General features: G+C 40.3%; 1 protein-coding gene across 1 annotated transcript; it reads right to left on the bottom strand.

Moving 5' to 3' along the window:
• Nucleotides 1-11576: 11576 nt before the first annotated feature.
• MYO10 (myosin X) lies at nt 11577-162771 on the bottom strand. Its single transcript, XM_085220426.1, has 41 exons — nt 162473-162771; nt 133101-133199; nt 99719-99877; nt 83778-83965; nt 78766-78900; nt 77209-77333; nt 76319-76332; nt 76123-76207; nt 75363-75466; nt 72916-73045; nt 72068-72186; nt 71208-71354; nt 70937-71037; nt 70632-70698; nt 68969-69061; nt 68171-68239; nt 67912-67994; nt 66478-66586; nt 63347-63427; nt 40046-40170; nt 39774-39888; nt 37335-37441; nt 36135-36344; nt 35817-35856; nt 34513-35415; nt 33604-33727; nt 32105-32348; nt 30244-30339; nt 26805-26898; nt 26018-26073; nt 22939-23081; nt 22308-22502; nt 21066-21223; nt 19635-19758; nt 17559-17856; nt 16870-17077; nt 16105-16241; nt 15057-15177; nt 13854-14306; nt 13298-13489; nt 11577-13017 (listed from the first exon to the last, which is right to left on the bottom strand). The coding sequence occupies exons 1-41, from the start codon at nt 162545-162547 to the stop codon at nt 12907-12909; spliced, it is 6237 nt and encodes a 2078-aa protein (XP_085076552.1). The 5' UTR covers nt 162548-162771; the 3' UTR covers nt 11577-12906.
• Nucleotides 162772-223797: the final 61026 nt, after the last annotated feature.

Here is a 223797-nt window from a genome sequence, read left to right as displayed (position 1 = left end):
CCTCCAGAGATCATCAAGACCAACCCCTTGCCAAAGCAGGTTACCTACACCAGGTTGCACAGGTAGGTGTCCAGGCGGGTCTTGAATATCTCCAGAGAAGGTGACTCCACAACCTCCCTGGGCAGCCTGTTCCAGTGCTCCGTCAACCTCACCATAAAGAAGTTCTTATGCATATTCGTGCAGAACTTCCTATGCTGCAGTTTCTGGCCATTTCCCCTTGTCCTGTCTCCACATGCTGCTGAAAAGAGTCTGGCCTCGCCACTCTGTTCCCCACACCTCAGATATTTATAAACCTGGATCAGGCCCCCTCTCAGTCTTCTTTTCTCGAGGCTAAACAGACCCAGTTCACTCAGCCTTTCTTCACAGGGGAGATGCTCCAGGCCCTTCACCATCTTTGTGGCCCTCCGCTGGACTCTTTCCAAGAGATCCCTGTCTTTTTTGTACTGGAGAGCCCAGAACTGGACACAGTACTCCAGATGAGGCCTTACCAGGGCAGAGTAGAGGGGGAGGATCACCTCCCTCGACCTGCTGGACACGCTCTTCTTAATGCACCCCAGAATGCCATTGGCCTTTTTGGCCACGAGGGCACACTGCTGGCTCATGGCCAACCTGTCATCCACCAGGACGCCCAGGTCCCTCTCTGCAGAGCTCCTCTCTAGCAGGTCATCCCCCAACCTGTACCGGTGCATGCAATGAGATTCAAAGAACGTGTCTGTCAGTGTAAGTTGCATGAAATCTAGTAACTCATTAAATACTTGGCTCCTGCAGTGAAAACTCACAGAAATACAGTAATTTTGGATTGTAGATTAACATCTATTTCAGTCTTAATTGGGTAAACACCCTCCTTCACTTGACCAGTGCAGCAAAAGTAGCCCTGTTCACTTAGAGGTGAACGTACCTTTTATTTCTCTGAGGTAAAGAAAGACAAAAGATTGAGGAGTTGGTTCAGCTGTGATTGGCTGTGGGTTTCCGGATTTTCTGTGAGTTTTGAGCAGATGACCTTGGGAGGGAGTTCTGTTGCTTATGATTCCACATGCCTGTGAGTGTTTGAAAGTGATTAGGTATTGTTTATGAAGGTCTGAGAGAGTAAAAGGAAAGAGGCAGGCTTTCCTTGTAACCCAACAACATATAGATGGAAAAGTAAGGCCTAGGAAGGAGCTTCAGCAAGGCTAGAGCAACAAATACTTTGTTGTTTTCCTTCAGCCCTTTGCTGATGGATGGAACTTTGCCCTAAAAAGGCTTCATCAAGACAGCGTGCCCCTCCAGTGCTGGCAAATAGGCAGCTGTCTCATAGGGGTGCAGGCTACTGCTTAACTGCTGAGCTCTCTGATGCTGCTCCAGCACCTCTGCTGGTCTCTAGGGTGCAGTGGATGCCTGCAGATTCTGAATGCCTCTTTTGGGGAGTGGGAGTAGAGGCAGTTTTATGAGTATGTGGGAGTAAAAATAGGGACCCCTGACAAGGAGGAAAAGCAGTTCTCCTTCTTTGAAGCCATTTTAGGATGATTTGTGTGTGCCAAGCTGCTTGTTGTGGTTAATGCTGTCTATAATACTATCAAACCTTCCCCAGCTTAGCCAGTAGCAGCTATCTTTCCCTTGCCAGTGTTCAGTTATTTTGGTATTGTGGGCTGACCTATTCAGAATCTAAGTCTAGCTGACTCCAAACAGCTACGAGATAAGCTGGGATAGAAGTCAGGTGTTCCTCATGCACTGGAAAGTGAGCGTGGGATAGTTAGCCACAGAAAGCACCCTTGGGTTATAATATTTAAATTTGAGTTTAACCAACATTAGCTATTAGTTTGTATTGAATTTGTGAAATGCTGACAGAGGCACTGTAGTCCTATGGCCCTAAGGATTACAGCCATGGCAGATTTTAGGTAAGTAACCCTGTCCGATATCCTGTGCTTTTTAAAAAGAGTGGAATATGATTGAATGCCCCTGCACTTATACACCACATGACTGTCCCTTTGATTAAATCATACACAAGGACTTCAAGGATCCCCTGCTCTCCAGGAAACAGGGATGATGAAGGATGGTTTCAGAGGGCAGGGCAGGCTATAGGTACACAACTCTTCCATATCTTGATTAAACTTGCTTCCGTTCTGCACTACAGGTCTCTGCTTTCCTGACCTGCCATAAAGGATATGAATGGAAATTAGTGAAAAAATCTTCCAGAATAGTTACTGTTATTTAGCTAATGGAAAACATGCCTCATGTATTGATGGATGACAGCTTTTCTTTTCCACTGTTGATAGTTAGTGGTGTGATTTATATGACTGAGCTTGGTCTGATTTATGTGACTGAACTTACTGAAAGCACTCTGGTATAAACATCAGTGTGAGAGAAAAGATGGCTCATTCATTTGTGATGCACTGCATTTTAGATGTTAAATGTGGCAGTAAATATGCTCTCTGGCCTTGATCTGTCTGTAGTTTGATGTTTTGACTGCTTGAGTTTAAAAGATTTGTGTGCTATCTGTGCAGGAAAAATCTAGGATTGGTACCCAGTGCACAGCTGCATACACAATTAGAGTAGAGAGTGCAGTTCTGGTGTCAAGGACTGTGATGTAAATGATGGATGAAGCATGAGGAGAAAGATTTCTAAATGGTTGCATGAAAGAAGCTTACAGTTATCAAAGCCTTCTAATGCTTCTGAAATGTGTCTGAAAATTCTGATGTCAGCGTGGAGTAACAATGTTGGTTTCAGGATTCCTGATCAAAATGATATGCAGTAATCAAAAATATCTCCGGTGGAAAATGCATAGCTTGATATTTATAGACAAACTGACAGCATTTTTTGAAGTTTGAAGTTTAGCTCCTGAATAAGTTTTTGTGCAGCGCAGTGAATTGTTCTGGATGCTGACCTATTAAAAGCTGTCTTTAGGCCTGATGTATTGAAAATGATGTTTTTTTTCCTGGGAAAAATTATACACAGAGTAATTTTTCTTTGTAACTAACGTAGTTAGTCTTTCACCACTGACAATAAACTGAATCCAAAGAAGACTCTGAATTCTTGCTGTCACAATTGAATCCCATACTGAATGAATCTGATACTTTAAAAGCTTCGATGGCTATCTATCTTTTTCACTGTCTCTTCATTGTATGAGGTGTCAGTATGCTGTCGAATCACACATCCGGAAAAAGATATTGTGTGGAACTAAGGGGTGTTTCTGGTCTGATGTCAGGGTCAAAAATCTCTTTCCAGCCTAAATTGCTGCCCCATTAGGTAATTACAAATGTTTGTCACAACCAGTTGTATTGATGATTTTAAAACCAATGAAAATGAGGTTAAGGATAAAAGCAAGACACGTCTTTAATTAAAAAAGAGCATTTATTAACGAGTGAAAGTATATTAAGCATACAATCTGACAAAACATAAATGATTGAGGTTCTTGTTTACCTCTTGAGATCTATGAAAAATCGGAATCTAATCCAAATGACAAGGACAGATCTTGAGAGGTGAACAAGAGCCTTGATACGCTACGCATATTGTTTAACATAATTAAAAAATGACTTTTAAAAAGTCTGTTCTGTGTTCTCCAGTTTGCTTCTTTTTAATAGCTATTAAGAGTGGGCACTTCTCAGAAATGAAGACAACAAAAATCAAACTACAGAACACAGAGCACTTCAATATTTTGTTTGTCTCTTTCACTGTCTCTCAGCCTGTCTTCTGTTCTGGCAGTGCTTTGAGCCAAACACGGCTTGTCTGTTTAGTAATTCCCTACTGCACTTCTCTTCCAAGTGCTCCTTGAATTTATGTTCTTGAATGCAACAGTGTCAAGGAGTGCCATAGGTCTGTCACCTGTTGTCTAGATTTACCTCTCCTTTTAAGCTCGCTTTCTGTTTGCTTTGTTTCATCACAGACTCAAACAGTAAGTTAGCTTGGAAGGAACATCTGGAAGACGTTTGGCCTGACCTTTCTCCCCACATGGATAATTACTCAAAACACCTTTGTAGTTGTTGATGTCAGGATGCTTCACGTCATGCCCACGTTTGTTCTGAATGTCTTCAAGGGTTGTAGATACTGCCTGCTCCAGTGTTTGGCCCCTTCATTGTGAAGAATCTTTTATTATCTATTCAAAATTTCTAATTCTGCAATTTTTGTCTTTTGTCTTCTGTGCACCCTCCAAGAGAAGGACTCTGACTCTCTCTGCTCTATAACCATACACAAGGTATTTGGCAAGTAGATCCCCATGAACCAAGTGCAAGGTCTTGCATCCGGCTTGATGCAATCTCAAGCACAGATACAAGTTAGGCAGAGAATGGCTTGACTGCAGCCCTGAGGAGAAGGATTTGGGAGAGTCAATTGAAGAAGGATTCAACATGAGCTGGCAATGTGTGCTCACAGTCCAGAAGGCCAATTATATTCTGGGTTGCATCAATAGAAATGAGGTTATTCTGCTTCTCCGCTCTTGTGAGACCCCATCTGAAGTAATGATTCCAGTTCTGGGGCCCCCAACACAAGAAGGACATGGAGCTGTTGGGGCAGATCCGGAGGAGGGCCATGAAGATGATCAGAGGGCTGGAGCATCTCCCCTGAGAGGATAGGCTGGGAGAGCTGGGGCTTCTCAGCCTGGAGAAGGGAAGGCTCTGGGAAGATCTTATGATGACATTCCAGTACCTGGAGGGGCCTACAGGAAAGCTGAGGAGAGACTTATAAGGCCATGTAGCAACAGGATGAGGAGAAATGGCTTTAAACTGGAAAAGGGTAGATTTAGACTAGATCTATCAGGAAGAAATTCTTTACTATAAGGGTGGTGAGACTGAAATTTCAGGAAGAAATTCTTTACTGTGAGGATTGTTAAGCACTGGAATAGGCTCTCCAGGAAGGTGGTTGAGTCACCATCCCTGAATTTGTTTAAAAACCGTTTGGATGTGGTGCTCAACGACTTGATTTAGCTGAGGGTTGTTAGAGTTAGGGTAGTATGGCTAGGTTGCAGTTGGACTTGATGATCTTTAAGGCCTTTTCCAAACTGAGCCATTTTATGATTCCATGATTCTGTGATACACTGGAACAGGTTGCTTAGAGAGGTTGTGGAAGCACTCCTGGAACACCTGGAAGCACTCAAGGCCAGGCTGGATGGGGTTTTGAGCAACCTGGTCTAGAGTGAGGTGTCCATGCCTATAGCAGGGCGTTTGGAACTAGATGATCTTAAAGGTCCCTTCCAACCCAAACCATTCTATGATTCTACAAACCTTCTGTCTTCGAGTGTACAAACCCAGTTCTTTCAGCCTCTCCTGGGGAGCCTTTGGCCTGCTTCCAGTACATCAGCAGGTGTGTGGTGCTGGGCAGCCAAAACTGGACATAGTATTCCTTATGTGATCTCATAAATGGTGGAAGGAGAGGAATAATCACTTCCCTGTCCTATCAATGACAACTGTCCTATCAATTGTATGATTACTGACTCTGTATCCAGTTGTCACCATGCCACTTACTAACTTGTCTCTGTTCTGAGACTGAAGAGTCCTATTGTAATCATTCTTTGGATGGAAGCACTTTTGCACCAGTGAACATCTTTGTTGCCCCTCCTTGAAAAATTCCAGTTCTAAGATACCTTCTTCAGTTCTAGTCACATCAGCACTGCATTTGAAATGGGAGGAGATCATAGATTTAATAGTTTCATGTTAATGCTCCGTGGTTTGCTCTGTGCCTTTTGTAATAATTTCTAACGTCTTTCTTTCATTTTATTTATTTGTGCATGTATTTATTTTAACTGATTCGAAATCATGAGTTGATATTTTCCAGGAACTGCTAAAACCTCACAATTTTGTCCTTTGCTGATATTGATCAGTCAAGAGCTTGTTGCTGTACGGTTGAATCTGGGATTGGTTTTTCCCCAGACTTCACCTGGTGCTGCAGAACCCCTGCAGAACTTCAGAGTTGGTCTCCTTCCAGTGACGAGAATGAACCATTCTACCTCATTGCCCCTTCCCTATCTACTAGACAATTATTTTCCCACATCAGAGCTTTGCTGCTTCTGTGGCTACATGCCTTCCTTAGGAATCTTAGGTGATGGATTTAGCCAAAAGCCTTCTGGAAATCCACCTAAAATGTGTGCCCCTCATTCACAGTTCATTGACACCATCAAAGAATTCCAACTTGTTTCTAGGGCAGAGCTTTATTTTACACTCTCTTCTGCTCCTTCCCAGTAGAATGTATTTCTTCAGGTGCCCAGTAGTTATAACTGTTTATTTTAATGCTTCCTAATTAACATTATTATCCTAATGAAAATATAGAGTAAAATAGAGCTTCACAATTAATAATTGCCAAAGAGTTTTTCACCTTTGATGCCCACCCTCTGAGCTTTTCAGCATCTAAAAGGTCTCTCTATTGCAAAACATTTATTCTTTTATTTAAATGGAATATACCATAATCTTAAAACAGATAGCAGGAATGTGTTCATTGTTGTCCTACGTTACTTGATCACGCAGTTAGGGCTGTGTTGCATCTACTGAAGGATTTTACATACAAGTGTGTGTATCTGTTAAAACGGCAGGCACTAAATGTCCTATTCCACCTTCATCCCCTGCCACGTGCTTCTGAAACACAGGATTCAGCTTAGTCTTCCAGGTCTTGGGCTTCAGTACAGATATATTTCAGTTGTTGTAACTGATAGTAGCCGAAGGAAATGCGGGGAAATTCAGAGCCACAATTGGCAGTTCGAGAAAACGTCAGTCGCCTCCCAGAAATGCTTTTAGAGGCTGCCCTCTGCTGTTTCTTTCAGCCATCAGCTTTGCATCTGGCTTCTTTGTTCTAGAAGCACTGTTGTGTGTCAAATGCAGTATGGAATATCTTGTCTGAAGTTATATTTTTCAAGAACATTAGGCAGTAAGGCCTTCTTTATGGAAGACTGTATGCTGCTTAGTGCCTACTAATTTTTTCTTCTGTCGTGCTAATAAATTTGCTCATCCTTCTTTATCTAAAAAAGGACAATTTATGGAAGAAAATAATTTAAAGAAACAAAGCGTAACACTTTGTTATCAGCAGGACTATGACTCTCCTGGCATTTTAAAGTTATAATGATCTGGAAAATATAGCACTGGCTGGGAGTGGAGAGATCTGCCCTCTACTTCATGGAATCTTAGAATCATAGAATCACAGAATGGCTTGAGTTGGAAGGGACCTCAAGGATCATTGAGTTCCTACCACCCCACCACAGAGCCACCAACCTCCAGATCTGGTACTAGAGGAGGCTGTTCAGGGCCCCATCCAACCTGGCCTTGAACGCCTCCAGTGATGCAGCATCCACAACTTCTCTGGGCAGCCTGTTCCAGCACCTCACCATTCCCTCTGTGAAGAATTCCCTCCTGACATCCAACCTAAACCTCCTCTCCACTAGCTTAAAACCATTCCCTTTTGTCCTGTCACTGCCTATCCTTGTAAAAAGTCGATTCTCTTCCTGTTTATATTCCCCTTTTAAATACTGGAAGGCTGCAAGGAGACCTCATTCTCTTCTCCAGGCTGAACAAGTCCAGCGCCCTCAGCCTGTCTTCGTAGGGGCGGTGCTCCAGCCCTCTGATCGTCTCTGTGGCCCTTCTCTGGACCCTCTCCAACAACTCCACGTCTTTCCCGTATTGGAGGCCCCACACCTGGATGCAGTGCTCCAGATGGGGCCTCATGAGGGCAGTGTAGAGAGGAACAATCACCTTCCTGTCCCTGCTGGCCACCCCTCTTCTTATAGAACCACAATACCTTCTGAGATGCAAGAGCACACTGCTGGCTCACGTTCAGTTTTTCATCTGCCAGGACCCCCAGGTCCTTCTCTGCAGGGCTACTCTCAAAGAGTTCATCTCCCAGTCTGTACAGATATCTGTGGTCACTCTGACCCAAGTGCAAAACCTTGCACTTTGTTACGTTGAACCTCAGGTTCACATGGGTTCACTTTTCGAGTTTGTCAAGGTGCCTCTGGATGGTTTCACTTCCTTCTAACTCTAGCATCCCTGTTGTCCTGCTGAGGGGAAAATTGCATTGCTTCCTTGTGTCTTCCTGACCTGCTCTTTGTCTTCTCTATTTGATTGAAGTTTTTGCAGATTAAAGTCTTTACTGACCTCATAATGTGTGTTTGCACGGTGCCAAGCATAATAAACAGGATGCAATCTCAATCAGATTTCCCAGGTACTTTCCCAATATAAATAACGAAAAACACAAAAACTTGTAATTTACAAATCAAAGCCGTGGTTGATTTCTAAAACAAATCTTAAGAGAAGTCTGTGCTTGCAAAAGCTTGTGTGCGACCTTATAATGAAACGACTCGTTGTCTGAGGTTATGAGACAGCTTAGAGTACACGTAATTACACTGGGTTGTGGTGGACAATATTAGTTGGTAGGATGAAATGAAAACTTGGTATTTTTAACACCATGTGTGCCCAGATGTACATTTATGGGAGAAATTTATATGCACAGCATCGTAAGTGAAATTGGAGTTTCCCAATCCAGACTTCTCAATCTTTTCTTTTGTAACAATGAAATGTTCGTGGGGCAGCTTGAATTCATTGGACCCATTGGCCCTGTAAGCTAAGAGAAGGTAGTACAAGAGAAAAAAAATAAGAACAAAACATTGACACAATTGTGTGAATGTTGATGCTGTTTCTTATGCAGAACTGTTAGACCTTGGTAATTTTTTCCTTCTCCACTAGGTTACGCTGCTCCTCAATGCAGTGAACTCTCAGCTGTAACCCAGCTATGAAGTAATGAATGCATGTATGCTTAGTGGGCAGTTTTAGTTTTTTCTTCCGACAGGATGCTCTCACACCTCTGCAAGAAATACTTCTTTCTGCATGGTTAATATGTGTGACAGCAATAGTAAATGCTCCTTTCTCAAATGCAGTGTTTTCTGGTTTTACAGAATTGAGCTAACATAACAATGCACGTTTCCACTTTCTGAGTTGTTGATGTGGTGTTGCACCATTGCTTGGATAATACAATTGGATCAAAGAAAATATTTTTATGTATCTGTCTAGGATCTGAGACAAAGGATTTTCTGAAAAAAAAAGTATGTTCACAGGCTACAGCTGAAACCTGTTAAGAAAGAAACCACTTAAAACAGATGTTTTTAGCCTAGAAACCATACTTTTCAGCCACCTCATGAAGTAATTATGTAACAATTCATAGGTGTTGTTCAACTCCAAAATGTCTTGAGTTCTTGTCTGTTTAATCATGACGTAGAAGTTTTAATAACATTAATTGATTTTCATCTATCTAATTCTGGACCAAATTACTGTAACCCCTTACATGGATTTGCTGAATGTGTACGAGAGAGTCAGTAATGACTTCATGCAGTGAATGTGTGCATAGCCAGAACTGCAGTGCCCACTGCTGTCAGGCAGAGCGCTGCCAAGTCTGCTCTGCTAAGGCTGCATGAGGCTGGGGTCTGCCAGCGTGCTCTGAGGAAGGACAGAAGGAACAAGGAATTTCACTTGGGAATAGATGGTTGGAGGCCTGGAAAAGTGCTTGTCATTCACTGTGGCTTTCTGCAGAGAGGACTAGATGATCTCATGGACGGAGTAAGAGAAATGAGATGTGAAAAACAGTGAAAAAATATTACTTATGAACTAATTTTGAGAATTTATGGAGTAAGTTGAAGGCTTGTCAGTTGACTGCATTTGGCACTTTATCCCCCTTTCATCCTTATGCATATAAAATTCCAATGAAGAATCAAAAAAAATCACTATCAAAAAGGCAAGTAAGGTAGGTAAAGTAATTGCAGTAGATAAGAATACTGTTGTTACAAAGCAACTGTAAGGGGTTTAGGACACTGCACAGTTCTATCTCTGTATCATCTTTATCAGATGTTGGAAAATGCTATAAGGCTGATGAAGGGGAATGAAGAACATGCTTTTGAGAGAAGTTGGTTTAAAGAAAGTTTCAGCTTGAGTAGTCTTGTAAATGAAGGCTGGAAGATGATCCAACTACTACTTATCATTCTATATTAGGAAGGAGGAGTGGGTTTATCTTATTGGTATCCCTTTCACCAAACCCACTCATATTTAATGCATTTTTCATTTCATGGCTGCCCATGATGAACGAAGATGTTGGTATGTCTAAGAAACAGCCTGACTAGATATTGCTTGTCCTAATCAAACATCTGTTGGACAACAGCAATGAAGAAAGGACTCCACCTTCCTGTTCTGATACAGATAAGCTCGTACTACAGTTGGAACCACTCCAGTGGTTGATTCCTTTGGATCACTGTTGACCTCTTCTGCTTGGTTCCCATGGCTGCCATAGTATTTGTAGTTTCAATGTGTTGCACCAAAGGCAAAAGGATTGCCATGTGTTGTAGGAAATATTCTACATGGATTCCTTCAAGATAAAAGCTTTGTAGGTGTTTGCTTGCAATGTGAATTTAACTGGAATTAAAAACTGTAGTTTGAAAGAAATAAGGACAGATGTAAAGTCTTGTTGACATACTCCAAATGCCTCTCTCTGCAACCTCATCCAGCTTGCAGCCGCTGTGTGCCAGCTCCAGTTTCTATCTGCAGACAATGAAACAGTGTTTCTAGGGCCGACCAATGTACAGAATTACTTATATTCATTATTTGCTTGGTACTCTTCCGTATTTAATTGGCAGAGCTGTAAATGGTGACCCGGAGTGTATGTCCTATGAGAACAAGAGGTTGTCTGCATCCAAGAAATTCCCACTGCTCTGCCTGAGTTGCTGTAAGGTCTCCTTGCCGCTCGGCAGCATGTCTGTTAGGTGTTTGTACTGGCACGAACCTGCACGTACCTGCTGTTAGAGCTGTACGGCTCAGAAATGTGGGGCTTGGCACCTAGGTTTCTGATGCAACACTTTTTGGGTGTAGCAATTTCCTGTGCGTAACTTGTATAATTAAGATTATTAAGAATTCTGGCACCCTTACAAATGGAATGTGTTTGTATTAGGAGGGAAAGTGCTTCTTAGACTGAAGCCTGAGGACACGAGTGGGATTGAGGCACAGCCAGCTCCGAGGCGTTGGGATACTGGTGTGCTAATAGGCTGATGCACGATTGCACTCAGTGCATTTCAGCTGCCACTTCATCCTGCCATTTACCTGGGTGGATGCTGAGGCTTGACTGAACAGCTTCTGCTGTCCCCCTCCTTTTTCTTTTATACAGAAACAAGCATAAAAACTCCCATTAATAATATTGTTGTGGCAGGAACTTACCTGAGCGTGTTCATAAGCAGCACTTGGACAAAACTAAATCCTCTTGCTGTGCTGGCTGAAGCCTATATTTTGTGTTACCCCAAGGGTGCCTTGCTAAGAGCAGCAAGCCCTGTAGCCTCCACATGTTATGTGCATGTATTGTATGTGGCTAATAAAAAACAGCTAGCTTACACTGTGGCTATGCAAATAGCAAAAGCTTTACTTGCATACTGCCTGTGGAGTGGGATTGCTCAGCAGTCCTTCCTTTTTGTTGTTTTTGTGTAACTGACACGTATCTTGATCAAGTAGGTCGTTTTGAGCATATGGGAACTTCTCAACACAGCACAAACACGTGTATCTTTTCAAGAAAAGCACATATGGAGTCACACTGTGTTCTTGGCTTGGCAAAATTAAGGGTTTGCTGCAAATCCAACGCGGTACAGAGTGAAAACAAAAGACAATACATACATTTTCTTTATTGCTGGACTTGTTTGTTTTTGAGTAAGTAGGCATAATTCCTTAAAGGCTGAGTTTTTTTAATAACAGTACAATTTTTCAGGTTTCTTTCTTTCTTTCTTTCTTTTCTGTGAATTAAAAGATACCTTTGATCAAAGTTTTGCTTTATATTACAGTATTTCTGTACAAAAATAGAAGTCCAAAATCAGCGTACTATTAGCTGATATTCCCCAATGTATTTACAGGGTACTGTCAAGAACCTTCATTAGGCAACCAGGTAAAATAGAGAACTCCGTATTAAAGCAGTTGCGTTGTACAACTTTGCATTCTCTACTCAACTCTGAATGGCTCCGACCTCTGAGAGTCCAGCCACGATTGTAAGTGAGCGGTGCCTTTAAAAGAAAATATTAAAAACTTAAGCTGACATTATGGAGCACTGGAACTGATAACTGTATTTCTGCATTAGGGCAGTCTATAAATATTCTCAGCTACATCTCTATAATACAGCAGATACAGAACACAGGCTTCTGCTACTCATATGGTAATATATATTTGCAATAGTAAAATCAATGTAAGAAAATTTTGGAATTTACCTGTTAATAAAACTGCTCATAAAGTAACCATACAATTGTAACAACTATAGCTCTGAACTATTAAAATGTACAGAAAGACTGTTTACACCATTGCACATACTTATTCCCTTTGCTTTGAAGGACTTACGAAATACAGAATAAAATTAGTCAAATTTACCGACAGCTCAAATAGGCATGTGCAACGTGCACATCAGTGGAGGCGAGGGGAAACTAAGTGGTGGCATCTCTCAGGAAGGCTGCCAGCAGCTCTCCAAAAAAAAATATACCTTGCTCTTCTCCCCTCCCTCTTCCCACATATATGCAGACCAGTAAGTTAGTGCAGAATGGATGAATACAACTCTGTTTTCAGTGTTCTGTAAGGGCAAAAAAATTCCCCTTGATTTTTACCAGCAATTTTAGGTCAATACAAGGCAAGTTTAATGTCGTAAGGCACTTAATACTGCTTGTGTTGCAGTGGATCAAGTCTTAAGGCATCTGTTACATCAACTGAAGGTAATAAGACGTTGGAAAGCTTTCAATGAGCCAGCAGTTCCAGTATGTGGAACTGCCAGTGAGTATTTCAGCTGATTTTTCCCTCCTCACCCTGTGGTCTTTCTAAAAAGAAGGCTGGAAGGTATTTTCCTTGGAAATTCAGGTACTTGGTTAGCTTGTCAACAGATGTGATCAGTATCGCCAGGTCATCTTGAGGCCAAGGAGCAATATCTTCTGTTTAGAGCACAGCAGAACTGGCTTTATTTTCACCTGGAGCTGCCCTGACTTCCATGGCTACTCACTGATCGAGAGGTGCTGTAGCGTTTTTTCACAATCATACTGATGTAAGCTTTCATCAGCTTTGCAATGTCAACCACCTGCCAAGAGAATAGAAAGAGCATCGAGTCCTGAGTGAGGCAACTCTATGTGAATGAATTCTACGCTAACAATATAAAACCACTGAGCTTTCAACAAAAGTCTTTTGCAGCTAAATAGCGACGCTCAGTATTTCTATCCATCTCACTATGTTTTCCTTTTAGCTTTACAGGGATTTTTAAAAAAACCTGGTAACATTTGCAGCAAATTCTTTAATTACAAAGTAGTCTGACTATCTGAATAGGAAGACTAGAGTAGTAAAAGATGCCTTCTTGCTCTTACCTCACTAGTCTCAAAAAGCAACTCTCTCTCATCCACCACGATCTTGTAGGTGTTGGCAAGCGGTGCTCCGAACGACAGGATGTGTTCATACTGAAACACTTCCAGAGGCCTTCCTTCCCCACGTTTGTAGACAGAAACCGCATCTGCGCTGACTCCGAGCCACAGTTCTTGTGGGAATCCCCCTTCTTTGCACTAGAGGGAAGAATGGAAATTAAAAGTGAAGGTAACAGAGGGAGCCACGCCACACTTACTGTTGAGGTTCTTGTCTGTAACCGTTTTGGGAAAAAAAGAAAAAAAAAAAAAGTACTGCTAGTCCATCTTTGAATGCAGTGCTCTATGCTTCTCCTAAGCCTGTACCCGACCTATACTGCCTCTGTCCCATAAAATACTCACTTATTTTATGGTAAGTAGTGGATTTAAATGGCTACAATGCATGCTAACTAGAGTATGCTTTTAACACATAACATTTTATTGTATCAGCTGTCTGAGCATTGTGATGAAATCACGAACCACACAGTATAAGCTGTATTTTGAGTGTTCGGAAGGTTTTACTCACCTCTACATCAAACAGCGTTGACCCATAGCCAGGCCATTCCTTAATCAAAGCCATATACTTTGCCATAGCCTGCTCCTGGTTCATCCTCTGCAGTTTTTTCCATTTGTCAATAATACTAGTCCTGGAAGCTGAGATTTCCTCTTTGACCCACATGTCTAACATCTGATCCTCTTCAACCTTCTGTTTGCTGACAGAGCCGCTGCGAAAACTCCTCCGCAGCGTTCCTTCAAGAAAGCTGGCTCGTTTCTTCTCAGCCTTCTCTGTTGCAGTGAATGTTTTGGTAGACTGAGTAATCCGAGACTTCAGCTTCTGCAAGGGATAGACTTCCTCCAGGTCTGGTATGGTGGTATGCAGAGTGTAATCTCCCTGAAGGTACTGGAGACGCAAAGCTGCAAGGACCTGGAGGGTTTCTTCAGGAGCAGGATAGTGTCCTCTAATCACTGCTTCGTGAGCCTAAAGTGGGGACAAAGATTGCTTTTCATGTACAAACAAAGTCTCTAAAAAGACTGAGAAACAGGACGTAGACTTTGTGCAAAGCAAACACTGGATCTGAAATAAATAATCCATCACATCAATCAGGTGTGGTAAATTCTCATGCCAGATCGTTCAGCTGGATAAGGCAGGGTTTACCAGAAGAACTTCAAGGCAATTGATGATCTTGCTCAAGAGGAATTTGCACTTACTAGTACAGAACCCAAATGTGTAGGAACACTGGATTACTAAGAAGGAAAAAAATGTGCGAAGGGGAGAAAATCTGGATCAAAATGCTTATTTGGGATGTCATCTGCAACTATATGTTAGGAAGAAATGGCTATCTGGTTTTACTCACTGCATTTAATAATCTGACTGTGAAACTGATGTTTCCAACCAAATGAGCAAAGCCCTTCCACAGCTTTGTAATAAACATGACTGAGGGAAAAAAGCACATCTTTAATAATAAAATTAAGAAAATGTTTATATGTTATTGCGGTCTGTAGCACAAGGATTGTGATTCTGAACCAAGTCTCAAATCCTGGATCTCTGCACAACTGATTTAATCTTTTGGAAATTCAAGGTCAATCAGTTACATCAGCATAAGCTGATGCTGCTTGAGAAGCACATTTAGCCAAACAAGATGCTCAGTCAGAACATTCCCCATGGTGACTAGACTTCTTGCTTCTTCCTTCTCTTATAAGTGCTTCAAAATAAAACCTATCTCCTTACCTGCTCAAACATGAAGGCAAATTCCACGCTATCTTTGGGGACATTTTCTGTGTCCAGGAAGCAGTAGAGCTTGAAGTAGAATTTCCAGTGCATCTCCCCAGCTTCAGCAGTGGCAGAAAGCCTACTCGTGTGTGTGAAAAGGGGAAGAGAGATCAGATCTTTGTAATCAAACTCCTTTCTAAACTGACACCTGAACAATCTAACACTAGTCGAATTTTTCTTTCTCGCACCTGGTATCAATCTGGTATTATTGACAGCAGTTAGTTCTTTTCATCAGTGTACCTCACTCTTGGGTTCTAAATATATATATTTAGAAACTAAGGAATCCCTAATTGAGGAATTAGAAATGTTGATTCAGTTCTCAGTCAACTTCTTCTAACACAAATTCTTTTGGCAATCTTTTATTTGTGACTCAGTCAACTGTTGACAAAAGCAACATTATTGAGTTCTGTTAAAAATGTGATTGCTCATTAGCCAATCCTTTTTTCCCCCCATTATTATATAGGTAAAGGAAGCTGACTGCCATGCATATAGTGTAAGGAGACAAACAGGAATGTAGACTTGCACTACATTTTCTTACTGCAACACTATGGTAGTTCAAATTTCATTGGTAAGAAAAATGTTATGATCCATTCTGTGGTGACTTCCACGTGCAGTTAGACAGTGGCACTCAGAATGGCAATGATTGCCTGGAATTCAGTTCTCCCAAAACTGAGACAGCTGCAATTTTAGTAATGGTAGAAAATTTTGTGGTATTGGAAAGGAAAATGTGGAAATAATAATAACAAATATTACTCTACTGGTGTCAAGATTGAGAAAAGTCAAACCCAAGTAAATAAGCAGCTCATTAATTTGTTAAAAAAAAAACAAAAAAACCCCCAAAAAAACAGAAATGAAGATGCTTTTGTTCCTTCCACAAATAGGCAAGTGCATAATTCAGCTGTGTCATCACAAACAAGCAAGGAAAGAGAGAATTCAGCATTGCTGCCATTGTAAATGTATTAACTGCAACTTATTAGAACAGTGAGAGAAAGGGAAGCACACTCACTTCTCAAACTTTGCCAAGACGTCAGCCACAATGGTTCTGCTTTCAATTGCTTTATCAGTAGTTCCATTGTATTCAAACAAAGCAAACATATTTCTGCTGTCCTCCATGGCCAAACCACGAATTAACTTTTCAACCACCTAATGAAAAACAGTACGTGAAGAACCACAGCACGGAAAGGTGGGACCACAGAGGCAAAACAAACAAATAGGAGAAAATTCAGAGTTAAGCTTTCCATAGGCTAAAAATGCTCCTCAGATATTCTCACTGTCACTATAAATAATTCCAATTCAACTTTTATCCTGAGTAAGGATGATTATTTTAGAACATGCATGTACCATCACCTGGCCAGATATAACCACTGTATTTCAACAACTCAGATACAGTGGTCCATCTTCAGCAAGAAACGTGGCTCTCACACACGCCGGTATCTACTGAAGTTATTCCAGTAAGGCCTCTACTGAGTTGTAAGTCTTTCTTGTATTTTGTCCTACTAGGGAGAACTGCAGTTGGATACTTCTCTGCAGAGTAAGTACAGTTCATATACACTATATATATATATATATATATATATATATATATATATATACAGGATGGGGTACAAAGACCTGTAAGTCTTCCCTCCCCTTCCCTGACTGGAACAACTGTGCCCTCTCAACTGCTGGAGACACCCCTGGAGCTTCTGAAGTTTACTGCTGCTACTGGCTGGAACTGTCATGTGAACAGGAACTGGTTGTGTGCCATAGCTGTTCTGTCATCTCTTCTCACCTCTCCAGCTGTAGTGTGCGAGTTGATTGTTATCTTGCAGGAGCCACCACCATGGCAATAAACTGTAGATGTCATTTCCTGTCTGCTGATCAGAGCTTCTATTTCATCCCGTGACGGCACAAACTCTCTGCATTTGGTTTTCTTCAAAGATTCGTAAGTAAAAAGTGCATATTTCTCCATTTCAGATCCTGGAAACTGGTCACGAACCCTGGAAGACAAAGATTGCTTTAAGCTGCCAGTCTGTGACATAGAAAACTTACTTACTTGAGAATTGTTTTTTTTCCTGAAAGTGACAAAATACTCCCCTAAGATTCTATGACCTCTGTATCCTCTATGCTATTTAATTGACACACTCAAAGCTTCATCTCACTGTCAAGCAAAGTGTTCTGATGTGGTTTACACTGTGGGAAAACATACATGGTCATTTTGTTCTCCAAACCTAATGGAAAGCAAGAACTCATCTACTTTTGTATCAGTAACTACAGGAACATTGTAATGGCTCAGATCTGACAGCAAGATAATAGCAATTATCTTGTTGTAATCAACGCCCCTTTTGTCAATAACAGTGGCTGAATGAAGACAAAACTACACTGAGGTACAGCAGAAAAAAAGCAAATAGAATTTTGACAGCTCAGTTTTGCAGTAGCGTCCCTCAGGATACTTGATTTCCATTCCTGAAATCTCCTCACCTTTTGAGATGGAACTTGAGATATTTGAGGATGCTGCGACTTGGCAGAAATGTGCAACTCATGCAGGTGAGTATTTGCCAGCTATACAGGTTCCCCATGCTCCCAGGGTTAGGCACTTTATTGGTCTGCTTGATGAGCTGACAGTAGAGCTCATCTCGAAGAGGTCGTAAATCGTGTCCTGTTTGGAGAATACCTTGAATTATAGGGATGGGATCAGACATAGACTCCAGCTGTTGTAAAGAGTTAAATATCTTGATTGCTTCATCTTGCAGAGTTGTGTATCCTTTGTCTTTCAGCACTACAAACAAAAAAATGGGGAGAACAGTGTTTAGACTGAGAAATGAAAAAGAGAGCACTCAGAATCAGCATGGGAATTGTTCAGTGATACTTTACAGCCCTTATTATGCAGGATGATTTTCATCTCAAATGTATGGTGCTAACTCATTCTATGAGCTATTCTGCTAATAAGATTTATTCTGAATTGCATGAACTACCATTTTAAATTTTCTGATAATTTAGCTTAAAATATATATCTTGCTTGATCAGATTGTTGGTTTTTTATGGAGAAACTTCCTTCCAGAGCAATCCACACTGCGAGAGTGCATTGCTTTGCCACTGTCACAAGAAAGTGATAAGCTAATCAGATTGTAAGTGCGGTAAAGCAGAAGTGCCTTATGCAAAGTGACAAAGATACACAACATCATTTTTGTCTACTGCAGTAGAAGTTCAGTTAAATCCAAACAATACTAATAAGACAAGATCTCTGCCATGAAACTGCAACTTTCTTTTCCAGTGCTGGAAAAGGCGGCGATTGGTTCTCGTACTGCAGATTATTCAGCATGGGCTCACGACTTTCACAACATACTTAAAAGCACCATGCAGTACTTGGGTTCAAGGGGTGGAAGAGATCACTCTGATGTCTGAATCAATTAGGCCTACTGGACATCAAAGCACAAAACTGTACAGACATATGTTACAAATATTAAGCTTCTAACCAGCCAGTATTCTGTTACAGAATGTAAATGGAACTCAACTGCAAGTCAAGGCAACAATCGAGCATCAGTCCATCTGTGGAGCTCCATTTACAATATGGAAGACTTTGGAAAGACTTCTACCTCAAAGGAAGCTCGCTTTCTCTGTCCATGGGGAACAGAGACCTTGTGCATGGGACTAGCAGCTATAGTGACAAGAACGGAATAATGCCTTGCCATTGGACAGGAGGAGGAAGGGAAAGATAAGGGAAAAGCTACTAAGGTTTTAATTCTCTTTGTCATTTGAGCAGCAAGATATCATTTGAGTTATCAGGAAGTACCTTAGCTTTTAATCAGCTGTCAACATCCCACCCACCTTCCAGAGATGAAGCTTCTGATCTGAGTCATACCTTGTTTAATACACAATTGCAACATAAGTAAATCCACTTAAGGACATTAAATTCATAATCATCAATAGCTGTGAACAATTAATTTAAAACAGACTTCTAAGTTAGTGACTGAACAAGAGATATTTAAAGACATGGTTACACCTGCTTCAGGAGTAAGCAAATCACTACTTCTTCAAATCATTTCCACTTTTGCCACATAAGTAACACTTCCCATCACAACTGATGAACCTTACACTTGTTCTGAATTGGAAGCTGTGCAATTCCCTTCACAGGGTATGAAACAGTAACGATTTGAGAGGGATTCAGGGAGACTGAATGAACTGGGCTTAATTCTGCATTTCAGTGCCAGGCTTTCAAACTGTCTTCTCAGTTGCATAGGTGAGAGTAACAGATCAGCATTACAGCAGCAACAGCAATCCTCCTATCTGTAACACCCCTGTAGGTGCACCACAAGCCCATGGTTCTCTGCTAGATAAAATGATGTTCTCTATCTTCACAGAATCACAGAATTGTAGGGGTTGGAAGGGACCTCTAGAGATCATCGAGACCAACCCCCCATTGTTCTGTAAGAGAACAAGGAAACTTTTCATTGAAAAATATATTTTGCCTACCGTTACTGTAATATTGCCACAGACTGAAAACTCATGTCCTACAGCTTAGTCTTTCATAGAGAAAAGCATGACACAAAAACTTACAGTTTAGATTGATGTCCCCATACGGCAGTGGCAGTAATGGTGAGTGCAGTGGATGATGAGTGTAACGGAGAATAGGGTTTCTCTTATAGATCTGCTCAACCACATCAGCATTCAGGCAGTTTTCCTATTGGGGTAAGAAAAAAACGAGTTTGAGTCTAGCATTAGCAGTGATGCAATGCTTTGTGCCTTTAGGTTCCCTGTGAAAAGATTAGTTATCCGTGTAACCAGTGTTAGCTGGTAGTAACTCCAGTTGTGGCTGCTGCAGCACTCTGTAGGCTATGGATGCTCACTGCCTCCTAACCTCAGTACTTGCGAAAGCCTACTTTATCTATGCAATTAAAAACTAACCACAGTAGAGCTGCAGGAGAGAAAAATAAAGTTTCATACAGTTTCCGGAAGTGCGTTTTCATTTTATAATTGTCTTACTCCAGTACTCCATGACTGGAGTTATATCCATATGTTTGTCATCCATTTTATTTTAGAATTATTTATACAGCAAAACCAATCAGCTGTAATCTACAGGAACTATCATAAACCAGACAGTCCAGAAAAACAGCTGCTGTAAACCTGATGCACCCATTTTGACAGCTAAATACTGTACTTTCTTAGCCCAGGTCTGACAAATGGGTAACCACTGTCTTCTGTCAATCCTGAATTTCCACATATTTCTACTGCTCTGAAGAATAGCCTTCACAGACCTGAAATTAATTCTTCTCCATGGGGGAGGCTCTCATGAAGGGAAAAGGTTAGTAGTTCTCCCCCTTGCCTTTTTTTTTATTTTCTGTTTCTTTTCTGAAGATCATCATCACCTCTCCTGAAAGCAGAAATCTTCAGGAAGACCTCCTCTGGTAACATGCAATGTCCCCAGCATAAAGCAGTAAGCATTAACTGAATATGTTTCTCATCATGCAGATCCATGCTTAGCCCAAGCTATCACATATCAAGAAATGAAACACAAGGAAAAAAAATACAATCCCAGGAGCTGTCTAGTCCACATCCTAGTGTGCATCTCAGAGAGGATATAGCAGAAGAGGTCTGCTAACCCATGAACCCACACACTGCACTCTACTGCCTGGTACAGCAACACCTGGTAAGCTACACAAACCAGTACAGCTTCTTACTGTTTTCATGCAAAAAAAAAACACACAAAAAACAAACAAACAAAACAAACAAACAAAAAAAAAAAAAACCCAAAAACCAAAAAACCCAAAAAATAACTTTTCCTGTCCAAACTGCACTTTATACTTTGTTATTACACTGTTTAAATAGAAATTGCTTCAGCAAGTGAGTGAATATTGCTGGTTCCACAACTTCAACCCATGTCACTGCATGATTAAATCTCATATTTTCTGCTTTATCTTGAAAGGCAGAGAGACTGATTTCAAATATCAAAAGAGCCTTTTTTTCTCACCTCCACCTGTTTGTTCCTACCTTAATATCCTGAATTAGTTGCTGAGTCGGGGTATCGATTGGCGCTTTTGTGTCAATCACATTCTGGATGGCACTCGACCAGCGGGTCGCTTCATTAAGTAATTTGGTATAGAGGCGGTAGCAATGTTTGCGTCCATATACAGTTACATTCCAGTAGCCTAGGACAGCAATAAAAATTATTAATCACAGAAGCCACAGCTGCAAAAATACCACAGCTTCTATTAGAAAACACATGCAGTCCCATCGGACATCGAGTGCTGAATTCTGGATTGTGTTGGCAGCTTTTCAGAGACAAAGAACTTGTAAGTAAGTGCTGTAATACAGACATGTGGTTTTTTTAAGGAGTTTCTTCTCCTTTAAAAGGCATAAGAATAAGAACACAGTCAACACTGCACAGCCTTCCACTTCACCCAGTAATCACAGTAAAAGTGATCACAGGACAATATAGTGGACTACTGCGACACAGCTGATGGGCCCTGCTTCTCCAGTCCTGTCTGTAAATGGATTATTTTGTATAGGGGTCTTTCATTATCTACGGCACACATACTAACAGGTGTAATGCATGAGCTACTACTTCTATTAAAAAGTCATTAATTTTACACAAATGAAGTGGCAACTATGACAAGAAGAGCATTTCAAATCCAGATGCCTCTCTGTATCATTGTATAGGCTTTTTTTTTTTATTATGAAGCAGATTCAATTAAAGAAAATCCATTTCATCTTTCACTAGCAAAACTCTCTTTGAAGTGTTGGTGACCCCAGTGAGATTATATAGGGCTGTCAACAGTTGCTTCTCATTTGCAAACAGCCATGTCTGAGCTGAAAACCAGTTCTGAAAATGCAGTGGGGAGCTGACTCAGGTATAGCACATAGGTTAGCACATCCTTATACTTGCTCCGCCAATGTTCCTCAGCATACAGAATAATGTATGAGGAGAGCGCTCCCCATTTGTCTTTCTCCAGGTATTTGATGTGTAAGAGTAAGAGTTCAAGCTAACTTAGCAACAGTGGTCATCTATGATAACCTGAATGTTGGTGAGAGCAACTTTTACTGCTGCGTACATTATTACTTTGGTCTTTTGCCCATTAAGTCCTTGTAAAATCCCTCAGTGACCTAGAACTTGATTTACCAAACTGCAACTGTAATAATCCATTGAAAATATTCTTGGACAGTGTTTGTTGCATTACAAGGTAGGTAGGACAGAAGGTAATACAGCACATTTAAACCAGAGCATACAATTACCTGTCTCTTTGAAGATTTTTTCATCAGGTGGGACCACTGAACAGAGGCTGTTTAGGACCAGCGTACCCAATTTCAAAGCATTTTTTTCAGAACTCTTGTAGTAGTCCAAAGAATTGTGTGTCAAAACAAACCAACGCTTTTTTAGTTTTAACGAAGACATCTTTGGGTTGTTTTTCACTTCTTTGTGCAGCCATCCTGTGAAAAACACAATTTGAATCAAACTTTTTTTTTTTTAAAACAAAGTCGGACCAAATTAAGTTGCTAAAAGTTAGTTGCATGCTTTTAACAACAAAAACATTATGTGAATTGCTTAGCTAACATATTAAACAACTTCAATTAAACTTACCAAACAGTTTAATGATGAAAATACTGTATTATATCCATATGAAAATGTTTCAACTTTGGCAAACAGATAGAATAATTCTTTTGTCAACTCACAAAACTGATTTTGTCCTCATTACAGTGATTTCTTACTTGGCTCATCAGGAGCGTAACTATTAATTTGTGAGTAAAGTCCACTGTACAAAGATGAGGCTCCAGCATTACCATGCTGTGCTGGCATACTACAAAGACCATACAATCTCCTTTTTGGTTAATGGCCTTTGTTCACTTTATTCAACTTGGTTCTTACCCCTCACAATGAATTCTTGTCCTTCCACTCTCGTGTCCCCCTTTGACCTCTGAAGCAGCGTTATCCAGTGATGCATCTCTTCAGGTGTGTCAGCATTACAGTGAAGAACACGATTAGCCGTAATAATCACAAAGGAGTTGGGTCTACAAAAACAAATGAAGATCGATAAAGCCTTTACAATCAATGAACTGTTTAACTCACTTGCTATCAGCATAAACACTACTCGTTGTTTGCATTCTGTATTCAGATAAATACTGTCCATCTCTGTAACATTTATTTCAACAGCACTGCAGCTAAAACCACCATGCATTTAAAAAGACACAGTTACTTTAGATTCACACCAAAGTGCCAGGGCTCTGCGTGGTGGAAAAGTTTAAATTAAATTGCAACTTGTCATATCTCAAATCCATTGTGAGAAAACCCCCAATCTTTAATCAGCTTTTGATCATAATCAGAACTTTATTTCAGGGTCAGATTTATTTAGAGTATCTGCTTCAGTGGTTCCATTAGCCAAAACCAATTGCAGTTTATAAAGCTCTGTAGTGAAACAGCATGTGAACACGGACTCTTTTATTTTTAATGCAGTGCAACCCAATTTGCAGACAGTACAATCTATTTTTAATGAGAGTTTGGCTTTTATTCAATCCTACACGGGATTCAGTGAAGCATGAAGAACCAGCCCGAGCAAACTGTGCTGATGGCTCTCTGGATTAGAGGGGCAGGTTTTTCAGCCTACAAACACTTGCTTTAACCCTTTACCATCAATTTTTTTCATCTCGGAATGCACAGAATCACAGAGGTTGGAAGAGAACTTTGGAGGTCACTTGGTGCAACTCCTCTGCTGGGGCAGGCACACCCAGAGCAGGTTGCCCAGGACCACATCCATCCATTTCCAAAGAGCTACACCAGATGTAAAAAATGGGAATGATGCAGCCTGGGCTGCCCCATGCACAGGAAAGTCATAGATCTTCATTTTATTGTCCTGGTGAGAAGGTAATTGGGTAGAATTTAGAACCCATTAGAATTGTTTGTGGGATTGGTTCACCCAAGTATGATGGCACTGCGCACTGTCCAAAACCAGTGTGTGCTGTTTAAAAGCCAGATGGAGGTCAATATAAAGTAAATAAAATAATTAGGAGGTAAAATTAGAATACTGGTTGAAAGAGATTACAGTAAATCAAGTTATGTGAAATGCGTGTAAATAAGTTCTAATTATGCAAATTCAGAAAAATAGAAAGAAGGAATATCTTTGAATATTTTAGTAGCATTTAATATTTAATATACCTTAATAAAACCAGAGAAAACATGTTGTGGGTAGCACTCAGCAGTGTGACAGAAGCAGGTAAGGAGAGATCAGAACTTAATGTTTTGGTCACAGTCACTTTGGTGCTGCAGTGCTAAATTATTCAGAAGTGGTGGATGAGGAAACACACAGAGATGTGAACTGAACAGAGTAAATTTGCTGATCATTGAGGAGGAGTCAGCTTTAGACTGAGCTGTGTGAAGCACACTCAAGAAAGTTGCGTAATGTGATTCCAAAAGAAAAGCAATAGCAAGAGACATGAAAAATGATAGAGTTAAGGTATAAACTAAAGCAGATTAAGCTATCAAACAAGGTTACAACCAACAGTAGCCAACCTTCCAGGCTCCCCTTTTCCCCAGTTTAGGAAAATGAGAGAAGCCCCATCTATCTTTCTGAATATAGAGCTCCTTGCTCAGCTTCTCTCTTTTTAGCTGCACCAGAGGTTTCACATTAGTCAAGACAGAAATACTTTATTGCCTACATCAGTCAAATTAATTTCCTAATTGAAAACCCTTCTATCCCTGATTTACATTCTTAGAAAACTAAAAAAAGAAAAAAAAGGAAAGAAAAAAAATTACAAGAGAAAAAACAAAACCATTAGACATGTCTCACTAACATTTTGAAAGCTTTGGACATCTGTGTTTTATTATTTAGGAAGCTTGGGCTGTGACTGTATCACAGTTACTTGTAGTATCCGGATCATGGTAAGCTGGTAAGCCAAGGAGAAACCAGTAACCTAAAGACAGCTGTTTCATACATTTGCAATGAGAGGACTGGAATGAACGTTTACAGTGCAAATAATATACCTCATAGCCAGTAATCCTGTAACCCAAGCCAGAACCTGAACTCAGATTAATTTTATCTCTCAATACACTGTTGCTAGTTTGGGAATTAAGAATACCCTGGTTTTTTTACAGTTTGTTTGTTTTCTAATGCTGCATTATCTTGCTTGTTATAAAAGACAATTTTATTCTAGGAAACTGTTATTCCATGTGGAATACAACATTCTTGCAAAGGAAGATAAAATGCAAAACGTTAAAAAGAATTTTCTGCCTACTCGTTGCTATTGTTTAGTCTGGAGAAGAGGAGGCTCAGGGGAGATCTCACTGCACTCTACAACTTGGTTGTGATGAGGAGGGGTTTGGCCTCTTCTCCCAGGCAACAAACAGGACCCGAGGAAATGCCCACAAGTTGTGCCAGAGGAGGTTTAGGTTAGACATGAGGAAGAACTTTTTCTCTCAGAGAGTGGTCAGGCACTGGAATGGCTGCCCAGGGAGGCGGTGGAGTCGCCATCCCTGGCAGTGTTCAAGAGGCATCTGGATGTGGAGCTACGAAATATGGTTTAGTAGCTGTGGTAGCAATGGAAATGGCAGGATGTTGGAGTGTGGACTAGATGACCTTGTACGTCCTTTCCAACCTTGTGGTTCTATGATTCCATGATTCTACAAAAGGACTCAAAAATACGCTTTTCTTTTTCAGCTGTGTTACTTTGTGTAAGTGAAAGAAATACTTAACCCTCTGCTTTTGGACTACCTTGGTAACAAAACTGCTGAATATATGAAGCAATGCCAGAAGCTAGTGAAGCCCCCACGTAGAACACCACTCTTACCTTTCCTGTTTCAACACAGTGTTTGATACTGTCAAAAGGTAGACAATAATGAATCATTTGAATGTATGGTTGGTCAGCAGAATATATAGACTAAAGTATAAACCATCTGGCTTTGACTAGTAAAAGCAGACGAAGAAAGTCACTAGGAATGGTTCTAACTTACTTACCTATCTGGATTGTCAGCGGCACAGACAGAATCAATTAGTCCTACATCGAGCGTACCCTATAAACAAATATCCAAGCAGAAAAGGAGGAAGATATTTACTATTACATTACTCACAGTACTTTACTCAGAGACATGTGAAAGAAGCAGCAGCCTTGATCAAGCAAAATGAACTGCAGATTTGGGCATCAATTTCTCCTAACCATTTAAGAAAGGAGAAGACTCGGAGACTCAGATTCAGTAAAAGATTATCTCCAGTTAAGCCACAGGCAGCTCAGAAACTGCTCTTCCTCTTCTACGCTTCCAAATCTGCCTGAAGTTTTGCCCCAAAAGTGCTACCCAATATAAATGGCATCCTTTTGAAGAAGTTTTAGTTTCCTTTGCCCAAAAGTAGCAAATTTATCACCTAAATTGTGAAGTTGTAAAGAATGACAAATGCAGGACCAAAGTAATCTCAAATCTTTTTACTCTTTGTTTTTTAATTTGCTCATTAACTGTATCTTTGCAAGGCTCCAAACTCAACTGTACGCTATGGTATGGCAAATAACTGGACCAAAGGAAAAAAAGAAACCAATGCTCATTTTTCATTGAGGTGAATGACAGGGATGGGGAGGAAAATCAGCCTGTCCTGTTGTACAGGCACAGGGCCTATGGCATGGAGCCTCTAGCCAGTGTCCTGGCTATCAGTGCATTTAAGGAAACTAGGTGGTGACTGTCAGAAGCTGCTGCCACCAGTGTCCCTTGTTTTCTGAAAATATTTGCTCTGAAAATTTCTTCAGATGTTGACTTACCACAGCATTTTGTGGGTTTGCCTGCTCATCATGCATCTCTCGGATCTCTTGCTCAGTGGATGCATGGACTTGACTCAGAACACTAAACCACTGGCTGTGGAGAGAAAGGCAGTAGTGTAAGAAACATCCCTTGTGCACATGCCTTTTGTCACCATTGTTCTGCAGAGATTTAGCAGGTTCTGCTGGTTTTTGAAATTGCTTAAGATTCTTTTTGTCAACATGCATACAAGCAGCGAAGCTTTATGTCAGTTCAGGTACTACTGGATACAAACAAGCCCCTCCAGATCTCCTATCCAAATTCATGCCGTACCCTTCCTCCTGAAGACAAATACCTTGCATAAGATGTGGCAGAAAACTGGCACTGAGCATACTGAAATGTCGGAGGGTTAAGAAAGTATTAGTAACACATTATACACATTTCATCTGGAAAAAAACCCAACCACTGCTAGCTACATACAAAGCCTTCAATGGAAAATCCAACCTTCAGATTATAAATTCTGCTACTCTGAGAGCGTGACAACTTACATAATACTTACAACAATTCCTCTGCAAAGGCCAAGAGGACATCATGTCCTTACAGTCCAGAGAGGAAAAAGAACAGAAACCCCAAGGAACTACCTTTACAGTTCTTGTTCCCAATGGAGCATTGGAAAATCCAGCAGCTGGAAGGACCCATGTGGTTGAACCAGAGCCAATTTGCACCACCCCAGTAGCCTTACATTTCCACACCAGGAGAACTGGGAGAGACATTTCCAGTACTCTGGCCTCGGTGCTGAGCAGCAGTTGCAGAGGGATTTAATTCCAACCACACCTTCTGCTTCTGGGAAATCTCTACCATTCTGGCATTTGCATACGATAAAGCTAAACTGCTCTAAGCAATTCCACTGGAAGAAATTTGAGGGCAGCGCTTGACTTGTTCAGCAGGTTCCTGAATGCCATTGTTTGAGATAGAATTTACCATTCTAATGAAAACTACCTGAGGCTGAGTTTTCAAAGGACTCAAAAGCCCAACCTTTAAAACTAAGTCCTCACTTCTGTGCAGAGGGTTCACCACCACCAGGTTGAGAAAACAAATGCAAAACTAATGGCTTTAAATGTAAAACTATCTGCCACTATAGTCAAAGAATTATGCCTATGAAACTGAAATGCTGCCTCCTTAACTCCAGCATTCAGAAGCAACTGCTTTCCATAATGTAGACATCTGGAAACTGAACTGCCAAAATTGTTTGTGAAAATGTGTAGTCTGTCAAAAGGTACCATCATGGCCATTATCATCTCAAGTCTTTTCCAACAGATTATGTTTTCATTAGGAATAACACAAAGTGTAAAGAAAAGGAAAGAAAAAGAAAGATTCAGAGTCCTGACCGAAGGAGAAAAGATGAGAATGTTTTTAGTTTTGATTCCTTTGTTAAGACTTGGAGATATGCACAGAAAGGCTTTACACTTACTTACTTATGTGAGACAAGTTCACTGAAGACCCCTCAAAATGAGGAGAAAGTTGTCTGAAGAGAAAGAGCTATCAATCAAAGAAACGAAAGACTCATCTACCTGAAGAGTCCCACAAATTAAATTCAGCTTTTCCATTAGGCTCAGGAACTGCAAATGTATTTAAATGTCAGTCTTGATATAAATGACAAAAAGGCCTTCACAGTACTGTATGCACAGTTAGTAATAATTTATTATTCAATTTTAAAGAACAATTTGGAGATTTCCTAATGTCATTGTGTAATCTTTGTCTAAGCAATGAAAAATAAATCCATCACAGCACTTGGCAAAAAGACAAAGGCAGATTTTACTCTCCTTTTACTTTCTTCCCCCCTGGGACATCCCTTGGCTTTCAGCTGAGTAGTAGAACTCGGGAATAAGGACAAAGACAGAGGAGGGTTTTGAAACAGTGGCTAACCCCTGAAACATTACTGCTCAAGTACGCAGTCATCACGATTGAAAAAGGAATTCCTTTTTGGGAAGGGTTCACGTTTTTTTCTTTTCTCTTCCTTTCTTATGAACAAAAAGCAACCCCAGATAATCACCTAGCCCATGTGCAAAATAATTTTTTTCTATAGCAGATCCAGAACTAACACAGTCCAATAATTTTGTACTTCACTTTTAACACTGTCAAACGTTACAAGGCTTTGAATTGAGCCCATCTGGAAATCCTTGCACATCTCCCACATTAAAGTTTACTAAGATCAATACGAAAAAAAGAAAACATGGAACACATTGCTAAAACATAATTTAATCTAGATGGTGTATTATGTGTATTATACACAAAAATAGTGTATAGTGTCTCCTCCTCCACACTTAGGAAAAAAGAGATTCATGACAACAGACACAAGTCTTCATTCTGGCAATTCCTTACTGATCCCTACAAAGCATTTAGTGGGTTATGTACACGTGTATAATAGGTAAGACTTTAGCTAATCTTTCCCTTTAAAATTTACTCACATCACAGAAGAATCATAAGGAGTGTTGAATTACTTTTTTAAGTGTGGTTTTAAGGATGCTGAAAATTGAATCACTGACTGCCTTGTAAGCATTGCTGATTTTTTTTTCCAGGGCAATATGATACATACGATTAAAAAAAAAAAAAAAGACAAAAAATGAAGCAACTTTCAAGGCTTCAGAACAAAACTAGCTCAAGTAATGTTGGCATAGGCATTCTGTGCTCAGGCCTTCGGGCAGCAACGCAATGGGTAATAAGATTTGATTACTAAGTTAACTTCATTCAAATGTTTGATTTTATAGGCAAGCATATTATTATCTCAAAACAAATAGTGTGGGGATTACTTTATTTTATTTATTTATTAGATATACACTAGAACTGATCTGACAAGTTAAGCTTGCTCCTCACCTAGCAGCCCTCCCCTACCATTTGATATGGTAGCAGCAAAAGTAAGATCTTTTTTTGATTTGGTAGAAAGGTCAACACTGTTGCATGCTCCTCTTGTTTATGAATATGCATTCATCCTAAAATCTAATGGTCCCACTGCAACTTTTATCTGAAAAATACTTAGGCTCTGCTTAGATAGACAGATCTCACCTCTAAATGCTACATTATTTCAGGTAACTGAGAGGAATCTTAAATATTGATTTAATCTATGCAGCTAAATGCAGCAGGATAATGCAAAAGAAAATCATTAAAAGCCAGTTACTGCTTCTCTACATACATACTGTATTTCATTAAGTGTCTAAAAACAAGGAAAGCACACAGCCAGCTTATAGGGAAATTTTCACTGAGTCTGACTCCCTGAGAGTCTGAGTCTGTAATATTCTGCCATGAGATTTTCTTATACCAGCATGCCTTTGGAAAAAGTGTTCAATGCAATGTGTTTAACACAGCCTGGCTATTTGGTGATAGCAGGCTAATAAAATGATAAGCACAAGTTAGAATGGCATGGAAGCTAAAAAGCAGAACAAAAAAGCCTGATGATTTCCATACCTTGCATCCTCAGGAGACTCAGCAATCAAGTGATAGGTCCTATCACCCATTATTAGGTCAATACCATTTTCTTTGCCTGTATTATCAACAATCTCTCTGAAAAGAAGAAAATGACAAGACTGCACATTAGATACTACCAACACATTTTGGAAACACTATTGTGCTGAGAGACTCACAGACATTGGAAACAACAGCAATCAGAACTGTTGCACCTGATTAATTTGAGATATCAGGCAGTATTTATACACCAAATTACAACTGCCATGTTTTCAGCCTATATTGAAATAATCAAACCATTATGAGTGTCACTATACAAAGGTGGCTACACTATTATTGTAACACAAACTAAAGAAAAAGCATTATCAGGCAAAAATAACTGAATTCAGGTGCTTAAGGGAAAGCTCCCGAGGATTAAAAATAAACAAAATGCTGTTTTTCTGTACTGTTTTCCTTAATTTGCCTTCCTTCCTCCAGTACTTCCTTGTTGTGTATTTTAAGTGAAGCAGCACTATGAATAAAATTGGAAGGGGATGGCTAATACGGAATGGTGAAATATATCTCACATGGTATGTTAGGAATATAATCAGTGTTAAAGTTACATAGAAAAGCTACCGCTTACTTGTCCTAACATACATGACTTTAAATACAACTGCCTTTTCTTCCAGCTGTTTTATGTACAAATCTTTCATTCAACTTTCAGTTCCAGTTAGGATCAACAATCGTTATCCGACTATTTTAAAGGAACAGTCAGCAAAGAGCTTCCCCAGGGAACAGCTGATGAAACCATGCAGTGACAACAAAATGTGGTTCGAGCACATTAGAAAAAGGACTAAATACACGTTATGGCATATGGGACAGAAACAATTCAGTTTCAGCCAAAAACAATAGCGGTAGGACATTTACTCTCTATTCATAGTTTCTTGAGAGCCAGTAGCACGTTGGTTTTACAAGAGCAAGTCAGGATGCCCATTGAAACTATTTGCGTTGTCCTGCCTGAATCAGGCTCAACCAAGACTTCCGAATAAAAGATTAAACTACACTTTCAATTTATTTCTGTTAAACAAACAAAATAAAATGCACAGCTGCAGTTTACAAGATGCTGACTGGAATCAAGTGTTACAGCCATTTCTATTTTCTTTACCAAGGAGGAAAGCTTATGTATCCTTATACAGAAACAAGACTATCAATATTAGCAAGCTCTAATTTTTAAATTAGATCCACTGAATCATAAAACATGTTGACTATTTAAAAGTAAAAATACTATCCCTTAAAAAGCTTTTTTGATGCATGCTATTCCAAGCATAGAATTTTAAGGCATAAGAAACTTCTGTTAGCAAGACAGAAATTGTTAAGTTTGATTCAGCAATTCTAAATTTTTGAAATGCATATATGCATCTTGAAGACCTTCACGTAGAACTACCCTAATTATTTCAAACATGTAAAAAATCATAAGTGTATACCAAACATATAGCTTTGACCCATGCTAACTTAAATATATATTCATTGCCTATTAATTCCACCCTCTCCATTTGTGTTTGCCTCCAGCTACAGACTTGGCAACGTGCTCTGAGTTGCCTTGGGAATCATTACAGACTAAGCAGGGCTTCTTGTCTGGGAGAAGGCACAGACGAGTTCACTACAGCAGCAGCTCTCTGAAGTACTTGGCACTGCCTTAACTGCAACACTCCATGGACTTAAAAGAGAGCCAAGTAAGGACAACACTTGCTTTCAAGATCTTCATCAAACACACTCATGCTTCCATTTGTATAGTTTGAAGGCAGAGCACTTGGTGTATTCCCAGATAACTCCCAAGAAGTATTTAGTAGGATATCGTGTAGTATATAAACATATATAAACCTACTTTGCCGTTCGGACATCAATAGAACCCTTTAACTTTTCTTCACTGTCATTTTCGAAGTACATCAACCTGGACTGCCTGAGAACAAACCATCGTTTCTTCCAGTTCCTTCTGGAAAGAGTAGATGATCCACCCCCCTTTTTGTGAAGCCAACCCTGCTTAAGTGCTTCCTGCTTGGAGCGAAACCACAGGAAGGTCTCATCTTTCAGGACACACCAGCGTCGTTTCCATGTGTTTATTAAGCCACCTGGCAAAAAGGGATAGATGTGGGTTCATACATAGTTAAGACAAACAATTACATTATAAAACAGAAGCTGTGACCAAACCAACACTAGGAGATGTTGGCCAACAGCACTGCAGTTGAAATGAGTCTCTGCTGCAAGACTCGAAATGAACTATCTAATTTTTACATATCCCTAAAGCTACCATATAGTTGGTAATCTAAAGAACCTTAAATTACAAATTATAATAATACATATTCTACAAAAATAATGTAACATGTATACAAATATACAGTATATATTGATACACACATATACAATAAATATATATAATAACTTACAAGAAAGTTTTCTTCAGTATTTATGGTTATTAGGAGGTAAATGTTCAACTCAAAACTGGAAAATTCGGAAAAACCTACAAGAACCACACTTTAAGAGGGACATATGCCAGTGTGAGCTCGGTCATACCAAAGTGTAGCAACGCTGTGCATAAACTTTCTGTGATTTTGTTTAATTACACAATACAACTTGCATTGTTGTTACCTCAGCTACAAAAAAACTCAACCAAACCAGTATATTCTTGTCATCCCTTGTTGCTAACTATGTCAGAGGATAAGAACCATGCTAGCAGTGACAGCATACATTACTTTTCACATCAGTGTACCCATGCACCTGTTCATCCCTACTCCTACTCCAACAAATTAAGTTATGTTAGTGATGAGAACGATACGAGATTTCACCTAGATTATAATTTTGTGTTGATCATTAGAAATTAAGTCCAAGAATCTTAACCAGAGAACTCTTGAGAACATTCTTGTAGAGTCTCTTATGTCTCTTTGCTATGCATACACTTCCTTTTTTTCTTTCAGAATCCAAATGAAAGTTGACTGAAATCAGCAAAACCGGTTTGCAGCAGAGAACACTGTCCATGGTAAAAGGTTTTGATTAGCAGGAATGAGCTTTCTTCAAAATTTGTTACAATTTGACTTTGCAAGCTATTTTGCTATGTTTGTATTGGATATTTCATTGTTTACAAGCTGGCAAAGATATAAAATGAAACAGAGGCAGCCAAAAAATTTCAATGTTTCTTTGCAGAGAGGAAAAACATTGCCAGATGTAAGGTACTGCAAGGCACTTCATTTGAGAGCAGCTCTCTCCAGACTTTTCCATCAGCCTTTCAAAATTTTGAAAATAGCTAAAGTCTACAGGAATTAGTGTACAAGGTTTATTAAATATTTCTGATTAGTTTGTATGTTTAACAAATTCTTGTTCACCCGGTACCTTTCATGTACAGAAAGCTGTGAAAGTAGGGCAGGCTAACACAGCTATAGACAGAATCCCTCCGGTAGGAAAGTTCATCATCTGTATCAAACCTGGAGTCAAAATCTTCTTCGCTGTCTTCAAACTATGAAAGAAAGGAACAAAGGTAAAATGATTTCTCAGGAAAGAGCTTAGAGAAAACAAGTTTAGAAGTCTTCAGCTAAAACATTTTATGATGTATTGAATTAACACATTTTCTTTGGCTTTTATTACCTCAGCTGCAGCAGATATTTTAGTGCTAACATCTTCCTTCTAAAGAAGTCAGTGTTGGTGAAATATGTTTTCACTTTCCCAGACACACAGTTTCACTGAAGTATTTTGTGAGTGGCGGAAGAAATCATATTCTTCCAAAAATATTCATGATAGTAAACTGTCGATTCAGTAAACAGCACTGAAAAAAGAGCCCTTCAATTAACTGCTTCAGCAACTATTTGCCATCATCTGAAATTTACTCTTAAAGTAATCTCAAATACATCTGATATCTTGGGGATTCTGCAAGCAGTTTATTCAACACTGTTCTGACTTGCATGCAGAACTGAATCTGCCTTTTCCAAAATCAGTTCCCCACAATGCTACCCAATCTTCCCACTCCAACAGACACACAAATTTTGCTTATGAATTGCATCCACGGCCATGCACTGAGATCTTCACAAAATAATACGCAGTTCTGCATTAAACTACACAGAACCATACACTTGCATTACCCTAGAATTGCAATCAACACTTAACTATGCCCATATGCAGTGTAAATAAGTTGAATTACATAATACAAGCATTTCTAAGAACAGCTACAGTGACTGCATGGTTGTACAACGGAAAAAAATCAGAAAGCATAAATCAATTATTAGATAATACAAGAATGATACTTACAGAAGACTGAGCTCCTTCAGAACTAAACCTGTATGCTCCAGAGCTATTGTATGTCCCCACTGAGCACCGATAGTCCGGTGACCACTGGCTACTGTGCGAATTAGAAAAGGTCACACTGCTACCAGAAGTAATAGCACCATCTTCGTAATCATCTTGGTCGTAATCATAATCTCCATCTGGAGAAATAAGTTCCACAGAGTCCGGTGGTCTACACGATACATTTTCTGGCATGCAGTATGTAGATTCACCACTTGAAGAGTTGTGGAGACTGACTGTATCATGGGTAGGAGGTATAAGCATGGTGTTGCTAGCAGCAGGAATTGTTGGCACCACAGTATCATTCATATACGGATCCTCTTCTGAGGAATCATCGCTTGTTCTGATGCCACTGGTCCTCTGATCAGAATGGTCGTGCTCACTTGGATTGGGTGAATCCTTAAATGCATCATCATCAGCTTCAAAGCCCTCATCTACCTCCTCCTCAGGATATGGCTGGCTGAAGTTAAAATTGGGCTTTTCACTGCAGGCATTTCCAGTTTGTTCAGTGAGCTCAGCAGGATATCCACTGCCCACAGAGAGCGACCTCTCAATGTTTCGGACACATTCATCGATCTCAGCAAAGTTCAGAGACTCCAGGAACTCCTGGGCTGCTCGACAGGCTTCATCCTCGAGCCGCCTGAGTTCCTCATCTCGGAGTTGCTGCAGCCTCTGTAATGAAGCCTCAGTCAAAGACAGCTCCTGCTGCTTCTTCACACGCTGCAAGTCTTCAATTTCTTTTTCCAAACGCAAGATTTCTTCTACCTGCCTGCTTTCTTTCTGCCTCTCCACCTCTTGCTTCAGCTCCACTTCCTTCTGGGCTTTTTGAATGGCAGCCAGCTCCTGTTTCTTTCTCTCCTCTTCAGCCTGCATTCAAAACAGAAGAAAATATAATACTGTCTCCTCAGTGCAAGACTATTTTGTAGTTTGTAAGCACTATACTCTGATCATCCTATTTATTTAAAAGAACCCTTGTCCCTACATCAGAAAGAAAACGAAAGAAAAAGAAAAATAAAAGAGTGATTGCATTTACTCAGAAATACTGAAAAGCTCAAGAACATGTAGAAAGTTCTGTCTTTGCCGAAATTAAATGAAGCATGAGGTGAAAGAAATTCCCATGCAAACAACTGTATCAAGTTTCCTTTGGTTTTATCTGCTAACAAAAAGTTCTGTTTAAATGCCACAGATGTCTTTTATTTTTTTTTTTATGGTTGGGTTGAGATACTCAAATAAACAGGATGGCTGCAAGTATTAAGAATATCATTTACCTGCTGAGCAAGACGCTCTGCTTCTTGCCTTTGTCTTTCCCTAAAAGCGAGGGAAGAAAATAGTTAGCAAATCAATCTCAACACATGATAATCAAATGCCTGTGCTAGGGCAATAGCTCAGTTTTCAATCATCTGCCACAAGGAAAGACAACAAAAAATAAGGTCACAAAGAATACGTCTGTGAATATGTAACTACTTTTTTTTTTTTAATCAAAAGAAGCACAGAATTCCAAAATCAATTGCCTTTACTCGCAAGAACGTCTGTTCAGAGTAAAACCTAATATGGAATGGAGTGTGATGCAAGAGAGCATACTGCACCTTTCCTCTTCCTCTTTTCTTCTTTCTTCCTCTTGTCTCCGCTTCTCCTCCAGTCTTTCCCTGAAAACACGTCGAGCAATCTGGCCTCGCCGCTGCTTCTGAAGAACAATGGCTGCCTTCCTCAGGCAAAGGAACCTTCTCCTACTAGAGAATGCTCTGTAGTTCTTCTGTATCACAACCACATAGTATAGAACCTTTCTATACCTCTTTCTGGGGAAAAAAAAAGGACAAAAACATCACAAAATAAAGTAAATTTATAAGGAAACAAAGGATTAATGAGCAGTTATGAGAAGTCCTACCATAATGACCTGCAATAATGAGGCACAGCACTGAAGCAGTTTATTTTTTCTGCCTCTGTGGTGGTTTCTCCATTCTAATTCATATTCTCTTCCCCAGGAAAGGGAAGAGATGCCCTCATTTCCATGACAGAGCAATCTGTATTTTCATTAAGGAAATGCACACTACCTGTCTTACATGTTCTTGTGCCCTTGACAAGAAAATGCTACCAAGTACAGCTTGTACATGTGTGTATGCATGCAGAGAAGATACTCATAGGTATCTGTCCAACATCTCTGAAAAGAAAGATTATGCACAGGTAGCTCTGTCATTAAAAATGAATATAGTTTTTGGTAACATATTAGTCAGAATATAAGGAGAAGACTACATTATGCAAACAAGTTTCCTCAAACTGTCCTCAGCTGATTTGTAGAGAAAGCAGAGAAATAAACAGATGGGATGAGAAACTCCACCTAATACATAATGCAGGAAGCTGAGTAAACAAATGAAACATTAATCACTTGCCTAATGTTCAGTTCTTAAAGAACCAAACTGACTAGTTACATTTGCTCTCTATCATGAAAAAGCAAAGATAAACATGTGTAATTTGGGGGCAGCCCCATTAGGTATCATCCTGCTAGATTTTCTACCATTTATTTCATTCCAAGATACCATTACAAGGATGGCTGACCTCCAGTCTTCCATACTGTCCTATTCATTACATCAAAATAACTCTAACTCATTTTTTTTTAATTCTGCTTAAGTCTGCTAAGGACATCAGGCATTATTTTCAAAAGCCACTTACAGGATTCTGATGCCTGGTTCCTATGAAAAGTGAAAAATTGTGTCCTAGGAATTTTACTACCTGACACCCACCCATCTGTACAAAAGCTTAATTACTGACGTTCCCATCCAGTCACTTACCGGGCTGCGTACCCTAAGATGTGTGCTCGGATAATCATTGCTGCCTTGGTGACTTCCACCTCTCGCTGTTTCTCTAATTTGTGTTCCAACGACTCCCGGAGGAAAACCTATGCAAGAAAAATTCTGGCTTAACTTGTGGATAGTGACGTAGATAAAGGACAGCCAGGCTCACAGAGCCATTCTCAGCAGTAAGCCTGAACTTTGAATTCAGAGTCAAGCACAGTATTTCCTTAATAGAAAACGTATTTGTTTTGAAGGAAAATACCTGCAGGTGATCTTCTGACTTTGGATTTCAGTTGAAAAAGATGGAGTACACTAAATATAATTAATAGATTCATTACCAGGCTTTGCCATCAAAGAGTAACATGGGCCAAAAAGCTCTAGGACTTAGCATGAACTTCCTGATTTCATAGAATCACAGCATGGCAGAGGTTGGAGGGGACCTCCCGGATCCATGCAGTCCAAGGCCTGTTGCAGCAGGGACACCCAGAGCAGGGTATTTGGGGAGCAGAAAGACTGCCCTGAGAATTCAGCTGTTTTACATTACAAATAGAGCTTCTTTAACCTCCTGCAATCCTCGTTCCTTCAAATGTCACTGGTATAAACCTGCAGAAGTGCACTGAAATGAGATTGGTTCCATATTCAGGCTGCCTGCTCTTGTACTTACAGGCACGGAACTGCTGTGCTGGGTACATGTATGGGCCAGGTATCCCTCACAGCCACCAGCATCCTGCAGACAGACTGCTTCTCAGCTCACAGGGCAATGGACACATCCATCAACTATTTTTGTTTTGGCTTTTGTTTGGTTGATTGGTATGAATAGTTTAGGAATACAAAAGCCCATCACAAAACTGATGAAAGGCACAGTTCTGAGTTCTAAATGTAGAAGGAGACTTGATTTTGCAACTAATTATCAAAGACTAATGAACACATACAGTCCCACAGGGAGTCCCAGAGTTCCACTACCTGAGTTGCACACAGTTTTTATTCATGTATAAAAAAGGCTGTCAAGGAAAAAGCCTTTTCTTTCTCTCAGTGGGCAATCTTCCTTTGCTCTGCACACATTGGCTTTAAAAACGTCCCAAAATTCTGATTCAGAAAGGCATTCAGCTACTTCCTGAACCAAAATAGATGTTAAGCACATACTACGCACAGGCTAACACATTTTCCTGAGCAGGTGCAATGCAGCCTGTAATGTGAAAACAAGAAAATTTCACACTCAAGCTGAATCACGGCAATGTTGTTACTACTCCTCTTAAATCACAAAGTGCCCCATAGTATGCTCAGTCTGAAACCAATGCTCCCTTGTTCTCTTCAACAATAAGCTATTTATGAAGACTCTTAAAAATGCACACACAGCTCTGAGGGTAATTATCCCAGTCCTCAGTATGGGAGGTTACAAGAGAGCTCTGGTTCCTGCTGAGATCCTGCCGAGTAGTTGCTTACAATTTGAGGTCCTCATAGATGTTATTATGCTAATATGCTAAAGCCTTGTCCAGGGTCTGTGCATAAGGATTGCTACATCTGCAATAAGAGGAACCAACATCTAGCTTTGTCTGCTATCACTGTATGACTTGCAAGCCACAGTCTACAAAAATGGGTTGAAAACGAATTTCAGTTACAATCAGAATATCTCAGATTTCATGTCCCAAAATAACTTTAACATGATTGAATTATATCTCCCAGTATAATCCCTGAGACACCTCATACATGCCAAGGAATGCTGTTTGTAATCCACTCCCCAGTCCTTTTACCATGTATTAATAGTCAGGAAATCTCAGATCCTGCACTGGGGAACCTTTAAACTTGCAAAACCAGCATGCTGAAACACTGGGATTGTTTCATTACTCAAAGTTACATTCTTCTAATAAAAACAATGTGAAATTCTTTAAAAAAAAACAGTGGCAGCAAAGTTCAGGTTGTCTGGCAGGACACATATGGAGGGTGAATGTACCTTTGAGAACTCCTAGACTAGGACAAGCAAGCACATGTGGAGCTCAGCTCTGCTGTACCAACACTGGCTACAGTCCCTCTCTGTGACTTCCCCTGCGGATCAGGAGCCAGGTAGTGAGTTCACTGGAACGAATGGAGCTCCTCGTAGAACAGAGCACTGCCTCAAGGGCTAGGGACTTCTCAGAATTCCAAAATCCAGCTACCGTGTTCTACATTCTGATCCTCACCAGTGCTCCTGTCTGTGAGTCCACCCAAGTGGGCTCTTTCTCTATAAATGACATGTAGGTTCAAGTGCCTCAGACAGCGAATTCCTTAGCACAACTACAAATTACTTAGAGGAATCTCTAGAGCATCAACAAACATGCTCAGCTTCCTTTAAGGCCAAATGTAATTACCATTACAACTACACTTCTGCAGCTGTGCAGTCAAAATCCCTTCAACCTTGTATAAGCAGTAGCCACAACACATGTGGCCGGATTATTTTACCTTATTTTTTCCAAGCTGCCATTCAGTACTTGTGTTGTCATACAGACGAAGAAGGACGGCACATCTCTCATTTAAGTCTTCGGGCAGAGTTAAGTTTCTCATGAGAACTTTATACCTGGCAATCAAAAAGTATTTATTGCTTCATTTAAGAAACATGTTTTCTATTTTTACTCTATTTTTTTTAATATTAGATTTTTACATTATTCCTCTACATGAGAACATTGATTGATAACCACGACTCACACCTGAAGTGCACATGTTGGTGCTTTTACCTTTTATAAAAGTCTTGGAAGGGCCTTCGGACTGGGAAGCCAGCCCTCCGAATCCTCACAGTCTCCAGCATCCCAGAGTAGCGCAGTTGATTGAGCACCACTGTCTGATCAAACTGATCTGGCATCTGAAACAAGCAAGTATTTGAAAAAAATTCTAAGCATCAAAAATGTTTTCACTTCTAAATAACCAAAAAAATAACCAAACAAACAAAAAAGCTCTCAAAACAAGAAACAAACAAACAAACAAAAATATGCTTCTCTGAGTTTCCCTTGGTTTGCATGTCATTCTTCTGGGATCATTTTTCATTGAGAAAAAAAGACAGCCCGAGCCACTCTGTCAGGGAAACCTTCAAGTGCAGCTCTTGCTCTCTGGAGCCTTCCAGTCTCATCTCCAAAGCCCTCAGGTTGCCCTGTGCTTCAGCCATGTCTTGAGATAAGGCAGCGCCAGCCACCGCCACACAAAGCAGCTCAAGACAGTGCTAATCACCACCTGCAAAATGCTGACAGTCCCGACACTGAAGTAACACCTCATGTAAATGTGCTCTGATTCACAAGCCCAAAGGTCCACTCAAGCACACCAGCTTACCCTCCTGGACAGCCATTTGCACGATTAGAGGGCAGCGTTTAGTACTTTGCAAGTGAAAGTTTGGAAGGCAGGATCTCACAGTCAGTGGCTTATGTAAAAGTGAAGTAGTTCCCACCGCAGCCGGTGCAAGAGCTTCAGCTGACAGAAATGAGAGCAAGGTCAAGCCCTGAGCAACTCTAAATCAGAGGACTCTCCTATTATTTACACACTGGCTTTCATCATTCTTCTTTTTCAACCTGGCAAATAAGCGACTCCTTGAAATCTGGACTTATCGGAAGTAATTTCATGAAAAGACAGACTCAAAAGTTAATTAAAAATATTCCAATTTTTTTCATCTGCTTACACATAAAACAGAATCCTAGTGATGTTAACTCTCATTTTCTAGCTAAGTAGCTTCTAAAATATTGATGCATCTGCTTCTAACCCCCTCCCTTAAGAGGCAGAACATCTAAAACAAGGCACTGTGATCCCTGCTGTCATTGACCTCCTCTTGGAGCAGTGAAAGATTGACTACTTCTCCAGTATCGAGCTGCAGTGACAAACATGTCCCCAGCCCTCACCACTCCTTCTGCAGAATTCTCCAGTCTCTTCCCTTTGAACAGGAGCTGAAAGTCATATGGAAAAATACTGTGTTCTGACCTTTCCTCTGCAGTCCAAAGTGCTGAACAAAAATGCACATAATTTGTGGTTTTGAAAAAGCAGCCGGTTCCAGTGGTGAGCCCTGCCCTACCCAGGGCAGTTGGTGCTGCAGGACCTGATCCAACCTGAGCAGGAGAATGAGGACATGGAGAAATTCTGCCATCAAAAGCTGCTGCTGCCCACTTCTGAGTTACTTGCATGGCATCCAAGGAAGTACTGGAGAGGTGTCAACTCTTCACCACACTGGCTGCCACTAGGTTTAGGGTTCTGCTGCAAATCACAGAATTGCTTGGGCTGAAAGAGACTTAAAGACCCTCCAGCCCCAGACCCTTGCCATGGGCAGGGCTGCCACCCACTAGATGAGGCTGCTCAGGGCCCCATCCAACCCGGCCTTCAACCCATGGAAGAGGCACCCACAGCTTCTGTGAGCAGTCTGTGTCAGTACCTCACCACGCTCTGAGTAAAGAATTTCTTCCTAACATCTAACCTAAATCTCCCCTCTTTTAGTTTCCTCCTTGCCATTTCTATCAGCTGTGTAAAAGTCAGACCTCCTCTTGCTTATAAGCCTCCTTAAGTACAGGAAGGTCACAACAAGGTCTCTCTGGATCTAGCCTTCTCCAGAGACAACCCCAGCTCCATTAGCCTGCCTCTGTAATGTGATTTATCATTTTATTTCCGTGCCTGCACATATATACATTAATGTTCTAGGGGAGGAAATGCCTTTGTGAGTGATGAAAACACACTCTTTGTTTCTTGATAATATGCTTAATCTGGATTTTGCCAACAACAGTCAGATATGCAAGTCAAATCTTTGTATTGTACTGCACACATGCATGGATTCTTACATTGAAAGCACTGATACTGTCACGACTAGAATTGCCAATGCTCTCTGTAACTGCCCTCCCCATGGCAGAGGTGTGTGAGGGAATCAGCCTTGCAAACCCACCATCCAACTGCAGGAACACACAGCCTGCCTCTGCACAGGTCACAATGGTTCCTGAAGGGAAAGGACTGAGCACAGATGCACATGCTAACCATCAGAACAGAATATTGATTGTACAAGCCATGTCTGATTTATGCCACAGACTGACACAGGTCAATACATCTTTTTCAATATCTGCTTTTGATTCTTTTATCCATACTTTTGTTGGCTCAAAGGGTAATGCTACCCACCAGACTTGCAGACAAATTCATATTCTCAGTGTGGCAAGGCAGATGTGTGAATGGAGTGGATACATCAGAGTCAGGGAGAATTTCAGTGACACTGCAGAAGTCTGTTCCTGCCCAAAGAGCTCAGAGAGCCAGCTGGCTGCTCCACTACCTAATCCTTTTAACACCAGCCCCTGGCACCTCAAGAGTCAAAAGTCAGCCACATTGCTGGTTTGAATGTTCTTGTTTCCTTTTCTTTTTTGTTTTGTTTAGTTTTAAACTAATTTCCACCCACATTCTGATTCACAAGGGAAGAAGAAACTTTTTTCTTGCGAATATAAAAGTAAGGCATGGCACTGTTTTGTCACCCACAGCTGAGAAGTCAGAAGCTTGCATTTTTTAAGAAAAGCGTGATACATAACAAGAGATATTAACATGGTATCAGCAGGAAAACATAGGGACCATTGCAATTTTAATTACATAAGCATATCCCTTCACTTTCCTAAGTAATTATTTTTAATTACTGACAGACGTGGTGGTATTAAATTGGAGGGTCAAATCTTGCCCTGGTGTATCACTGGAATTACATCCACAATAAATTTGGCTGCTGTGCATAAACCTGGAGGCAGGGGTAGGCAATATGCTGGACTCCTACAATTCTCATTCTGCAGTTACCAGAAGATACAGATCTCCCATCACCTGGAGGGGTTTGGCTGAGCAACCACAGATACTTCAGCGATAAGGAGAGCTGCAGCTGGTCAGGGAGGGAACCATAACACAACACACTAAAATGGGCTGCAACTACATTCATAACAGCCACAAAGCCTGGAGCAGCATTAAATAGCTATTCAAAGGGTATTTACCTAAGGAGCTGAGGGACAGTCCTGTATCTTCAGAATTCCTGGGATAATTACATTAATTTTCAGGTTTGTACTCAGGTAACACGGAGGTCTGATAAGCATTTATCGGTGTTGTTGCAAAGAGGACTTGTTTCACAAACACTTTGGAAGAAATTATATTTTGTAGAAAAAATCCAGATACCATAAAGCAGAATCATAACTGATTATAAAACATTATCAAATTCAGTTTTTCATAGTGAAAATTAGAATTGTTTGCTGTGCAGATCAACCTTATAAAAGAGAAGGCAACAGATAAGGAACTCAGCTGATTGCTTTCAAAATTTTTGACAGAGGCAATAAGCTTCAAGTCAATTTTGTTTTCATAGATATTTCCCTTTAACCAAGGAATGGTAGCACTAAACCACTCTGACGCACAAAATCAAAAGGCAAAGGCCACTGACTCACATGGGTCACAGCCACATTTGGGCACTGACCAACGTGTATGTAGAATTTCTTAGGCTTTTGATAGCTATGATTTAGGACTGTTCAACATGATAAAAGTTTCTTTAAAATTATTTTTATTTTTTTGTGATATACTCTTTTATAGCACAAATTGTAATTTCTCATTTCCAGAATCAAAGAACTCTAGAACAGTTTGTGTTGGAAGTGACCTTTAAGATCATCTAGTTCCAACCCCCTGCTATAGGCAGGGACACCTCCCTCTAGACCAGGTTGCTGAAAGCTCCATCCAGCCTGGCCTTGAGTGCTTCCAGGGATGGGGAATCCACAGCCTCTCTGGGCAACCTGTTCCAGCGTCTCACCACCCTCACAGGAAAGAATTTCTTCTTAATATCTAGTCTAAATTTACACTCTTCTAGTTTAAAGCCATTTCCCCTCGTTGTGTCACTACATGCCCTTACAAAAAATCCCTCCCCAGCTTTCCTTTAGGCCCCTTCAGGTACTGGAAGGCTTCTATAAGGTCCCTCAGAGCCTTCTCTTCTCCAGGCTGAAGAGCTCCAGCTCTATCAGCCTGTACTCACAGGGGAAGTGCTCCAACCCACTGATCATCCCAAAGTTTCCCATGAATTTGCACTGTATAGCACTAGAATCAAGGCTTTAATGGGACCTGGAACCTGGTGCAGGTGAGACTGGCTCCATACACTGCTAAATAACTGCTCTGATACCCTGTGAGCCTCCTGAAGGGCAAAACTGCTGTCTAATTAGAAGAAGCCATTAGGACAGATATCTGATTTCTATGCATAATTTTAATTATAAAATAGTTCCTTAGATTAAAGTCTGATGGAGGTCAGAAAAAATAAAAAAGCATCCCCTTACCTTGGGCAGTGCCATCAGTGGAGGCTGCATGTGAATAAGACAATAGCTTTTGTTGTTCTGCTGGCTGTTTTTTCCAATCAAAGAAAAAGCACACCTGGCTTTCACCAGTCAGATAGCCTTTTCCATTCCAGAACAACTGGCTGTCTCAGTACAGCCACAATAATGATGGATTTTGTTTAGGTAGGAGGAACTTCACAGAGAAAGAGAGGTCAGAAGGCAGAAAAAAAAAAGAAAAAAGAAGCAAACAAACAAAAAAACCCTCACAGTCTCTTGTTTACAGATTTCTCTTTGACAATGTGTGTAGGATCGCATCAGTTTGATGCCATATCTTACAAGTTCTGATTTTCTGTGCTTATGCAAGCGTGGAAGACAGATCCAGAGTTGGTAAAGATGAACAAGATACAAGAATATGAAAAAGTAATTTTTTATTTGAAAGCCTATAACTTTTCTCACTTTTCTTCAATTCTGTTCTCCTTCACTTCTAGAATGAAGCCTTAGCAATTTTCCTCTGAGAAAGCAAACATGAACTGAAAAGAGTCTTCCCCCGCTTTGCAGTTGTCTTCTGCATCCCAAATTGCACTGATGTCTTTTTCAGAAATAAAATTGTCCTGTCTGCACAGGGAGACCCATTAAATCAGATCTTTCTGAAACAGTCCTCCATATTTCTCTGATCTCAATCAGCAACTCTACAAGTGAAAACTAATGTTAAGCTTTTCTCCCAGATGAATGTGAAATGTGTGAATAAATTAACTTATAATACATAATCTCTCTGAACTGATAAGAACATTTCTTCATGCCCATTGGCTTTTTAAACCACATGACATTTAGAGGTTCTTATCCATCCACGCAACTCTGCAGCCTCTACTTATGCTGAGGACTCAAACAACCTGACAGAAGAGGAAACAGAATGCCCGTGGTCTCAATAGGAGAACAAATTGCAAAGGCAAGATGGGCAGGGGCTAGGGCATTTTCCCTGTTAATTCAAGAGACTTGAGCTGCAGTGCTATGTTCGTCACTGTCCTGCCTTGAACAAACCACTTCACCTCTCTACCCCCAGCTTCTCCAGCCACGCACTGTTCAGGTGCTTGCTCCATCAACTTTGATGGCGTCCTCTTATACAACAGTGTTTCAACCCATAACCACTACAGTGACAGCACAATGAGCACGAAAACCTCTGTGTGTCTGGAGTGTCATTCATCTGAGAGCAGGTGCATTTCAAAGAAAAATAAAGAAAATAAACCTTCTATAGTCTTCTCAAGTGTACATACAGCTGCAACCAGAAAAGATTCAGGTCAAAACAGCAGCATATTTGATGACGGCTCTATTTTTTAAAATGTTCTCTTCCTATCCCAGAGTATTTTTGGCTATATAGACAAGTGCTGTAAGAGTACAGGAGAATAAAAACAAAGAACATGTCACAGCTAAAAGGTTTTCTTCATATTTCTAGCACATGGCAGTGGGAAGTCAAGGAATATTTGGATAAACATTAAATAACAGCGAATATTTTGCATTCCGAAATTCTCTGGATACCGACACAACCCCTTCAAAAAGCATGAAAATCCTACAAAAAGTACCAACAATGCTGGTGGTAGCTTGTAAAGAACATGGGCATTGTTAAATCAATCCTTACACCTCAAACACTCTCCTACAGACTCCAGGCCAGATTTCACTGCTCACTCAATAACAATATACTGCTTCATTTATACAATCTCTGCAGGTCTGAACACGCAAGTGCTACATTTACCAACAGCAAGTGTTTACATAATTAGTTGATCTTCTCTTCAATTCCAGCTACTGCATCTGGCCTGCACGCTTCATCTTCCAGCCCAGAACAGCTCAGTTTAAGTGGAACTGAACTCTAATGCTACAGCTTAGAGACGCAGGTGTTAAAAAACACTGCTGTATGGATTGAACACAGCAATTTTAGAGCTTGTCCATCATTTCAAAACAGCCAGAGGTGGAGAATTAATAAATTCCTAAATAAATTAAAGTATCTATCTTCTGCCTGTCAGCCAGTTTTACAGTACAAGCAGGGGCATCTCAAGGATATTTTAATGAAAGCAATCATTGCTATGCAGCAGTACATTACCAAAGTGACCCTTTGGCACCAGTGCTTAGAGATTTCAACTGGGTCAAGATATGACTGAGTCAGGACCACTGACAAAGATGTCACATTTCAGGTCTTACCAGTCTGTAGCAAAGATAAGAACTGGAACTAGCTTGATAATTGGAGGAAAGCTGCTCAAATGCTTCTGACTTGCTTGCTGTGATTTCATGCTTTCACTAGCAATACTCAATAACCTTGCAATCCTGGAGTTATTTAAACTACTTTCCTAGCCTGTGTCACTGTTGTCTTGCATTTCAGAGTAATTTCTTTTTGATTAGTTTGTATGAACCAAATGCTACCCTGTGTAAACACACAACAGCCTCTTTGCAAACCTTCCTTTCTGAAAGTATCTGAAGACAGGATTTGTCCACTTCTCTCAACAGTGGCAATTTAAAATCCAAGAGGAAAGCTAATTTCTCATGATTACAGTGTTTAATTTCTTGTACAATAATTAAAACCTTGTGGAATAGGAACAGATTGTTAAAGGCACACACTTAAATACCAGTTATCCAGATGTCTGAGTTATCCGAGTAGGTTTAGAGCTATCTATGCAGGGGCTAAGTTTTTAGCTGAAGTGAGCCTTTGTTGCTTGAATACATTATTTAGAGTCCATTGAAATGCACAGCAGGTCACACAGGCCGTTTGCCTACAGGACCATCCATGTGAAACAGACGATTAAGAGCATTTGGAAAAAGAGGGATTTAAGATTTGGAGCAGCTCTGGCAGTGTCTCAGGGCACTGACAGAAGGTACAACTCACAGCAGAGACCCAGCTGGAATTCTTCACGGGCCCTCCTTCCCCACCTGTGAATAATCCATTGCCATTTCATTTGAGGTCAGCCTAATTAAAGCCTCCAATCCCTGCAGACTAAACCCCAATCTGGCCTCATTCTCCTCACATTGTGATCGGTCAGCAGGCTTCTCCTGAAGAGAATCAATCAGACTGCCTGATAGCTACACACCATGGAGGAACATACTGAGATGTACTAATTACAAAGACAGCTGTCCTGCCTTACCAACCCGACGCCAAGGCAGTCAACACCAGTTTGTTACAATGGTCAAGAGAACAAAGCCACCTGCCTGTGTCACGCAGTGCTCCATGTCTGCTGAGGATGCATACAAACCAATTGCACAAGGTGAAATCCTGACCCTCCAGGTCAGCAGGGACTCCACATAACCAACACAGACTAAGACTCCACCCATTTTCTGTTTTTAGCACTTTCATCACACTTCTATTCCTCCACACCAGACTTTTCAACTATGACCTACAGGTTGTTGTTTTTTTTTTTTTTATTTGACACCATATTGGTAGACTGGTCAAATAAGTTCCTTTCTGTATCTAAAAGCAGTAAAACACATTTTAGGATGCTTTCTGTAATGTGATTTCTTCTTGTCTGCATGACACAGATAATGGGAGTTGAACTAAATGATCTCCAGAGGTCCCTTCCAACCCTTATGATCCCATGATTGGCTATTTCTTAGTATCATGCTTCTATTGCTGAAAGACCCGAAGATTCATCAGGAAGTAGGAAGTTAGGACAAAAATACTTGAGATGAATTTCATCTTGCATGGCAGAAACCTGACATAGTTGTAAAACATTATCTTGGAGCTACCATTTTAAGAACCTAATGCTGTCTACTTCTAATGTCTACTGCAATATTACCAGAAGCGATCTCACGCTTCAACATGTGAAGCCCTTCAAGTAGCCAGTTCTGGCCGAAATGCTAATACAGTATCACTTCAGCAGTACATTCTGAAAGAGTACTATGGATAACTTGTTGCCACTGTTGCAATTCTCCTTGCTTTCCCTCAATGACAGAAAATCAAGCAGCCCTTTCTCAGACTGCAACTCCACACAAGAGAAGAAGACATGGGAGCTGACATGGCACTCATCTGAAGGACAAACGATGCCAGCTCATAAAGCACAAGGCGAGCAGAAGAGGAACCACAGATCAAAATGACACTGCTCTGTGTTTCAGTCCTGGGCCACTGACCTGCCACTTTCTCTTGGTCTGGTCACGCACCATTCCTTCAGGACCTCATGCCTGAATTCTGTTTAGGACGTGAGAGCCTTCTGTGTGTGGGCTAACCTTTGTTTTTCATCTGTGTAACTGCCACTGAAATACTGTATCTAAACCTGAAGTACAATAAAGAAGGATGCATAACTGGAAAGCATTTAGGAAATGGCCATGAGAGTAAAGACCAGACCAAAAAAAAACAGTAAGGGCCTTGAGGACCTTGAGGAGCTTACCAGTGAGAGGACTGTGAGGCCTTGATGGTACTCTGCAAGTACCTAAACCAAGAGCATACCTTCAACAGCAGTTTCTAAAACATAGCAGATAAACATACCATGAGCATGAAAATCAAGGGAAGACATATTCAAGTGAGAAGGCACAACATTTTTTTTCACTGTCTGCACTCATTGGAACGGTTCATTTGTGGTGGTGGACCCTCTAAAACCACCAAGCACAAAGAAAATACTGGGCGTCTTCTTTCTTCCAGCAGGTGGTTTTCCTGACTGCTTGCCATGCAGCTGGTTAGACTAAATGATCTCAGCAGCTCCCTTTCATTTGTGGATAAAACAGTGATTTATTTATTTAGGAAAGCTTAGTGCTGGCTGCTTTAACCTTTGGTACTGAAACTCCCAAAGATAGGAAGGAGACACAGCCACTGACTTGCAGCACATGTTATCATCCAGAGCTGTGCTTCCCACACAGAAGCTTCATCGGGACAGAAACAAGTTCATTTCTTATGCAAGTATTTGACCAGCAAGGGAAGTTTGGCTGAGCTTTTACTGTGCCTGACTGTCTACAAAGACACGGGCTGTAGAATTGTGCACTAGCTTAGATTAAGTCATTACAAAGCCTTCACATATTTGTCACAAATTAACAAAAAAATCCTTCACATTATCAACTCCAGTGTTAAAAAAAGGAAAAACCCTGCAGCAATAATAAATCGTAACTCCAAAAACTTTAAGGTTTAATAAAAAAAGTTTGAGTTATCTTTAATTAAGCATGGAGTGCATGTGTTTGTTTTATGGCCATGACAGTTAGCAACTTCCTAGTTCAATACCAAAAACCGGACTCAAGCAAAGCTAAGTTAGCACTTGATCACATCATTTTTCAATACTGTGGCCACAAGCAGTTTCTCTGATGTCTTTTGTGCCTGAATGCAGTTTATTCCCTCAGTAGACCATAGAAGGCAGCTATAAAACAGAGCTGACGTAATGCACAGCTGTGCTGCTTTCTCAAGCAAGTAAACTTTAGAGCACACTTCCTACTTTGAAGAAAAGACAGGAATTAAAAAAAAAATATCTCCTGAGGAGTCCTCTCACTTCTTCATGTATCAAGTCTTCTGTGTGAAAGTCATTATGAGAAATTAGCCAGGCTTCAATCATAGCCAGTACCTTACATGAGTAAATGAGGAACACCGCAGAATATTCTACTGAGCAGCTTCGAGTTGCTGGGAAACCAGAGGTCAGGCAGCACTGAAAGGGCAGATTATTCCCATCTCGGCAAAGGCACAGGGCTCCATTCAGTGTGCAGCCCTGGCTCTCACTACAGGCTGCAGTAGCGTGCGACCCAGCAGTCTGAGGGACAAGCACCACTCAGCTGCCCCAGGACCACTGTGCACCACTCTGCACCAAAGCACTCCTTCCATCTCTCCGTGGCAATTGCTGTTTTGCATCATCATCAGGGGCACACTTCCATCTGGAGTGCCTGGGACATCCAGGGCTTACAGAGCTATGCTTAAGCAGATTTGCAGCGGTCCTGTAGACTTGCAGAGGTCTGAAGACCCACTTAAAGCTTTAAAAGCAGGAAGAAACCTGTAAGACTGCACTTCTGATACTTTTTAAGTCTACAGAAGGGAAATCAAAGTTTACAGAAAGTCGTGAATATCCCCAAGATCAGCAGAGAGATCTATCTGGCTGACATCAAGAGTTGTGTGATGGCTCAGACAAATGACCCAGCTTAATCCCATATAATCAGTATGCTAATTATTCCCACTTCTTTTATCTCAGCACATCTCAGATAGCATCAGTCTAACTTTGTTATTTTTCTTAGAATTTGGTCCTTCGTGCTGCTTCTCTTCTATCCTCACGTTTTTTAATACTATAAATTCAGGACTTGCCCTGTGGATCTACAACAAGCTAGACAACAAGATACCAAGGCCAAGAGGACGGTGTATGTTCGAAAGAAAGGACAGAAAACGAAGGCAGCTGTTTGTTCTTCTATATGCGCGTATCACAGAAAAAGGCAACAAAAACGTTCCTCTTGGACTTCTTTGTTATAATGCAACAGATGCCCTCTCTTTAATTAAGAGTTGGAAACTCTCCTACATGAGTTCTTTGATGTTTTGGAGAACCACATCAAAATCAAATTACATTTATCGAATAATTCAGATTTTTTTCCCCCTAGAACAAACAAAAAGCCCTTTTACTGATTTCTTTATATGTTACCTAAACAAAAGACGGAGAAGCTCTTTCCCTCACATCTCCTTGCAGATCATAGCCACTTCTGCTGCCACCGTGGCCAGGCTGAAGGCACAAATGACTCAAAAATGACTCAACTTCAGCAGCAGGAGCTTGGATAGAAGCTAGCCATACTCCCTACAGCCACTGCTCATAATTTCATTTGGCAGCCAAAAAAAAAAAACAAAAAAAAAAACAAAAAACAACCAACCAGTTTGATCTCACTGCCATAGATTATACATTGGCAAGCACTAACACATGCAATCAAAGACACTATATATTTTCCTCTCACAAAAAAATGGCACCAACTTAACTGTTTGTGCCAGTTCCCATGTACCTGTGAAACAAGTGTTAACTACAGACTCGACTGACTTTGCTTTACTAGCATGTTCCAGAGATCCCCCAAACTGATGGCAATCATCTCTCTTAACACCAATATGCCACATGAAATAAAATCAAACGATATGTGTGTGTACACATACACACAGAATGAATTGTAATATATGGTAAAAATGACATATGCACCTAATTAATTTAACCTTCAACCACTTCAATGATTTCACTGAGATGCCACTGTTCATCTCCAGTAAGCATGCAAATTTTAAATTCAGGGACGCTTATCAATGGCCTTTTGTTTTGCTACAGCAAGTTCCATTTTTTCTTAGTGCTTCTTCTTACGTGAAGCACATGCTTTGTTCACTCCATCTATTTTTTAAGACATTCCTGTGGAGAAAAGCTCTGCCCTAATTTAGAATTTTACAATCTGCTGTGTTACATTTAATTAAGAACATGGCTCTTTCTGTCATTTAGAACTGAATTTTCCTCTATCCGTCTTCACTCTAATTAGAAAATCTGGAAAATACAATATTGAGACTTCCTAACTGGTAAGATGCATTTTCATTGCTGGCATACCCAAACTATGTTTTCCCAGGATAGCATTGTAGACTGCACATCAGTGGAACAAGAGATGTAAAAAAAACTCCTTCTGCCTCTGCACAGATGACTTGCAACTTCAGTCTGGGTAGACAAGTGTAAGAGAGCTGCACATACACCTCACTCTTCTTCAAAGCTGTGTGACAAAAGGGATTGTGGCTATAGGGACTCTATTACGTGCAGGCCAGCACATCCAGAGCAGCATAAATAACTAAAGCAAAGCTTCTGACATGCACTTAGAGTGTCAGAAGCCAATTGAAGCCAATGAGATGCACATGCCCCTTAAGGACTTGGCTGATCTGAGGCGCTCTAGGTTGTGCATGCCAGTGGTCACAGAGGAACGGCAATTTTCTATGTCTACATAGCATTTTCTCCTCTGATAAATTCCTACGCTGGCAGTAAGTATACAACAAAGCATAACCCCTACATGTTCGAGTCAGAAATCATGAGGATAGAATCAGCTTTTCTAAACTGGATTTTGTTTGCTATGTGAATTGTCTGATTACACGAATAGCTTTAAGTGCTGGGCAACTTTAAACAAAAATCATAATTTCTGCCTTTGAAAGACTATTCAGTTAATGGTAATGTAACTCAAATGCTGGGCACGATCAACACAAATTGTGTGACTGGCAAATGTTCTTTTTGTGCTGAATCTGGGGCAGCCACTCATTTGAGAAAGCCAATGGCACTGAGGCTTTGGCATTCTTCTGGCTTTCTGAAAGTGGGTACCTTCTCTTAATCTACTTTATCTTTGCTTGACCATAAGAAGTTTGAGCTCTCCAACAACGTTACAAAATACATACCCAACATTTAAGGTTTACAGAGAGTAAGTTTCAAAAACGCCCTGATATATCTCATCCTGTTAACTCTGAAAATACAGCACAGCACTGAGAGTTTGGCAACAAAGTTGCCTTTTCTACACTAAACATTGTGCAATGCTCACAGGTGTGTGAGACAGTCCAAGGCGGCAGCCAAAACTGGAAACTTCTCAGTGGCCTGCATGATTTACACAGTGCCAAGCATTTCTTGGCTCGTGAGCAGAAAACCTGCAATTTCACAGAACAGAATGCCTAAATGAAGTGTATACGTACCCCATGCATGGGACCGAACAACAAAATGAACAGCGTCAAGGGAGGCAACGGTGTTTAGCTTCCTACCACCTCCATAGCCAAGCTCCAAGGAGCCCTGGCCTTCTGACCAGCTCACTACTGTTGGAAGGGAGAGCTCATCAGGAGCTTGGAGGAGAAAGACCAACAGAAGCAACCTCAAACATCATCAACTCAACAGATATCCTGCAACATAGCAGCAGTGCAAGGAATGGACACGTCTTATTATTTAGGCTTATAAAGTGCCCAAAACCACTAAATAAGACATACTGAGTGTAAAGCAGGCACCAAAAAAAGCTGCTTTGATGCCCTCTTAGGAAATGTTTCCCGCTTAAAATATGTTGTGAGGAGACTGCAAATGTTCTGGAGCGTAGTTAGTCCTCACAAATCTATCACAAAGAGTCCTTCTGCCATGAAGTCTCAGTCTGCAGTACCTTTGATTAAATTAATAAATGTCACATATGCACATGCACAGAGATACAGTTAAATAGAAAAAGAAAAAGTTTAAGAACTAACCCAAATCTGCTATTAAACAACATTATATTCTGCTCTTAACATAAATTTTGTGCTCTTAGAGTGCCTCTGACAATTATTTGAATTGCTGGGACAGTGCTACAGCTTTCAGCTGCTTTCTATCAGCAATCCTGATGTGTTAGGAAAAAAAGATTGTTATGCTTCTATTTATGTCACAAGGTGCACAGGTTGTAAATACATGTTTTTGAATAAGCTAACAAGAAACAAAATCAACATTACTTTTTTGAAGCTATGCAGTTTTAGCAGAAAAAAATATTAAGTACATTTAATTCATGTTCTACACAACAAAAATACCTACTTTTTGATCAACCACCTTTGTTACAATCTGAGGTTTGAAAGGACATATCTTAACATCAGAGAGAGAAGAACCATCGGAACTAATGAGAATCCCTTTTCCCAGTTCCACATGCACTTTATCAGATCGTATCACCTCCATCTAGATTTGCAAGGCAAATCCAGGGTTGCTCGAGACCAGAATAAAACTCCCATAGTCTTCAACGATGCAGGATCCAACCCATTCCCTTCCTAACAGGTTCTCTCAAGCAATTTTATTCTAATTTTCAACCCTGTGGCTGAATTCTAATATTTGCAGAGGCGAGTTCTTTAAGTGAGAAAGAAAGAGTAAAATGCAGATCCCAGAACAGAGCTATTTTTCCTGCTGAGCTGGGGCACTTGTTTCACAAGAGGCAGAAGGGGGCAACTAACACAAAGCAAACTCAAAGTATACTGCTGTTATGTCTTTCCCATTACATTATACATATTTTAATCATACTCTGTTTCTTGTGTTTCTGCAGTAAAAGGATTACTGTCTCAAAAGTGTTCCATCAAGTTTCACTGAAAGCATGAAAACATCAATTTAGACTTCTGGATGCTGCTGGTCTCTTGCTGGACTTCCTCACACTCAAAAGCACACTGCCACTTTCCATAGTGTAATCAAAGCCAAACTACAGCCTTGCCTTACACCTTAACGAATTGCAGGAGTACTACTTTCCTCAGCTTTACATAGCTAGTTCTCCTGAATCTACATCACGAATTGCTGAACAGCGGGAAAGATCTTTCTGCCCCAAAGCAGACCACCAGTACAGCTCACATCTTCCCCCACTGCATACACATTCAGCTCTAGCTCTGATGATTTTTTTCTTGCTCTGCTAACAGTAACTCCTTTAACTTAAAGAGAGAGCATGTTTTATTAAAGCAGACTGCTTGGAAGGAAAGCTCTTCTGGTGTTTGAAATTATGATTAGACCAGTAGTTTAGTCATCTGTTCATAAATCCAATTCTGCAAGCACTCAGCCTCCTTAAAAGAAAATACAAGACCAGAAACATTTTCCATACAACTTGCTCTGCCAAACTCAGCTTTCTTTTCTCTTTCTACAAGTCCACCACAGCTTCAAGCATGCAAGATTGAGATTATTTTAAAAAAACAGAACACAAATAAATGCACAAATCAAACTCCTTACCTTTTAAGACTTTTTCACCCTTCAGCGTTCCCCCATTGTGAAAAACCGAATCTTTACAGCTGCAGCTATGCACACACGCACAGACACACACACACAGACCAGGGCTTTCTTCAGCTCACTCGTATTTCAAGTCTTTCATGTGATATCTTTGGCTGTACTTGCTTAATTCATTCCTGCTGCACTCAAAGGAAGTCAAGCCTGGCGAGGGCTGGCTCTGCAGCAACCCTGTAGATATTCCTGACTAACAGGACAGCGGGGCTAATCTCACTTTATAAGTATCAAGAATGTAAATACATTTCACGGCCAAATTCCTAAACCTTAAGAGATAAAATGACAAAATGCCCTAAGACACAGTTCAGCAAGGGTGTTACGAATGCTAAAGTTTTTGCTAGGGAACAATAGTCTCTACCCCAGCTTCACGTCTGGAGCTTTAACTGTGGCTATTTATCATGGACTGTACATATTCCCTTGTAGAAGTTACCATGAGAACACACAGCACAGGATTTGAATGTAAATTGCAACCTAGAGACGTGGGGGGATTTTTGTTGTTGTTGCAGTTAAAAAAGAGAACTCCCAAAGCCCGATGAAGTACACACTTTCTGCATGCACATATTTGCATGACAATGCTTGCAATTCAAAGGCTTGCTGCAGTGCACAAGAAGGAAGAAAAGCCAAGCTCTTCGCTTGGTATATGTGAAAAAACAACTCCAGACTTGTGGTCAGCAGCTCAGTTCTGCAAATGCCCATCCATGTCACAAATCACATATGAAAAAATTAATACAGCAAAAACCCACTAGGTAGTGTAAAATACAGAATAAGATGGGTGAGATTCTCTGTTACTGCAGCAGTCTAAGTTCTTCCCACTTCACAAGTATCAGTTCAGAAAGAATTAACAACGCAGCAAGTAATGCACTTGAGAAATGCCATTTCACTTGCCCACTGAACTGTGCTGGAGGTTGCTTCCCCAAAGCAGTGCTTGCTCACCTGCAGGCCCCCGCACCACTCATGGGAGCACACCACCAGGGTTACTGTCTGAAATCTGAAAACGTCTCCCACTGCTTGTAGACAGACTCCTACCAAACCGTCTTTATATGAAACTTGGTGACTTGTGCACATATGTGCTGCAAAACATGCCAAAATCTGTTTGCCTGGGATTTGCTGCAATCTTTGCAACACAGCAGCAGCTTCCTCCCAGGCAGCGCCATCCTAGTTCTCTATCCTTACCATGGTGACTAAAAGATAAACTCCAATGCACTTTGCAAAGAGATGCTAGTCAGCCCTGCTTAACTGACAGCAAACCTTGCTGAAGAAGGAGGATACACCTGTCAGATGCAGCCTCATAAGAGGATTGACGTACTTGAGGCCAGCTAGCAGCTGTGTGGTGGGACAGGGACAAAGGGACACTCCAGGCAGCACTGCTGGCACACAGCTTGGAGACAACAGAGAGGCTGGGCTATGCCTGTACAGCACAAAACTCCTTGCAGGAACTGTCTTGTTCTGTGGATTCAGATCCACACGTAACATTACTGCTGGCGCTTTGTGAGCTTTCCTTACACCCACTCTCTGATAACACTTTCACCTCAGGACTCTTCTAGTGCCTGGCCTAATTACTCAAGTGATATGCCAGGAAATGATGCAGCTGGGACATATTCCACAAGTCTTGATTTGAAGCTATGTAATTCTGTAAAACCCAAGGCGACAAGATCCAGGTAGCTGAATTAAGCAGCGTCAGCTGGGCGTGATGCCATACCTTATGACTGTGCCTTCCTGGGGAAGAATAAAGCCTTATGAGCTAGTTAAAGCACTAAGGATAGCTCGTGTTTGGCCCCGTGCACTTGTGGCAAGCGATGTAAAAGCAGGGAAACATGCTCTGATTTGGGCAATGGCTGTGCTCCTCAGCAGGATGAGCCTGCACAGCAGTGCTGGGAGCCATACCAGGCTGCCTCAGCAAGTCAGATCCATACTCAGAGCCCGTGGCTGTGCTTCCTTGAGCACCAATGACAGCAGTAATTGGCAGTCAGAAAGCCTACTTAAGACAAATATTTATTGAGAACAACTGTGATTAAAGATAGATTTTTAAATTAGGCAGAAAGGATCTCTAATACACGAGCCGCTTCCACACCTGCAAATGAATAATACCAGACCTTAACTTTCTACAGACAGCGCCGCACACACCCTTTAGTTGTACCTGGGCCACATCACTTATTACCTTTACTTTCAAAGTATTACAGAGAAGCTGTACAGACGATAATCAGGATTTCTATTCTCCCTTTTTAATGGATGTACCCTGCAGTGTGCCAGCTACCAGCACCAGCAAACACCGTAGCTTTCCTGCAGAAGGCCTACCACAGGGCTCTACGGCTGAGTCAGTAAACCATAAAGATGCCTCCATTTATGGTCTAACACTTTTTAGCTTTTAAGTGCTGGGCTCAGCCTCCTTAGAAAAGCCACAAAGGCACCTATGCTCCAGAAAAGAGACCCAGAGACTGCTGACTGACCAAGGCTGGTATATAGAGCACATGTTTGGGACACAACTGCAGTGGGATGTCCATAAAAATTTGAAGCTGGGTCACTGTATTAAGGATACACATTTTTTTAAATAAAGACTTCTAAAAACAAAGATAGCTAGCAATTCTGTGCTGAAAGTTTAGTAGAATGGCCTTGAAGCTCAGAGTTCTCCCTAATCTTGAGGCTGCTCTTGCTGCAGTGGCATTGTATTAGCTCTGTCCTCATGCTTATTTCTGCAAAAACCTCCTTACAAAGTAAATTCAGTAATTCATACAGTCATGGCTGTATGTAGGACAATATTCTAATTCCAGCCTGACAACCAGTTCACACACTGCATTCATTGAACTTCTACAGCCTCCACACCCCATGTACAATCATCCTTGCAGATAGGACCAAGCTGTTCTCTCTTTGTTTCTCTGTATCTGAGCTGTACTTCTAATTGGAGTTTAGGCTGTTATCATGCTATACTTACATTTGTAATGATTCAGAGCTATTTTAAGAGCACAATTTCCATTCAGACGCCAAGTGAATATGTTTATATCTTACTTCATACTACAGGACATGCTGTTTGCTATTCCAGTGTCTCATGGCTCTTTAATGACCTATATCTCAAAGTGCATTGCAGGTGCCAACAGCCTTACCTTGATCTTTTTAAATGGCTCTGGCCTCAGAAGCACTGTTAGTAATCTTAGCACCTGGACACTGATTTTTTCAGAATGAATAGACACCATGATGATAGGACTCCTAAGTAAAATGAATCTTCACAGAATCCATTACGACCTTTTTGTACCTACTTTTGCAGTAGGTTTACAAAACAGGCTTAATTTTGTCTCATTTCTTTACCTAATCTAATTAATTTTTAAGATTTTCTATATATATATGTAAAATAATTGCAAAGAAAAATAATTGTCCTTTCAGAGATCACATGCTTCAAAGAAGGCTTGCACCTTGCCAGAGGCCAGACTATTACCTCAACACAAGAACAAGAGCAACAATACAGGAGTAGAAAGTGAGATGAATAGAAGCCCAGCAATTCAAAAGTTCAAGCAACCCACTCCAACACAGGTTTCCTAAATGCAAAAAGTGAAATTCTTACCTACATCAGAAATTTCATGCCAATTCTAACGAAGCCAGGATTTTGTCCACTAGGACCAAACTGGACTGAGCTAAGACCTGGGTCTGTTTCATTAACCAAGGAGAAGTGGAGATGCCTGTCTAAGTGCATGAGAAAACAACAGCTGCTGAACCTGTTGAATTCCCAAGGCCAGGAAATTACAGACGCAAGCTGTAATAATTTAAAAAAGATTAGCCCAGATAGGGCTGTCCAAGAGAAAAATGCAGATGTTGGAAGTAGGGGCCACTCACAGTGATTATACCAATGTTAAGAGTCAGATGAAAAATTCTGAATGGAGAAGAGAACTTGAGAAGGCAATTAAGCCAACTGCCAAGATTGGCTCCTTCTGACCAATAGGAGAATTTCTGCCTCTGGAAGAGCTTGCAAAGAAAATGAAGATCTTAAATTTACCCTGAACAGACTTCTAAGTAGCCCCAAGGGTTAACAATTTTTTATTTAACAGCAGCAAACTTGGAAGAAACATGGATGTAGCTTGTTTTAGAAAGATCTTTTTAAAAATTATTTAATACGCCCCAAAAAGACACATGGAGAACAGAAAGACAAGGCTGCAGGGATGAATCATCATCAGATAGAAAAGGAGGCATGAAAAGAAACATGAGGAAAAAAACAACAGAGAAAGTTGTGTCAAAGTTCAGAAGGATGAAATGATACATAGTTCTGAATGCTGCACTGAAGTTAAGGGAAATGGAGAAGGGGCTTCATTAGCAGAAAACGCTCATTAAATATTCCAAGTGGAAAAGTTTCCAAGTTATGGCTAGTTCAGAAGAAACTGGAAACTGTGAAAACACATGGATTGATTGTCTAGGGGTCTCCCAAAGATTAATGGGTCCTCTGTTCTTCTGTCTGAGGCCTGACTACAGAAATGTCTTGTCACAAAAGGTCATGGACTCTATGTGCTCTCTTTAGGAAATTGCTCTAATGAGTGTAGATCCTGCTTTGATATGTAAATATTTAGTAGTCTACTGCATATGCTGAATTGTTTTTGCTTGCCACTGTAACATATTTGAAAATTAAACTTTTGATCAATTAAAAATCAAATAATTACTGTAAATTATCACATCTCTTCAGCATGAATAAACTTTAATGAATAGAAGAGCAGAGGAAGAACTGTCAGCTGCATATTCTGCTTTTCAAAGCTTTGAACACTTTCCATTTGCTTATCCTCATTCACCTACAGAATTCAGACATACTTCTAGAGTGAAACAGCTCTTGGGCACCTCCACCTCCTCCTCTTCAGAATTATAAGGGACGCTCACTGATTGGAGTCACCTATTAATATCCAATCAAGAGCGCAACAAGTAGCTTGACAGGCTCTTGACGACACAACTCAATCTCTCTCCTTTTAGAGTCTTTCTTGCCCAGCTCTCTTTTAATGCCACATATTTCAAAAAAGCAGCTATGGTGGACTTTTCTTTCACATTATTTGCTAATTTTCGAGCATTTATTTTATTTCAATACTTCTTGAAGATGACATTTTAGCATTTCATGTCACTGCTACTGCAGTGGACAGAAGACACGTTGAAAAATGCTCAGTGGAGATTCTAGTCTTTTTCAGTCCTAACTTCTCACTTTCAGGGCCTCATCTGGATGTTTCAAGCAGTATATTTCTATCCAGCCTTGCTCAGTGAGTCACATATGTGATAATCCCTGGTACCTCTCATATTGCTAACATCTCTCTGAGCTGTGCCAGGTCAGAGCTACGCAGACTGATCCACCTTGTTTTCTTTTGTCCAGATGGAAAAAAAAAAAAAAAGCAATCAGTCATACGACAGGAGGAACTGTGACAGTTTTAACTCTAATGTGATGTGTTTCCATGGAATCCAGCCAAGCTACAGAAGAGACAAATGCTGTTCACAGCCCTGCTTCTACAGCAGAACTGTTCAGCAGGAGCTGAATACTACCAACTAATACCAACTAATTCACCAGATGGCATTAAAAATCCCCATGTTGGTGAGACAGAAGGAACAGACAGCAGTGCCCAGCAGACAAAATGGCAAATCACAAAAATGCATTTTGAGAACAATTCCTTGAGTAAAAAATGCCATTCACAAGCATTATGTATGGTTTTCCTTCTAATTTCCCACCAAGTCTTCTATTGCACCAGCTCCAACAAGTAAAATGCATAACCGTTTCCCTACTCTGGCATCAATGTAATTCTTCAAATAGCTTTTTATTTATTTGTTAAAGCCATCAAATCCAATTAATCTGCAACCAAATTAATGGAGAACAAGGACAACCATTTTTGTGTAAGATTTCATTGATATGTTTGTACATACTCTGAGAAATTCCTGTAGACGGTCCTTTACAGTATTTTCCTGCATAGAATCCTACACTTACATGTGGTTTCTGAGGTTGAAGCAGTCTCAGACTTCTTTAAAGCTTCCATTTTCACAGGTGCTGTGTGAAAACTTTGTTTTAATGCTAGTAAAATGTATGTACAGATACAGTAGCATATGCCAAATTCATCAGGGATGGAGCATTTCAGTGGGAAAAGAGTGTGAGAACAACAAGGAATATGAGAGTGAGAACTCAGCTGCTTCCTTGCTATGGAAACACAACTTGCATCAACCATGGCAAATCCTTGTGACTTCAGCACTGTGGAAATCAGTCTTTCTTGGATGCAAATGGACAAACGAGAAAAAGAATGCAAATTACTGAACTAATTCCTATACTCCAATGGCAGCAGGAGGGCTTTATAAGGGTTGTGGGGCTTCCAGAAAGAAATGGGAGAAGGGAGAACAGGCTTTTCAAAACTGCATTCCCTCAGTGATCAGAGATGTTGCTGCACACATCCCTTGGGGGTACTGCTGGATGGCAAGCTGGACATGAGCCAACAATGTGCCCTAGCAGCCCAGAAGGCCAACTGTATCCTGGGCTGCATCAAAAGACGTGGTTGGCAGATTGAGGGAGCTGACCCTGCCCCTCTGCTCTGCACTGGTGAGGTCTCACCGGGAGTATTGTGTCCACATGTGGAGTCCTCAGTACAGGAGAGATGTGGACTTGCTAGTGCGTTCCAGAAGAGAGCTACAAAAAGGATCTAAGGAATGGAACACCTCTCCTATAAGGACAGGCTGAGAGAGCTGTGGCTGTTCAGCCTGGAGAAGAGAAGGCTCCAGAGGAGATCTGAGAGAGGCCTTTCAGTATCTAAAGAGGGACAATAAGAAAGAAGAGACAGACTTATTAACAGGGTCTGTTGTGATAGGACAAGAGGAAATGGTTTCAAACTGAAAGAGGGAAAATTTAGACTGGATATAAGGAAAGAATTTTTTTACAATAAGGGTGAAAAGGCACTGGAACAGGTGGTGGGTGCCCCATCCCTGGAGACATTCAAGGTCAGGCTGGATGAGGCTCTGAGCAACCTGATCTAGCTGTAGGTGTCCCTGTTCATTGCAGGGGAGTTGGACTGGATGACCTTTAAAACTCATTTCCAACTCAAATAATTCTATTATTCTATGACAGGTGCTCACTGACCCCAGCTGCCAGCTGAGGCTGTCATCCATGGGGTCTAGAGACCGCAAAGCAAAGTGTACTCAGACCATCAAATAGTTCCAAAGACATAAAATAGGTTCTGTTGACCTCCTGGCTGCTCCCACGTGCTAAGACACATACAACCTGCATGTTATTTGACACACTACAAGGAACAGTGCAAAAGTGGAGTTAAAAACAGCATGTAAAGTCAGGGATGTACCATCCAGATAATCCAAACAAGCTGTAATGATATTTATCTTATTTGAGGTAGTTGATTTTTTTTTGTTTTGTTTTTGTGCTAATTAACCAGATATCCCCCAGGAATGTAGTATATAAACTAGATTTATAGCAAAGTCACCTATTTCTAAGTTACAATACGAAAACCATAAAACAGGTTTTTTAGTACCTGTACTTGTTGCATTTTTGACACATGCAGACTATGCTGAACAACAGCCAATAAAGCCAGAATTGCTATACTATTATCTCTTTATCTCCTGCAGAGAGCTCCAACACATCCAAGCCTTGACATTGTCTTTCATTATCTGCAAATTGATATACTACGATTCAGTTTCCAAATGTCCTTTTAAAATGTAATTCTATAAGAGAACGTAGCAGCTAGAATGCCTAGAATTGTCCATACATTGAAAGACTAACTTTGATAACAGCAAGTCAGTGACATCTGTTTTGCTATTAGTACAATCATTTGCTTCCTCTAATGATTTGAAACTGAGGTTGTATTTTTGACATTTTTTTCCCCTAAGTAGGCTCTCACAAAGTTGTCAAATGTGCAGCATTTTGTAACTTTTTAATACACATTAGAGAGTTTTGAACAATGACTAATTAAAACGGTGCCCAGAAACACAGGGTGCCTGCAAAATTCAAGAACTTTCTTCCAACGTCTTTACTTTGAAGATTCTTTTACAAAGTTAGTGAAGAGTGCTACTGTCTGCTTCACACAGCCACACACACACACACACACAAAAGATTTGGCCTGGGACACACAGAAAAGATGCGAGAAATTTTAAATCTTACCTTCTGCACATTGGGTTTGATGCACCGAACAAAGAAAGGATTTGAAGAACTCAGCGTTGCCATTAAGGAATGAAGTGATTCCTAAAACACAAAGACAGCACTTCACGAGTGGGCTTTTTGTACAAGTAAAATACCCTGGCAGAAGCTCTTTATAGCTTAGCTCAGCAGAGAGTATCTACTGCTACACCTAGTGGTTCTCACCAGAAATTACAGTATTATGTAAGTCAAGTCATTAGACAACGAACACACAGAACAAACACATGCATGCTTGTTTGTTTTACTGGCTCTTCTGATTAAAACCGTCATCAGTGCCCTACAGTGAACAAGATATACAGATGGATACGAAGGAAGCTGTTTATAAGGAAACATCAAGCTGGAAAATTTCTGTTCCAATTATCTTTGAATGAGTGTTTAAGACTTAGGATCTGTACTCCCAATCTGCAATACTCAAGCAGGAGAAGGGGGTTTAAGATGGAATTAAATAGCTGCAAAAAGCAAGATTCCCCTTTTTCTTCCAGCCACCCCATATCCATTCATTTTTCATTTTGCCTTCAATCAGCAGCATTGCAGTAGTAAATGTAATTCAACAAGAAGGCAGAAAAAAAAAAAAAGGAAAACATTTTTGAAAAAAGACTTCAGGATACAGGATACATTGTTTAATCAGTGCTTATTTTTCAAATAAATGCCCTAAATTTACAAAAACTGAGTAAAGAATGTGGTGGCAAAGAAAACATCTCTTAATGAAAGACAACACTTGCAGCATTAAGCAGTTCCACAGCTATTTCATTTGATAGTTAACTGCATTTAGTAACAGAAAGATAGACTACAAGGTTCAGGAAAAATAAAATACTCTGAGTTTTGGAACTCGGTATGTCCCAACACACATTAGGCTCTCAGTTATCTTAACCTCAAACGGAAGATAAAAATCAAAAATCCCTCAGTCCTTTTATGATTATTATTTTAATTACACATCCACTCCTTTCCCTCCTGAGCCATCTTTCCATATCTTATTCCAACTTGCCCCACTCTGTGTTATTAAATAGATATACCATTTAAAACTGAAGTTTTATATTTACTTTGCTGAGATACAAATGACTGAACAGAGCCCAGGCTCTAAATGGACCTGAAAACTAGCAATGATAATGCCTTATCCCTCAAAGGTAGTGCTGTGTGCCAGGCAGAAGAGAGAATACAGAGCAAGCTGCCACGGAGGCAGAAAATTCACTTTTTAAAGGAGCAACTGTGTGTCCTACCATATGTTCTTGAGCGAAACTGCCAAGGGCAGTGTGTTGCAACAAATTCTTGCTTTAATCTGCAAACCAAGGGCTTTCTTGATAATTAAATGTGAAGTGATAAAGGCAACAGGCAAAGTTGTGGATGTGCAAAGGATTTGCTACAGAGTCAAGGGAGCAAATGGTGAAATGACTGGAGACACAAATGATAGTTGTCTGCCTTGTTTGCCTTTGCTGGCCTCCAGACCAGGACTCAAGGGCAGCAAATATTAAACAGCAAGAAGATACAAAGGCAAATATTCTAGTGTAAGGACAAATATTTACAGCTTTAAAAAGTAAAGGCTTCATATGTACAAGTTTGCATGAACATTACTGTATCTATGGATAACTAAGTCAATTCTTAGACTTCTAGCAACAGTGGCTACAACTTGCACAGATTAGAAAATTGGTCAGTCTAAACAAAAATGAGTTGCTATGTTTTCACAGCTATCTTTCACATAGGTAGCCAGATTTTACAAAGTTTTGCACACCTTTAAGTCAGTGTCAGATGATGTAACAATCTGAAGTAAGCTCTGCTTTAAGCAATAAGCTGAAACAGGTGATAGCCAACTTCAGCTATTCTACATGCACCCCCTGGCACCCCTCACCATCGAGGCTGTCAAATGAAGAACAGCAGGTTAACTGGCTTGAAGAACTCTGCCTTCACAGTTTTATTCAGTTTCATTCAACTGAAATGAGATGTACTAACCCCTGGAAGGCTTTAAAACACGGAAAAATGCCAAAACAGATCCTTTGAGGAAGGTATGAAAGTCAACTTCTTGTAAAGCATGCTGACCAGTTAATGCTCAGTTAGAGAAGCTTTGGATAAGAGGCAACCATGTTTTCACATCATATTTTATCATGCTTTATGCTGTCCACAGATCCTGATGAAGATGAAATGGAACGCTGTATACTGCTCCTTGTAAAGTGGAAGCAAAAATACGATCAATTTCTATGTAGTACTGTCTGAAGATCTACTTTGCACAAAAACAAAAAAACTATGTGGAAATAGTATCTTCCCTTATCCTGAAGAGGTATCAAAAATACCACCCCATCACAAGAAGTGAGTACTCTGTGAGACAAGCAATGATAGCACAGAGATATGTCCATGGTACACAATATCAGTGTTTTAATAAAATACACTGTGTGCATCCCAGCATACATTACTTGCTGTTCTGTCCAACAGTCAGCAATAATCTGTTAGGATAAAATCTGCCTTCAAGGGGATTGAGTCTGCACTCTTTAAAAAAAAAAAAAAAGTGAATGAAGAGTGCAAATGTATATTAATTTAAGCAAAATGAAAGACAACTAATCCAGACTTGTATTCATGTAATTTAAGGAGGGGTTTGTGCCAATCTTTTAAATTCTCTGCAGATAGACCTTATCCTAGATTTCAATTTGGTGCCATTCTTGATGGCAAAGCTATAAAGACTCAAAAAGGTTTTTAATAAAAATATTTTTCAAATTAAGTTAAAAAGAAGTGCAACACCTTAAGCACCTCAGAGCTTATTTTTCGTTGCACACAGGCACTGCTGCAAGGCTTTGTGCCACTGTGTGGTTGGTTTTGAATTAGAAAAAAACAAGACCAGCGACCAACTTCATAGAAGAGCTTTACAATAAGGACAGGTAAGCAAGTGGAAAGCAACTGGAGTGTCATGTGAATGGTGGGATGAGAAGGCTGGCTTCTGCTTGAAGCTAGCTAGTATGCTCCATCAGTTGATTACTAAGTACAGTGTCATAAAAGAGATAGCAGCGCTTTGATGCTGATTTTTCACCTATTTTGATCCGCAATTGTTCTTTACTGAATGGGGTTTATCTGTCACTGATTAGATACAGAGAAGAGATGACACAATAACTAACCTTGAACTGTAGACTGACAGTGGGTTTTCTGTGCTTGCTTCCGCATTTAAGAGTGTCTTGATTGTTGCGACTTGAAACGTGTTCAAATAGATCATAGATGAAATCAAGACTGAAACAGGAAGGAAAAATAAAATCTCTGAAGTGTATAAGATTTACAACTATAAAATGCAGAGTAAGCTCTGTCTCTTTGAAAGCAACTCTTCCATGCAAACAGTGCTTATCAACTTTCTCCAAAACTTAAGACTCTACCTTTGCAGAATTTATTCAGGGGAGGAAAAAAAAAAAAAAAAAGCCTAAACCAAAGCATAACAAAGAGGTTCTTTCCTCTTCTTTCCCAGCGCACAATTAGGGAAATGAAGAGTGAAGAGTCTTCGCTGCATTTTACTCCATTCACTCAAACAAAGCTCCAAACAACCGTAACAAGTACCTAAGGACTAAAATCCAAGAATTCCTATTTGTTACGGAACACAGCACAAAACAGCTACCCACATGAGCTTCACTTTCAGATGCTAGCTATAAATGCTATTCTTCACACTATCATTTGGTATCCCCCTCCTACCAATACTACAGAAACAGATCCCTTAACTCCAGACAGACATTGGTGCAAGAGCCAAACCGGGTAGTGTATCTGTAACTCATTTGCTACTTCTACCTACATATTTCAGTCAATGGCTTTCACGTCAGATACACCACAAAAGCAGAACAAGGAACATAGTGAAGGAAATTCTTACTAATAGTTTCCCCTGCACAGAAGAGCTGAGGGATTTACAAACAATTCCCAGAGCAAAGCAGGACAACTGGATGGACTAAGGTAGCAGCTGAGAACAGAAACAAGCTGGGCTCCAATCCCTCTTCTCCTGGGAGCCCTCTATGCGTCCTGGAGTCTAAATCAAATCCTTACAGAAAGGCATGTGGTCCTGCTCCAGCTCACAAAATACTGCAAGGATCTTGAGACCTAACACAACAAAATGACAGGAGGCACACGAGTAGCAACGATATCCAAGAGTAAGATTCCAGTAATCCAGACTAGTTTTCGAAATCTTTCCTTTTAAACTATTGCATTTAATTTGCACTGTGGTAAGTCCTGAACACTAAGCTTTCAACCAAACTAGGAAATGCCAGAAATACGAGGAAATTGAGCTATATGTGAAACAAAAATCATGCAATCACCTGCCTGCGAGGCATCCTGAAACAGTCAAAAATCATGTTACTTTCAGTATCCTCACTTATCTAGTAGCAAGTTGGCTGTCTAGCACCCCTCTGCATTGAACAGGAACAAAGTACTGCACAATGTGGGAAAGCCTGACTCAGTGAGAGATTTCAACTCTGTAGTATTATGCAACATTTAGCATAGTCAACCCCGAATAGAGCTAGCTGATATGATACCTTTTAACATGACATCCTAAAAAAATAAAAATAATCACAGAAATGTACCTGCTTTCACGAAGCAAGTTCAGGAGATCATCTCTGAATGTATCTCTGTTCTTCTCCAAGATCCCCCGGACATCATACTGGACCTAGCAGGAAACAGAGCTGATTCGAACAACAAGCCAAGCAGTCAAGCAGCTCTCACAATGGTGCTACTGTAAAAAGCACTGAGGGAACAGACTGCTTTAGTTAATTTTCAGCAGCCTCAGGGTAAAATTAAGTTAATGAAAGCTCTGTTTGGAATAATTTCAGCAAATAAAATTACCTCCCCAGCATAGTGCTTCACTCCAAAGTTGTGAACAGCAACTCGTGGTTTTACATAAAAAGGATTGTTCTAATTGGAGGAAAAAGAAAAGAGAGAAATATTTTGAGAGAGTCAGGGAATAGAATAATATTATCTTCTAAATCCAGATTTAAACAAAACACTGTCTTTCTGCAAACTTCCCAGAAGATTTGTACTGCAAAAGTAAACCACCCTCTTATAATAATGGGATCTGTTAGTCTGGGATGCTCCAATTGCAATAAAAACAACAAATTTATAGCATCTACAAAGGCATTATACTAAAGCTGAAACCATCTGGCAAACCCACCTCTTAAAGGCATTTTGAAAAGGAAGGCTCTGCCTTAAACCAGCAGTTACAAAGTTCAGTAGACATACGCTTGAGCCACCAAAATTCTTGAAAATATTTCCAGGATTACAACTAAAGGTAATACTAATCTGTACGGAGAGAACAGCAACCCTTTGGTAAATGACATCAATGTGGTTATTTCATTAAATCAAGGGAAACAGAAAATCTAGGTAAACTGGGTTACTGCAGGCTGTCACTGACCTAGAAGCAGAATTTGACCTGTTCAGCAATATGGAACTCTAACTGGACAGTAGCAAGATAGGACTGGACATTAGGAAGATAACTGGCTCAGTCCTCAAACCAAACAATGTGGCCTGCCATGCAAGTCCAAGACATCCTCTACAACTATGAACCATATTTAAACTACAGACTTCTACAAAAGCAGAAGGAGCCTCCATACTGCACACAGGACACATCAGCAAAACATCACATACAGCATGCTGGGCATTCAGCTTCTCCAATAAAGTGGAGTCAGTAGCTTGAGGGAAATGGCTCTCTTCATTGATGAGTGCCAGCAGGCCAAGTTTCTAGAACAGCAAAAAAAAAAAAAAAACAGGCATAAGATGAGTTACACGGATACAGACCTTGTCCTCAGTTTGGAAAAATTACAACGTTCTTGAAGTTACTGCTTGCAGAGAAACGCAAAGCAGAAAGTATATGCCTAAAAACCCAGTCTCCTAGAAGACTACAATCCTATTCTCCTGGCAACTTTCCTTTTGAAGCAGATAGCATAAGATATGCAGGCAAAATAAAGAAAAAAGAAGATACTGGAAGAAGCCACAGTCTTTTTGATGTAGGGAGTGTTTAGGTACATACAGTGACATTGGCCCAGAATACAGTTCCAGCCTCCAGGATCTCTGGTGATTGGTAACTTAGGAGCTCCCCAAGTCTGAGTAGTTCAACATTTTTTCTTTCATGAATTTATCTACTTACTTGGACCAGTAAGAACTTCTAGCAGCCACAGTGCCAAGGGCATAGCAAGAGATGTGCAGCTTAACTATGCACCATGCAAATCAGACTCTCCCTTTGTTTTGCATATGTCTCTGACTAATTTCCTTTGATGTTCCCTACTTTTTGTACTAGCATAGGCAGTAAACAAAGTAAGCTACTTTCCAGCTAATTAATATGTCCAGCAAGTTTTAGGTTGATACAGCCTCTCAGAAAAACACAGTTCTTCAGGTGCACATTTTAATGAGTTACCTCCCATCAGACCAGAAGAGCCTCTGCCAAACTCTTCTGTCCTAATGGCAGTCACATCCTGACAGATGCATTTTCTGCCCACCACCACAGTTCTGTGATCACTTGAACTCAAAAAGCCATTCACTCCACTACAGAGATAAATTTATGCTGCTTTCTTATACTGCTGCCAGAAGTGAACACGAATGAAACTATATGTAACTTAGGCTTGGACATCAGATGGAATTTAGCCATTTCTAGGCAGTGATCTTAGATCTCATATGCCCTTCGTTGCTAATATTCCTGTTAATAATCATGCAGAAACCCCTTCTCTTCTATGTGTATTTTTAGTACTAACACAAGTCAAATTACAGACGAAGCAAAAACTGTGAGGCAACCCAGAAAAAGCAATTATGGGAGAAGGACACTGTCATTCTTTCCGTCCCATCCCATTCTCTTTTCCACCAGTCACTGTTCTCTTCAGACTTCCAAAATCTTCAATGAAAAAGATACCTTGTATTTTACATTTTAAATTTGGACTCTGTTGAGTTCCATTTATAATTTTTACTACTGTAGTGATTATTAGTGTAATTAATAGAAAAATTTCCAAAAAGAAGCAGCAAGGAAAGATTCAGAACTGAAGACAATTCCCATTCTTTTTTAACCATTTCCAAATATTACTTTTGTATATGGCTGTACACTGTTAAAAGCTACTACAAGGAAAGATAGGCATGTTGAGCTTAGAATACAATCTAGAATACGTTAATACAATGCATGAAAATGATCACATCAAAACTTCACTGCTTAAACATACAAGAGCTGCTATCATCTACAATTGTTTTTTGTTGTCAAGAAGTGTTTTAAAAACATTACTTAAGAGCACAACCTAGAATTAGGTACTGACATCAAATACTTTATTACCTTTTCAATAAGATCCAAGCATTCACCATTGTCTGTCCAGTCAATATCCTCCCAAACTAGACCTTCCCTAAGGAAAATAAGGAGAGCCTTTTTATTGATAACTACAGGGAAAAGATTTTAAATATACAAATGGGAGGAGATGATGCGTTTGTTTTGCAAACTAATGTGATATCAGCTTGCTTTTAAATAAAAATACAGCCACAGAATAAGATATTATCAAAGTAAACTGAAGTAGCTGGTAACCCAAATTTCAAGTGAATATTTCTGTTTCCAAAATCCTTTCAAATTTTACCCGTAACTCTTACCTGCTGTACTCCAGTTGCTCCAAAGAAAAAATGTGCTTATTGAAATACTCCTGGAGCTTTTCATTTGCATAGTTAATATTGAACTGTTCAAAACGGTTTACCTAAAAGACAAGAAATTTTAAGAAATGCATATGCTAAGTATTTTACTTGCAAGCAATGAACTAAGTCACAATACATTTAATAAAAAAATTCCAGTGAAGATGACAAACATATACAGAACAACGAAGCATCAGTATCAGACAATCCATCTGAAGAAACTTCTGAAGTGTACCTCAAAGTTTTCAAATCCAAATATGTCCAAAATTCCAATGGACTTGAAGTCCTCCTTGCTTCTGATTCTGCTGTTGATTTTCTTAATGACCCAAGCAAAACACTGAGAATAAAGTGCCATAGCCATAGAATCTCTGCTATCTATTGCCTGCAATAAAAACAACACAATACCTCAATCATCACTACAACTGAGAACTTAGCAGACTTAGCCAACCAGTGTCCTCTGCACAGCACAACGCAAGCTATAATGCAAGCAGTTTTATATTCCTATGTACCTTGACAGTAATTGCCTTAATAGACACCAAGATTCCTCAATTAAGCTTTAACAGGGTAAGTTATAGCGTATTTAATCTACATGGCTCTAAAACTGCATTTCAAAACTAAAGCAGACAGAAATTAGAAAACTACAGGCTTAAACTGGGGTTGAAGAAAAGAGAAGGGTAAGAAATAACACATTATTTTGCCCCCTTCCATTAGCAAGCATATTTTGACATAGATCTAATTCCTTTCTTATAAATAACAAAATTATTTTTAATGAAAATTTTCTAAACACCAAATACAAACATCCATAATGGATAATGTTAGCCTACGTGATTACAATTTGGAAAAAATGTTAAGCAACCAGACAATAGTTACAAGAGCCAAGCTAAAAACCTAGGCAAGAATGATAGAATAGGATATATTGAGATTTCTACAAGTCCAATTACACCTTTCCCAAAAACCTAAACAGAATTTTTGACAGCAAAGTTAATGTATGAGCTAAGCTGCTGTTCCTGAGCAACCACAGAATTAACTCTGATAGAAAATAGATCCATATATTTAAAAGGCCATAGAAACACATCAAAACACAGGTGCTTTTACCTGTTGTATACTAAGAGGTGTTAAGATTTCTTCTCCCCTGAGTATCATTGACCTCTGTGTCAATGCTTCAGTTAACTGGGTGGAGTCCAACCCCAGTAGTTCTGCAGATCTACCCAGAGCTGCCAAAAGGAGACAAATACAAGTACGTTCTTGAATATGTAAGGCACAGTATTACAGATGGAACAGCTGAAGGAAGTTAGTAGTAGAAATTCATCACAATTAAGTCACATATTTTTTCTCTTACTGCTACATAACAAGAATTCCAACAATCTTCTTCTTACATCAAAATACTTTTCCATATACAAAAAGTAAATCAGTTTCCACATGAATGTGTTTCTGCTTTCTTTGGGATGATGAGAATAAAAAAGACCAATGAATTTTTTTTCCTCACATTTATATTATAATTTGCAATTTTTCTGTGATATGTAAAACAGTACAAAGTATTATTTTTTATTGCTGTATATGAACAAATATTTAAAATGTTCATAAGCCCAGTCTTTCCTTAAATGTTTCTAATTAAGGAACGCACTTTGGCACTCAAGTTTTAATGCAAGTTCTAATGCAAAAATATAATTTAAAGCAAGCAATTGAAGTGGAATTTCACTGGTATTAATGGAATAAACATACACTCAAGGTATTTCCTAACTGAGATCTAGCATCCAACAATGAAGACTTATCTGATTCATCTGTTAAAAAGCAAAACTAACACTTCAATTGACACTTACAGATGCTAAAATGCCATAAGACCCTTTCAATGTCTTTGATATGGTCTGATATACTAGCAATGAATGTAAGTTTCATAACCTCAAGAAATACTGACATACTACAAGGAAATGCAGCCTTCTCACCTGTTTTAAAGGACACTTGCGCCCCACCAGCTGTGATAAACTCAATGTTTCCTAGATGCAAAATGCCAGCCAGCAGCCTCAAAACCTCTCGCACCTCCTCCTTGCTGAACTGCATCACTTCCATTGCAGTCTGGAATGATATGAGGAGTTCTTAAAAAAAAGAATGCACACTGACTGAATAATGGGGACAAGAACAAACCCACCAACTGTGTTGCCAGGCCCAGTCAGTACTGACAGAGGACTAGCAGGAGTTAATTCCTTTGCCTTCAGCCAAAAATTAATTACCAGAAATTCCCAAACTTGGGTCTAATGCTCCTCCAAGAGAGTGATCAGGCACTGGAATGGGCTGCCCAGGGAGGTGGTGGACTGACTGACCCTGGAGATGTTCAAGGAATGTTTAGAAGTTGTGTTGAGGAACATGGTTTAGTGAGAAATATTGGTGATAGGTGGACAGTTGGACTGGATGATCTTGCAGGTCTTTTCCAACCTTGGTTACTCTATGATTCTCTCTGAGACCAGATCATGGCTTTTTAACCTTACAGTTAAGGCACATCAAGTTATGGTCACTGCAGATAGACGGATGATGTGATGCACTTCATTTTTCATAAACCATTGATTACAAATGGAAAACCTGATTCATGCTGCAAGTAAAAGTGCAGAGGCTGAAGATGCACTTTGTATAGAAGGCCTTTCACAACAGAACTCTAAGAAAGGCAGCAGCACTATGAATTCATCCCCACGCCCGCTTTGCAGCTCCTTCCTGTCTCCTACAAAAAGACATACAAAGGAAAGAATGTCTGAAGTGCGGGGACTTGAGAATCATCTTGTCTCCAGGAAAGTGTCAATAAAGAAAGCAGAGGGGGGCAAAAAAAGTTTATACTAAGTAATGTTTCCAGGACCTAAATTGTAATAAAGTGGATGAATAGAATTGGAAACAACAGGCAATTGAGAACGACAAGCTTTCTGCCCACCTCCTGTTCCAGGAAAGCAGCTGAGCAGCATCATGCTGTGCTCAAAGCGTGTCCATGTTTCAGACAGCACAAAAACTCCACCTGCCAACTTAATTTCATACTCCACCCACCCTTGGGTGATTAGCACAAACTAAATGTTAAGCCAATCTACTTAAGCTATGTGACTATAGTGTAGGGAAGCTACCAACACTTCCAACAGCTATCCTCCAAATTAGGAAGTCTTATACTAAACATAACTACTGCTTCCAATACACATTAATTTTTCAATTTGGCAAAGAAGGTGAAGCAGCTAAGCAAATATCATTTGGGGAAGGGCATAAGAGCATTCATTTGTATTGATTTTTAAAACCTACTACACATAACCTCAGTGATTTGGCAAGCAATTAGCAAATATACTAACAGTCAGTACCTTTTAATTGCTGTAGCTAATTGCTGACATGAGCATGGGTATAAGGCTAAAGCCATTGAGAGAAAGTCTTCATCAGCATTTGTCTTTCAATCTGAATTTATATCTTTCTCATTTCTATCCTGTAAATTATTCCATATGATTACATTTCCCACAAGATCCGTATAAAGCTTTGGAGTGAAAAAGCAGTGGAAACAGACATACCTGTAATATAAAGCAATCTAATAAAACAAATCCTTTTCTACGGAATATGCTGGCTACACCCCAGTTGCTGTCTTTTCTGACAGTTTTATGTGAACAATTTCACGTAGGTAGCAGACATAAAATAAGCCTTTTTATAAACATAACTGTCCATTTCACTGTAGATATAGTAGTTCTATTTATACTGGAGGAAGGCAAAGGAGGGACAGGAAATCTACTACTTATTTTGTGAGCTTTTATAATGAAGAACAAAGGGTGACTCTGTTGTCAGAGGATGTTTGGAATGAGTCAGGTTTAAAGGCAGGATCCCAGAACGTGCTGTCTGCTCACACCTCTGCTTGTGATGCTTTGTTTTACTGAAGGTATGGGCTGCTCTGACAAAGGGATTGTAGTTCATGTTTACCTCATGACATGCTTCTCCAGCAAGGCATATGGATAATTTTGGTACAAATGTATTGTACCAAACTTTATTATTTTTATTATTATTATTATTATTCCAAACTCCTGTAAATGTCCCACAGTTGGGCAGGTACAGAGTTGCAAAGATATGTAAAAGCCCTACTATCTTCTCAACTGATAGTATTTTATTTCCCAAACATAACCATGTTACTTAATAATAATCTATTTGGAAATGGTAGAATTAAAAATCAAATACTAGAGGAGAGGTAGAGATGGGCTCAAAGTGACAGTAACGTGTTACCAGAAAACTTAAGTCCTCTCAGCATAGCCCTCTATGGGAGAGCTTCAGACAGAACCAGAATGTCAGAGAGAGCACAGGTAAGTACAGGAAGCCTTTGTTCTCTGCTTAACAGTTGGCCCCAGGTGTCTGCACCTCTAGCATTTTTTAAAGAATTAGTGAAACAACTCACAATGACTTCTTTGAAAGAATCCTTGTCACTGATTGTCTTATCCACTATACAACCAGACTGATTCAGGTAGTGGTAGTTCTCCGGTACAGATAAGTAAAAAGCATCTGATGAGGGAAGAAAAGAGGAAGAGTGAAAAAAAATACCTCCAAGCAAAAGCTCTCTGCAGATTAGTATGTCAGAACGATGCAGTTCACAATTTATTTGCTGAGAATTATGACAATGTATGAATCAAAATTCTAAATTAAAATCAAATATTGCATTTTATTTTACTGTGTTTTGCTTTATTTAGCTGTACGATAGAGATAATTCTACTTTTTAGCATGCAAAGACATCAGGCCCAAAGGAAGATACTGAAACAGCTTTAGGCAAATTTGCACATATACAAATGTCATTTTTTTTGTTCAGTGGATTTATTCTTTATGAGAGAGGATTAGAAGAACCAGAATTCTCCTCTTTGTTTCTGTGGAGTTATTCAGTACTGGCAGAAATATTCAGCTTGAACAAAGTGAAGCACGTTCGTCCCCGGGTAGTTTTCCCAGGGCCACAGCAGAAGCTGAGAGAAAAATTACCCACAGCTCGGTAACATTTCTCAACTAAGCAGGTGACTTTATTAAGTAGAGCTCAGATTCACACCCCATAAATTCCAGCTGGATAAATAATCTATTTCCTCTCTTAGCTTATTAGGTTTCTGCTGCTGTCACTGTGGCTGACTGCTAATATAGAGCCACTACAGTTGTGAGATTTGAGCTTTGCCACTCACCTTTCTCTCTCTCTTCTACCCCTGCCAGCAGAGCATAGAATATATGATAATTTCTTTCCCCAGGATTTTGTCTTACTACACGATTCTGTCAAAGTAAAAAATAGTTTACATTTCAGCATTTTAAGACAAACATTTTTAATCTACAGTATCAAAGAAAATATCAAAATTAACCGAGAATAAGCAAATGTCAACTTACTTTTTCCAATAAATCTATAGCCAAGAACAAAAACTCTGGTCAAGGAATCAAACAAAAAGAAATTAATGCACAAGCTATGTATAAATTTAATTCTTTCATCTGAGATGATAGGAAGATCATCACGGTCCCTTCTTATTACATGTCTATTGCTACAATATATGAACAAAGTAGCAACAACAGTAATACAACAGCTAAAATGTCAGTGTATTCCCAATGTAATCATCTCCTTCTCCTCCATCCCATCAGAATTGGACTTGCAACTTCCTATATTTTAAACAGCATCTGCTTTCCTTTACTTTGTCTTTTACGTAAAGTTTGGAAGCAGCTTTAAGGATGAAATTTGGTCCTTGGGTGGAACATCCTTGGGTATGTTCTCATCTTCACACACTTCTGGAATTGGCTCATAGTCCAGTTTTGCCAAGTGCAAGACAAAACCACGCACTTGTCCCACCCACACTCACAATGTAGACATTCAGCAGCTCTGCTCTTTTATGTACTTTTCCAGAACTGAGAAATGTATCTTCACATATAATGAATGAAGGAAAGAGCTTGGGATAACTGAATTTATCCCAAGAACTAGGCTCTATTAGCTCACTACGTAGAAGCGTGTGCATGAATCATGCTAGCAGCAGCAACATAAAATCCTGATCCTCCAAGAGTCTACACATCCCACCCTGACACAAACACATGGGTGTGTTTGCACAAACACATGCAGAATTTCGTGTTACTACTTCTTTTTCCCCAACCTAGATCAGGTCGTCGATTTAATTATATTATATATTATAATATATTTCAAAACAGGGTAAAAAGACAGAAAAGCATAAGTCACTTCTCTCTCAGCCCTCCATAGAGGAGATTGCAAATGGAGGCAAATCACCAAACAAGGATACAATCTATAATTCTTCCTCCCTGAATGTTTCCTTTCTGACAGATGTTCAGCTGAATAAACTTCCCAAAGCGACTCGAGTTGCTGTTGTAAACAGTCTTCGCATTGCCAAAAGCTTCCATAATTGGACTGTGAAAATTCAGAAGAATGACAAAAGTGTTAATGTGTGACCAGAATGACATGAGTTTCACAGGAGACTGGTGAACAGAATAGCACTCTGTAAAGCCTACTTCTAACACCCTCCTCAGCCACAGACAACATCCTCAGTACTATCCTCAATTTATTAACAGCGGGCATCTCAATTTTCTATCAAGAGATGCAATTATTCAAGAACAAGAAGACTCAGTCCTAAACTACTCGGCAGCTTAATCAGTACTTGTGCAAAAGATGCACACGGCTTTCATTATAGTACTTAAATCATAGAAATAAGAAATCTCAATTCACGCAAATTGTTATACAGATGTAGGAAAAATAGGGCTTGTCCTAAGGAAATTAAAAAATGTACACAAAGATACAGTCAGAAAAAGATAAAGATGAGATGAAGCATGATAAACAAAAGTAATAGCATCTCAAATTGTCTTTGTTTTTAAACAGCTTAGAACCATGAGATATTTCATTTGAACACAGAGAACTTCTTTATGCTTGTGCAGTGTCCAACTTATCTGATGCATTTACTCATCTGTCTTATCAGTCCTCCTTATCTTCCCTTTATTGCTCACATTGTTTATCCTCACCATGCTGTATCTTGCTCCACCGTATCCTCAGGCTATATAAACCAATCGTTTCTTCCTCTCATCACCCATTTCCCTCTCTGATTACCTGAATTCAGCTCTGAACAGAAATGAAAACTGCTACTAAATCATCCATCTCCAGATCATGAATCTTTTTGCTTCATCCCACTGTGATCAGGTCTCTCTAGAGCATCTGGGTACTTTTGTTTAATGGAATTCTTCCCATCTTCCAATCATCATTTTATTGTCTAGTACATGCACCTACATCTTTAATTATATTGTAAGCTCTTTTATTTCAATGGCAAAGCTATGTCTGTTGGAAAAAATAGTTTTTATGTCAGCAGTACTGACAACTATAAAAGCAGCGAACGTATATATTATACTGCACATGCAGAGAGACTGTCTTTAAATCACTTTTCAGATATTCAGTCTTTTCAGACAATACCAGTAATAACTGGCACAAATCTATATAGGAAGAAAGGAAGGTTACTTCATTCATGAGGTGGTTTTAAGGGCATTAAAAGGCATACATGGCTGGGGGTCGGGTGGAGGGGCAGTTCACAGGGGCAGAAATTTCTCGTCTTTCATAGCTGCTTGAAGCACTTAGAGATCTTCACAGGATTTTGATCCAACCAACTTTTTGTTAACCTCATCACACCTCAATACGTGTTCTGTAAAACAGCAATAGGGCCCTCGGTACAAATAAAAGTTTTTCCATTAAACCAGGCTTTAAATTTTTTCATCTTCTAAAACTGTCACACCTCTGTTAATAGAACATTCATTCTCCACCAAGGGCTATGTGCAAGGGTACAAAGGGAGTACCTGCTTACCTGCTCTCAAGAATGGCTTGCTCCACACAGGAGGTCTTCTCTCTGCAAGACATCTCCAGCGAATGTTGGCTCATTGCAGACAAGAACTTGAGAATCAGCTTAGTGCTTTCTGTCTTACCAGCACCACTTTCACCACTGAAAGAGAAGTGGCAGAAAGTGTTTTGACAGTTACATCCAAAGCGGATGGGAAACATTTCTAGTGCAGTTGGTATCTGCACAATTATGTGCTTTTGTTTTTTTTGCTTAGAATACCAGGCTCAGCACTGAGTCAGGACAATGATCTATCTGCCCAGTCTAGACCTCTACTAGCCACCATTACACAGATGCCCAGCATTTCCCCTGTGTTCCTCCATCTTCCAGACATTTGCTGAGGGTTCCAGATCTGGAAAAGGTTCCAGATCTAGACATAGTTTCTGTGTGTCTTTTAACCACAATGGATTTTTATCTCATTGGTTTCTAGCCATTTCCACATGCAGTCATGCAATACTTTTGATTACAACTTTTTTTTTTTTCCTCCTGGAAACTACATCTAGTTCCACAAAATTTGACATATATATAAATCAAGAGGAAAAGGACTTGTACGCAGTACTCGATAGAAGTACTGTGTAAAGAAAAGAATACATTTACTCAATGATCTCTGTTTTGTACTCCATATTTTAGTAAGTATTTCATTCTATTTAGTTTTACAACCACTACTGAGCATTAAGTGAATGGGTTCTTCGACACCTTTAGCTCTCTGGCATGGTGTTTTCCAGCTTGGGACTCATTATTTTATGTTCATCAAATTGTCTCTGCAACTTCCTTTGTAAAATGGTTTATAAAACACATTCTTAATGAAATGAAAATCAAGAACAAGCACACTAAACTCTGAAGCTGCTTATACAATCCTATAGAACTAGACTAACAGCAGATTAAGTCGGATCAGTCTTTCAGATTCCTTAGAAGACCTATGCCTAAAAAGATGCTGTCAAGGGCCGTAAAAGAAGGTGCTTTTTTTTTAGTACACAGTCAACTTTTTACAGCAGCTCTTTACCTCATGAATTTAAGTGTCCAGCCTGTTTCACATCACTGCACTCAGTATTCTGAATATATTGTGTGACAGGAACCCACAAGGCCCTCACTTAAGAGATTTTTAACCTTCCTCCGTGATTTGTTCTACACTGAGAATCTCACCAAGGGCACAAGTCTGAACTCTGGACTGCCGCAATGGAAAAGGGGTCACAAGGAGAGACTTCTCATTCTGAAGAGCATAATGCAAGTGAGGCTGTATCAACAGAACTCTAAATCACTTCTCATTTCTGTCCTTCAGCTTTAAATCTCCAAAGACAGATAGGCACAGACAGAATAGCCCCCCTCAGCAAATACTGTTCTTCAAGCGCACATGTGAATTTTGGTGTGTCGGTCTCGTAAGAAAGCCTTCTCTTCACAAGCCTGGGTCTCATCCAAAGAACAGCTTGTTTTATGTTTATCTTCAAGCTGAAGAACAACAAGAAAGGTGTCATGCCATCAAATGATAACAGAGAGAACAAACTGCTGTCAGACTGTGATTTCCCACTCGTGGCACCAAGCTGAATGTAATTCAGGGTGACTTGCTGTTCCTTGTATTGTTCTGCAATTCTTCTGAGTGCTTTTAAAGTGGAAGTACTATTATATCAGAGAGAAGAGTATGGATTAAACCACCTTAAATAAAGCGGTATTAAAAATACAACCTATTTTTCTGTTCTTACAACAGTGGGGTATGGAGGCTTGAACTTAGTCCCAACTTGTGAAAATGCCAACTAATCACAGGTGAACTCAGCCCCTGCTTTTGATCAGGACAAGCTGCTTAGCTATTCCTTGAACAAGAGCGACTCCCTTTTGCTCCTACCATGGCACCCAGGCTTCCTACCAGCCCTTCAGCCCAGCTGATGGGCGTGACATTTCACTTTCCATGAATAGCAACCATGTCAGCTGAAAAAATCAGAAGACATTAACAGTTTTTTAATGTGTCTGTCGTAGTACCAAATTTAACTGTGGCAGGCTTTTGTTTTTGTTTTAAACGAAATTGAGACCAATGTGAAATTAAATGTTATTTAATGTAGACATTTTTTTCATTTTCTGTACTAAAATACAACATTTTATGTCTTGCAGAGTGAAAACACCATTTCACAACTGTGTTAATATTACAACGCCCAGGCTGTACACACTTTCTTCAGTTTCTTCAATATGCCACTCTGTTGACATTTAGGCTGCAATGTCTTTTTTATGCAGCATTATCACGAATTGGAATAAGCCTGTGTAACACGGAATGATAAATAAGCACCTCCGGATGGCTCCATTTAATATTCTCTCTTCTGTAATCTCCTCCTTTTTAATCTTCGCTCAATATACCAAAAAAATGTATTGAGTCACAACTGCTGTCTCAAATCATATTATGTTTTTTTTCCTGAAACAAGCTGTTGATTTAGATTCTTTTCTTATTATCCCTCTCATCTTATTCATACAGAAAAATATTCCAGATGTTTTAGCAGTCTAGAACCTTTGTCACAGTGGTTTTTTTTTTGTCACAGTTTTTTTTTTTAAAGTCAGTCTTTTATATCTAAGAAGCTCCAAAACAAAAGGGAATTAAATCTGAATGCCAGCAGGGGGCACTTCAAGTCCAGAGGATCACAAAAAAAGCATTCTGAGCTTCACTTCATTGGGCTGTTAAATGAGTTACGGGGTCTTCAGATCCCAGTAACAGCAGCAGGTAAATATCAGAATGTGAAAATTACTCTAATAATCGATTCATTTTAACTGATGTTACTGTTTAATGTGTTTTTACGATGGAACAAAATTCTCCCTTTGAAACAATGCCCTTAATAAGTTTTGGTTATCCTTGCAGTGGTCAGGCAGTTTGACTTAATGAACTGTTCTCTCTCTTATGTGAAATATAAGACAAAGATATTTAGCCAATTTCAGACATGGCAGAGCTTCCCAGCACCACTGTTTCAAATAAGCAGGAAGACCTGATAGTGACTTGTTTGAACACCTTAATCTAAGCCAGTAAATGATACAGACATGAACAGAACGTGGAAGACAACTACCAAGTTGCTGTGTCTTCACTCCTGAAGCCTCAAACTAAGAATGCAAGCATGGGAATTTTCCTAAACCTCAGCAGAGCCACTGAAAATCATCAGTCATTAAAACAAACAAACAAACAAACAAACAAACAAACCCTGCCAGAGTCATTTAAAGATACAGCAGATATTGCTGTTTTAGAAAAGTAGATTTTACTTTTGTTTGTTTTGAATTGCACCTTCCTTCACATTTTGTAGAAACTGAAAGCATCCTTGTAATATGAAAGCAGCCTTGTATTATGGCACTTGCCTGAACTTTTACAAATCACTGCTTTAACTCAGGCTACAGTAAGCTATCTTAAAAGAGACTGCTAAGGCAAAATTCCTCCATATTATGGTTTATCTGTAACAAGGTTTACAGAGACTGTTTGAAACTCCTCTGGAACATTAGAGACTTCTGCTTGTTTCCTTTTTAGGACAAAACCTGCTTTTCTCTTGGCAGCTTGTGGGGAACTGGAAGGAAAGGTAAAATATGTGGGCTAGAACAGAAGGAAATTAATAAAGATAATAATGGCCACCTGCTAGGCACCAGATATAATTTCAGACCCCCAAATATGAGTATGTGAATTGCTCACAGGCAACAACCTGACATTACACCATGGAATCATGACTCCACGCTAGCTTTTTTCACATGATCAAGATTAAAACTTTGTATGTATAGAACTATATGAACTATATGAAATTAAAAAATAAAAGTAAAATAAAGAAAAAATGCAATTGAAAAAAAGCTGGAAAAGCACACACAGCTCAGTTCACCCGTGTCTTTGTCATCACCAGGCAGGACCTGCCCAGAAGAGAGGGCATGCAGGGTCTGTGAGCCAAGAGATTTCAGCTAGTCAAAAACAGAGCTAGCTGTGTTGCATGCATGTCATCCACATTTCTAACAATGGCTTGTGTGCTGAACTACATGCACCAAATCCTCTTCTTACTTAGGAAACCTTGCAATTTCTATCTATAATTTTAAATGGTGATGGAAACTGCCTATTACAAAATGTGCTGCTCCCACTTTGCCTCATCCTCTCTCTGTCCTGAAGGCCATTAGTGCTTTGATTCCACTGCTGTTGCATGGGCTCCCAGGGAGGTCAGGAGACAGGCAATATTGTGTCGTCTTGTGTTCAGTTCCCACACTGATCACATTTACTTGTGCTGTAGGCTGTGGGACACGAAGAGCAAACAGGCACAGAAATACTTCAAAGGGGAAAAGGAGGAAAAACAAAAAGCTCTCCCTGCATTGTGCATCAGCCCCTTTATTGAGCCTGAAGCTTCAATGCTGCGATTGCCTCCAGGCTGGTCCTGCTTACTTGGCAAGCAGGACTTCAGTGTCTCCATGCGTGTGTGAACCAATGCAGCAGAGCTGACAGGCTGGGAACAGGGAGCCACACCAGGCAAAGAGCTAGCTCTGTTCATTGCTCTTCAAGAGGAGCTGAAAGCTGCTAAAAGCTAATGAAATGCCAACTGTTCTCAGTGCACATTCAGCAGCAGCAAGATCCTGAATACCAGTGATGTAGTGGATCAAATGGGAAGCTATTAAACTGTCATTAAATTAGAGCAGAACGAGATTAAGAAAGGAAAAATAATCAGGCACAATCATGCAGCTGAAATGGGGATTGTTTCCTCTTTTGCTGTTGTTATTTACAGCATTTCTCGAGACTGGTGTAGGTCTTTTTTTTTTTTTTTCCCCCCTCTAGATACAAGACCAGGCATCTAGTGGAGAGAAATTATTGAACTGCACATGGATGTGTTTTAAAAGTCTAACACGATACATACTTCAAAGCTCTCTCCCAAAACTCTGATGATTGAAAGCCTGCTTTCTTCTAGAATTTTCCTCTCCATTCAGTCCAAATATTTGTTTCTAAATCTTGAGAGTTTCAGTGTCAGGGATAACAAGGTATAATTACAGCAGCAGCCATTTACCTGATGAGGATACACTGGTTGTCGTGACGCTTCCAGAGGCAGCGGTAGCACTCGTTTGCCACAGCAAAGATATGAGGTGCAATCTCTCCCATGTGGTGCTTGCTGTATCGCTCCATGGCAGCACAGTCATACAGGCCTGGGATGGTCTTGTAAGGGTTCACAGAGGCCACTATGGAACCAATGTATGTCTGCAAGCACACAAACCAGAGCTGTTACTAGACGTGAGGTAGAACAGAATCATAAACTTCACAAATCAAAGAAAACAAACACACGTTTCTGAGAGTGTATCACTCTTCAAGGAGTTTGGATAAGGGTGGAGAGTAATTTTCCCCTTTGAACAAGAGCAGCAGAAGGGTGAAAATAAGTATCAGACAACATGGCAGACACCAGCCCAATTACAGGGTAACAGGCCCTAAAGAAAACACGTGAACTGGCAGATGTTGACAAAACCCTGGAAGTACACAAAAATTGACTACTGCTTTGAAGCACAATGGCAATTGAGGAGGCATCCATTTCTATCCCATTGCAATTAGAGAGCACATCACTTAAAGCCACTCAGGTAATAGCTTGTGTCCACTGCCATAACTCACTGAGCTGTGGTAACACATAATCACGTGTAACAGTCTATTTGCACTGCTGTTTGTTTTCTATCTTTTCCACCTGCTTCACAGTTATTCTCTAGGCAATTGGCTACATTTTTCAAATAAAATCCTATTAAGTGAGGCAGGAGATAACATTAAGCACATTATCTACAGAATTTCCAGTGCATTTATGGGGCATGTAAAATGGACTGATCTATCATAAGGTGTGTAGGGAGGTTCCCACTGTGACAAAGATGTCATTTTAAGTACTCATTCTGGGGTTACATGCCAGAAGCTAACACCTGGCTCCAACAGCCCTACTGTACACTTGCAAAGATCTGGGCTGCTGCTCTATAATGTGGTCCTCATAGACAGACAGATGCTTTGTCAACAGATAACCCTGTCATCACCACCAGGAATCAGCTATAAAGTTCACAGCAGGACTGAGACTCTCTTCATTCATCTTACCCAGACGGCTCCAGCCTCTACTTCAGCATCTTCTCCAGCAAAGTCTCCATGGGTACACTTGCCAAGGCTCTGGCTATCAGCTCCCTCACATCTTCCTCTCCTCTCTTTCAAGCTATTCCATGTCCCCAGAGCATTTACATTTCCCATCTACCTGCCCCCTCCCTCCTCTTCCCCTTAATTAATATGTAATTATCACGGTGTATCAGCTCTCCTATCTCACCATTACCCTGCTGTTTTATTTCCCATTATCCATCTGCTCATCCTCTGCCAGGCCCAACACAGCAGAGCAGCAGTAGAGCTTTTGCTAAGGGAATACAGAAATGTTCTCGAAATTATGACGATTTTATTACATGCAATGAGAGCACTCCTCCTCACTGTAAGTCCAGTACATTTTACAGAGCTGTGAGCTTTCAGTCCGTGTGCTTTATAAAAACTGCTATGTTGTGCAATAGCTCGTAAGGTTTCAGCTAGAGAAAAGATACCGTTTCAACACAAGATCGTATCACGGGGCAATTACAGCACTAAGACAACCACTTAATTTCTCAGGATCATCTCCTCTTGAACAAACCTCCTCAGTTCAATAAATATTTCAGCACAGATTGCATGGGAAAAAATTTAAGAAGTTTTGTTTGTTCTCTTTGTTGTGTTCATTTATTTATTTATTTATTTATTTTTATTTACATGAATATAGTGCAGGTACAACCAATGCAACAGGCCACTACACATCTTTACCTTATTTAGATGTCTGAGTAAGCCTTATTAAAAAGTAAGAATAGTAACTTGATGCACACCACTGTAAGAGATACCATGGCAAACAAGGAAATAACCCCCCTCCAAACATATGAACACTGATATTGCAGTATCCACAAAAATGAGGCGGCATTAATTTCAGAGCAACCTCTGTACTAAATTTTTATTTTAGGTCAATCCTCCACCTGCCAGCTTTCCTCTGGCATCTCTATAAGCCCTGCAGTCAGGGACCGAGGCATGATCAGATGGTCACCCACACAAGGGACAGCTGCTGGCTGCTCCCTCACTTGTCCCTGTGCAGGACTCTGCCTCCTGTCCCCCTGGAAGCCCTCATCAGCCTCGCAGTTTGACTGCTTGCTTTCAGGGTAGGCTTTTCAGTTTGACAAGTGCAAGCACGTTAGCAGCAACTTAAACTGGTGCTAACATACAAAAAAAATAGGCAGAAAAAATAGGCAGGGCTGCCAAGTTATCTCCTGAGCCATTCCTGCACCAGGCATCATCCATATTGCAAATTAGAGCAGTTCACTCAGAAGCAGGAAATCTGAATTACTTTATTATGTTAACATCATAAGGCAGCTGTTCAGATGAAATTGCAGAGAAGGTATTTTCACTTTCACTTTGCTTAAAAGAAAGTGATTTTGTTTTTTCTCTTTGTTCCTTGGAGTTTCTAATCTGATTCTTGCAGTCAATAATTGCTTATTTTAACGAAAGCAGTTCAAACTCCAAAGCAGATATGAATAGGAGAAATATTCAGGTGTCTGCCAGAGCATAAGGAAGCAGACAGAATTTCTGAAGATTTCCTGTTGAAAAAGTCTGAGGGGAATTTCAAAGCCCTGTGTAGGGCTTATATCACAAGCCTGCTTTCTTCTGTTATGGAATAAACTGCCAACAACTCATTATAAGATCACCAGTAATAAATAAATTTGTATCCAAAAATAATTAAAATTGAGCAATTTAGTCTGAATCATGCTTTAACTAATTAAGCAATTAAAACGTTGTCCTCCTTTTCTGCATTCAAATTTTTTTACTGAAATTTTACAAATTTTACACTAGATGATCATTGTGGTCCCTTTCAACCCAGGCCATTTTATGATTCTATGATTCTATGATTTCCCAGAACACTTCTGCTCCACATTTTAACACAAAAAGAGGAAATGAGATTGTTTGCTGGTCCTCTAAGAAAACTTTCAAAATTAGAAGTTCAAACCCTGTTTTCTCAGCACACATTCAGTAAGATGATGGCATCACAGGATTTGGGCCTTCTAAGTAAAAGGAAAAAGTAAAGTAAGAAATTTCCCTTAAAAGTTTTTTTCAGGATCTCTACACACAAAAGCAACAGATAAGGAAGCTGCCCTACTACCCAATCACTTCATTAATCCCATAAACCAAACACACTCTATAGATCAGGACCACCATTGCATTTTATCTTTTCCCCCTCACACGATATTTTTTGTGTATATCTTATCAGCCTTTTGCTCCATGCCCAGCAACCATCTACTCCTTCACCATTACGCCAAGACGAGGACTACTCCATCATAGCTTTCCTATTCCCAAGGATTCTTTAATGATCTCCCTGTCTTATCCAGGCATGCTTTTCCCACGTAAGGTCATCAGTTTCATCACATGCAGTTTTTCTCATGACCTCTGCTTACCTTCTGCATCAAGGTACTCCTCCGAAATTCCTAGACTTTTAGCATCCAATTTTTCCTTCTTAAATAAATAAATAAAAAGAAAAGGACTTTTTTGCATGTGGTGTTACAGGGAGAGTAGGAGAGAAGGTAGGAAGACTCTGCTAAAGGGCATTACATGTTGCTCCCAAACGAAGCCTTTGATCAACAATTTGAAGCTAATCTGAAGCTGAAACTGGCTGCACCATTGAAACAGGCACAAGAAAACTATACTCCTCAGTTTCAATCACTGCGCTCCTTCACTAACACCAAATATAAATATATTCTTTACTATTTTGCTTTTTTTGATACTAGAAATGCTGGGACTGATCAAATACAGAATTAAAATGTTTTGTAACAGATATACACATTAAGCTACCACTTTGCCCGGAGCAACTCACTTTTCGCAGTACTTTCAATATTTTCTCCTTTGGGAACAAAAAAATATCTATGCTTATCACAAAAACAAAATTACATTTACAGACACATCAAAAATTATGTTTCTGGATTGTTTTTGAGCAACTCTTGACTGCTGGAGTCATTGAAGGAATGGATCCTCTCTCTGACAAGGACGGGTTGGTTGTGTTTCGTTTGGTTGTTGATGGAGTATCAACCTGAAAATTTATTTAACAGCATATGTTGAAAGATTATCTCTGTTCCACACTAGTCTCATACCATTAAATCATCAAGGTTACAGTAACAACACCCAATTACAATGCTTGTGCTTTCACAGCACATGCAAAATCCAGACAGTTTTTGAAAGACCGAATACAGCTGTCACACTTCTGTAGCTTTTCAACACTGAATTTCAAGGTTTCAGGGTGCCAAATCTGCAAATGGAAGCATTTGCCCAATGCTGTAGGCACCGCCTCCATTGTTTCCAGTTCTCCTAGGTAAAAAGATTAATTGTACTGATGACTGCACGTATGCTGAAGCTAAGTTAACTAAATCAGCCACCATATACACGTCAGCATAGAAAGGAGAAAGAAAGCTGGACTACATTTTGGTGTGCTTTTTAGGGGAGGGAGTAGAAGGGGCACAAACATGTCATAAGAAGGATGATAATTAATGCTCTTACTCATGGTAGGATCTTGATTTATACTCTCTGTGGTAAGAACGCCTCATATTTCAGCCGGTGTCGTGTTCATTTCGCTGGGATGGAATCCAGTTTTCTCCTTAAATTATAAGTTAAAATGTCTGAAGCCAAACTTCTTTCTTAAAAGCCATAATCAAACTGAATGACTAGACTACAAGTTTAGATGTTTCCAACCAATCAAGCCATTTGTGTGAGGGAAATGTCATACTCTGTAATCATCCCTACATGCTTGGGCTTCTGCAACCCTCACCATGTCTGGTGACTCATGGTGGGTTTCCAACAGCCCAAATTTGTAACAGCTTTTCTTTCCCCTATTGTTGCACTCCTTGTCAATGCACACATCATCATGACTCGTAAGTTTTCCCTTCTTCTTCTCAAAGCCAGCTATGGAACTGACTGCAAAATGACATGTTTGTAAACACAAAAGACATGATACAAATGTGAGACTCAGCATCCTGAGGAGAAAACCTTTTGAAGGGAACCAGAGCAAGACAGGGAATATCACTAAGTTCAAGTGCCAACAGGCAGCTGCCTACGTTCAGGATCCACGTGCTGAATGTTCTCCCTCTCACAGTTTCCTGCAAGCCTCTTCTCAGACACAATCACCTTCCTTAACTGCACTCTGAGGTGTGCTTCACTATACAACCCCTCAACCTCTTCTACTAGCTGCCTTCCTTATGGTCTCTTCACTTCCTGTGCTAAGAATAGATCAGATTTGTGGAATATCAGCCATTTCAGCATTTTCCAAGTCAGGCTTTATGCTTGTTTTCATTGGCACAGCTTGTAGTAAGATTCTGGATAGTTTCAGAACATTTGTACACGATTTCAGATTATCAGAGATCATCTGTTGGGCAACAGAATCCTCATTTAGATGAATCTTTTCCATTGTGTTCACCCTTCGATTCAACTAATGTGATCTTAAGCTTCCCTTGGTACTGAGCTTTAAGCAATGCTGCCCTGTTTCCAACCCACTCCAAGGACTAGGGCTATGTTATCACTTCAGGAACAAGTGGTGCTTTGCAGTCCAGCTACCTTTTAATTCTAAACTATGTTAAGCAAATGCTACGCTCCCCTAAGTTTCAACCTTGAGCATTTATAGTATCCTTGTTTTAGACAACTAATTAAAGCTTAACAATCTTTTTATTTCTTAAAGGTAATAAGGTTTTGTTCACCTTAGCGATCAACGGAAATAGTGGAACAGTGTGCAGAGGGAACTGTATTGTTCAGCTTTACTCAAGGGAAGTCTCAGGGAAGGTGAAGGACACTGTGAGCCCCTCCATAGACTAAGAGACCAATTCCTAACTTAATCTCCCCTTGCTTTTCCATTAAATTTCTCCTGTGAAACAGACAATTCTGTGATGATGGAGATACTCAAGTAACTTCTCAAGTTCTATTCAGAATCTGTACAGAGCTACAGAATCTCCAAAGACTTTTACTGGAGGGCACGAGAATTGAATTGGCAGTGAAGAAATGCCCAAGTATATTCAAAGTGTCAAAGAAGAAAAAAACTCACCTCAAAGCCAAAAAAGACAAAAGCCAACTGGAGAATGTGAAACTACTATAAAGAAAAACTGATACAAGAGGTATCCAAAGGTAAATAATAATATTCTGATGTACAAGACCATAATACAGACACCTTTCCTGACTTAAGAACGTCACCAGCTTCACCAGTAGTTTTGTGTCTCAGTTTAAAAAGGATGGAGTCACCTTGTTTTTATCACATTTTTTGCTGGCTAATAGAAGAGAATCTCTACCATGTAGAATACCTATCTAGTGGGTGTCAGGATAATCATTTTTAGTGATATAATGCATAGACTTACATAAAACATCTCCTGCTTATGCAAGAATCTGTCTTCACCACGGCCAAGTGAAGAGGTGACCTCCTGAATACAATAGCATGATCGATCAGGATGAGATATTGATTTTTGCCATTTTCATGTGCTTCAATACAGAATGTGACTGTAGGTTTGCTACAGCCTGTGATATGCAATCTGTGTGCACAAGTGAACAGCTTAGCTCTAATGAAGAGATCTCTAGTTCAAATGAGAAAAGGCTCCATACAGAGTGGAGACCCCATGGCTTTTCATTTCAAATGGCCCGCGGCCACAAATTGGTTCTTCCTGCTCTGTTATTGTACAATGCTCAAATGATTTTTTCAAAGCTGTCTGAAGGTCTAATTAACCTTCAAGCAAGGGACAGAAATGTTCTTCTTCCCCATCAAAAATCTCAGCATTGATAAAGAGGCTTTTCAGATAAAACACATGCAAATGAAAATAAAAACTCCTGTCAATGATAATTAGTATCTCTCGAAGACAGGAGAAATATTTTTAAGATATAAATTTGGAGACCTATGTCATTCTGCCTGTAAATATATTCCATACTGGTACCTATCTAGATTTTCAAAACTTCTATGATCCTTTTACGTTTTAAAACCTTTTGTATAGAAAGAGCTCTTTATAGCAGCAAGCAGGAAGAACACAAATTATGCCATAATAGAGCATGAAAAGAGAAATTAAAATGAGAATAACTGAATTCCAGGTAATTTGTTGGATGCTACTGAACTGCTGTCAAATAGCCAGGGGCCTAGAAATCAGCACTAAGATAGCAAACAGTAGTAGCAGCCAAAAATCTGCTAAAGGGAACTTCTGGACCCCACCGGTATTTGAATGGAAATGCTGACAGACATCAAAAGGAAACAGTTGAAACTGTGAAAAAGGGATTACATCCTTTCAAATGAAAGCAACGGTCTGACTACAAATCAACAGTCCACTTACACAGGTAGACAACAGCTATAAAATTAATTCAGTCTGAACTTAAATTGGTTGTTCATAGCCTTTCTATTTTTAAACTACTGGAATATGTGAATGAGGCAGTTGGTCTGTGCAGCATAAGCAGTAAATTTTGTGCAGCTCACTTTACAGTCAAAGCCCAATTCATGCTAAGAAAACATGTGCTGGTGACAGACAAGTGGCTTAAGTTTCGGAATTCAAATTCCTGCCCTCCTTTGTACATGTTTGAGTGCAACAGACCTTGAAGAAAGGAGACCAAATTTACCTGCCAGCAATACAAAAATGCATGCAAAACTGCCCAGTACCATTTACAAAAGTTCAGATTGTTAAAAAATAATAATTAAAAAAATTTTCTGCAAATCAGTCTACTTTCTATTATTTTCAGCTCCTACAGTTACCAGTGACATTCAATGAAGATGTGGAAAAACCAGTGCAAAAAGCTATTTTTTACATCTAAGAAAACAACAGCAGTGCTATTACCAATGCTAAAGCCTGTACAGGATTATAGATTTTTACTTCACAATTTTCAGTAATTATGAGTAAGTAAGTTCAGGTCTCATTCAAAACCCACAGAATTCAACAGGAAATTATGTATTACTTATTCTTCTACCAGCTGACCAAATGTAAAAAAATAAAAAGTATGTATAGTGGCATAAAGCAGACAGAAAGAGCAAGGCTTTTTGATGTTTTAACAGAACTTTGACTTCCCCCTCCTCACCCCGTCACTGAAACAACCCAGTGATGACAGCTGGTAAGATCCTTAAAGCAGCACATATATACAGCAGGTTACCAACAAGTTCCTGATTGCTACAAACCATAGCAAAAATCTACCTAACAGCAAATTGTTTGTGTAGCCCTTGCATACATGATAGCATCTGCAATTACACAAATCTTTCTGAGTACCTCCCTTTTTAGTAATACCGTGTTCACCAAAACATCTCAGACTAAAACATTTGCTAAGATCTGAATACAAGCACCTTAAAAATCCTCAGTATTTTCATTAATGAGGTCAGGCAAACATCATTTTTTGTTATTATTATTATTACTATTAGCAGCAGCAGCAGTGTAGCAAGTTCAGCAGTAAGAAGGAATCCAAAAAGAAGAAAACTTGGTTAACCAACTGATGGGATTTGTTTACTTTTACTCCTATCATTACAGCTATGTTCTTCCTCTAGTATGTACACAAAAGAAAAAAAGATAACAAAATAATGGTACTTGGCCTTTGGCAGACAGTTGTTGATCTACTTAACTGACCATTTTTAGAAATAACGATCACCAGAAATAGATTCCACTAGATTTCCAATTAAAAGCCTGCTGTGTTTATATAGATTTTGTCTACTGCTCTTCAACAACAGATGTGAAATGGAAGTTGTAATTAATGCTTGGAGACAGGAACTCACTTTGAACTACATTTTAAAAACATTATCTGCTGTGTGTAAGCGTAACATGTTAATTATGGAGGTTAAGCAGCTATCTATAGGCATTTTTCATGCAGTCTTTGCAACTGAACTCTGTTTTGTGCACCTTCACTGAAGGAGCTGGTCGAGACAATTACCCCACCTCTGCAGTAGTACAGGATACAACCTAAGAGAACCCACTGAAATTCATCAGCACGACTTCTAAATTCCTCTACTGTAAAAGTATAGCAATTAAATAATCAGTAGTTTCCTCAGTGACCAAACAGTAGATCCTGTAATATTACTACTTAGAACTGTTTGGAGTGTCAGATACTTTGAACTGTGCAACTACAGCAAGCTTGTAGACAAAACTAAAATAAATTGAGTTCTAAAAGGCAGTGAAATAACAATGGATTTGGCCCAAATGTACATTTAAGGGGAGATTTAGATCAGATGTTATTGAAAAATTTTTCACTCGGGGATGTTGAGGCACTGACACAGCTGCCTAGACAAGCTGTGGGAGCCCCATCCCTGAAGGAATTCAAAGCCAAACTGGATGGCGCCCTGGGCAGCCTGATCTGCTGGGTTGCAACCCTGCTCTCATCAGGGGATTGGAACTGGATGGTCTTTAAGGTCCCATCCAACCCAAGCCATCCTACAATTCTATGACTGTGTGACTACTAATATAAATTTGCTTCAAAGTGAATGAGTTACTACTACTAACACAGTTTATGTGAAAGCAAGGAAACGCTTTGGCCTCTTCTCAAAAATTACTCTTGTTAATTAACAACATTACTAAAAACGAGACAGAAGTACTGCTTACTAGGTGGCTTAAATGGCCATTTCTCTTCCTTTGTCAATGGCCCATTCTACAGAGTTGTTCAGCTGTCCAGGATGGTGTATAGGCTCTTGATACATTTTTGTTTAAGGTCCATTTTCTGCAGGGATCACATCGCATAGTTCTTCTCCTTAAGAAAACAATCACAGCAGTTTTCATCTTTTTAATAAAACACATTTGGGCTACTGTCTTTTACTAATCTTCTTTTGTCTGTCTGCCTCCACCTAAAACCTGTGTCCACAGTAGAGGACATCCATACAGGAGTGCTTTCAAACTCCAGAAATTACATCTGTCTTGCTTTATTTAATTATCCTGTACCTCGGCATGCCTGAGATTTTCCCAGTACACATACCAGCATCTGCTTCCTGTTGACATGGCACTTTTGACAGAGCAATTGCACTGAATCTGAAATACTTTTACTTTACTAAAAAACAAATGAGTATGCAAAACTTCAGACAAACAAGTCACAGGGCAGCAACTGACCTGGATACTAAAGTGTCTAGGTCTGCAAACAGAATTGGAAAAAAAAAAACAACAACAAAAAAACCCGACAGTGACTATTGATAAACATTGCACAAACAACAACTGGATCCCCTCAGGGCATTCTCATGACTGCAAGGGAGATAAACATGTAATAATTAGATGATTTAACAAACTACATGCTGCTAAGGCAAATCAACACAAATAGATTTTAAAAATTGATGTATAAATAAATTAATATACCTTTTAAGAACAAATAAATGAGCACTACGGGTAATAAAGTAGACAGAAATTCTGCAAGCCACTTTGTCAGAGAAGGCAACTCTTCCAGTTTAACACCATGTTTTTTATTTGTTTGTTTTAAGAATTAGAGAGATTTTCCTTTCTCATACAAGTTACTTCATGTTTGCTGCATCATCCGAAGAGACAAAGAGAGCCAGCCCCTTAGCTCCTAACTACCATCATCTTCCTCTGACATGCATATGGCTTCTACAGCACTACATGCCTACGTGGCTGGTACAGAAGTTTTTATACAGATACAGATGGTTGTAATTATTGGTGGGCAAACTGCAATCCTAATTTGAAACAGAGCAAAAATAGGCTATGTTCCCTCACCCTTCTTGGCCACCACACACTTCTCTTGCTCCAAGAGGCTCTGCCCCAGCCCATAGGAAGCTGCCAGACCCAACATACCCCTCTGGGAAGAGGGCACTTTTCCACTCTAAATAAAATGGCACTTGTCGAACAAACACCACTTCTAAGGGAAATGGGACCACCTAGTACTTCAGAGCTTAACTCATCAGGAAAAAGAATGTGAAGTGCTATGAGCCAGTAGTGTGCCCTGGTGGCCAAGAAGGCCAGTGGGATCCTGGGGTGCATTAAAAGGCCAGCAGATCAAGGAAAGTGATCCTCCTCCTCTACTCTGCCCTGGTCAGGCCTCACCTGAAGTATTCTGTCCAGTTCTGGGCTACCCAGTACAAAAAAAAAGCCAGAGACTCCAGCGGAGGACCACAAAGATGATAAAGGCCAGGAGCATCCCCCCATGAGGAAAGGCTGAATGACCTGAGTGTGTTCAGCCTTGAGAAAAGAAAACTGAGAGGAGATCTTATTAATGTTTATAAATATCGTAAGTGTGGGAGTCAAAGGAACAAGGTCAATCTCTTTCCAGTGGTCTGTGGGGAAAGAACAAGGGGAAATGGCCATAAACTTGAGCATAGGAAGTTCCACACCAATATGTGAAAGAACTTCTTCATGGTGAGGATGACAGAACACTGGAACAAGCTGCCCGGAGAGGTTGTGGATTCTCCTTCTTTGGAGACGTTCAAGACCTGCTTGGACACACTCCTGTGCAACCTGGTCTAGGGAACCTTCTTTGGCAAGGAGGCTGGACTCGATGATGCCTAGAGGCCTCTTCCAGACCCTACAATTCTGTGATACTGCAAAGTGCTTTGGAACTTGCTTGTTGCCTAAACATGGGCAAATGAGGGCTGATTTGGCACTGGAAATCTCTGTAGGGCAGTCTGTGAAGTAACTGCAGTTATTTTCAGGCCTACTCTTGCCTCAGCAAAAACTCTCTAGCTCTCTGATCTGCTCTTCTCTAATTCACTTGCCTACACCAACCCCTAACCACTGGCCACAGAGACAAGAGAACAGCAGCTCCTCCCGCAGCCAGCTCGGACACCATAATTTTTGTGTACTGTAGTACAATTCATACACGATGCGGTTCATGGCATCGTCTCCAAGATGAAGTCAGTCTCTCTCATGATGTGTATTTAACTAAAAGTAAACTTGAATCAACAGCTTAGGAACAAGTCTCCTTTGAATGGCAACAAGAACAGCTGCCACAGCACTTCCCCTCTCCACACCATGTGCCCAGTGCTGGCTTGGCTTCAGAGGCAAGGAAATATCTCGCTCGCATTCACAAAAGGCTCCATTTTCCAATTTGGGCACCTTCCACTTTTAGAACTGATATTTATCTTTCTATATTTCTCCACACATCAGCCTAGCACACAAGCTAATCTGAGCATTCAAATACAGGAATTAAACCTTGTCTAAAAGCTGGACGTCTCCTCTCAAGCTGTTCCTTTAAATGAAATGGGAGAGAGAGTACCAGCAGAACCCCTCCAGGATCCCATCACTGGCATACTAAGCTTGTTCTTTTTCAGGGGTGAACCAGAAGCAAGCTCTTAGATAAAAGCAGTATTAATCAAGAAACCTAAGAAAAAAAAATTCCAGACAGGAGCCTGCTTTGAGGAGATCTTATCGCTCTCTACAACTCCCTGAAAGAAGGTTGTAGCAAGGTGGGGGTCAGCCTCTTCTCCCAGGTAACACTGATAGAATTAGAAATAATGGCTTTAAGTTGTGCCGGAGAAGGTTTGGGTTGGATATCAAGAAAAAATTCTTCACAGAAAGAGTTGTAAGGCATTGGAACAGTCTGCCCAGGGAGAAGACGGTGCAACTGTCTCTGCAGGTGTTCAAGAAATGTGTAGATATGGAATTGAGAAACATGATTTAGTGGTATGGCAGTGATAGGTTGATGGTTGGACTAGATGGTCTTACTGTTCTTTCCAACCTTAATGATTCTATGATTCTATCTAGGAGGAGCATATACAGCCTGTGTGTCTCACAGACTAAAAGGGGACAGCATGCATTTTTTTTTGTTGTTGTTGTTTTTAAACAGGAAAACAGGCAGAAAATATCACAATCATGGTGACAGACTTGATGCTGATACAAAAAGATGGCTGCAGATTAGAACAAATTTTGTCTTTTACCTTCTCACTAACAACACAGATTCAGCTACTTATCTCAGCTTGTTAAATACAAAGCCAGGCATCATTTACGCTACGAACAGTCTGTAGACCAAATCAATAAACTAAGCCCAACACCACCCACCCCACAAAAAAAAGGGAATAAAAGTCTATGTTGACCTTTATAGCTGGAGCTGTTGGCAGCAGCAAAGAAAGTCACTGACAAGTTTGACAGTATTTGACATCTACAGCAAATATATTTTATACTATTAATTATAAAATAGCAAAGAGTTTAGGAGTATGGGTATGATTATGTGAGATGAAGAGGGAAAAATGTTATTAAGTAAAGAAAAGTAAACTGAACTCTAACATCTGAAGATAGTTACTGAAATGCTCATTGCTGGATAAACAGCTCATCAAATACAACAGGGGAAGACTTGTATAAATAATGTCTTCCTGGAAAAGCAACTGTTTAAATTTCTTTTAAATTGTTTCTTTTGTATTTCTAAAAAAGTTCAAAGAAATGCTTTACACCACAATTTAGTGTATTGCACTTCATACCATTTCTTGTATTTGTTTGGAAAAACAAACCTCCAAATTTATACCCTAAACAGTGCATTCTTCATTGCTCAACTCAAGAATTATACAAATATGTTTGTACTACTACTAGTAAATTAAAAAGCCACAAAGTATACTTTTCCCCTCAGTCGTGAGGTGGGCAAGGAGGTGAACAGGGCTGAAGTACACAGAGAGACAATGATAAGCATCTGTAAAAGCAGCATGTGGCAGTTATACGTTGGTTTTATTCAGTGATGGAGAGAAATCTTCCCATGGGGACGACTAGCTCTTCTGCTCAAAGTACAGTAGGGCACATGCGTTCCTAATTTATCCCTACTGTATAAAGGAAAAGATACAAGTAAGGTGTTTATGTGGATACAAGACACAGTGTGTGCACTTCAGTGATGAAGCAATTACTGGCCACAGGAGAAGTCTATTTTAGGGAAGAAAGAAGACAAATGTTCAATCTGGAAAGTTTTACTTCTGCCATGCAATGGGTTCCACTGTCCTGTATAAGAATTAGTCTAGCCCCAATGAAGAAAGATGAGGAAAATCATTTCTTCAGCTGGCTGCAATTATGTGTTTAACAGAGGTAAAGCTAATGCACCTTCCAGTCCCTCTCTCTTAAAAAGCAAACAAACAAACTAAAACACAACAAAAGAACACACCATTGACATATAACTGAAGACTTCAATACTGTTCAGAGGTTCTGATCTGGTTGGTTTCATAGATTCTTCTAAGAATGCTTCCTCCTAAAACATAGGCTTATAAACTGATAAAGTTCTCATAAAATTATGTCAACTATTTAATTTGCTTTTCTCAGGGTTTCTGTTCCTGGAGTTCTGTCCCACTAATCTACTGCTATTGGCACAGCAAGACAGGAGGTACCAACTAGGAAAGAGAAGATGCTTTTTATATCATCCCTGATTACATATAAAGACAACAGAGACTCTTTCACATGCAGTTCAAAATACACCTGTTTTTCTCCAATCACCTTTACTCAATCAATTTTCAGGTTACCAAAAAGAAGTAAAATTTGCAAAACTGAAAGGACAATAAACATTCAGCAGCAACTGAAGATCTGCCATCACTAACAGCAAATAAACCTGTTTGTCTAGAAACATACACTACATTGAGCACCAAATATCAGAATATCCTAATTTTGTTGTGACAAGCTGGGACATAAACTAAGACGTCTCTTCAAAACAAGGATATTTTTTGCTTCTTCAGAACATCACCTCCTTCTATACTCAAACTTGATTGAAGAGGAAAGGCTACATCCACATCCCACATCTCAGTACACCTAATTGCTCAGAAAACTTTTCTTTCTAAATTAAATTTTCACTTATACTAAGTGTTATAGTCTAATCTAACAATGCTAGTAGAAGATCAAACTTTTCTCAAATGTTCTCCTTTTTTCCTGCAGGGTTGCTCACATATGCTGTTCATTTTTTGTCTACTTTTTCTTATAAAGTAAAAATAGTCAATTTATTTTCAGAAGGAAAAATTATAAAGACTGCTGTAAAGAGAACTACCTCAAAATTTAGGGCTCCCAGTACAAGCCCCTTTAAAGATAACTTAAAAAGGAAGAGAGCTTCCTTATGCCCTTTGTTTTTGTCATAAATAAATTTGTAAATAAAGAAAACATTTTACATTAAAATGTTTATGTTTAAAAATAAACAAGCTGAACTTAATAGATGAAGTTTAGAATAAAGCATGTATATGGCCAAAGCAAGGATCCAAAAAGACTACTCAAACCTTTTTTTTTCTTCTTCTTTTTTTTTTTTCTGTTAAGTATTATTAAAAACAAACAACATCAAAAAAGCAACCACTGAACAACTGAAAAGTGAGATTTCACCACCCAGAACAGCTACTTCTATTTCCTGCATCTTTCTCATATTAAGTGTGCTTCTAGATTCAAGAAAGATTAGTACCTAATCCAATCAAGACTAACAAATTATTTAAAGAGCAGGTTAACCTAGCCACAATCTAATCTTCATTATAGATCCGAAAAAAAGAATTCTGTATTGACTAATTCTTAGTTTCTGAGATTCCTAAATAGCTGCCTGCTTTCACATGCCCAAAACTGTCTATCTGTATTTAATGGCATAGGTTCTCAGCTTGAATGATCATAATACCATCCCCTTTCTATTATAACTGTTGGCCACAATTGGACCTTGGACATCCAAATGACAGTCACAGATTAAATCCCACTGCATTATTTCCAGTGATGTACATAGCATACAATGTTGAAACAGGGAAGCTAAAGGAGGTGAGAAAAAACAAGAATCCTACACACAACCCTGCCAATGTAAGTGTAAAAAAGCATATGCAGTACAGTGGTTTTCTGAGGCTTGCCAGGGAGCACCTTGACATCCCCAAGCTACCTCCTCCTTCTACTACTGTTGGTAAGAAGTCCCTAGGACAAGGCATGCTTTAACTTTCTAAAAATGCGCAAAGAACTGGAGAACGTTAAGAAGGAAGATACTACAGAACTGCAAAACACACAGCAGTTAGACAAGCGAAAACATTGCCTTTGGATATTTTTCTTAAATTCAGAAGAAACTTACATAGATTTTATCTTGCTGATATCGTTGGAATAAGTTATGCATAATGGAGCCTTCATGGAGATCTACTAGTGCTGCCATGTCTTCCACACTCTCCACACTTGTCTGATGCATAGGCGTTACTTTTTGGTGAGTGATGGTGCTCTGTTTATAGGTGAATACCTGAAAGAGTTAAAAAAAAATATATAATAATTAGAGAACACTCTCAAAAACTCTCATCTGAGGAAGGAGCTTTTATATCAACTCATATTCCCTATACAGTTCATCAGTGATCATACTTGAAAAATGTTTTAGCCTGCCATTCATACCTTCTTCTAATGCTTCTTTCACAATAATTAAAGGCCCAAACACATGCACAGGGGTCATATGAAACTATCGCATATTGACAATACACTGAGGACAAAGGTTTTTTTTTCTAGCCAAAAGAAATCTAGTTTTACAATGAACTACTGTAATACTTTATTAGATGAAAAATAAAACAAAAAAATAATCATCGTCCAAAAATCTAAGGCCAACCAACAAAAGATAATCTTCCACTCCTTACAGTACACCTCACTTAAACTCAAATTTCTTTGAAGAAGAATGTTTTATGTCGCAAACAGGAAAAAAAAATATGGATCAAACAGGCTACCAGCATTAGTATTTCATCTGAAAACAACCTGAATGTTAAATGTTTCCATCCAGTTCTCTGATAAGGACCACAACCAGGTTAGGTCATGCTTCCTAATGTAATTAGCACACTAAGTTCACCATACAGCAAGTATTTCAAAGCGAATGGCTGCGCTAATTTCTAATTAATGTACTTTTAAGATAAATTTCAGAGGCGTGCTACAAATGAACAGTAAAAGCCCTTTAAAAGCCATAATTTAAATACTCTGTCATAGAACACTTTTACGTATCTTTTGTAAAGCCATGGAAAGTACACTCAAGAGTTGTACATATCCCCAAACTACTTAAACTTTCAGGAACACTGACATCGCTGAAGTTTATAAGCCAATTGCTCAGCAATACAGCTTCCCATTTCCTGTTAATTTAGTCTTGGCAACTCATCCTTATAGACATATGTCTGCATCTCACAGGCAATGCTACTTTGGCAACACTAGTCCCTGCAAACGTCATCACTGCAAACTAAAAAAGTAGGTCAGGGTGTTAATGCAAATATTATAATAACGTGAAACACTAAAAAAACAAACCTTCCCGAATCTTTTGAAATAATATTTATAAAACCAACTGAAAGAGTGCAATAAGCAGCAGCTCGGCTGTTTATGAGCACTGCAGGACTGCCCGTGCAGGCTGGGGATTACGCAGCAGTATGGAAAGGAACAGTTCTGTTCAGGGAAAGAAAACCCATCAAATGTTTTTCCAAATAAAAACATATGTATGCTGCTGCTAATGAAAGACTGAACAAGGGCAGCAGCGTAATCAAAAACCAACATTCAGGAAAATACATTCTTAACACTTACTGCTGCATGATTTTGCCTGTCTTGCTGAGACAAAGAGAAGAAGAAAGTGAAGGAGCAACAGGCAGAATGCAGAACAGAGCTAACACTGAAGCTTTGGGTAGGATAACCCACCAGCTGACTGAGGAGAATTGCCTGATGAAATCTGTTCACTGAGATCATATTCCAGACTGAATATATCAAATGTTGGCACAGACATTTGAACAGTTAGACATGAATGACAGTTAGAGCTGTCATTCATACCACAAGGAAGTATACTGGGGAAAAAGAAGATACAGGGAACAAATTTCTAACAAACGCTAAAAGGCTGTGCAAACATCAATGGGACACACAGGTCACATGAGCAGGGAAAGGAAACAAAACATTATTTCTAGGAGGAAGATTTTCATGTCTGTGATATCTAGTCTTTGATATATGATGCAGAGGTTAACAGGGTATGAAGAGCATGCTGTACATCACTAAGCAAATTTACTGACGTAAGGAATTAATGAAAATTCTCCAAGGAAAATAACAGGACAATTGACCTGCAAGTGGTAGAATGACTTAAGATGGTCTTTATAGATTCATCCCTTGCGTTCAAAACCACAGTTTTCTCTGCTTAGGCGCACCTTTCTCATACTTTCAGCTCTTTCACACATTGCATTCTTGTTTAGATGTGGAAATGTCTCTGGCAGCTAACTCTTAAATGTTCCTTTATGCTTCCTTATCAACCAGCTAGAAAAGACACTAACTGGGCTCAGTGGCTGTCCCCAAGACTAGAAAGAACAACGATCCCTTTCCCATGTTTTATTTTCACTAGAATCCTTCAGATTCCCTAATTCCACTGTAAAACTTCAGCAAAGTCATCTACCATCAAAGCCATTAGATGAGGGCAGCAAAATCACATGATAGATCTTATGTCCTTCAAATGGGCTCTCGGTAGCCCCGTTGCTTGAGCCCTGAAAAGCTTGCTTTGTTTTTTTCATTTTGACTCATGCCTTTGTTAGGATATGTATGTGAAAAGGCTGCCTTGAACTTTAATGTTACTAATTAGAAGGTCACGCTATGAAATATTACAGCAGATGAAATCCTCAGGAAATAAAAACTGAGAGCCATTCAATGGGGTCAGTGTGCAGAAAAGGAAGATAACCAAATTGGCTCCTGAACTTTACGAAGACCATGCTGGCAGAGCACAGGAGTGTCCACCCTCAAGGATCTTGCCAGCATTTGTGGAAGGTCAAGAAAAGCATGCAGGAAACTTGGAACAAAATCTAAAACAAATAAGAATTCAGCAAAACTGCTTTCCTTTCAAGATATAAATGGTCCAAGATAACAAACATGCTGAATATATGGAAAACTATAAATTAAAGAGAGTATGCAAAATAAGAACTCTCAAAGTTACTGTGGAAATGAAAGTTAGAGGTTGAGATAGGAAGGAGCAATGCAAACAGCAACAACAGAAGGAACAAACTCAAGAAACATAAGACTAAACAGCGAATCTAGCTGACCTCCAAGAAACAGTACTTTACGAGGAAAGATCATGTCTAATCTGCTTGAGTATCCTTACCATGCCTTACCTTACCACTGTGATGAACACACCAAAAACAGATTCAACTGCTTCTTTCAATTATCCATCTGAAAGCCCAGGGAGTGAATGGGCCTCAGGTGACAAAAAAAGGCTCTCAAAGGTGCTGTAGGATTCTAAAATAAGGTAGACAGGAACTATCAAATGCCCAAATATCAACAGCTTGCTGAAAGAGCAACCATACCTGCAGGCTAGGGGAACAGTCTTTACTAACAGACTTGAAGACTGAAAGAGAGCAATTGTGCTGCTGAGCTAGATTACTTCCTCTAGTTATAGCTAAGAGAGACTGAACAGACAGGTAACTGAGTACAGAAATATATGAATGAGTGTTAGAAATAGGGTCACATGCAGAAAATGTGAAAACAAAACACACTGGCATGGTTTTGAAAGCCGTTTTCAAAACTCTGATGAGACATCCTCATGCCCCAATTCATGTTTATTTAGAACTCAGTAGAATTTTTCACTCAATTCACTTTTCTCCAAAACATGGTACATTTTATCAGCCTTACTGTGACAGGGCCATACTCAGAGCAGTGTCAAGATCCACCTGCTCCATAAACATGCTTCCTGCAGCACTCATTAGAACTAAGACACAATGACAGGCCCTAGAGTGAGAATTGCACTCATGCTTCCAAAAGTATTACCCAGATGAGAAAGGATGACGAGCAGCAAAAACAAACTCATCATCTTACAAACAGAACGTCAACCCTTCAGGTAGAGACAAAGAAAAAAGAAGGAACCCTTGGCAGCACACAAGAACTTCCAGGACGTGAGCATGACCTGCACTGTGCACACTGGACATCTGATGGTGCCTTTTCTTTGCTGAAGACACCAGTAAGACACTCTCTGATGCACTGCAGAAAGCTGCAGAACTTCCAACAGCGGGATTGAGGATGAGACTGTAGGTAAACACTGAGCAAAGGGGTTTTTGGTGGCTGAGGTTTTGCAAAGGATCTTGTTCCAAAGCAGCAGAATGCCTTAGAATAAATCATTTCATATGGGACCCTATCTAGAAAGCCAACAACTCTTAAATCACATTTGAAGACACAGGCAGAAAGTGAAAATGGTAGATTTATTAAATAAAAATATCATTTTGCTGTACATTTTCTGCATGTACATATTGCATATATTCATAAATACTGTTGCATCAGCAATGCCATACTATAATCCACAATGTGCAAGCATTTATTAGGTAAATCTGTGTCTTTATATTCAGTCATTTTACATGAATATACTCTTAAATCTACCCATGAACTTACTGGAGAAATACATCAAGAAAACAAGCGACCAACAAATCAAGAGTTTGAGGCGTATGACTGCAATTAAGTTAATTTCATTTATGCTTTAAAAAAAGCAACAAAATCAACATGAAGATCTAAGCATTTCTTGCTTCTTTGCATTGAAAATGACATTTTTATCCTGTGCACACAATCTGGTGTGAGAAAAAAAAAGTTCTTCCAGTATTCCCTTAAAGGGGAATACCACAAAACAATATCTAGAAACCAGTCCTTAGTTCAAAATCTAATGAAAATTACGTTTGGAGAAAAGATTTAATTTGTAAATGCAATTTATTAACACCAGGAAAGAATGCTAGAGCAGGCACTCAATGACAGGAGCACACAAGCTTTCTCACTCACTGTGTTATTTCATGACATGATGCCAAGTGACAAAAATACCTGCTTGAATAAGGGCATTAATCACTATCAGGGGATTTCACAACAGCTGAGTCAAGTGAATCTATGATAATGCTGAATTAAGTGCTTAGTTAAAGCACATCAAAAAGCGCACAATCCTCATTTCTTGCAAAAGCAACAAGTTACACTCAGGGCTTCCCAGCCTGTACACAGCCAACACACCATCAAGTCTCTCAGCGTTTTTCACATGGCAGCTGTGTGTTTAGTTTGATACTGATGAACAATACTCGATGGGAAGAAGGCCAAACGTACGCTAAAATGTTCCTACTCAACAAATAAGTATTTGAGTTATGACAAAATCTTCATCATTTTAGAGAGATTTCTGTAAGATTTTTATTTGAAGGCAGAAATGAGCCTACCTATACCTTCTGTACACAGAAACAGTCAGTTAAAAATATTGGCTTTTTTCATTCTCTGCTGTTAATCTGTATCGAGAACCATCATTTGTATTTCCCTTGTGTTTAGAAATTAGAAGAATGCAATAAATCCTGCAAGACCTCTTTATACATGACTCCAAGCAGAAACAAGAGGACTTCAGCTCACATTATAAATTGCGGAATTCAGCATTCCAAAGAGAAAAATAAATCATTAAAAGCTCAAGGACCCGGAGATTGAAAACAAAAATAAAAATCTAGTGGTTTACATTTTTTTCATGAAGAGAGCTACTGGCTAAGTGCATGCTTTAGATACAGGACAAGGAAATGCTCACACAGATCAAAAGCAACTTAATACCAAACATAAAGCAAATTAAGAAATTAATGGTCTTTCTACTGTCAGTAAGATAACAGTGCGACCCAAGTAATGCTTCTATCCAATAACTTAATGTTTCTCTGTAATAACTGACCTTAGACATTGATCCTGTCGTCCCGAAACAATCTATCAAGCAACAAGATGTACCAGTGCACAAGGCTTGCTTTGATACAATATAATTTAATCTTTCTCAAAACAAGAGAAAGTCATGATGAAGTTTCTTATCTATTATACAATGGAGAAAAATTAAATAGGCCTCTTATATCAAGAAAAAGGATATTACCAACTAAACTGATACTGTAACACTAACAGCCTTTCCTTCAGGCAAATATCTCGTACACACGTGACTGAGAATCAGTTTCTTTTTGTTCCCACTTTACAGAATTCCTCCCTGCCTACCCTAGGAATCACTCCGTTCCCCATCTTCCTTTCCCATGGAGATGCCAGGGAGATGGTTGAGTCAGCATCCTTGGAGTATTTACAAACCATTTGGATGTGGTGCTCAGGGACATGATTTAGCAGAGGGTTGTTAGAGTTAGGGTAGATGGATAGGTTGTAGTTGGACTTGATGATCTTTAGGGTCTTTTCCAACCTGAGCAATTCTTTGATTCTATGTCTGGATACTCACTCTGCCCATTATTGGATCTATAATATCAGATGAGTAACACACAGGTCTGCATAATTACCTGTTTTGCTTTCACTCTCTGCTCACTTCAGGTCCACCCAATTTTTAGCCTCAGTTCCTCCTCTTCCAAACCTTTCTCCCACACAGAATCATCCCTTTCTGCTTCTGAACTCCAGAGACTGGAGAAGCACGCTGCCAGGCCGGTGAGCACTGCTGTCACTGTGATAGAGCTCTTCTTTGCTCTTTCCCTACATGTTCACTGAGATCAGTAAGCTCGTCTGGTCAAGACTTCTCACCTAATTCACCTTGCCTATTCTGCAAGCACTATTTCAAGACCATTTATTCCACACATGGCCTATTTCCTTTTGCAGACAAGCTCTACTATCAAGTACAAACAAGCTCCCAATTACAGGTTCAGTGCTCGTGACCCTTCAATTGAGCTTGCCTATACAGACAATAAAGAAATTTAATTCAAATTAAACACATTGATTTTACCCAGATTATACTACAGTAAGCCTCTAGGCTGTCCATGCTAATTCTGACAAGAAAAAAAGTGCATCTTTAATTGCTTCACAAATGACCTTGTATGACCTACAGTTCTCTGCATGGGAAGACACCACAAAGCTTCATTTTTAAAAAGTCCACCCACCTATAAATACCGTAGTGCTGCAGAAAACCTGAAGCATTCCTGGCACATCACCACTCCATGCTTCAGTATGGAAAAGTACCCCTTTCTGTCTGCAAACTGAGAACTGAAAGGATTGCAGCTTCCCAGGCGTTTGAGAGCACGTAACCAAAAAAAATAGGCAGAAGACAGACCATAAGATGTGACTTAGGATCCCCGCAGGTCAACCAGATCCAAGCACTTACTAGAGAATAAAGAAAGGTCCAGACCAAACTCTGCTATGGTTTGGTGTATGGTTCAAGGAGGTATTAAAATGCCCCGAATCAGCACTACAAAAACATCCCACTGGAAGCAGCACCCAGAAAAAAGAGGTAGCAATGATTCTCCCCTTGCTTCTAGCATGAACCACCTTGAACTAGCTCCAAGGAAAAGTAGATGAAAACTGCTATTTCCTTCTCAGAGGAGAAAAACCAAAATTTTCCCTCTCAGAAAATCCAAGAACATCCAAGCACCAAAAATCCAGCAACAAAGGAAACTCCTCTGTCACCCGTTATCCATCATTTGCCACGCAACAGAAAATGCATCTCCAGACAATGGAAGGCACTGAAAGCATTATCTTGACTGTCAACACCATTTAGAGATGGAGTGAAACTTCCAATTTTAAATTCATATTTATTCAATGATTTAGATGAGATAAACAATGATTATTTGCAATTGAATGAACAAGACAGAATTTGAATAAAATGCCCTGCTATCAAGAACTGAAACAACTCTATTCAAAAAGCAGCCTGCAAATTCCACCAGCTTTTTTGAGTCACACAGCAATTCATCTCAATAGGCCTTTTTTCTTCCAAAAAATAAGAAAAAACCTGCAGGCAGCTGATTAGACTGCCTCTGAGTCGGGAATATGAACAGTCTTTGTGTAATGTTGAAGTAATAAAATCAGAGGCAACATTTATTTGGCAGCTCGAGTTCGAAGGGGCCATTCATGCAAAGTCAGCCTTGCCCTGGACAAAGGCTCAATAAAGAAGATTACACCCTGACAAGACCCTCTAGGAGGGAGAACAAAACCAGAGCAATGTCTGCACAAACCTTTCAGCCTCATTTCTCTCTGTTCCTCTTTGCACCACGCTCATATGAACTGACCTGTAGGAGCAGACAGCCTCCAAACTCTGCAGAGACCTTGCCTTCTGTTCACCATGTCCCATGTCCTTTGATAATGTCACTAAAGCTGGTGAAGGCAGTACAGTGAAGGAGGATGACAGGTGGGGTGTGTGTGGAGAAATTCTCTGGGAACAAGGCTATCAGGGCACCCCAACCACTACCATCCGACTTCCACTCTCAAACACTAACCTGGCTCTGCTATCCCAGGTAACAAAGAAGCAGAGCCAGTACATCTGGGACAAAATTAATGAAGAATTATAGAATGGCTTGGGTTGGAAGGAACCCCAAGGATCACCAAGTTCCAACCCCTCTGCCGTAGGCAGGGCCACCAACCTCCAGATCTAATATAAGACAAGGCTGCCCAGGGCCCCATCCAACCCAGCCTTGAAAACCTCCAGGGATGGGGAATCCACAGCTCCTCTGGGCAGCCTGTTCCAGCACCTCACCACTCTGTGAAGACTTTTCCCTGACATCCAAAAAAAGGATAAGCAAAGGAAACCCTGCTACTGCATCAGCTATAAAAGAAAAGGATTTAACATTAAGGAATGTGAAAAAATGGCGACACAAGTGCTGCCAAGTAATGAAGTACAGTTCTTAATAAAACAGAAAAAATAAATGGTAAGTGAAATGCCCTAAACCATCAGTCAAATAAAACAATACAAAGAAATAAAACACTGATGTTTTTCCTGAATCCAGTGTTGGAGTCAAAAATGTCTACTGAGTTACGTATTTTATGTGAATTTTTGTGATTTAAAGACTTTGCAACTTGCATAAGCACAGAGGCTCATACACAATTTTAGCTTCCAGATCTCCAGACAACATTAATTATAAAGCTCTTGTAATTTAAGTATGTTGCCATTTTATTTAAGTTTCTCCAAAACTTGGCTTGGTTTCTCCTATTATAAATACCACTCACCTCACAGCAATAATATTTAATTATATTCAAATAACTTAAAATCAAATGACTTTTTGTTCACAACAAGAATGGGTCTGTTTCAGTGTTACCTTCCCTTCTTAATTTAAAAGCTGCCTTTTAGATTCTTCTGTATTGACAGCTTTCCAAAGAAGCAGAAAAGTCAAAAGGTTAACATGACAGTAAGTTTGTAGAGCTCTGAAACCCTTCTTTGAGGGACTACTTTCCAAGATCATTTGATCCCACTCCAGTGAAACATAGATAAGAGCCTAGCATTACTTTTGCTTGTTGAAATAAAAGAACTGTAAGGTTTTGTTTTGTTTTATTTTTGTGCTATGAGGAAAAAAAAAAGAATATGAAGGATTGGTACAAAGCTTTGTATACGTTCATAGGGATTCTGAAATGGTAAATCCAAAGCGATGCATGAGCTACTCATTTTAACAGACAACAAAATCCATAGTTCCCTTCTAAATTTTTTTAAAGTTAACTTTTAAACTTTTTCTATTATATAGCCAACTGTTTTGTAAAGACAAGCCAAATCCCCATCTTACTGGCAACAGATAGCCTGCTCTTCTTTCCATATCCTATGCCCCTGCCAGCGGTTACTACTGTAATTCCTGAAAGCAGGGACTGGGTGATAAACGATCCAAATGACACACAAATCCTGGCTCCCATACTAGTCCCTGTCACCCTCATTTTCTAAAAGAACAGAGTCTTTTCACTGTGCCACTGTTTATCTATTGTTCCCACAGGTCGTCTGTGGTGAGAGATTTTGACACAGTTGTAACTGCTAGCTACAGAGCCAAGAGCATATTTTATTCACAGCCCAAAGCCTCTTCATTGAAGGAGTTCTTTTAAGACCTTTAGCTCTCTATTCAATTCTCTCTCTCCAAAAGGCAAAGTATATAATGTTAACTTATATGCAAGGATGCGGGAGCGTAAAGGGGAGGAATTCAAGCCCTGAATGCAATAAGCTTCTAAGCACATCTGTATGAAAGCAAACATGTACATGATGACACATAATACATAATGGAGAACATTCAAAGCAGAATTACAGGTAGGTGAATATAACACGTGGCATGTTCCCTCAGCGTACAGTGCAGTTTTTACAGTAGCTTTGTTCACAAGGCTACTCTATTTCAAAGTTAACTTTTATCATGAACACCCATCTCGAAAGAATTTGTCAGCCTTTCAGGAAAGTGCTGCCTGAGGAGGACACAGCGAGGCCAGTCTTTCCATTACCTCCATTACTATATTCATTAATCCAATTAAACAGCAATCATGAATCTTTCCAGTTCTGGCTGAAGACAACTGGAAGATGTCCTCAGATGACACGGGGAAGGGGTGACCCTTTTTTGCTGTGTGCCCCATTCTGACACAGAGGCAATTCATTACAGGGTAGGAAGCAACAGATCACTCCTCAGTGGGTCTCCAAAGCTGCCTTTCAACCCGTTCAAATTAACATAGCCAATTGACATAGCCAATAAATGCTGTATAAGCATCTGTGAGAACAGCACAGCCTAGGGCCAAAAGAAGTTTTAGACATATTGCAAAGCATATAGTGGGGCTAAATCTCACCTGGCTCCATACAGTGCCAGTGAAGTGCCCTCTAAGCATGGTGCACGAAGCAGGATGCTGGTATGCACAGTACAGGGACACAGAAGTTCCTGACTGGAACTAGCCTGGATATAATAAGAGATCACTGGTGACTTCACTACTCACCTCGCATGGCCCAGCAGTAAGGCCAGCATCAGTGACACAAGGGGACTAGGAAGCAGCGACAGAAGCAGGCTTTGGCCAAGGAGGTAGCAAAGTCACCGTCCCTGGAGGCATTCAAGAAACGTTTAGATGCTGTACTAAGGGACATGGTTTAATGGAGAAATATTGGTGATAGGGGGACAGTTTGACTAGGATGATCTTGGAGGTCTTTTCCAACCTTGGTGATTCTACGATGTGTAACACAGTGGAAACTGACTTTGCCACAGCACAGATGAAATGGAGAGAAGCAGTTCAGCTTCAGTTCTGCACCACAGTGGAACAGTCTTCCTGGACGCTGGGACACTATGGACCACAACACCCTCTTTGTGGTACCCAATGCTCCCAGGGGCAGGAGCCCCTCAGCTGCTCCTCAGACCCAGCAGGAATCATAGGGACTGGGATAACGTGGGAAAAGGGAGCCAGAAGCAGAAGTAATTGTGAAACAGCAAGACCACATTCAAGCAGCACAATGAGGGCTGACCCACCGTCACCAAAAGACAGCTAACTGTGGCAGGAAGAAAGTCTGCTGCAGGAGAGGCCTGAACAGGTCTGGACAAGTGTGAAACAAAGCCGTGTGCATCTTCCAACCGCAGCCAGCCAGCCAAGGGCCTTTCCATACAAGTGTAAAACCATCACCCACACGCTGAGAGGCCGAGTGGGATTGCATTACCCCACGCCTCTCAGGGGACTGCTACCAACAGCTCAGCTGCCAGCTCTGCACATTTTCCTCTTGTGACTCCATTTTTTCCTCAGTTTGTTTATTTTTAAGTGTGTGTGTGTGTGTGCTGGTACACACACACACACACAGAGCACACATACACCACTCACACACACACAGTACAGCTGAAGTCTTCCAGCCCTCTTCTGCCTAAGGACAGCTCTGGCTTCAGATCAACAAACACAGCTCAATGTCTCACAGCATCCAATCATCACGAAACCACAGCAAAGTGAGAGGGAGACAGTGAAATAAGAAGACTAAAAGAAAAAAAAAAAAAAAAAAGCTCCTTTTTTTGCTATAAAATTTTACATTTCTGGTACAAAGAGAGAAAGATCTTCTGGAGATACTGAGGTACAAATAATTAAAATGCAGTAGTGCTTTCAATGTGTGCTTTGGTGAAAAATATTATTTTGTCTATAAAGCTTGGTTCCATTGTAAGTATGAAGAACAAACCAGACTCAAAGAGAAATAAGAGATGCATGTGATGGTGTAAAAGAGCTTTTCTTCTATCTTTCCTAGACTCATTACAACTTCCCCTTTTTACATCCTTTGAGAAAGCTGCATGTATTTCTCTTAATTTCCTGTTAGTACACAGGTAAGAATCTCATTTCATTGCACCTATGAAGAACCTGCCCTTGTTAAACATGAAACCTTCAGATATTAAAAAAAAAAAAAAGAGGACTAAGTAAGTTGGCACTGCTAGAACTCAGTCATTCCAGGGCATGAATCAACAAGTATGAGCAGATGAAGTGGTCAAAAGATGTAACAGATTTCAAAGTAATGTCATAAGTTTTACTTTGTGACATGGATATTGCGTGAGAACATGCATTATATGCAGATAAGGAAAAGTAGTTGCTCGTGGCTGTAAAAGTTTGACACTGTTCTCTAAGTCACTCCCATAAAAATCAGTGTACAAACTGGTTGGCTTACATTTGAACTACAGACCTTTTGCCTTGCAAGAAACAAAAGGACAAATTTAACACATAGGAAGGCTGCCCACTAACTAAAATGTGCACAATTTGATTTCTCACAGCTAACCTGTGTTTACATTTGAAAAAAAAAAATTACATATCAGATAGCATGTATGTGTATGTTTGACAAGCTCAATTACAACTGGTTCACATGAAACAAGCAAAGAGCAATTCATAGCTCCCAGGGTAGTAGCTGTGTCACAATGATGAAGGAGACAGACAAGGAAGGTGCCTTATATTTAGGAGGTTACTTGATATCTTTGTATTTAATCATGGTATTTGTAGTTCTAGAAAGAAAAAAAAAACAACCTTTTGCTGCAAAGAAAAATACACCAAATGTTCTTCTTTCTTTGTAAGGATACAATTTCATTTTGAATTTGTCTTGACAAGCCTCAAGCACCCTCTAAAAGCTCAAGTCTAGGTAAAAGGGCTAGATACACAGGTAACAGGAAATATATTGAGATTAGCACAGTGTGTTACTAAGAATTTTTTAAAGAAGCAGATGAAAATTAGACCACCTTTTCTGACTGCTTGCATGGGAACAAAGAGTTGGGAGATTCATGGGTAAGGCAAACTTTCCTATCAGTGAGTAGTAATGCCCTCCACACACATTCCCACTCACCTATCCAAACAGGTTTATTTTACAACATTTTCTGATAAATGTCACGTTTTAAAACACAGCTATGGAGATTAATGGGAAAAAGCTCCCCTGCAAGCAAGGAAGGGCTGCTTTTTTCCCCATATTAAGATCAGTGTTCTCTTCCCCTAAAGACACCACCCCTCTCACCTTCCAGAACAGGCTTGGCTTATTACATGCACAATCTTGTCAAGGGTGCAGTCTTCCTGCTAGCATACAAACTATTTTATTACAGACACTTAGAGTGCACAGTCCTTCATGTGAGAGAGGCTCAGAGAGTGGGGAATACAGCAACATGTCCACAGGGGACCAAGCTGAGCTGGTGATAAATAGTACTTGCAAAATCCTGGACCCCAGGCAACAGCAAGTCCCTGCACCCTGCACTGAAGAGAGCACATCCCGGCCCTACTCCTCTAACAGCTAGAGCTCACTGAAAATTGCAAGCAATCAGCAAAATTCAATATGCTGTTATTCACGATTCTGGTGGAATGCAAAGCGAGCAAAGATGTCTTTTTTTTTTTTTTTTTTAACTCATTTTAAGGCAAGAAAAGAAGGAAAACAATTTCTGCTGCAAAGAATGTAGAAGGAAAAAAATAACAGAGTTGCTCTGAATGTTTTTATTCTCATAAGTTAGAAGCTGATGGGTGTATTTGCCCTCTGAAGTAATGCAAAGAACTGTAACTTTATTTGTTCTGTAGGAGGATTTTTTGAAAGTCAGATTTGAGGAAAAAGAATGCATTAAAGAATCACTTAGCTTAGCTACACAAGGCACTAGCTAATGTCATGTTACCCTGAGAGTATTTCCCTCAGCTAATCTAAACCGTTTCTCCCTACTCCTGCCTGACCTATGCATGTTTCAGAATCAAGACACAGATTTACAAAAGACACACTGTCAAAACACAATCACTCAGCTCCATGCATCAACTCTCTGCTCTTCTGACAAGGCAAGGATTTGTTACAAGTAGCTTTAGTCTGTGGGATTAAAGCAGAACTTTCTAGAAACATTTACAAGGGCATGTTTCAATCTTACAAAGAATATGAAGCTAGAGAGACCATTACATTATTTTCAATGGAGCAGCCATGTAACAGAGAAATCAGACACATCTAAATTCAATCCCCATTTAGTAAAGCCTCAGTCCTGAAATATTACAAAATTCTTTTCTTCCTCTTTAAAGGAGCTTTCATTTATGACCTAGAAGCCTTTTCCCTGGTAAACATTTTTTTCTTTTTTTGTACATTATTAATGGTCCTCAATCCCTGTCCGGCTGATTTTCCAAAACCTGAGTTGAGCAATGTTCTGAGTGGTTCACTGCCTCACCTGCCCAAAGCCTCCAAGTTCCCAGCATCAGTGATGCAGAAGAGTATTCAGCACACAGGGAATGGTGTGTGTGGAGATAAGGACTGCAGGAGGGCACTCCTGGACCGTCACATTCAGAGCACAGAGGTACTGCCCACTAAACAAACTGCAGCATGGCCCCAGGACTGCAGTCCTGCTTAATATCGAGGCATTAGTGCAAACACATTCTCATCAGCAAGGAACAATGTCTTACAAAACCAGAAATTCAGAAAGCGTATCTGTGGACACAGCAGTGCAAGACTGGTTCCCACTACACCAACATGCATGGGTTCCCACTACACCAACATAGCATGGGTGCACTCTAAAAAAAAAAAGTCTTCTCAAAACTCCAATGGTCTTACTTGAAGACCAGACTCTTGCCTCCAAGTAAGTGGTTAGGCTGGCTACAGCCAGGATACAAACATGAAAGTAATTCCAAATGAGAGAAAAAATATTCATCTGCACTAAGTATTTCATTTGGAGTTATTTTATTGCCCTGAAGCTACAAAACTCTGCCTGAAGCTACAAAACAGGCATAACAGAAGCCAATTCAACAGAGGTTCATACTCCTCATTAACAAGAAAGGGACTTCAGATCTGCAGTTCCAATTACCTCTGTGCTTTTTTTAAAGGTCTGGTGAGGGGACATGACAAACTAGTCATAGTATTGAGCTGACTCTCCACCAGGTGACTTGTAACTAATGATTGACTCTAAATCAACTGCAAAATATGGAAAATGTCGTGATACCGAAAAGTCTTAGGATCTGTACAGCAAGTTCTTTCATCATCAAAACATGAATCAGATACAGCACTAAAAGCAAGTTTCTTATATGCTAACGCAAGTGCATATACAACTATTTAACCTTTGAAAGAGATGAATTCTAAAAGAATCAATTGATGTATGTATAAACACATATATAAACATATCTATAAACATGTATGTGTGCATATATTCCTTTAGGTCAGCATAGCAACTATGCTTATCGACTATTCACGTATAAGACAAACTATTTATCTGTCACTCTGAATTACAATAGCCTGAAACAAAATTCTCTGTGCCAACCTCTGCATTTTTCCATTAACATTCACACAGATAAACAAGCTGTGGATGAGCAAGCAAAGCAGGCAAAGACCTCTGCAGTCAACTTTATCAACAAAAGTTCACTATCAGTGAGGAATAACCATCTCATTTAGTTCAAAAGACATGTTGGTGCAAGAAAACCATACTTGTTTCTTGCACGGTTTGAAAATTAATCTATATTAAGTCATTCTCAAAAGACTCCTGTATTATCAGAAAATAACTGTTGTTGTTTGGAAGTGTTCAATTCTGGAATTCACAATACAGTATGGGAAGGAAAAAATACCCCACAGGAACATACCTGTGGAATACCCACTTGCAGCACATTTACAGGTGTTAACAGAAGTTTCCAATGTGTAATATTACAACACAGTCCCCGTGGTTTTACATTACTTGGATTTCACTGCAGCTGAAATTTTCAGAGGAAGAAGAGGATCTAAAAGGAGATGTATGGCTCAAGCTTAATGCTTAGAATTTAGACACAAAAATCTTAGCATGAAACACTGAACGGTACATGGCAAAAACAAGACTTAGCATTCTTAAAAACAAGCTATGCAGGTTCATTGTTATCTAAATTAAAGTGCCTGATTTCAGTTACCACTATTTACAGGTTTTGATTTAACTGATTTACCTAGGACCGAAATAGGCACCTTTATCAGAGGTTGCACAGAAATTGAACGTTCTCACCACACCACCAGACCACGTCTACCACAGAGAGCTTCACCTCACCAGGCAGGGACACACACAACACACTTGTGTAGCTCCAGCACCAGCGAGTGAAGTTGTTGTCACCCGGAGGAATGTAGCTGGCCTACCAAAAGCCCTTCTGTAGAGGACAAGTCGAAGAAAACACGTGCAGGGTGTACAGTACTTCTATTAGATGGGGTCAGATAACAAAGCTGAACACATACTTTTCTTGGTCCCCTCCATTTGCTGAACTTACAACAAGGCCACTGAGGCACCTCAGACACGCTCTGATGCGGATAGAACACGAGCAGGCACTGGTCTCTGAAGGCACTGACTTGCTGGCATTAGAGGCTCTGCTGCTAGGGCAGGTCTGCACTGGATCCTGCTGAGGTAGCTCTGATTCACAATACAAATTTTCCTAGCTGAGGCCTCAACCTCAGCACAGAGCATGCTTTTTGGGTAAATTTTCTTTTCCTCACAGGACTTCTAGGGTTACTTGTTCCAGGATTAGCTGCCTGTCCCCTTGACTGAGAAGTGCTAGCACAACAGCCAAAATCTTCTTCGAGGTCCTTTGGGGCACAGTTCAATCCTTATAAAACTCACATGGACGTAATAAAACTCAGAAACAGTTCCCTTGGTGCCGTAGACTCCATCAGCCTAGTGGTCCTTTGCTTTACTATACTGGCAGCAACGGAGAGGTCAAACCCTATCCAACTACATTGCTTCAGCTGTTACCGAAATCACTTGACCCTTTCCCACGTGTGACCGAAGCCATGCTGGCAGGCCCTGAGACCTTGGATCCCACAGGACTTTTTTTTCACAGTTGCAATGCAACTCAGAACAGCTTTGCCTCAGCAAAATCCAGTAACTAACTACAAGAGTCTCCTTCTGCTGATACAGTCAAACCACTGTGCTACATCAGATGGTGTTATAATGGTATCAGTGCCCACAAAGATGTTTTTATTTTGACTTTGCAAAGTACTTCCCAGAAAGTCAAAGAAAAATGTTGGGAAGACATTGCAGGGAAGGGAAAGAAAGACATTCTGTATCAAAATAAAATGCTAATGTCAGAATTTGTATTGCTGTAGCTAAAACAGTTCCAATCACAATTTGGCTGTAGCTTTCTTCAGGCCATGAAAGGAGATACATGGGTTGCAACTGCAACTTCAGCAGAAAATCAATATAAAAGGTACTCTTTTTTTTTGTTTCCTCAAACATGAGGACTTTTCACACAGGTCAAGAACGCAGGCACTTGTTTATGTATCTGACCTGGTGAGAAGGAACTTACCTCTGAAGTATTTTGTCAAAGTGTGAGGTAACAAAGTCTAACCAACCAGGCAATCTGAAGGAGGTTTGAACTGCTAGAGAGACATCCCCTTGCAGCACAGAGCTTCACAAGTCCAGTACTGAATGCAGTGAATGAACATTTTACAGTTCAAACCAGGAATGCACATGCACTCAGAGCAAACTCCCATGGAGGAACAGCACAGAACAGTCTTCGAAAACACAAGGGAGTTTCGTATGTTGACAAGACATTGATGCCACCTCCAGTTCAAGATCACCAAAGATGTGTTGCTGATACAAGCTCAAACAAGCACTCTCACAACTGCTGCTGGATCGCAGGGCAAAAAAGCACATTCAGATCAGCAGCCACCAAATATTTCTTTCCAATGGGGAAGGGCTGTGATGGATGCGTATTCTGGCTACTGAAGCAACAACATCCAATGGATTGTCATCTTCACCAGTTACACAACTTCCATCCTGGCTGGACAATCCCAACTTCACATAAGCCTAGGGCAGTCTCTGACCAAACCAAGCTCTCAACATGCATATGTAAGCACATTCCTCATCCAAACACAGAGCATACACTGCCCAGAGCATGGCTGCACATTCAGGTGCTCAGCATTGTTACAGTGGTGGCTAACAGTTCCGTTGGAGACTTCTGAAAACAGTTCTTCTGGTGCAGAAAAGGTCCTTACAAACTATAAAGGGTTATATTTGTTAATATTTTCTATTAAGGAAAATCTCTCATGACTATAGTCTTGTTTCTATTTATGTAAAAAAAGTTGCAACACTTCTCAAGCAGAATGAAAAAGTAAAGACGACACTTTGGGGTTGTTGTTGATTGGTTTCTTTTCATCTCTGGGTTGTTGGGGTTTTTTGATCTGTATAACAATTTTCAGTCTGAAAGCAAGTAGTGAAAGACAGGCCTTTAAATATCAAATTTCTACTCCCAGAAACTAAGTTTTCCATCAGCTCAAAGACCAAAACTCAGAATTTTACTTCTACCACGTAGATCAAAAGAGATTCAAGACCTTTTAAAATACAGTTCAAACGTCATTTGTACTCTAACAGTACGAATTGGCTTCTCTTTCCTGCCTCTTCACAAACCTGTTGTTCAATAACAAGCTTTCAAAACTACAGCCTAACAGTAAAATTCATTGTTCCGTTTATATTCTTCTCATTATCCTGGCCTCTTGCTGTGCTAGCTCCTTTTAATGGATGGAGCAAGTATTAGCTTGATTTCCTACCCCACATCAAGTTTTCAGCTGAGCTTAGCAATATGCATCTCTAACAAGTGATAAGATCTCTGCTGTTTTACTACTAAATGCATAAAGCTAGAGATTTTATTTCTACCTTGCAACTGACATTGAGAGCATACTTTGGTTTCTTGACGTGGCGTAAATTCTGCAGACAGATGCTGACAGGAGAGATTCAAACCAACACCAAAATGTAGCTATCATAAAATAAATGAACAGAATATATCCATTTTCACCTGTTTGTAGAGAACAAAACAGAAAGTAACTTGGAAAATAAAGCCTTTGGAATACTACACTTGATGCATAACAAAAGAAACTTTTACTTGAAATTAGCAATAGCATAGTTTAATGAGGAAATTAAATTAAAACCAATGCCTGTTCAAAATGCAGCTTGCTGAAAATGTAAGGAGTAAAAAAAAAATAAATCAGTAAAAACTAACTTCATTGCTAAGTTTCCCATGTTATACTCACAAGACCCTGAACATTTGAACAAAGAGAGCTAGGTTTAAAGTCAGGTGAAGCTGCACAAAGGGAAATGTGGATGGCAGCCAGATGCAGTGCTAACAAATCATTCAAGTGACACCACCGGGTGGCTGCAGCCTCAACTAACGTGCCAGGGCAGCATAACTGCATGCTCTGCCATGGGCAAATCCGTGCTAACACAGAAACAAAATGCTTTTCAGGTGCTGGACCACTATTTTTTTTCCCCCCCCCCTGTACCAGAAATGCAGATTACTTTTTAAATTTCTGAACTGGCAATTAGTGGATAGCATTTGTGAGCTCATTTCTGTCTCTGCCACCAAGTCTCCTGCAGTGCTCCTGGCTGAAGGCCATGGCCAGAAACTCTGGTAGAAGTTGAAGTTTCAAGCATGAAAAACCTGGCACGCTCTTAAAAGCTAAGGAACCCCTTTCTCCTGCAAATCCACAGGACCAACAGCCAGCCTTTCTAGCAGCACGTATCCCACCCAGCAGACATTACAGTCACCTAAAAGAAAGCATCAAGAAGTTTTACCCAGACCAGTTTTTCTCTGTAGCTGCTGCTGTATACCAAGGAGGATCTTACTCCTGTGTGAGCACAGATCAACCCAGTGATGGCTCCAGTTCCTCTGCTCAACGTATCACCTACAACAGAAGAGGACACTGGCCCAGTCCTGCAGTGAGTTTTCAATTGATTCAGCACTACAGTTCCTCAATCTGCTGCATAAAGGCAAATGGCCAATGGCACGGTGGAGTAGCAACCAAATTGGCATCTGCACACACCATCATTCTGCAGTGAACACAAAGCAGCAATAGCCAACACACAAATTTATTTGGATTTAATATGTACTTTTGTGCACCCAAATCTTTCCAAAGCATCAAAACAGACTACCACAATCCTTTCCAGAATTCCTCACTAACTGTCAGGACAAGTCTCAGCCTATCAATACCAAGATAAATGAGCAGAACAGCCCCCACAACATTTGTTTATTGAAATTAACTGTGGGGTAGAAGAGCCAGGAGTAAGTATGTTTTATTTGCTGCAGTCATTTGCAAAGACAAAGCCGTACAGCCTGACTATGAAACAAAGCACTGGAGTCAGCAGGACCCAAGGCTGAGGTTCACCACCAACTCCCTGTGTGACCTTGCAGTGCAGTCCATCACATCTCCATAAATCCATCAGCCCTGAATGAAAGCAGGGCTTTGCTGCTTAATGTATGCAGCGTTGTGTTTGGCCTTTGTTAAATAAACATAACACCCCCACAAAACTAAACTGGAGAACAATGTTTTTTTTTTTTTTTTCCCCTTCTATACAAAGCACTTTGTACTGTACAAAACCAGAGTATTCCACCAAGTGGGAGGGAAAGACATGTAAATATTTACCCACGTACTGCAAAGAACTGTTACTCAGAGAGGTGTAAGCCGGTGTCTGTGTAATTCAAGAACCAGATGGGGATGCTGGGGGTGTTGCTGGCAGGCAGAAGGAGCGAGCCCATATACTGAAAGCAGGCGGTGCGCTGAGAAGGCTCAGAAAAAAACTCATGTCAAGGGACAGTTCTTGCCAGGCTGCAAACTGGCTTCATGCAAAACAGATCCAATGCTGCCACAAGTGCCCTAGAGCTTAATTATAGTGGTAGATGAAACTACTGGGTTAGTAACCAGACTTTTTTTCTGCTTTTCCATCATCTCACAAACCTTCCCAAAAAGCAAGTGTGTTTTGGATTGATCAGCAAGCCTGGATATACAGAAGATAGCTTTTTTTCCTTATGCAACTTGTATATTATTTCCCCATGTGCCTACCAGAAAGGAAAGTCTATGCAAAGAATGGCATGAAAAGGGAGGCCAGAAACTAAACGGCTTCGGTTGTGTCCTGGTGCAAATGGAGGGCCTGCTACACAGCACCCCTCTGTACCTGAACTCCTGCAGAAGTAACAGCACAGTCCTGGATGTTAAATCTAAATGTAAATTAAAAAGGAATTTAAGATCTGCGCCATGCAAGAAAACGATGCTGATGAGACTCTTTGACATGAAAAAGCCTCATCATTAATTCACGGGTAGTAAGAGCTTAAGATTGCAACTTGAGGAAAAAAATCTAGAACCAAGTACCAAATGTAAAGCTAATTCATCTTCCACTATAAAAATAAATCCACTCTCTATTCAGAAACTTCTCAAGAAAAGCAGCTTTTGTAGCTACTGTTTTCAGTTGATATCACTTCAAAGGCAAACATGTTTTGCAAACCTAAGTGTGGTAATGTTTGCCCACAGTTCCCTAATCAGTTACCCACTGCTAATCAACCATTTCTTTCCATTTTCATGCACAAATGGAGGAAGCACTGCTTGTAACTGCAGCCCTGAAACCACATCTGATAGGCTACCTAACATTTACATAATGTCCACACTGTAACTGATGACTACATCACACTGTGCATAGATTAAAAGTCATGCAAAAATGCACGGCTAGAGAGCAGCTTCAGCAACTCTGAACGTTTGTGGTGTCTAAATCTTTGTCTACTTCAAGCTGCCTCATCAGCTGAGGACACTGGGTACAGTAAACAGTTTGTTCAGCTTGTAGAGAGTCGGATGGAGGGATTTCATTCTCAAACAGCATTGATTCAGGTAGCAATGTTCAAGGACTTTTCAAACCCTGATTGATTGCAGAGCTTATCAGTATCAAAGGCAAATGCTGTTCCCCCCAATCATGTTTTCTTTAGCTGAGGTCCGGGGCTTTAAGATAACTTTAGTGTGAATTGACTGGAAAAAAAACAAGACTTCATTTAGAAAATTTTATAGACCTCTACACTGCTGTCTGGGATATCTTCTGCAGAAATGGATGTGCACATGATTCAGACATTTCAAATCCCACGTATTTGGGATGTGGCAGACTAATTGTACATGAGTGCACCTGTGTGTGCACATGCACATCTCCCCACCTCACCTACACAACACACATACAGATGATCTACTGTTTTTCAGAAGAGCAGCATCAACTTATTACAGAGGCACTGAGATATCGCACTGCATTGGAATAGCTCTGCTACTTTTAGAAAGCATTTGAACAAATCTATTTGATGCACACTTCGTAGGCATCATGGGATTAACAACTCCATTTGGAGTAATTGAATGTGCCTCTCTGGTCTGATCTGTTAACAATGTCACACATCTGAAATCCAAAGTAAAAAAACAACCAGAAGGCAATATTAAGAAAATCTGGGCCCACAGCAGTCCTCCTCCTTGACAACTCTCCCCACTTTGCATTCTGTCTGTGCTGGGCTGGATGCAGCCCTTACCTCCTGTATCAGTTTTCCAGTCACATACAGGCTCCATGCAGCAGTAACGTTCTAACTCTTAAATGTATGTGCTCATATTCTGAACTTACCAAGCCTTTGTCACGCTTTGTTTTCCCAATCATGCAAAAATATAGGGTTTTTCTCCTTTCTTTATTCTTCCTTTCCCAGAGCACATGTGAAAACCATTACCATATCTCAAATGCCTAGCAGACCTTGAATTATCCTTGTCAGAACTTTGTATTTCCTGGGCAAACCTTGCAGTGACAGATACCTTCTCTAATTGCAGTTAAGCCAGTGATGATGCAAATATAATGCCAACCAAGTCTGGCCATCAAATTTCAGCGTATATTAAACGCCTGCCTGAAAGCAGCATTAATAATAGAACAGATTTTATTATTTACCTTTAATTAGAACTCCTTGCTGATGCTAGTGAAAAGCGCACTTTCAAAAGAATTAATCAGCAGTAAAAGACGTATCATTATTTTCATTACAGGTTTACGTGGCATTTCTGGTTATTAACATTGCTAAATATTCCTTTCCTAAATCTGCTTTCAGTCTCATACAGTTCTGCTGCATTTGGACAACTTCAGATGAAGCACTCAGTTGGCAGGCACGTAGCTTACTAACGATGGATATACTTTCAGTTTAACTCATTTTAAGTCTATCATCACGGGTAAATTAGTATTTTTGCCTCGCTCCAGCTACACTAATTGCGGCGATTCGATACCTGAATGTTCCACCAGCCTTTTCTTTGGAGAAGGTATGTTTCATTTAGAAAGTGAATGACCTCCACAAGAGGCAAGATGTTATCTTTCCTGTAAAAGCCATCAGTTCGACAAAGTTATAAATCACTGCAGAAAAATCCCACAGTGAGAGCTCAGTAGCAACTCAGATATTTGGCAGCCAAACACCTCGGGACAGCCTGCCTGCTCATGGTGAGCCTCAGCTGCTGCTGAGCAGAACCTCCCCTTGCTTCCCCACCATGAGCTACGTTAACTCAAACCCCAGTATGTGAAAGGAGAATGAAAAGTCCGTCTCCCTTGTGTTCTTTGTTACCTGGAGGAGATTTACTGAGGTTTTCTGCTCTGCTGACATTTATTGGGTGCCCTTCATCACGGTCAGCCTGGGTCAGGTGCCGTAGCTCCTCGAGGAGCATGAAGAAGCCTGACCACAACATCTCCAGCCCCTCCCCTCCCCTTGTACACACCTCTCCTCACCTGTGTGCCCCACAGTCACCTCTCTGCCACAGGTTGCACTCCGCTTAACTTATAGTGCAAAGAGGCACTACAGCATTCCCTGGCTATCTCTCCAGTGCTTCACTTCACGACACAATACAATACTTATCCCATGACTTTTTTTTTTTTTTTTTTAATTCCCCTTGGTTAAGACAGCCTGAATAGATAAACCTCCTTAAATCATCTCTCCATTCCATTAAGTTTATACTCAACAGGAACTTACTTGTTTTACAAAATAGAGCGTGCCATATGAGGCAGAGGCACATGACCTATGCTAACATTTCCCCCCCCCCCCCCCTTCCTTCAGCGAACATAAAAGCACCACTATAAAGGGTACTTTAAGTTCCTTTTGCAACTAATACTGAAGGAGTTTATTACTGCATTGCAAAAATGCTTTAGGGGAAATCTTGCTCAGATATCCTTCTCATGAGAAACCCTGGTGCTTTCAAAAAAGTTGCTTTGAAATTTTTAAGAACACATTTTGAAACTCCTGAATGCAAAACACGCTCCATCTCTCTTACATGTTCCTGCATTTCTGCTAGCTGCCCTGAAAACAGAGAGCTCTGTTACTACAGACATGGTCAAAACAGAATGTGAAATTCTACAAAAAGTATTTCATCTTTAAATGGAGCACATTTGGGGCATCAAACCTTGAAACTGATCCAACATCAGAACCACAACTTGACTGCACGGGTTTAGTTTGCTTTAAAATTAGCTTGTGCAGAAAAGGATATCTGGAGATACAGACTTTTAAGTATTTATTTGATGTATAAGGGTAATGAATATCTCAAGTTCTACTCAAGGGACTACAGGGGAAAGATCAAATGAACTTTTCACCTACAAAAATGGCATTGCAGCCTTCCTCAGATGTCCTGCTAGAGGACACTGGCTGCCTCCCTACCAAGTAAATACCACCACTTCATGATACCTGCTGACTACTACATGCACCAAGAGCACCAATGCAACCAACACAGTACTCTGAGCATCTGCCTGATGGTTTATTTTGCTTCGTTGCTTTTTCAAAATTCCATAACACAAGATTTTTCTTCCCCTAAATTGACTCATGCCACTGAATGATGGCTTTTTAGTGATGTTCCACAAGATGATGATATAAAGAAGAACTGGATGCTATGCCAAAGCTAACACAGAGTAGATCCATACACAAAGCGGACACAGCGCATACAAAGGACCCTTTGGTTTCTACTTTCTTCTAGACTTTTTTTTTTTTTTTTTTGAGGCCAGTTACTAGAGAAACAAGCACTGCCAGTGGCACTTGATTTATTCTACTCACAGGATACTTGCTAACAGGCCCACGATCCCAGTACAGAGTAGCCTGCAACATCAGACAGCCACACGTCAAGATTACCGATTGTGTTTGCTCCCCTAGCCAGCAACTTTGGGAGCATGCAAGGACAATCTCTTCTCAGGTCTGTCATTATGCTTGAAAATGGTCGCTCACACACTACAATTTTTTTTCCACAAGCACTCAGTGACTGAAATTCCTTTCAAAATTACCCAGTCATTCTGATTTTTTTTAAAAGAAAAAAAAACTTGTTTTAAATAAGTAGGATAGAGTACCCAAATACTTAATGATTTTGTTCAGCAGTTCACGGAGGTAAGTTCATGGCCATGTTGGTGAAAGCCTTCTCCATGTACAAATCTCAGTGTTCAGCCACCATTCATCTGTACCTCGAGGTACAAAATGTCACTCTCACAAAACTGAGCACTGCACCCCGGTGGTTGCTTAACTCAGACCACGTGTTCCTGAAGCACCAGCAGCACTGAGTGACAAGATCTGTTCCAATCCATGGGAATTCAATAACAATAAAAGAAATGGAAGTGACAAGCTTTCTCATCACGGCACTGGATTTGGTGTTGTTGTTGCTTTTTGGCACATGGCAGCCTGAATTTCTTTCCATGCTTTGTGAACAGCTGAATTGTGTTCTCTTACGAAAGAAATTAATATGGCAGCTTGTGTACATCTGCTTTAATCTTAAAACAAAAGCAGTTTTTTCTATCTTTAGGGGGAGCACAATAACAGCACAACAAGGCACAGATGGTTTGGATTTTCTATGCAGAAAGCAAGAGAGAAGACTGCCATCTTAACCGTATATGTAGCCACAGCTGATGATGTGGCCACAGCAAGCAATGGGGACACAAGACATAACCCTTTGTCAGCAGCTTGGATATTAACTGCCTTGAATCAGATCTTATAAAAGCAGAAAGCAACTCTGTGCAGAGATAAATGCTTTTGTTCATAGAGATTTAATTTACATTGTTAGTAAAGCACTTACCAGCAGCCTTACTAATGCCAAACAAATTAATTTCAGTTTAGTTAAAGCAAACAGTCCCATTATGTTTAGGAAACACTGAACAAAACCCTTGAAAACCCAACATTAAACAAGTTATTTATGGCCACTGCTTAGCCTTCCTGCCCTCACCATGTGCGCATTAAAAATCTCTAAGCTGCTCTCTTTCAAACTCCCCAAGTTCTGACAAAAAGTGGCTGTGCACTGGTAACTTGAATGTTAATTCTGGAAAAAAACTACAATCAGCTTGATCTGGCAGCCAGTTTTTTTTTTTAATTCAACCTTTAAAATAAAGTATCTCACTGCAGGATTAAAACTTTCCCCTTCCTGGAATTAATCAGACTGATAGTGGTTTTGGCAGAAAGGGCAGTAACAGGAAAAAACGTAAGGACAGCACACGTGCAACACATCTCAGAAGACATTTCATAACCGGGTCTGTATTTTCATGCAATAAATACACAGTAGTTCAGACAAAAACACACACAGAAAGAGACTTCCCCATTACCCCTTAAAAAACACTGCGAGAATAACCGTTGTCTGAAGATGTTGCTTTTGATAGAAAACAGATAAAAATGCAAGTTGAATTAGCTCCTGACATTGGAAAAAAGCTTTCCTACTAAAGATATATATATATATATATATTTTTTTTTTTCCAGCTCAATGAAGTGCTGTTTTAATGTTTGTGCGCTGAAGTAGAAAGAGATTCTCCAATATCTTGGAGAATTTAAGAGACTCGAAGTAGTGATTTCTCCAATTAGCTGCTACTTAAAAGGTATAACAAAAAAAAAATGACACATCAGTAAAACAATTGTTCAATTTATGAGTGATTTAGTTTGAGTCACTGATGAAATATGTGTAAGTAACATTTAGGTTTTCAAGGCAGCATTTCTTTCAACGGAAACAGGGCTGTGAGGCCCTGCAGTGGCACTGAATCCTTCCTGGAGGTAGAGATGCCTCTGTGGGCTTCAGCCGCAGCCCAGGATGCTCCTGGTAGGAAAGGAGATGTGGGAGGGACACTGCTCAGCAGTCAGGCAGGCCCCACTGCTGGATCAGTGAGGACACTGGGAGGACAGACGGATGGAAGGAGCCACGTGAGGCAGTCAGCCACCCCAAGGCCAGGCCTCACATCTGCCACGAGCCATGTTTACACGTGTGTGGACAGATGCTTGCAGCAGGAGAGGCTTAACCTTGACATCCTGCATGAAGATGTAAACATCCATAGAAGACAAACCCAAAGAATCAAGAGACAGTATGGCTAACCCCACACCACCCCTAATTCCCATGCACAGCCCTTAAGAAACAGCAACTACACTCCTCCTGCCCACAAATAACCTAGAAAGCCAGCATACAGATAGCATACATATACATAAAGAGCACCAAGCTCTTTAAGTATACTAGAAATAATCAAGAGAATAATTACAGCTGAGACAAATACAACTAATCACAGAATAATATGAACTTTATGATGTTTAGACAGATGGAATCTGATTTCCTGATTTAAAGCTGCTGAATTTGGAATTCACCCCCCACTTAGAGACAGGGGACCTGCTGTCCCAAATGTGCACAGTAACAGTAGCTGCAACTCTGAGTGCCATTTAATTAAAAAGCACAACATTTTTCATAAGTTTCAGAAAGAGATGAATTCATTTAACACCAAACGCAGCCGAGACCACTATATGTATTTGTGTATTTTAATTAAAAGGCTGTATACACAAGGAAAAGCACAAAGGACTTATTTTAAATGGGCCCTTTTAAGAGTGTATTTCAAAGGCAATAGACATTGAATTCAGAGAAATGTAAAAAAAAAAAAACAAAAAAAACAATCCTGTTTGGAAATGTTGTCAACTCTTCACAAGGAAGAGCTAGAAGCAAGTACAACGTCTTTCAGTGATAACTAAGAAAATCCTTGTCCAGAAGGATTTACTTCTCAGATGCCTGATCCCATCAACCTACGCATCCAAACACAGCCTTACTGATAAACACTCCTTCTGCCTTCAGCAGCTTAAGCCAAGTAACTTCAGTGGTGTCATTCATGCCCCATGAATATGAGCGGAAGACTCTTGTTTGAAAGGACTACTCACAGTCCTAAAAACTAGCTCAAGGGTCCCAACTAGGGGTGAGAAAGGACACGAGGCAAAGAAAAGAGTACTTGTGAGAAGTGCTTAAACATTTTCCTGCAGGTTTCTGCGGTGGTTTTTTTTTCTTTTTTCTTTTTTTGTGGCTTTTTTTTTTTCTTTGTCAAATAATCACCAGGTAAATTTAACAGAACTCTATCTACCCTTCACTGAACCGTCAAAAAAAAAAAAAAAAAAAAAAAAAGCTCAAACAATTCCAAAGCAATTCCCAAGTCCTAACTCCTGAGGAGAAATCGTCCTAGCCCTAAAACCAAAAAGAAAAAAAAAAAAAAAAAAAAGAGGTGAAAACCACAGAAAACATACCGGGTCATGTTTAACAAGAAACATCTGTAGACTCTCCATTTCCTGCAATGCACAAATGCCCAAGAAGACCCATATTAAGTTAAACACAAAGGAAAGGAAAAAATACCTTTGTTACTGACCAAACCATTTACAGGTGCCTGCTATCTGAAGTGGAGAATACTGAGCAGTGCTGCCTTTGCTGACATAACACCATCCCGTGAAGGGTTTCTTTGTAAAGCAAGTTCGCAGAAAGCTGTTTGAACTGACAAAATCTCTAGTGGTGAAATCTGACATCTGTTTCTCAAGAACCTACATTTTTAGGATACTACAACTCAGCTGCATCTATTTATAACATGTTTGATTTAAAAGTTCCTCTCAGTCAATTAAGCAAGTATGCAATTAGGCGTTCCTAAATTTCAGTGTCAGGCTCTACATAGTTTGCAGCAATTAGTTGAACTTTCACTTCCCATGTATGAATTTCTTCATAGCAGATTTTTTTTTTTCCCCTACACACATGATGTTGTAGATTTACAGTAAATTTCCACTGAAGGAAAGTGGTGTTATTTAGAATGTGTGCAATTAGGTGCTATTTTGAGAAGTCCAAAAATTCACTGTCTTTGACACAGCACTCCTTACACAAACCACAATTACTCCTCAAGCAAAGGGAATGGTGGTTATACATTTGTTGATGCTATTTTTCTACATATTTGAATGTACAGAGGAAAAAAATACTCCTAATTACGAGACAAGAAAGACATTCTTAGCATTAATGCCATACAACTCAAGAAAGTTCTCCTGATAGATTTCACATATCTCAAGCTTTTTGTATTTAATATCTATGCTTATCACTGGGGATAGTTTCAAAAGCATCTATACTACAGGACAATATAATCCTCCTTCATATAAGGGTAAATGATAGGATTTTTATCTGTAATAAGGTAAAGTTCATGTTATTTGAAAAAAGAAAAAACTGGAAAGCTTTTTCCCCCCTTCAGAACCACTGGGGCTTTACTGAGCAGATACATACAAGTCATCCAGACAAGACAAGAAATGACAGCAGGGCTTCCAGCATTTTCTTTAACGTTCACTTAAGTACCTTAAAAGCTCGCATAGCTTCATTAAAAATTTATATGTTATGGCAACAAGGAAGTGTCTGCTTTACTGTAAATACATCCTCAAAGAAATCATTTGAACCCCTAAAAAAGAAATAAGAAAACTACACACAAAGATTAAACAAGATGCAGTATCTGGAATATCATCTTAAAAATATATACACACACACACACAAGGAAAGATAGGGTTGTCTTTTGTTGTTGTTTTTATTTTTTATCTGGGTATTCATAGACTGCACTAACATACTCAATGCATTCGCAAGCACTGCGTTTCCAAAACTTGAGGCACTTTTTTCACCTTCATACACTTTAGTGGAACAAAAATTTTAAAGACTAAACAACCATCCTGCCAAACAGCAAATTATTACAGTAGTCTTCTCTTACAGAAAGTAAGAGATGCTTACAAAGTGAAAGATATTCATGCTATTCTACCAGCCCAACAAATCGCAGAGGACGATGGCAGCAGAAAACAGAATCACAGCAGTCTTTAACAATAATTAACAAATGAACCGCTTAATTTGAACACGCAGATACCACTAGAATAATTAGCCTTGCTCAATGAATAATTCTATTAGCATGTGATTATCAAGAAGAGATCCAAAACCTGATATGCAACTTGTTACAGCTCTGAAGGGTATGGCATAATCTACACATCAGTATTCACATTCAGCAGCATTACTTACAACCAGCGCTCCTGCAGAATGCGACTGAATACCACAGGTTTTTTTGCTGCAAAATTATTTCCATCATTCAGAGTAAAATGGACAGAAATGGACAGTAATGTATATTACTATGTTTTTTGACATTATTTTTCAAAGTAATGTGAGCAAAGACCTGAAATGAGCACAACTGCTAAACTTGCCTTCCAAGTCTCATCGCCCTGCCAAGTCTGCCTTGAGAATTCATGCAACATACTCAGCTGAAAGGTGAGTAGTGCAAATCCTAGCAGAAGTTACTGAGTAGGAGAAGATTAGCTACAGTGCTATGCTTTGATAAGGTCGCAACACTTTCATCAGTTTGTCATTAGACTTGGCTACAACAGCTGCAGTTCTCAGAACAATGTGGGAATCAAGACGCTGACCACACTTGAAAAACCACCATCCCCCCATTAATGTCTCTTCCCTTACCCCCCCCTACCTCCTTCTTCAAAATGAAATACAGTTTTGCAGGACATCATCAAGCCATTAGAGGTATTGTCAGGTATTACCTAAGGTATTCCTCTTATTTTCTACCTTTTGCAGCATGCAGTTAGCTAAGCAGCACAGGCAAGACTTCCAAAGGATGCCAGAAAGCAGCTGGACAAACAACACGAATTGACACTGACACCAACCAGCACATCTCCTTTAAACTCAGAGTGCACTTCTGAAAACATAAGTCTTGAAAAAGATTCAAATAATTAATGCAGTGAACTGCTGATCTGCCCTTTGCTGGAGCAGAGTAAGCTCAGACCCACTGGTGACAGAGGTGTTATGCACTGATTCTGACAGCTGTTCTCTACATCCCAGCTGTTCCTCAGCACAGTGTAACACCTGCTCTTAAAACAAGCGGGACAAACTAAAAATGTTGGGTTTCTTTCCTGTGATGTTTACAGCATTAGGCTTTTCTGAGGAAATGGAATCAGTTGGATTATGTTACAGTGGTGGCTTATGTCTTTCCAAATTACCTGAATTTTCAGCTTGCATTACAAACACCACAATACACGTAATACATATATACAAGGCTGCCAGCAAGCAACTTTTCCACTCTCTGATGCCAATTCTAGCTCTGCCATTGCATGTTAGGGCACCAGAGTAAGCTGTCCATTTTAGAACTGTTACTTGCAGTCCCTGTAAGTAGGTCTGCCAAGCTGAAAACACTTCTAAAAGCCAGGTTCTTCACAGTCAGTTGCAACTACAAAACTGAAAAATTACAGGTAGCCTCTCCTGAGCTTTTGTGTCTCTCTTACTAGAGGCTGGATAGGATTTACCCTTAAATGAAATGCTCAGTGCTACACATGGCTTGGAGCATATGCTACTGTAACAACACAGATGGCAATCTTCCTACTCTGCAAACAAAATACAACTGTGATGCCTTAACATGACAGATCCTTCTTTATTCCGCTTTAAACAAATAACAGAGGAGATGGTCTCAGCATCTGCACTTCACTGGGCTCCAAATTTCAGCAGACCAAGTCAAGGGTAAATTATGAATACACAAATCCCCAAATCTGAAAAAGCAAACACACAATTTAACATGCACCCCACTGAAAACCAGTACAAACAGGGTCGTCTTGTTTTCTTCTAAGGAAGCTTTGCACCTAGTTGTTCATCTTAGCCTAGTTTTGTGTGTAACTTCTCCTGTACCACACACCTGTGAATCAGCAGCCCAAGACACCTGGTGACCTGAAGTAGGCTGTGCTGGTCTTTCAGTTTTCTACAGTGTGGCTTTCATTACTTGTCTACCAACTCACACAAAAATGAGCATCTTAATCCAGCACTGCCCAGTATTTCTACCAGTCAGGAATGTCTCTATCAACATTCATCTTCTGTTCATTTGATAGCATTGTGAATTACCTTCCTCTTCATCTGCCCTCCTGCTTCTGCCAAGACCACCCCTCAGATGTTTAATGTGACTAACAATCCTGGCTTCTTCACTCACCCCCTGTGAGCCAGTCTCTCCACCTCTCTGCCTCCCCAGAGCTGTAGAGCATAACCAAGTTTTGCCACCAAAGATATGACAAGACATGGGTGCTTGATTACAACCTCCTCTCTGATACTCTGCACATCATTTTCTCTGTTTCAGACCCCATTAAGTCTCATGTTTCTTACTGTCCTACACTGCCAGGGTAGAAGCAATTTAGCCTGTACCTTGTCCATCAAAAAGCATTCAGCAATTCTGTCTGGTTCCTTTCCTGCTTGCAGAAAAACTTGCAAAAAAAAAAAAAAAAAGGGTACTCTAACAGACATGCTTTTCCATCTTGTTCACTCTGAAAAACATTACATGAAGACAGCAAGAAAAAGCAATGTTTTCCGTCCTTTTAAACTTTTCTCAGCCTCATTCATTACCTGAAACTACCTCCAGCCAGTGCAAATAAATAAGGAAGCAAAACTGAGGAGGGTGGAAAAAAAAAAAAAATAAATAAAAATCATCCCCCAAAAGTCAAAGATAGTATTCTGATGCTGATGTTCCGGTCAGTGTAACTGTTCATAACCAAGTCTTAATGTAAAACTTAAATTCTACTGAAATTTCTTCAAGAAAGCCCAAGAAGGGAGGTCTGATACACTGTGGCCTAGTGGAGAGTAGAATATATGAAGACAGCGAGTGAGGAAGCGGAGCACTTCCATGCTGTCAGCAACCAGTAGGGCTGGTTCTGCCTTCTTCAGGTTGAAGAAATGAAGGAAAAAAAAGTCAAAAAAAAAAAAAAGAGTTGTCCATCGACCTCCTTCAGCAGCTGGCAGCCAGGCCCTGCCAGTGATGTGCTCACCTAGCAGGCACACAGCACCTGCAACTGCTGGGGTAATCTGAGCAAACAGGACAGAGCTGCTGGATCCATTCCCATTTCTCTAGAAAGGCAGGAGGCATGAGTACTTGGCAGGCAGAAAGCAGTTAAAACAAAACAAAAAGATACTGAGCAGAAGAATGGTCTCCTTCCCTCACGATTCTCATGTGGTAAGGACTGGCGGAGTTGCACAAAACGTGCTGCCCTGATGTTACTGTGGGAGGTCTGCCTCACTTTTCCCACTGTACCTTAGCACAATGATGTTTCTCACTGTAAAGATGCACAGCCCTGGAAAGGACGCCCAAGGCCAGCACATTAAGACACCAATGACCTGTGCTGAAAAAGGCTCACAAACCTGGCAGCCCTCCTTCAGTTTCAGACACGCTTATACCAGCGAACCAGATATACAATGGAAAGAGCTCTTAAAACCAAAGTTCCATGTTCAAGTCATTCACAAACCTTAAACTTCATGTTCCCCTACATCCTCGCCTTTAAGGAGATCAATTTCTCTTCCAAAAAGTGGTAAAAGCAAACATGAACAATGCCCGTACCTGGCCATAGTCTGTCCTGAACACGACGACTCCTTCCGCACAGGAATGAACAGTACTTGGATAATGCTGATTATTTTCTCTCAGCCAGACTCGAGACCCCTAAAATAAAACAAAATAAAGTTACAATGGCGTAACTGAAAACTGAAGAAATAATTTCACTCAGCACTTTTTCTTCGGAAATACCAAATAAAAGGAGAATATGTAAGAATAAAATTCAAATAAGCAAGTGAGAGAAAGAAAATAATCTTTCAGTAAGTACTTGTCATCTTCTATTGAAACCGTAAACACAGGAGAACCACACTGAAGTACTTTTGTTTGTTTGCTTTTTTAACTAGAAGTGCCTAAATGCCAGCATGAACAGCAGGAGCTCATTCAGGGAGTCATGGTCACGTGCTTCATGTTAGCACACGTAAAATGACAAAGCAGTGTTTGAATTTACATGCACTGTTTAAAAGACGCTCCTCAAAGACAGCAAGCTCACTACCTGCTTATTTTCAACCTCTGTTAGGATCACAGCACTTCACCTCTATCACCTTTCACATTGTCTCTCAACTCCTTTACCCTTTATCCTGCCCTGCTCTGATGGCTGCACAAGAACTCAGGATTTCCTAGAATCACCAACAAAGCAATAGCATTTAGTTTTTAGATCCAAAGAGGCAACACAGACACAGTCAGCAAGCCACCAAAGTCAAGACAGGGCAGACACAGACTATTTTAGTTTTTAAACCAGCTATTTACAACCCTCAAGGAGAAACACCCAAAGCTAGTCAGCTGCAGCACCCCAGTGGTATGAACCTCAAATCCAGACTGTACACTTGTTCTCTGCACAGACATAGCAGGCTACAATATCAGAAACACAGTATTTTGGGGTCTATATAGAGAGAGAAGGTTTTGTGTCTCCTCCTCAGTCAGGACAGACAAATTATCCCCAGAGAATTTGTAGAAAAGGTAAAGCTGTGATAGAGGTGGGATAGGATGTACCCTGATAATAAGAAGGTTGAGACTTAGCCTGTATGATCATTATTAAAAAGCAAAAAAGAACAATTAAAATAATTAATTTTGCATGCCAAGCTCCAAAGATCATCTTTGCCCGAATTTGTACAGAGAAATTAGATTTAAGCCTTTTAAAAGCTCTTACGAGTGTAAATTCTTAATGAACAATCACAAGTATAGTTTATTTCTGTTACATGGCTCATGGGTCTACCACAGAGTTCCGCCACGTTAGAAGCTGTATACACTTAAAACAACGTTGAATAAATATCATTCTTGTTTCCATGCTGGGAGAACATCAGCACTGAGAAACAGTGATGATCGCAAAGAATACAAAAACTTTTGCTGCTGGGTTTCTCTGAACAGCAAGGGCTCAGTCACACAGAAAATCAAATAAGAGCATCTGCGATATTTCCTTCCATTCCACCCTCTGGCAAACTGCATTTGTTTGCCATTTTACCTCCAAAACTTTGAGCCAGATGGTTTCCAGCAAGACTGAGGCACCCAAGGGCACCTTCCCCAGTGCCCTCAGTGTATGCTCAATCAGGCACAGGAGCCCGAGGGCCAGCAGGCATCTTGCTCTGTAGGAAGGCTTTGCTCTCTGGCCTTCCTGGCTCCTTCCTGGCAAAGCCAATGAACAGAAATGTCCTACGTGTTCCTCAGGAGTGGTGAAAAGGCCAACCAGGGGGGTGGTGGAATCACTATCTGTGGAGGTATTTCAGAAATGTGGATGTGGTACTTAGGGACATATTTTAGTGGTGGACTTGTAGCACGAGGTGATGGTTGGACCCTTAAGGTCTTTTCCAACCTAAATGATTCTGTGATCTTCAGCACCAAGCGGCATCTACCACAGCTGCCAGGACAGAGAACTAAAGGTTCTTCTCTCATGCTAACTTGGCTAAACCACCAAAGCCATCCCCAGCAGTGCCATCTCCAACCTGAAAGGCACCCCTCCCTTCCCTGCATGTCCTCAGCCCCACTGTTTCACCTGCACATACATCAGTAACACCCACAGTAACACTCCTGAGGCAGCACAGCCAAGGGGACTTGGCCCTGGCCTCCCACCTCCCAGGGGAAGGTTTCAGCAGCCTGCTGCTGGGCTTCCAGCATCCTTACCAGTCTGTCTTCACCTCTGAATTTGACCCATCGAAACACACAAATATGCCACAACAACCCTATTCGTCCAAAAGCGCTTCAGGACAACCAATATCCCATTTTTCAGCTGGTTTATTATTTGCCAAATTCTCTGAGCTCAAGTAACATGAAGTTCATGCTTTCAAGGGCAACAAAAAGCTTATAAACATTAAACCACAACAATATTTGCCAAAACCTCAGCATTCAAAATAGCCTCTCATAAGGAGGACAGTGTTTTCCATAGTGAAATTAAATAATGAATTCTGCAATTTTCTGGCTCTGAAGCCAACACAGGGGTCTGAACAGAAGCATTCACTTGGCTGGCCTATCCCTAAAATAAGCAAGCAGGGAACGGTTTGATTTAAACAAATGTACATTGTTAGGGGTCAATGGCCACTATTCAGCGAGGCTGGAACAATGCAGTTTGCGGAGCCTGGGGCATCTGAAATGCAAATACAACCTGTGCTGTGGTGAGGTTGCTCAACAATAAAACGTCTATGTGTTTCAGGATGGACTGTGGGACCTCCCAAACTGGGAGATGGAAAATTAAAGTCTTGGCAAAAGATCTAGCAGGAAGTTACAGTCGCCTTCCATGCCCAGTTAGCTCCACAACTGCACTACAGTCCCTCAGAAGCACGTTTGCTACAGGCAAGTGACAATCTTGAGAACAAAATCCTCATTACTTGTAAATTTACAGAAAAGACTTGCATATAACAGTCTTCAGATTTAAAAAAAAATCTTCCAACTTTGATCACAGAATTCAGATGCATTTTCATTTCACAATTCCTGACCAAGTGCAAGAAATAAGTGGCTTGAAATGCCTGCTATCTCCTGCAGTGTCTTCTAGGAAGATGTCAACACCTCTGAAACATGTCTATGTCTTCACTTTGACTTTACTACAAAAAAAGCAAGTAATAAATAAAGGATTCAGTGAAATAAAGTTTTGAGACTTCTCAGAACCAGAGGCCTGGAAGCGAGGAATGACATCCAGGCCAGAACTTCTTCTGGACCCACTGGAGATGCAGCCAATGGGCCGTGCAATAGCATGAACAACAGCCACAAAACTGCTGTAAGTGCATAGGTATAGTGCATATTATTTATACACACACACACACACATATATGGATGAACAAGGATATATTGCCTAATGACTGCTCTCATCCAAGACAAAATGCTACTCACTCACATATTATATTGTAAAATCCAGTTCACCCGTCAAAGCAATTGATTCAAAGTAGTCAAAACTGCTTTATATTAAGAAGAATGAATTTAAGTTATTGTCACATCTCCATTCAAAAAGCATTTGCTATCAAGTCGTGACAAAGCAAAGGGAACAACAGTCAATACATATTTAGAGAACCCTTCATTTATGCACTACAGTAGGTTGGCTCCAAATCTAAATTCTAAGAAGGAGGAAGAGATGTTATTAACTAGGTCAAGCTAGACATTGCTTTTTAATGTCTAGCTTGTGGAAGATAACCAAGACCACATTTATCTTCATTCCTCCTGTTTACAAATACATAAACCAATCACTAGGAGGGCCACAGCAAGAAAAAAAAAAAAAGCAGCTATCCTGACAAAAATGTAACCTGACTAATTTGGCATTAATGAACTCTGTTACTTCTGAAAATTTGCCCTTCATTGCACCCAAAAATCCTAATATGCTGAGTGCATGCCTGGCCAGGCTATTCACTGACAAACTCAAAGTTCACTGTAAGTAGGATCTCTCTTACTGACCTCAACCCACGAAGCATTCAGCCTCCCAAACAGAAAACTAGATTTTTTCTCACATTCGAAAACCCAGAGAAACAAACATGACCTTTTGTCCAGCAATTAATGTGTAATTCAGAATACTGCTCTGGATCTAGCTCCCTTTCTCTGCAGTGCCCATGTTTCCCAGCTCAGGTTTCCCAGCTCACCAACAAGAGAAATCCAGCACTGGATTTCAGGAGTGGCTGAAATACCAGAATTAGTACTAAGGTCTGTGTACACTGCTGCCACACACCCTGAGAGACAGAAATAAATGAATCTTTCAGAAGTCACTTTAAGATAACTAATAAGTTCTCTATCTCTCTCCAGACATCCTGCTTCCTATTATCAACTGTGGGAAAACCATCATTTTTCCTCAGGAAAGGCAGAAGTAGTGATGGAGAAGGACTACTGAAATCCTGTCTCTGCAGAGAATGAGTGAAAGCACACGTCTGGAATGTATTTGAGCATTTAATCTAAATTCCCATATCTCAAATACCCAAAGTGACTACACACTTAAATCTTAGTAAATACCGAATCTGGCTGAATGCAATAAAATTCATTTTTAGAACACTGAAGGCACTAAGTGTAATTTCCTCAGAGAGAAGAGGAATAAGCTACCAACACCTTCCTGTCAATGAATTTTGCTCTGCCTCCTAGGCCATACTGCTTTGCTTTACTGTTTTAAAGCAGAACAAAGCCATGAAGAAGTTTCCAGGGGATATAAGGTCAGTGTAGGAGGACAGTTTCGTGCAGAACAAAATCTCTTGAAAGATCAGTGTTTCTGTTGCCTCTCCATCCCCCACAACAGATCAAAGCAGCAGCTCTTCAGCTCCTGAGGTCTGGGCAGCAGCTGTTGATTAACCTTGAACAGAATACATCTCCTTCTGTTTCAGTAACTGGAGACAGCGCAGCACCAGCAACAGAGTGCCACTTTAAAAGTAACTGGATTAAAACAGATATTATTATTGTTAGTGGCAGCAAACTGAAATACATTTTTACCATCCCCAGGCCTTTAAATCACCATCGCTTCCTGCATGATGACCACTTTACACAGAAAAGCTTCAAACAAACAAAACACAACAACAAACAGTTTCCAGTTATTCTCTACATAGACAGAGCAGAGATTAACCTTCATACATGCAGGTGGACAAGCATGCTCCGCCCCACCTTCTGCTGCTTAGCTTAAATCACTAGATGAAAACCTAAAAAGCAACTAAGTTCATTCACAAAGCTCTGAAGACATGGTCGTCAGCTCCTGAGGATGACATGCAGGAAACAGTAGCTTTATCACAGTAGAAGAAGAAAATCCAGCAGTAAGATACAATCAAGTCTTTGCAAAAGCCAGTGTTATTGCTACAGTTTGAATAATGATTCTAATAAGAAAGATTAAAGCATTACCTTTAATACTATTTTGGTTTTCTTTTTTTGTTTAGGTTTTTGTGTGCGCGCACGCTTTCAGTACTGTCCACCATAGGATTGTGTCTGCAAAAATACAGTACAAGAATTTGAAATACCTGCATCACTACCACTCTCAAGCAGGCTCAGGCTGGACAGCCTGCAAGGGAACATCTCTTTCTTGTGCCTGCAAGCTGAGGCAGAAAGAACAACAGCTTCTAGGCAGTTGAGTCAGTGGTATTTCTGATCAACACCAAAATTAAGAAGCAATGCTCCAAGTAAAACATGGCAATTATGAATTAAAAAAAAAAAAAGTGACACCTGGGAAGAGGGGAACATGCACAGCAACTTTTCTCCAGCAGATATGCAGTTTTGAGTCCCTCTGTAAATCCTCAGCAGAACAGATGGCCCTGAACACAACAGTGCCTCCAGTACTCTGTACTGTATCTTAGCTTGGGGGGGGAGAAAGTGAGCTGTTAGAACTCAGTAAGGAAGATAAGTCATTCAGAAGGATGACAAATGAACTAGAAGAGGAGACAGTTGTTGGTGACAGAGCGGAGATGTAAGCAACACAGAAGGAAAGAGCTTGGGGCCACCCTAAATTTTTCCATCACTATTCACAGTGGAACAGGGGGCAGTAACAGCCAGGCAAATGACAGACTTCTCAGGATATACATGCCTTAAAAAGAAGCAGTGTATGTAATTTGCTTTCCCTTATTTGGTTCCTAAACATGAAATATATAATACCCTCACAATAACATTAAAATTAATCTTAAGAAGCCTGGACAGCACTGGACAGCTGGTAAATGAGACCGTGCTGCTGCGTCTGTTCAGCCACACCTCCCAAGCACCACGTCACTCTTGCCTTTCAGAGTCCCACCCAGCTGGCTGAACTCAGGCTAGGGAGAAAAATCCCAGCAAGGCCTCAGCTATCAGTGGTTGGCAGGTCTAGGCTGCCCCAAGCTTTGTAGACAGAACTCAGGTCCTCCACCTCCTGGCTGCAATGACTCCCCCAGTAACATTCACCTGAGCTCACTACTCACCCAACTCTACCTGTACTCACTGTAATATGTCAGAGGCAATGTTCTGAATCTAGAAAAAATATCTTTTCACCACATCAAGTCCAACAGCTTAGATCACCCTACAGCCTAGTTGCCTCCATGTACATTGATGGATGAAAAATAAGTATTTGCCCTGTCTACACCCCGCTAGGAAAATGTGGTTTTCTGGACTGCAACAACTGGCTTCAGTGATTTGGCAGCAGCAGAGCTGAGGCTGATTTTGGAAACCCAGGTGGATGTTATCAGACTTGTACCACCACAACGACAACTCCAGCATAGTTTATGAAACACCTGGAGGTGACTGGGAACCAGTGCTACTTACTCAGGATGTAAGCACCTTTAAAATTCTTAAAAATTAATTAATTAAAAAGGAATCTTAACATCTGTGCACATCTCTACTCCCAGAGCCCAACTGTTGTGCCAGGCTTAGAACACAGGATGATCCCTCATTAGAGCAACACATGAACATCCTGAGGAAGGGAGGGCAGCCCTGCACCCCTCCATGTTCTTCTTCCTCATCTTCTGCACTCCAGGGAAGCACAGAAAAAGTAGATCCTGCCTCTGAAGCCTACAGCTGCAAGGCTCATGTTAGCTGCTTCCCACACTAATTTGTATGCTGCAAACCACAACAATCACTGAGCAACTGCAAATCGCCTGTCTGGAGATCACCTGATGAAAACACAACCAATTAAGCAAAAAATAATGGCATATGTTATTATTAAAAGGCAGAGCACAGGCATATTCCCAAGCACCCAAAACAGAAACATGCATGATAGCAGCCAGCTACTCAGGCTTTGGGGATGCAGCCATCTGTGGAGGGTGCCCACCAGGGAGCTCACAGTGTTGAGGGTCAGTACTGTACCAGAGAGCATCAGCCACATCAAGTTGGCTTCTCGCATGCAGGAAGCTTCATGAAAGACATCTCACAACACTTTGCTGGAAGACACACAATCAAAGCAGTACATCTCTTCCTTCTTCAGAGGTAACTCAGGAAGATGCTTGTGCTTTTTATGGTGCATGATACTGAGCACCTTTTGCCCTCCAACTTCTAGGAGTTCATTGCTGTACAGCAAAAAAGATGTTTTCTAATTACAGACAACAGCTTTCTAATTAAATTCACCTAAGTAGCATGTGCTACAATAGTTCTACAAAGAAAGGTACAAGAATGTTTGCTGGAAGGTTATGGGAACGTCAAGGAACAGGACAGAAGCAAGCACCTGTCACAGCAGTCAGGGTATACATTATCATAGTATCACAGAATCATAGAGGTTAGAAGGGACCTCTGGAGATCCCAACCTTCTACTAAAGCAGGTTCCCTAGAGTAAGTTATACAAGAAAGCATCCAGATGAGTTCTCCAGAGGATACTCCACAAGTACTGTGGGCAGCCTGTTATAGTGCTCTACCACTCTCAAAGTAAAGAAGTTTTTCCTCATGTTCATATGTAACTTTCTTTTCTGTGTTCTAGTTTGTGCCCATTGCTCCCTGTAGTCTTGGGGGCCAGCAAAAAGAACCTGGCCCCACTCACTTGACTCTTTATAAGCATTGGTAAGATCCCCCCTCAGCCTTCTGCAGACTAAACAGCCCCATGCCTCTCAACTTTTCCTCACTGACATCCTTGGGGTATGGTGTTATAGTCTTACCCAGATCAGGTAGAAGGACTGTCGATAACAGCTCTGACCATGCCCTCCCTCTCCAGTGATTACTAAGACTCTTCCTTTTTCCCCAAGTGAGAAACTCAAGGAGAGACTCAACCATGAAGTGAGATGTGAGTTATGTACGGCTTGATTGCAGTTCAATGTGTAAGAACCCCTCACTCCTCTGAAACATAAAGACAATATCTCAAATTGTAGAGGATAAAAACCTATATTCAACTTCCAAATAACTTGGAAATAGGATACAAATACGCCCTCATCTACCAACCCTGAAACAAAGAGCAAAACGTCACTAAATATGAACTAGCCACTCACGAGTTACTTCTCAAACTACCTGAATGTCTTTATTAAAAAAATCAATTGCAAGAGGCATTTGAAAACACCTATTTTGGTGTTAGGTGAAAACATCCAATGAAGAAGCAAAATAGGGACCTCTGGGGACAGGGAAGATTAGGATGCAAAAGAGGAAAAGAAACCAAACCCAAGTACACTCTCCTGTTCAACTATTCAATGGTTTAAGCCTAAAAACCAGGGCTAACCCCAGCATCCTCAGAGGTTATGTGGCACCAAAGCATGCTGTTAGTACTTTATATGCGTGTGAACAAACATAGAAAGTGAAGCTTAGCAGAAACCCTGGGATTCTATACCAAAGGAACATTAAGCAACAACATGTATATTTTAGATAAAGTTAACCATTACGTTCAAATAAATATACTGATCCTGCAAGAGCGTTGAAGTTTTGCATTTTATCAGCTTTTCTCAGAGGTGAGATGATGCTTTGGGAAGCTTTCCACTGCAGAGCCTCACCCATGCTGATGAATACCAATGGCATGCAGTAGTTGCAAGGTAAAAAGGCAGCCTGAAACACTGCATTCATTATATCCAGCCCCTCAAGGTCACAGCCCCCTGAAAAGCAATCTCCAGCTTTTGCTTAGTCCACTCGTTCACTCTGACCAGATACGCTTCCTTCCAGTAATCCTACTCTTATTATATCTTTAGCATGTGCTTTGATTTTTCTGCAGTTGTGACAACACAAAATGAAGCATCTACAGAGCAAGGCATTTTTTCCTTCTTCAATTTTCATAGAAATTGCATTTAAGAAAAATTGATTCCTTTTTAGTTTTTTCACTAGTAAGCTGCCAGAAGGGAACAGCTTTCCAAAATAAACAAACAACAACAGCAAAAAAAAAAAAACCAATACCGAGCAAAAGGGGCAGGTATTTATATCAATGCACAGAAATTCCACAACCTTTCTGCTGTCATTGATACTTCCACACTTTATGTTGGCATGAACTTTGTAATGCCATAGCACTTCCCATCTCCCATCTATAGAGAAACCCCCAAGGCAGGATATATGAAAACAGCCCACAGATTTCCTGGGATGTATACCACACACCTTCCCTTTTGGCTCAGAGCATCTTTTCAAAGAAGCTACAAATCTGCACTCCAGCTTTCAGCAAGAGAATTTCCTCACTTGCAGGCACACCTAGAGATCTGATGCATACACGTCCCTCATCCTTTTTTATTTTTATTTATTTATTTTTTTAACAGCAGGAATGAATGTTTCCTGCATCACTCTGGTGCTGATTGTAACTTTTTGATGCATGTTTATACAAGCCGGTAGCTGTTAAATGAAAAAAACATCTACTCCAGCCTAGTATAAAAAAACATCAACAAAGACCAGTTGTTTCTATAGTTTAATGTGTATGTGTTGCTTCATTTTGCAGACTGATGGAAGATTTAATCTGAAACTAAACTACAAAGCAATTAGGAGACATTAACCAAACAGAAGCGATTTGAAGCATTAATACCTGGCAAAATGAGCCATTATCCCAAGATGAACAATGAGTCAAGCAAATATATCTGGGCTGAGACTGTTATAGACTGCTATTTCTTAAGTGCAAATACATAATAGAAATTGGGCTGAACAGCTGAGCACCTCATAGACTGAAGAGGACCTTCTCAGCCAAATGATTAATTACATTTTACTTGTTCCAGTGCTGCATCATCCAGACTCCTCACACCAAAGCTGTCCCTTGAGCTCAACAAGAAATGGAACATCCCCACAGTAAAGATTTTTCCCTGCTTCTGGATCAGGCTAAAAATCAGAGCACATTGTCTCTTACGCGACCAACTCAGGCCTTGCCACTAACCTCACTGTTTTGGTCTAATTCCAGGGAGAAGACCCTGTTTCTTTGACATGAGGACCTACCACTGTGGCCAGGTACTCACATCACCCCCAGTCTGCCAGTGCCCACAGAGGCTGTGCAAAGCTGCACTGCCTAGATTAGAGGGATAGACATGAGACCAGAGAAAGACACGGCAAGAGTACAGCTGTTTTTAGACAGAAATATTCAAAAGCAAACTCCAACAGATGTCAAGGCTGGTGAAAATAATGCAGTGACAGCTGAGACCTCAGGGTGTGAAATGTACTTGCATGCAAAGTCCAAAGATCTTTGTGGAGAGCTGAGTATGCACCAGCATGCAGAGGTTGTGCTCCCGGTGAGAACGTGCCAAGAAGCAGGCATTTCTTTCTATTATGGCCACCTCATCTTCCAGACACTCTATTTTAGAAGAGTATCTAATGCCTTGGACTACCACAGGTCCCTATTAGGCAACAGACAGGCAACCACAGAATCAGAGTACATCCTGAATTAGAAGGGACCCTTAAGGATTACTGAGTCCAACTCCCAGCCCCATTCAGCACCACACAAAATTCAAACCCTGTATCTGAGAGCACTGTCCAAATGCTCCTCAAACTCCAGCACTTGGGGCCATGCCCACTGCCCTCTGGTGAAGAATTTCTCCTTGACACCCACCCGCCCCTCCCTTGACGCAGCTCCATGCCGTTCCCTCGGGTCCTGTCATTGTCACACAGAGCAGAGCTCAGCACTGCCCTCTGCTCCCTGTGAGGAGCTGTAGCCACCATCAGGCCTCCCCTCAGCTCCTCTGCTCTGTGCTGAGCAAATCAGAGGATTCAGCTGCTCCTCACACACCTTGCTCTCTAGGACCCTTCGCCATCTTCACAGCCCTCCTTTGGACACTCTATAGCTTGATGTCCTTCCTATACTGTGGAACCCAACCCACTGCTGGAGGTGAGGCTGTACAGCACATCGCAGAGAGGACAGCCGCTCCCCCTACCCTGCTGGCAGTGCTGGGCCTGGTGCACCTCAGGGTATGGTTTGATCTTTGGGCTGCCAAGGCATGCTGCTGCCTCAGAATCAATTTGCTGCCAACTAGAATCAGATCCCTTTCCATGAGGGCAACATATATACAACATGCAACAACTTCAAGTCTGACAAAGACAAGTTTTTGTTCTGTAAGGGAAGTGCTCCACTAGGCTTACATAGCTCAGTTCCTCACACCCTCACCACTCTGCCCAAAAGGCAAGTTAGAAGCCACAATGCAACAATCCTGACAGCAGACTTTCACAAGTCACCTTGGTTGTCCCTAAAGCCCAGAGAACTGTGATTTTTCCACTAGCTACCACTGAAAGTGTACGTAGTCCAGAGTGTGAACTTTTCACATAGCAATTTATTTTAGTTGGCGATGAATTAAGTCTGTCAATTCCTTCGTAAGAGTCAACCCAGACGACTCCACAAACATCCAGCTCCGACAGTAGGCTGCAGTTCCCTGGTTTGTGAAACCCAGGAGGACTTTATAAACTTGCCGCAACAGGGATGTTGCTTAAAGTTATTTATAAGTAAGGTGACCGCACAGTAAACTCAAGTCAAATTAGCTGGGTACCTAAATTAAAATGCAAGTATAATACTCAAAATGCAGTATTAGTGATTCTTGACAGCCCACATAAGTGCCTTCTCTTAAAAAAAGGCACCCTAAGGTGTATGGACCTTATAGTATTGAAATGCCTGCACAAACTCAAACTGGGAATTTTCCACAGCTGCTTGACACAATGCTATTAAAACATTTAATCTTACATACTTACAATCAGATTTTCATGGCACTAAAGAATGCAAGTCTAAAACAAATATAAGTTTCTGCCTTTGCATAAACACTGCCAAAATCTTTTGCTATTTTTCATACTAGTAATAAATTCATTCTCATTGCTTACAGTTATTACAACTGTAAGTCAACAGAATAGCCATTTGTTGATTTTTTTTTTCAATCGATTAAGTAAAGTTATGTAAAATGAAATTATCTAAGTATGAAAAACAACTTTTCCATAAATGATGAACTGTGCAACTGTGAAAGGAGGAAAAGTGTGTGGGTAAATCACTGTAGAATAGAATAGGGTTGAAGAAATTCTCTTTAGTCAGATGAGCATGTGCAGAATTTCAGCTGATGTGACTGGGATGCACACATGTGAATAAGTGCTTCTTAAACCCAGACCTCATTTTGGAAAAATGCTCCAACCTGGTTACCCAGTGGGATGCCTGTCCATATTGGATAGCAGTGTCATTAAAAAAAAACAAAACACCTGAAACACAATATTAATTACTCAGATTGCTTTAGCCAAAAATGTATTTTTATTCTTAAAAAACAAACAAACAAAAAAAAAAAACAACCAGCCTGTTGTTATTAATCTCAGAGCAAAACATCTGAGAAGCATCTTGTTCATTATTACCAGAAAATCCAACTCCACATGGCAGTTCTGCTCAATCCGAAGCCCCTGCAGTGTTGCTCAATGGTTTGACAACAGGAGTCATGAAAAGCTACTTCCACTTTACTGCAAATAAATGCTGCAGTAGCAGTGTTGTTCCTCCCTGCCAGATCCATATTACCTTCTTTCAGTGGCCAATCAGAAATATTTGGCTTCAAACACAACCACTTTGCTTTACAAAGAAGTCATAAGTAATATGAAATGGAAGAAAAACTTTATGCTTACAGCACATGCTGCCTTTAGCCCCATAAGCAGCATATAAAATATGTTATTATACGGGGGGAAGATTTCTTCATCTATAAGGAAATACATTTTGAGACTTTGGAGTTCTACACAAGTTTCACACACGCATCAGAAAATACTACAATACAAACAAGGTCTATATGCTTGCTCCTTCACCAAGGAAGGTAACAAGCACTTGGCCACTTCAGGAGGTAGATCAGACTTTATTTGCAAAGCAGATATATTTGTAAAACAAAGAGCAGATATGCAGAACTGCATTTGTCAGAAACAGTAAAACCATTCATATTAGAAATTTCTAAGAGCTACTGTTTCTTCAAAGAGGAATGGTGCTGTTCATGTTCGCAATACTGCTACTCACTCTCACACCAGCATGAGGGCCAGCACCTCATGCACCACATCTCCCTCCCAAAGGAGCTTAAAACCAGAGGCTGGAAATGGAAAATCCTGCGGCTGTCTTATGCAACAAGAGAACCATGGTGAAAACAGATTCATTAACTTGCTGAAGGCTGAAAGTCTTGGAGAGAGCCTGCAGTGAAACCACCCAAATCCCATGATAGCATTCACATGACATCACCTTCCCTCTTACTCACAGGCTGACTGCTTTTCCTATAGCTTCCCTGTCATTTCAGGTATCAACTTGTCCCTCTTCAAGAAATGGCTGTATTTTCATCATTCTACCTACTCATGCACAAGACAAACACAGCTAAACTTTGACAGAGTGTTTATCACTTAGTTAAGATCTGTTAAACGAAGTGCCTATAAAATATTGTTTGGGCCACATTTTAAGCTCTCTTTCACCACTGAATAGCCAACAGCATGTTCATGCACAAATATGACCATCAGAACTTCTGTCTATATTATCATGACAGTATGTGTGTACCTGAAGTTTTCTTCTAGGAGTTAAATTTCCACTCATGTTCACATAAGAAAGCCTCTATTTGTAGACAGAATCTGTACCTATAGCTAAAAGCATGCAGACATACATGCTTAGTTTTAATTCCTTAAGATCACATTGGAACTCATCTCATAAATGCACCTGATTTTCAGAGGTAATGTGCAAATTCAGCAAACTTTTTGTTTGTCTGGTTCCTTAATGAATATATTGTCCAAGTCTGTCCCTCAGATAATACTGTATCGTGTTTTTTTTTGTTTGTTTTGTTTTTTTTTTGCAAATTATTTCTGTTAATGTGTCCATAAACTAAATATGTGATTACATCCACTGGTCCTTCTGCCACAAAAAAGAAATTTTTAGAAACTGTTTTCGTTTTTTTTTTTTCCCCAGCAAACTCAGTCTCTAATATTCAATAAAGAGCACACACAGCTAATGATTCATTCTAACAGCATACACATTCACGCCCTCTATTCTTGAGACAGATGTGTGAATAATACAGCCAATAATACACCACAGATGTTGAACATGCCCTATAAAACTTAATTACTACTTCTACTATACACAATAATGAACAATGTATAATATAACATTTCTTCTTCCTGCTCACTTCAAGGAGAGGGCAACGTCCTCTTCCTCTTCAAACAAATTTTCCACACAAAGTCTCTAAGTTAAGGCTACTCTTTTTCTACTAACAGCAGCTTTCATGATACCATCTGGTGCCTGAAATACACAGGATGGCATGTAATTACCCTTACCCACAACTAACAAATCAATTTCTTCAACAGAGTTACAAAATACAGAAAACACCCTTCCCTTTACTCCTGACTCTGTATACTGCTCCACTTCCTTTCCACTAAATTAAAAAAAGCATTATTGAAACCACGTCTTCCATGAGCCAATATGGTATCAACATTTTTCACTGCTTAAGCTGATCATTTCTCAAGGCTAGCTTCCTAAATGCTAAATAAACTTCATATTGAGCTTTAGAGTCAATGCCGACCATCTCCACTACAGTGGAGAAGTAAGTATTCTTCCCTCAATATGCACCATGCAGAACACCAGTAAGGAGGTGGCTTAGTTTTGTCAAAAGAAAATGAGTTTGAGAAAAAACAAACAAAAACCCCTCATTCTAGCTTTCCAGGAATATGCCTGCAATAAGAGAAGTTCTACAGTCAGCATACAAATCAACAATATTGACATGGGTTAAAAAATGGCAGTAAGTTAGACAAGTCATTTGCTAACAAAGCCACATCTGTACGCAGAAAACAGAGAGCCAATTGTGAGGGAGACTTCCTGTCCTAATTCTTGATGGTATGAACATGGCAGCAGAACCACATCAGTTCTCCTGATTAAAAGAGACAAAGCAGCAGGCACTATGTGGGGCTATCACATTCCACCATCAGCTTACGAATTACAGCAGTAATGCAGAAGGTGTGCATTTAGCTGCAAGTTTAAGAGTAGCTCTATGACAGTTATGAGTGCTTGAATAGTGGGCATTACTACTGGAATGTAATTTGTCCCAAGATCAGCAGTAGTTACCTACTGAAGCTTAGTCATTTTAATCAGCTTCTGTTTGGTAGAGCTATGAGGGTTCCCTAAGTCACCCAAAGCAAGCCTGGACTGTGTAAGAAGCCAAGTAACTCGTATCCAGCTAGAAGCCGCAACAAAAGGGATTTGAGACCATGTTGAATATTAAGTACACTGGGACACATCATTCCATCTCTGAATTAGAGAAGAGTCACACATTCACCCAGAAATTATCAGATATGCTGAATCAAGATCTCCTTACTTCACTTAAGCAGAGCAACAGAGAAGCTAAATCTTCAGGGAAAATACTACATACACATTCCGATACTACACAAGTCCAGACATCAAATTTTATAAAACTAAACCCCAGCATTTTCTGTTACTGCTTGTTTTGGGTTCGTTAGCTGTACCCATGATCTCATAACTTAGCTTTAGAGCACTGAAACCCTAGAACTCTGCTGCCCCTTTAAACCTACCAACATACATGCCTGCAGTTCTCCAACTACTTCCTCCTCCTGCACAGCCAGCAGCACTACAGCAGCAGCTTGTTCGGGCACTGCCAACGGCTGCTGATAAGAGGTGCAAGGCTCAGGGCAGGGAGCAGCTCACACGACGGCAATTCAGAAGTGACCTTTGTAGCAGCCCATCCTGCAGGAAGCTACATGAGAGCTCTTCTGTAACGTGGAGCTGGAGCAAGTAGAACATGCCAAGCTGAACTTCATTTGACCCAGGATATGCATCTTCACAAGCACTTTTACTATTATATTCCAAAACAGAACAGGTAACGTGTATGCAATGAGAAGTGCTACAAATCCACAAATCTACTCAATGCTAAAGGAGGAAGAACATACAACTGAAAAAGCATCAATGCTTGGTCAGTCAACAGTCAAGAAACCTAAGTCTGAAGATGAAAGCCCTAACTCTGCACCAGAGAAATCAAGACTGGCTAATTGTTATTTAGCTCTTCATGCAAGCCCCGAAGTTCCTCACTTAATTATGCTGAAACACAACTTAGGGTACAAGACAGCTGATCCGTTGAATGAAGACTTTAAACTGAGAACATGATTTGTGGGAGCAGCACTGTATGTAGAGCAAGGGAAGAAATCAAGAGATCTGGACTGTGTAAGGTGCCCTGAGACATCCTCAAGAGGAGTTCAACACAAGCTCCCAAGGACTACAAAACCTGCATCTCCTTGAAAGCAATTTCCAAACTGCTGGGGTCCTACAACAGCCATCAGGGGGATCACTACCTAACACATGGCGATCCTCCACCCCAGTGCTTCAACGCACATCCCCAGAGAGCTGACAGGCAGGTAGGAAGAAAACCAACCGCAAGACAAGAGGTTGCAAAGCTGGTGGTATTTCTGCTGGGAACACAAGCCACTAGAAATGAACTGATACATAAAATTCCTCTATCTATTTCATAGTGGAGCCAAATAGCCATTTAAGTAGGTATACTTGAAGAGGACCAGTTTTCTTTGTGCAGAAAAAAGAGAAGCTATTTTTAAAGCTATCTAGAAAAATGGTGTGACATAGCGTACCTCAGTTTTTAACACGTGGTAAAGATGAAAAACTGGAACAACCTCTCTCTTATCCATTTGAGAGCCCAACAAGTAACTTGTTTTTACTTATTTATAGATACTAATGGTTACCACTTCTGAACTTATTTTTTCCTTCCCAATGAGTCACCTTCTCAGTAGGGAAACTAAGCTGTCAGCTACTAAGGTTCTTCCGTTATTTTTGCTCAGTATGGTGTTTGAGCTGTCAGCAAACTTCCAGGGCTTTGAAAAATAAACAAAACAAATAAAAGTAAGGCTTCTTAATTGTTTCAGTCAACTCCAACTATAAAAAGTCAGAAAAAAGGAGCATTTTATGCACAGCAATTGCTTTTTGTTTTTAAACAATCCTGACATAAGTCATTGTTACATAGTTTCTCCAAGTTATGCAGTCATTTCCCCAATTGTGTCAAATCATTAACCTAAACATAATAGATGAAAGGAAGTACATGCAAAACACAAACATGTTAGTTGACTAACATCAGCATTAGCAAGGAACAAGAGCATAAACATCATATTTTAGGTCTGTTCGGGCAATGAGTAAAAGGTACTATTTTTCTGCATACCTCTCCTCTACACTGGTATAAGAAAGGAACCAACAGCACAAAGCATTGCAGCTGGATTACAATAAAATCAACAAGCCAAATAAATACACACATCCATAAAAGAAGCGACCATTTATAAAGCCATAGCTTTGACCTTATTAATGTAGCCTTTTTTAAAGCACACCATCCTAGCTTTCAGATATTATGAGACCCTTCCATAGGTGAAGATGCAAATAAGAAGGTTCCCCATGATCAAAGGCCTCAGGCAAAACATTCACCATGCTGCACAGAACTCTCAAAATTTCTCCCTCTTCCAACAATTGCAAAAATTTGATTAAAAAAAACAAAAACAACACAACAACCACTGTTTCCTGAAGGGCATCACAACTGCTCTTCTGAAGAGAGTAAGCAAAGAGTAAACTCACTGCTTACTAGTAACGCTGGTACAGCATCTAGATCAAAGTTAAGGGAAAATACAATTGCATGAGAACAGTAAAACTTTCAGTGCCAATAATACTACAAGGAGTAATTTCTTGCTCCACTACTTTTATCACTGATACAGCAGTACTAACATGCTAAAGTTGTAACTTTTAGAGCACTTAGGACACAGGTCTTATTGCAGGACTTTCTTGAGGATAACCTCACATTTCTCCAATAAGCCTACGAGAAGCTATCCAAAAGCATGCCATCATCCAACACCACAAATAGAAGAAAAAGACTCTAAAGGACAATCCTAAGAAGCACAACTTATCAAAAACTTTATACCATTGGAACCAGCTCTGCAGTGACTTTGCCCCACTATGGCCACTCAGACTACATAAAGGGACTGCACACTTTTCAAAATCAAGCATTTGCAAGCAAATGTAGGTAAGAATTTCAACAGGTAGCACAAGAATTCGAAATTCATTATTACAGCTTGTATTTGTCAGTTCCAGAAGCAGCTGGAACACAGCAAGTCTCCACTTACTATCTAAAGACAAAGGATACCCCGACTAATATTCTCCATTGAACACCCCATGAAGAGCTCTAAGAAACAGGCTGTCAACAAAGGACCAAGTCCAAAAGGAATAATAGAATCATAGAATGTCCTGAGTTGAAAAGGGCCACAAAGATCATCTAGTTTCAACCCCCTGCTATGTGCAGGGTCGCCCACCACCAGACCAGGCTGCCCAGAGCCGCATCCAGCCTGGTCTTGAATGCCTCCAAGGATGGGGCATCCACAGCCTCCTTGGGCAACCTGTTCCAGTGTGTCACCACCCTCTATGTGAAAAACTTGCTCCTAGTATCTAACCTAAACCCCCCCTGTCTCAGGTTAAAACCATTCCCCCTTGTCCTATCACTATCCACCCTCACAAACAGCCGTTCCCCCTCCTGTTTACATGCCCCATTTGAGTATTGGAAGGCCACAGTGAGGTCTCCCCAGAGTCTTCTCCAAGCTAAACAAGCCCAGTTCCCTCAATCCTTCTTCATAAGAGAGGCGCTCCAGACCTCTGATCTCATCTCAGTGGCCCTCCTCTGGACCTGTTCCAAGAGTTCCACGTCTTTCTTGTTCTGGGTGCCCCAGGCCTGGGAAAAATACATAGATCTGGGCATCACTTTCTGTCTTCCACCAGCTATGGAGAGCATCACCTTAACTGCCTCATACAAAGGCTTCCTTCTGACAAAGCTGTGACTACAAAGTTAAAGTTTAACACAAGCATTTAATTACACTACAATTATGCTTGTTCACAGGCTTTGCATAAAAGACTCAGGGAGTTCACTACTGCACCCAGGCTGGAGTCATCTAAGGTACTGAATCACCCAGGCAAACTGGTACACATCAACACCGAAATTAGGAAGAGAGGCTCTGAAAACTGCAAGAGAATTGCCCTTTTGCTGCAAATGCTATGCAGCTCTACGTCAAAATCCCATCTGCCATCTGTCCCAACTTTGCAGATTTGGCGTGAAAACTATTGGAAATCTAACTGCAAGGGTTGAAAGAGGGCTGCTGCACACATTATATTTCATAGCGTGGATTTGCTGCGCTGAATAATTTGTTTATTCCTGAAAATAGATTATTAAATATCACATGGCAGAAGGCGAGTCTCAGCGCTTAAACAACAAAGAGCTCACTTTATCAGATATTCCTTCTCTTTGAAAAGAAACAGGAAATGCCATCCTTCAAAGCCCCACTGTAAAAGCCACGCTGACTTTCTTCTGTGGAATATACGAGACTCAATCATTACACAGAGTAAACAAACCTATTCATTGTACTTATCACCAGAAAGCTGTAATAAGGAGATAAACTGAATTCCCGCAGCCACATTTATATTTAATAAGGGGAAGAGATCCAAAAAAGACCAACAAGACAAGAAGTCTGATCTACAGAATCCCCGTCTATTTCTTGTCCTGGCGTGAACCCCACAGCCCTGCCAACTTGGCTTCTTCCTGAAGCAAATAAAAATATAGCCTAACCAAGATACACAGTTCTTTTCTGAGCCACTGAAGTGGTCAAACTGAAGTGATCTCTTTATGTAGTTCTCTGCTACTGCTAACTGCACAGCTTTGTAGAACAAAGGAATTTGGCTTTTCCTCAGGATAAACAAGTCTGTAAGGAAAACAATCCCCTACCTCTCAACAAACGCATTTAGCTTCACCTGGGTAAACACTCTGACGACACGCTAAACAACAGCAACTAAAATAGGATCAAATCATCTGTTTCTTTTAACACTGTAAACATTAATATGTTTTCAAAACAAGGAATGAACTTCTCATATCTCATAGCACCAAAACCTGGGCCAATTTCTCTGAAGGCAAAGGGAAAGCATGAGAATCCTTCCAGATAAATTCCAAATTTCTGATATCGAGTTCAGGAAGAAAGAGCATTTACCTATATATTGCACGACACAAAAATGCAAGATTCATAACGGTACCATTTTCCAGCAATCCAGCACTGCATCAAGAGCTAGAAGAATGTTTTCTCCAAGTGCTGCAGAACTGATGGAGTTCTTCTTTACTGCCTTCTGAAGGTGTGCAAGGCTCTGAAGGAAGAAGACCAAGGGGCTTGCAGTATTCACGTCAATTACAACTTCCAAAAACACTCGGCTTTGTAATTCCAGCTGAAGTTAATGACAGCTTCAACTCAATCCCAGCATAAAGGCAGACAAGCCATAAGAAAAAGCCCTTGGGTAAACTTGTTGAGGGTGGGAATGCACTACGCCCCCAAGGGAAAGCCAACAACCAAGTGCTTCTGCTGAGGCATGCGGCATCCCCCACGAGGACATTCTCCAAAACAAAACAAAGAGAGCCTTATATTAACACACCGTCCTATCACTGGCCTATAATAAAGGATTATTAACAGTTTCCAGGAACATATAGGAAGAAGCAACACTAACACATAAAAGTGCATGTAGCCTCTTATTTCCTGAGTCATCCAACACAGTGGTTTACCCTTTGCGTGTCATTACCAGGATCACGTGTGAAGACACAGCTCAGCTCCTGAGGCCTGTTGCTAAGCTTTCCCCTCTTCTTCTTCCTTCTGTTTGGGATAAAACAGAACCAAAACGCAAATAATTTCACAGAACAATTTAATTTAAGAGAACTCTTCAATATTCACCTTTGCTCAGTATTTACTAAAAAATCTCCAGCAAGGCTCTCCAAAAGATGAGGATTACATACTTTCAAAAATATAGCCTGATACTACAAGCCAGGCAAAATTCCCCAGTAAAGCAGAGGAAGTATATGCAGCATACATATGTATGTGCTTTACTTGCAGAAAAATGCATTGACATACAACTACAGGAAGCTTATTCAACTCTGAAGTCCGGCAGGATACAGAATGGCACAGGATATCAACAAAGCTCGTCCTCCTGGGCACTTCATTTCACTTATCAATGCCACTAATCCCAGAAAGATTAACAGACATACGGATGCCCAGATTTGAGCTCTGCTCCAAGATGTTTCAATTTAGTCTCTGAGATGCATGAGAAATCCAACTTAAGATGTATTATTCATAATCCAAATTTTCACTGCAAGTACACAAAATTATAAAAATGACCACCACCTTTCAGTTTTGAATACTTCCTTCCATCCAGAAGAGTAAACCGCCAAGTTTTCCTCAAAGCCTTAAAAGGGCTGGAGTGCTCTCTTTTTTTTTTTCTTCCCGAATTGCTGAACATGGTTGCTTCTTCTTTGCAAACAATAACTAAGCACAGAGCCATTTGCTAAGAGCAATAACAAGATCTCATATAGAAACTGTGTGTTAAGCCACTCCGTAGAAGAGTTTACTCAAAATGGAAATGTTAACAACATTGGTCAGTAAAACCACATACCGATTTCTGCCAGGTTTCAAATCCAAACCAAAATTAGGTCTGTTACCAGTAAGCTGTTCAACAAGGAAAAATATGCATTAGCAAGTTCCTCAAACATCATTCATATTTGAGATTTCAATGCAAAATGCAAAGAAAAAAATAGAATTCTAACAGTCACTTGGTCACAATGGAAAATAACACCTAAGCAGAGAGTAAGCCACATCAGGTGGTTAGTCCCTGCAGTAATACCCTATTGAGCAGCTGCAGGACACATAACATCTACCTGATCTTTAATGTTTTTTTCCTATCCTGAGCAATTCTATGATTCTATCCAGCATAAGGCACCAAAAAGCAGCGTAAGCTATACGTGAAGTACCATCCTGATTATGTACTTTGCAGAAATCAATCTAGGACTGGACATTCTGTCTCAACACCCTACTGCTTCTCCAATCTCTTCACCCTTTCATCTTTTTCTGTAGATACTTTTCCAACATACAGTGTTAAAATGACAAAGCAGTCATTTCTTCTTCAGTGTGGATACAGTTTACTTTGTAAGACTGACCTGGAAGACAGCTAACACCAGTTCTTGTTCTGCATTCAAATTTTTAAAAGGACACATCTTTAAAAGTACAGAGTGTTTGAGCTACTTAGTAGTCTTCTAGCCAAAAGGATAATCCAATTAACTTTTCTTAGCTGGTTGGCTGTACAAAACAGAGTTGCATTGCTGCATTACAATTAATATGACCAGTGGATAATGCTCAAGTTTCAGACCTTCACAGGCTCTCTTAGGAAACTATAAGTAATGAAAAAATAAATGAAAGAAATAAAGCAAAACCCAAAATACCCAAACGAGAACTTGTCCAGAACTGTTTCCCCAACACCTAGCCATCCTCTCTTCCAAAGCTCACTAGTAAATTAAGATGCCATGCAATAACAAATAACAGGAAGATCAAGAGAAGAAGGAATGTGTAAGTCATGACCCTCTCACACAAGCCTGAAGTTATAATCAGTCTAGCCAGTTCTGAGGTCACATCCCCAAGCTAGTAGCCACAATTAGTGACTTAAGGGTGGTAATTCTCTTTTTTCCCCCTCAGCATAAGTCTTAATTCCCAGTGACTTTTCACTGCTTGCATTTCACCAGAGCTCCACCCAAAGCTACATCTAACTCAGACCTCAGCTAGGAGATGTGATTCACCAGGGGAAATACCAGTCTTGTGGCTGAAGGGGTTTGCGAGATCAAACTGCCCAGAGGACACATTTACCAGTTCTCTGTAGAACAGGATACATGGAATCAGAAAGACTTGTATTTACTGCACTGTGCGTGCAAAGCATGGAACTGCTGTTCCTGCCGGGGTGCATTGCAGGAGATATCACCATCCTCCTCCTAACCCAGCATGTGCACTGGAGCTGCACTGACCCAAAAGATACCTAAAAACATTTCTATTGCTGGATGATACTTTTAGTTGATACCCACATACACTCCTGATATTAAAAGAAAGAAAAATAAATAAATAAATAAAAATAAAAAAACAGGCATGCTGTTCACTTACCAGAGGCTAGCCTGATAAAGTGATACCACATGAATACACACAGAAATGCATATCTACATATAGGTATACGGCATTGAGGACCTACTAATTTTCCATGAGTAAAAGCTCAAAAATAGAATCATCAGAGATTCACACCAAGCTGAAAGCCAAGATTCAGCTAAAATCATCCCAGAGGTACAACTAAACCAGATTGCAGTATAATTATTGATGAAAGGCCACAATTTTTTCCTCCTTTGCAGTATGCTGGGACAAAAAAAGTACTGGGAGAATGCAGGATTTCTCAGGTTACTCAAGGGAGCATTTAAACCACATAGAATCTGCATGAACTCCATCAGCACAATATGGAGCAAATCCAGGCAATGAGCTATAGCTCTTCAGCCATGCACTGAAGGAAGCTCTTCCTCAGGGCATCAAAAGAAGAGCATGTTGGTCTTCCAGATGATAAAATAATCTTGGTATTTACTGGTAGGACATCCCCATGGCACACACCAGTGATCATAAGTATTTCGTTCAGAGAGGCAAACCCTGCCTGGATTTCACACACACAAAGCCAGGAGTAGATGACCCAACACATGCCAGATCTTCACCAGAGCCTTGGCCATACTTGGCCTCCTGTGGCTGCCTGGGGACTGGAGGACACCAGAAAACCTCCAGCAGCCCTTCCTGGGAGCTGGCTGACTGGCACAGCAGTAGACACTGATGGAGTTGGTCCCTTATGACCAAGAGCAGCTTTTGAAGAGGTACACTGCCTGCCTGCTTCTACTCAGCAAAATGAAAATCTGAAAATTACATCCAGGTGCAAAGCATCTGCAGCCGTAGTGTTTTCCCTGCTTAAAAACAACAACAAAAATCCTAAGTGAAAATATATTTAAGAAGGAAAATCTGAGCAAAATTGTTCACACATGATGTACTATCAAGAATATAGACTATATCAAGAATAACTCTGGAGAAGAAAAAAATAAATAAATGCAGCCGTTTTCATTACGTATCACCAGAAGGTAAAAAAATTATACACAGAAGCAAGCATAATTTTTGTAGTGGTGAGGTTTTCACAGCCCTCCTGTAGCTGAAATCAGACTGAACATATAAGAAAAAAAAAAAAAAAAACAACCAAAAACCTTGAGCTATTTCTGCACAACATAAAGCTTCTATATTGCTAATTCCAACAGTTATGCTTTATAGCTTTAAGAGAATTCTTGTGTCATTTTACAATGTTCATGGTGCCAGCAGGGCTGCTAGGCTCCAGCCCAGTTATGACTATGCTTCAGTTGTACAAATACATCTTATGAAAGGCACATGTGAAATATATGTAGCAGGCAGTGGAGATGACTGGGCTACCGAACATGATTTCCTGACTTACAGGAACAAATCCACCAAAAATTGTTTTGTTTTTTTTTCTAACCCAAAGTAGCCCTGAGCCCTTTTGAAATGCTGAATTCTGCTCAAAATAGAATGTTCTCCAATCAACATAAAAATAATTGCTGGCTAAACAATTAGCAGCTTTAAACTTTAAGAAACAACAAATAAATAAAAGAAGTTCTTACGCCTCAGAAACTTCTGAAAAGTGGCCAATATAACAGCCAAAAAAAAAAGCACAACTCTTTGGCAGGGTTATGGCACTCAAGCCCTTCAGAAACCTAAGCTCTATGTCATCGCATGAAGGATGGTGGCTCTTCCCCATTGGGCCCAGGAAAAGTTCTCTTTAGGGTGCTTATCTAGAGTGAGAGCTTTCAGCCCTGGCAGGTACTACCTCTGACAGCCCCCTGAAGTTAAGCTCAAAGCCTCAGAAGGTATTTCTATCCCATATCCTTCCCACCAGGAGAGGTTTAACGCTTGCTCCTTCAGGACATACGCTGGGATCACCCCTCCCCACCAAAAGAGGGTATTTATCAGACACTTTTAGCTGTGGAAAGCACACCTTAAGGAAGTCACTCTGAAAAGGCTTGAGTCCAAAGGAGACCATGAAGATGATCAGAATGCTGAAGCACCTGTCCCACACAGAGACTGAAGGAGCTGGGTTGTTCAGCCTGGAGAAGGCTCCAGGGAGGCCTCACAGTGGCCTTCCAGTACTTGAAGGAGCTTTTAAACAGAAAGGGGAAACAACTTTTTACACAATCTAATTGTAACAGGACAATGACAGGACAAGGAGAAACAGTTTTAAACTGAAAGAGGAGAGATTTAGGTTAGATGTTAGGATGCCCATAGAAGCTGTAGTGTCCCATCGCTGGAGATACTCAAAGCCAGGCTGGATGGGGTCCTGGGCAGCCTGACCGGGTGTGTGGCAGCCTTATCCACGGCACAGGGTTGAGGCTCGCTGGGTTTGAGATCCCTTCCAACCATTCTGTGATTCTAAGATTTTATGAACTCGAGGATTCAGCAGTATCATTAGAAATAAAAACAAACCTGTGCACAACACGAGAGAAACATCAGTAGGATCTCTATGATGATGATGCTTTTAAAACCTTGTACTTCTAAGATCCAGAGAGAAGGCAGACAGAAGCAGGAGACAGAACTTTTCTCCTCCCACTCTCTTTCAGCTTTGATAAATAACAGGAAAAAAATCCTGTCTTCTAAGCTCAGCAGCAATGACACGAACCAATTCCTGCAGTCTGCAACCTCCCATAACCAGGCCAGTGACCACGGCTCAGTGGGACATGCTGTACATGCATAGCAAAGCAGTTCCCCCATGAGAAGAGGGCCTGCTCAACTTCTCCATCCACTTTCCTGACATGGGAACTTCAGCTGCTGAAAAGGCTGTTTGAACTTCCCTCTTCCATCTTTTCTGTATGAAATTTCCTTGTGTTGCTTCTCATCTTGTGATGCGTTTCCTTCTTCCCTCACGCCACACATCCCCTACTAGCAGGGATACACTTTCCAATGAAGAAAGAAGCCCGACTTCTACTTTAAGACAGCAACCTGGTTGTTTATCAAACAGGTGTTCTGTTTGTTCAGGCTGTTTTGAGCAATGCATCCAAATGGCTCTACTGCACACATCCACATTTCCCATATTTTAATTCACTAGGGATCTCATTTTTAACACTTTAGACACAAAAATAAGACTCTAAATATACTGAAAAAGTTCAGATTCCAACACATATTCTTTCACAGTTCTTTCAAACACCGAAAGTTAGCACAGATCAGTCAGCAGCCCAAGATATTTTCAAGTAATCTCTCAAAAAAAAAAACAAAACAAACCAAACTTCTCTTCTGAATTTAAAATGCAATTTTAAATTTTATGAAGTCAAGTCATTTTATATCTTCCAGCAATATAAGCATTTTGGAAGGTATATTCCAAGGCAGACTTATGGAGCCATAATCTTTACTGAGAGCAATTTTTAATTTTTACATTTTTGCTTGTTTGGTTGGCTGAGTTAGAAAACAGGTGTGGAGATGTAAATCAATGTTCACCTGGAGATAGAGCACCACTTGTCACCCAGTAAGACTAAAAGCCAGAGATAGGAACTAGTAATGGGTAGGAATGGGATAGCAAGATTCATAACCAAAAGCTGCTATGCCTGGTGTCAGCTGAGCAGCACGAGCTGGGAGCTGCCTTACCACTTATTTACTGCAGCAAGTACCAACAGGAATGCTTTCTCTACAGCTCACACATATATATGTTCAAGCGAGGTCTTATGCAATCTTCTAACTTTGTTCCAGTGAGCATCATAACACACTATAAGTAGGTACAACCAGCACCTAGCTATGGAAAAATACAGAGGGAAAAAAAAAATAAATATGTGCAGGTTTTTCCCTAGAACACCTGCTAGTTGTTTGTGTGCTATAGCCACACTCAGCTCTCCTATCTCCAGTGCACTGAGCAGGGCTCCCTTGTAACACCAAGCAACACTCCCTGCTAAGTGTTGGGTTAATTCTCTTTAAGACCTTTTCACTTGGCAGCTTCTCAGCAAATAGGCAATTGTATCAGCAGACATATGTCACTGCCAAGCAAGAGCAGACCAGCCCCGATACCTGCTCCTCTCATCCAGTTTCCTCTTCCTTGCGAGCACCAGAACCTACTTTAATTAGGACAATAATTCTCTCAGATAAGTTGGTAAATATTTTCATAAAGAGCAGCTGCAGGATGTCAGCCTCACACAAACTGAACCAGCAGCCAGCAGCTCAGCCCAGCCTCTCCAACACCAGTTGTTCTGTGGTAGCTGGGTCAGGCCCTGTGCATTTCTGCCACTGTGCGTTATATTCTCCATATGCAATTTCCATATGCGAGGGAAGGAAAATGTTTATACTCCCGGGTGGGGCTCTGGATGCAGATTAAAGTCAAGGTGCTATATTTACTGATCTTTTAAAGTAATATCAACACCTTGAAAGGGAGCAAAAGTTCTTAAGAAAGATCAAAGTTTGTATGCGGCAGCCACAGATTAACATAAATATATGCTGAAATACCAACGCAGCCCAGCAAAATTTACTTGCTTTTTGCTGCGGGCAAGTAATTTTGGCTCACAGGGGAGGCAAAGCCATTAGCTCCCTTCTTCATCTTTATGTAGGGCATGCTACCATACCTTGTGTCAGAGCGAATGACTCCCCAGATTAATTCTGCAGGGCTCGGCTAATGCCGGCACACTGCTCACGGCTTGCAAGCTTTGAAAGGTGAGGGCTGCATCCTCCACGGGTTAAAAAGCCATTACTGCTTAACTCCGGCTTCTTAAAAGTTAATCCTGCGTTTCTTCCCTCTTATTGCACCTGACAGAACTTTTGTTGTCAGACAAATGAAGAGCTAATAAGCAGCAAGGTGTATGGGTTGCTTTTATGTGACTAATTGCCATTCTGGTAAACAGATCGCTTCTCTTTAGTTTTATTTTTCTTGTGGGACTATAGCAGTGCAGAGAGCACAAGGCAGCTGCTCCACGAGGGCAAAGGAGAGTTCTGCAGCTTAATCGCTATCCTGGTGAGCAGATGCCTAGCCTGCATTTAAAATGTTGACAGCAGGATTGCTTCAGTGAGGGATGTCATTAAAACACCTGCACACCATCCACCGGTAGTCCCAGCTTGGCTGCAGGCTGTACCAGTTATCCACAAGCACTGCACGCATGTGGACAAAGCCACACTTGTACCCAATGCCTTACATTTACAAGGCAGACTGCTGCAGTTAGTTAAGCACTACTACATAAAACAGTCAGTTCAGGCAGAGCAGAGCCAAGCTTCCGCTTGCAGTGCTTGCTATGAGCAAGAAGCAGTGTGCCTTTGATTCCGTTCCCTCACCTGGCATAATGAAGTTGTCAAGATCATGGAGTTACAGAATCATAGAATGGCTTCGGTTGGAAGGGACCTCAAACCCAGCCAGCTCCAACCCTGTGCCATGGACAGGGCTGCCACCCAACGGGTCAGGCTGCCCAGCGCCCCGTCCAACGTGGCTGTGAGCACCTCCAGGGATGGGGCACCACAGCTTCTATGGGCAGCTGTGCCAGCACCTCGCTGTCCTCTGAGTAAAGAATGTCTGCCTAACATCTAACCTAAGTCTTCCCTCTTTTAGTTTAAAGCCATTAAAGTTACACGAGGTAACTGCAAAGTTCCAGCTACTTCCAAGACCGAACTGCCACTCCTTTGTGCTTTGTATCGGAAGACTTTACATCTACTTAACAACACGCACCCAACAAACGGCCCTAAAGCACAGGGAGCCTGACACCAGCCCCCTCCTGCAGCTCCGCCACCTCAGGGCTCCTACGCCCAGCGCAGAGCAGAAGCAACGCTCTGCCCACCTCTCGTTGGGCACCGAGTCGAGGCACGGCGATCCCCCGGTGCCGGACCGGGAGGCGGCGCTGGGCCGCCCGGGCGCTCCCACCGCTCCTCCGCCGCCTCCGCTCCGGCGTGGCTCAGGCAGCCCGCCACCAAGGCAGGGTTATATTCTCCAAAAGCATTTCATTTCGGCCAGAGCCCACTAAAACTTGCTGCTCAAACTCCCCCACCCCTGGGTCCACAGCTGCCCGCAGCTTGCAGCTGTGCCCGCCGGCTCCCCGCGTTCCTACGTAGCGCCGCGCGCTCCCCCGCGCTGCCCCCCGGCCCCGGGGCTCACAAAGCGGGGTCGCCGGGGCCTCTCAGCGCCGAGCCCCGGGAGCTGAGCGCCGCGGCCGGGGGCACCCCGCAGGACATCCCGTCCCGCCGAGCCGCCCCGCTCCGCGCGGGAGGCGCACCGCCCGCCCCGCGCTCACCTCCGCCAAGAAGTTGTCCATGGTGCCCCTCGGGCCGCCCGCGGAGCGCAGCGCCGGGACTCCGCCGCGCACCATGTGCCGGGCCCGGCCCGGCGCCACCGAGCCGCCCTCCGCTGCCTCAGCCGCCGCGCCGCTCCATCGCGCCCGAGACCGGCGGCAGCCCTCAGCCTTTGTCCGCCCACCTCTTCGCGCCTGGAGGAGGAGTAGGAGGAGGAAGCAGCAGCTCCAACAACACGCTCCAGCCCCGCGCCCGGGACCGCCTCGTCCCGAACCGACGGAGCAGGGACAGGAGAAGAGGCGGGGCCGGGGCCGAGCCCCGCCCGCAGCGCGGGCAGCGACCCCCAGAACGCAGCCCCAGGCCGGAGCGGGGTGAGGGATCGCTCCGTTCGAAGCGCAAAGCAGGCGTCAGGCAGGAGTTCCTGACAAAGTTAGAGCTCCTTTAAAGAATATGTACCTGCAGGCTTTCGTTGTATGCAGCAAGACCTTATTTAAGTTTGTTGCGATTTTGTGCCCGGGCTCTGAGGCGAGTGTGCTCTGTATTAAACGCATCTCGCAGCAGCCCTGGTGTGTCCCGACGGAGGAGTGCGGCTCAAACAGCCTTCGGGCCACCACCTAGGAGCGCACTGGGCTCCGCTTGGAGACACCTTTTGCACGTCTCCGCAAGGCTGGTGGGAAATGTTCATTTATGAAAACACTTATTTTTATTTACAGGAAGATTTCCGCGCGGAAAAGGTTAAGTTCCAGCCACGAAGAAAGTAAAGGCAGTATTACAGTCTTTTGTTCTCAGACAGGTCCCAGCTCTGCTTTGGGAGCTCCAGCACGGGAGCGCTAATGCAGATGCCCTGGATACCAGAAGTGAGCGCGAGTGTGCAGCTCAGCTTGTCAAGGTGTCACAGCTGCTGCTACAAGCACTGCTACAAAAGTGAGCTTAAGGGAAAAATGTTCTCTTTGTTTCTGTCCCGGCCATGAGGTAGCCCAGAGGATGCCCCGCAGCCTCCCGGGTTCTCTCCACTCAAGTGTGCAGTGCACACCTCTTTGCATCACTCGGCAGCTCAAGTTTTGCAGAGGATTCCACTTGAATGCGCCAGCTCACTGTGAAGGTAGTCTAAATTACTCCATTAATACTGTGAAAATCCCTACGTGGAAGCTCTGCAGCTCTCATCCAAACTACCGTGCTTCCAAAGTTGCTCCAAGGGAATAGGTTTTTTCCACAATCACTGCGCTAGAAAGCTTTCCCACTCAGACAAGACCTAATTTGGGGAGGGCTGAGTCAGATCTGGGGTATTTATGAAGTTACTTTGACTTCTCATTGAGTACTTTGTTTGACACCATGCTATTGGAATGCACTGCAATATCTAGCTACTGTGTATGGAGGTCTACAAAGCACAACGCCACAGAAATTCAAGAGAATTTTGAATCTACCATCCAATAAGAGCAGCCTGTGCTTTTTTAAAAAATAAATATTGCAGTACATTACAAGAAACCATTACCAACGGAATAGGACCAGATTTTTGCTGCCTAAAAATATATCACAGAAAGAATGGGTATTCTCTTGCGACGTGAATGCATTACAAAAGGATGCAAAATGCTTAAGATTTTTCTTAGAGCAACTGCAAAGAGCTGTCAGCAGGAGGGGAGTCCGAAGAGGGATTTGGGGAGCAGAGGGGAAGGGGAAGAGCAGTTCATGCTGTTGCTCCACCGAGACACTTCCTCTCCCATTCTTTGAATCAGTCCTGCTTGGGGTTTGTAAGCTCCAGCATCTGTATTTCATAGGAAGGAGTTTTTGAAGCACTTTTCCTAGCTCTGAAAATGACCCCAAACTGGTTTCCTACTCATTTTATGCAATTGTTTTGGAATTTGGAAACCCCCACAGATGTGCTGCACGCAGCTCCATACATCTATGAACATCTGGGGACTTGGCCGTGCTGCACAGCTCCAATTTTCGTTTAATCGGTGGAAATTCCTTCACTGATTGTGTGCCTAAGGTAAATTACTTCCTTTTGAAGCTGCTCACATGCATGCAGGCTCAGTTTTCAGTCGGGAAGGGACGGAGGCTCAGCTCCACCTCCTCACTGGCCCCAAAGGTCTCTGCTTGGTGTGGTGCTTGGTGGTAGGGTGGCTGCTCAGCAGGCCCTGCCCCCAGCAGCCCCCTGGTTCCACGCACTACAACCTGGGCATGTGCTGGGCCACTTCACGCTCAGCCAGCCCACCAGCCTGTTGTACTCAGTGAGATTTGCTGCCCTGTTTGGATCGGCTTGCATCTTCACCCAGCTTTTGTGACCAGATTTCCCTCTACCAATAGTAGCTTAAGTCCCCACGTTTGACCAAAATGTCCCACAAAAGACAGGCATTTCTTCCTCCCTCATGCTATCTTAGCAGCTACAGTTTTTGTAAGACTGGACATTTAGAACAGATTTCAACCACTTATCTCTATCAACTAGTGGAAATCTCCCATAGCAGGCAGCTCTGTTCTGCCCTTGAGGCAAAAACAAAGTACTGACTGACTGCAGCTCAGTTGCCTGTAAATCAGGGGGTTCACCTGAGCTGTGTTTCTTCACTGGGAATTTCCACAGTGAATTTCCAATCTGTAGAATTTTTTAAAAAGGTTTATTATACCTGCGTTTATTACACAGTTCATAGATACAAGTGCATCCCAACAAACCATTAACTCATTCACTACCTCAAACACACTCGGTTGAATTTTAGACATCCATTTCCAAAGGAACATTTTCCCCTATTCTCATCTATGCTAGCTGTCATGGCTCCTCAGGGGCAGCAGCACCCTGGGGCTGGGAGTGTGGAGTGTCCCCAGGCAGGGCAGGTAGGGCCTTGTCAGTGGCTTGCCAGGAGCAGGGCAGCAGAGGCCCTGGTGCAGCCGGTAACTCTCTGTATATGAAACCAGTTAGGTCGTTCTGTTGCCAGCCTGGTGTACTACCATAGCTTTCAGCCCTTTATGATGGTTTCCGTGCATTTGGCAAATCCTGCCCCTGGTTCAATAAGGAAAAACTCATTCAGCTGCCCAAACCTTAGCACAAAAACTATGTGGGCCATCTTTATATCTAAAAAGCTTTATAAACATCCCTTTTCTTAAAAAAAAAAAAAAAAAAAAAAAAAAAAAAAAGGATGTATTTTCTTTGCATGTATGTGATAGTTTGTTCTTGCCTGGCTAACCTTAGTTTTGCAGCTGCTGTTTTTTCCACAGTAGTATAATTGAACAGAGTGAATTTTAGCTTTTGCATGCCTGGCGGCATGCTGCACAAAAGCTTTTCCTCTGCATTGCCCTTTGGAGAAGCTTGCCTTTCCCTATATTGGCACCTTACCCCACAGCACTGCCCACCTTCTGTGGGACATGAGGATTGTTTTCAATTGTTGAATAATTAAATGGTGATAGAGTCTGTTAATTCAATCTTGTTAATTAAAAGGAGCCTAAATTAAAGTTTTCTTCTCACCAGAGAGAGGCAGTGCATTTCTTTGCTCCCAGTTCAAGGTCTCATTTTATTCAATCCTATCTCCAAAATGTTCTCTTGTATTTTTCCCTTTGGAGTCTTTGTTTATGGCATACTCAGAATGGCTTTGCATATAGTCTGTATTGCTGATACGAATCCCTTATTCGTTGAAGTTAACCCAAATAAAGGAGGCTTTTTAACTATTATTTACTATTTCACAAGGGCTGCTATTGCCCTTGTGAGCTTCTGTCAGATTTCAGCTGACTTGTGGTATACAAGATGGTTGGCATTGACATTATCCAAAAAAATCTCAAAGTTCAAAGGCAAGGCACTATTAGAGAAGCCAACTACTTCTGTAGTGGGTGACAAAGCACATGCAAGTTGCTAGCATGCAGCATGATATGCTACCTCACAGTGTCCAACAAATTGAAGTGTACCCGAGTTGAGGAAACATCCACTACCAATACAAGCTGGAGGATGAAAGGATTGAGCACAGCCCTGCTGAAAAGAACCTGGCATTCTGGTGGATAGGAAGCTGGACGTGAGCCAGTAATGTGCCCGGAAGGCCAGTTGTATCCTGGGCTGCATCAAAAGAAGTATGGCCAGCAGGGTGAGGGAGGTGATCCTGCCCCTCTGCTCTGTGTTGGTGAGACCTCACCTGAACTACTGTGTCCAGATGTGGAGTCCTCAGTACAGGAGAGACATGGATCTGTTGGACCACATCTAGAGAAGGGCCACAAAAATGATCCAAGGGATGGAACACCTCTCCTATGAGGACAGCTTGAAAAAGCTGAGGCTGTTCAGCCTGGAGAAGAGAAGGCTGTGAGGTGACCTGATAGTGGCCTTTCAATATCTAAAGGGAGGCTACAGGAAAGAAAGGGACAGACTCACTAGCAGAGTCTTAGTGATAGAAGATGGGGAAAATGCTTTCAAACTTAAAAAGCAGAGATTTTTGTTAGATATAATGAAAAAGTATTTTACAGTGAGGTTGATGAGGCATTGGAACAGGTTGCCATGAGATGTGGTGAATGCCCCGTCCCTGAAGACACTCAAGGCCAGGCTGAACCAGGCACTGAATGACCTGATCTATCTATGGATGTCCCTGTTCATCGCAGAGAAGCTGAATTAGATGACCTTTAAAGGTCCCTTTCAATTCTAAGAATTCTATGATTCTATGATTGTACAAAATTTAAGCGTAAGGTCCTGTTATGTGGAGCTGTATCATGCCAGGATAAACCTAGCCCTTAGGTGTGACAAGTAATAGATCAAATTAATTATTCATGCTCATATAAGAACTTCAGTTATTAATATCTAGGAGTAATAAATAAGAAGTGAAAAGCTGGCAGATTTTTGTAACAGCTTCGTTTATAGCTACTGTGACAGTGAGTCATTTAAACATTTCCTTTTTATGTAAACAAGCTTCCAACAGGAATGAGCTAAAAAAGCTGGAAGAAATTTTCCTGGCTTCAGCCTCCCTCCTTTTTCAGGATCTTCCATCAGCCTCTTCCATCACTTTGACCTTTCTACACCCTAATTCCCCTGGCTGTAGTTTCAGCACAAGTATTTGGGGGAAGTCCTGGATCAGAAAAAAAAGAACAACGCTAAAAATGTCCTGCAGCAGTCACAGACACCATGGATGCAATACCTTCTGTGCTTCTGAGCTGAACACATAGCCAAAATCATAAGCTCATTCCTTGTTTTCCTGGAGCTGGATTTCCACAAAACAATGCATTTAACCAGTCAGTTTGGGGCCTGGCAAAAGGCATTAAGTGTATGTTGACCTGCCAGTGATTTTATCTCTCTTCTGTTGGCTCACTTGTTTAGTGCTGTCACTCCACAACTGTGATGCTTGGATTGTTTTACACAGTTTTCCACCATCTCTACTTAAGAGATCCTGAGGTTTTGTTTTTTTTTTTTTAAATAGGTTTATGTTATAAGATTTTAAAATACAATTTTGCAGAATCTAATTTTTTTTTTTTTTTTCCCCCAATGACAGAGCCACTTCTTAATTTAACAAATGGTAACAGACATAACAAGATGGACAGTCTTCTAGTTCCCTATGTTTCTGAATTCTACAATTCTCCTAGATGTTGCTTCCCTCGGGGCACTTCTGGCAGCATTACTATTCATGGAGGCTGGCTATTCCCCAAATTCAGCTTCTGTCCCTCTTTGCTGTTGTAGCCTCATGGACTACTCGTCTCATTTAAGGTCACTGCTGTATTTCTTCCTCACCAACATCTCTCAGTTCAGCACTTCTTGTCTTACAGTCTTTCTTGCAACCTATTCATTTTGATTCTGTATACCAGCTTGGTATACACTTTTTACAGAAGATATCAATGTGTATTGTACATTTGCATTGGTTTATCCCAAAAAGGCATCTACTGAAAGAAAAAGAGAGGATTGAAACACAAAAACTCTTGGAATCAGGTAGGAGATAAAGATGCAAAGAAAGCATAAGAAAAATGATTAAAATAAAAAATCAAAGTTTTTCTTATCTCCTTATGAATCAGCTTACAAGTATATTTCCCTTGCCTTCTCCTAAGAAACTTGTTTAAAGCCATGTGTTTAAAGGCAACTTGTGATTCAAAGGCCTCAGTCACAGCTTATGCAGCTGCTTATTTACCAAGAAGCTAGACCTGTGTGAAATATTGCTGGACCTCTCTGAAGGTTACCTCCATTGAAGCAAAGCCCAGAGATGGGAAATATGAGGGGACCTTTTGCTGTTTCAGGGCTGAGCAAGCTAGGTTGCTTCAAAACACTTCCTCTAGCAATTTAATGTAGGTCATCTACATTTCTCCTGAGACAAACAAGGAACACCCACACTTTTCTTGTTACTGGCAGTACAATGGAAGGAAAAATCTTTGGTGCAGAGGCAGCAAACTGTAGCAAATGCCAATCATAACACACACAGTTGTTCAATCAGCAAATATAAATCTGAAGTTTCCTTTGCGCTTGTGGTGTCAGGTTGGTTTAAATAATGTCCATGCTCTATCTCCACTTCTTATTACTCCCTCTGCCATAGTAAGTGCAAAGAGTAAGCCTACCTTAGCACTGTAGGTTGGCACCAGATCCCTCCCACTTTTCCTGCTTAGGTTCACGGTGGGGAGCAGTCCCAAAACACGCACGCCAGCTTCCCTCTGAAATTAAGCTAAAAGATATGCTCCAGAAACACTCTTCTAGCAACAAAAAGGTATTCAGAACACAGGGCCAGATTAGAGCCAGTCTGAAATGCAGCCTCCTGGAATGCACTTAGTGTAGACAATGGGTCCTCAGCGTGATATTTCACCCTGCGGATACGCTCCTATTCCTCTGCACTATTTGCTTGTACAGCTTGGCCATTGTGCCACCATGGGTCAGTGCAGCAAGTGGGACAGGGAAACTGATTCAAGCGTTTTATTTTGGCTTGGGTTCTAGTTTTGATTTCTTGGAAGAGCCTTGACAGAAAAAAAGTTTTAATTATGAACTACTCCCTGAGTAGGTTCAGAAATGCACTTTGCAAAAAAATGTTGCAACTGAGAGAGATATAAAGGCAAAGGTGCTCTGCACTGCTCTTCACATTTATTTTCCATACCTGATCACAGCTTCAGAGAGCCCCGAGGAACAGCTTTCACTTTCCCTTATGCTTTAGGGAATATTTATGCCTTTCAAATATTTAGTCATGATCAGCCTGCAGGATAATTAATACTATCCATCAATATTCTTCTGCTAAAGTTCTTTCCGTGCATCTGCCATGCTAAGTAGAATACTCTTCCTTGACCCCAGATTCCTTCCTGCATTTGAAATCAAGAAATCTTATCATAGCACAAGAGAAAACAATGTTCATTTTAAAGCAGACGTGATTTCTCACAAACCTTGACAAGGCTAAAATCACAGCAATTCAGACTTACTAATATACTAAAAATGCTGCAGATCTGCACATTCTAGAAGGGGGTGTTCTTAAAAAATATGTTAAGAATTGAATTTAATAATAAAATAAAATTTGTATCTTTTTCTGGCCACATTTATAACTTAAATTTTGTTTGAAATCCTCTCAAAACCTCTGCCATTACATTAATGTGATACATTCATTTTTGGTAGCTTATTTTCTTTGCCCAAATACTTTTGTTTTGCTCTAGCATATTATCCATGGATAATTTTAGGAAGTGTTTCTGTGGCACTGTAACTTTATAGGTTTGCTTATTTACTGGATGCATTCAATCAAATAAACCTGCAATTCCTTTAGTACAAACAAAAGCAAAATTCTTGGCTTACATCAGCTTGCTGCCCCAGAATAGAATCAAAGGCTGTTGAGGTAGTTTATGTCCCTACTTAGAAATAGGAAAACCTTTGTTTTGTGTACAGAGATACTACGCGCTTCAGCCTGAGACATTAGAGAAACTGGGAAGCAAGCACAGCACTACCTACATTCTTGGCATGCAGTTGGTCTGAAGCAGTATTTGATGTTTGTGTTTACTCGCAACACATGATAATTAATAGACTGAAAAGACATTGTCATGATGTTTAGTTTCAGGCTCGTTAAAGCATATATGACAGCATATCTTCTATTTCCCTTGAACCTTATCTGGATTGCTCAACTGTGAACCATTCCCCTAACATCCGTAAAACTGTAGAAATGCTCATTCTTTTCTTACACTATGAATTACAGGATTTGCACAGGATGCAGCAGCAAACTGGAAATAGAAAAAATGAAGTAGAAAACAATTTTACAGATACAATTGCTAACATCAGAGTAACAAACAAGGTAGCAAGGTCTGTATTTTTAAAAGATTTTGCGCTATTGAGCCTCTTAATTCCAATGGGCTTTCAAAGAGAAATGGGGAAAGAACTTGCATTTGGAACTCTGCAAATTCTTTTTCAAAATAGTGGCACCAGTGATGGCACATCCAGTCAAGACTCTTGGCTATTCTGCCCAGTTGCTACAAATAGGTGGAATTCCAGTTACAGTGGAATATACTGACTAATGGTCTCGTTTTGTCTATTTCTAACCACAAATGGAAAATTTTGTTGTGTTTGTGGGCAGAAGTTTGAACACAGCGTGTTGGTGTATGTGGGTTTTCTGCTTCAGTTATTATAGCAGTAAATTTTTCTGCTAGAAAATTCCTAAGTCTTTAGAAGAGGCTTTTACTCAAAAGCTTCCCAAAGTCTCCTAGAAGCTCTACAACACAGCTTATTTCTTCTACATTCAGCACAAACTGTGTTTCATAGAAACATGGAATCATAGAATGGCCTGGGTTGAAAAGGACCACAATCATCATCTAGTTTCAACCCCCTTGCTATGTGCAAGGTTGCCAACCACCAGACCAGGCTGCCCAGAGCCACATCCAGCCTGGCCTTGGATGCCTGCAGGGATGGGGCATCCACAGCCTCCTTGGGCAACCTGTTCCAGTGTGTCACCACCTTGAAAATTTTAAGTTTAAAGACTTCAAAACCAAATGGAAACCTCTTTAGAGAGGAAGCAATGGCCAACATACTCACATGTCAATCCTAGTTGAATCAGGTGAGATGGAGGGAAATCATCTAAAGGAAGACCTGGCAGAATAACCCACTGGCATCTTGTAGGTGAACAGGATAGCAGTGTTGCTTCTTCCAGTTACCAGAGCAAAACCTTCAGGAAGTCAATCAAGCCCTAGCACAGTGTATAGGTGAAGTACTACAGCCATTCAGCTTATGAACAGTAACTTGGCAGAATGGCTCTGCCTTGGCAAAGTGAGGAAGTGAGGCAGTTTCTGAAGCCTGATCTAGGCTAAGTTATAATGTTGAAGTTGGTAACACAGCAACAAACTTCAGTTTCCTTTCTGAATGATAGCAAACCTGAAGGATTTTTTTGTCTGGACTAAAAATAAAAATGCATGGCTAAAACTAAACTTTACGAGTTGAAAACAGATAAGCAGTTCCGCTTTGAAGGTTAGTTTAATGAATCTGCTTTTGTCTAGATGTTTGCTACATGTGATGGGAGAAGGTTTCCTCTTGTTTTCAGAAAAGTAGGTGAACCCCTTCTCAGGAAAAAGTAAACGTAAAAAGAAAAACAACATCAAAAGACTAAGCTGGGTGTTGTTATGTCCTGAAATGTGTGCTAAATTAAAGCTGTGTGTTTTGTCTTTCCTGCTATTAATAACATCCTCAGAGGATACTGACTCATTCGATGACTGAAGTGCTTGTGGTTTGGGACCCATTCTGAGCCAATAATCTTGGAACCAGGGAAGTTTTCCTTATATAAGGAAGCTTCCAGATCAAACTGACTTTAACAACAAAGGTAGTGAGGCACTGGAACAGGTTGCCAGAGATGTGGTGGAAGGCCTGTCCCTGGAGACACTCAAGGCCAGGCTAGACCAGTCTCCAAGCACCTGATAAAGCTGTGTATGTCTCTGTTCACTGCAGGGGAGTTGGGTTAGATGATCTTTAAAGATCCCTTCCAATTCAAAAGATTCTATCATTCTATGACCCCATGAAGCATGGGTAGCAAAGAACCCAAGCTACTGCTCTATAAAAGCAGAACAAGCTATCATTTCTTAATTCCTAGGAAGTGATACATTAAATGGCTGCACATCTCCTGCTTCTTGCTGTGTTCATGCTTGTGCTTTTTAGCTTGATTATAAACCCAGCTTTTCCTAGTACTCATGTAGCAGGATTACTGTTTTGAAAGCACCTGCCCTTAGGGAACAGAGATAAATAATTCAAACTTACTACTGAAAGTCACCTTCTACCACTGTGCTTGGTGTTTACTGGGAACTTCTATCAGCCAGAACCTTCCTAATATTTCCACTGTGTGACACTGTTGAAATGAGTCAGCATTTGTGAGCCATCTTCTGCCTTCATGCTATGCTAAACACCTGGTGAATAGGAACGACAAGGCAATGAAGGACTTTCCTTGTCAAAATTCCTCAGAAAGAATTCCTTTTATGTTTTCCCAATACTTGGCCTTACCTCAGTAAGAAAGCAAACCAGTTTCAAATATATTTTTCCATGCAGAAAATGTGTATTTTTAATTTTACACATGGCCGTAAAGCAACAGCTAATCATTCTTCAACAGTCTAAGTGATTCTAAAAGGATACAAGTTGAAGTTTAAAACAGAAATGTTTCAGTATTGTAATATGTTATCTCAGTTTGAAAAGAGCAGAGTTCTATAGAACAAATTAGTAATGTATGCAGTAAAATGTTCCCTCAAGATGCTCACAAGCTAGGAAACTGTGTGGGCCCTCATATGGCTTACTTCTCTTTCCTCCCATGTTCACCTCCACCTTTTTGTCGCTGTTGGTTTCCAAACTACTGCTGGATGTTTGGAGTCACCTGGCTAAGTTGGGGAGCCCTGTGCATATGCCTCAGTGAACAGTCAGAGCAGTGGCTCACAAACACACACACCACATTACATGTCTTATTTGGCATGTTCCCTCGGGTGCATGAAGATGAGCTTGTGCTCACTCTTCACTGAACTGAATTGGGTACCAGTGGCCTTGCCTGAAATGTCTAATTACCGTTAGTGATAAAACCAAGGAACCCAGGAACTGCTGCTTGAGTCTCACATTGAAACTGCTCGTTGGTGCACTCTGCTCCATAGATGTGGAAAACTTTTTCATTTCACTTCCCTGCCCTTCACTTCACCCATTTTCTGTGCTGCAGCTTGGAGAACCCTTGCAGGGAGAGGTTTTGAGCTGTGCTGTGGGATGCTGGATGTACTCTGGTATCCTTCTGCACCCATTCCAGCTCTTCAAGATGCTTTTTTACCTGTGCAGTGTAACAGTGCAGTTTCAGTGCAAAGTGAAATGCTATCTTGGCACACCGAGGGAATGGATTAGTCTGTAAGAGCATATCTTCAATACAAGGCTTAATGGCCTGTACAAATTGAGAGGTCTTGTAGCTAAAAAGCTTCTCTCCTGCTTTAAAACTCTTAGTCAGAATGGGTTTCTTTTTGGTTTTGGAGGAATGGGAGATGTTTTCAGAGTGACCTTAAGTTACCCAGACTATACAATGGATGGCATGATCAGGACGCTCACACTGACCACTTCTTCCTCTGTAGTCCTCCCCCAGCATCTTTTGTCCAAACTACATCAGATCCATTCATGAGGTTTCCTTCTTCCAGTCTTACACTACTCCTAAAAAATTCACAAAGGCATAATTGATATTCCAACAAATATTGGCAGCAGGAAGCAGCATGGAGACTAAAGCATTCTCATCTTGAGAAACAGGCCAACAAAGGGACTATTGTCTTCATTTTGTAAAAGTTTATTGTCAAATTGCTTTGACTTGAGCATTAGACTTATCTATATGTTGCTCTGTAACAAAATTTGAAATGCTGACAGAATAGCAGTAGAACTCACAGCAATCTCACAGGACCTTTTGCAGTCAGTCTTTATGCTTACCATGGTAAAACAGGAACCAAAAAGGGCACATTACGTCTAATTACCCTGACTTTAGCTTGACATTATGCAATGGAGAAATTCATATCTGCAAACTGTTTCTTAACTCAGAATCTAGCACTTATTTAGTTATTAAGATCTTCCCAAATAAAGCATTTTTAAGGCATTTTCACTGAAAAAGGTACATTCCAAATCACAATTATAGTCCATTTTTTAAACTTGGAATCCTGCCACGAAGAGTCAGTACTTGACAGTAGTCCTGACAGTAGCTCATGAGCACACATGTAGCTTGGTATCTGGTATTTCCTGAGAGAGCTATGCTTTGTCAGGAACATCACAGTCTACACTGAGGGTAAAGAGAGCAAGGTCTAAAGCCATGAATAGGTGACTCAAGTAGTGACAGTCAAAAACCACTGGATTTTTACTATGTGTTTAAGAACAGAGCTTATATAAATTCAGCAGATGGTCTCTGTTTCTACTAAACCAGGGTGAAATAGGTAAATGCTGACAATAAATAAATAAATTCTGAAAGAGCCCTTAAGTGTTCGGCTTATAATACTGGTACTGCCATACTTATCACCGATGATTCAGAGTCCAAATATTTCTGAAGGTAAACTAGGCTTTAAAAGATCTCTTAAAATCAATGGCTTTAGATACTTTTGTTAGCAAGTGAGGGAAAATGTACACTTTAGCACTGATTCCTGGGCTGAAACTTACACAACAAGAATGGAGAAACTGGTCTCAGATCATAACTTTTTGTGATCAATTAATTTTACTTACACAGAAAACTGACAGCATGCAGCACAAACTTTGTTTTCTTTTATTTACATATTTTCCTGTAATCATAAGTCTACTCAGTTAAAGAAGTCATAAAAATATCGGACAGATGCAAACAAAATTCAGTCAATTAAAGATCAAAGCCAAGATTAGAGGAAATACTACTGCACAGAAAAACTGTTAAGATGAATTTCACATAAAGCTCTGTGGTAGTTAATAATCTTGCAGCATATCTAATGTCAGAGTCCTGGGGAATAGGGCAGAATGAACACAGCTCTTTACATAGGACAGCATGACAGATAAGCTACAGATTTTCATTACAGAACAGAGCTTTTTTCATTTCTACTGGATTTATTACAGTAGTTATTAAGGTCAATAAAGCACACTACTGACTCTGGGGAAGATGACAAGACATACAGCAAACAAGCTGTTATTGATTTAGCTCAGGGAAAACAAAATACCCACTGGCCTATTCCCAGAGCAGTTGTTTACTGTTTTTACTTATTGCTGGATGACAGCTAGCGTGACCGATATCTTTAATGTTTGTTATACATAAGTACTACAGTGTGCTGGATCACATATATATGTGATGCTTCGAAACACCATGATGCACAGCTGAGATGCAACATTCTATGATATGAGATGCATATATTTATGCAAAAAAAAAAAAAAAGTCTCTCAATTAGCACAGGATGATCTCTTAATAAACGACAGTCACAATCAAAGGAATATACTGGACATGTGCACCTAACATCTAAGTACAGCTTTTCATTTTCCTCATAAATTATGAAAATAAGTGCATGTCAGTTCCTTGTCCAATTATAAACAATGTCAAGATCTTTATTTCAAATTTTGAACAGTGTTGTTATAGTTTATGGTATCACTGAAAGCTCTTGACAGATTTATATTATGAATGAATTACAACCAGCTGTGAATTATAGGGCTGCAGTTCTATCAAAAGATTCAGGTAATGTCATAAACCACAGGAGTCTGATCCACTAAAATCCCACTGGAATTACAGATCTGTAACTTTCAACTCACTTGTAATTTTTACATGCAAGCTGTATGTGAGGAAATATTAATACCTTTACACCTCCTTGCCTAGATTCCCTTCTCTCAACTCATCCTGCCCCATCATTCTCTCCTTTTCATGTTTCTTCAGATCCTGTCATACTGGGCAACTTTGCTTTGAGTGGCAGCTATAATCACTGGCTGAGCTGTACTTCTAAGGCTCATGAGTCCAATTCTCTATTTTATTTTACTTTATCACTGTTTGAACTGCACCTTGCAGAAACATCAGGAAATTAAACACAGGACGACTCATGACACAGACAAGTTTACAGGTCAGAAGACTGGCTTAACCTATCAGAGAATGAGGCTATGCCAGGAATGGTATATCTGGGGCATGGTAAATCTTATGCCCTGCCACTTCTTTTTCATATTGATGCAGATTCCTAAGAGGCACTGACTGTCTGTCCCACTCTGGTTATCCACAGCCCTGGGACAAAAGATTTGTGCCTCATTCAAAGGAGGAAACAAGCCAAGTCATTCTTAAGTTCAGCCCTTCTGAATGATGTAGTTTGTATTTTTCTGCCCAAAATCTCTGTGCAGGAGGGACATGTCACCAGTCAGTATGCTGGTAAGTGCAGCCCAGTGCCAGCAAGCCATCGCTGCTCCAGGACTCCCACTGCTAGCCAGCCAAACAGACTCAAAACACAATGCACTCTGCATGTCATATCAGTGTGACTCAACCATATCACTTAATACCCTCATGCACTTTGATGAAATGTCAACAAATGAAATGATACAGTTTAGATACTTTTCACCTGGGTGAGCTGCTTCTTGGTCTGTCCTCCCCAGTGCTCACAACTTAAAATTTGTGTTTCTTTCTGACAATGTTGCACATTTCCACACTGACAAGGTTGAGTAAATTTAATAGCTACTAAGGGTTAAATAAATCTAATGGCTAGCAATGAAGCCCCCAAAATCCAGAGTTGCAAAAAGCCAAAACTTGTAGAATTTGGCTCTTGACAGCAGATTATACAGGTGCAGAACTATGACAGCTGTGTATGATCATAGCCAAGGAACAAATTAAATTTACTCCTGGAATTCCCTTGCAATTAGTGCAGAGACACTGCACACCATCAAAGTCTGTGCTCACATGTCCAGGATTTCACAAAGTGAAATGAATGCTTGTGACACGAGCTATGTTTCAGTGTGATTAGCAGTGATTAAACAGCAGAGAAAGCCTGTGCAGAGCAGAAGACCTTCAGCCTCATTTTGAAATCTGATGTGGAAAAGCACTTCAAAGAACACGCAGACCACCATTTTAAGGTGGAAGGCACATCCATTGGATTTGCAGTAGTAACCTTTCATAGAAAGCACTTGTTGAGACTATAAACATCCATATAACAAACAGCCTGCTGGACATTCCCCCTTAGCCAAAGCGGATTAGCGCAGCTCAGGCAATTTCCCTGTACTGATGCTATTCTCTTTTCACCACCAGCTTATCTGCCAATGATTTTTTTTAGTAGAAAGAAGACAAACTGGTGTAAGAGAGTAACCTAATTCCAGTGAATTATTTCCTCCAGTGTATGATTGGTCACAGGAATATAAAGTCACAGTCTAACTTATATCCAGCATTTACACAGAGTTGGTTTTTTTTTTTTTTTTTAATTATTATTATGATTTAGTTTTTGGAAAGGATTTTCTTGATGTATAGTATATAAAACCTAAACTAACTTACTATTTAAATAACTAACTAAAGTCAAGTCACCAAATGCAATACTAAAACTCCTACTAAGATGGCCACGTGTTATATTGTCTTCATTTTTTCTTGACCGCAGTATCAACCCTACTTTTCCAAGAAAAGAAATTGATAAATATGTGGAAGCCACATCTATCAAAAAGCACTATACACTGACACAGGCAAGGCAAAATCAATTCCTAAGTGGTGACTGTGTCAGAAGGGCCTATGAAAGAGGAACTATAGTCACCTTTATAAACGTGCACGTTAGAAAAAATCTGTCAGCCCTATTCCTGCATGTCATCTTCAATTTCAAATACTGTAAATATGCGTAAAAATATATACAAATAACAAATATGTTCTCTAGATCATATTTGTCTTGAAAGAAAGCTATTAATTTGATCTTTTTGTGTGGTTCATAACACTGTTTTCCATGAGACTACAGAAATTTAAGCCTTTCTTTAATGCAATATACTGTTCATAATATCCTCAACAACTCATCAAATTTGGCATGACACATGCATATACATGGTGCAGAGAGATACTGCACTTCGTGAAATGTTTGACCCTAAGAGGGCCTCAGCATCTTGCAGAGTTTCTGTGTGACATGAGCTGTGGGTACTTGAGTTCTCCTTCTGATTTTGCCAATGATCTCCATCTTGACCTTAGACAACTCACTAAGAAGGTATCCTGGCCTGCTGCCCAACCTGCTTGAATCCCACAGGATTTAGAAGGATGCGTGGGAGGATCAGGCCTTCTGCGCTGTATCTCTACATCCATTGCTGGATACTCAGAGTAAAGATTACCTTGTTTGTAAAGGTGTCTCTAACAAGCATTTAAGAGCTAGAATCTTTTCCTTCAGCTCAACCTAAGCAAAGACAGGGAGAAACAACTGTCAGGCCCCGAAACATGTCTGAAGCTTCACGGTATGCTGATCCTCCCAAGCACAGCACGCCAGCTTTTCATCCCTGGTGAGAGCAGTTGGAAAGCTGTCACATGAAAAATGGTCAGAGAATTATCCTTGGGATCATGACAAGACCTTTCACTTCAGCACACAGCTCTGTTTGCGGTGTTGAAGTCCTGAAGCTTACGTACATACAGATGCTGTATCAAAATGAACAAGCAACAAGTTTGCAGAGCTGAGCAAGGAACAGACAGGAAATATCTGAAGGTAACCCAGGCAACCTTAATTTTATCCATTTGTGCAGCCCTTAATTTTGTCATCACACAGCAAAGGCTCGCCTTCAGCAGACTTCTCTGCCAGATGTTTATGACAGTGCAAACAACCACCAGGTTTAGGTACCTAGGAGGTCTGTGTTGGGAAGCCCACGTGGGGATAAAGCCAGCATTAAAGTTTACCGATGTATGAATTCTGACAAGAATCCTGCAGTTCCTGTAAGGCAGGGGAAAAGAAGGGAAAGGAAGCATAGAAAAATACATAAACAGTCCATCTTACATACAAACAATGCTTATAAGATATTAGCAAGAGTTTATCCAACTCCTTAATACACCTATAAAGCAGCTAGGTTGCTAAAAGCCCTCTGCTGACTACTGCCAAGCTCCATCTGTCAAGATTTTCCAGCTATCACATTCACTTCCCAAACAAGAGCCAGCTCACCTTACTGAAAATAGAGCCTAATCATTTTAATTATGCTAAGTATTGATTTTCAACATGCAACTAATTTTTGGATATATAAAAATTTCAAACATAAATCAAACTTCTTTATCAAGTGCCTTTGGAGAGAAATCACCCCCTTGAGCTCTCAGAAAGGCTGAGGCAACAGAACAACAGCATCTGTTAACACTATTTAGCTTGCTGCTATTTTCAGTAAACACAGTTGCTGGGTTTTTTGGCTTTATAATAAGATTAGTCGGAAACGCAGTAAGATTTTTCTCCCCACTCCCCTGGCATTAGTTACGCTGCTTTGTTTTTTGTTGTTGTTGAGGAGGCTACCAACTGTAGCGTTCCTCAGGATTAAACTTGGAGTAATCTCGCCTTCCCCCTAGCCAGCAGAGCTAGTGATCAAGCTAAGAAGAGATTCTGGAGCAGTTGAGGAGTATCTGTGTCAGCATTTATGAAATATCAAGAAGTAAAGAGTCAGTCATCTTCTCAACTACCCGAGGTAAATTCTCCCACATACAATTACTAAAGTAAAGATGGTACAGAGGAAAAATTGTTCACCTGTGCTGTCTAAACTGAAGCATTCATTAGATATTCTCTGAATAACTAGCAACCTTGTTATTTATTTGTTGATGCAAGGATTCTGTATGTGTCAAACTTACTATTTTTCACTAGCAAGTTCTAAAGCATTAAAACTGTTGTTTAACTCAGAAGACAGGCAGCGATCCATCACTGTTGAAGCAAGAAAAAGGAGTTTGCTAAGTACACAAGCAAGAGTAATAAGTGAAATACAGAAGATGAAATAATAATAAATCAAACACAGAAGTCTCTAAGAACCTTGCAAGCAACTATGAAAGTACTACAGGGAAAGCAGGAGTCTGCTTTCCTTCTACCCACATCTGGAAAACTCCAAATTTCATTTTCTCAACTTAAAGACTCTGAAGAACAAGCAAATCACTGGCATCCATTAATCTCCTCTGGGGTCAGCTATCCCTCGCAACAGATCTTAAGTTAGAATTTGGCTTGTCAGCCTTAAAACTAAATCAGGTTATTAATCAAAGGGTTTCTGAAGTATTTAAGACAATCTCTTTTCTCTATTTTATCTCCCATTACAACAGGATGCAACAGCTTTCATACCCAAGGGCAAATCCATTCTTGCTACTTTGAAATCAGAATTTCAGTGTGGAGTTTAAAATCAACTGAATGCATCAGTACAGTCCAAATATATTCTGTCCATTTAATTAAAACAATAGGATAGGGGTTACAAGTCACCTGAGGCTGAAATGTGGGTGCGGCTGTTTGCATGTTTGCAATGTTTGTTTCTAAGTTTTCCACTAAGAAGGGGAAGACTAAGTTATCTTTCAACACTCAGCCTTTATTTTTGCTCCTTTAAAATTACAGTATGGGCTGGAGTGAAGTATTCATGAATGGGAAGGGGATGGCACCGGGCAGTTTTGTCTTACTGCTTCTCTAGGCTGAGGCTTCCACCGTTTGCAGGGATGGGATAGAATCACAGAGTGGTCTCCTTGAGTTTGAAGGGAGCTCAAAGCCCAGCCAGCCCCAACCCCGTGCCACAGGCAGGGCTGCCACTCACCAGCTCAGCTGCCCATAGCCTCATCCAACCTGGCCTTGAGCGCCTCCAGGGATGGGGCACCACAGCTTCTGTTGGCAGCTGTGCCAGTGCCTCACCACCCTCTCAGTGAAAAACTTCTCCCTGACATCTGATATAAATTTCCCTTCTTTTAGTTTAAAATCATTGCCCCTTGTCCTATCACTCCCTACCTGTGTAAAAAGACAGTTTTCCTCCCGTTTATAACCCCCTTTATGTTCTGCAAGGCTGCAGTGAAGCTTCCATGAAGCATTCTCTTTTCAGGGCTGAACAAGCCCATGTCCCTCAGCCTGCTTTTGTAGAAGAGGTGCTCCAATCCTTTGATCATCTTTGTGGTCCTCCTCTGGACCCAGAGGTCCTGCTCTCCAAAAACTGTATTTCATCTCGCCCTATAGAGTCAGGAGCAGGGTTCTTGCAGACCCCCATTGTGACTACTCTGAGCAGGCCACTGACAGCCTTTGCTCAGCATGGACATTTGCATGCTCTTCCAAGTCCATGAAGTAGTCATAAGTAACTCTGAAATTTAATGCAAAATTCTTGGAAGAATTCCTTATCAGTATCCCTCTAGAATACAGATGTTACCACCATATATAGGCACGTAAACAAAAAGATCAAATATCATATTAGTTCTTCTGGTTGTTCCTGTTAAGTGCGAGGAAGTGCTAGGAGCTTTGCACTAAAAACAAACACACACAAAGATTTTGCCCAGAGACACCTAATGGCATTGCTATTCTACTTTTGAGGTCTGCTCAGGAAAGTGTAGATTTTTGGATCCAGCAGCGGGAGGTTTCCTTCTATCCCTCGAGCTGCTTTTCCAAACACTGCTGAGCACAGGACCTTCTCCTATGGGGATATGAGGAATACCATGCAAGTCAGACAAAGGCAAAATCCAGGGAAGGTGTATCCACAAGGTTATTAAAACAGAGATTCACTTTAGTAGTTCTAGTCATATGATTACAAGCCTGCCAGAAGCTTTAAAATGGCACTATGCTTTTTTTTTTTTTTTTCCTTTGCACAAAATGATTTTTGTAAGGCATCCACTAAAGAAGAACAGTGGAATGTATTTAATTAAAATTTCTGAGCAGAATAAAGTCAGTGGAAATGACGAAGGTGTGCCAAAAAAGCCAAGAGTTTGGTGGTTAACGAAGCTCATTCATCTGCTGTGTGGGATAATAAAGTCCAGATCCCACTCTAAATTACAGAATGCGATTTTCTTGATATTAATTTAATTGTTTTCTTATTCACGCCAGGAGCAAGTTTAAATTTACTTTTGGGAGGTCAAAATTCATTTAAAGTTCTTGCAAATGGACTGAATTATTCATTATGCATAATGTCATTAAAAAGATAAAATTCTCAAATCAATTTTTTTCCTCTTACTGAAAATCTACGACTATTAAATAAGCAGCTTTGGCTTTGGAAACAGATCAATTCAGAAATAATAAAAAACAATAATTCTATTCCCATTTTTTCCAAAGTTGTAAGTGTATGAATCATATTCACTAGATACCAAATGGCCAAAAAAAAAAAAAAAAAAAAAGAACATGGGAAAGTGAATTACCACCAAATTTACATCCTTTTACATAACCACTATTTGTCTTTCTGCATTCTTCTTCCTATTCCCCCATGAGAATGCAGTAATTGTAATATTCCCATTCAGGGAAATAGAGTTTTTTTTCTTTACTATGAAAATAGCAGCGGGATTTGGCTCAGAGGGAAATTAAAAGGTAGTAATGCTTTGGATATTCTGTGCAGGGTATGATTAACATATTTTGACAAATATGCTGGATTTGGAGCTTCCATCCCCACTGTTCATTCAGCTTTTTGCTCTGCATCTCATTCTCCAGGTCAGCGATCAAACTCACCAACACTTTGCATTCCTCATTAATCTTGGTATTACACACACTTGCTGGTATCCTCCTGCTTCTATTTCTTCAAGACTTCAAAACTTCTGTTAAAGCTTAATGTACTCTAAATCACTTTTATCAGTTTAGAACTGACACATCAGAATGCTGCTTTGAATAATGAGGCAGTTTTCAGTGGTGTGGTATACAAGTCAAGCTGACTTTCTCAGCTAACACAGGCTAAACAGCACATCAAAGCATTTTGTATAGCAACTTTGATGCAAATTCTCCCCCAGATCAGCTAGGATTTTAAGTTAAATGCAACCTGATGGACTGAGGGCAGGTGCAGAAGAAGCCAGTGCTCTTTCCCGCTTCCGCAAGCCCCACTGCAAGCAGCAAGACAGAAGGAACCAGTGTGGACACGTGTGAGCAGCTTGCCATAAAACTGCAGGAACGCTGCAGTGCCATTGTGAAGATGCACTCTGAGGTGTGGGAAACAGCCCAACCACATCACTGGGGCTGTCTGGGCTAATTTTCTGCTTTTCCCATTCTCCAGCAGTTATCTCTATATCTCCAGCTGTATCTCTGTAGACAGAGAAAAAAAAACTTTTAATAATAATAAGCTTGACAAGAACTAATAGTGCATTTAAGTAGTTTCAGGGTTGGATTTTTTCCCTGTTTGTAAAACATAATGAAGCTGATTCACATTACACAGGAGACTGGAGTTCTTCAGTATTTTTGGAACTAAACTACTCACAGAGAAGATCCTATTTAGTCTCACCTTTATAGTTTTCTGAATGGATGCAAGGAATCTTTTATGAGAAGATCTCAAAGCCTTTTCCTATTATTAAATGTGCTTCAGTACTCCACATGTTGTTCCCATTTTAAGGAAAAAGCGACACACAAAGAGGTTGGGTAATTTGGCAAAAAGGGACACGTAATGCAGGCATCCTGGACTCATGCCTTAGTCAGAGAAGAACTCTACTGCGAATAAACATTCAGTCTACCCTACTAAAATTAGCTAATTAATAAGATTACAAAGTGAGAGACTTAATGCTCCAGTAAGTCCTGTAAGATGAACATTGTTTATAACACCTGAAAGTGTGTCTGGATTGTGATGCCTTATGAAGGAAAAAAAACATTCACCACTCACCAGTTCACCAACAGATTACCATTCACCACAAAAAAAAAGAAAAAAAAGGAAGAAAAGAATAATTTGTTTTAGCAAAATGTGAACATGTGGACTATAAATACAAGAGAAAAATCAGAAACATTAATCACCAGGGGATCATTACAGGTGGATCCATCCCCCCTCGTAATGTAAGCTCTTATAGAAACATATGCTTTTTTTTTTTCTTTAAAGTGAATTTTCAAACATGCATGATGTGTTGGTGTGTTGGGTAAATAAAAAATAATTTTTTAAAAAAGATGCTTCTTTACAGGTTTATAGTAACAGATAATGACATCAATGCTGAAGATGTAAAGTTAGTAATTAACTGAGCCGAAATATAAAATGTAAAATGTTATTTTGAAAACCAGCCAGATTTCCAAAGCCAGCAGGAGGCTGACTCATTATGTGTTATGACTCAGTATTTGTTTCCTAAATTCAAACACTAATTTTCAGAGATTTGGAAGTAACGGTAGGTCAAAATACAGCTTAACAATCTCTTCTTTTCTTGTATTGTTAACAACATAAAATTATCCAAACCTACATAAAATATTACTCTTATGATCAGGTAAATAAACATATTTACTGATATTATGGCTTTATGCAAGATAGTTTAATTAAGTTAGTAGGGGATTAGCAACCAAAATGGCTCTGACTTGTGCTCCTCAAAAGCCTCTTTTTTCTCTGTTCACACCGGCAATGACTCACAATCAGTTTGTTTTCTTTTGGCATAAGTGAAATTAAACTGAACGTAGTCTTATTATGACTACTTTCCAGTGTACTAAGTTGCTCTCCACATTATCATATTCTCTTTCTCAAGATTAACCTATACTAGTACCCACATTTCCTTGTGCAAAGTACAGTCAAGCATAAAGGACTGAAAAGTAAGCAGGTCTAAACAAAGGTAGAAAGTAATGAAGTATTTCAACTTATCCCGGATCCAGATATATTTGCATGCCTTGGAATACTCTGACTGCCAAACATCTTTCAACACAAGTGACCATATAGTCAAACTTGAATATTATCTGTGTCAAGACTTAAATGGCTCATAAGGAACCTTTACCTAGGTTTCCCTGGAGTGAGTCTGCTGGGCTAGCATTGTGACCAACTCCCTTAGGTCATTACCAGGCATAGAATAATGTAGATCTTCCTGTTCTGTGGCAAATCTGTTAAAATTAGGAGCTAGGTCCAATCCATCTTAGATTTGTATTTTAAGGAAATTTATGCCGCTGTTAATTCCGAGTAACCTTCAACATAAACAAATCAATGTAAACAGACTATTGGAGGTGGTGGGAAGTTACAGGCTTCCTAGGGAATGCCTTACAGTAATGTAGGTGCTGTAGATGGTGCAAAGCTGCCAGGATGGCCTTCTGCTAGTTGTTCTTATCAGCACACCTCCTTTTCTCCAGCTCTTCTTAATCTTGGTTGGTCCTATCAGTCTCTGGCTATCTTTATACAGCACCGTAATTAACGGCCAGTAGAGATGAATGGGATTTTTCTGTTCAAACCGACAGAGAATAACAGTGAATCAGTCAATAAGGTAGGCTCAGTTACATATTATTCCTTCATCTTACCTCTGCCACCTAACTACAACACTGCAGGCTAGCACTGAGGGGAGTTCCCTGGGCTCTTGTGTTGAAATGTTTCACTTCCCATTGTTTTCACAATGTTCTGTGAAGAAAGGAGTGGAATTTTAGCTTCCACCATCCCAAGTTGCAGTCCTCACAACTGGGCTTGCACAAATATTTAATGTCTAATACAGAAAAGGGAGAAGCTGAAACATCCTTCCCATTTCTATTCCTTCCAAGATTAGCCAGCTCAGGGGGTAACAGGTTCCCATCACAATGAAGACACAAGAGCAAGGACTTTGTCTAAGTCACCCAGAGGACCACCCAAGGCAGGTTAGCTATTCTGGGATAACTTCCCCCACCAGCTTGATGGATTGGAAATTTCTTCTAAAACACAAATTTTTGTGGTAAAGCAAAAAACATCCCCTCCCAGTTCCAGCCCTGTGGCTATATGGAGTCACACCAAAAGCTCATCTGGCTCCCAGGCCTTCAAATCTAGGCAAATACAAAATTAGCTTAAAATTGTATTTTGTTTCCTGCACTGTGACTGCTATTAATTTGGTTGTGTCTTTTTGTACACCTGCAGAAGAAACAATGCAGGGAAGAGCTGAAAGTTTACATGTGACTTTATTCTAGTTTGCCCAGCCCACCTCTGTGTGATCTCAAAAGTACAGAATTTCAAATACAGCTCTCACTGTACCTGTGGGCACAGGAACATTTGCAGGGCAATAATGTCATGGAGTGCCGACCTCACTAAAGATCCTACTGCCCTGCTCACTGTTACCTTTAAAAGAAGGTCCCAGTGTGAAGAACTTCCTCTCTTTCCTACATCCTGTAATATTTATTACATCATTCAGGTGGTGGGTTTTAGTTTAGCTTTGTTTTTTGAAGTAGACAAGCTGGGAGACAGGGCAAACAAGGACTGTGCTTTTGAACACGGGTCCTGCAGGTCTGAAGGACTTCTGTGTGGAAATCTGGGCAGGAAGTAACATATTTGCAAAATGGTTTCCTATTCAGCTGTTCTCCAGGTGGACCCTGAAGAAATTTCCTTTTAGAAGTGAAAGAAAAACATACGATAGGATCTACACCCACTATTGGAGAACCTGATTATAAAAACAACATCCCAAATCAGCTTTCATTTAGAACAGATGGCGTTTAAAAAGGGAATGCAGAGGAAGTACTTCAGATGGGATACACATTGTACAAAACAGGTGAGTCAGGAGAAACATTCAAGCCTTGTTTTGCTGGAAAAACAAGAGTCATCATATAATTAGCATAAAAAAAAAATCAGGGGCTCCATTTCCAGCCCTTGTGCATGTATCAGACATGGCACTGTTTTATTTAGGAGATGTGAAAGACAGAACTAGCAACGCAAAATATGACTGAAGCTTTCCAGCAAGGAACTGCGGGGGGGTGAAGAAAATACGTATCATGTCTGCTGAGTCGGAATCAACTCGGTACTAGTCACTGAATTCTACAAGAACTGTGGTTATAAATGACGAAAAGATGGGGAATGTTTACCTCCTGCAACGCTGCCTGAAGAGGGGAGTATGACGAAGTCTAGCTTTCTCAATCTCTGACACATCACAACTTCATCACTTCAGAAGACGATTTGAACAAATTGCTGCCAGCTTCTTTTAGATCATCAGCTCTTCTAACATCATTAGCATCCTGTGTGTCAGAGCACTCTCTCATATATTCATTTTTTGAAGCAAGTGATAACTTTGTTTACAGTGCAGAACTGGGAGTTAAGTGATCAATCTCCTATTCTCAGTATTACAGTTGAATTCCTGTCTAACTTTGGCTTGGGATATGGTGTCATGAGTCAGTTTCCTTATATTTAAAAGAAACCTAAGCTTCCCTACATTCCATAGGACTTCTAAGTTCTATTTAATTATGATGAAAGGAATGATTTCTTTTTGTTCTTATGTTGCAAAACATAAAAATATTTGAAACTTCGTTATATTTAAGTCATAGCCACAAACATGATATGTTGCTTAATAGCAACAGGGAACTGGAAAGTATTTCAACAAAAATTCTTAATGGTCCTTTAAAAAGGATACCTCTGCTTTGTAATTTTTCTTTTACTGCAGATGCCCCTTCAAGTAATGAGAGCTTGTCCATTTGATATAATCCAGCTTTGTACCAGACAACTCAAACCATTCATCATAAACGTTCATCCTTAAAAATCCAGGTGATAAGATTATCTTTCAAGACTTGAGTAATCATTTTGGACTCCTTTTCTTTTTAGCCTCCTACTCTACCAGAGATATTTTTTAATGTTTTCAAGTTTTTCCTCTGTATTTACATACATGTAACATTACATTTGAAAATATACTTCAGTTCTAGCGTTACATCTTTAGATTGCACCAATCGCTTCACCTGTCCTCGATAATATCACAAGATTAACACAGTATTAGCTTTAAGACCTGCATGACCTTAAGCGTGACCTTAAGAATTAAAAGTTTCAGCCAGAGAACAGTCACATGATAAAAATACATGTGAAATCTGCCCTTACATAAATATTTCTTTTGGACTACATATTGATATGTAGATGAGAAAGCGTCAGATAACATATTATTGATATTTAACATGTTAAGTTTTGTCTTTAGAATGTGGGATATACAAACAATTTTTAAAATTCAAAGGCTTTGGGTTTCCTAATCCCGTTCCTGCATGCCTTGGCAGTAATTCTCAGCTTAGTCAATCCAGAGTCCTGACCCATCTCCTTGCTTTCCTGGGTATTGTGATGGCTCCTTCTTGCATCTGCAGGATATGGTCCATAAAGACCTGAACGCTTGCCTCGCAGAATCACAGAATCATAGGGGTTGGAAGGGATCTCCAGAGATCATCGAGTCCAACCCCCTGCCAAAGCAGGTTCCCTACACCAGGTCGCACAAGTAGGTGTCCAGGCAGGTCTTGAATATCTCAAGAGAAAGAGATTCCTCAACCACCCTGGGCAGCCTGCTCCAGTGCTCCATCACCCTCACAGAAAAGAAGTTCTTGCACACATTTGTGTGGAACTTCCTATGCTTCAGTTTCTGGTTATTCCCCCTTGTCCTGTCTCCACATGCTGCTGAAAAGAGTCTGGCCTCACCACTCTGCCCCCCACACCTTAGATATAGACCTGGATCAGGCCCCCTCTCAGTCTTCTTTTCTCAAGGCTAAACAGGCCCAGTTCACTCAGCCTTTCTTCATAGGGGAGATGCTCCAGGCCCTTCACCATCTTTGTGGTTCTCCGCTGGACTCTTTCTAAGAGATCCCTGTCTTTTTTGTACTGGGGAGCCCAGAACTGGACACAGTACTCCAGATGGGGCCTTACCAGGGCAGAGTAGAAGGGGACAATCATCTCCCTCGACCTGCTGGCCATGCTCTTTTTAATGTACCCCAGAATGCCATTGGCCTTTTTGGCCACAAAGGCACACAGGTTGGGCATGAGCCAGCAGTTGTCCATCTCATTTCCTTTGCGTTTCAGAGCTGCCTCTGGATGATCCCAGTACGTGCTCCCCAGGCAGTCCTCAAGCTGCTCTCCTGATGCCTATATCTGGGTTCTGCCATTCTCTCCCCTCCCCTCCTCACTCCTCTTAGGATCATCACTACAGCCAAGGCTGACATGGATCACTACCTCACTCACCAGTGTCACCTTGGCAGGTGACCAGGGACAGCAGATCTCACACCCTGGTTGGCCCAGCCAGGCTCTGTCACACTGTCCCTGATGCTCTCCAGAAATCCCCAGGACTGCTTAAGGAAGTCTGAAAAAGACATACCAAGGGAAGCTCTCGCATACTGCAAGATTTCTTTCAACACATCCTTCTCTGAAACAGTGATGCCCAGTTTGCATCCACATCTGTCATTACGGGTAGGGTTCAGAGAGTGATGAAGCCCAGATCTGCAGGGCCACCAGAGATGCAAAAGGCATGCTCAAGGAATACTAAGACTGTGGCAAGTTCTGTTTCTCCACGCTTCCTCCTCCAACTCCTGTGAGCATAGATGTTCACCTCTAGCCACTCTAGGTAGTACTTAGGATGAATTCATCATGGAACAAATATACAGTGATTATCCAAATGATTAAAAGTTTTTCCCTCCCTCCTTCCATCTCTTCTTTTTGTCTCCCCTTCATCTTATTTTCCTTGTATACTAAGAATACAGTACAAAGAAAGCTTAAGTTTTTCTTCATGCTGTGTAGGGTTTGATATTTTTATCAGAGTATCTCTCAATTTAGCAACAGAAACTCATATTTTAACCTTATAGGAGAGCTTTTAAAGTAAACTTATGTAGAACAAAGATAAACCTAAATCGACCAATGGTCAAGTCTTATGTATAACTACTCATGTCACAGTTCTCAAATAGACTTCCTTAAAGACTACTAAACCTTCAGGCATTAAAAAAAAAAAATACAAACCGTAGTTCATTTTTATGGTAGAGTCAGCTCAGAAAGAGACAGTAAGCTTTCCAAAAGTCAGCTACTTCCATATTATGGGAGAAAAAATTCAAAGAATTGGGTTTTGCTCATTCATTCAGTGGGCAAAAAGTAATACTCAGAGAAGAGTCAATATGACCATATATTTCACTACTATTTTCCCCAGTAATTTAAATTCCTTCCTCCCTGATTTGAAAGCTGTAAGAAAATGTTTTGACTCAAAATATTTTTTGAAATATGTGCATTACCTTGTGCAGCAAAATTGAATACTATTTCAAAAATTTTCTCTCAACTTTGGCTATTTTGAAAGCCATCTCTTTCTACTGTTCATTCCAGTGCATTTCTAACAGAGAAATGAACTATGCAGTAGATACACAAGCTCTACAGCTTTTAACTTATCAGTGTAATCCTACGAATGCCAAGTGAGAAGTTGAGCAATCGTTAAAGGAGAATCAGAGTATTGCTTTTGGTCAAAGTTCCTAGGAGAGAAGTGAAATTATAACAAATGGTTAATTTCTATCATGACAAAGAGCTAACAAAAGTCTCAAATACCACACTTAGTATCATAATAGTTACTATCACTGTGCGTGCGGTGAAGAGGAAAACCAAACTGAGATACTGACATTTCCAGGTGACAGGAAAGAATAAAGAAGGACATCAGAAAATTTAGGATGACGTCAGTAAAGAGACAACATGTTGATAAATGTAATTTTGTACTGACTAGTAGACAAAGTTTAGAATATTCACACCTTTCTTGGTTGTATAAAGGCAAGATGCAGCAGAGCTATTGTTCAATCACTACATCAGGCCTGTGTTCCTCCCCTCTGCTGTTTCTTCCCTCTTTCCTTCAGAAACTTCTGCCTGAGCTGATCGCAGGCAACATCGGACCTTTCTCCACTGAAGCTCAAGCTGAAAAGCTGCTGGGAAGAAAGGCTCCACTTTGCTTCTTGCAAGGAATGATGTGGTATTTCTACAGATGTACCCCTGCCTACAGCTCTGTAAATTACTGCAGAAAGAGGAGCTGGCTACCAGTTGGCTCTGAGGACAACACAGCAACATTCTGTGCCAGATGCGAGGCTATTGGCAGGGCACCCTGCGTAGGCAGTAGGCAAATGGTGCCAGAGAGATACAGCTGTCCAGAGATGCAACCTCACCTGGCCATCCCATCTCCAAAAGTGTTACACAATGGAAGGGCTCAAAACTCTCAACGGAGTAAATAGTTAGAGACTCTTTAAGTCTGTTAGGAGGACATGATGGTAAGCAATTTAAAGCAGTTCTATAGAATGCAGATAAGGACTTTGCATTTTCTCGGGTTTTCTTTACTGTGAAAGAGATGGGAAACATCTGTTAAGTCATTCTTCTATTGTAGTTGGCAAGGATCTGCATTAAATTCAATCTTTGACTTCCTTGTCTTTAGTCAAATGAAATTGCCTTTCATTAGGTGCCTAGAATTTTGTACAGAAGTTCTACTAGGGCATATAAGTATACAATGGAATAGTGCCTGTGTATAGGCACTATCTAGAAAAGAAAATCATACTGATAGGTTGGAGAATTTCTGTGCTCAAGAGCCAGGGAACTTCATACCCAAGAAACATGCTTGTTTTGCTTCCAATCAGTGCCATTTCAGAGGAATCACACTGCTACCAAAGCTGATACACTGAGCTCTCGGCACTCCTTACACCATACTCCATTTCATGATGAAGACATTAATCCACTGTTTGATACAATGCAGACATCTATCTCATTCTTTTTTAGACTTCTCATTGATCAAAGTGAAGATAAAAGAGAGCACTCTTCAGCCTGCTGTACTATCCTCATTCAGTGAACGGTAGAATAGAGCAAGAAAGTTCATGCTTGCTTAGCATCTAAAATAGTGGTTTATGGCTTTCACAATAATTCTGTAATATTAATGAAGTTTGTATAAACTTCCCTAATGAAAAGTAAACTCAAGTATACTGTCAATAGGTGGCAAATTACTTATAGTACCTTCATCATAGAATCATTTGAATTGGAAAGCACCCTTAAAGGTATCTAATTCAACTCCCCTGCAGTGAACAGGGGCATCTACAACTAGATCATGTTGCTCAGAGCCCCGTCCAGACTGGACTATCTCTAGGGATGCGGCATCCACTATCTCTGGGCAATCTATGCAGGTGAAGCGCCTCATCACCCTCACTGTAAAGAACTTCTTTCTTAATCTTCTCTCTTTGAGACCATTTCCTCTTGTCTTATCATCATAACAGCCCATGTTAATGAGTCAGTAAACTTTTTTCCTGTAGTCCCCCTTTAGATACTGAAAGGCCGCTATCAGGTCACCTCAGAGCCCTCTCTTCTCCAGGCTGAACAGCCTCAGCTCTCTCAGTCTGTCCTCATAGGAGAGGTGTTCCACTCTGTGGATCACTTTTGTGGCTGTGCTCCCACAGGTCCACGTCTCTTCTGTACTGAGGACTCTGTATCTGGATGAAGTAGTCCAGGTGAGGTCTCACCAGCACAGAGCAGAGGGGCAGGATTGCATCCCATGATCTGCTGGCCACGCATCTTTTGATGCAGCCCAGGATATGATTGGCCTGCTGGGCTGTGAGGGCACATTGATGGCTCATGTCCAGCCTGCCATCCACTAGCATCCTATGTCCTTTTTGTAAGGGCTATTATCCAATAACTTGTGAGAAAAAAAATGGAGTATATTGTTGTGAAGACTGACACAAGCAATGCCATATACAAAATTGATCCTGTCAGCTTTAGCAAAACAAGTTTTCTAGAGAGTAATTTTAACCTTAACTTCTTAAGGCAAGAAAAATTATAGGTAAGTACTTGACAGAATTTTCTGAGTTCACAATATACATGGTTAAGTACACATTCTCCCCCATGAACTTTAACCTCTAAAAGACTCTAACCCCTTTAACTTCTAAAAGATTTCACTGGGAAGTCTTCAACAATGTGCCAGTATTAGTATTTCCAATATAAGACCTGACCAAATATACATCAGAATTTTTGAAAAGCACCAAGTGGCATACAAATATATGATTGTACTTTGCTCAGCCTTGGAAGTCCTCAGTACTGTGTAAATAAATCTAATCATCTCCACTCTTCTGACCTCAGATTTTGGAGATAAAGTTCATATGGATATTTATTCTGGCATTATGAAAGTTGTAAAAAAGACCTGTACTTCATGGCTAAAAATCAAACAACATTATTAAAAACAAAAGCCAAAATTGTTGTGGCAAGCTTGGAAAAAAAAATTGCATCCACAACATACATATTTATGTGAATAACAGAACACTAACATTAAAAACCCTGTATTGGGTTACTTAATGCAGTGTACTTTAATAGTGAAACTTTGACACTAGCTAGCAGCATTAATACACGGCATCAGAAAGAAAAGTGCTCCTAACCAAAGTTTGTGTGCTAAATTTGACAGAGAAACTAAAATTAATGAGCATTGGGAAAAGCTGCTGTTGGTGGAAAAAAGACGTTGAGGAATCTTGGAAGAAAGTAGAGGCTCATGAAAAAAAGGCTCGTCTTATGTTGATGTTAACAGCATGGTCAAGAGGAATCTTGATCCTATTCAGAAATGTTGGGATGGAGAGATTGGATAGAGTGTTCATTATCATACAAAGGGCTTCCATGGCTCAGTGCCCAGAGGTGAAGCTCACAAAGATGAAATTCACAGCACAAATCAGAGGCAAGCTTTAAAGTTAGTTCAATTGTTCATACTATTTACAAAGAAATACTGTATTTTAATTTCAGAATGTTGTGTTTTCACAGCATGTTACAGCCTACATAAATTAGCATTCTTGAAGCATACTTGAAATTTCTTGATGACGCTGCAAGGCCTCTGTTAAACAGATACTAAAGAAAAAAGTAAACAAAATTGGAGTTTGCCCAGATTTTACTGTAACTGATTTTTGTTTATTCCATTTTCAAAGCTGAGGACTAGATGTTCTGTTCCTGCAGTCACCACCAGGATCAACAGATTTGTAATCCATACAGGCCTGTTTGATTTCCTAACTGCCCCTCACATTCCTCACTCTAAAACCACATATGGCAAATGAAAAAAATGTTAGATATCAAGTCAAGCGTCTGTACAGACTCTTCAGAAGAGAGATAACATTCCTAACTTCATTTTCTTCTTATCAGACCATCAGCAGTTCTAGCACAGTGCCTAGAACAGTGGCATCCCCACTATGCATAGAAGTGGTATAACTTTACACACCCATGACTCAAAAGTGGTGGTGCTAGGCACACTTCGTGAGACTCTAATTACTTTCAGTCAGAAATGTCGTGGAGCTGAAGTAATGCTAGAACTGGTGGGGATAACATGCCAAAGTACACATTTTCCAGGTGCTGTTGTTTAATCCTGGCAGCAGCTCAGCACCACATAGCCATTCATTCACTCTTTCCAGGTGGGAAGAGGGAAAGAGCCCCACTGCTGCACCTTGCTGTGATCCATCCAGGAAACCCCCACGTTTAGGGTCCATGTGGTATCTCATATATCTTGCAGTCATTTAGGTAAAGCGTGTTATCAACACCATCCTTATGAAGTGGAAAATTCACCATCCTCTACAGAAAGCAGATGGGTTTAGAAAAGTAAAGGAAATTAAGGCCAAGCTGTAGGTACAGAAGAGCACAATTTTTAAGTTCTTCAGTTCTAAAAATAAGTGGCTAAACAGCGTGACCATAACATGAATCATCTAAATGCCCTTCTAACCACACTTTTCAGAGTTACTTATGACAAATTCAATAAGTTAAACAAAGACAAAAACAGAACAAACAGATAGCACTATGTTTCAGCTCTGGACATTACCAAACTTGCCTTACAATCAAAGTGGACCTGTTGTGTTCTCTCCCTTAAAGATCAGCAATGATAAGGAAGTGCTGTATCTACAAGTATAATCGTCCTCCCTTTACTTACAAGTATACCTCTCACAAGGCACAACCATCAAAATGGCAAGGATAGTCACCTTGTAATTAAAATGGATGTTGCATACTACTCATAAATGTGAGTAGTACAGAGGAAAATCCTTCCAGGCTGATAATGTATTCTAAGTTTTCCAGGTGGGAGACTACAGTATTTGCCAATTGTTTATGTGCAAATGAAATGACTTGATTAGAAAAGTAATATTTAGCAGGACTTAGTGTTATGACCTATCTACAGAATAAGAAATATACTTTTGCTGATTTAAAAATTAACTGCAGGAGATAGAAAAGTACCAATGTAAAAGCACTCAGAGATCATACGGTATATGTCAAGAATGTGTTGAGGAAGGAATACACAAACTGTGAACTACTACTACACGTGCCCTGCTCTCTAGCCACGTGTTCCCAGTCCTCTTCTGCTACCATCTTGTGGTAGCATGTTTTCATCTGGCAGTAAGTCAGACCACAGTAGAATAGAAATGATATTTTCTCTTTTTTCAGCCAGATTATTTTTTGATTGATTTGGCGTCAAGTAATCACCTGAGTGCTATTGTTGCAAATGAGGAGACTGTAGTAGTGTTGGTTTAGATAAATTTAGGCTAACTTGAAACCACATCCTGTGGCTGATGTGCCGGCCACAGAGAACAGGATTTCCACTGTATGCAATCTTAGCTGCCAATCTCCATTCGATTCCATAGTTGCACCAACATTGATTTTCATCTGATGGAAAAACTCACCTACCATAAGAGTTCTCTGAGGGGAATAGTGAACATGTTGCATATTGCTTTCTTTGCGAAGTTCACTGTGGTCCACAAAGACATATTGGAAAGCAATGAGAAATACACTACTTAGCAGCACCTAGTTCAATACATTGTGATCCTGAAGGGATCTGCCCAGCAATGCTATTCAAAGAAAACATTTAACTTTAGAGGGAAATGTCACGGACTCCCACTGAAGGCTTTCCCTTCATAATAAAACAATCAGAAGCTTCATAGCTATAAGCAATGTAGTCCCTAAGTTCCCACAAAGAAAGTATGTCAGAGCATGAAACCAGTGATAAATGGCTCTGTTTTACACTACATGTGTACTTATTGTATGATAGTACAATGTTCAAAGAGGAAATACATCTGGCAGAGTGCCCTAAGAAAACATAGCATTAGTAGTAGAGTCATGGCAGACTTATACAAAGCAGAGCTCTAAATGAAACATGCATGATCTTCTTGGAAATTTCCTTCAATCCAGGTCACTGTGAAAGGCCACAAAAAGTATAAAACAAAGCATTACCTTATAAAGCAAGATGTTCAGCACAATAAAGAAACTGAAAGATGTTACAAGCTTTAGTGGGTGATGATAGAGTACATGAAATACCTTCCAGATAAATGTAGAGAAATCCTAAATTCATATTCACAATTGTATAGAATCTGAACTCAAGATTTCTACTATTTCTATTTCAGTAACAAGATCAGGGGTTACATCTTTCTGAAAATCTTGTCCAGTGATCAGCAAACACAGGAAAGTGTCCAGATAGGTTTTAAATATCTCTAGAGACAGAGACTCCTCAGGCTCTCTGGGCAACCTGTTCCTATAGCCTATCACCCTTATCATAAAGAAATGTCCACATTTGTATAGAATTTCTTGCGTACCACTTTGTGCCCGTTATCCCCTTTTCTCTTGCTGGGGACCACTGAAAAGACCCAGGCCCCATCCAGTTGACTCCCGCCCATTAGATATTTAAAAGCATTGGTGAGATCTCCTCTCAGTCTTCTCTTCTCCAGACTGAACAGCCCCAAGTCATTCAGCCTTTCCTCATGAAGGAGATGCTCCATGCCTCTCATCATCTTTGCGGCCCTCCACTGGACTCTCTCTACAAGCTCCCTATCATTCCTGAAATGAGGAGCCCAGAACAGGACACTATTCCAGATGTGGCCTCATCAAGACAGAGTAGAAAGGAAAAATAACCTCCCTTGACCTGCTGGCCACACTCTTTTTAATACACTGCAGGATACCATTGATTTCTTGGCTACAAGAGCACTGCTGGCTCATGGCCAACCTGTTGTCCACCAGACACCCAGGTCCTTTTCTGCAGAGCTCCTCTCCAGCAGGTCAGCCCCTAACCTGTAGTGATGTATGCAGTTATTCCTCCCCAGGTGTAGGACTCTATATTTGCCCTTGTTGAACCTCACCAGGTTCCTCTCTGCCCAACTATACAGTCTGTTCAGGTCTTGTTGAATGGTAGCACAGCCTTCCAGTGCGTCAGCCACTTCCTCCAACTTTGTATCATCAGCAAACTTGTTGAGGGTGGTTGCTATCCTTTCATCCATGTCACTGATGCAGATAATGAAAAAGACTGAATCCAATAGCAACCTCTGGGGAACACTGCTAGTTAGAGGCCTCCAACCAGACTCTCCTCCTGATAACAATTCTGAGCTCTGCCAGTCAGTTGTCAACCCACCTACTGATCACTTGTTATCCCCACATACAAGCTTAAAAAGTGTAGGCTAGACATTTCCATACCAGGATGTTATCTAAAATTATAAATGGATTCAGGAAGACCCAGACAAATTTATAATCATAATTTTAGCATAGAAAAGACCTGGTTACTTCATGGTAGTATCACTTATGTCTTAGTATAATTTTACCCAGTTATCCACTGCTATTTTTTGTCACAGCCAAAAAGTTAGATGGAACTTTAGTATGAATTAGCATATGCCCTTATATTCTTAAGCAGATCCTGAATCAGATGGAAGAGTCTGACTCCATGTGGTCAATCCAATTTCATCTGTGATTAAAGAATTACATTTTTTTTTTTTTTTGCAACAATTATTATGCAACAGTTAAGTAATGAATGTAATTTCAATTTTAGAGCATTAGACACAGTTTCAAGCCCCAGGCAAACATGACCACAATAAAGAGTTTTGTCTGAATGATTCTGTAATTTTAAGAATATCCTTTGTAACCACAGGATAAATTTGATTCAGTGCAGGTTATTAAATTAAGTCTCCAGACAAGAGAGGTTAATCACAATGGTATATTTTCTCCTTCAAGAATAGTCACAATGGAAAGCATAAAATAAAGTATACTCAGGGAGATCCCTATTCAGGCCAAAAGTCCTTTATAACTTCTCTTCAGCAGTGGCAATCAACAGATGTTGGTGAAGAGCGAGAACAGCACAAGCATAAAGGATTGTTACTTCAAATATTCCAAGCAACTCAGGCTCTGGGGTATGAGGTGATTCGTCCGATTATCAGCCCTGAATAATTTTTTCCTTAAATACATAATCCCTTTTAACTCACATAGATTTTAGTATTCACAGTATCTTTTGTGTGTCTTCATCCTTACAAACTGAACATCATATCCTCGGTAAGTCATCTTACTTGACTGCTCATTCTCTCTCATTTCCCCTCCCAGTCATCTCAGCAGCACAGTTTTGAGCATGAACACCCCCAGATTTCTGTGACTTTTCCCCATTGCTGCAACTGGCCTTTTATTTCCGTCACTTACTTCCTGTCATATAGTCATCCTTGACCCCAAGGCTGTTTGGACTCCCAAGAATCTTCAAAGGAAACAAACCTGACTGTATCAATCAGACACACTGCCTCTTCACACATAAAGTCCCAAATATTCACATGCTTAATGTTTTCTTGGTAAGAAAAAAAATTATGGGTACAAATGTCATGCTACTGCCCATCACTGGTAATCTGTTAATATTTGTATTGACAACATTTCCACAAGTCCATGTCCACCGCAAAAATGAGACATACTCTGAGAAATATCCTCCTTGTCTAAAGGAATCTAACACAAATCTACAATTTAGAACATAAGGGAAGCTTATGTAAAGAAGTCATCTAGCTTCCAAGGAATGGTCTTGTCCTCTCAGTGTTCCATTAATGCTATGAGCACCATTTGGTTCCACAGCCTCTCTGGTATGTTTCCCACTCTTATTTCTAAATAAGAAATCTTTAGCATTCATTTGAATTTTTTTGCTCATTGTTTCTTGAAATCTATTTTGACGTGCACAAATGCATTTAGAATAGTAAATTCTCCCAGTTTAATTAAATTTCTCTTTTCCTCATTTGGATACAATTATTGGAATGAGAAGACATTTCATTGTAATCTCCTGATTGTGCTGATTAAATGTACCTGCTTCTTATTTACCCTTATTCAACAAAGTGGTATGCACAACTGCCTGGCTTCCAGTATGCTGTCCTTCAGTAACCAACCTGTGCCTTCCTTTATGTTTAACCAAGTTATCATATATTTCCCATTTCTGAAGTTCTGCACTAGATGAGTGGTGATGGTGCAAGGGTGAGGATGGACCTTCTACATCTATAAGGATGATGAATTTGTACTTAGGTCTCCATTAAAGATCAACATTGTCCGTGTCTACACAGGAATGAATTAAGAATTACAAGTTAGGACTCACCAGGTTTTAAAGGAGTAATTTCTAAAGGTATCTCAAGGCTGCTTAAAAATAGTCCAAGTGATTAAGACCCACTCAAGGACTTTGGCCTGATGAAAGTCAGAGGTACTGAAAATTTATAGTAGAAGTGATTTCCACAATGGACTAATATTAGAACTATTGTAAGCCTTCAAGCTAAAGAATAGTTTATGTAATTAAGAACAATATCCTTTTGCCATTTACACTGTGGTGTCATTTTTAAACTACAAAAACAATTCTCTCTCTATTAATATTATTATACATGTTACTTGAAGCACGTCAACCACAGTTTTAATTAGTAAAAATAAAGGCAGCCACTAAAAATATACAGTAATTTGCTTAATGTCTCAGCTTTCTGACATTCTTTACCTCTTATTTAAGCCGGGACTTTACTAAATCCCTACAAGCTGTCCAGATCTTGTGGTACGCCTGCAAGACATGGTAGTTTGAAAAGATCAAAATAACTTTTATAAGAACCATTTTTTTTAAACAAGAGATATTTATTTGTTTAAGACTTCTCTTTTTCAATGTTGAACCCTGTGAGGAAAATGAAGGAATTCTAATTTATTTCACACAGAGAACATTGGTTTTGTGATTCAAATAGAGCTTTGTCTTTAGTAAAAAAAAAAAAAAAAAAAAAAAAAAAAAATTGAAAAATTTGGCACAGATTTACATGATGGTTGGAGAAATTAGTCTTCTAAAAACGCCTAGAATGTCTACAGTAGGTTCTACTAATAGTTCTCAATATATTGAAAACATCTGAAAGTCACTGAAGTGTAACTTGCATTAGGAAAACCTGTAGAGCCATGGAAGGGGGAAAAAAAAAATCACGCTATGCTCTATTTAGAAAATATGATCATGTATCCAAATTAGATTATCATGTTAAATAGTAGATGCAATAATATTTCTGGGGTTGGTCGAAGAGAATTTGATTTTACAGATTTAATATTTTTCACGTGCAGTATTCTTTATAGTATTTTCTAAATCTTATAAATGAAAATCCTAGCAGTACCTATAAGCGGATCTGGAATTTTCATATCATTGCACAGACCTCAGTGACTTTCATAGCATAATGTTCTTCTCTGTTCAGGCAGATCACTGGAGGAGACACACGTGGCTATTGCCAAAACATTTCACAAAGAAGAGCAGCATAATTCTATTGCTAGTTCCTCACATTCCTTACTGCCTTCTTTCTCCTATGCTACCTTGCAGCTACTCTTGTCTGCTTGCTCATACTCACATCTTCCCTTGTCCCTTCCTTTACTGTTCTTTCATCCCACTCTGATCCCTGTCACTCCCCAATTCTTTCCTCTTCCCCCCCCTTTCCCTCCCCCCTTGTCTCCTCTATTTTATCTAATTTGCTTTATTTTTATGGAAAAAGATGTATTTTTCTCTGATATCAGACATAGAAACAACAATTAAACTAAAGCTTAAAGAACTTTTCTTATATACTGAAAAGAAATTCAATCTCAGTAGCATTTAGCAAAGATGAGCATTTGCTAAATAGGAGCTTGTATAAAACCCTGGCTACTAAACTGTCAGTAGCACCTAACTAACCCTTTTCTAGCGCCAGAAAAGCCTGTAATAAAGAATCCTCTATATTTAGCCTGGGATCCAGTCACTAAAAATAAATTCAAGGAGCTGCATTGCCACCTCTTTAAACCATCTCTCCCGGCTCCCTCCGTCACATCCAGCGACATCTGTATGATTCATTACTTCCCATGTAGAAAGTGGCAAATAGGTGTTTTTTTCTGAAAGGTAATTCCAAAAAGCATGGACAAACAGAAGAGCCCCCATTTCATTTTGTTGTATATTGTTCTCCTTCCCTGAAAAGCCTTGCAAATCCAAAGCTAATGAATGACAGTTGAACACATGGGTAAGAAAACCTTAATTGATTATTTTTGCTATGAATCAAGCCCTGTATCACACTGAACACTGAGGAGTCAAAATAATCATGGACACTCATCACCATGGGAGGGAGGAATAATGCAGACTAACGGTGTCTTGGGAAAACATACTTTGAGAGCAAACACATGACCAATCACATTATTGCCCTTTATTAATTTCCCTCATAACCTCTGGCAATCTGAATATTTCACATTCCTTTCTAGTGATGTCTGTATCCATATGCCCAACCTTGATTTTAACCAAAACACTCCACCAGTGTAAGTAAACCTCACTGTCAGCATTCCTTCTGCACTCACCAAAACTCATTGCCCTCTGGAACTCTGATCTTGGCTCCTTCCTACTGACCCAAAAAGCACAACCAAAAACAAGAAATATGCCACAGCCACCTATAAAACTTTCCAACTTCTAGTTTCCTGCTGAAAACTGCCCTGCTCACTCATTATTTCATTGCATTTTCTTCATTGACTCCAAATAGCTGTCAAACACCCCATTTCTGTAATTTGGCCATTGGTTTAAAACTGAAGGACAAACACAAGCAGATGTGAAAAGGCTTACTTCTGCACTCTGTTTGTGCTGAACAGTGCAATCTGCCTAAAGTATCGTACATGGCATGGCCAGAATAATGAACATTAGCATCTCAGTTATACCAAATTTGTTTCCATCATGTGAATACATTTTCTGTCCGAGTAAGTTTTCACTGCAAATTTAAAATCTTTCCATATTACACTGACAAACACAATTTAAATATTTTATTTGGGTCAGGATCTTAAAGTGTCAGCTTCTTTTGCTTGAAATGTATTCTTTGGACTCTGTCCAATTAATATTTAAATAAAGTGTTTTTACCAGCACTTAACCTGAATAACAACTGCAAGCTAAAAGAACTTGTTGGGAGCAAAAATGCAGACTGTGCAAACAAATCCACAACTTTCACCCATATCTGCAAGACAAAAATAGCCACTCTGAAGAGCACTGGAACTGTTCCATGAAAAAGGGGGTATTTTTACTGTTCTTAAATTCACACTTAATCTCAGATGTTGAACTTTCCTGGGTAGACTTTACCTTTTAGAAGTTCCATAGATAAGAACATCAAAGCTAGCAAACTTGAACAGGAAAAGAGGCTTCACAGACAGGGCTGAGGTACTCAGCAGTCAAATGAATTCAGTGTAATATTCAAGCGCGCCCCAGATAGAAGTACTTGAAGTAGGATACAACTCCATTCTCCGGCTCTTATGGACATGACTATGGTTCTTACCTCATTAGTCATACATCAGAGACTATAGCTCTTTTGTCTCCCACACGACAGATTTTAGAAGCCAAAAAAGGTCACACAAGTAGTAAAGACAGCAAACAAAACAAAACTGTTTTTCCTCTAGGGAAATCTATTCATGACTCTAGTTCTCAGCTGAGTGACCGCTGGAAAAAAAAAAAAGCAGGATCAACACTTACTACAATTCAGTTTTACCAGATATATGGGCACCTCTTATTCTGTGCAATTGTTTGGTCAATGTGCAGTCCTAAGTAAATTTTTCAAAATGCAACTGCTAAATATTACAGCTTTTTGCTACGTGTTCAAAGCTCTTCATGTAGATCTACAGACCACTTCATTATGTCCCAAGTAATGATTGTCCTATATAACCCACAAAATCATTCTCCTTAGGAGGTTTTATGAAACTTCTCAAGCGCCTAAAACTACTGTTGTCAGCACTAGGCAGGATTCACAGAAGTGGTTAAAGAAACTTTTTGAGAGCCTCCAAATTTTTCCACTGACACTGGAATGAAAATTCCCCTGAATATTAATATGCAGAAGCCATAGCAGATAATGTCTAGCCTTTATTCATTTAGCCTGGATCACTTATATACCTCTTAACTCAATTGTTTTGTTTTCAGAAGAGTATTGAAGCAACCTCCTACCCTACACACTACACACTCAAAACATAACATCTTCTGTCCTAACTTAACAGCTGACTACCTTCTGCTGCTGTATCTGATCTCAGTTCTTGTCATTCTTCCTCTACTTCCTTCATGAAGACCACTTCCACACAGATTATTGTTCCTCACACCATCATCATCTCCATTATGCTTCTCCGTCTTCAGGCTATGTTAGCATCGGGAAGGCCAAAGGTTATTTCTCATTAGAGAGGTATGGATATACCTCAGTCTTCAGCTCATTCTTAGTCCATTCTTTGCCCTTAGCAAGTAATATATAAGTTTGTGTCCTTTATATGATGTTCATCAAATTAAACCATGATGTACCTCATGAGACGGTATGAAATCCATTGTAGGACAATTTCTCTAATTCTCTAGCAAATTTGATATTGGAAAACTTCCCAATGAATTGGATGCTTTGAGAATCAAATCAACCAGCAAACTTCACTTGGACTATTTTCCTATAAAAATGAATAGATTTCACTTTTTAAATCTAGATTACCTGTATGAATGTCATCATCTTAATAAGAAAACTATATCTGGCAAAGCAGAACACACACTACTGGAGCTGCTTTATCTCAGTAAAACGTGAGAATCTTTGTATTCATGAAAATGACCATCAGAAAGGGTGCTGGTCTCTTATTATTTGGTCTAACAACTGAAGGAAGCCAAAGACCAAGGCAGTATTTTTTCCTTAAGGCAGCTCTTGCACAGATTGTGATGGGAGTATTTTGTGAAAGACGCTCTCACATCTCAGTTGGAATCAGGTCCAGTCAGGGAAGGAAGCTTTTGCTTCCTTTTGCTGCTGATTAAGAGTCTAGGGCTTAAAGGGCAATTCCAGACGAGGAAGGAGATCTTTATCACTACTCTTGGAATAGTTCCCACTGTTGTACTCATTTTTTTTTCCCTCTTTTAATCCCAATTTACAGCTGAAAAACATAGTTCAGTGGATTGTACCAGAATACCAGCTGTTACACAAAGATGCTAGATCACTCAACATTGTTACATTTATAGTACTTACAAAGGTTTCTAATAATATTACATGGTTTCAATCAGTAAATAGTGTTTAAGAACTATCACAGCTGTTTTCTGAGTAGCTAAAGTAGATCAGCCTGTAAGAAAGCAGCAGAGAAAATGCCTCTTAGAAGAGTATAGTGTGGGCTGAAGCCATCTGTTGAGTATTATAAGTCACCTTCTCCTCCCCGCAATGTTCACAGAGTCCAGTCCATATTGGAGAGATGTTTTGCAATGCACAGGAGTAGAACTTAGGATCAACTCTCAGCATTCAGATGTAGTACATCTCTAACCAATCAAGAAATTCACACAGACAAGGTTTCATTTCCCAGGCAAGCTGCAGGATAGCAGAAACAACTAAAGATACTAAAAAACATTCTAAGAAGCATGTAAACATAGCGCCTTATGTTCCATTCACATATGCAGTTTCTACAGCAAGGCAATAATAGCAATATAGTTTTTTATTACCTTCAATAAACAATTCTAGCATTACTCTGATGCTACTATTCAACATACCCTTTCCAAAGGTTTATGTGAGAATTCTCAAGAAAACAGTCCATTTTTTGGGAAGGATCTCTCTTTGCTTCAAATGCAAGCAGAAGTAAAGTAGACCAAGGAGTCAGTGGGAACTAATATTATCCAGTGTTCCATCTGTAGTCTTGACTTTAAGTAAGTGTGGGATTTCTCATTTTAACATCCCTTTTAAAAACATACATGATGAGTTTATCAGGGTTCTATAAAATTGGCCAGAGTCACAGACCTCAAGAACTCTGAGAAAAAACAAAGGGAGCTGGGCTTCTGTTATATAATGAAGGGGAGAATAAAGGGTGATCAAATAACAACTTATGAGTATGTGAAGGTAAGGTACAAAGATAACTAAGTCAGAATTCTCTGGATAACATTCATAACAAGGGGCAAAGGACATGTGGTTTGATTTGGAAGGTTCAGCTTGAAAATTAGGAAGAACTTCTTTACTAGAGAATAGTGCAGTGCTGAAAGCAGCTAGGCAGACAGTGGTTGGACTCTCCTACCCTGGACACTTACAATGTGAATTAAACAAGGCCATAGCTCCACTCTTGGTGATAGTGATAGCTGGTGATGGATGTAGTGGTTCAGTGAAAGTGATAGCTCTTGTTTTAAATAGAGTGCTGGAGTAAATTACCTCCAGATGCCCATTCCATCCAATACTTCTTTAATTGTATGAGAACTTCTGCAATGATAACTGACAAATGATGCAGCTGAGGCTTCCTGAGCTCCCACAGCCCAGACCTACTCTGTTACTTTAATTATTGCTGAAGAAAAAAAGCAAGTATTTGAACACTGTTGGTGGGAAGGTTCACATAGTTAGGTTCACTCAAGGGTGACTGTGTTGTAGTCTCATTCCAACTCAATCCATAAGAAATAGACAGTTGCATGGTTTCTGTAATTTTAAAGCCCTCCCATAACCAACTTAATATAAATTATATTTGATATTTCTTCATTGGCCTGTATTATACTTTATAAGTTCTAGAAGAAGATATTTTCCCTAGTAACTTTTGCTCTAGCTTGTGCGGTTTGAGAATGACTGCCATATCACAATACAGGAATCTGAAGTTCTCTTTGCAGCCCTCTATTTGGCAGTGACGCATGGAACTGAGCTTCTGAGACACAGAGACCCAGGTCACAAAGAAGAATAAGACTTATGTAACACTTATCAAAAGACAGCTTCAGGGAAGGGAACTGAAAAAGAGGTGAGGGGTAAAAAAATGTCTGTTACACTTTGTATACCTATAAAACACAAAATGGCAAATAGTGATTGTCAGCCTGACCAAGCCCTGCACTATGACATTTGTCATCCCCATTGATTTGCCTTGGCTGCCTCTGAAGGTTTTATCTCAATAAAGATTTTGGCCATAAATGGTCTTGCCATTCTATGACAGACAGCAACACAGTTTATGCCAAAGATATGATAGTACAGGACCTGCTCTTCCTTGAGAAATTCTCAGTCACAGAAATACAGGAACAAAGCATTCCTCAGAGAATGAAGATATCTCAATGCATCAAGGAAGAAACAACACAGTAACAACTAAAGCTCACGTTCAGCCTTCCACCATTGCTAATTAGGTCAAAAAAAAAAAAAAAAAAAAGCTGTCAAAGCTGAAAATTGCATAATCCATATATTTTTAGAGTATATTTCTGCTTATTCAAACCTGTCTGTATGTACTTGCCATCAGGTCACAATTTTACCTATACCTTTTCATTAACTACCAAATTTGGTACCATAAGCTACCAAATCAAAGCACTGAGAATTAAGACCCTGCTGCCTTGTGCTCTTAGAAGCACTAACAAGTTTCACAAAAACACAGATGTAGACAGTTAGCAAAACCAAAACTCACCTTGATGCTGAAGAGGTTATCTTTTATTCCATGATGCTAAACTATTTAGTTCTCAAGTTGCAGCTTGCTGGCTGCACTGTGCAAATAAATATTTGTCCAGCCTGTCAAAGCTTGGGCTACCGCAATTATTTTCCTTTATTCTCCATAGCTATTCATAAGTCATTCTTCTAATGATAGATTTGGGGTTAAATGGGGCTCTAAGTAGTTGAAGATCTGGGGCAAGGACAGTTCTTATCTCTGTTGGCCATCAATTATCAAGGCTGTCACCAAGCTTCCAAAAATGCCTGTTCCAGGCAGTAAAAAAAATTTTTCTCTCAGATATTTTAAGATCTAGATAACAGTGTCTTGGTGATTATCCCTTCACCAACTCCTACTGTATGTTAAAAACAAAGAAAAAGCAGAAAATGTTTGCAGTTGATGGTTTTAGCTTTGAATTATAACAGGGACTCCTAATTTTGTTTTTCTGGTTTTTTTTTTGTTTTTCTGCTTTTTAAATCAGGAGCAACTAGTAGGGAGTGAAAGAGCAGTTAGAAGCATAAAAGCCTAGACAATATTTCAGCAGGTAAAACATTAACTGTTAAATTGGGGACAGGTGACAGACTCTAGAATTTAAACATGCCTTATAGCAGCCAGGCTATCAGAAAATATAATGAGAGGTAGCTAGCAGCCATGTAGTTTTCCCCACTACATGCCCAGGTTTTTAAAATCCTCTATATCCCCATCCACCACCTCTCCAAGCTCTCTTTGTGGCTTGTTTGTTTACTTTTTTGTTGAGGAGTGGTGGTAGGAACAAACAACAAACTCAGGATGTTAAATAATCCACTCTTTCTACACCACCTAAAATGGGATTGAAAATTCTTCTATGAGGCTGTAGAATGCAATTACCTAGCTACATTTCCAGATAAGTAGCCAGCACTGAGATCAAATGTGATAGGAAATATTTTACTCATATGCTATCAGACACAGTTGAAAGGGTGATGGGTGTTCTTTGCCATAGTACCTAAGACAAGGTATATATTAAAAGATGGTCCTCCCATTATGGAATCCATTTCAAATGCAACATCGTTATCTTGTAATGAGTTCTGTCTGGTTTTATGTTAAAATATAGTTTTCCCTCAGAAGATAGTAACAACTCCAACACCTTCATCCAAATCTTTTTAGCGGTGAAATAATAATGAACAAGAAATTGTAGACTTGACTAATGTTATTTTTGGTCTTCATCTTGAGATATGATTTATGTGGTTGTGTAACAGCTCAGTTTCTCAATGGTATGAACTCAGCACTTCATTTTATTGTCTTAATTTTACATCTTCTTAAAGCCTTTGTACAGAAAGAATGACAAATTAGAAACAAAACAATAACAAAAAATCCCACACCACAAACCTTAAATCATAAATTCCAGATTGAGTCATAGACAAGAAAAAGGTACTTGATCAGTTTGTGGCAGCAGAAGATAATTTCATTTAAAAGGTATGAAGTTTAATTTTTCAGATTCTCTCACAAGTATTTCTTTTCTTTTATTAATACCATTAAGTCTTCAACACAGCAAAAAGACATCAGGAGAAAGGAAATAAATGGAAAGAGAGGAAGTCTTAATATGCACAACATAACACAAAGAGCTTATACAAAGCAGACTAACAATCTGTATGTTTGATCTCTAACCACTTTTAAATTTATTCCTGAGAATGAAATTTCCATAAAAGATCTTATTTTGTTTCAGAATAAAACTTGAATTTACACACAGTTCAAAAATGCTTGCATACGCACTTAGTTTAGGACTATTACATCAATGAAGGGCATGTTAATTTAAGAGAGATGTAAGGACAAGACTGTACAAAAATCCAGGATAGTCCGAGTAAGAAAATACATAGTGCTGGGGGAAGGAGGGGAATGAAAATCTTGCTTACATAAGTCATGCTTATAGCAGTAACCACACTTTGCAGAGGGAATATTATTACTTGCAGGGTTAAAGGTACAGTGCAAGATTCAAACAAGTAAATGATGAATTCGTAGATTCTCTGCAACTCCAGTAAAGCAAAAATGTTGCCCAAAGGGAATATCAACTGACTGATGGAAGTCTGGAAGGTGTTTTCTGGAGCTGTTTATATTGGACTGCACAGTGATGAAAGCTATTTTTGTGTTAGGTTTGTGTCAAAGCCATTAGGGGAATTTATCATGCTAAATCCAGAATTAGAAAATTTGCATAGCATGGGGGAAAAAAGTGGGGGAGGGCTGCAGAGTCTCTTGTCCTGGCAATTCTGCTACTATGTGAATTAATACATAAAGTAACAACTCACAAAATGAAGGAAAATAGTTTTTGTGAGAAGGAGAACTTCTCAGAGTCTCAAAGCATGTACAATTCACCTCTTTGATGGCATAATTTTGAGGTAATGTGCAAATTCGGGAAAATCCAGACATCTTTATTCATTAAGAATTTAAAAATATAAGTGGGAGTAGTACGATGGTCTTAGTTCTCGTTAGCAAGACAAGAAACTCCTCTTAGCTGTGTTGCTTGTTTCTCAATAGCTCTGATCTTGCTCAAGAAAAAAAAACAAAAAGAAATATCAGCCCTTGGCTTGTCCTTTCTTAAGAACCAGTAGCGTGAGAACCAGCACTAACGAAGTTTAGTTTCTTACAGGTGTGTTCCTGGTGCTCCTAGCTCTGAGTTTTTCTTTTGAATGGGGTTTCTGATCTTCTACAAGGAAACAAAAAATATAAAGCAAGTATCCAAGAAGAATCTCCTGAGTCACTTTTCCGATTGTTGTTATAGTCTTGCTCATCTCTAGTAAGTTTGGTTGAAGTCCAATAAAGAATGAAAAGAGAATGGGGATACAGTTGGCTGGGAACAGTGTAATCATCTATGGCTTATTCTTTCAGGGAACTAAACAAAACGCACTTTTAGCAGACGATACACTGAAGTACAATTTGTCACTATGGAGTGAAAAAATCATGGTAGACCTAAACTGGTAGAATGACAGAAGGAACTGCACGATTCCATGTGATCTGTGATGTCAACAGTCATTTGATTTTATCTACCTGCCTTTATTTAACATTGGTATCTAAAGGAAAACTCCTAAAGACCGGCCTAATGAAAACCCCTCCTTCATAAGACCTTTGTTTTATTTTCATAAAACAGTCAAAACCTAGAAGCATCCAATTAATAGATAATAGAGGTAGCTAACACCTATTTGGCCTTGCCAAAGTATATTTACCATATATTTACTTTTAAAAGAAGACTAAACGATCAGTCACACTAAATGTGCTGTAACACCATTCCAAACCAGGAAAATATTTTCCAGTGATACAATTTTGCTGTAGTGAACTTTTTATGCTTTCTTTCCTACCGGATAGAGCAGATGGAAATGTATTTCATCTTACAGTTGGAAGTACTCTAATTTAGTGGTCAAGGAAATCCAGAAGAGCAGAGCATGACATGGTGTGAATATCATATACCAACAGAAGAAAATGCTGATCATTAGCTTAAAAACCATGATACTAAATAAAGTAAGTTGATATAGCTTAGAATTTTTTTTTTCCTAAATTTTTATTCCAAGATAAATTTCAAGCTGTTCTGAATCCCAGCAACCATAAGTCATGCACACTGCTACCTGGAAAGTCCAAAACTCTATGTGCCGTTATTTCTACTGAAGTGATTTAGTCATTCTGTACTGCTGATGTGCCCTAAGTTCTGAGAAGGAACACTTTTCCCCCCATCACTTCAAGCAAAGCAGAAGACTTCCAACATCCAATAATAATACTGTAAAAGTTAGTACTTCTCAGGCCTTGCTGCAAGCTCAAAGAAAGTTCTCCATGACGTAACACAAATAGATTTCCACTCTACAGAGAATTAGTTCCCTTCCAAAGCGAGCATTATAAGCTAAGATACAAACCATGATCTTTTCTGGAAGAACGGTGCAACAAAGCCCAGAGAAGGCTATATAATCAATGAATGTACAGATGTTATAATAATGAAATATACCAGAGAGTTTGGCTAAGGAATTATTATACCAAAAGAGAATAGATAGAACGCTTACCCATATCCTAGGCCCACTGCGAAACTCCATAGAAGGAATCTCCAGAAGAGATCCTTCCCCACTGGCAGTCAGCTCTTAAATGGGTGTAGGAGAGGTAGAGCCAGGCTCCACCCCTTCCGGCAGCACAGGTGAATTTTCTTCACCTGTGCTGCTGTGGCTGACTCATTGCTTGTCTCAGATGATCAATCAGAGGTTCAGGCTGCGATTCAGCAGTTCCCATACAAAGGCCTACTAACACCAGTAAGGATATGGTTGTGTTCATGAGTGAGTATACAAGTCAGCTCAAGAGAAAAGCAATGACAACAAGGAAGTGAAGATATAATTATGTTACACAAGAAAAGAATTTATCCTCAAAATCTTCACTTAAAATACTCACAGTGAACAGCTGTACCGGCACTATAATAGTACTTCATGATCCAATTCAAAACACAACACAGGCAATAGTGACATCTTCAAGAGCGAAGGAAATTTGTTTAGATAATATAAGAACCAGTTTAAATTTTCTTTGTGGCTTAAGTCCCATCATCATTTTTCTGCCTAAAAACATTCAAATCTTAATCTTTTCTGATTCCCTTCTGGCAAACATCTCATCGCATTCTATGCTTCTGGCTCCAACTAAAATTTACTTCTTAAACTTCCATAGAAAGACTGTTCTCCTCCTGAGCCAAAACCCACACATTACTGGAAAACTTGCAAGAAACCCCAATCTTCCAAGAAATCTAGCCTAATTAGACTCGGATAAAGAAAACAGACCAAACTGATGATCTTCACTTCCATACTTTGTCCCTTCAGGTGCATCCACAACTATACCAACCCTACAGTTCAAATTTATATTCTTCATTCTCTTTGTTGTATAGAGATTAATTTTTTGTACACAGCTGTAGCCATGGCTGCAAAAATTTTGTGTTCCTTGCCATATCATTAACCAAAATTCGCAGCTAAGAGCAGAGCTTATGTGTTTAGGCATGGCATTGGGCTAACTCTAATCCAGTTTCCAGATTTGGTTACATGTCTTAGAGAAGAGGAAGAAGAAACATGCAAACAAATTTAAGTGCTTAGAAGATCCTAAGTGGTCTTCTAAGCTTTAAGTGGTCCAATATGTTCAAAGAAACAGAATCTCAAAAATGCTCTCCATCACTTAGAAATTTTCTTTTGTGGCAGAAAATACAATTAGATTAGCTTCTGACACCTTCAATATACTATAGTAAAATGGATAGCATAATGAATCAGAAGCCTCTAGGAAATCTTGAATTTTGAACAGCTGTATACTACTGCACACTGAAGCATCAGGGTTCAGGTAGTGCTGGTTATCCGATAAGTCTACTGCCATATGTTACAGAGTGGCATAATGTCTGCCAAGGAAATAGAAAATGCGGTGAGAGTACGTGATTTATTAGTCTAAAATTGGAGAAGACAATTTTCTTTTTTTTTCCCTTCATTTGCATTCTTGCTGTTTATCTACCATTTTATCTACCTAGTGTTATTTTCTTTAACATCTTTTTCACTTTCTTCTTCTACGAAAAAGCTTTTTATTGTTTTTGGTTGTTTTCTCTCACATTCCAATCTCTGCTTTTAGACACTGTAACCAAATGCATGAAGCTTCTCCACTCACTTGTGGAATTCAGCACAACATGTATATAGGAAATATAGAAAGGACTATCAAGGCCACCAAGTCCAGCTCCCTAACCACACAAGAAACTTTTATTCCAGAGATAGATTATGCACTGAAAAAACTCAGTGCCTGCAGCAAGAGATCAAGAACCACAGTCATCACCTACTTATAGGAAGAGAACAGATTAATATTTATTAGAAAATTGGGCAGCTTCTGGGATTCTGAGTCTTACATCATTTAAAATCTTCAATTATGAAGTGAGCTTAAGATGATTTTTTTTCTACCTACTAAGTTGAAGTTGGAGAATTGTGCTGTTACCGTTGTTAAAAAAAAAAAAAAAAAAAGAAAAAAAGAAAGCTTCAGATTGTGAGAAAGCATACTATTTGCTATACTAATTTTCAGCTTCAGTAGAAGAATCTGGTTTCAGCTAATCAGCTGTCTTTTCAGGTTGCTGAGGGTAGGTAAGCCTGTAGGACTCAATAACCAAGATAAATAGATTCTTCTTTTTCTGAGCAAGAATTCCCATCCTACCAGAGCAATCCATCCCCTTTCCTTAGAGTTACTCTGAAAACATGATGAAAATTTTCTTTTATTTGGGAGCAATACAGTTTGGAAGACCTTGACAGACACCATAGAAGGTCAAACTTAGACTGCTCCTTTTCCTGAGTAGTTCTACAATACGGAGAAAAACTGCCCTTGATCATACTATTAGGGTATACAACTAGCTCTTCTAGAGATACTGAAGCACAATCCAGTTGAATGCAACATTATAAATATTAATTAGCTGTCAGGTTTTTATTGCACACTTGGTGTAAAGTGCTGTCATAATAACCAAATATGAAATCTTTCATTGGTAGTAACTATATGCATTTGACCTCTTGGAAAATATCGGACAGTGCACCTGGCTTCTGAAATTCCAAAAGCAGCAGAAATCTTTGAATTATTAATCTCTCTGCCTCTCTTGTGCCTTAAACTCGATAGAAATCATCTCTCCTATTAAGTCATACTTGAGAATTTTAATGTGGAGTTTCAAGTGATAGGAAAAAAAAAAACAAAAGGAAGTATCCAAACAGCTCATACCAAACATCCAGACTACTTGTTTGGTTCAGCGAGTACTGAGTGTATTACATGAAAGAGCCAGCCTGATCCAGAATGATTTTGTTTGTCTCAGAGCAAAGGACACAGCCACAGGAACATCATTATTGTGTGCACAAATCTACTGGGAAAATCCTTTAGTCAGACAGAAATAGCTAAAAATGGAAGACTTAAGCAAAATTCTTCAGAAGAGGAATTTGTTTGTAAAGGACACAACATGAGTCCTTTCAGAACAAAGATCATTTTCTATTAAGCAAGTAAGGTCATGGCTATGAGGCTTGTTTGCACGTTTTATTGGTATTTTAGATTTCTGAATGACTTCTATATCATCCCTAAGCTGTTTAGCTTTAGGACTTGACTTGAAAGTGCCAGGAAGCAGCAAGAGCAATGAAATTCCAGAATGGAGGAGTCAACAAACAGGGCTGGAGACTGGTGCTGCTCTGATATAACTCCAACCCGGTCTGCCTGGGATGAAAAGGGGTCCTGTGCTATGAGCAGAGAGGGTACAGGGTAAGATGTACAGGATAGAGACATTCAGTGCTGGTGGAGCTTTTAGGACCACAGCACTGAGCTGATTCTGCCTAAGAATATCTTCCCTAAGTCTGAGGGCTCAAAACCCAATAACCAAAGAGCAAAACATCTGCATTCCCTTTTGAAAATATTTGGAACATGTTCCTGTTTCTATACAATTATTTTCATTAATATATATTAAGTTCAATTTTCCCAGTGCATTCTGAAAACTGTTGTTTTCCAGGATGATCTGTCCAAGCATTTCACAGCATTTACCACAGCAAATTTGATTATAACAACCAGCTTAAGGGTGTTTGCTATTCTTTGCCCATCTGATTCACCCAAGGGAATGGAGGGAGAAAATGGAAGCTATTAGGATTTCTTCAACACAAAGTAACATCAAGAAGGAGGTCACATTTTCCTTACAACAATTGAATCAGCAGGAAAGGAGCAGAGGATCTCTCCCAGCTAGGAAGTGGCAAACCACAGGGAGAGTTCCTCTCCAGAAAGCGGAGAGAATAATTTCTTAATCTCACTTTGTTTATTTCTGTGCATCCAAAATTCTATTCTGTTATGGGCATGAAGTCACAGTCTCAACTACTGGAAGATGATGCAGTCATTTATTATGTGGGAAATGACATTATGCTTCAGGTATTTGCTCTGTTTTATTACTTCAGTTCATTCTCCCAGAAAAGATTCTATATGGATGAGGGCAGATGAAAGCAGGTTTTCGGTATTCCACTCACATTCCATTACAGTGGCCACTAACTTGTTTCTTGTGTGTGCTCACACAGCAAGACCAAAATTTAAGTATCTAAAAACAGAGTTAGAAATGGTGAGCCAAAGCCATCTGTACTGGATCTTAACACCTGCTCTGTGTGCTGGCTGTTCAGATATATTTTCAAACTTCTGATGGTGTAACCACTTTTAAAGAAACTCTGTGTTTTTAATAAGCAATAAAAACACGCCAAAAATTTAACTTAAAAACCCTTTGTTTAAACTCAAGAGAAAAAATGAGGGCATACCTTCTCACTCTGCACTGCACAGGAGCAAGTGGAAGAAGACCCAATTTCTAGAGACTCCGACTGAGCAGTGATTCACCACCTTTCAGCAAGCCCCTTTGGAAAGTAAGCTAGACTACCTGGTTACATGGACAGAACTGAAAGAGAACACAGCTTCACTGAATGAAGAGCTGTATGGAAAACTAGCAACACATGAATGCATACAATACCAGAACAAATAAAGAATTTGGTGTATGTTTCAACTGTGAACAGCACTGTGCACAGTTTTAAAGTTCAATAGTCACTAATAATCTCATGCACTATCATGCACTTAACCACTTTTTTTGTAATAAAAAAGGCAAGCCAAATGCTAATTACTACATCCCTAGCAAAATGCAGTAGAACATATACTGTGTCATCCCAGTGCAATGTATTGAATCAGCATGAAATCGGGAAATAAAATATTTTTGTACTTTGTTGTGTATATTCGTAAATATTGATGGTATACCTTCTGGATGTATTTATGGTCCTATTAAGAATGTTTGCCAAGAATAATAATTAATCTTTATTGGTATTGTAAGAAAACACCATATAACATGTCTTTTCTCTTTCAGGAATGGAATGGTTTAGTTTAGTTGTGAGTGATCTTCACAGAATCACAGAATTGTAGGGGTTGGAAGGGACCTCTAGAGATCATCGAGACCAACCCCCCTGCCAAAGCAGGTTCCCTACACCAGGTCGCACAGGTAGGCGTCCAGGCGAGACTTGAATATCTCCAGAGAAGGAGACTCCACAACCTCCCTGGGCAGCCTGTTCCAGTGCTCCGTCACCCTCACCGTGAAGAAGTTCTTACGCACATTCGTGTGAAACTTCCTATGCTGCAGCTTATGTCCGTTTCCCCTCGTCCTGTCTCCACGTACCACTGAAAAGAGACTGGCCTCACCGCTATGGCCGCCACTCCTCAGATATTTATAAACCTGGATCAGGTCCCCTCTCAGTCTTCTTTTCTCAAGGCTAAATAGACCCAGTTCACTTAGCCTTTATTCATAGGGGAGATGCTCCAGGCCCTTCACCATCTTTGTGGCCCTCCGCTGGACTCTTTCCAAGAAATCCCTGTCTTTTTTGTACTGGGGAGCCCAGAACTGGACACAGTACTCCAGATGAGGCCTTACCAGGGCAGAGTAGAAGGGAAGGATCACCTCTCTCGACCTGCTGGCCACGCTCTTTTTAATGCACCCCAGAATGCCATTGGCCTATTTGGCCACAAGGGCACACTGCTGGCTCATGGCCAACCTGTCATCCACCAGGACGCCCAGGTCCCTCTTTGCAGAGCTCCTCTCCAGCAGCTCATCTCCCAGCCTGTACTGGTGCATGCAATTATTCCTCCCTAGGTGTATCTTCATAAACCCTGATCCCAGATCTGGTCACTTCAGGGCAGATCAAAAGTTAAAGCATGTTATTGAGGACATTGTCCAAACGTCTCTTGAATACTTACAGGTATGGGGCATCAACCACTTCTTTAGGAAGCCTATTCCAGAGTCTGACCACCCTCTCATGAAATAAATGTTACCTAACACCCAGTCTGACCCTCACCTGAAGCAGCTCTGTGCCCTTCCCATCCTGCTAATGGCTCCTAGTATTTTTGTAGCCTCACACAGATATTGTGTTGGTAACTTCACTGTCTTTATCAACTTAAAAATAGAAAAAGATGTCACATGAGGCATTAAGTTTAATGTTAAAGAAGGGTACATATTAGGAGACGGGCACAGCAGTTACCTGACATGAAGCAATCACAGCTCCTTCGGAAAAATAAAGGAAGGCGCCATCAGGAAGGGTAATGATGCAGTATCCTGTTGACTCTAAGCAAATATACAGGGGAATATAGATTCAAATCTGAAAGGAAAGGATAAAGAACCTGGCAGTACTATAAGCCCTCTGGATGAAGGTTTGTTATAAGTATTTACTTTCAAAATAAACGTGTACAAGTGTACAAACAAGACCGATACAGATTTAAGGGGCAAGGACAAGTCTTCTGCAAATGACAAACGATTTCTATGCATCACTAGATATGCCCAACTAGGGCCAAGTACAGCAAGAAAAGATAATCATGAACACTAATGCCCTCCTTGTCTTTTAACTCCATTCATTTTTTAAAGCTTTCATCAAAGGGGAAACACTTCATGCTATTATTTCTTCAGTGCTTCCTAATACTGACAACTTGCTGTCAGTTCTCCCTCTCTGTTCATTCAGTTTTAATGAAATAGTCGAGAGGAAAAATCTGATGTAGCTGTACAGGCTCACATACCATGTAATACTGACTACATCCATGTAGTTGTCGCTTTCTAACCTTGCTGCCAAACAGCAGCTTTCACCTGCCTGTGCTACGCTGAAGTATCCATCAGCAATTCAAAGTACCAGGGCATTTGCTATAAGGGAACAAATTGTGTTAATCTTCTCAGGGGTTCATAATCTTTGTATTATTCTGTTTGAAACAACCCATGCAGCTAAATTTTTCTAATAATTTCTCATTCAAAGACCAGTAACAGAAACTTATTGTCAAGAGATCAATGCAGTCACTACATTGAGAATAAAAATGAAAGTTGGAATGCAACTTCTCTTAGAGAAGAGGATCAGGAAATAAAGTAAGGTTTGGGGTAAGAGTATTTCACCCGCTCTCAAGACTAATGAATATCTTGCCTTTAGTTAGCTTAAAACTCCCCACCAACTTCTGTCTTAAAAGAAGTGTTCATGATTTCAGATTGCAGATCCTTGTCCCATGCAGGTACAGCAGTTTGTATCTGCACCTAGCAGTGCTGCTGTATTTACGGGGGGATTATTATCAGTCCTGTTCCCAGTTACAATCACAGCTTTCTTCCAACAGGATCTGCTACTTGCTAAAAAGTAAGCGCATCTTTGTGATGAGGTCTCCCTGTTTTGCCTTGCAGGACATCTCATCTTTCACCTCACATAGCTGGCAACACTCTTTCTGGACCTGGAGCCTACACTGTCAGCACAGGCAGCTCTTACCATCCAGCTGCTCAAGACTTCAGAATAACAACACCTCTTTTTTATTTTTCTTCCTGCCAGTTTTTAGTGCAAAGTGTAAGCTTTCCAGTTTGCTATAACCCTTGGAGCAGCAGGCAGCAGAGCTTACAAAATCAGTTAAGCACTGTATTTCATAAAGAATGAGTGCCATTTGAAAGAGGCTGTTCTCTCTTGGCAACAGTGCATGTCAGATACCAGCCAGAAAAAGAGATCTTAATTCCTCCCTGTCAGTGATGAGAAATGGAGGCAAGCTGGGGAGACAAAACGAGGTGTGAAGCTGGGACAGTACAACAGCAGAGGAATGCAGTTCAGCCATGCAGTTCAACTGCAGAGCCCAGGCAAGGCAGGATGGCTCTCTTGGGGCATAAGACACAACCACCCATCTGTAGAGAGTTAAAGCAGCCCAAACCTAATGTACTTGCCTACAAAAGCGTCTGATTTTTTTCTAAGGGAAAATAAAACCAAAAGATCTACTTTTACCCCGTGCCACTACTGAAGGTGAAAGGACTCTGGACAAAGAAAACAGAGTCTGCCTCAGGCCTCTTTCTTCACTTTGCTAGTGAACATAAAATACATCCCCTGAGTCAGAGGGACTCAGGCAGCTTTCCCAACATGTCTGAGAGGCACTGCTGCCGCTCAGACCCCTCCTGGCTTTCTTGAGCACTTGCTTCTAGTTGCTCCTTTTCTGCTGATTAGGACCTCACAAAGCAGCTGGTGGCTCTGACCTCCTTTCCATAACCCACAGGTTTGAAAGAAAAAGGTCCCTAATCTTCATGTTCTGCCAGTAACCAACAGTAGTTGGTTGTGGGACACAAACCAAGGAGCAGATTGGTTGGAGCCACGCAGCATCTTTGACACTAACTCCCACTCCTGCCAAACCACTGTAGACTTACTATGCCATGGGAACTGCTTACATGTGGCCTGTGATTCTGCATTACTAACAAAGCACTCTTTATCTGAAGGGAGAAGAAAAGTGAGCTCATATGAGCCACTTGCTGAGAATGATCACATGGTGCAGTGCCTGCAGCAGTTTCCATCTCACACATTTGTTCTTCAGCGCTCTGGATAAGGACTGCAAGAGCTGGGCTACTGTCACACAATGGAAAGCACAGCAATGACAACAGAGCACCAAAGTCCTAGGCTACAGCAAGTAAGGGCTTGCTCAACTGCAACATTTGTAGGCACAAAAACAAAAGAGAGAATCTGCTTACCTCCAGCAAGAGGCCATTGCCTCCCTGCCAACCCTTACATGAGATCTGGGAAGGGGTGGATCCTGGCTCCACCCCTTATGATCATCAGGCACATTGAATGCAGCTGAGCTCCCCTGGGTTGGCTCTGCCTTCCCATCAGGTGTTCAATCACTGACTGAAGGCCTGACAGCACTTTCGCTACAGCTACCAAGTGAGAGATACAGCATAGCTGTGGTAAAATGCACAGAATCCAAAGTCAGAAAGATGAATGCTAGGTTTTGATTTAGGGAAAAGTATGGAGAATAATCTCCAAACTGATGTAGTTCTCAGATGGAGGCATTAACCCACACACCCAGGCTCAGAGAAAACAGATGATGCCAACTTTGGATGCTGAACTCCCAACATTTGCAGCATCTCCAGTGATGCTGATTCAAACTTAATTTGAATTCCTCTCTATTCTGTGTCATTTTCATAGAATGTCCACTTTGCTAATGTTGGGGAAGGAATATCACTTGAGCTGTTCTTTTCAGCCTACCAGCAAGATTATATTAGTTTAAAATATAGTGGTCTGTACAATGATTGAACTTTAGCTAACCAGCTCAAAGCATTTCTCATCAATGTGCTCAAGAAGAAATTAATGCCACTGCTTGAATCTAAGTGTGGATCTAAAACCTCATCCACGCACAATCAGTTAAGATCTGCAGGTAGAACACACTGCTCTTTCACCATCCTTAGAAGGACAGGAGGTAGAAAAACTCATGCAAAAAAAAAAAAAAAAAGAAAAAAGAAAAAAGAAAAGGTTGTGGGTGATCACTCCCAATTACTGCCATGGCTCTGTGCAAAGGGAATATGCTGTGTCTGCTCTGTTCTCCAGGAAGGGTCTGCAGCCAAAACAGCCTCTGCTACCAAAGAGTGCATTAAACAATGTTCTGGGAGATATACACCAGTGAGGAGGCACAATTACTTCATAGAGCTGCTAAAGGAGTACCCTTCTGCTGCTCAGCTTCCACTGTCAAACAGATATGAGGCCCTGGGTGTGACAGATGAGAGATGTGAAAATTTGGAAGAAGAGACATCTATGAGAGCTCCCCCTTCAAGGTCCGATCGACTGAGGCTTTGCAGCAGGTACAGCATCAAAATCAGCAAGACTGGTACCTCCACGAGAATTTTGGGTTTTATAATCACAAAATCTCCTGGGGCCTGATCACCTGATTTAATGGGGGAAGTGTTTCATAGCCTGGTGAGAAAGAATGGAAGGAGTTTTAAGCTAGGATCAGAGGGGAAAGGAGTTAACCTAAGGAACACTAAGGTTATGCCAAGGGATGATGCAGTACTCTCTGAGGATGGCAAAGCTAATGGGAGCACCTGTGCTGCTCCAGGGAGTGTTGAGGGTTCAGGAGCACATCTGAAATGCTTGTATACCAACAAACATACAAGCATACATATACATACAGTATGAGGAACAAATGGGATGAAGTGGAAGCTTTTGTTCTCTCCAAGTGCTCTGATACCATCAATATCAGTGAGACTTGGTAGGATGAGTCCCACAGCTGAGTGCTGGGAAGAAGGGCTGTTGGCTGTTCAGGAGGGGCTGGAGATGTGTGAATGTATTGTCCTGTATGTATGAGAGAGACCAGACTGTATGGCCATTGCTGTTAGGGGTAATATGGTAGAGAGCCTCTAGCTGAGGATTAAGGGGATGGATAGCAAAGCAGGTGTTGTTCTGGCCGTCTCCTAACAACTGCCTACCCAGAATGAAAGTGTGGACAAGTTATAATATAACAATATCTAACTGGTTATAATGAATAATATTTCTTAACTTTTGGTTAGTGCTGAAGTGGTCAGTCAGTTGGACTTGATCTACGAAGGTTCCTTCCAACAGAGCTAATTCTATTCTATATTTGGTAGACTTCTCATGATGCAATATATTCTTGTTTCTGACAGTGCTGCTATATAAATTCATACACGTATTTCCCAAAAAGGGGATGAATTCATGAGACTACACTGTTAGAACAAAGAAGGCTAAATCAACAAGGCTAAACCAAATACAATCTTATTTCTAAAAATAAATTATAATTGCATTGTCACTTTCAAATAAGGAAGGGAAAGCTAAAGAGTTCAGCAATCGAGGTCTTGATCTCTTAGTGTTATATAGTCATGCCCAATACAAAAGAATGAAGATAAAATAATAAGTACTGTTTTTGTCAAGAAATGCATGTGTGCTTTATAAATATTAATGAAGCAACCTTCACAGTACCCAAGAGATGAAGGAGTATATTTGCAGGGAGGATTGTAATGGAAATAATTTAAATTGCTTGCTCAACCACAGAAATATTAAGATATCTTTAAAGTTCCCACAAACATCCTGTGTGTTACAACAAGTACACCAGGAGCATACCCTCTGCACTCATTAATTCACTGTAGCCAAGTGCTTTCAGAGCAGACTCCTTCTGTCTTCTGTGACCAAAAAAATGAACGATGTATCACAGAATATTATCTTGGGCATTTTTTTCCCCCAAAGTTATTTACCAAGAATGCCTGTTACTCAATTTTTGATTTGGGGTGCTATAATGATATATGTTTGGTGTTTGTTTTTCTACAGATCAAAAAGCTGTAATGTTTAGTGTAAAACTAAACATGTTCCAGTTTTCTTGGAAGAAAAAGCAGTGAAAAAAATAAATATCTTGCACTTTGTGAACTTTGGCATAACTACATAGTAGCATGCATGAATCTCTAGCTGAACTCAAGTGAGTTGGATGTTGGTGGAAAAAGGTTTCATCTGGCCAAAACCATATTTATAATTCATAGTACTGGGTTCCTAACATGCAACACAAGGAGTGCAGTTCTAGCAGCTTGGTGCTGGCAGCTTGATGCAGCTTTCTGGAGTATTGCATAGGAGGAGGGTCTTTTTTTTTTTTTTTTTTTTTTTTTTGAGTTAGGAGTACAAGAATGGGACCATTTCTCCTTAACTCTCTCCCAGCTTCAGCATTTTGTGGCTCAAAGACATGCAGAGAAAGATGACTTTTTTTTTTTTTTTAAAGAATTCATCAGATTTCTACGTCCAAAGAAATGCATTATCATCAACAGTAGACTTGTGCCCACAAGCAAAGGAAGAGCATTTCTTGCATAAGTCCATTGTAAGCCCCTTAGTGTAGGATCTAGCTGTCCTGGTGATAACTCCATAGCTGTTCTCAGATACTTCAGGAAGATTTTAGAATGTGCCTCATAAAAGCACTATTAATTAAATGTTTACTTTCTCCTGAGACTTTTTCATTGCTCTTTGAAAATTAATATGTGTAGGTTTGTTTCAGAGACAAGAGTTTCAGTCATCAGTGGACGACAGTAATGGCTAGATCTCTGGCTGTTGAGATAGTATGTTGAGATGACACATTTAGATTCCCTGGAAGTCTTTCACACTATCAAAGGAATACAATAAACACCTTGCCAAGATTAAATCTTGCATTTCTCGTTGGAACTCCTACTGAAGTTGAGAGTTATGTAATAGCTACCAGAGTTTATGCAGCCCTATCTCAGTGGTCAACTGCCCCTGTGACACTGAAGTCACTTGACATTCATTTGTTATGACAGTATTCAAAAAAACGCAAATTTCAAATCATACAACCATCTTTTCAAATGGGAATCACAGTTTATGGGTTTGCACTGATGGGTCTGAGATAACACGAAGTATCACTTTATGTTGCTGTATTTCTGGTTTGTCAGTGGCAAGAACTAACATTCTAATTTGAATATTTAATTTATGCAAAGAATCTCCAAATGACCATACTTCAAACAAACAAACGTAGAAATCTTATAACCCTCTTCAAATCAGGGTGCCCTGAAGTGCTTCTGCAGTGCTTGGTCCGCATTTTTGCAGACGTTCACCAGGATTCTGAGCCATCAGAAATACCGCCCGATGAGGATTTGTGCGATCTTGTGACCACTGATGATCTGGCCTCAGTGCTTTGTTTTCTGGTATTATATTTGTAACGTAAGAAGAAATGTGTCTGCTTTATCAGTCACTTGCCCTTTATGGTGCCTTGCATCCCCCCATAGGGACCTTGCAGTGTCTCCATGTGCTCAAGCATTAATAAATTTTCTCACAGCAAGAGAGTGAGATAACAAAGAAATTATCATCCACAGCTCATATACCTGTAATACCAATTGTGAATGAACGTATATGTCTGATGCAACAGTAATAATCACTCTAGACATAGAATGACTCCCTTGAACCATATATTGGCCTCTGAGAGTCTTCTATACTACATACACATTATGCTAATTCTTCCTTTTCACCTTCTGCTTATAGTATAGTGTCAGATAACGAAAGATGAAGCAGAAGACTTTACATGTTAGTATAACATTTTCCTAAATATAATCTGTAGAAGACTTCAGCAAACAATGTATAAATACCTCGATTCGTTTTGGCTAGCATGCAGATTTTTGCTAACATGTTAAAATTTTCTGGATAGTTCTTTGACACTTCTGCTAACAAAGATTCCAAGGGAGACAGAGAAACTAGTTGAATGAATCTGCTGTTTCTGCAGAAATAAGTCTGTAGGACTAGTAAAAGAATTAAAGTACGTATAGATAAACAGTACAGTTCAGAAGAATCAACATGTTTTCCATAAAGGAAGCCACATCTCGTAAATCTCTTAGAACTCTCTGATGGTGCAGACAAATACGCAGTCACAGAATCACAGACTCACAGA

This window comes from Meleagris gallopavo, chromosome 3 (genome assembly GCF_905368555.1).
Source record: "Meleagris gallopavo chromosome 3, MGAL_WU_HG_1.1, whole genome shotgun sequence".
Classification (NCBI taxonomy): domain Eukaryota; kingdom Metazoa; phylum Chordata; class Aves; order Galliformes; family Phasianidae; genus Meleagris; species Meleagris gallopavo.
Note: the sequence above shows the minus strand (reverse complement) of the source record. Positions and strands in the feature narration are given on the sequence as shown.

Excerpts from the sequence above, each read along its gene's own strand:
- MYO10 (XM_085220426.1), bottom strand. The coding sequence starts at position 162,547 with ATGGTGCGCGGCGGAGTCCCGGCGCTGCGCTCCGCGGGCGGCCCGAGG. Across the intron at positions 75,467-76,122 it reads GGTAGAAGAGAGAGAGAAAG|ATGCTTTTTACTTATCTGTA; the intron begins GTGAGTGGCAAA and ends TTCCCTCATCAG. Across the intron at positions 26,074-26,804 it reads CAAACCCACAAAATGCTGTG|GGTACGCTCGATGTAGGACT; the intron begins GTAAGTCAACAT and ends ATTTGTTTATAG.